Genomic DNA, 220,682 nt, shown 5'->3' with positions numbered 1-220,682 from the left:
TGATCCATGCCCCAGACACTTGGTTCCATGACTTACAATGCCTTATACGTGACTTTGTGTGGAATGGGAGACACCCTAGGTTTAAGCATGAAGCCTTATACAGGTGTAAGCACCTGGGGGGGCCTACAGCTTCCCCACTTCCCTTCGTACTATAATGCAGTGGTATTGAGTAGGATCATGGAGTGGACAAACCCAGAGGAAGACAAACAATGGGTAACAATTGAGAAATTCTCTCTCCATTCTCCAGGCACAACTCTCCCCTGGCTCACTAGTCTACCCAAGGTTACACATCCCACTATAGGCCCTACTAAGTCAAGATGGGATAAACTTTGGTCCCTCGCTTATGTTTCCTCTCCATTCTCACCACTGACTCCTCTGTTCCACAATCATCCGCGTTCCCCACCAGCGACCTTCAAACTCTGGGTACAGGCGGGCATTTATCGTGTTGGCCAGCTGGTGAGTTCAGCTGGTGTACTCCATGATGACGGGGACATCTCTTTCTGTTTTCACCTGGCCGTTGCTAAGGCAATGATCGGGACGCTATGAATCAGGATTTGCCATGAATCAGGCTCTGAATCAGGATTTTGCCCTAGTTGCGCGTGCACAACTAGGGCAATTTAAGCAACAGCCTCCTGAGGCTGATTAACTTCTGTAGGGTGCTATTGGTGGATCATTTATTTAGGGCAGGGAGGGCTTAGACTCCCTGCCGGTAATAGCGTTCAGTTTCCTGGCTGCTGACCTGCTCTGTGCTTTGTTCCTGAACTCCTGGATAGAACCTTTTGTGTATTACCCCTGGTTTGTTTCTTTTGCTGGTGACCCTGACCTCTGCCTGTTACTCAGATAACCTGTCTTTCTGCCGGCCCCGATCCTTTGCCTATCACCTCTCTGCCTTTGACCTTTGACTTTTCCCTGTTTTTGACTACTCTTCTCTCCTGCCATCATCCACTTGTCTGTGCTACAGTTTATCCATAAGCTTGTACTACTCTGAGTTTAAGACCTGGGGCTGAGTACCTGTGTGCGCATCAAGCTCAACAGGAAAGGCAGCTACTATAGGTGAAGACCTCTACCATCTGTTCTACAAGCTTATATCAACCATTAGCCATAACACAAATTAAACATCTGGTCTCCCTAGGGAGCATATCACTAGGACGCTTACAGACTATGACACATTATGCTGTATGCCTCACTGTCCCCCATTTGCTCTCTATTATTTACAAGTCTTTGGTAGAACACCTGTTCAGCTTCTTGCCAGGGTTCACTAACAATTGGGAAACTGACCTAGGATCTGAGATTCGAGACTCTGATTGGACTACAATGTTTCAAATGACCCATGCTTTTTCACCTAGTGTCTCGCTATGCCCACTATAAAGTCCTTTCTAGGTGGTACAGATGTCCTGCACACTTGACTAGAATTTACCACGAGGTCTCCAGCTCTTGTTGGCATTGCACTCAAGGTCCCGGCACCCCACTCCATATCTGGTGGGAATGCCCTATATTGCAGCCCTTCTGGTCTCAAGTGATAACCCTCTCACAGAAACTTCTAGGTAAACCAATCACTGACTTCCCTTCCTTCAGGCTCCTTAACAAAATATATATGGTTTTGGGGTTTTACCAGCTACTGCAGACAGTCTGTCTTGGCCCATCTTACCACCCCGTTATTTCGCAACCTTTTATTGTAGAGGTTAATGGTTTTACAGTTGGTGCTTTTCTCTCTGCTGAAAAAAATGACATAGGGAACCAGCGACTGGTATTTATTATTATTATTATTATTATTACTATTATTGTCTTTAACTTATAAGGCCCCACAAAGGGTCCGCAGCGCCGTACATACATATACAGAAAACAGAACCAAGACACAACATGATACAAAAATATATACAAACACAGGTGACAGGGTTAAGCACAAATCAGATTAACTCTGGGACAGATAGTGAAAGGGATGGTAGAAATCAGCGAGAAGAAAGCCAAAGCTTAAGAAAACAGGGAAAACAGGGCTAGGAAGCAGGCCAAGAGGTACAGAGGGTGAAGGAACAGTAGAAGGAGCACACAAGGAAAGAGGGCCCTGCTCATGAGAGCTTACATCCTAAAGGGAAGGGGGAGACACAAATAGGGTGGTACTAACTGGGGGAGAGAGCCAGGACAAGGAAGTTAGGAGGACCGATAGACTTGAATAAAGAAATGAGTCTTAAGGGTACGCTTGAAGTCTTTGAGAGTAGATGCTAACCTGATGGAACATGGAAGATCGTTCCACAGCAGGGGAGCAGCCCGGGCAAAGTCCTGAAGACGAGAGTGAGAGGAGGTGATCAGTGAAGCAGTGAGGCGGCGGTCACAGGCGGAGCGGATGGGGCGGTTAGGAGTGTAGGAAGAGATAAGATTGGAGATGTAGGGAGGGGAAGATTGACTAAGAGCTTTAAAGGTGAGGGTGATGAGTTTAAATTTAATTCTGTAGGGTATGGAGAGCCAATGTAGTGACTGTTGGAGGGAGACTGTAGATACAGAGCGGCGGTAGAGAAACATGAGGCGGGCAGCAGCATTGAGGATAGACTTAAGAGGGTCAAGGTGAGAATCAGGTAGGCCAGAGAGAAGGAGGTTACAGTAGTCAAGGCGAGAGATAACAAACGAGTGAACAAGGGTTTTTGTGGCTTACGTGGTGAGAAAGGGACGTATCTTAGATATATTCCGAAGGTGGAAGTAGTAGGATTTTGAGAGGGACAGAATGTGAAGCTTGAATGGGAGGGAGGAATCAAGGATGACCCCAAGGCATCGGACTTGGGGGACAGAAACGAGGGTAGTGTTATAAACAGAAATAGAGAGGGGGGGAGGTGGGAGAGTCCTGGCAGGGGGGAAGACTATAAGCTCGGTCTTGGAAATATTAAGTTTAAGGAAGCGTTGGGACATCCAAGATGAGATGGCCGAGAGACAGGAGGAGACACGACACAGAAGGGAAGGGGAGAGGTCAGGGGATGAAAGATAAATTTGGGTATCATCAGCATAGAGGTGGTACTGGAGGCCAAAGGAGCATATGAGAACACCAAGAGAGGAGGTGTAGAGGGAGAAAAGCAGGGGGCCAAGAACAGAGCCTTGAGGAACGCCAACAGGTAGGGGAAGAGGGGGTGATGTAGAATCATGAGTAGAGACTGAGAAGGAGCGGTTGGTGAGGTAAGAGGAAAACCAGGAGAGGACAGTGTTACATAGGCCTATAGATTTGAGAATTTGCAAAACGAGTGCATGATTAACGGTATCGAAGGCAGCAGAGAGGTCAAGAAGAATAAGAAGGGAGTAGTGTCTATTGGATTTAGTGAGGAGAAGGTCATTAATGACCTTAGTGAGGGCAGTTTCAGTGGAGTGAAGGGGGCGAAAACCAGATTGGAGCGGGTCAAAGAGTGAGTGAGAGGAGAGAAAGGAGGTGAGACGGTTGTAGACAACCCGTTCAAGGAGTTTGGAGGCAAAAGGAAGAAGCAAAATAGGGCGTTGAAACTGAGATATATCAGATTGCAGTACAATTTGAAGGTTAATGACACCAGGGCTGTGAATATACATCATTTTAGAGGACAGGGTACAAAAATGTTTTTGCAATTGGTTTTTTACCTTTGGGCAAACCCTGAAAATGAGAGGAGTGTATGAGGTGGTATTTTGTCGAAAATAACATGAAAACTAGATGGTCATGTAAAAGATGGAAGAGATCTTTGGTTTTCCAAATTCATGTGAAACAGTCTAGTTTATACGATAGATAATAGGGAATTTCCATGCATGCAATATGCCATATCCATTTTTTAAATAAAGAAATGAGGAAAGGTTCATACTGTTTACAGTGGGCGGGTATCACAGATTTCGTAGCAGTCAAGATGTGGGAGGTAAGCTTTACTGAGTTGAAAGAAAGATCTTCAGAAATTGAAACTTCTAGAAGTGAGTTTAGCACGCAGTGGTGCCTCTGTGCCCACAATAACTCCAGCAAGATGGATCAGAGTTGGGAAACATTTTATTGAGTCTATCAGTATGATACCACCTGTAGTATTTTTTGTAAGCTGTTTCTTTAAAATTGAGGTAGAGAAGTCTTAGCTGTCCTGTTTCATTCCCTCCCAATAATTCTCTCTAGGGGAAGGACCAAGGTCTCTTTCCCATTCAAGCTTGTGTCTGCCCTGGAAATCAGTGTTTATGGGGGTGATAGAGAAATTTAAAATTTAAAATTTTGGAAGCAAATCTGATGATTGGGAAGTAGTAGATTATGTAGAGTTTGTAGGATTAAGGAAAGCAGTATATATAGAAAAGTGAGGTAAGGACCAAGAATTTAGGTTTAGGGGGGAATTCAATACGGCACAATGTGACGACGTGTCTCCGGAACATCAAACGGAGACCACTTGCGTCTGAGTTTTTACTATAATCTCTGCTCATTTTCCCTTGCATCACTATGGGATGCAAGGAGAGTTCTGTACTGTATTGGGCAGAAAGTTGTGCAGCTGGACATCGAATCGATGTCAGGCGGCATCTCACGGCCAACTGAATTCCTCCCTTAATGTCTACTCAGAAGATTGTGTTGGGTGGAGTAAGAGCAGCAGCACTGTGTGCTACATGAGCTGCTGAATAGTAAATATTGATGTCTGGAAACCCAAAACCTTCATTTTTGGTAGACTTATGGAGAATTGCTTGTTTGGCTGTTAGTTTCCATGTAAATGTAGAAAATGTTTTTTTCGATGTTCATAAACGAGTATGGAACTGCTACGTAGTCTGAAAGTGGTTTTGGAAGCATGTTCATTTTGATAGCTATTGTCCAACTCAACCACAAGATTATCAGTGGTTTCCTCGATAGAGGAGATGACAAAAATAATTATTTTATTTTTTTAGGTTGTCATTGCAGATTAATTGCTATGGTGAGGTTCATTTTATCTATCTCAGTTATATGTAACATCATAGCTTTAGTTATTGCTTTTCTAGCCTGATTTTGTATAGGTTAGGGAGAGTGATTTGAGGTTGTATTAGTGTAAAACAAACATCATTCACAAAAAAGGGATGTTTGTTATTCCGAGTCCCCAATGTCCACTCCATTCACATCTCTGAAAGATCTGATCAGGGCCAACAAAGGCTCAATCTACAGGCCAAAAATAAGGGGAAAAAGAGGGCAGTCTTTAGAGTATAGTTTCCAAAGGGGTTCCATTCATCATTACTTTGGTATCAGGGGAATTATATAGGCCTTGAATACCTTTTAGGAAGTTTACAGAGAGACCAAATTTCTGTAGGGTGTGATTCATCCAAGAAATTCTGCCAAAAACCTTCTCCACGTATAAGCAGAGGATAACAAAAGGAGGTTTTATTGGAATTAACTATCTAAAGTCTGCAGCTCTTTTTGTTTTAATTCACACCTGACATCCTGAGATAAATCCCAGTTGGTCATGGTGGATCAACACTGGATGAACTTGACTTCAGCAAATAACAAGAATTTTGGCATAAATTTTGATATTGTCATTCAAGAGGAGATGGGCCTATAGTCTGCACAGTTGTATATGTCTTTCCCTTCTTGTGGGTATTGAGCATAGATTCTGGGAATGGGTTGTCCGTGAGAGCAGTACTGAACAAATGGTTGACGTGGGGGACTTCAGTAAATTTCTTGCTGGGGCTGGGGATTTAGCAGATTGCTGGTCATTAATAACCTGTGTTATTTCTTCTATAGTGATTTCAGAGCTCAGGCTTTCAGCAAATTGGGAGGATATATTTGGGAGATTAACTCTAGATATAAAATGTTTCGGGTAACTTTATCTATTTAGAGAGAGGACTCTGAGTGTTTGGGGCTGTTGTATACATTCATATAATAACTTTCAAACTCCTCTCTTATAGATTTAGGGTTGTAAGTAAGGTGACCAGAGGCTTTGATAGTTTGTTATAAAACGGGTAGAGTTTTTAGCTCTTAGTCTGTTTGAATATTTTGTTGGTTTTGTCTAATCCAGCGCTGTATGTTCTGAGATAATGAGGTTTAATTCTGCTCCAACGATCCTACGAGATTGTAAGGTTTTTGGGTTAGTGGATGTTTGATGTTGAGTTTCAAAATCTTGTAATTGTCTAGTGAGATCTAATATATTATCTTTTTTAGTTTTAGAAGCTAAGTTCTCTTATCACAGCCTTATGTGCCTCCCACAGGGTTCTGGGTACTGAAATGTCTGGTGTGTTGCTTTTTTAATCGCAATTTAATTACGGTTACATTCCACTCTGAATCAGGCCCAGTGTGTCTAACATATTATCCAAATTTATTTCTAAATTCTGAAAAGACATTCTGCAAATCATTGGGAACGGACTTGCCTTAGTCTTCTTCTTACCATCCTGAAAGCAATGACTACACTGAAAGGATTAATCAATCACCAAAACAATTTTTAAGATGATCATATGGTCATCAAGCTGATTGGGCCAGAAATCACTCATAGTAATTAACTACAATCTGCTACTTTGCAATTTTTGTGTGTATTGTGCATATGCAAAATCTTGTTTATTTTTCTCTCTTCTGAAACATCAGAAGCAGTTGCTTACCTGAGCACCTTTCACAAATCTAGACAGATCAAAGAGAATTTAATTCACGTCTCTTAAAATAAAGGAACAGTTTGCCGATAGTCAGAAGTTTACAATAGATGACAAAGTTTAGTTGTTTACTAAACCATTCCATTTTCCTCACCAGCTACATTATGTCTTAAATTTACTGATCCATCCAAAATTCTAGAAGAAATATTATCATCGTCTCATGGTCTTGGATTTGCCCTCCACAATCCCTAATAATTTTCATATCTCTCTGTTAAAGTATAAAATACTATTAAAAGAAATGATGTCATGACATCAATTCTATGGAGGTTGTCAGAGTCACAACAAACCTTTTAGGGTCACATTAGGCTGTTGGCTGCTAGCTGGACAGCCTTGGATTAAATAATGCTCAGACGCTAAAGTATATTCTGGACTTTTATTGGATAGACTGAAGGGTGAAAAAATCCTCTGAAGAAACAAAAGGTGTTTGTTTTATTACTGTGATGTGAACAGAATTTAGTAAATCACATTAACATCAATGTAGAATGTGGTATCTCTGCAGAGACTTAATGGACTTTACTTTCATTCATGTCTTCGCTGGGTGGTTTGGGTCTATCAAACATAGTGTTTATGTCATCACTTGGGTTTCCAGTAACTATAATCCAATGATTTTCATTTTCTTCAACTTTGTGCCCATTTAAGTACGTGTGGGCAGTCATTTCACATTCCTTGCCAAATAATGTCCTGAAAATCAGAGAGACCAGAATAAATATGAGGTGGCTGTAGACTGCTGCATTAAATGTGACCAGAATTCAGTCTTGTTTCAAACATGTCCCTGGGATTAATAGGGGCATATTCAATTCTTCGGAAATCCCGCCACGTTATTACGGTAGTAGGTAGCTGGATTTCAGCTCGCAGGGAGCTGCGAGCTGAAATCGAGCAAGAAAATTACCGTAATAACGTTTTTTCTATGCACTATTACCGACAGTGGTCTTGGGATTTAGACTCCGCATTCAATATTATACATAGTGAATGTGTTTATTAGATTCCTTAAACTGTCAATTTAATGTAACACAGCAAAAATTGTGAATTAAAGATGACACTACCGAGGAGTCAGAAGTCCGAAGAAAATTACTCTATAATAAATACTGGAAAAACCTGGCTATACACACTGCATCTGTCCAGACAGTGCGAATGATCAGTTCTATAACATCCACTAACCCAAAAATCTTGTAGGATCGTTGGAGCAGAATTAAACCTCATTATCTCAGAACATACAGCGCTGGATTAGACAAAGCAAAAAATATTCTAACAAACAGAAAAACAAGAGCTAAGAACACTACCCGTTTATAACAAACTATCAAAACCTCTGGTCACCTTACTTACAACCCTAAATCTATAACAGAGGAGTTTGAAAGTTATTATATGAATGTATACAACACCCCCAGAGTCCTCACTCTAATTAGAAGAACTTACCCTAAACATTTTTATCTATAGTTAATCTCCCAAATATTTCTACTAAATGTTCTCCATCTGTATATGGAAATAGTTCCCCATATACATTTAGGTATTTAGAAATGGTGAGACGTCTTTGAGAACATCAGCATGCCGGAGACCTCTCCATCCACGCTTTTTATTTTTCAGTTAGGGGCGCGGAGGGTGAAGGGGGGCAATGGCCAGCCTGTGTAGTTGGAGGAGCCACCAACCTGATGTGGTCTTTTTGTAGCTATGGAAGGGGCCCCAAGATGTTGCCTGAAATTCCTTTTGGCGGCCCTGCTTACAGCCCCATACGCACAAGGGTGCGCAGTTCCCAGCTTCATGTTGAAACAGCCAGGCTTCCGTTGTGTGGACACATGCAGGGTAATATACACTGATCAGCCACGACATTAAAACCACCCGCCTAATATTGTATAGGTTCTCCTCGTGCCGCCAAAACAGCTCTGATCTGTCGAGGCATGGACTTCACAAGACCTCTGAAGTTGTCCTGTGGTATCTGCACCAAGACGTTAGCAAAATATCCTTTAAGTCCAAGGTAAAGCCTCCATGGCTCGGACTTATTTTTTTCAGCACATCCCACAGATGCTCAATTGGACTGAGATCTGGGGAATTTGGAGGCCAAGTCAACACTTTGAACTCTTTGTCATGTCTCTCAAGCCATTCTTGAACAATTTTTGCATTGTGGCAGGGCATATTATCTCTTACCCAGGTAAACGACGCACACACACCCGGCCGTCCACATGATGTAAAATAAAATGTGATTCATTAGACCAGGCCACCTTCTTCCTTTGCTCCATGGTTCTTACGCTCACGTGTTAATTGTAAGCACTTTCGGTAGTGGACAGGGGTCAGCATGGGCTCTCTGACCGGTCTGCGACTACACAGCAAGCTGCAATGCACTGTGTGTTCTGACACTTTTCTCTCATAGCCAGCATTAACTTTATGTGCTACAGTAGCTCTTTTGTGCAATTGGACCAGACAGGCTAGCATTCACTCCCCACGGGCACCAATGAGCCTCGGGCGCCCATGACCCTGTCGCCGGTTCACTGGTTGTCTTTTTGGACCACTTTGCTAGATACTAACCAATGTATACCAGGAACACCCCACAAGACCTGCCGTCTTGGAGATGCTCTGACCCAGTCATCTAGCCATCACATTTTGGTCCTTGTCAAAGTCGCTCAGATCCATACACTTGCCCACTTTTCCTGCTTCCAACACATCAACTTCAAGAACTGACTGTTCACTTGCTGCCTAATATATCACACCCCTTACCAGGTGCCACTGTAACAAGATAATGTTATCCCCTTCACTTGTCAAATGTTGTGGTTGATCGGTGTATATAGTTAATAATTTCTGAAGTGGGTGAAATGCCCATCAGGCTCTACACAAGCTCTTTGTAGAAACGTTTAAATTTAGCTGAAGTAGAAAACATAAGTAATACTGTTATATGATTTACGCAGCGCCGGTGCTAGGGTCCTTGGCGCCCTAGGCACAGTGTGAAAATCGGCGCCCCCCCCCCTTTAAAAATCGGCGCCCCCCTGTCAAAATTGGCGCTGCGCTTCCCACCCCTCAGCTCCCCATGTTTTTCTTTAACTTATCTGCATAAAGCTGCTCCTCTCTGCTCTGTCTTCTCCCCTCCCCTCACAGACACTATCGGGCCGTGATGATGACATCATCATCACGGCCTGTCACTGTCAGTGAGCGGAGGGGAGGAGACAGAGCAGAGAGGAGCAGCTTCATGCAGGTAAGATTCATAGCCCCTTCCCTCCTCTCCTCCCCGTAGATTTCCATTTTAAATGACCATAGTCATTTTTTTTTTAATTTCGAGGCGCCCTGCAGAGCCCGGCGCCCTAGGCAATTGCCTAACCTTGCCTAATGGGAGCGCCGGGCCTGGATTTACGTTACAATGTTGTTATTCTGGATATAAAAAGCAAATAATAATCTCATTTAATTATACAATTGGCAGTTGTCTGTGCCAATATTGTACCAAAAAAGAACAAGTAAGATTACAGCAATACTGCCAAAGCAGGTGTACAGTGACAGAACTAAGAGGTTAGTACTATCTTGTTATCACAAGGTGGAAAAATAAATAATCACATTTTGGATTAAAAGAAAAACAGAAAGAGTGCTCAGGTAATCAGTAGGCTTCATTGTTCATTGTGGCTATCAAGTACAAAGTATCATTACTGAGGACAATTATACTGATATTACTTACCAAAGGACATATTTCCTGAGAACAGCTAAACATCGATGTGTTTTGCTGTGAACAATAAGAAGTTTGGTATTTGCCTGTAATTACAAAGTGATTTTCATTAGTGTTTGTTTGTTCAATTATTAACATTTTCTCCACTACAAAGGACTAAACGTACTTCTATAGAGATAACCAAAATGGTATTACATAAATGTGGGTCTAATCCTCCTGACAACAATAAGATCTACCAATTTCTGCCAAGTTACCATTACTTGTGTCCAAGTAACTCCAGTTATCTAAATAGATATATTCCATCTTATCGTAAGATAGTAAGAGTTGAATTAATAAAAAATATGGCCCTTTGTCAAGGTCTTAAAAATTGTGAACACTCTGCTAACAAATAACAATACACTGTGTGACAGGATGGACCGCCTATGCTGCTGTCTGTTGTTGCTGGGAAACGACTGGGCTTACTTTGCCACTGTTCCCTTATGTTATTCCAAATGCGCCCTCTTTCCGCAGTAGGAGGGGCTTACAATGCTGCCACCACTGAGCTCCTTTATGGCGCTCAGAACCATGTTCCTTCTGGGTAACTGTCACTGCTAGAGTAGTCCTGTGCTGGTACACTTGGGCTGGTAACTCCGGACCTCTTACTATGGATCAGGGTTGCTGTGGATGGATCTTCCCTGGCCTATCACACCGACCAGAGCTGCATGGATAGCAGGCAGAGCGGTGGTAATGGAAACCTTGGGTCCAAACAGCAATATTGAAGAAGCTGTCAAGCAGGTCTTTGAAGCAGAGTGATGTTTATTGCTCAAGTGTCCTGACAAGGACAGTTCCACTGATTAAAGGTATCAGTGGTTAGGTCAGATGAAACATCAGAATGATACATTTCAGTGTTCAAGTCAGTGCATTTTATACAGATTTGGACACAGGCTATTTTTAGAATCAGGATGTACCGTTTACCAAAACATAGATTTACATGAATTGCAAGGCCAACAATATTTACACTTATCTGTGAAATTCTAGAAATGCTGTGATGTCCCGCATCTTTGTTTTAGACGCAGGAAATCTAGCAGCACGTTTTAAATTAAACCTTCGTGTCTTCAAGCGAAACCTTACACATCAAAAGACCCAATTAACATATGGGGTCTTTGGGTCTTTCTTCAGAATACACATTCCCACAGAACATCACAAACTTAAACAAGCCATTTTCCCACATCACAATACACAAAAGGCTTCCATCCAGAAAGGCTCATTGTATCAGATATATACATCAGAAATAGACATTTGCTTTAGAAAGGTTAAAACAGAAACAACTAATTTTCTAAACTGGTCTCAGAAATAACAATTTCTTATCTCAAAATATACACAATATCAAAAATAAGTGCATGTGGTCCGATGTTCTGTTATTGAGAGTCAATATTGACCTCCTACAGCAATTATTGTTGTTTGCACTTTTGAGCCTGATACTAATGCCAATCTCCTCTCATGCTTCACATATTTTAATTACAGTCTTTCTATTGATTGTTTTTAATACATGTAATAAAGAGAATTTGGAACATCCCTATATGTAGCAGCATCCTTCCAGTGTTTCTTTATTACAATTCTAGTGCATCAATTATGGAGAGCACCTGTTTGATATCATTTGTTTACAATAAATGCTATGTGGGTGGTTGTTCAGTGCACTGATTACATTGCTTAATACAATTATAATTTAAGAAATGTATGCTATATCCTAACTTGATGATTTTACAAAACAACAATATACTGACCTCCTAGACAACATTAAAGTAATTAAAAGTTAATGAATCATTAATTTAACACTGCATAGCGCAGATCTGGAATCTGCCCTTTGCTATCGATGTACTGTTCGTGGAAAAAGTGCTCCCTCTACTGGCAGTTTTGAATAAAACAATGTAAATCATACTGTTGTATTCTCTATATAACTATCATGCTGTATTATTGGCTTGTTTTGCATTGTAGTTATATTTCCATAACTTATTTGTGTATTATGTATGTCTAATATGCTTGTATAGTCATTATTCCTAGGATACACCAAGCTGCGGAAGCTACTGGGACTGTAAAGAATTCCATACGTACCGGCACAGGTAATCCTTCATATTCTAATCTAAACTGTGGATCCAAATAAACAGTCTGCCAGCAGACCTGATATGAGGCTTGATCTGTTAAACTGACCTCTTGCAAATGAGACTTCTTACTGCATTTAAGAAATGTTTTTTGGTCACTTGTCAGATATAACTGAAAAGAAAAACATTATAGACAATAAGTATATACATTTTTTTAACATTGGGGTAAATGTGCATGTGCTGGTATTACCTGATAGCTTATGTATCTATTTATAACATGTCACAGTGAACCAATTAATATACAGTATTAATATAGTTTAATCCTTCACGCTGTGATTTTTGAGTGGGATACAGCATCTTGGCAGAGGAAAGGTGCAGCTGTCTTTCCTATTTGTAGGGGTGAATTACACCTCCCTCACTATGCCCGCTCAGCGTTACACTGTGCTGACAGTGCTACTGCTGCCAACACTAAACAGCCGACATATGGAGAGAGACCACTCAGAGGCCTGTTTTGCAGCCACAGTGACATACACAATCACACGCGCCGGCCAGTGACATTATTGCAGCCATTGAAATGTCTCTGTTTTAGTGTATCCTTTGCTGGAATCACTAGGTGTTTGGGCAATGAGTTGGGGGATACAGGGCAGCACTGAATGAGACACAGTGCGGCACGAAAGAATGGATCAAAGTCCAGCACTAAAATGCAAAAAATGCAAAATAGATTTTCACCTGCTGCAAACAATGATCACTGGATTCTTCTTCAGAAGAAATAAATTCACTAAACAAAGTGGTTCCCAGTTCTAGAGATCAAGACTTGCTAACTGACCAGGTTTTAAGGATATCCATGTTTCAGTACAGATTGGCAAATGAAACTGACCGAGGGACTGTACTCAAACATGGATATCCTTAAATGCACTTAGGGGGTAGGGGGCTTGCAGACTGTGGTTGGGAACATAGCATTGCTTAAATGTATTGTAATAAACATATCAAGTCAAAATCATCAGCAGGCCTTCCATTTATAGGCTGTGTGATTTTTTTTGTGTTGTGAAAAGGCAGAAAAAGACTACAAATGGGTTTATCTACTCTAAGTTTTTTCCTATGGCCTATTAAAATGTACATGTTCCGGGACTACACTAATGTTTCCATAGGCAGGCAGATGGATGGGTGTGAGATACGGGTGCCTGGAATTCCCCTTCTATAAAGCAATTTCTGACACTAGGGTCTGGAGGACAGTTCTGGCAACAACTTTAGAAAAATGGTCATGAACAATACAGCCTCTGCCATACAAAGGTGATTATTATATTTATCACTAGTTTTTTGTACAGAAAAATAATTAGCAAAACAACTAATATTGCTTCTTATTTGGATAATTTGGAATAAATAAAATATATATACAGGTATATGCGGCATATTCACTTACATGACCCATGAAATCATCCGTCGTCCTCAAGGCAAAATTCTGTCCATAATGCAGAGGTTCTCCCTCCTCACTGCCGTCCACACTGTGACCCAATACAAATGTGCACAGTCACTTTACATAAGCTGGTTTATGAGCTAAAGCAAACATGTTTTTTATTCAAATATTTTAAATAAGCACATCCAAACCAATAGGACAGGTATCCCGTACTTACCAACTTTTTACTCTTTCACTCTTCCCATCTGGGGGATCCCGGAGGGAAGGTAAAGTGTGAGGACAGAGGGCAGAGGGGGACGGGGCTCCGCAAATAGCATCATTCTGGCCCCACCCCGCCACGCAATGCCATGTTGCCACGGGGATCAGGACCAAAATGACGCGATTCACCACAAATCACGTCGTGGAGGCTCTCATCCTGTCCACTTCACTAGGAAGTGGGCAAGATGCGGGAGAATGACCTGCTTTCCCAGGAGTCCAGCAGACCTACCCGAAATTTGGGATACGGCAGAGTGTGCAAGTATGAGGTAACCTGTATGTGTCACAGTACCAGTGGCTATGTGCCTTACATTGTTTCATGTTCCAGTTACCTAACTTTACAGTACTTGTAAAAATATAGTGGAATGAAAAGGAGCAATCAATGTACTATACTTTTAAACCATGTTATTAGGTTTTAGCTTGACTTTTTAGGTGACCATTATATTAGATTATTTTCTACAACATCCATGACTGTGGTACAGGACTAGGCCATTTGCTAATTCCATCTACATAGAGCATGAAGCTCTCTCAGGCAACTGAAATACCTTGACCACTGGATATTGGTGGTCAATTCTGACCTGGACAAGCAGAGAAGAAAGTGCTGTTGTTTGAATCCCATGTGACTAGGTCAGTATTTATTAAAAAAAATAAGCCAACATGAAAAAACCATACCGCATGATTCAGTAGCTTGTGGAACCATCTTTGGCAGTAATAACTTGTTTTCCATGCGTGTTCAGTCTCATGCATTATATTAGAGGATTTTTGACCAACTTCTCCTTAAAAGATTACATCTGCTCATTGGATATTTGAGGGCATTTACATCAAGGTCCTGTGGCTGCAAAACGAACCAAAATCATCACACCTCCTTCACAGTGGCTGGTTTGTGGTAAGAGATTGTTGTGTCGATAAACTGTTTTGGTTTTCGCCAAGCACAGTGTTGTGCACTAAGACCAAACAAGTCCACTTTGGTCTCATCTGTCCAGAGAACATGGTTCCATATTACCTAAATCATACCGCAATGTTTTTGGTTTTATTTGGACAGATACTAGTTGACAGGAGTGTAATTAGACATTGGTGGACTCCATGGCAAAATTTTACAATGGCCCACAAGGGACCTGGCCATTACCCAAGTGACCCAAGAACTCCCCACCACCCTGTCTTGTCACCAACATCACCTCAGGGCTGAAGTACCTATTTGCAATTTGGTGGCTTAGCGTCAGTAATTTCACACATAATGCTTCAATACTTCCTCCGTCTCCTTCATCTAGTTTGGTGGAGTCAAGGACGGCTTTCGCGAAACCCCCTCACACACGTGCCCCTTCGATGCCGAAGAAATCATCCAATAACAAATAATGGAAGCGCCCCTCCAGCTGTGGGTCCTGTAGCTGCTGCTATGGCAGTTTAGCTTTGGTTTATTCAGTCTTTTTCTGGTGGTAGAAACTCTAACAATTACTGTGTTTTGGGGTCTTTCTGATTTCTTTATATATTTATATTTTTTTTCATTATACAGTCTGATCTACGGGTGAACTCGCTGGGATGCCCACATCTAGCAAGGTATGCAACAGTCATCAGTGTTTTCCATTTGTAAATAATCTTTCTCACTGTATAATGATGATTGATGAGCAGCAACAACTGCTTCTCTGAGATCATTTAATGTTAGGACTTAGTAATTACTAGAACATAAATAATATCTAGAAAGCCTATATTGGTAGTAGGTAAAAGTATGAACATTGCTTACAGCCTACATTTACTATAAACTCTGCTAGCGGGGGACATGACACATACCTTGTGATCACAAAAGCATTTCTGCCACATGGTTTCACATTGCTGCTGGCACTGACCCCACATGGTGCCGTCAGGTGGTTCTTCGAATGCCCTCCACTTTCCTCCGGGTTTACAGACAGGGTATAGTTACCACATACCGGGGATGGGTTACTCAATGACTGCTCACTATTCTCAGGATTAAGCAGCATGACCACATCTCCAAAGTGAAGAAGCCCATCCTTGGAAATGGAAAGCTCTGCCTGATGTAGAAATAAAGACATATATTCATGTATACAGGGTTCCAAAAGTAAAGCAAACAAACATACAAATCAAGTTACTGGACCTCATGTACTGGTTTGCTTTCAGAGACCGTTTAAGGAAAGGGGGTCATTATAATGAATAGTCTATAGTATAGCTGCCTACACTCCCGGAGTGTCCAGGAGACTCCTGAATTTGTAGGAGGTCTCCTGGACTGCTACTTCCCACATGTAGCCCACTTCTCATGTGAAGTGAGTGGGGGTGGGGTCTAATGACGCATTTCATAGCTAATTGCGTCATTCTAGCCCCACTCCTGGCTATATTATCCTGCAAATCACGCAGTGGGCAATGGGGGGCGGTGCCTAATGATGCATTCCGCACAGCCATGACCCCAGACTCTACACCAGGATCTCCCCTCTAGGTTTCTGGAGGGAAGATCCTAAAAGTTGGCAAGTAAAGTCTATACATCAATATGTTTCAAGAAAGATGTTACAATAGGAAAGACATTACAAAATGATATGACGAAATGGAGGTGGTTGTCTAGAGCAGATTCATGATCAAATCCAGTCGGTCCCAATACCCTTAGATCCCAAGCAAAGATCAAGTAAATACCAGCACCAGCCTTTATTAACGCTGTCTTTCTTATGGCATTATCACCTCAGGTCCATGACATACTCAATAAAAAGACAATGGGGGGCCAAGACAGTGATGGGCAACCTGATACACTTCACGGTCCGCATGGTGCAGCCCTCTAACATTTTAAAGGGCCACACAATATCATTTCAGTAATAGATTAAAACAATATCGCTAATCAAAGAAAGAGACACCTATCTGTAATAACATATCAGCAGGCATTTTAAACAAGTGTTACAAGCTGTAACAATAAAGCAGGAAGGAGCCGGGAGCACATGACATGAACTATCCAATGAACATGCTCTTGAATTATGGAGCATCTGCTATCTGCTGAACAGAATGGAGACTGCATTATAAAGTAAGATGATACAAGTTGAATCAGGGTGCAACTGATTGCAGGGACTGTCTGCTGTATGTTACTGGGGATGTGTCATAAAGGTAGTGTACCTGGATATATAAAATATATTATAACCATTATTATTATAATATATATATTATAACCACTCTGCACAAACCTGGTGGAGACTGCATAGTGTATCTTATTATCAATGAAATAATCACAAGAACCTTAGATGTCGTACCACGTGCACCAGCTACAGGGCAGGTGTAGGTGCCGAGTGATAGTGATGCTGGTGCCGTATGTATGCTAGAACATGTGTTTGAACTCAAAAGCAACTGCATGTACAGTAGACATCAATAACATAAGTAAGTAAATAAATTAATAAATATATTTCATGGGGAAACAAATGGAAAAAAAAACCTTTTCTTTAAAATGTTTTGTCATCAATGACTATATTATTAATAGGTGACATTAATTGATTTTTTCTGTGCATTCTCCTAGGACTTTTTTATTCCACATATGTATTGGACGTATCCTGCAGTGTATTGTGTCTATCAGAGCAGAGCGCACCTAGACCTGTATTCAACAAGAGACGATTCTTCAGATCTACTTGTAGTTGAATATAAAAGTGCATATACCCGATTTACATGCGTTCAATTTACGTGCCTTAATGAATCAGACCCAGAGTTCTTTGTAAATAAGTATTTTAAGTATGTTCTTTAATACCAGATATGTTAATGTTGTTTCACTAGGAAAATCAGCAGAATACTCAAACAAGCAGACAAGTGTAAAACGTTGCTGATAATGTAACATTTTGTTTACTTGAACACTGATTGTGTATCTTGAAAGATTTGTTAGATCCAAACTTTTAGATTTGGCGCTCCCAATAAACCTCAATTGATGAAAGTCAATTGATCTGCAGTTGCTTGCCAGTTTTGCCTGCCAGTTTGAGAATCTGGATGTGCCAATCCTGGGTCACCCACACCCCCCTCCTCCCCACTGCAGCCTTTTTGTGGATGGTGTTTTCCCCTCGGAGTTACATGCTGACATCACCTTAGTCACCACTGCTTGAGAAACATTAGCAATTCGAGCTATCTTTGTCACTGAAATTCACACCAAACGTGCCCCAACAATGACCCCTCTTTCAAAGTTGATTAAAGTCTCCTCATGCAACCATGGCAGCCATGATTAGAGGCAACCTGGTAATTCCAGCGTTGTTACAAAATATCCTGACCGTGAAGGGATGTTATCTGGTGTAGAAAGAGCCGCTTTCAATATGCTTGGTGTCCCTCATTTACCAAGGTGTTTCCATTTTTTTGGTCCTCTAACTGTATATGAACATGAAGGATACAGAAGCTATATATTGGAAAACCACCTTGATTCTGCTGATTTCTTATTCTGACTGCTTCCAGTAAACAGTAAAAGAAACAACATATTGTTATGTCACAATAATATTGTGACATGCACCTGAAGTCAGGTCCTTTCTCTGGATAAAAGAATCCCCTTGTTGTAATGTAATGTAACACATTCAATCATGTATCCACACACTATTTGCTTTCTATGAGATGTGCACAGTGAGTCCTACATACATTTTTGTGTGTGTATTGCTTCAGGATAATGTCTAACAAATGACAGTATATAATATAAAATAAGGCATAACTGTACTATACCTCAAATCACTGCTTACCGTCTTTAAAATATTTTTTTTGAGATTCCTTGATTTTTGCAATAGGAGTTCACCCTTTTCTCTTTTCTCTAAGAAGTCTTTCAAAAGATCCTAGAGAAAAAAAATGACATATATTGACAATATTTGGAAAAAAAGATTATTTTGTTTTTGTCATGACATTACATTGTTTACATAACTTGATCTGATGCTCCATTGGCGAATACAAAGCACTTTATTTATATGTATAGATTAAGCAACAATCAAGCATATGTCACTTTGGGGTCCATTTATCAAGCTCTGTAAAGATTTTCTACTGCTCCTTATCAAAAAATGCTACTGGGGCAGCTGAGTAATGCTCAGCACCCCAGTGACACTGGGCATCAGCAGTAGGGAGTCTTACCACGCGCCAGGTGAGTCTAATGTCAAATTGCACAAGCCTGAACTGGCATGGCGGTTTGTGCATGCACACTGGAACTGGAAGCTTACAGTTTCCCTAAAATATATATATTTATTTTTTAGAAAAATTGTTAAAAAAGTCTTTTTGACTTTTGCCCTACAACAGGCGCACAGAAATAACTTTATTTCCTCCCCTTTTCTAAGTTTTCCCTCTTCTTTATATCTTTTTTTTTTCTCTTCAACTTTTTAATAATTAAAAATGATAACTTAGATATTTTTGCTGTATAATGCTTTTTGCAGATTGCATATGACACTTATCGATTTTAATAAAAAAATAATTTACATAAAAATAGTAAACAATATAAAAAACAAATATTACAAAAAAAAGTCCTTAAGGACCTAGGGGCTTTGATAAATAGAAAAAGACCAAAATCCAGTGAAACTTCCATTTTCGTTAGAGAAAAGGCATTTATCCTCTTATGTTATAACCAGTTTATGTGCTACCTATATAAATAACATTACAGATAACTGATTACTCACCTCGTCTAGGGCCACATCCTCATTCCAATTCCCGACTCGCACAGACGGGTTGAAGGTTCGGACGCTCATGCTGACTGCGCGGTACCGCCTGCTCCTCGCTGCGCTGTGGGCTACAGCTGCTAGGGAAACGCCGCTTTGTTTACTTGTTGCCTTGGAGACGGTGACGGCGACAATCGCAATTCCAAAACAACGTGATGAAGCGCAGCGTCAAGACGCCATGTTGTGAGTGGCAAGCATCCCATGGAAGATCGTGCGGTGTGGGTGACATCTAGTGGTGGTACCAGATGTTGCATGATGCTGTTATCTGAGCGCGAAAAATATGAAAAAGAAACAACAACAAAAAAACGTCGTTTCAAAAGTACATAGAGGGGAATCAGTTATCAAAAGTGGTGCAAAGAAAAATGGTGGTTTTGCCTATAGCAACTAATCATCACATGTGTGTTTTTAGGAGCACATTTATCAATCATCGGCAAAAATGAAAAATAGTTATCAATCCTTATCGCATGAATAAGGATTGAACTATTTCTCAAATTAATTAAAAACGGATCACAGAAACAGTAGTTCCGAAAAACTGCTGTTTCTTTGATAAAAAAAATAAAATAATACTTACCCCCCTCTTCGGAAGCGCTGTCTCAGGATCTCCTCCTGGTCTTCTTCGCTCCTCTTCATCCTTCAATTACGCGAACTGCACATGTGCACAAAGATCCTTGCTCTGTCTCTGCAGTGAGCGGTGAGTGACAGGGGGGGATTATGTGATCCCTCCACACATGCGCTGTCCAGCTCTGCTCTTCGGAACAGAGCTGACAGCATTACATTTTTTCAATTATGATAATGTACGCCAGCTGGCGTACATTAACATGACAAGTTTCCGAAAAAAATGTTTTTTCGGAACTTGTTAGATTGCGGCCAGGAGCAGTCACCATACTGTTGAATGGTGACTGCTCCCAAAAACGAAGAGGAGTGCAAAGCAGCAGATATCCACGATATCTGCTGTGGTGCACCTTTCACAAATATGCGGAGGGCACAGAGGGACCTTAATGTCACGGTAAGTGCACGATAGTGCACTATTGTGCTTTCTTAAATATGCCCCTGTGTCTCTTAACAATAGTAGAAAAAATGCAGCTTGTTGGTTGCTATGGGGATCATTATCTTTTTGGGCACCAGTTTTCATATACGTTTCCCAATATTTTTTTTAAATAATGTAGGCTTCTTTTTAAAGTATTAGTATATTTAAAAGGAGTATGTAAAGAACACAATAACACAATAGTCTTGTCACTGTATAAAATGTATAGTTTGTAGTAGCATTACAGTACAGAGGTTCTAGTCAGATGTTGGTCTGTGGTCCACTCTGGCCTTATCTTCAGAGGGGGTATGACGCTGACCCCACCTAGAAGATTTCCCAGATAAACTGGACTCAAAAGGAATGGCTTTTATTGTGGAAAATCAGGACAATGATTATTGAGTTGCAAAAAGCAAATACACAAGGCTATAATTGATTGAAACATTAATAGTTTAGCAATTACAACTGTAAAACAAACAAAGGTGAAAAACCACAACTAGTTAGCATTTTATTTAAATGCAGAATTTAATAAATAAATTATCCCAGTTATCTTTTTTAACTATAATATCAGGTCTAATTGTAAGGAAGTGCAACACTGTTACGTATAATCACCATTATACATACCTCTCAACATTTAAATGTTCTAAAGCAGTACCTGGCCACACCTCCTCCAATAGGGGGCAAGATTACCTCCCATCAGGTGTGTGCCCACAACTTCTCATAATTTGGGGGCAATCATGCTAACCATCTGACTGTCACGCCAAAATCGGGACAGTTGGGAGGTATGATTATATAAAGTAATCTGTCAGTCTTATAAAAAATGACTTTCCAGAAGCGCACTTAGGGGTGGTCTTCAGTTGCCCGGAAAATCCCCTTTCGGATGATTGTTAAGCTGGTGCCGGCAACATTACTAAACGTGGCTGAAAATCTTACAGATCCATTCCTCCCTGTGTGTGCGTCTCCGAGAGGGAAGGTATAAAGTACTGGGGGCCTAGGGTGGGGAGTTACTGGTGCCTGGACAGTGAGAGCATTTAAGTGCAGGCTGGCCTTCGCGCAGGCGCAATGAGCTCATTTTATCCTAAGAAAAAGCACGTAGAAGATTGACTCAGCACAAGAAATGCGCAGAGACCAGCATGGTCACCTTCGAAGCCTGTGGGTAGAGGTAACCTTAGTTGTGTAACTCCTAAAAGAGATAAGCCAGGGTGCAATGAGGACAAATACTAAGGGGGGAGGGGGTAGCAGTCATGAATACAATAGGCTGTCCATTATAGCAGTGTGTGGGATTTTTGGTGCATGATAGATTCTGCTGATTGTTGTAGGCAGCAATGGGGGATTGTTGTGAGGACGATAGATTTTTTTAGATAAGCAATTATTGTTCAAGGGAATAGATATAGTGTAGAAGTTTAATAAAAGTTGACACTTAATTTGTGTGAAAGGTGGACTGGGAAATATTCAGAGTATCAGCAGGTTGACATAGGCAGTGAGGGTGTTTGCGCTGTTGTGGATTTAGGTGGAAAAAATGTGACCACGCCCCCTATGACATTTTGCGGCAGTGTACAAACTCTGTCCTAAGCATCTCTGGAGGGAGCCCAAGAAGTCGATGTACTGGGGTCTGAAATCCCTCTTGGCAGCTGTGTGTGTCCTTCCCCTGTTGTAATCACAATGGAGGGATATGAAGAATTGGACAGTGCAGTGACTGCCGTGTCCAGTGGGATAGAAGAATGTAATTCTAGAATAAAGTGTCTTGCTCTATGCTGTAACATCTTACATGAAATTGTATCTTGCATGAATACAATTGTTAAATATTTTAAAATAGGCATTTTAAGATTTCAAATAAATAGAATTAAATTTGCCAGGGAAATTTTTTTTTATGACCAAACTATATTTTCCACAAAATCTCACCTTGCAAAGGTGTGTTTAATCAATTAAATAGTGAGTGAGAGATGTTAATTTATTGGCGGATGCAATTTATCTTAATAGTGGTATTATGGTGATGGCTATTAATTTTTAGGTGATGGGGCATTTAATTGAATGCTGAGGTGGTGTGGGGCTTTGTATCAAAAGTCAGGGCATGTTGTGGGTGAAATAGGTCTATTTATTTATTCTTAATGCCATTAATTTAATGTTGGGGCTTTTTGGGGGGAAACAGATCTATTTTTAAAATGTGAATACTATTCATTTTATGTTATGGCTGGTTGCAATGAGGACAAATACTAAGGGGGGGAGGGGGTAGCAGTCATGAATACAATAGGCTGTCCATTATAGCAGTGTGTGGGATTTTTGGTGCATGATAGATTCTGCTGATTGTTGTAGGCAGCAATGGGGGATTGTTGTGAGGACGATAGATTTTTTTAGATAAGCAATTATTGTTCAAGGGAATAGATATAGTGTAGAAGTTTAATAAAAGTTGACACTTAATTTGTGTGAAAGGTGGACTGGGAAATATTTAGAGTATCAGCAGGTTGACATAGGCAGTGAGGGTTTTTGCGCTGTTGTGGATTTAGGTGGAAAAAATGTGACCACGCCCCCTATGACATTTTGCGGCAGTGTACAAACTCTGTCCTAAGCATCTCTGGAGGGAGCCCAAGAAGTCGATGTACTGGGGTCTGAAATCCCTCTTGGCAGCTGTGTGTGTCCTTCCCCTGTTGTAATCACAATGGAGGGATATGAAGAATTGGACAGTGCAGTGACTGCCGTGTCCAGTGGGATAGAAGAATGTAATTCTAGAATAAAGTGTCTTGCTCTATGCTGTAACATCTTACATGAAATTGTATCTTGCATGAATACAATTGTTAAATATTTTAAAATAGGCATTTTAAGATTTCAAATAAATAGAATTAAATTTGCCAGGGAAATTTTTTTTTATGACCAAACTATATTTTCCACAAAATCTCACCTTGCAAAGGTGTGTTTAATCAATTAAATAGTGAGTGAGAGATGTTAATTTATTGGCGGATGCAATTTATCTTAATAGTGGTATTATGGTGATGGCTATTAATTTTTAGGTGATGGGGCATTTAATTGAATGCTGAGGTGGTGTGGGGCTTTGTATCAAAAGTCAGGGCATGTTGTGGGTGAAATAGGTCTATTTATTTATTCTTAATGCCATTAATTTAATGTTGGGGCTTTTTGGGGGGAAACAGATCTATTTTTAAAATGTGAATACTATTCATTTTATGTTATGGCTGGTTGTAGGTAGGAAGGCCTAAAACAAGGTGGAGTTTTGTTTTAATGTCAGGGCTGGTTAGGAGGAAGGAGACCCAGAGAGTTCACTCAATGCTAGACTTTCCATAATTCATGTTCCTATTATTTTTCCAAGCAGGGCCCCAACATTCCAACATCCAGACAAGCAGCTACTGAGCTTAAGTGACAAGAAACAACAGATAGCTAAAGCTGCAAGAACAGGTGGGAGAGAGAGGATAGTCTGCCAACTGTCCTGGTTGGCAGAGCAGTCCTGATTTTGGGCAACTATCCTGCTCAGCCAGGACTTTGTTCCAACTTCAGGGACAGTTGGGAGGTATGTACTGCTTCACACTGCTGGATATGTGTGCTGACACATAGCTGTCAAGTTACTACAGATCCTTGTGGCTAATTGAATCAGGCCCTGAGTGTATAGTCTTGTTTAGTTTGTTTGGTAATTCTGTCTGTAGTGGATTCCTGTTTGGACTCTTGCAATTCTCAGTTAATCGCTTTTGAGAGAGTCTCTCTGTTTTGGTATTGCACTAGCTGTGCTCAGACCCAAGTACCTTTCTTCACTTAGGCGTGTTCACTAAAATGTTTACATTTGTGCCAATTTGTTGGTGGTACTACTTATCTCTCTCAATGAATTTTGGAGTTATTGGACGGTACCCGTTAATCTACTTCTTGCTTTTGGTGTGGAGTGACTCTGGAATGTGGCATCTGCTGCTGCTGTGACGCCTTTCCTCTATCTAGATTATGATGGATCTGGCCTCCCAAAATCCTACCGTTTGGATGTGGCTGCTCCTTTTCTCTTGATTCCCTTATCCATCTTCTATCTATATTCCACCTTACCCCTCTTCGCTGCTTCCCTCACCTACAATCAGTTGGACTATATACTAGTAACTTGCTATAGACTGATTAACTATGTCATAGACTGCTACCGATCACTGGTTATATACCAATTTTCTAACTGACTCACTGTAAGTGATTGAGGATCTGACTGACAATTTGCTAGTAACTGGCTGACTAAAAATAGGTAGCAAATGACTATGTCTGTTTTGCTGACTAACAACGACTAACAATGTATTAATAAATTACTGCCTAATTGACTAAATATATTTCACCAACAATGAGATAGTAATTTTCTGACTTTGTTTTCCCTTTTACTAACAACTCCGACTTTCTCTCCTGTACTCTTACTCTCTGCAAAATGCAATCAGGAAGAGATAGAGAGGTAAGGCTTCTCTGTCCTGGCGAAACAGTGCCAGTCAAATGTTGAGAATTCTTGTTGCTCTCACAAAAGTCTATACTTTTCTAAATGGCTATAAGATGACCTTCTATATACTCCAAGAGTATTGTGGTCTGGCAAACATTTCACCCTTCTTTTGATATTTGATATCCTTCTCAGGGCCGGATTAAGGGAATGGAGGCCCCTGGGCTAAGGGGGTCACCATTTCCCCGTGAGGCCCCCCCCGAGATCCGCCCCCTGTGAGCTGCCCGCTGCCCGCCACCCTTCTCCAAGCACTTACCTTTTTCTGTTCTCCTCCTGTCACTGTAGTCCTTCCGTGGTGCGCTGTATGCTCCTTACTGAGAAGATCTCGTGAGAGTGAGACTCACGGGATCTCCTCAGTAAGGAGATCACTGAGTGCCGCGGAAGGACTACAGTGGCAGTGCCCAGCAGCATTTATCGGGCCGGGAGTGTCCCCGCACCGATCAATAATGCCGGTGAGCACTGTCAAGGGCCCCCTGGATGTCTGAAACCCCTGGGCTGTAGCCCAGTTAGTCCACGGCTTAATCCGGCCCTGATCCTTCTCCAGAGACATAGGTCGAATTTCTCAAGAAATTATTTCATATGGGATTAGTATAAGCACTAGTACTATTGAGGTCCAGGTGTCAGCTTTATTAGCTGTCACAGATTGTAAATGAGCAATGGGCCCTCTAGTACAAAGGCATATATCAGCTCAAACCTTGTACCAAGTCATTTACTGTTAAGGACAGAGTAGCGCAAGATCCTCAATTGTTAGAACCGCTGTGCAAGAAGCTCACTTTTAGCAGGCCATTTCCGAGGAACTTGTTACGTTCCTCAGTACTTGGTTGCCCAAGGACTTAAGCTCAGAAAGTAGCAGTTGTTTATCTAGCACTTGCCTGGTGGAGTGGACAGAACATGGTAGGAGGTAGTGAGCCACCAGGATGTTAATAGCAGAACTCGCAGTCAGACAGCCAGGGGTTAATGCAAAGTAATCTGGCACTTGCCTGATGGAGTGGACAACACACAGTAGCTGGTAGTGAGCAACCAAGACGTTAATAGCAGAACTCAGAGTCAGACAGACAGGCCTAGGTCAGGAGCAGGAGAAATCACCAGTTCCTTTTAACAAGCCAGAGGTCTGCTCAGGTAGAAATATAAGAGCAAATCCTTTTAATAAGCCGAGGTCAGACTGTAGGAGAAGATAGAGAATCCTTAGAACAATCCAGGTTAGAACTTCAACAGCAGAACAGGTCAGGATACAAAGCACACTAGATCAAGCAGGAACTATCACCAGCATTGAACTGTAAACAGGAAGCCATTTATAAAGCGAGCAAAACCAATCACAGGTTGCTGGATGATTAGCTGCATGGCTGCAGCAGTGATTTCACAGCCGATACTGTACTGAGTGTTGACGAAATGCTGGTGGCTAATTACATAGCAACCAGTTGAATCAGTGAGACGCCAGCTGAGTAGGTGGAAAGGACGCTACTGGTTGTTAAGCAACCATCCACAGCATAGCGACGGACATCCTGCCACTGCACGGCACTATAGTCTACACTGACTAATAAGAGAATTCCGGCAAGAGATCAGATATACGGTGATGACTACCGCATAATGACACACATAAGAGTCCCAGTTATGGATACCTAGCAGACAAGAAAAATGACACACACAAATTATTCTATTTCTTAACATTTACTTCTACCTGGGACTGTCATTTAGTGTTGCAAGCTTTTCCTAAAGAATTTTGGCTGCAGTAGGGATATTGTATTGGATAGTGACCTTCTTGCTGGTCATAACATCTGCCAGAACAGTCTTTAAGATCCAGGCTCTTCAAACCCCTGAGTCTTACTTGTGTTTTTCCAAACCCACAATTATCCTAAGATCCAGGGAGTCTTTTAGGCCCACGGAGGTCTCTGCATCCCACGTAAACCAGGATATTATTTTGCATCAATTAAAAGGGAAGAAGAAGCATAAGATGTATAAGGGATCATTTGGGAAGTACACAGATACTCAGAAAATATGAACCATTGATTATTGTGATCAAGGAGAAAAACAAAAGTGCATCCACTTCAAAATAATCATATCTGGAGTATTCACATACTGCTGTATAAACCCCTTTGCTGTCCAAACAGTGCAGGAACCTCTTAGTCTCAGGGCTCTCTTCAGAAGAGTCTTTTCCCCACCTTGGGCAAGGCATGCCCATGCCACACCAGAGGAGACATTATAACTTTTATAAGGTTTGCATCCCAATAATACTTTGCTGCCCTTCTGTTACTAGAGGACTGTTTTGTAGTTCCTATTGGTGACCACTACCACATGTAGGAGTAGGAAAAGAGAACATTAATATCATACATATCAGAGTGTTCTTTTGCTGTTCCAAGACATGGCATTAGTCACCGACCCTTCTCCTTTCTGGGTCAGCCAATTTAAAGTAGATGGGGGGGGGGAAGGTTTTTATTAACTGCTAGTTAATTGGTTACTTTTACCCATTCCAGTGATTGGTGATCGCAACAAAACTTCGGGACAGAAAACAAATCCCAGTAACTGTTCCATTAATTGTCTGTTCATCCACTGAGTCCACACATGATGTAACTGACAAAGGGAAGTATATTCTTCTGGAAGGGAAACGTGACTAACTACATGTGGGTTGCCTATGTATCTGTGAAGTACTAATGAAAACACTGGCTATCCTTCATTTCTGGTATTTTAAGTTCTGTTCCATGAAGATATTAAACTGTATCAATTGCATTAAAACAGCTTTGTTTCATATCACACAGTTGGACAAATTGCCTACTCTCTAGTCTCATTCTACCATCTACTTTTCTCATGTTGCCGTGTGGATCTTTGCAGTTATCCTGTATAACACCATGAGAAGTATCAAGCAAGAACAGGAGACAGTGATGTAAAAGACTCCAGTGTAACCTATGCTACCCCCCTGATAAACATTAATCACAGTTCACTAGTCCATGTGCTAATGTTGTTTCTACAAACTGCAGACTGGATCTCAATCAAAGGTGGGTGGCTAAACACTGTAGTTATGTGAACATCACAGAACAAGTTACATATTAGATCAGGACATTGTGTCAGTGTTGGAACCCCGCCACCTGTTTCTAATTTTAGACCATACTCGACAGATCACTTCCTGCAGCCATCTGAATGTGTGACTCTAACCCATAATTCTAATATGACATATGCAGAAGGAACATAGGATAACTGTGGATTATTTTACCGGCAGGAATAACATCTTATATACCACACTTAGCGTTTAACAAAACGTTTCTAAAATGTATATCACTTTTACATGACACATCGGTAACTTCAAAAAGGATTATATGGTAGAAATCCATAACGTTAAGCTTACCACCCTGCTGTACATATGGCTCTAGCCATATGGACTGAAAGACTGAGTAAAATACTTATGTACATGTACGTGTGTCGCTACACATACCTGGAGGGTGATGGCTCTTGTAATGGAATCAGCAGGAAACATCTGCTTTGTACAGTTAAAGTTACAGCATACAGTAAGCTCCTGATATGCTTTCACTGTGAGATTTCATTGTATAAAAATAAATACTTTTCATCACTTAATTCCTAGCTAGAACTATTGATATGATACAGACTGATGCATATCACACATGTGTTACAGATGTGCGCATGGACTATGGCTTCTTAGCACTTTATCTGACTCATGGCAGGATGCTTAACAAACTACAGTTCCTTTTATGTTCAGCAAGGAAGGACTCCACCTATAATCACATTCATGTGTTGGTAAGCAGACCATGCAGCTGTATCTATGAACACGGAGCTGGATGCTGGCCAACAGAACGCAGATATTTGAGGAGTTTGCCATTATTTAAGGAACAATAGAGGTAACTACACCCATCCTGAGTGTAAAGTTGCAAGTATGACAAAATGCACTGCTGACCAATGAACCGTTAAGTCCATTTACTTTTTTCATTATCCTGTAAAGTGTTTTTACAAAGACGGACAGGATTTATTTTGGTAGAAAAAAAGCAAAGCTTTTTGCAGCTCTGTAAATTGCATAGCTCCGAGGTCCCCTGTTGATATATGGGGTCTGCGTTCAGCATCTTTAAATTGAAGATGGCAGGTGAAATCTATGATTTGTTCTGCGTTGAACCCTTTGTAACTAATGTGATGAGATGCAATGGCCAGTTTTATGGATCATCATATCTTTGTAAATAGACCCTATAATACATATCTACCTAAGAAGGTTAGGTGTGTGTGGCAGCAAAGTGAGATCTCTGCTCTGAACGAATTAAATAAGTGCCAAGATGGTTCATCAGCTGATCTGATTTTTCAGTTTGTAGTCTCAATTTCAATCATCATCATCATCATTTATTTATATTGCGCCACTAATTCCGCAGCGCTGTACAGAGAACTCACATCAGTCCCTGCCCCATTGGAGCTTACAGTCTAAATTCCCTAACACACAAACACACAGAGACAGACAGAGACAGAGACAGACATACAGACTTGGGTCAATTTGTTAGCAGCCAATTAACCTACTAGTATGTTTTTGGAGTGTGGGAGGAAACCGGAGCACCCAGAGGAAACCCACGCAAACACGGGGAGAACATACAAACTCCTCACAGATAAGGCCAAGATCGGGAATTGAACTTATGACCCCAGTGCTGTAAGACAGAAGTGCTAACCTTTACGCCTCTGTGCCGCCCAATCATACTTATATTCAGCATGATCAAAAGTAGATTGCTCAGGATGGACCCAAATACTGCATGACTATTGGTTAATTTAGTTGGATGGGTCAACCAAAACCTTACTTTATGTGGGCAGTTTTAGAGTCTTTGGTGAGCCATTTCACAATGTAATAATATTCTGCTCCTGTTTCCCCATTTTTTTTTCTGGTTGCACTAACCTGTAAGTTAATGTTAGAGCTGCTTTTATAAAGGGTTGAGTACCTTATATCGATGTTGAAAACTCCAAAATCGGTATCCCTGACATGATGAGCCTGAACCTGTAATTCCTAACATCTGTAATAGCGACAACTTGAAAAAAAGACTTCAAACAATTCCGAGGAATGAACATCTTGGCAGGCTTCAATGACATCACTTTCAAGGGCCACTCGTGCTGTTAAGGTGGTAATTTACATCCTGGAGCTCACATCCTTTAGGATGTGAGCTCGTATGAGCAGGGCCCCTCTCCCCTCCTGTCTCCACACCTGTTCTTCTACTCCATCTTCGCTCATATGTCTGCCCGGAGTTCTGAAGTATTGGTACTTTGTGTTTATTGCTCTGTACTATGTCACCCTGTATGGTCTCCTGTTTGTATTATGTACGGCACTGCGGAAACCTTGTGGCGCCTAACAAATAAATGATAATAATAATAATAATAATAATTTAAGGAGGTGTTGGCTGGACAATGTTGTTTAAAAAGCCTACTACATTGTCCAGCCGTCGCCTCCTTAAATTACCATCTTAACAGCACGAATCACAAAGTGGCCCTTGAAAGTGACGTCATTGAACTCTGCCGGGATGTTCATTCCTCAGAATTGTTTGAAGTCTTTTTTTAAAGTTGTCGCTATTACAGATGTGTCAGGAATTACAGGTTCGGGCTCATCATTTCAGGGATACTGATGTCGGAGTTTTCAGCATTGATGTGATTACTGCCACCGTTTATAACACCAATGGATCAATTCAAGCTAGCTTTTCTGTGCTGCGAGGCACTCTCAGGACTCACAAGGATAATATAAAAGTTATAACTTTATTTATCTTATTTAAAAGAAAAAGAAACTTTATTGTATCATTGTAATCTGCCCCTAATAAGGTTCTATCTCATTAGCAGTTACCATTACACCACTGGTTCCATATGGTAATATGTATTTCAGACTCTGGCTATTGCTAATATAACCCACACTATATAAATTGACTTACTATCAAAATCTAGTCTTTAGATATATCTAATCTTGGTATAACTTCCATGTGCAATTATATATAAATTACATAACGGACATTATAGACAGTAGTGCAGATTAGCAGTTATCTGCTATTTTAACCACACATTTTTATTTGGGTTTATTGTTTAATAGGTTTCTTTTTCACTTTAGTTAACTTTTAATTTTTTGCTAATGAGATAGAACCTTATTAGGGGCAGATTACAATGATACAATAAAGTTTCTTTTTCTTTTAAATAAGATAAACAAAGTTATAACTTTTATATCAGGGTTGTCCAACCCGCGGCCCAGCACGCCTGTAAATGTGGCCCAGCAGTAGTTTTGGTTGTGGCAAGGGGGCAGCGCTGTTAATGAAAAAAAAAATCCTGCAAAAAAAGAAGAAGGTAAGAAAATACTTACCTTGTGGTCACGCGGTCCCTCCCTGGTCTCTTCCTCCGTGCGGCGCTCGCAGTGAATGTCGGGCGTGACGTCATCACATCCGACATCCATTGCGGAGCACAGCACATAGGAATCACCCGCGCGAACTATCAGCAGCAGTGAAACGGAAAAAACAAGAGAAGAGGATCAGAGAACAAGCCGATTAAAAAGTAAGTTAAGGGGTTTTTTTTTGTTTATTATTTCAAGGGACGCTGACTAGTGCATAAACTCACCTGGTCCTGGAGCATCACGGACCTTATCTTCCTGTCTTAATGACTGCTGTATTGTAACAATATCACTTGATGTTTGATAGCAGCCATTAGCATGTCATTGAAGCACTGAGCAACAACAAGGAGCATTAGCAATGTTTTCTATGTTTTTTTTGGATGATCAGCTATCATTAGTGCTAGTTGTGTTTTATGTGCGGCCCAAACCAAATTGTCGCCTTCCAATGTGGCCCAGGGAAGCTAAAAGGTTGGACACCCCTGTTTTCTATTATCCTTGTGAGTCCTGGGAGTGCTTCGCAGCACAGGTTCTTTTCTCTTTCTCTTTACATATCAATAATCCTGTGCGAGTACAATCATTTTGGGTGGCAACGAATAAACATCTATAAATATACACAATTACTGTTACACGAAATGTGTCACTAACATTCTAGGACTTACCCAGTGCGATTCACATTTGTTTAGTATTATCACACCATGCAATGCTGAAGGATGCAAGCTGAATTTCAACTTACATTTTTATATATAAAGAGATTCTGCATTGACATGAATGCAACCTACCAGATTTACAAAGAATTGGATACATTATTATATGAAACATATTCATTTCATTTTGTTTTTTTTATGTATAAAATATTACAATGTAACTCCAGTATAATGTTCCTTTACAGTATAAAAACTCTTTATAAACAATTTTCTTATATTTGACAAACTTACCCTTCAGTTAAGCACTTGTGTCTTGGAGCATTTAGAAGAACAATTCATATATGTTTTGGAAGATGTAACATGCAATATTTTTACAATATGTAGATTCAAATAAAGCATATGTATGAGCAACTTATAATACAACACATGAGTATGACAGCTTTTCCATTGATATGAATACTATTAGTTGTGACATGCTGTGCTATTTTTTTTAAGAGTGTCACAGAATTTGCATTGAAGTCCACATGACCTGACCATAGCATTATATGAACTCTGTTGTATTTTATTTCTAAAGAAAGAGGAATGTGTCCACCCTACTGATCAAGAGTACGCTGTTAGTCAGTATTATTTTCACAAAAACAAAGAAAAGAAAACCAGTGAAATATATGTAATGGAAATCTGGAAAAGTTGACACTTTATTCTTCTGTCTGATAATATTTTACATGACATTTATTCGTGGCACATTGGTGGGCCCAGACTATATATTGGGATGTATCTAGCAATCCCATTCTCTGGTGTTCAAGAGAGGAATGTATGAGGCCGGTCCCCTTTGTCAGCCATTAACATGACATCATAGAGAGAGAATGCACACACAGCCCTTAGTGCTTCCTGCTCCAAATGTTCAGCTCCCCGGCTATCATACACATTTACTGCTCTAGCTCATGAAAAAAAAAATACCATTCAATAAACTTCTTCCTGGAAGACATACATTTCCTAGACCCTTAATCACACGCTGAGCTGTTACAATTATAGCAGAAATGGCACAGTTACCCCCAAAGTATTTACATTAACATGTCTTACCAGTATGTTGCTTGCTAAGCAGTCAGAAAGCACTTTTTGTGTATCCAGTCTTGATCACTTCTTAATCACTATAACGTTCTATGTAGAATACCACTATCAGAATTATGACAAATTGAAAGCACACGATTAATTATATAGAGCAAATCCCACCCTATGCCATATGTTTGGTATATAAAGCACCTGTGTGAACACAGCATAGCTCTGCAACACAAATGGTTAATGCTCCACAAGATTGTTTAATAAAGTTATAACATGAACAATAGTTTTAAAGGTAAGAGAGGCAGCTAAGGTGTTAAAATAGCTCGTTAAATTGACATTAGAATTTCCACGGCAGCTGTCCTGCTCATCATGCTGTGCTCACTGAGCGTTGCTTGAATGGCTATGAACATGTATATTATTGGTCTCTATGGTAAAAGCACCGTCCGTACACACTGAAACAGTGCAGAATTGCCAAAGATAAACCACCCATAGGAAATGTGAACTAACAGTCAGGGCCATAATTAGGGCTGTGCGAGAGGGACAACACTGAAGGGGGGTGCAGTTTATGAATATTTTAGGTTAACATTGAGGGCAAGGGGGGTGCCAGTTTTCCTTCTCGCCCTAGACGCTAAAATTGTAAATTACGGCTCTGATGTTCTCTATATTCACAAACATTATAAATCTACAGTCACTATGAATGCAGCTGAAATGCTACCAGGAGGCCACCAAGGAAGACTATTCTGGCTATAATGTATCTATATGTTATGCTTTGTTTCTAAGACAAAACAAAAATAACAATGGCTCTAAAGTGAAACTATTTTACTTTAAACAGAAAATGATAATAGTCATAAATTACTGGAATTACTTACATTTTGGCAAATGTTAATGCTGGTCTGTTGTTGAGAATTTTTTATGTCTAGTTTTATTTTCCACCATGGCATCTGTTACCATAGAAACTTTTGTTTTATTACAGCTGCTTCAAAACACAATATACTTATCAATATGTGGAAATTACAATGTAATCGTGTGTTTGCAGAAGTAGAGTCCTTGCTATGCATGATTACTGAAAATACTGTATACTTAGAGTCTACAGATAATTCACATGGTCCAGTTATTTCAGGCATATTGTTCTGCCTTACAATAATAAAAACATATATTGCAACTGCAACAATAAATGCTGTACTATAAATCCAAGAACAGCAACTTGCTTGTAAGCTATTAATAAATATAGATTTTTATATTATTGACATCTGTGTTAGAGTTACATTTGTGATCAGGATTAGTTACAACTCTCAGAACTGTACTTATTTTTTCTTTGCTCTGTATAATGTCATATACTATGTACACTGATCAGTCACAAGCTTAAAACCACCTGCCTAATATTGTGTATGTCCCCCTCGTACCGCCATAACAGCTCCGATCCGTCAAGGCATGGACTCCACAAGACCTCTGTGGTGGCACCAAGACGTTAGCAGCAGATCCTTTAAGTCCTGTAAGTTGAGAAATGGGTCCTTCATGGCTCTGATCTGTTTTTCCAGCACATCCCACAGATGCTCGATTGGATTGAGATCTGCGGAATTTAGAGGCCACAAGTCACACCTTGAACTCTTTGTCATGTTCCTCAGACCATTCAATAACAATTTTTGCAGTGTGGCAGGACGCATTATCCTGCTGAAAAAGGTCATTGCCATCAGGGTGTACCGTTGTCATGAAGAGGTGTACTTGGTCTGCAACAATGTTTAGGTAGGTGGTACGTGTCAAAGTAACATCCACATGAATGGCAGGATCCAAGGTTTCCCAGCAGAACATTGCCCAGAGCATCAAAGTGCCTCAGTCGGCTTGCCGGCTCCCCATAGTGCATCCTGGTGTCATCTCTTCCCTAAGTAAACAATACATGTACACAACTGTCCACATGACGAAAAAGAAAACCTGATTTATCAGACCAGGCCAACTTCTTCCATTGCTCCATGGTCCAGTTCTGGCATTCACGGGCCAATTGTAAACAATTTCGGCGGTGGACAGGGGTCAGCAAGGGCACTCTGACCAGTCTACGACTACACAGCTCCATACGCAGCAAACTGCGATGCTCTGTGTGTTCTGACCCTAGATAGACTCTAAAGATAATCCACATGGTCCATTTATTTTAGGCATATAGTTCTGCCTTACAATAATAAAAACATATATTGCAACTGCAACAATGATTGCTGTACTATGAATCTAAGACAATGATTGCTGTACTATGGATCTGACACCTTTCTATCATAGCCAACATTAACTTTTTCAGCTATTTGTGCTACAGTAGTCCTTCTGTGAGATTGGACCAGATGGGATAGCCTTCACCCCCCTCACAAATCATTAAGCCTTGGGCGCCCATGACCCTGTGGCTGGTTCAACGGTTGTCCTTCCTTGGACCACTTTTGATAGGTACTAACCACTGCATACCTGGAACAAAGCACAAGACCTGACATTTTGGAGATGCTCTGACCCAGTCGTCTAGCCACCACAGTTTGGTCTTCAGGGCCTGATCAACCAATAGGCTGATCAGGCTGCAGCCTGGGGCGCTGGGATCTGGGGGGGGGGGGGGGTGGGGGCACAACGCCGGCATCATGTAAGATTTTCTTTTACACTTTGTTTTTTACTATTGATTATGTGCACACAGAGCCGTGTGTTCTGCATTCATTTAAATTTACCATACACCCCCCCCCCTTCTAATCTTATTTAACGGAAAATTTCCATGAAACATTACTTTTTATTTACTATGCTGGGTCTCACCACCAGGACGTCTATTCCGCTTTCTTTCTGCACTATAAAGTCTGTCATCGCTGCCTCTCCCAGGGTTTGCTGCTAAGTCCTGGTGGCCCTAAAAATAACCACCAGGCCTATACCCAAATTTTTCTATGGGCCTGTCCTTATACTGTTTCACCCCTTAAAATACCACAAATATGTGAACAGTAACTACTAAAATACTTTGGAGTTAAGCTTTCTCTAGTGACCTCTAGTGAAGATATCGCAGTGTTGATAACAGGAGCATATTAAGGGGCCACCAAACCTAAAATAGTTTATTCAGTATGAAGAAATATTGAGCAATATTAACAAAACACTTGCAAAAGTTCCCACACTTTGACATTTGTTTGGCCTTATGGCTAATCTAGTTAATTAAATATAAGTTGCTGGGAGATTTTATTTGGAGGGGAGGGTTAAATCTGTTTTTAACCATTTTAGTATCAGACTGTTTCCCTCTAATGCTCCTTAATAGGCTTTTACACAGGAAGCCTGGCATGAATAGACAGAAAAACTGCCCACACAGAAAAACAGGAATCTCCAGTTTTGAAAATTTCCCAGAACTTTTACATACATATTTGTGAGCTGTGTATATGTATTTTTATTGTTGGTTTCGTTTATGTTTGTCTGTACATTACCTCTCATAAACACTACTTTTAGGGAGTAGATTTTGTTCATGTTTTATTTCCCTTTTACTACATTACCTTTCTGTATTGACCTGCACAAACAGGCTATACCTTACCATTACTGGCTGGTTGCAGGTCCTTGTTGTAAACAAATGATTCCAACTTCCAGTTGTATTGATTTTGTTTAGTCAGAAATGACTGATGTTGTACTGAGTATTGACAGACTATGTTGGTGCTGAATATATGATTTAGGGGCCTATTTATCAAAGAGCAATAGGGCTTGTTTATCTTTGCCCTATATACGATATAGGCTACTGCGGACGACAACTCAGTTTTCGCTGGCTATTGCCATTCCCATGCAGCTCTATGGTGGCTGTAAAGATACCATCTGGACTAATTCTACCCACTTCACACTGGCTGGCCACCCAGGGGTGCCTTGCTATGCCAGGGAAACCTAACCCGTGCGTTCTATGGTTATAGTCACTCAGGCAAATGCAGTTACAAAAATACAACAGTACATTTATTGTAATAAAAGCTATCACTAGAATACTATGAAGAAGTTACAGTCACCTGGATGTCCTAACTTACTGAATCCCAGCCACTTGGCCTGACAATCTCTCCTCTACCAGCGTGGGAGGAGTCATGCCCGTGGTCTCCCTATTAGATCAAGCCCACCACGTAACAAGATCCAGAGTTCTTCTGAGCTACAGATGTCCTCTATACCCTGAAAATTTCCAGGGGCTGGATCAGGGGTGGCCTTAGATAGAGGGAAGTGGCTGTCTGTTAAAAGGAGGCGATACACAGCTGTCCCTTCTCATCCCAATACCTCTCTTGGTCCCCTGCTGGGCGGACTCCAAGGAGTCTGGTGGAATATTACCTGAGACAGTGGGGACCTACTCAGGTTAATTAAGGGGCTAGGTCAAGATCATCATCATCATCATCATCATCTATTTATTTATATAGAGCAACTAATTCCGCAGCGCTGTACAGAGAACTCACTCACATCAGTCCCTGCCCCATTGGAGCTTACAATCTTAATCCCCTAACATACAAAGCTGTTTAAGGTGATATTAAATTTGTTTTGTCACGGTGGCAGTGAAAATATACTATTTATCAAGCAGAAAAGTATAACTTTTTTGGCACAATGACAAGTTTTTTTGGCAACATTTAAGACCTAAAATATGATTTAATAGTTAAATATTTTTTTCAATGTAGGTCTCTTTAAAATGAATAGGGATGTTTTATGGACAGTGGCTGTCATAAAGGTAGATATAAAAAACATATATTATGAGTTACCGCTAGTAACAAATATTGCAACCATTTTTTTATTATTGCAATAAGTGGTGTTAAAAACAAAATTAAGCTTTCACCCTTGCAAGTCGTAGCATGATAAATAGTCCCCATAGTCCATAGTTGCCAATATTTAAAATTACTTCCACGGGCATTTGCATAAAAGCATATGGTACTGCCGCGGTACTCTCTTAGTGGACCTTGAAGCACTTTAATCCGTTTCATGTCTTGTTTGCTAAATTTAATTATAAAAGTTGTATTGCATTCAAAGTAATCCTCTTAAATACATATTAGCAGTGGTCGATTCCATTCACTTACATTACCATTACACTTTTTCATGCCACCACTTCTAAATTTCCACTAGGACCACTGTATAGTAGCAGATAAAGCCTAGAGCAGGCCTGTCCAACCTGCGGCCCTCCAGATATTGTGAAACTACAAGTCCCAGCATGCCCTTCCAGCTATCAACTGGTTGTCTACCGGCAAAGCATGCTGGGGCTTGTAGTTTCACAACACCTGGAGGGCCGCAGGTTGGACAGGCCTGGCCTAGAGAATAAGAATATACTGTAAGAATTGCATCCAACAATAAAAGAAGTTTTATTGCAATTAATCAACAATGAAAAATAAGGACATTTCCAGGGACTAATGATTAAAACCTGGGACTTTGTCCCTCCAAATTTGGGACAGTCGGCAAATATGCATCATCAATAATTAGTATTTGCAAGTGAAAAATTACTATTTTTTTATAGGACCAAAGACAATTGGCGGTTAGGTGTGTCTGCTGTGAATCTACAGACATCCACTCCTCTGGAAGGGAGTTGTGGGAACAGACGGTACTTACCAATTCTATGGAGTGTTCAGGAAACACTGAGACAATAGGAAATAGGATGGGCTTAATGTTAATATGTTGGGTGCTCTTTAAACTTTAATCAACTGCAGCAATATACACACACACACACTATATATATATATATAGATTTACTATAATGGTTAAACAGGTTTGAAGCCCAGTGAGAGAGTGCATCTACTGCAACGTAACCTCCCCCCAAAAAGTGAATTGTAAATATTATATTATCTTTATACAAATGTTTAGCTAATCTTTGAAGATGCCACCTAGGATATAGTTCTATCTTCTCACAAATTGCTGCTCTGTTGTTTAAGATTGAGATTTCTCTGTTTACAAGATTTCAGACACCTGGTGTGCCTAGATTAATACGTTGTAGAAATAAGCTCCTGCTTTGCAGCATTTGTCACTAAAAAAGAAGGGATCGGTTGGGCAGCATTATTATTATTATTAATAATTTTTATTTATAGGGCGCCACTAGGTATCCGTAGCACCGTACAGGGCCAAACGAGATTACAATACGAGGTGAGACAGCACAGTACAGTAAACAATAATCACAGTAACTCAGTGAGCTCAAAGCACCGCTAGAGGGGCGGAGGAGGGGAGAGGGGAAGGTCCGCCGACGACGGAGTCCAAGAGGGAAGGCACGGATGACAGGGAGACCCCTAGAGGGGAGAGGAGGGAGCGAGAGGGGACGCGGGAAAGAGGGTCCTCAAGGAGGACGGCTAAGTAGCTGGAGAGCAGAGTTAACAGTGGTGAAGACAGGAGGAGAGAATACCCTGCTCAAAGGAGCGTACAATCTAAGGGGTGGGGTAGACAGACAGAGAGACACGGGGGAGAGATGGAGAGATGGAGGAACGGAGGATAAGGATAAGGGGGGAGGAAGAGGCAGAAGAAAAGGTAGGAAGTTAAGTGGGAGACTGGAAGGCTTTAAGAAAAAGGGTTTTTTTTTAAAGCCCGTTTGAAACTGGACAGATTAGGGGAAGTTCTGATGGAGGGAGGGAGCTTGTTCCAGTGGAGGGGGGCAGCACGGGCGAAGTCTTGGATACGCGCGTGGGAGGAGGTGATCAGGGGGGGGAAGAGAGGCGGCGGTCATTGGCAGAACGGAGAGGGCGGGATGGAGCATGAATAGAGAGGAGGGTGGAGATGTAGGGTGCAGTGGAGTTGGCGAGGGCCTTGTATGTAAGAGTGAAGAAATTGAACAGGATTCTGTAGGGGAAGGGGAGCCAGTGAAGGGATTGGTAGATGGGGGAGACAGAAGAGGAGCGGCGAGAAAGGAAGATGAGCCTAGCGGCTGCGTTAAGTACAGATCGAAGGGGAGCGAGATGAGAGTGGGGGAGGCCAGTAAGGAGGTTGCAGTAGTCCAAGCGGGAGATGATCAGAGAGTGAATAAGACATTTGGTGGCATCTTGGGAGAGGAAGGGCCGGATGCGAGCGATGTTGCGCAGCTGGAAGCGGCAGGATTTAGCAAGAGAAAGAATGTGGGGGCCAAAGGAGAGAGAGGAGTCGAGGATGACACCGAGGCAGCGAAGTTGGGGGACAGGGGAGATAGAGGTGTTGTCGACAGTGATAGAGAGGTCAGAAGGGGGCGAGGTGTGAGGGGGAGCCGGTTTTCCTTTGGCTGGACTCGGGGGCATTTGCCCAATGGGCCGCGCTCACTGTAGACTACCTTGGTCTAGGTCACTGGGTTGACTGCATTTTTTTCCCTTTAAAATGTTCCTAATAGGCTGTTGAGCCAAATCTCGCTTCTCCCCCCTGGGGCTACATTTTACCAGCCAACCCCTGCAGGTATAGACAGTCTTATATCATATACTGTATATCTGATCCATAAAAGAGGACATGCAAGCAACACAATCTTCTTCTTTCAGCATAGTGGCCTAGTGGTTAGCACTTCTGCCTTACAGCACTGGGGTCATGAGTTCAATTCCCGACCATGGCCTTATCTGTGAGGAGTTTGTATGTTCTCCCCGTGTTTGCGTGGGTTTCCTCCCACACTCCAAAAACATACTGGTAGGTTAATTGGCTGCTAATAAAGTGTGTGTGTGTGTGTGTGTGTGTGTGTGTGTGTGTGTGTGTGTGTGTGTGTTTTAGAGAATTTATACTCTAAGCCCCAATGGGGCAGGGACTGATGTGAGTGAGTTCTCTGTACAGCGTTGCGGAATTAGTGGCGCTATATAAATAAATGGTAATAATAATAATACCTCCCAACTCCCCCACTCCCAGAAAAAAACAGACTGATGCAGCAAAATGTGTTTCTTTTTATTGTTCTTTAATATTATTAACATTAAAGAGTAACAAAAAACCTGGAAAAAATACAGCTTTAACAATGTGTTAGTGATGTTTGATATAAACAGGAAAACTATTTGGCACACTGTTTTACTATGGCATGGCATATAAACACACACCTAAATCGTCATTACATCACTGTGTAACCAAACAGACGTCACATCTTGGTTGAACGCTCCCAGGGTCCAAGCAGGCAGGTTAATGCATCACTAGGGCCCAGATGCAACACAGAAATCTAAGGTGCTGGGATGGGCAACATTTCCTTCTTCTACAGGAAATGGGTGAAGCTGTACTTGAAAATATTACTCAGACATTTGTACTTTGAAGGAAACGTCTTCTGATAGCCACGGATATTGGTTTCCTGTTTTCAGTTCACAATTTTCCTTTGGCATTAAATAAAATGGACAGTAAGGACAGAGGAATAAGAGGTCACAGACAGAATAGCTCTAAGTGAATACACACAGGGGCCTATTAAATAACATTATGTTATGTGCACATATGTGCTGTAACCTACAGCACACCAATCTGATCCTTTTATTTTTCAAGTTCAGCTTAGAAACTGGAAGCAAATGTCTGGTTGGTTGCTGCAGGTTATAGAATTTATTTGCTCATATAGCACCATTTCATTCAACACAGGCACCTTAGAAATAACGTTATTTTTTAATCAACTCAGTTCCTGCAACTAATTTATTACAGAAAGTTCACTCCTGCTTATTCACACCAACATCCACCACTGTTTCTAAGAAAAACAAATTAGTATCCTAAAGTGCTTCTGTGAGTTCCTTACCTGTACAAATCTTTATATACGTACACATCTGTTTGGCCGTTGCATCTACGTGGGTGCACACAGGTTGCCGAGATGGTGATGGTTTTATAAAATAACTTTAAATTATGACCCAGACAGTCTAGTACAGAAGAGCATAAAGTGGGAGCTGTAATATCACAATGGAAGGTGACTGTTAGAATCATTGAGAAATTCTTAAAACACTGAGGATGCCAAGAACAAACTATGTTCAGTAAGCGAACTGCTTCAAGCGTGCTCAGTATGAAAATCACTGCCCTGTGTCTACAGTGGAGACTGACATCCTGATAGCATCAGGGTATATTAATGAGCTTTTGATCCTACCTGTATACCTGTTACTGACCATGGGTTTTCGGACTTCATATTTGCAGGGTTGACTGCACCTGGATAAGAGCATACTTGCCCACTGGACATTCTGGGAGAGCAGACGATTCTCTCTTATCCTAGTGAAGTAGAGCCTCCATGACGTGATTCGCAGTTAAGATGGGTTTTCAGAGAGGGTCTAAAACAGGGTTTCCCAAACCCAGTCCTCAGGGCTCCCCAACAGTGCAGGATTTCCATATCTCCTTGCTGGAGCACAGGTGTATTCACTACTGACTGACACATTGTAACAGATCCACAGGTGGTCCTAATTATGTCATATGTGATCTGGAAAACCTGCACTGTTGGGGAGCCCTGAGGACTGGGTTTGGGAAACCCTGGTCTAAAGATTTGAAGGCTGTGAGAAAACCTGATTGGGCATGGTAGGTGGTCGGGAATTCTATAAGTGAGGAGCAACATGAGAAAAGTCTCGAAGGCGGGAGTGAGAGGTGGTTATTATAGACGAGACAAGGCGCAGGTAGGAGGTCGGTCTAAGAGGACGGGAGAATATTTTGATATGAGATTTGAGATGTATAAAGGGGTGGTGTTTTTGAGGGCTTTGTAGGTAAAGGGTATATTAGTGTGAAAAAGCCCCCAAAAGATGGGTTTTCAGAGAGGGTCTAAAGACTTGGGATTTTACAAAGTGGTGCAGCAGATGTAGAGCGGTATTGCGTTGCAGGGGTGAGGCCAAGATGCCGTAATTTTCCATGCTGCACCCCTCCCTAGTCATGCTTTACCTCTCCTGAAGGCTATGAGTAATAGCCTTCAGGGAAAGTGGATTCAAGAGCAAACATTGCAGTCAAGTCTCTTCTGTTGTCAGAGTAGACCTGGCAATTATTAGCCCGGGGAGCAAGACTCGACTCAGCAGGCTATTGGGAACATTTTAAAGAAAAACAAATGCAGTTGGTCCGGTGACACAGCTTAAGGTAGCTCACTATGGGATCTGTACAGGAGGCGAATGCCCCCTTGCCCAGTCTGCCCCTGAGTGGTCTAAGTGGTTTGGAGAAGTCTAGCTAGACTTTCACCCTGCTGACCTTGCACTACAGTTGCTTCTTGGGCCCTTAAAGAAACCGCTTAATGCAAATAAGTTCTGGTAGGCGTGCAGATAACCTAAATGTGATTTTGGAGAGACCATACCTGCTTTTGCTATTGTCATTTTAACATCCTCTTTGTGATATTCTTGCATATTAAAATAATTTGTTTACATAGAATTACACTGTATGTATCTTTTTCACTGCATTATACAAAGCTTTACGAGAAACAGGAACCTCCCTCTGAAGTTTTCCCATGAATGGAACCCATGCACTTGTCTTTGTTAATAGAGCAAGCGGATTTACCTCAGGGGCGTCTCCTGAAGACAGTTTTCACTAAAGGTGTTAAATACATGTGGAATTGGTATTTGTGCAATAAGTGTATTTACTAAAGGAAGTGTGGGCTGAATACCATTTTATTTATTTCACTTTTACTTTAGTGTAAGATTTGGTTTTTGCAATAAGTTTTTGCTGAAATACTACACTATATAAAGTTTTCTTTTTTTTCCCCCACATGAAAGTTTCATCACATGAGCCACAGAGCATCATTTATATGGACTTTTTATATTTGGACTGAGATATTTTAAATGTATTTCCTTATATGGTCACTGCAATAATGTTCTAGTTTTCTACACATAGAGCACATAATTAACGAATATATATATATATATATATATATATATATATATATATATATATATATATATATATATATATATAAATAATAAGCAAAAGGCGCTTAGTGCATTATTAGAAAAACACCAAATTTGTGACAATAATTTTTATGTGTATACCTCATACACAATTTAAATGTAAAAACATACAGATTTACGCAGCAGGCAGCTCCTCAAAAAACAAGCACTCATTTGCAAGTGCTCAAATAATTCTAAAAGACAAAAAGAGAAGCGCCACGCATAGTGTATTAAATGACCAACAATTAGTCTTCTCAATGTGGCAAACAAGTGAATTGGCCTCGTACCAAAAGACAAATAATAAACAGCTTATCTGTAATTAGATTCCCGACATCCTATATAGACTCCTTGATGTCCAGTCCTTATGGTTCCAGAAGTTCAGATCACTATGGACTCAGAGCAAAACTGCAATGGTGACAGACTTGAGGTTATAGCATTTTTTCATACCTCCCAACTGTCTTGATTTTGGCAGGACATCATGATGATCTGATCTGAACTTCTGGAACCATAAGGACTGGACATGAAGGAGTCTATATAGGATGTCGGGAATCTAATTACAGATAAGCTGTTTATTATTTGTCTTTTGGTACGAGGCCAATTCACTTGTTTGCCACATTGAGAAGACTAATTGTTGGTCATTTAATACACTATGCGTGGCGCTTCTCTTTTTGTCTAAAATAACATATATATATATATATATATATATATATATATATATATATATATATATATATGTTATTTTGTAACTCAACATATACATTACAGGCTGCCATAATGATTATAGAGGGCTCTAAAGTGATTTTTTCACAACATTTTATAGATTCATATTAAGTTTTAGATTTGACATTTCTGGTGGACAAACTGTGGCATCTGGACAGACTCAACCTGGCTCTCCATGGAAAGTTAAGGCTGGTGCCTGATCTGGTGCAAAGAATATTTTCTATTGTCAACAAATTCAAGCCGCTGAAAACACAAACTTGAAAGGGGGGTGGGTGGCAAGTTTACAAACACATTTCCCTATTAAATGCAAGAAAATAAGCCTTCCTGAAAAGGTTCCATTATCTACAGCTGAAAAGACCCGATTACAATCCTGGTCAACTTTCAGTACTGATCCCTACACTTGTAGAGCCTGAGAAAGTGGTTCCCAAACTTTTGCAGTTCGCGGCACTCTCAGAGTCTATATAATTTTTTCAAGGCACCCCTCCAAAATAATTACCGAGCAGTCCCGTTTTATAAGTAGTCAAAAAAATGTAATAAGTATTTAGATCAGGACAGAAATACTTATTTAGTTGTATGCAAAAATAATACACATAAATGGAAAATAATATTTTTATATATTTTTTCCAATTATATTTCTGTCAAAGAATAATTTACAGCTAAGTCACACTGTGCACCTTCATCCGCACTCTGTGCCCCCTCTGCATCCTCGCTCTGCCCCCTCCTTCATTCTTTTGCCCCTCCATTGCTGTTTCCTATCACCAATCCCCTCCGTTTTTTTACCTACCATACTTGACCTTCTTTCTTCTATTTCTTCTGTCTTTTATTCAGTTTTCTCACCAATTCGGCGGTGCCCGTGACCCAGCATCCTCTCTCCTTGCGCTTGTCACTGAATGTTGGGTGTGATGACGGGCACCCCTGGGAGGCATGGCGCACACTTTTGGAACCGCGGGTCTAAGCAACTACTCAGATTGAGACAATAGAAATTTCTGACAACAACAGACTTAACTCTTTCCGTATGGAGGGAACGTTCAAGTTTTGGAGAACTGTTCCGATGGAGAAATACCACAAAGTCAAACAGGCTTTGGGGTATTTCGCCATTGGAACATTTCTCCAGACTATCATCAATGTTTGGGTTAACTTACCTTGGCGAGTCATTTATTCTCCAACACTGAAACATGTGGAAACATCAATCTATTCTGACACACGAGGGAATTACTTTTTCGTGGCCTCAACCGAAATACAATCCAGATTTTAAAAAGATTGTTGAAAACAAGGATTGCCCAAAGTCCCAGATTCAAAAATTACACAAAGGTAAACAAATATTTTAGTTTTATCTTTGCAAGATATTGGAAAATATGTTCTATTTTCAATGTATGTACGGTATGTCTTTATACTGTGTATATAAATATACAAACATACAATAAAGTAAAGCTTGCTATTTTAGGCATCTATATTTTTGGGTATTATGCTCTAGTGTAGTGCCTGGATTACTATTATTTCTTCATGTGGATCCAGCTGGGGTCAAAGCAATAATACACTAGGTTCAGCCTAGCTTAAGTTTATACAGCAGTTCTTATTACTTTCCAGCTTATATAGAACACACCTCAAGGGATACTATACTATTATTGCACTCCCAAAAACAGAGTTCATCATTTATTATAGCGACCAGCTCTCCCCAGCTGAAAATAAAAAAAGGCTTTGCTACAGTCCTAGTTCTTCAACACCCTAATAAGTACCTTCAATTCATTGTTGAATATTACGCTTCAGAGGCTGGAACAAACGACTTTATCAAATTACTCCGGTAACCCTAAAAGATTGTATCCTTGTGTTTTCGTCCCTCTATGACCTTGCAAAACATACATTTTTAGGGGTTTCAAGGCTCTTAATAATGGAGACGATGGATATTAGGAGTATCCCACATCATAATTAACACTAATCATTTCTAAAGAAAAAAACAATAAAAAAAATAATAAAAACACACACCTTTAGCATAATGAAACAACCATGAAAACTAAATTCTTGTTAGGCAAGCTGGTCTTTGACTACTGATAAAAAATATTATTGATAGGCAAGATGGTTTTAATTCTTCTCAAGATTCATGAGCTCTCACTGGCAGGGTCCTCATGGTGTCCTGCCTACAATAATCGTACACACCTGTGCACCCATGTCAGGCACATTCTGCCTGGTCTCCGCCCTCTTGACTACTCATGGTAGAGGCAGCCATTCTGTGAACTGCATGAATAGTCCTGATAATGCAGTCAATAGCTTTACTAGGAACAAGTGACATCACTGAGGAAACAGACATAAACTTGTTGTGCAGGGATCCAGGCAGAAGGCAACCTTGATCATGGTGATGGTCTTTATATGAATTGGCCAGTTTGTATAACTAATGCTTTCACTTATTCATTAGGCAAAGTTGCAGCCATTTATGTATATAAATAAAAATTCTGTACTTGAATGTGTGCTCATCCTTTTGGACTTAAAGCCCAAAGTTCTTCATGCCTCAGTGCTGTTTAACTAGTTTCTAATTAATTCATTGCATCAATATTTGTTGGGCTTAGGCAAACATTGTGCTTTACAAACTATCCTTATTTCCATTATGTAAACTCAAGATCACAGACTTATACAGTAGCTGCGCTTATCAGTCAAATCTGCAAAGAACACACGTTTGACACACAGGAGACCATTTACGCACACGTCAAGGAGTATGACCACTGTCCACTCTTGGGAGACAACTCCACAAACTGACCTTAACAAAAGTGTAAAGGTCAAAGTGCAACCTCCTATAACCCGAATACCACTCCTTTCATTACAATATATTGTTTTCTCTTAAAATACTGCTTTATAATCATGTTTGTCTTAAATCAATCCTGAGTGAGGAGATATAGGAACGGTCTTTATAAAATGTAGTACTTTTGTGTGAGAAAATCAAAGTTTGTCAGTACCATGGAACACTAGGTACACCTACTCCAGGATTTGCAACCATCACCACCCTCTACCAAACTCCTCCAATCTTCAGCTCCATGGAAATCTAGACGCATAGTGGATCCAACGCTGATTGTCCCACTGCCTACTGGACGTTTGGTGCTTCATAAATGCCCTCACTGTCTTTTAAAAGAGTCAATATACACTATTTGGTAAAAATAGTTACACTGCATTATGGGAGTAATACAGGCTGCTTGCTCTGCCTAGTTAAGGTTAGATTATTTTCCTTGGGAGCCCAGTGACTGCAGCAAAGAATAACTTTATTACGCACAGAGAATCGGCCAGTATTGTGCGGACAGCCCTAGTGCAGCAGAATTGTAAGGCACTTGCATGCTATGGATAAGCATTAGGACAAACAGGGAATAATTAGCCTCGTTTTACACAGTAAAAGAAAATTGTTGTATTTGTTTTTTAAAGTACAATGTTGGCTTAAAGAAAAGCCTGCCCTATATGAAGAATAGATTATTTCTATATGAATGGATATTATATTTGGAGACCGTCCATTTGCAGATCCGACAACTCTCCTTTGACAAAAGTGCATTTTTTTTCATGTGGGGAATGGATATTGACATATTTCATGTTTGGAATGAATATATGACCAATTATCAGACTACTTTCCAGCGGTAAGAGGTAGGAAAGGTTTACAGTGGGAAAAATACTAATCAAGGCATTGGAAATAAATCAGTAAAATGTTTAAAACTACCAAGTAACATCCCATTAAGTCTGCCAGCTAGTATCGCAAGTTTTTGTTAGAAATAAAATTGAAAGCCAGGAACGTTGTCTATTTGACAGCCAGATTTTTCAATTTCCCTCGGATGAGCAAGAAAAGGAAACGCAAATAAAAATAAAACAATTCCCCTTCAACATATGGATGCACGTTTGTTCAGCCACAAATATTCTACATCAGTAAATGATATAAGACAGTATGAAGTAGAATGCAGGAAAAATATTTGCGCAAGCATCAAGACTGAATACAATTTAATGTACGAGACCATAAACATAACTATTTACAATTTTTTTTTTAATTGGAATCTGTTTACCCAAGGAGTTGAGTTGTCGAAATATAAACTATGGCTATGGGCACACCGCTGCAGCAGAGAGCCAATGCAAAGCGGTTACTGGGATTCTTCTGCTGACTGGAGCAATGAGCAGTCACTTTTCATTTAAAACAAATGTACCTGTCACAGAGAGCTGAGCAATAGAGGTCCCAACTTTATGCAAGTCCCAGAGCCTGCCGGGATCCCATCCAAATAATAAAGGGAATGTATTTAAAAGTGAAAAAAAAACTAATAACATTTTGTACACAACCAAAAAATGGCTGTTTCCATAAGGCTCTTATTGTTCGGCTGACAAATGATGGGGCACACATTAACCAGCACTGGCAGACTGCTTTTTTTAAGCTGTCAAATGGTTCAAACTCAAACAGATTTGAATCATTCTCAGCCATATTTGGTGGTCAAAAGGAGGGTTGATTTCAAGCAAATTGTGGTCAAGATGAGACCAACTCCCTAAATGAAATCAAGAGACAGGACAAGCTTAAGACCCAACAGGAAGTGTGCAGGAGGGGTGCCTCCCATCAACTATCTTGTTTTGTAAATTTGTGGTGTATGCTCAGTTAGTGCATCTCCATTCTAGACCATACTGTGGAGCAACAAGTTTCATCGCCAGAGCAAGCAATATGGCCTTCATAGGGTAAAATAAACACTGCTTGCAATAAGGGCAAGTTTTGTTGGTGGGACATGTAGGCTATACATACAAAACAGAGTCTAAAAATACATTTCATAATAAAGGCCAAAGGTTTCCAAAAATATGTGGTGTGTAGCAAACCATCTTTGGTTCAGCATCTAGCTAGCCAATTATACACCCTAAACTTTTAATGTCACTGAAATATGTGGACTGAAGCATAAGACTGGTAATAAAGATGTGCGTTTAAAAGCTAATGTTAGAGCTAAAGGCTAAACACACAAGTTATTCAAAGCAAGACAGTATCTAAGGGAATTTCCTGTATCAAACATCACAACAGTGTTGAAAACTTAGCAACATCAATTAGAATATTCCACACATTAACAGAATAGTGTATAAGCTTGCAAGCAGGGCCCTGTTACCCCTCCGTCTGTATGTATGTATGTATCACCCAGTTTAGTTTTATTACTGTGTGTTCCCCATTGTAAAGCGCTACAGAAATTGCTTGTGCTATATAAATAAATGTTAATGATGTGGATGAATACAGGATCCTCTCTCCCACACCAATAGGAAAGCAAGTTAGAGAGGTGATACTTTGAAAACAATCCCCTCTAATTATAAAAAAATTATATATATATATATATATATATATATATATAAAAAATGTATTATATATAATCTTGCAATGACATATACTTTGCAAATAAGTTGGAGTTGGCTTTCCTTTAGTTAGGTGACCCTGCCTACATGGCCAGAATGGACTGTAATTCAGTCACTCAACTATATCAACCTGTGTGCACCCAGCTTAACCCCGAGTATAATTGTTCCTGATCAGTTGTCTGTAGAAGCTCAGCCATGTGAATTGGTCGTGGCAACCATTAATAGTCTTGTTACCATATAACCTTCATCGCGTACCCTCCTCATACACTAGCAGTAGTTCTGTGCAAGTGGTGTCATACTTTAATACAGAACCAATCATCTATCTTCCCAGATGAAAAACAAGTTTATAGACTTGCTTCTGGGAAATTAAAAGTGACTATGGGCACATGGTAATACAAACAAGGTGGCTCATGGGGATTCTGCATCCTGGTTTGCTGCACTGTATCAGTAATATAACACTGCAGAACTTGGCAGCAGAAAGACCAGTTTACTTATTTAGCTTATTCATATTTACCATTTTCATTATTTATTTGTTTAGTGCTTTATTTCTTTCAAAGCTACCAAAAGAAAAAAAAGCAGGCAAAATTAAGGCCAAATCAGAATCCTTCACTCAACTCTACCCAACTGTTTGTTAACTATTATATGCCTACTGCATATTAAAATGTTAGAATACAGCAAATGGTTCAAGCACAAGTTAGCTTGAGAAAAGTAGATTTATAATTCTGTTGGTATAATGTGAATCCAATAAACTTTGTGAATAAATATTTAGGGTAAAAGGACCAAGGTCAGGGGACAAACGGGGCAGGTTACAGTGCTAGTTCGTACCAGCTTTATTTTGGGTCATCGAAAAAAGGGTGGTTCTGGGAGTAGCTTCTCTCAATTGTATTTACACAGCATTCTTGTATACTTGCTAACTGGGCTGCACCTTGCAGTTTGTGGACACTGAGGAACTGCATGCTGAACTACTTTCATTACAAGCTTGGTAACGGTGATATTCTGTTAGAATTCTGATAATAAAGCATTCTAATATAGCATGTTTTCTTTAACACAAACAATACTAAAATAAAAATGAAGTTAAACCCCCCCCTCATAAAATACTGTGATGATTTGTTGTACCTATTCTCAATAAACAAACCCAACTAATGCATAATTTTCATTGACTGCAAACTACACCTTGCTATGAGAATAACCTTTTTTGTTCAACATAACAATCACAGGCATATATGTAAAAATTTGAGCAGTTTGTCAACAGAAGTAATATTATAAAAATATACATTACTGCAGAGGCCGGACTATAAATAATAGAGTAGTACACTATATTACATAGATGGCTATGTAGCTGTACCAAAACGTAAACGACGGCAGAAAATACCCTGTTGAAGAGCGGTCACTATGTTTGTCACGTACCTTACCATAGAAAGCTACAGCATTTATATGACATTTGTTACCGCTTAAAAGAATAAAGTTACTTTTGGTAAAATCACACATCTCATGTGTCAGCTCACATCAAACATGCCATTTACTAAACGTACTCTACACAGAACATACTGAACATAATGGGGTTCATTCAATTAGCTGCAATGTTCTGTAGTAGCCTTGCACGCTGTGTTTAAGTTCCCACAACGGAACACCTCAGATGCCCAAGCAAAAAGGAGCACCAAAGCACACTGTGTGATGCTACTGCAGCACCTCACTGCTAATTAAATCATCCCGTTTCTTTATTGACAATTGAAAGCTTGTTGTAAATTTCAGAAAATACCTTTTAATAGGTGAAATAAATACTCCAGTACATGCAAAGTAGAAACTGACATTTAAAATGACAATCATTTTATTATAGTGTACAATTAGGAAACACTCTCACTGTAACCCACCCTCCCAACAGTAAGTCAGCACACGGGAAATTAAAAAAAAAAAAGTTTTAAAAACCGATTTTGTCTCACTCCACGAGCTCCCTACACACCCCCCATTCACACACTGTTGCAGGGTTTTAAAAAGGAGCTACATCCAGCAGCTAAAAGCCATAAAAATGTCTAAAAATAAAACTGAGGTAACCTTTTTATTCCTGCAGATCACACACAGCAACATTCTGATGGGAAGTCTGGAAGACACTGGCTTAAAAACCGCACCCAGCACGGATTTTAAAGCCTTGATAATGCCACTTTAGTGCCAGTACTGGTACTAAAAGGGGTAAAGGAGGCTTAATATTAAAAAACAAATGATAAGAAATAACCAAATTTTGAATATTCTTAGAGTGGTCAATGATAAGTTTGCAGCTGCAGATCTGTGATGTTTAAATATTGTAATAGTGCAAGTTAATGTCAACTAAATATCATATTCACTCATGACAAAGTTGAAGTATCAGATATAGGGGGAAAAACGTAGTGATGGCTGCTTCCATGTCAGAGATTACAAGCAACTGAAAGCGAAACTTTACATTAACCTCAATACTATACCAAAGATTTTTTTTTTATATTATGGACTTCTAAAAGAAGGATCAATTTTACCAACGGTAGAGAAACATATTGCAAGGAGTTATGTATTTGTAGGCGCCGAAACGCACTTAAGGTTTTAAATTAAGTAGTCAACTAGTGATCTATTTGAATATGGTTTAACTAAATTTATTAACCAACACTACAAATAATGAACTGTCCCAATTAGATTTTAGTGGCAAAGAATAACGCTATATCGGATCTTACAAAAAAAAATGTTCTCATGAATGACTCAACTGTAGATTAGAAACGCAAAGGAATAAAATATGCTGTGCTGTAACCAACATATTTTAACATGAAAAATAATTTGGATTTGTTCACCTATCTTTAAAATATATTATAACATTGGAATCTGGGAAGTAATTTCACATACCCTTGTGATATTTATGCTGGTCAAATTATAGGCATCAGAGCCTCACAATATAATAGGTAGCCCACCACCATCACTGCAATGTAGGCACCAGTGAATTCACTTTACCTAATTTTTAAATTTTGAACACTAAAATAGAACATCTCTCAACATCTACTTAGTTGAAATGCAATTTTCAATAGCTAGCACTTCCAGTTCTAAGAAAGCCTGAATGGCTTCATATAATGCAGGGCCATCTCTAGTTCTTAAGAGAATAGTTTCAGCTGAACCAATATTCTTTGGTAAAATTAAGGGAGGGGGTGTTTCCCATTTAGGGTGATTTCACAGAATTGGAGTTTACTGGCGGAAGAGTTCTAGGAGATGACCTCTCTCTCAAGGCCTGAGATAACAAGTTGCAGCCTTCAGAGACAGCGCAAGCTGAGCTCCGCAATCGGTCCTTGTAATCAGTCATCTTGCTGCTGCTGTCAGAATGCTGGGTTATATCCCTGAGGCACTGGGTCAGGAGCACACAAGCAGACACAACACTCATAGCACCCCCAAGAATGGCAGTCTGCACCGCCTTGCCATCTGGATTTAAAACAGCAGCTTTGCCCAGGAACTGCGGCTCTGTGGCAAAGCCCACCAGGGCATGCACAGATTGCACCAGGGGGCCACTGAAAAGGGCACATCGATTTCTAGAGAGTTCACTAGGGGAAGTCTTAACTTCTTTGACACAGGCTAGTAACGCAGTGGCGCTGGTACTCATACACTTCACCCCCAGTTTAAACTGTTCCTTAGCAAACTTGTCTCTTGACCTCTCACTGGCGACGACGCTGACATCTGTGAGAATCTTTAGGTTCCTGGACAAGTTCTGGGAGACTTCTAGTAGGAGTTGTGGCGTGAGGTCCTGTAGGGGCACCGTCCTGAGAGTGGCACAGCTCTGCTCCACCTCATGCCGGCACCGTGTCACCTTGTAGCGGTCCACCAGACCAGGGAGGGCAGCCTGGGAACCGGGCACCTCCACAGCTGCCAGGTAAGCTGCATGGGCTGAAAGCTCAATGAGAGACACCACCAGGTCACCCATTTCCTGAAGGCTGTCACCCACCTCTACAAAGCGGCCCATGTTGAGCTGGCTCTGAACATCGTGGGTGAGGATGGACAGGCCCTTGGTCCGGGCAATAACGGTGTCTCTGCACTTCTCAAAGGCCTCCCCCAGCTGGGCAGAGCTCTCCGGGCTGACGGGCCGGGGCTCGCTGGAGAGCAGCAGCAGGTCCGCCACCAGCTGCATCTTCGCCTTGCACTGGTCACAGATAGTCAGCAGCTTCTTACGGGGCTGGGGGCCGCCCAGGCCCGCTCCGGAGGGCAGAGAGGACCGGGCGGAACCGGAGCCGCCGCTAGCCATCCCGCCTGGAGCAGCGTCTCATACCTCGGCCAGTGGGAGCGGTATCCCGGGGTCTCTCCTGCCGCATCATCCCATGGAGGGCTGCGGGCACTGCCCGGTGACAGCCGTGACGTTCAGACCTTCTCGCGGCTCCCGGCCTCCCTCATGGCGGAGGGGGAAGGTTCCTCGGTGCCCGAAGCAGCAGCAAAGAGGTGACCCGCCCAAACGGCGCTGTGCCTCTCCCGGCCCGGATAAGGAACGTGGGACGGCGCCGCCCTGTGACGTCATCCGGAGGACACCAGGGAAGGGAGCGGGCGAACAGCGCCACCTGGAGGACAAGTGGCCGCAGTGCGCCTCACAGCAACACTTGGTTGGTTATTCTTTATTAACCACAAACAGTAGAGGTCGGGATAAATATGTAGACAACCCATGTCATGTCAGGATTTTGCTAGGGGTGGTTTCTTTTTCCTTTTAGCATACTATACATATTGAACGTTATAATTGCAGTGTCCCTAACGTCCAGGAACAGTCCCCATTTTGTTTTGTGTTTTATAGATTGGCCATAGATTTTTTTGTCCCTAGAAATGACCTTGTTTTTCCTAATTAACAAACTGCGCAATACAATTCCTATTTTCTGCACGTTGGATGACATTCTTGCATTACATCGTTTTTCTAAAGGTTTGATAAATTCAAACTTATTGTAAAGCATTATATCAGATTAAAAAAGTGTTTGTATTTTAAATTATAATCAATCCTGTATGTTAACATTGCATGATGGGAAGTGTAGTACTCAAGGTTCGCCAAGACATTATCTTTAAAAATCATTTCAGGGATATAATCTAGTGGCTCCCTATAGTACTATGTGTAGCATGCTGCCAGATGGATTTCTGTATGGGTGGCATGCCGCTAGAGGCTGTACAGTGTAGCAGGGATAAAGGGAAGATTATTTCCATTTTACTGTAAAAGTTATGGAAACACCAGCGATAGCTATGCAGCGCAGCAGTAAAATTACTACCTGCACTGCTTAATAAATAATAAGATCTCTCATGCAGAAGCTTGGGGTACCAATTACTTGTGATAACAGGGTGAACAAATAGAACAAAGCAGATGTTTTATCACATTGACAGGGTTGATAAAAAGGACCCAAGTTAAACTTCATCAAATATCTCTCTTATCGAACTCTAACAAATATATTTTAGAGTTCTAATAAATTATGTAAAAAAAAAAAAAAAAAACTTGTAAAGGAATAAAAGTTACTTATAATACAAAACTTGTGCAGAGTAACTGAGTCACAAGGATCCTATTTCTTGCTGTTCTCTGATATATGTACATGCTGGCTAGTGTGCCTTGCCAGGAAATGTGCGCAACATCACATCATCAGTATATATATATATATATATATATATATATATATATATATATATGAAAAGGTAACCAGAATAGGTCCTGTCCAGCAAGGAGAAGTACAGACAGGGTTAATGATCCGGCTGTTACCAGGAAAAAGGAGTTCACACTCAGGGGCGGGCTGGGCCGGGGGGCATCTGTCCCCCAGGCCGCTCAGTCTAACCGCTATTTGGGCCGGCCGGCCGTCCCCCGCGTGGATGCAAGCTGTGCCGTCCGCTTAAACTGAATATTACCAGCAGCGCACAGGCGGCCGCATCACATGACACTCGATGTGGCCGCATGTCATGTGATGCAGCCGCCTGTGCGCCCCCCGGGCTGAAATTTGCCAGCCCTCCCCTGGCGGGGATTCCGATGCTGACAAGCAGTCGGATGACAGTAAGGGGCTATGAACATAGTTAGTTGTTAGGAAGCCATGGATTCTTTATGTTTATGTTATGCAGTTTATGCTGTTTTATGCTGAAATAAAACAGCTACTGCTTAAGAAACCTGGGGGTAAATGTATCAAGCTGAGAGTTTTCCGGCGGGTTTGAAAAGTGGAGATGTTGCCTATAGCAACCAATCAGATTCCAGCTATCATTTTGTAGAATGTACTAAATAAATGATAGCTAGAATCTGATTGGTTTTTCAAACCCGACAGAAAACTCTCAGCTTGATACATTTACCCCCTGGACTGAGGAGTCTCTTATTTGGTGATTTCTACAAAGTGGAGTCAGAAGTGAGATCTTAAACGGACAGCCAAAAACACAGCTGTCCACCCAGCCATCCAGACAACAAAAGATAAGTTTGATTTACAGAGGAAAAAGTTTCGTGTGTTTTCTCTGTTTCCTTACTGTTTGTTTTGTCCCTCCTTGGAGGTAAAATGTAGCAGCTGCTGCTAGCTAAGACATTACTGCTTAAGCTGACTTATAAAAAAAGTGGGTTTTTCTTCTGTTGTTGTTTTTTCATTTACTTGTCAGTGTATGTTAAGGGAAGCGCAGTTTCACTAACCCGCCAGATCAGATAGCAAGATGGAGGAAATCCTCAGAGCGTTAACTAATGTGGCAACCACACAGCAGGCCCAGCAGTGCCAAATGCTAGCCGTCGCCGAGGCTCAGGTGGAAAGTAACAGACTGTTGCGGACGGAGCTCAGTCAGCTCAGACAAAGTGAGCACGAACCCACTGTCTTGCAAAAGATGACCTCAGATGACATTGAGGCATTTTTATTATTGTTTGAAAGGACGGCGACACGTCTTAAGTGACCAATAGGTGAATGGGTAGAGAAAATGGATCCTTATTTGAGGGGTGAAGCCCAGCGGGCCTACCTGGATGTGCCCGAGGATCAGGCAGCGAACTGTAAGCATCTAAAGGCCGTCATTTTGGCACGAATATGGGTGGCAGGGCCTGAGAAGGTGCAACGATTCCATGACTGGTGGTTTAGAGTGGGATGTGCATCGCATGCCCAGCTGGCACACCTGGCAAAGTTAACAAAAAGTTGGTTGGAACCCGATCATAATACACCGGTCAGGAAGTTAGAAATCTTGGCTATTGACCATTGTGAGCGGAATCTGAGTCGGGAGTTACAGAGATGGGCTTCTACAGACCGTCCCTCAGTCATTTGAGGAGCTTGCGACAGCTATTGACCAGTATTGCTCTGTCGAAAATATGGCCCGAACAGCTGGGAAAGTTGACAAGCCAGACTTCAGGCCGAAACCAATACCAGAGGTGGGAATATGGACTAGACAGCCGAGAGAGTTGCCAGGCTGGACCTCAGGCCGAAGCCAGCACCAGAGGTTGGGACAGACCACAAAGTGACCCCAGAAAAGTGTTTTGAGTGTGGTGAGGAGGGGCACTTCCAGAGCCGATGGATTGTTCGGTGGTTCGACTAGACCCCAGGTTTCCTGCGTGTTTCACCATGTCCTCGTCCACGGGGAATCCACTGCTGTTCCGAGTGACCATTCTGATACGGCAACAAATGGTGGTAGCGTTGGTGGACTCGGGTAGTGAAATCACCTTGGTATCCAGCACTGTGATTCCAGAAGGCCTGTCGACCCGGCTACCATCAGTGAAAGTCCTGTGTATTCAAGGGGTCACCGAGGAATATGACCGTGTCAATCTTCCCATTACTGTAAAGGGACGAACAGTGCAAGTGGTAGCAGCAATAGCCCCAAGGCTGCCATACCCCCTTATTCTGGGGCGAGACTTTCCCCTGTTCCGGGAAATTATAGCCGAGCGGATTGGTCAGGACATGCCGGCAACTGAGTCACTGGCTGGACCTCCGACCTTTCTTGATCCCGTTTTTCATACACCGGAACTGGAGATAAAGTCCAAGAAGCCGCAATACCTGGAGCCTAAATGTCAGGCTTTGACTGCAACTAGGAAGCCATCACGTTTCAGAACACAGAAGAGAAAAGTCCTAGCTGGAGAAAGTCAGAAGGGAATAGAAGCCCTGCCAGAGGGTGAAGATTGGTCCCCAATATCCAGGACTGTGAGACTCTAGGACTTTGCAAGAGACCAACTTAATAGTGCTTTGGAAAATGTCTATATGTGTGTGGAAGTGAATGGAGTGTGGAAGGCCGAGGGACCAGCCAGGGGAGAACCTTATTTTATATCTGTTATATAGGGTAGCAGTGGTACGGGAGAAAATAGTTCATCAACAGGTACACATTCCTTTGGTACTAAAAACAGCCCACACACACCTTTTGGGGGGCATGTGGGAGAGGAGAAAACTCTAAATCGAGTGCTCCTGAGGTTTTACTGGCCAAGAATCCGTATGGCAGTCAAGAGATACTGTCAAGCCTGCCCAGTGTGCCAGCAGACGGCCCCTATACCAGACTATCGAGCTCCCCTGGTACCTCTTCCTATAATTCCAATTCCATTTGCGCAAATTGCCATGAACTTGGTGGGCCCCTTGGGGAAGCCTGCCCGAGATCATCAATATTTATTAGTAGTCCTTGATTACGCTACACGATACCCTGAGGCAATTTCGCTAAGGCATATTAAATCAAGCACTATTGCCAAACAGCTACTGTTAATGTATACTCGACTGAGAATCCCTAAAGAGATCCTTATGGATCAGGGAACCCCCTTCATGTCAAGTTTAATGAAGGAGTTATGCAAATTTATAGGGGTACAAAGACTGCAGACCTCAGTTTATCATCCACAAACCGACGGGTTGGTTGAGCAGTATAATAGAACCCTAAAGAAAATGATTAGATGAGCTGTGGCTTGGGATAAGAGATTGGGACACCCTGTTACCCTGTCTCATGTTTGCGATAAGGGAGGTGCCTCAGGCATCAACGGGGTTTAGTCCCTTTGAGCTCCTGTTTGGGAGACAACCCCACGGAGTTCTGGATATCCTCAAAGAAGGGTGGGAACATCAGGAACCCAAGGAGCCAAATATAGTACAATTTGTGGCCCAGTTATACAATCGACTACACCAGATCGGCCCGTTGGTTAAACAACATCAGACGGAAACACAGGGATGGCAAATGAAGGGTTATGATTCCTGAGCCACCTTACACACCTTTAACCCAGGTAACAAGGTGCTTGTCCTAGTACCAACTCAGGAAAGTAAGTTGTATGCACATTGGCAAGGCCCTTATGAGATAAGAGCCCATAGGGCAGTTAGGTACACGGCAAAAAGAGCAAGTCTATCATGTTAATTTGTTAAAGCTGTGGGTGGAGGAAACCCCAACTTTGTCAGCGGTAAAAACCGAGGACTGCATAGTCCCCATGGAGTCTTCTCTGACACCGACTCAGAGACGACAAGCCTTAGAAATGGTAGCTCGAAATACAGACATCTTTTCGGCTATTCCACGGGCGTACCAAAATAATTGAACATGACATTGTCACTCCACCAGGAGTAATAGTTAACCAGCGGCCATATAGGACACCTGAGGCGAGAAGGGCTGCAGTAAAGCGAGAGGTGGAGGACGTGTTGCAACTTGGGGTTGTGGAGGAATCCACCAGTGAGTGGAATAACCCATAGTTCTTGTGATGAAGCCTGCAGGGGCCATTCGCTTCTGATTTTAGGAAGCTGAATAAAGTGTCTAGGCTTGACACCAATCCAATGCCGCGGGTAGATGTGCTAGTGGAGAATCTGGCCAGTAGTCAATATCTGAATACCCTAGATATGACAAAAGGGTACTGGCAGATACCACTCACTGCGTCAGCCAAACCCAAAACAGCCTTTTCTACACCTGAAGGGCTGTTTCAATATAAGTTATTACCGTTCGGACTGCTTGGGGCGCCAGCCATGTATCAGTGGGCAATGTACAAATTGTTGAAGCCTCACCGGGAATACGCCACCGCTTACCTGGATGACATAGTCATCTATAGTCAGGACTGGGAGTCCCATCTTCCCAAGGTGGAGGCGGTTTTTCAGTCATTAAGCGTCATTGTCTTATGGCAAATCCCTTGAAGTGTGCGCTAGTCATGGCAGAGGCTAAGTATCTGGTGTCACGGTCGTCTGAATTTCTTGATCCGATTCGGGACCCTTGGGACTAGCTGGAGCAGGAGTGAAACAGAACTTAGCAGCCTGGATGAACTTCTTGCTCATGTTCGTGCTGATTGTAGAATATAGTAGGGGAATTAGCAGTCTGGAAATGTAGACAGGAACACTGCACTTGTAATGCAGTCAGGAACACTGCACTTGTAATGCAGTCAGGAACACTGCACTTGTAATGCAGTCAGGAACACTGCACTTAGGAGTGCAGACAGGATTACTGCACTTGTAATGCAGTCAGGAACACTGCACTTGTAATGCAGTCAGGAACACTGCACTTAGGAGTGCAGACAGGATTACTGCACTTGTAATGCAGTCAGGAACACTGGAGCCAAGAACTATCCTCTGGAGAGAAGTGTGTTGTTCTGGCAATGAACAGATCACAGCAGCAGGTTTAAATAGGATGTCCCAAACAACTATTGGCTGATCAGTTCATGTGATCACAGCTTCTGAATCTGGTTGGTTTGCACTGATCACCTGACTGCATCCAAGATGGCCGCGCCCATGCAGCAGGACAGACAGTATGTGTTTGTTTACAAATGAAGGCGTGGAGAACGGGAATGCTGCAGATGACCAGAAGGGACCCAGGTAGCCGTGATATGACAGCGGCGGATGAGGTAAATGCGGCTAAGATCCCGATTTGTGACATCTGGGTTATGTGGTCAGTCGGGAGAAAGTAAAACCCCAGGTGGATAAGGTAGAGGCTGTGAGGATTTGGCCTAAACCAGAGAGAAAGTCACAACTACGGACTTTCCTGGGATTGGTTGGGTACTACAGATGCTTTATCCAAAACTTTGCCACCTGAGCTGCCCCACTGATTGAGTTTCTTAAAAATAATAACCCAGACAAAGGAATTTGGTCTGAGTCTTCGGAAGCTGCCTGGGTAGACTTGAAGGAAGCCTTGTGCACTGTACCAGTCCTACAAGCACCCAACTTTAGGGAGAGTGTGAAGATACCGGGTTTATCTGGCCCAGTGCTACCCAGTACCTTCTAGGATTCGTATGGTCACTCAGGCAAAATGCAGTTATAAAAATACAACAGTATATTTATTGTCATACAAATCACACTAGAATATTATGTACACACAGTAAATAAATGCCAGGCAGATTTACCACATCATCTGTCCCTTACCCCAATAACTTATGGAGATATAGTCACCTGCTGTCCAGACTTCATGACCCATGGATCCCTCTCAGCTGCATATATAGATTTGAGTTAGAAAACAACAATTCAAAACTCCATCTTGCACCTTCCTGAATGAAATCCAAGCATCACCCCCCTCTCCCCTGGAGTTGTTCCTTATATATCACATGTCTAATTTCCACAGTCTTTCCCCTCCCTGGGCAAACCCCTGCGTCTATTCTACTTAACCATTGGTCAGTGCTGGACTAGGAGGGGGGGGGGAAGGGGGGTTGGACAGGGGAGTGAAGATGAGCTGTCCTTTCAGAGAACCTCCCCTGTTAGATGGCCTGTCTGGACTAGCCTGGTGAGAGCAATGGACACTAATTAGTTTTCCTACTCAGGCACATGGCAGCCTGATCCCTACCCATAATCCCCCTGGCTTCACTTTAAAGACAATGAATAGCAACCTTACTTCAAGTTATCAATATACAATAAACAATATACATATGTACACTGAACTTCAATGTCCCCTTAGCCACATGTTATTGGACAATGCAGTTATAGTCTGGTGAGCTGGGGAAACAAAAGAAGGCTATAAAAAGTATTTGCTATAATTCACATTATGTGAGAAATGAGACATGCTCACAGGGTTATCAAACTCATTTCGTCACAGAGAGGTTCTTTCTCCAGACAGATGCTTCCGGGACAGGTTTGGGGGCAGTTTAGTCCCAGAGGGTGAAAGATAAGGAGAGACCGGTTCTTTTCTTCAGCCATAAACTCCTCCCGAGGGAAAAGAGGTATGCCACAGTAGTGGGCAGTAGAGGCAATCCGGTACTACCTACTTGGTAGGGATTTCACCCTGGTTACCGACCACGCCCCACTACAGTGGATGCACACAAATAAGAAGGTAAATGCCAGGGTCACACGTTGGTTCCTGGCATTACAACCCTCTAGCTTTAAGGTGGAACATAAGCCAGGGGCTCTGCATAATAATACAGATGCCCTGTCACGGAGAGATGCGGTCCCCAGTTCGGCCAATTCGCCTGGTTTGGCGAGGCCAGAAGAGGGGGGGTTGGCAAAGAGGAAATTTTTGGTAAGTTCCGCTTCGCCAAGTATGACAAAGCTAAGGGGAAGGGTATGTAGAAAGGTAACCAGAATAGGACCTGTCCAGTAAGGAAAACCTACAGACAGGGTTAATGATTCTGCTGTTACCTGGAAAAAGGAGTTGACACACAGGTGCACAACATGGGTGGGATTGCTGTGTGTGTGTATAAAAGGATTGTGGGATCTGGTGTTCGGGGCTTCTGACGCTGACAAGCAGCCGGACAATAGTGAAGGGCTGTGGACATAGTTAGCTGTTAGGAAGCCATGGATTCTTTATGTTATGCTGTTAATGCTGTTTTATGCTGAAATAAAACAGCTGGACTGAGTCTCTTATTCAGGGCCGTCTCTTCCATTGGGCACAATGGGCAGGTGCCCGTCAGAGGCAGCGCTGAAAAAAAAATCCTGCAAAAAAAAAAAAGTAGAAAATACTTACCTTGCGGTGAGCTGGCAATCCGGCTCCCTCCCTGCGGATCGCAGTGCATGTCGGGCGTGATGACGTCATGCCCGACATCCATTGTGGAGCGCAGCACGGAGGAGTCACCTGCTGCCTGCTGATTAAAGTTGTTTTTTCGCGCTGCAGTGACTTGGAAGAAGAGTGAAGAGGATCGCATTGGAGAATAAGGTAAGTTAATGTTTGTTTGTTTTTTTACTATTTCAAGGGACGTTGACGGCTGACCAGTATGTGTGTGTGTAAAAAAAAGTGATATATATAATCTTTTTTACACACACACACACACACATATATAATATGAAAACAACATCTTAACTTTCCATGTGCATTTTATAAATACGGCATCTGAGTAACAGGGGACTTCTAACCGATTACAGGAATCCAGTTAAATAGGAACTGCATGTAATTTCCCCTCCTGTCCAAAAGTCGAACAGTTTTCATTTATACTTTCCTCCATCTATCATCTATCGCATTTTGGTTTCATACTTCCCAGCAGTCCAACTTTTTGTAACTCAAATGGTGTACGGCTTATCCAAAAAAAGGCAAGGCCTTGTGGGAAATGGGTGTGAAACTTGTGGATCGAAGTAAGGCTTACAATAGTGTGATTTCCCAACATGTTGTTCAAAAGGAAGGTAAATAAAGTATACTTTAATTTTCAAATGCTTGCATCTATACTTATGGTAAAGGTACCAAAATACATACCTGCCAATTATTATTTATTAGGCGCCACAGATTCTGTAGCACCGGATACAGAAGCAAGTAACAAATAGAAGAGGTAATACACATAAGTAGCACAGATGAGTGTGAGTAATGCTATAGGGACTCACATCCCGTTGCCTAGCAACGGGACGCGTGCCTACTGCGCATGCGCACGCAGTGTAAACCCAGAAGTTTGTCCCGTTGGCACGAGACGGCCGGGAAGACAGGTGTCCGTCCCTGGCACATATGGATAGTGCGGGGACGGCGCCTGACAGCATCATTTTAAAGCGTGGGGCAGTCCCAAAATGTCGCGACTCCCTGAGAATCGCGTCAGTTTGGCTCTAATTCTGCCCACTTCACTAGGAAGTGGGCAGATGCAGGAAACTGTCCTACTCTCCCAGAATTCGGGTAGGTGTGTGAGATATCAGTATAGTGTGTGTGAGATGTCAGTATAGTGTGTGAGATGTCAGTATAGTGTGTGAGATGTCAGTATAGTGTGTGTGTGTGATGTCAGTATAGTGTGTGTGTGATGTCAGTATAGTGTGTGTGTGTGTGTGTGTGTGATGTCAGTATAGTGTGTGTGTGTGAGATGTCAGTATAGTGTGTGTGTGAGATGTCAGTATAGTGTGTGTGTGTGTGTGAAGTCAGTATAGTGTGTGTGTGTGTGATGTCAGTATAGTGTGTGTGTGTGATGTCAGTATAGTGTGTGTGTGTGATGTCAGTATAGTGTGTGTGTGTGATGTCAGTATAGTGTGTGTGTGTGTGATGTCAGTATAGTGTGTGTGTGATGTCAGTATAGTGTGTGTGTGTGTGATGTCAGTATAGTGTGTGTGTGTGTGATGTCAGTATAGTGTGTGTGTGTGATGTCAGTATAGTGTGTGTGTGTGTGATGTCAGTATAGTGTGTGTGTGTGATGTCAGTATAGTGTGTGTGTGTGTTTGTGTGATGTCAGTATAGTGTGTGTGTGATGTCAGTATAGTGTGTGATGTCAGTATAGTGTGTGTGTGTGTTTGTGTGATGTCAGTATAGTGTGTGTGATGTCAGTATAGTGTGTGATGTCAGTATAGTGTGTGTGTGTGTGATGTCAGTATAGTGTGTGTGTGTGTGATGTCAGTATAGTGTGTGTGTGTGTGTGTGTGTGTGATGTCAGTATAGTGTGTGTGTGATGTCAGTATAGTGTGTGTGTGTGTGTGTGATGTCAGTATAGTGTGTGTGTGTGTGTGATGTCAGTATAGTGTGTGTGATGTCAGTATAGTGTGTGTGTGTGTGTGTGTGTGTGATGTCAATACAATGTGTGTGTGTAGCATGTCAATATAATGTGTGTGTGGGTGTGGAGCACGTCAATACAGGGTGAGTCAAAAGTCGCAGTACACCCTTTTATTTCAAAAATGTATATAGGAATTGGGAAACCTGAATACTCCAGTAAGGTATGGGTGACGTGGTCTATCTTTTACGGTATGTACCAAACATGGGCGCCATCTTGAAATCGGCCAATCGGCCCAATTCCTGTAGAGTTTTTGAAATAAAAGGGTGTACTGCGACTTTTGACTCACCCTGTATAATGTGTGAGGGAAGGGTGGTCTTAATTTAGTGTGGGAGGTAGGCTATTTAATGGTGGAGTGCAGGAGGGGGCTAGTTATTTAATGGGTGCTATTTTGTTTGTGGGTGGTGGGGCAATTTAATTTATTGGTGGGGCTGTTTGGAGGGAGGTAAATAGGTTTATATATTAAATGTGTTTGTTATATAATGTCAGGATTGGTTGGAGGGAAATAGATCCATTTAGAAAATGTGAATATTATTATTTTAATGTTGGGGCTGGAGAGGGGCCTAATTATTAAACGTGAGTGCTATTAATTTAATACCGGGAGTGTTTGGAGTTTTCTACATTTTATGTACACATTTTTTTCCAAATAGGGCATCGAACATTCTAGGATCCAGACAAGCAGCAATTGAGTTAAGAAACCAGTAGTCACAAGTGGTGAAAGTGACAAGAAACAGGTAGGAGAGAACAGGACAGTCTGCCAACTGTCCTGAATCTGGTGGGACAGTCCCAAATTTGGGTGACTGTCTCGCTTAGGACAATTGGGAGGTATGTCCCGCTTCACAGTGTACTACTCATGAAGGTGGAACTGCATGCACATAATAGTAGTGCACACAGTAGTCCCTGTGTATTTGTCTAAAATGTAAACCATGTTACATCATAGGGACCGCCTGTCTAAAGTGCCCTGGACCCCCATTGCCTTAATCCAGCTCTGGGCCAGGGTGTAAGAATGACACCCAGTACTCTACTCCTCCTTCCAGTATTATCTCTAATATTATTTGATTTAGGTTAATCCTAAACCAAATACCCCCATTAGTGTATAGGGTGAAGCAAAAACATCAGTTTTTTAAAGCAAACAGGCTTTTTGCATTTTGATAAATCCCATTATAATCAGCCAGGTATGTTTAAAAAAAAAAAAAAAAGTGGTGTAGGGAGAAGGAGCATATAAAATAAAATATAAAATAAAATGCAATATAAAGTGAGGTTTTTTTTTTTTTGTTGCATTATTTAGTTTTAATATTTAAGATATATTTATAATGATAAAGTATCGCTGGAATAAGCAACATTAAAATAGGATTTTCTTATATTGATAAATATATATTGTACTGAAAACCACCCTTTAGGGATGGGCCGCTACTTATGGGCCAGTGCTGTGTGCTTGCCCCCCGGGTTAAAGTCTGCCAACCAGCCCCTGAGGCTAATATTGTAGAATGGTAACTAAAAAGCATTCTGTTTTATATAATGGTCACTTAAACTCTCTGCATTGTAAAGTGGATGTTAACATGTTCTCTGTATTATATATTGGTCACAAGAATGCTCTCTGTATTGTATATTAATCTCACAAATGTTCTCTATATAGTACAATTAAAATGCTCTCTGTATTTGTTAAATAGTAGTTATTCGGCCTTTGTATTATTTAGTTTTTTTATGTAATGTGTTATAGATCATTGCTGTCTGTGTTTTGTATTTTCTGTACATTTCATGTACACCACTGCAGATCTTTTGTGGTGCTTTAAAAATAAAATATAAGAATACTAATATTGTAAAGTCACTAGAATGCTCTTTGCATTGTATACTGGTCACTACAAGCTATTCATTGATTACTGGTCAGATGTGGACACATTGCATTTCTATATGGGAAGTGTGGCCTTTAGACTAAACAAAGTTAAAATCACGTGGGTGAGTGATTAGGTGTTTAGCCAATGGGCTTCTGCTATTTTGTAACCAATGGGACAGAGGAGGGGAGTGGTTTTATTTCATATAGGTGAAGGTTCTCCTCCATTTTCCCCTCTCTGTTCCGGATTTCCTCCCTCCCACCCGTCAGTTTTTGATTGTTATTATTATGTTGGTGGGAGAGCAGTGCAGTCGGTAAGTTTGCATATGGTGCTTGGGTCATCTTGTCATAGGTCACTACTCCCCCTCTTGGATTGTGTTGTCATCACGTATGTTGGGTCCAGTGAATGGGACTCTGTACCAGTATGTTGGATATTTTACTGGTGGATATAGGGGGTGTAGTCTTGCCGTTGGACAGATATTTCGCACCGTTGGACAGATATTTCGCACCGGCCAATAGTTAAGGCATGATCCTGGGTTGGTGGTACAATGGTCTGACCTTTCCACCGTTATTGGTTTTGTTTTTGCTGACTGCCCTGCTCTCGTCCGCCTTTCTGCCCCTTTAGTTTAAATATTAGCCATTTAATAAATATATTTTATTCCAACGTTTATCTGGTGTCCGTGTCTTTATTGGTTTATTAAGGTATTTGTTAAACACTAAGAACTTCCACACTGTGCATTTTAAGTTCTTTAAAATATGAATTATTACTGTTATGCATTGGCTGTGTAAAATGACACACACATCAAACAAACCACGACCATATGCATCGAACATACCCATTTTTGCTGCACACTTGACATGCCAAAAGGGCCTCCTAATTTTCACTGTCCCACCAGGTTACAGTATCTGATGTGTATGAGTCAGGTTGTCAGGTTGTCAGGCATGTGAATAGTAGAAGAGCTATGTGAACAGAGTAAACACACCTGTTGGAAGGCAATGGAGGATTTTAACTATGCAGTTCTAATTTAGTAGTGAAGGGAATTTGGTTACAGAGAGGGGTAGCTGGGTTTGGTGGTTTTAAGTATGATAGGTTTACATTTATAATTTGTTATCAAGATCAAATAATATCTGTCAATTATTTTTTATTAATAAAGAGGCAAATGTGAAGATCCTATTTCATTTGAAGCTGAGCTGCTGACAGCTTCCCTTTCGGTTACCAGGACAGCTTAAATGCCCACAGCAAAGATGGACGATGGAGCATAATATAACCCACCAATCAGAAGACGTAAGATTTGTCGCTCTACGATTTGTTCTCCAAGATGGTTATAGCCAATCGGCACTAGCGTTTTCATATCTGGCGCAAGCGTGTGTGCCCTTTGGGTGTAGTGACACTGCGCATGCTCAGTACTTTGCTCTGCTGGTGGAGAAACATGGCGCTGGGCAGTGTGAGAGCGGTGTGTGTTTGCTTGCTGCTGGTTCTGAGTCTGACCCGGGCTGCTGAGGAGGAGAAGAAGAAAAAGAAGAAAGATATCCGGGATTACAATGATGCGGACATGGCCCGGCTGCTGGAGCAGTGGGAGGTAAATAGCTGATATAAGGGGAATAGTTACCACCTAGTGTTCGTGGGACAACTTCCTCTTTACTGTGGTTCTTACTATATGTATGGTCTAAGGACAGTTTATGAATAGGCTGCTCTAATAGTAGCTCAATGCTTTCGCTATAATTTAGTGAGAGCAGGCAATGCTGCCAGTCATTGGTGGGTGAGCACTCAATCAGTGAGTTACTGGAAGTCTGGAGAACTCAGTCATTTCTTGTACATCTAGTAAAATATTTTGAAATGTATTATGTTAAAATGCAAGACAAAAATCATATTGGTTATTACATGCTTAAAATTATTTTTTTTAATCTACTTTGCTAATGAAGGGTTAAAGCTATGAAGGGTCCAATGGTATCACACACATATAAAATGTTATATCAGACTGTCCATCACCTCCTTTAAAATGGGGAGCCTTCTTGTAAGGATGTATTAATGGCCAGAAATACTGGCCACAAAGGTGAGCACACAGCCTTAAAAACAGTGGTTGTGGAAAGATTGAGGATGGAGGCTGGATGGTAATGAAATGTTTCTATAGTTGGTCTAGTGTTGTCACGTCTGCATATAGAACTGTGCAATGGTCAGGATACCAGAAAATGTGGGTTTCTCTTTGTCTTCCTTTAGTGATTTTTATTTCTACGCTTATGTAATGTCTTCCAAAAAAAAAATGTATGAGATCTTGGCCTGGTTACACCACGTTTTATAGGTGAATCTTCCCTTTCATTAGATCATCTTGTACTTTGTTACTCTTAAAAGTTTGAACTACATTCCAAGCACATCAAGCTCATTTTATTGTGTGATTGCTGTTAAATTAAAGAACTTCAGCCACACACACAAATACAGATTAACAGGTCTTCATGAGATATTCAACCTCTGGTTATTCCTTAACAGTCATTTCTGGCATGAGTCAGAGCTTAGAATTTCAACACGCTGATTGGATGGCTGCCTCTTCATAGTCTGTGTTCTTGACACGAACACATTGTGGTATGGAAAATACCGATATCAAGAATTCTCCACAAATTTCCCACTCATTTACACTCCTGATAATTATTTGCCCCTACATTATTACAGCAGGGCAGTTTAGTCCACAAACAGCTGGTCACAGGGTAAAAAGGTTGTCCCAGTCAAACTAAAGATCAACTTTCTGATCGAACAGAATATATTCACATTACAGAAAGAAATCTGAGGGCTAACTGTATAATTCGACAAAAAAGCTTTCATGTGTCCCATTTCACTCAATGATTTGCATTGTCACTAATTACATTTTGATGATCTAACATGGAAGAGGGTTGTGATAAATTAAAAATAATTGGGCAATGGTTGAACCATTTTCTGTATTGAATGAAAGTTTAACATGATTTTGGTAATACTGATCTTTTTGAAAGCTGTTATCTTGTCTTGATAGGAAGATGACGATATAGAGGAGGGTGACCTACCTGAGCACAAAAGAAAACCGTCTCCTGTAGACTTCTCAAAGATTGATCCTAGTAACCCAGAGAACCTCTTGCAGATGACCAAAAAGGGAAAGACTTTAATGATCTTTGCGACTGTGTCTGGAAATCCAACAGAAAAGGAAACTGAAGAAATTACAAGCCTTTGGCAAGGCAGCCTTTTCAATGCCAACTATGACATTCAGAGGTATTGTGGTATTTTATGGATGATTTTACAAGCTTACTGGAATACCTTCTCATCCTTTGTAAAGGAAAATGGTCTAGAAAAGATAAGCCAAGAACAGTGAAACCGATATTATCAATTTAAGTAAATGATAGACTTGCATCCCCCCCCCCCCAAGTAGTAGACCCTCTGGAGATCCTCCTTGGGTCAATCAGTAGATACTTGAACTACACCTCACTGTGTGTTTCTAGGCTGCCAAGCCTGGTGTATTTTGTCTGTGGGAGAGGCTGAGATAAGTTGTGTGCTAACACTATCTTTACCACACTCCCTGTGAAGAGCAGGGTTTTTGAGGGTGCACCTTCATTTTTCCTTCTGACCATACAATCTCTCTTTTAGCACTTCCTGTAACAATGAATGTGTTGACCTGCTTTAATTGTCTCTGATGTCAGTGACACCTAAGACTATGCTATTGCATGTTGACAAATTCTTTAGCAAATGAGTATATTTCATGGAAGTGCCTAAGGGGAGAGTCATGAAATAGTACATATTATCGTTTGTTTTTTCTGTCTTTTTTGCATTTTAACATGGGTTTCCCCTAGAAAGCTTTTTTTTTTAAAAAAAATGGGGCGATCACCTAAACTATAAATATGATAACTACAATGCTAAAATGTTTAGCTGAAAGAAAAATAAATGTAAAATGTGCAGGATGCTATGTGCAAGCCAATAATTGTGTTAACTAAAGCTGCTCAAACCTCTGCTGAATTATTATAATTAACGCCAAACTAATTGCAAAGGATTTTTAGAGTAACTTTTATCCTATCTCATGTTATCTGATGAGGTACACATTGTAATGTTGCAGGTTTGTTATGACCTGTTTGACTTTAGTTGATGTAGAACTACATAAACTACTAATATTTGTCTTTTGGGTAACGTCATTACCACTCTCCATAATACATACATAAAATCTTAAATAAGATTATTTTAATATTGTACATCCTTTTTATTTATCTTAATGTTAAATGAAGCTATGAAAGTTTTGTTTATCTTTTCATATTTCTGGACATCTCTCCATTCCTCTATAGGTTTCTTGTTGGACCGAACCGTGTGATCTTTATGTTGAAGGACGGTGGCTATGCTTGGGAGGTGAAAGACTTCCTTGTAAAACAGGACAGGTGTGCAGATGTGACGCTGGAAGGACAGGTGTACCCCGGCAAGGGAGGAGACGGAAGTCCGAAAACTCCCAACCACAGTAAACAAGATAAAAAGAAAAAGAGTGACAGCAAGAAATCAAAGTCCTCCACCAAGACTAACCGAGCATCTCCAGCCAAGGAGGATTTATGACCCTTCTTTAATGCCTAGGGACGTCGAAGACTCTCTGAATAGATGAGTGCGTTGTTTCCAAATGTAGGACATCATGGTTTATAGATTATATATCCCATAATCTGGTCATAATAGGTTTCATCAGAGGAAATTATATTGTTCTGGTGTAGGGGATGGCAGGTTTGGTTAGGAACAGGGGGCATATGACCACTGCTTTAGAAATGGTTTTATCCCCGTGTCAAAAGGCTGCTTCTGGCTTGTATACAACTATTGTACTGTTCTAATGGAGCCGCAATTTGATGATTTTCTTGCACAATTTACTGTTGATTCAAAATGCAATCTGTATGTAAATTGGAGATGAGTGGGGATATTTATAAAAAGACGGCTAATGCCCATAGAAACAGATTATGACATTTTCTACCAAATGCCCCCCCCCCCTTCTCTCCCAGAAGAACAATTTCATAAAGTAATTTTCATGATGAGATTGTTTGTGCAAGCGGATTCTAGTCATATTACGAAAAATTGATGTGATATCTGTGATCTCAAGCGAAACATAGATAATTGTCAGTATTTTTTTTTTTATGTCAGTTAATGTGTACCTTTCTCTCAGTTGGCTGGGGCCATGTCACCAGCTTTCACTCATTAACTGAGTTACTAATTCTAAACCAGACGTCAGAATGGTTAATCTCCCAAGCCAAGAATGTGTCTTGTAACTCCAGAAACATTGGTTTGTATCTAATGCACCTCATTCTATGTTCTGATGGCAAATCTATTTTACATTACTTGTTTTGAGCATTTTGTACTGTAATGTCTTCTACAGTATTATGTAAACCTATATATTCATTGAATCCAGCAATGCATGACGTACAAAGTGCTATGACATATATTGTTTCAATAACGTCTCATTCAATATGAAAGATGTATTTTTTTTTTTTTTTTTTTTTCTTTTGGCTCTCCTGTGATTCAAAAATTACTAATGTAGTAAGTGTAACTTCTGTATAATAACTTTGTGATACAATGGTGGTCATTTATCAGTAGAGCTTTGGGCATTTGGTTCTCAAGCTATGGCTGCTTATAGTAGCCAAAATGGTACCCTTACTACACTTCACACTATAACATGCACTAAGCAAAATATCAATGACTTTTAAGTAGCATTATTTTTTAAAATAATAATAAACCCATGTGATACATTTATTTACATCTTTTTCTCATGCACATTATTTTATTTCATAATTATTTTAAACACATACACCATAAAATAACTTTACTGCAGCTTGACTTTGATTAAAGCAGATATAGCTACTGGACATTCAGCGGCGGAGGGAGCTTCTGTGCTTCCTGGGGATGTTTTAGCGGAGTGCCTCTGCACTGGCGAGGGGGCCAAATTGCAGCATGTAGATAAACCTATTATAGCATCAAATTGCCTGTAGTGAGTGTCTTAGAGTTCCAAGAGCAGCAGTGTTCAATTGAAATATTGTGAAATAATTAAGTAAATTGTTATGCTTGTACCTGGCTGTCACTAACACCTGATTCTGAATGGTAATCTTTATCTTTACATCTACAAAAACTTGGTAATAACATACATAGTTGAAAATCTTAGTGACAGTGCTGACTTTTTCAGAACATGGTGACCTTCACTTTCACTATAAGCTCCTGTCTTTCCTTGGTTCATTTGTAAGTCATACTGACTAAGGGGAGAATGTAGGTATAAAAAGAAAACGCAGCACCTAACTCATGAAGAAACCTCTATAGTGTACAGGTTTCTTCTTTTTTCTTTTTTAAGATGCCTCTATCCCAAATCTTTTCTCTTATTCCCTTTGTTTAATACAACTTTAGATGAGGAGTTTGTGCCTCCAAGAAGTAACTTGGCAGGTAGGCTAACAGAAGGGCTCATGCGAACGATGTACTGTGTTCAAGATGGATGTCTTACAGCACTATTTCCATAAAATATTTCAGCACTAAAGTTATCTGAATTGGGGATTACATAGCCCCGCTGCAGTTTAAGGGGGCAGGTTCAATTCGGCACTTAGTGCAGGCCGTGTAGACCTGTTGTGTCGGAGTTGTTACAGAAATCTTCACTCATTTTCCCTCGCATCCCAAAGAGATGCGCAGAAAAAGGAGCAAAGATTTTTTTTATTTTTTTTAATCATAATAGCCGGGAATATGTGCAGCTCAACATTGCAATGATGTTTAGCGGTGCCTCGTGCTCAATTGAATTTGTGCCTTAGTTTGAGCTTGTTAGATCCCATAATGATTTACATGCATCAGATCTTAAAGGAGCAGACACAGCTTTAATTGCTTTTGTGTATAAAAATTAGGAGCTTCATTGAATCCCCACCATAACAAATATTGTTATGAGCAGAAAATAAGACCTACTAAATTTCAACTACAGCTTAAAATTGCAGAGATGGAACACATACAGTTAGATCTAAAAATAAGTTTAAACCTGTTACCCGCATCCTCAAAAACAATATTTGTTATGGTGGGGATTCAATGAAGCGCCTAAATTTTATACACAAAAGCAATTAAAGCTGTGTCTGCTCCTTTAAGATCTGATGCATTTACAATATAAACTTACAATAAGTGTTCTAATTTTTCTATTCTAAACAAATGCACCCAGAAGGGTCCATGGAGGTTAGAGTGTGCACTGGTGACAAGAACAGCAGAATCCTGCTCTTACATTTTCATCACCTTCAACTCCTTGGAAAGCTAGAGCTGAAATCTCTACCTCAGCTGAAGTGATCTAGCATGGTTTGAGCATGCTGTGATCATTTTGGAACATAAATTAATTGGAAGAGGGAACAGCTAAAATGAGGAGTGAGTGGGGATTGAGATAGTTGTGAGGGTGCATTAGTGAGGGTAGAGTTAGGTCTAATAAGAGTGAGTATTGGGCTTTGAAAGAGTGTTTAAGGAATTGAAGGCTGTGGGACAGTCTGACTGGGCATACTAGAGCAACACAGAAGAAGTGGGCATGAGAGGTGGCTACCAGAAATGAGGTAGCATGTCAAAGTAAATCTAGGAGGGTGAGAGAGTGAGTATTTTGATATGAGGGTTGAGAGGTATGAAGGGGTGGTGTTGAGGGCTTTGTAGGTAAGGGTTAGTAATTTTAATTGTATGAAAGACGTGGGGAGTCAAAGTAGGGATTTGCAAACTGGTACAGGCACTACAAAGCAGTGATAGAGATCATCTAGCTATGGCTGGATTGAAATGGGCATAGATGGGTGAGGGAAATGCCAGCTTGAAGGAATGAAGGTTGGATATTTTGAGAAACTATAAAAGTTTTGGTAGCATCTTGGGTATTCTAGCAATATTTTTTTTAGGTGGAGGCGACAGGAATGGGAGAGACTCAATGTTAAGAATAAAGGAGAGGGTGGAATCGTGTGGGCTGGAGAGACTGAAGAAATGATAGTGGTTTTGGTGGTGAAGCAGATTTCAGGGTAGGTGGTAACTGGGAGGAGAGAAGGGTGAGCAGCTCTGTTTTGGACATGTTGAGCTTTACATAGAATTGGGACAGCTATGTAGCATTGGCAGAGAGAATGTAGGTTACACAAGATCGTACAGACGGGGAGAGGTCATGAGAGAGGTAGATTTGAGTGTCGTTAGCAGAGAGGTGGTACTGGAGAACGAATGAGCAAATTAGTTCTCCAAAAGAAGATGTGTAAAGTGAGAAAAGCAGAGTACAGAGCCTTGTGGGACCCCAACAGATAGTGGATGAGGCAGAGACACTATAGGAGTGGTTTAATAGGTAGGAAATGAACCAGGAAAGAACTGTGTCATGCAGGACAGGGTGAAGGGTGTGCGGGAGAAGGGTCCAGGAGGATGAGTATGGAGAAATTACCCTTAGATTTTGCTGTATGTAGATCACAGTACAGACCCCTTGGAATGTTGGGGGTGGACGCACGGGAGTCAAGAATGGAGTTAGAGGTGATAAAGTAAGATAAGTGGTTGTACACAAGTCGCTCAAGTAGTGTTGGAGGCAAAGGGGAGGAGAGAAATAGGGCAGTAGTTGGAAAGGGAGGTTAGGTTTAGTTTCTTTAGAATTGGTGAGATGAGTCATGGTTGTTGCAGAATAGAAATGTGCCAGTCGAGAGAGACAGGTTAAATAGGTGAACTACAGATGGGCATGCAATGGTGGAGAAATTGGGATGGAATAGGGTTGAGGGGACAGTATACGGTGAGATGATAAAATGAGTACAGAGACTTTGTTTTCAAATTCAGGAGTAAACGTGGTGGATTGGGGAGTGTAGGAGAAGGGTGGAGTGTACAGGACTTGGCATGAGGAAACATCACGTCGAATAGTGGGGATTTTGTCTTTGAAGAAGGTGGCAAAGTCATGGGCTGTGAGGGAGGAAGGGGGAGGAGGTGCAGCTTGGCAGAGAAGCAAGTTGAAGGTGACAAAGAGGCAACAGGGGTTAGAAGACTGAGTGGATATTAGACTTGTATGTGTGCTTGTCAAGTGAAAGGTCTGTGCTGTTATGCGGATATCAGGTAAGCTAGGAATGTCTTTAAATAAAAAAAATGAAGCTTTATTAACTACAGCTTGTAAATGTCATGGAAACATTTACTTTCATCATCAATAGGTCACACTCACAAATGACATCCATATTAGCTGAGATACGTGTAACTCTTAGATGAACAGAAATTGTATTTCAGAAAGATATTGTAAGACTGTCACATTAATATATAGGACCTTAATATGACATTTCTGGTTGAAAATGTAACTGAAGATGTTAATGTTATGTCTGGCACTTACTTTAAACATATGTTGTATTAGTAGTTCCGCGCAATTTGTGTTTGTTCCTAACCACTGTGTTTTTGTGACTTCTATGTGTCCAGCTAAGAGTGGTGCTACATGCGAGCTTTTCATTCAGCAAAGAAAACAGCTAGTGAGCACTGCATAAAACATGTTGTTCATAGTATCCAAGCTGTTCTTCATCAGCAGTTTAATTACTAGTGTGCCAGCTGCTGGATAAATAGATGTCAGAGACTGCATATCCATACTATGTCCCTTTGTACCTGGTGCTAACAAACCTGCAACAGTATGCATGTAAAACATGTTCAAATAGGCTGCAGTTAATAGTAAATGAGACTTCCACCAAAATATTACATTCCCTTCTGTCATTGCATCAACAAACACACCCCACATGAAGATTAATCATTATCTGTTACCTGTGTGCAATATTTGAACAATGTTTGCAAGTGCTGGAGAAATAGCATATGTAGATATTATATGAAGCACTTTTTTGCATGAGCAGTATTGTTGCTGGCACTAAGCATTGCAGCTTCCTACTGATTGTCAGACCAGGACATCTGCTTTGTGTGACACCATCTAGAGCAGTGTTGGCTAACCTGTGACACTCCAGGTGTTGTGAAACTACAAGTCCCAGCATGCTTTGCCAATATATAGCAGCTTATTGTTGAAAGGGTATGCTGGGACTTGTAGTTTCACAACACCTGGAGTGTCACAGGTTAGCCATCACCGATCTAGAGAGATCCTATTCCTTTCAATAACTAAAGGAGGAGACACAACACAAGAAACCACCACAGGGTATGCTACAGCAAGATTTGCAGAATTACCTGAGATGTATAACCAACTCTAATTCAGTGTACAAATTGTCGATAGCAATTCCTATGATTGAGCTTGTGTACCTTTGGCAATTACCTGATAGGCTTAACTCGTTATGGGTATATTGTTTTTGTCTAAGTAATCTTTTTAAACTATTTATTAACACATATAATAAAAGGTACATTACCCAGAACACAATGGACATGTCTGCGAACTTGTTTTGCTGTACGTTATTTATAGATAAACACCTTAGATGAAAAACACTTGAGATTGACCTTTATGAAAGTAATGCCCTCTTTCTCTTGATTAAATAATTTAAAAAACCGCAATGATAATAGGTGTTTTTACTTCCTTGTAATAGTCTATTCAAAAAAAAAATTATGTAGGGCTATAAATCCCCAATGAGCAGGAAGAGAAGACTAATTAACCCTTCACTTGAAGGACATTTCATTTTGATATTACTACTTTGCTGAACTTCAAAGGACTTTAAGTCTAGTATATCTAAAAATATCTCGCTCATTTCACTTGACTTTGCATTGGTTCATTTTCTTAAACACTTTCCTAGCTACCCATTCCACCCATGCCAGTTCATGTGTGTAGTTTGTTACACATTAAACTTTCCAATGACAGCATTTGTTCTCAAGGAACCAGTGATCCATAACGTTTGGGAAGCTGCTGGTTCAGATGTAGACAGCACTCAACTGCACACTGATCACACAGAAAAAACTTATCTAGTGACTTATTAACTGGAAAAACAATCCTAAAATACTGCATATTGTAAGCTTATAAATAATTCACAATTGTGAAGGCTTACACAGAGCATAGCTATCTTTGACAAAAGAATGATTAAGATGTTGAACCAAAATTCTTCAAAATTTGATCTCACATAGACAGTTATGTAGTTGTCACAAAAAGACTTCAGTGGAATTCTCCATTAAAAAAAGGTTGCAGCTCAGTAGCCCTTATAATTGAAACAATATGCCACAAATAGTAGTCAGTTAGAGCGAGGCTCCTAGGGTTTATAACGTGATGTGAATCAGGGAGGAAGATGAATAGTAGATGCATTTGACATCAGGGATGGCCATTATGAATACTTAGTGATGCCACAACTGTCTTTCAGGAATTTGCTAATGATGAATGATGTGATTATTTGGTTGATATTATCGCCGTTTATTTAGAGATGTTTTTATTTACTTCATGTTCATCTGATTATTCTCCCAATTTTGCAGTTTTTACCTGTTCCCTCTAAAGCAGGCCTGACCAACCTGCGGCCCTCCAGGTGTTGTGAAACTACAAGCCCCAGCATGCTTTGCCAGTAGACAACCTGTTGATAGCTGGAAGGGCATGCTGGGACTTGTAGTTTCACAACATCTGGAGGGCCGCAGGTTGGACAGGCCTGCTCTAAAGCATCCAGCAATCTATGTATGTATTTTATAGCTTACCACTGCACCCGTCTTACAGAGGTACTGTGGAGGTACTGTTGTTTAGTGGGTGGCAAAATGCTTACAGAAAAAAAATGCTTCTATTCTGTATACAGTAGTACCTTTTTACCTTCTGCTAAAATGTAAATCATTTAATGGAGTACACAGTCAGGGGGGGAATTTAGCATAGTCATGCTCCTCCTTCATTCTGATTGGCTGGTCTAGGTTGTGTCGAAGTCAGCAAATTGGATAAAGTCATTTCAATTAATATCAAGCAAACTTGGTTGTCTTTGTCTGAAAAATATGCGTAGAGCATGCTACAGCGTAGAAGGGCGTATCCAGCCGCAACGCGTGACAATAACAATTTTTACACTTTTATACATATTCACACGAACACACACATTTGTAATTAGTACACATTAATTGTAGTTGCAACACATAGTTATTTATGTCAAAATATAGCAGTATTTATGTTTAATATTATAAGTTTTATGCATGTTAGTGAAGCTCAAGGTTCAGGTTGCAGGAACTGTCATGTTTAGTATCATTTTAATCCCCTATTCATCAGCAGTTGTCCAGTTCATTCACCGAAGAAATCGCACATTGCATACTCTAGTTACCGATTTTAGGGAATAAATGTTTAAACCGATACCAACGGTAATATGCTAATAGACTAGTTGAAACTGGATTCTTGGCGGGAAAGTCGGAGCACATCCCCTGGAGAGATGACCCAGACCTTTGGATATTTTGGTTTGAACTGGCCTATGACCTGCAGTACACTGGACCTTCCTGAGGCCTGGACCAATAGAAGCAAGACACATCATCTGCATTGTTTTACTGTATTTCTGACTGTATATAAGCAGGAGCCCTGAGCTTAGTGACCAGTCTTCTTTGACCACAGACTTCAGACCTGAGTGACTGTTCACTGGATCCAGGGCGCCTGCGATAAGTAACGGCTGTACTTATTATTATTTTGCTTGAATTATTCTGCTACTTTTGGAAAATAAATATCTTTGTGCGTTCGAAACACAAATCGAGATTTGACAATTGTTATTGGATAGCGACAAAACGTGCATAACAGTTGGCCCTGTCCCCTGGTCCTCGCTTCTCCTCTGTTTTGATCGGCATCTTGACCGCAATTTAAAGGTATGCTTGTGCTGCTGGGGGGCGATTGCCCCATTTCCCCCTCCCCCTTCCTGGATCTGCCACTATAGACAGTTTGTTTAACATTTTGGAGAACATTCTGTAAAGACGAGGCAATTGATTTATCACATTCATCAGCTTACCATTCACAGACCAACGGTCTGACATAAATCTCTGTATGATCAATCTTTACTAAATGTTTCTTTAGTGGGCCTGATTCATTAAGGTATGCAAAACAAACGTATTGTGGGTATTTTTAAAAACGCACATATATCTTGCATACGCTCTTCTGTATTCAATAAGGAGCGGATGTAAAAATACATCTGTTGATCTGTACGGGTCTAGGCCCTCTCTTATCTAACAGATGATACACTGCAGGATATGTCCAATACATATGTAGAATATAAAGTAACAAAAGAATGCAGAGAAAAAAGTCAATTGATGTCACCTGTTAATAATATAGTCATTAATAAAAACATTTAAAAAAAGTTTCTTTTCTTTTTTTTTTTTCAATAAAATATATTTATTAGGCTGTTATTAATGTCTGCTGGACATAAAATGAGTTTTTACAGTTGCTTCTGATTGCAAACATGTTCTGACTTGCATTTGCGATCATCATCACTGTCTCTCGGCACTTACATGTGACCTGTAGCTGGTGCAAGTGATAAGACATAAAAATACATAGCTTTGAGATGCCCAAAGCTTGAATCAGATGCTGCTGCATGCGGTTGAGCTTGGCACGCCCTTACAGTGCATTAACTACGTGCATACACCAATTACAACCACCAGTGCAGAGCTTGCTCTGGAATGGCAGCAAGCAGGTGTGAATGCATCTGCACATGCTCAGTGACTCGAAGACTTTTAGAGGATGGCCTGGTGTCAAGAAGGGCAGCAAAGAAGCCACTTCTCTCCAGGAAAAACATCAGGGACAGACTGATATTCCTCAAAAGGTACAGGGATTGGACTGCTGAGGACTGGGGTAAAGTCATTTTCTCTGATGAATCCCCTTTCAGATTGTTTAGAGCATCTGGAAAAATGCTTGTCCAGAGAAGGAAGGTGAGCGCTACCATCAATCCTGTGTCATGCCAAGTAAAGCATCTTGAGACCATTCATGTGTGGTGTTGCTTCTCAGCCAAGAGAGTAGGCTCACTCACAATTTTACCTAAGAATACAGCCATGAATAAAGGATGGTACCAAAACATCCTCTAAGAGCAACTGCTCCCAACCATCCAAGAACAGTTTGGTGATGAACAATGTCTTTTACAGAATGATGGAGCACCTTGCCATAAGGCAAAATGATAATTAAGTGGCACGGGGATCAAAACATCTAAATTTTGGGTCCCTGGCCATGAAACTCCCCAGACCTTAATCCCACTGAGAACTTGTGGTCAATTCTCAAGAGGGGGGTGGACAAACAAAAACCCACAAATTCTGACAAACTCCAAGCGTTGATTAGGCAAGAATGGGCGGCCATCAGTCAGTATGTGGCCCAGAAGTTGATTGACAGCGTGCCATGGCGAATTGCAGAGGTCTTCAAAAAGAAGGGTCAACACTGCAAATATTGACTCTTTGCATAAACTTAATGTAATTGTCAATAAATGCCTTGAACACTTATGAAATGCTTGTAATTTGACTTCAGTATACCATAGCTACATCTGACAAAAAGGTCTGAAAATCAATACTCGTGTCATTCTCAAAACTTTTGGCCATGATTGTACTTCAAGGTTGTATCCACAGTTAGTCATATGCCTTCCTTTGGTTAAGTACCCTTTGTTCTGTTCTGTCTCTGGACTCCTAAATTTCAGGCAGTGAACCGTGTTTGCTTTCTAAAAAAAAATAAAAAAAAATACTTTGGTACATTCAAAAATCTTTAATCTACTCATATAAAAAACTCAGTTTCAGAATCACCCATCTATTTTTAACTTTTTTAGGAGCACCTTACGAAATTAGGAATGTTTGTGGATTAGATGTCTGCCAGATATATTCATGCTGACCATCTGAAGAACCTTTTTTTGAGCAGTAGGACCAATAAGATGCACTCTAGATAGATTTTTTTCCAGGACTCCTCTGTTTCAGTGGTAGAGCACCCACAAATCTTTTAACCTCTCCACTTTAATATAGTTGAGTGGTGTGAGCAGTAGGACCAATAAGATCTTTGTAAATATTTTACATTTAAACTCATCCAACATTATTGAATCACTTATCTTCTCTTTAAAGCTGGACATCCAGGTAAGGGGAAAAAAATGGTCTTATCCAGTATAGCCCTCACCCAATTCCCAGGAACTGCTCCATACAGCCTTTATATCCAGGGCTCTGTTGTTTGTCTCAATGCCCCGGCTGAAATCCAGAAGCGGTGTGAACCCAACTGGTTGGGTTGGAGGGTTCAGTGCTGTGGACGGATGAGGGAATTCACACCATTGGTCAAATATATATAGACAACCGATTAGGTACATATGAACAATTGAGAGCAACCTTCCCATTACCCAACAATCAGTTCTTCCGATATCTGCAGCTGAGACATGCACTGAATGCCCAGTTCCCTGAGGGTTTGCTTCATATGTCAGATTCTCAGATTAAAAATATATTACGATCTGTACGGTCATATAAGACTTTCTGTGCTCTATGCCTTATTATTGCCTCAGGTGTCCCCGAGAGGATTAGATCTGCTCAGAATAATATGGGAAGCCGATCTAGGGTTCTTTCTGATGAGGAGGGGAATATAGTATGTTCAGGGATTTAGATTGTAAGCTCCAATGGGGCAGGGACTGATGTGAATGAATTCTCTGTACAGCGCTGCGGAATTAGTGGCGCTATATATATATATATATATATATATATATATATATATATATATAAATAGATGATGATGATGATAGTGGTGGGAAATACTAGATCTGCCACATCTTGTCTTAAGTTTCAGCAAATCCATTTTTACATTGTACACAGAGTATACTTAACACCAGCCAAGATGCACACAATGGGACTGCGCACCTCTTCGAAGTGTCCCAGGTGCGCTAATGATGATAATGTTTATAGCGACATAGGTAGGGATAGCTGTTTATTTAAATTGGATGTTATATATGTTATTTGTATGTTATAAATACAAAATCGTTATATGTTATAAATAAAAATACTTTATTTAAAGATGCGCTCAGCAGCTTCACACCGCTTCTGGATTTCAGCCGGGGCTTTGAGACAAACCACAGAGCCCTGGATATAAAGGCAGTATGGAGCAGTTCCTGGGGCTTGGGTGAGGGCCATCCTGCATAAAACCATTATTTTCACCCTACCTAGGTGTCCAGCTTTAAAGAGAAGATAGTGATTCAAGTGATTGAATAGGAATTGTCCACTAGATGGCAATATGTAACAGCATAATCCTATTAAGTTGTAGTCCCTCAGCATCACAGCACAGTGCTGTATTTTGGAAACAAATAATCAGTTTTGTCCATCAGTATTTGCATTCAGATGCTAGGGCAAAGCTGAGTGACAGCATCAATTGCTTGGTAATCCGCCAGCACTGTGGGCCATATAAACATAAATAAATGAAACTCTAGGGGTGTCTTCAGCCTGGCCCCATATTAAGTTAACCAGGTAGCAAGAGGGTTACTAAATACAGTAGTATTGTGTATATAGTGTCAGGTTGCAACAAATGCATTGCTGCAGTGTTTATTTATTTTGTTGGATATTGCACAGATCTCAGCTTAAAGGGCCAATGGACCCTATTAAGAATAATACTGGTGAATGTTTAAAATTGTGATAGTAGCAATGGCAATGAGTGACCCATCTTCCTGGTTATTATGTAAAAATAAATATAGCGGAAGTGCAAGGCTTCAATGCAGTTTTAAGTTAGTTACGTACATCTCTGGTTCTATGGGAGAAGTATGTCTCTTAGTGAGTATGTACACTATAGCTGACCTAAAATAAATCAGTGGTAGTTGATAAAGCCTTTGTGTCACATATTGTTACGATCTTACCTGTCCTGGTCCCAGCGTTGTCTTGCTTGCACGGCTGCCTAACACTTCCGAGTGTCGGCTCCCGTAACAGCTGGCTGAAGCGGGTTTTTCAAAACTGTTTTAGTACTTAAACAACGCTCTGTCACTCGTACAGTGTCAGAGCAACTTTGTGGCTGAGAATCTGACTCTAGGGGGTAAAGAGCCTGACTCCAGGGGGTAAATGTATGAAGCTGCGAGTTTCCGGCGGGTTTGAAAAGTGGAGATGTTGCCTATAGCAACCTATCAGATTCTAGTTATCATTTATTTAGTACATTCCATAAAATGAAAGATACAATCTGATTGGTTGCTACAGGCAGTACTTACTAGTTCCTCACTTCCAGGCTCCAACACTTCCTCCTGAGGAACCCATGCAATTAGGTAGAGCTCCCCATACTCCCAAAGAAAGGAAGCGCAGGTTCAAGAATAAACTCTGCCTTTATTTGCCTTTATTGCGGTGGAAGTGGCCATCTTATAGGAACCTGTCCGGTGCGTCCGGGAAATGATGAGGGCTAATGAGACAAGGAAAGGTCTCGCTAGGTTCATACTGTTTTTCTCTCTCCAATTCTTATAATGAAGACAATCTTCATTTTCCAGTTATCTTGGTCTCTGGGAATAATCCCATTTTCCTTTCTGCCCTCCTAGATTCTGGTGCGGTGGGCAGTTTTATTTCTGCCTCCATTGCCTCACAATTCTCCATTCCAACTGTTCTCCTGGAGTAACCTGTGCGTCTCTCATTGTCATCGATGGAAGCAGCATTGCTGACGGCCTGGTCCAAACCCGGATGATTTCTCTCATTCTCCAGGCTGGATCTTTACACAGGGAAAAAATATATTTTTTGGTCATTCAAAGGGCCATCAATTCCCTTATCCTGGGTCTCTCATGGCTTCTCCTCCAATCTCCCACCTTGGTTTGGCAGACAGACCAGATTCTCTCCAGGAAAGCATTGACTGTTCTGCAAGCTTGAAAAGTTTCTTTTTGAATTGAGACAGTTGCCCTTCCTGGATTACATTATTTTGGGTACAGGACTTCAAATGGACCCCGCCATTTCTGTCTGGCCACTACCTACTGGTCTGAAGGCTATCCAATGCTTTTTCGGGTTCTCTAATTATTATGGGCAGTTTATTAAAGGATACTCTACGATCATTGCTCTCCCATCATTGCTCCCATCATGGCTTTAACCAAGAGATCGGCTAATACCAAGGTTTGGCCCCCAAAGGCCATCAAGACTTTTTGAAAAGCTTAAGACTGCCTTCTCTTCTGCACCCATTTTACAACAACCAGACTGCCAATGACCATTCTTTTAAGAAGTAGAAGCATCCTCTTATGGTACTGTAGATATCTTGTCCCAATGAGATTCTTCAGGGCAAACTCCACCCCTGTGGTTTCTTCTCCCTCTTGCCTTCTGAAAGAAACTACGGAATTGGAGATAAGGAACTGTTAGGTATCAAATTAGCTCTTTACGAGTGGCAGCATCTTCTGGAAGGAGCTCTATTCCCTGTAACCATTTATTCGGACCACAAACACCTCTTGTATTTACGTTGAGCGCAATGCTTAAATCCCCGCCAAGCAAAGTGGTCTTCGTTTTTCTCACAATTTGACATTAATCTGACTTATTTCCCTGGACCAAAGAATAAGAAAGCCGATGCTCTCTCCAGGTCCTTTGTCTCTGTTGACAGTGAACCTTCCGAGCAGGTTAAGCTAATTTTAGATCCTAAAAGTATTTTAGCTTCTACTCCTCTCATAGACCCCAGCTGTCCCCATGGGAAGACTTTCATTGTCCTGTATTTATGAGTTGAACTCTTACGCTGGACCCACATCTCCCACTTTTCGATTCATGCTGGAATTAGGAAGACCTGGGAACTACTCTCCTGCAACTACTGGTGGCCTTCTTTCCGCAAGGATGTTAAGAGTTTTGTGTCTGCATGTTCTGTTTGTGCCCAGAATCATCATCATCATCATCATCATCAGTTATTTATATAGCGCCAACATATTCCGTAGCGCTTTACAATTGGGGACAAACGTAATAAACTAATAAACAAACTGGGTAAAACAGACAAAGAGGTGAGAAGGCCCTGCTCGCAAGCTTACAATCTATGGGACAATGGGAGATTGACACATGAGGTTAAGTATACATTTTGCATCTTGGCCCAGCCAGACTGCAAAGGTAGGGTGACTCATAAGCTAAATGATCCTGTCACACAATAATGTTGGTCCGGGGGTAGTTGTCTTGTGTGAAATTGTGTAACAGGCTAAAGGTAGTGAGGTTAAGATGGTGGTTGAGGAATATTATACGCTTGTCTGAATAGGTAGGTTTTCAGAGAACGCTTGAAAGTTTGTAGAACAGAGGATAGTCTTATTGTGCGAGGGAGAGAGTTCCATAGAGTGGGTGCAGCCCGAAAAAAGTCCTGTAACCGGGAATGGGAGGATGTAATGAGGGTGGATGAGAGACGCAGATCTTTTGCAGAACGGAGTTGCCGAGTTGGGAGATATTTTGAGACAAGAGAGGAGATGTATGTTGGTGCAGCCTTGTTGATGGCCTTGTAGGTTAGTAAAAGTATTTTATATTGGATTCGGTAGAAGACAGGCAGCCAGTGTAGAGACATACAGAGTGATTCAACAGAGGAATAGCTATTTGCAAGAAAAATCAGTATTGCCGAAGCATGCAAAATAGATTTTAGGGGTTTGAGTCTGTTTTTGGGAAGACCAGTAAGGAGGGAATTGCAATAGTCAATGCGGGAGATGATTAGTGCATGAATTAAGGTTTTAGCAGTGTCTTGTGTGAGATATGTGCGGATTCTGGAAATGTTCTTTAGATGTATGTAACATGATTTAGATATAGAGTCAATGTGGGGAACAAAGGATAGGCGTGAGTCAAGGATTACACCTAGGCAGCGAGCTTGTGGGGTGGGATTTATGGTCATGTTATCAACAGAGATAGAAATGTCAGGTATGCTCTTGTTGGCGGGTGGGAATATTATTAACTCTGTTTTAGAAAGATTAAGTTTGAGTTGACGAGAGGACATCCAAGATGAAATGGCAGAAAGACAGTCAGTTACACGGGACAACACAGATGTCGAGATATCAGGAGAGGATAGATAGATTTGGGTATCATCCGCATAGAGATGATACTGAAAGCCAAAGGAACTTATTAGATTTCCAAGAGAAGCGGTATAGATAGAGAACAGCAGAGGACCTAGCACCGAGCCTTGTGGTACTCCAACTGATAGGGGAAGCGGAGCAGATGTGGCTCCAGAGAAATTAACAGTGAAAGAGCGATTAGAGAGGTAAGATGAGAACCAGGATAGAACTGTGTCTTGAAGACCTAGGGATTGCAGCGTTTGTATGAGAAGAGAGTGGTCAACTGTGTCAAATGCAGCCGAGAGATCAAGGAGAATTAGGAGAGAGTAATGGCGTTCAGTCTTAGCAGTGATCAGATCATTAACAACCTTGGTCAGCGCAGTCTCTGTGGAGTGTTGAGAACGAAAGCCTGACTGAAGAGGATCCAACAGGTTGTTTGCGGAAAGAAAGCGTGTGAGGCGAGTGTAGGCAAGTCTCTCTAGAAGCTTGGAGGGGCAAGGGAGCTGAGAGATGGGACGGTAATTTGAGAGAGAGTTTGGGTCGGAGTTTTGTTTTTTTAGAATAGGAGTAATCACTGCATGCTTGTATAGTGATGGAAAGATGCCAGTAGAGAGTGAGAGATTACAGATTTGAGTTAGAGGTGAAATGAGCACAGAAGACAGGGATCTACCAATTTGCGAGGGAATAGGATCAAGAGGACAGGAGGTAGAGTAGGAAGATAAGAAGAGCGTAGAAATTTCCTCTTCATTTGTGGGGTCAAATGAAGAGAGGGTGTCAGAGGGTAGTGGGAAGGAAATGAGCTGATGGCTTGTTGAGGAAGAGGATACCATTTCTAGTCTGATCTTATCAATCTTGTCCTTGAAGTAGGTAGCAAGATCCTGAGCACTGATAGTAGATGGAGGGTTCGGGGTGGGAGGATTGAGAAGATGATTAAATGTATTGAAAAGGCGTTTGGGGTTAGAAGCCTGAGCATAGATAAGAGATTGAAAGTATGTTTGTTTTGCAGTGTCCAGAGCATTTCGATAGGAGTGGTAGACAGAAGTATATGTGAAGAAGTCATTAGAGCTTCGAGATTTACGCCAGTGACGTTCTGCTTTACGGGACAGTTTTTGAAGATTTCGTGTTGCTTTGGTGTGCCACGGTTGACATCGAAGTCGACGTGTAGTATGAAGTGTCGCTGGAGCCACTTGATCAAGGGCCGTTGCTAAGGTTAGGTGAAAATGAGGTACTGCCATCTCAGGGGATGAGAATGTAGAGATAGGGGAGAGAAGGTGTTGGAGAGAGGTGGAAAACTGTTGAAGATTAATAGAATTCAGATTTCTACGAGAATAAGGTTCCTTTACCGGTTCCTGAGATTCCTTGGTCCCAATTGTCTATGGACTTTATTACTGACTTGCCCTCTTCCAAATCCTATACTGTCATTTGGTTCATCTTTGACTGTTTCTTTTGGGCTGCTCATTTTGTGCCCTTCAAAGACCTCCCATCTTCCTCTACCCTAGCTGATCTATTCATCAAAGAGGTTTTTCAGTTACATGAATGTCCCCTTCACATAGTATCTGATCGTGGTTCACAGTTTGTCTCTAAGTTTTGGAGGCCCTTTTGTGGTAAGATGGGGGTTAAACAGACTTTTCATCACATACCACCCTCAATCGAACGCACTAACTGAGAGGACCAATCAGGAACTCAAGACATTTTTGCAGATGTATGTGTCTGCTAATCAGACTGATTCGGTCAAACTTCTTTCTTGGGTAGAATTTGCCCATAATATTAATTTCCACAAGGCTATCTCTAATTCTCCCTTCTTTGTGATGTATGGTTGTAATTCGAGACTTCCCCCATTATCCCAGGTTCCGACTTCATGTGTTCCAGCGGTGGACTCCCTTTTTTGCAAATTCTCTGTTATCTGTGCGCAGGTAAAAACAAGCTTGAATTGTCAGGAACCCCTCCAACCAGTACAACACCACCCGGAGTCTACTCTGACAGTCTGGTGTTCACTGGAGCCCCTAGTGGCGGGGACAGACTTGGCTGCAGACTAGAGAGGGTCGTGTGATGGGTACCAGCTGCGGGAAACCCAGAAGCAGAGGGTTATGGCAGACAGCAAATCCACAGAACAGGCCGAGGTCAGGGGTCACTTGCTAGGAAGAATCGTCAGGAAACACGCCAGGGGTCGAAGTCACGAGCAAATCAGCAGAAACGGAGATATAAGCCAAAAGGTCAAGTGCACAGGCAAAAGACAAATCCAGAGGACAGGCAGGGGTCATACATGGCAGGCAACAATCCAAAGGCTTAACACCAGGAGTACAGGAGTACAGCAGCAGGCAGCAACACAGGAATCTGGAAGCTATAACCGGCAGGGAGGCTAAGCCCTCCCTGCCTTAAATACTGAAATGGACCAATGAGAGCTCAGCTCTCAAATTGCACACAGGCTCTCCCCTAATTGAATTAATTAGCCAGCAGGCTTGCCGCCCTGTTGCGCACGCGGCCGGCTGCCCTGTAATGCCGGAATGCGGCGCTGAACTAAAAAGCGTCCGACCGTTGCTACGGTCAAAGCAACCCGACATCCAGGTTTTTCAGGGAATTGTTTGAAGAATTCCTCAATGAGTTTGCGAGCGTGTAGGCATCTCCACGGAATCAAAGATCTTTCCTCCGGGCCACGATCTTTCCACTGAACTAAGAAGTGGATTTGCCCCTGGACCTTTTTAGAGTCCAGAATCTTCTCCACCAGGAATTTCCTGTGGCCCTCTGGGATGACAGGCTGAGATCTGCGTAAGTAACGGAGCCTAGACTTATGTGCAGGGATAGCCGGCTTCAGGAGAGAACAATGGAAAGTATTCGGCATCCTAAGTGACTGAGGAAGCATTAGCCTGAAGGCAACAGGATTGACCTGTTTGGTGATCAGGAATGGGCCAATAAATCTAGGACCCAGTTTTTTGCAGGGCTGTTTGAGCTTGATATTGCGGGTGGATAACCAGATTTTTTGCCCCACCTTAAATGAACAGTCCTTTCGATGACGGTCAAAATTTTTTTTAGACTGGAACGAGGCCCATACTAGTGCAATGTGAACCTTTTTCCAAACGGTTTGAGGTATGAAGCTGTGGAACGGATCTCCGGAAGACCAGAATAGTTGAGGGATGATAATGAATTGGATCTTGGAAGCCAAAATGACAGAAAAATGGAGAGACTTGGGTGGAAGCGTGAGATGCGTTATTGTACGCAAACTCAGCCCACAGAAGCAATGATGACCAATTGTCTTGGAACAATTTCTACGATTCTATATCACAGGATTTCAACGACTGGTTCACTCTCTCAGTCTGTCCATTAGATTGAGGATGATAGGCCGAGGAGAGACTGATGTTAATCCCCAGAAGACTGCAGAAGGACTTCCAGAATTGGGCGACAAATTGGGAACACCGGTCGCAAACAATATCAATGGGTAAGCCATGAAGACGGAAAACATGTTGTACAAATAGCACAGCCAGATCCTGAGCACTAGGGAGTTTGGTCAGTGGAACAAAATGGGACATTTTACTAAAACGATCCACTATTACCCAAATTGTGTTGTTTCCTGAAGAACATGGCAGATCCACGATAAAATCCATTGACAGATGTGTCCAAGGTTTCATAGGCAGGGACAAAGGCATAAGTGGACCTGACGGAGAGACTCTGGACGTTTCGTTTTTTGCGCAATCTTCACAGGTGCGGAAAAAGCTCTCCACATTCGAGGACAAGGAAGGCCACCATACAGAATGCAAGAATTTTAAGAGTTTTGGAGATACCCGGGTGCCCCGCTGATTTGTTGTCATGGGCCTCAGAGAGAACCGCTCTGCGAAGATGTACTGGAACAAAAAGGCGTCCCGAAGGTGTTTCAGAAGGGGCTATTTTCTGAAATTGACGTATGGTGTTTCCTAAATCCTGGGTCAACCCAGCGTGAATGATAGAAGCCGGAATGATAGGTGGTGGTTCACCAGTGGGTAATTGATGAGGTAGAAAGCTCCTGGACAAAGCATCCGCCTTGGTATTCTTAGAACCGGGTCTGTAGGTTAGGATAAAGTTGAAACGGGTAAAAAATAAGGCCCACCGAGCTTGTCTGGAGTTTAACCGTTTGGCAGATTCAATGTACAACAGGTTTTTGTGATCAGTGAGGACTGAAATTGTATGAACTGCTCCCTCAAGCCAGTGGCGCCACTCCTCGAATGCCCACTTGATTGCCAGAAGTTCCCAATTGCCCACATCATAGTTGACTTCGGCAGACAAAAACTTGCGTGAGAAGAAGGCACATGGATGCACCTTACGATCACCAAGGTCCCTCTGGGATAAGAGAGCACCAGCGCCTACTTCCGAGGCATCCACTTCCAGAATAAATGACAACTGTGGATTAGGATGCTTGAGGACCGGAGAAGTAGTGAATGCTGTTTTAAGGGCTTCGAATGATGCAATGGCCTCCAATGACCAATTACAAGGATCCGCCCCTTTGCGGGTAAGAGCAGTGATGGGAGCCATGAGATCAGAAAAAGCCTGAATGAATCTCTGATAGTAATTTGCGAAGCCCAAGAATCTTTGGATCGCTTTCAGATTCGTGGGACGTACCCACTCCAGGATGGCTTGGACTTTATTAGGATCCATAGAAAACTCATCGGGAGAAATTATGTATCCTAGGAATGACACTTTCTTGACATCGAATTTGCACTTTTCAAGCTTGGCGAAGAGATAATGTTCTCTGAGTTTAAACAGCACCTGTTTGACATGATCACGGTGTTGAGGGAGAGACTGAGAATAAATCAGGATGTCATCCAGATACACCACCATGAAATGACCCAGGAACTCACGGAGTACCTCATTAATGAGGTCCTGGAAGACTGCAGGTGCATTACATAGGCCGAAGGGCATGACCAAATACTCATAATGGCCAGATTGAGTGTTGAAGGCCGTCTTCCACTCATCGACCTCCCTGATGCGTATGAGATTATAGGCACCACGGAGATCAATCTTGGTGTATATGGTAGCATCCCTCAACTGGTCAAACAGGACAGAAATGAGCGGAAGCGGATATGTGTTTTTGATGGTGATCTTGTTCAGGCCACGATAGTCGATGCACGGGCGTAGACTACCATCCTTTTTGGACACAAAAAAACACCCCGCTCCTGCAGGAGACTTTGAAGGTCTGATAAACCCTTTCTGCAAGTTTTCCTCCACATAATCTTGCATTGCCTTAGTCTCAGGGCCAGAAAGGGAGTATAACCTTCCTTTGGGCAACTTGGATCCCGGAAGTAGATCAATGGCACAATCGAAGTCTCTATGTTGAGGTAGAGAATGAGCCGCCTTCTTGGAAAACACGTCCTGGAATTCACGATACGCAGAAGGCAGTAGATCCGGAAGCGGCTGCAGGAGCCGAAGAGACATGGCCAAACAATTTTGGGAACAGTGAGTACTTCAACGGATAATTTCCTCAAGATTCCAGTCGATCACAGGATTATGGAGGTGGAGCCATGGATGACCCAGAATTAACGGAACGGAAGGGCAATCAATGAGGAGAAGAGACAGGGTTTCGGAATGAAGAGACCCAACTGTAAAACGTAAGGGCAGAGTCGTGAAGGAAATTCTGCCTCCAGGTAAGGGACCCCCATCCAAACCGCAGACAGTGATAGCGGAATTGATTTTTATGAAGGGAACTATTAATGCATTTTTGGAAGAAATGAACTGCAGACCTAGATGAATCTCTTCCACCTTCTCTAGGCCAGATCTTTTCCCGACTTGTTGGGACAGGAGCGCAGAAGGTGACCTTTGGTTCCACAATATAGGCAGAGGACTAAGGTGCGTCTCCTAGTTCTCTCTTCCTGGGAGAGGCGATAGGCCCCTAGCTGCATAGGTTCCGCAGCTTCCATATTAGAAGGAGGCACAGAAAGGAACGTACTGGGAGTGGATGCTTCCTTCTCAGTGCTTCTTTCCTTGAGGCGTCTATCAATTTTGATTGTGAGCTGCATAAGTCCCTCCAGGGAAGTAGGTGAAGGATACTGTACCAAGGAATCCTTTATTTGCTCCGATAACCCCAAACGGAACTGGCTGCGTAAAGCTGGGTCATTCCACTCGCTGTCAGTGGACCAGCACCGGAATTCAGCAGCGTATTCCTCTGCAGAACGTCGGCCTTGTTTTAGGGATCTGAGGTGGCCCTCAGCGGAAACTACCCGATCCGGGTCATCATACAGGAGGCCTAGGGCTTCGAAAAAGGAATCCACAGACCTCAGGGAAGAACTGTCGGTAGGCAAGCTGAAGGCCCAGTACTGCGGGTCCCCCTGAAGCAATGAAATCACCATACCCACTCTTTGCTGTTCAGAGCCGGAGGAGCGGGGTCGGAGATGGAAGTAAAGTTTACAACTCTCCTTAAAGTAACAGAAGAGACTCCTGTCCCCAGAAAATCGATCTGGCAAATTCAGCTTGAGTTCCACAGCAGGAGCTAATGGGTTTTGCTGGACTTGGGCTTGTGCGGCTCTGGTGGCTCAGGGAGGCTAAGCCCTCCCTGCCTTAAATACTGAAATGGACCAATGAGCGCTCAGCTCTCAAATTGCACGCAGGCTGTCCCTAATTGAACTAATTAGCCCGCAGGCTTGCCGCCCTGTTGCGCACGTGCCCGGCTGCCCTGTAATTCCGGGACGCGGCGCTGAACTAAAAAGCGTCCGGCCGTTGCTACGGCAACAAAAGACTGGACCCCGGAAGTGTGGTCCCGGTCGTCATAGCGACGGCCGGGACGGAGGTAGTCGCAGCGACTGGGCACCACCACGGCTCGTAACATGAATAGAGCTTCTACTCGTTCCATGGAGAGCTACGACAAGAAGACAAAAAGAGGTATGCTGTTCTTAACCTGGGTTCCGGTGACATGGTTTGGTTGTCCACTAGGAACTTCCGGTTAAAAGTTCTTAGTATGAAACTGGCACCCAAATTTATTGGCCCTTCCCGGATCTCTGAGATTATCAACTCAGTGGCCTTCAGGTTACATCTTCCACCATCTCTATGAATACCTAATGTATTTCATATTTCTCTTCTAAAGCCTGTCCGCAACCAATTTTCTACTTCTAGCAAGCCTCCGCCGCTGGTTTTGGCTCAAAATCAATGGGAATATTAGGTCAAGCAAATTTTGGATTCCCGCTGGTCCAAAGGTACTGTGCAGTTTCTTTTGGATTGCAAAGGCTACGTTCCAAAGGAGTGTTCTTGTATCAAAAGCTTCTGACGTCCCTGCTCCGCGTTTCCTCAAACAGTTCCACAAGAGACAAACCCTTTTAGGATATTCGGTGTCCACCCTTATGGCAGAGGGTACCGTTACATTCTTACCTGCCCTGGTGCAGCACCATCTCACTTCTGGGTGTCGACTCATGAGACGACTGGCCGGGCGGGTTTTTCAGAACTGCTTTAGTACTTAAACAATGCTCTGATACTCATACAGTGTCAGAGCAACTTTGCTGCTGAGAGTCTGACTCTAAGACTTGTTCCCTTGTGCTTTCCCCTGTGTCCCCTCTCTGGGTGCTCTCTTGCTTGATTACACCGTGTACTGAACAACTGCCTGTACTGACTATTCTCCTGCTTGATTACACCATGTACCGAACCACTGCTTGTGTTGACCACTCTCTTGCTTGATTACACCGTGTACCGAACATGGCTTTTCCTTGACTCTGCCTTTGTCTACTGCTTGTGTCCTGCTGTTGCCCACACGTGTACCGTTACTGGCTTGTTGTGACCGTCCTTCCTGTTTACCGTTTGGGCTATTCCTTTGCTCCCACGTGTACCGACCCGGCTCATTTGACTACTCCATTGTGCTCCTGTGTACGCTTGTGCTGTTCTCCTCTCTCCACAGTACTACACCCTGAGGTTGCTCATGGGACCCTGACCTGCGAGTTTCCGGCAGCAAAGTCCATCCTGCTTTGCGACACTACTTGGTAAATACCGGGGAACTCCGCACCTCTGGGTCTGCCAGCATCAATCAGGGTTAGTACTAGAGTCCTATATCCATCCAATTTCGTGACATATAGTTGTTAAAGGACTAGAGCATAATACCTACACTATTTGTAGAATTTTTTTATAACTTGTGCTTTACTTCCTCTTTACAGACCAGGGTGGAGTTTAGCAAGGTTTGGCCATACCGACCCCAATTACCTCCGCTACTACCAAGAACTTCCATAAATATACCCCAGTTCTGTTGAATGCTTGGTACTTGAAAGTGCTAGACTGCATCATCAGAACAGTCATGCAGTTCCCATCCGTAATCTGTGCGAGTGCTCTACTGCACAATAATAAAAAAAAAAAAGAAAATAAATATGTAAATATATATATATATATATATATATATATACATTTATATTTATATCTCTCTCACCCTCTCTCTCTCTCTCCATATATACATGTATATATATTCTACCTATTTTTATTCCTTTGTTAAATCTCCCTAAACCTCCCTATTCTGCTTTATTATGTTTTTACTTACATACGTAGAAGGTTAGAATAACTCTTGACAATGTTGTCAAGGGCCCCCGGTCTGGCTTGCAGAATGCAAGGAGTGATCACAAGGAGGAGAACATTCCATGTAGTATAAAATGCCTGAAAACTAATTTGGCTTCACAGTCATTAATGGGAGCATGAATTGTGATTACCTGCTAATTTCTGTGAAAGCATTAGTGTAAATAAAAATGTTATAAACTGACACGTAATTTCCCTCCATCCAGTTACAGACTGCCAGATAATATTTAACAGGTTTGACTATGCTAATAATGTGACTGACATCATAAACAGCTTCTGTGATGTCACTCAGCTTGGGTATAGCTGCTGCTTGGCCCAGAACAGTCACTTATTAGCTGTATGTGAGCAAGTGTGTAAGAAATACAGCATTCACTAACTATTTCTGTGACTTTATGCTAGATTTGAACTCAGGAATTATAAGGTAAGTTAATCAATATAATGTTAAAATATGAATGATCATCATTCACAGTTCTGGAATATAAATTAAATTATAGTTCAATTATAGTTCAATGCCACAATGACAAAGGGTAAACTTGCTAGCTATTATTGTGTGTATGATTAATATCTTAATATATTTAACAAGATGGTTGATAAAACAGAACAGAATGTAATTGTTAGTCATAATAATGCTTTTTATTTTTATTTTTTTAGTAAACTCCTTTAAGAAATTAGATTTTCTTCACATTTCCATTGGTACATAATTATATTGTGAGAGGATTTCTTACATTATTAGAGCTAGCGAAAGTGATCCGGCCGTTGTCCATGGTATGACAGTTTGAAGGTCAAGAAGGAAAGCAAGATGAGATCTCTATTAATACTTTTGTAGTGTTTAGAGCTTGTGTAAAGCATATGTTTCAGTTTAGGCTTCAATTAGGGCGGTTCCCAGTCTGAGGACGTACGGGGCAATCACCCCCCCCCCTCCCCCTAGGAGCACAATCATAAATTTTCAATTGCCAAGACGCGATCAAAGGGGGTGGGGTCAACTGGGACCATCCAATGAGAATGAAGGGGGGGGGGCGTAACTATGCTATTTTGCCCCCCATAAAAATAAAGTCTAGGTCTGCTCCTGGGCTAAGTCTAGGTTTAAAGCTGGCTGTAGATTCAGATTTAGGACTTGAGCATATTAGGGAGACTTAAGGGTTTAGGGATAACATTAACTGAAAAATTTTGTTGGGTTTATTTTGCTCTTTTTTTGTATTTGACGTAAAAGATCCATTTGCTTAAGCTACAACTCACTTATATGGGGGTATTAACTTGTCTCTTTAAAACAAGTGGTCTCTTGTCTTCCTAGCATACCTGGGAGCTAACATGAAAGTTGCTTAAGAGCCTCTGCTATCCAGGCTATATTACAAGGAAGTTTAATGTTGTACCCCCTAATACTAAGTCTCAAGAAATACCTTTTTATTAAAATATTCCTGTTTTGTACTGGACCAACTACAGTTAGACTTTGCTGAAGAGGTGGAGTTTTTAAGGAGCATTTAACACTTTGGAGGCTAATGTAGGGCCTGATTGGGTGTGATAGTGCCTATCATAGGTAGGGAATGGAACAGTCTCAGAGGTGGGAGGGGGATGTGGTCACTAATGGGGAGTTGAGGTGTTGGATTCTATAGGAAATGGGGAGCCAGTGTAGAAATTAGCAGGGAGGACTAGGTGGATTGATGGGAGAGAAAAATCATACTCGCCTCAGTGTTGAGAAGAGATTGAGGTGGGGAGAGACAGGTGAAAGGTCACACAATAGGAGATTACAGTAGTCAAGGCCGGAAATAATGAGTGTCAAGGAGAGCTTTTATAGCATCAAGGGTGAAAAAGGGTTGTATCCTGGTGATGTTTTGAAGGTGGAAGGCCTGGAAGATGACTGCATTTATGGTGAGAGAGAGGATGTGGTCAAGGATGATAGCAAGGCAGCGGACATGAAGAACAGAAGAGAGTGTGGTCTTGTCCATGGTAAGAATGATTGGGGGTTGGTGGAGTGGAGATCCTAAAAGGAGGGAAGATGATTAGCTCAGAATTAAAGTACACACCTGGGTATGAGTAATACCATTGTACATGGGTCCTTGTACTCTCCACCATAGTGCATCTTCATCAGTGGTCTGATACCAAGAGGTATGTTTTGTGAAGGAAAACTTTCACATTACATTTTGACAGCAGGTTCTATGAATTATCCATTCATGAGTAGGAATGACTGCCGATCGTCGGTATCTTCATATTCCTAGATAACAATAGTACTAATTGATTGTATTGTAGCTATAACAGGGCATATTGTGCGGAGTGTGTTGCATCTTCATATACCTATTTTTCTATTTAAACCTGCATACATTTGAATTGTATAAATAACAAAATCAGATTAATGTTTTTAAATTTTTATTTTAATTTTCAAGACAGACAACAGTTTCTGATACAGACATCTCCAAATTTGCAAATAATCAACATCTGATTTACAAAAAGATCATCTACAATTAACCATTTATACCAAATCCTTTACATCTACAGGATAATGACACATCGAGTCCATTCCCTGGCATTCAGATGAATGAATAAATAAATACAAAATATATATTTTTTCACTTTTTTTTGTTTCAGGTGAAGTCTATAAGAAATATTGCATACATACAAAATTTTTTTTTACAGTACTTTTACATCTATTTCCGAAAAAGGACCAGCTATTTCGGTGACTGAAGAGCAAAGAGACAATACAGGATTGTATTTTAAAAGACAGAGATTCTGTACTAGAAAATAGCACATTAGCACTGATCCTTGTGTGATGTGGTTTGTCTGTAAATCCCACTAACTAAGCTTGTTTGGGCAAATGAATGTGTCCACGTCAACTTTTTCTAAAACTATTCCAGAGACTGACTAGGGTGATTTCAAGTGGTTTTAAAACTAGGAATGGTAACCACCTAATAGTGCAAAGCAAAAACATAGAGAATGCCATTGTCCCTTAAGTGTCAGCGGAACTAGTTGTTGTGCTTTTAGTGAGTACAGTATGCCAAAAAGAGTGGTGTATAATACATCAGGATGGATATTGAGTAGTGAATGACATATTAAGCAAAAGTGATGACTTATCTTCAGGGATCATGTTTGAAAGGTGGCATTGTTTGATGATTTTCCCAAACTAGACTGTTGAAACTTTAGCTATTGTCTTACCTGCTTGTTTACCATTTTAGAACTCTAAAAAAAAAGGCTTAAAATAAAAGTATAATCTGTGTGTCGGGGCCCCCAGTGAGGTCTCAGAATCTCTTTAGGGGTCCCCTAATTGTCAGATAAATGCCTGTGTGGACCACCTATATTGGGGTCTCAAAACTATGGCAGACACTTGGGGGTAAATGTATCATACCCGTTTTTTTCAACTCGCTGGAAATCGTTTAAATTTTAGCTGTCAACTTGCAGATTCCTGGCGAGTTGAAAAAACTGGGGTATGATACATTTACCCCTTGGGGTCCTAGAACAATGGTGCGAAGAGAAGGTTGAGCACCACTGGCCTAGAATATGCAATCCTTTATAGCTTCTGGTTAACAACGGTCTGCTTTTGCAACAGTAGTAAAGTAGCAAAGAACCATTACAATTATAGCACTGCGGCAAAACTCTGTTACCATTATACATTATGAATGTGTAAATATGAATGCTGCATTCTAAGCAGGGTAACGTTTTGGCTAGAACTCAGTAAGACTTGTGGAAGTTATGCTGCCTATGCACGCTACATAAATGAATTCCATGTATCATCTGGTGTACGTTATACCTGACAGTCTCTATTTATATCAGCAGAATACACTGGCGGCACTGGATTTTCTAGATATATGCCCTTTGTGAGACTTTGGTCCCCCATCCTGTTATTTAGATTCTGAACTCTAAAAACAAAAGCCTGCATTTACCAGAGTGAAAACCCTTTGCTGGCATCTAAACCTTAATGTTATACATGTCTTTGGCAGAGGATTGTGACCACTGCAATAGAAAATTCAGGTGTTACAAATAAAATATTAACAAATTGAATATTTTGGCAAACCTGTTTGATGCAAACAATCAATCTAAACCTGAATAACAATATCACCACAAAAACAGCAGTTACTAAAATGAATAATGTGCAAATAAAATAACTCAATTTTTTTAGCAGTGAGTTAAAACACATTATCTAGGAAGAGTAGGACCCCACAATCAAAGTATTGTTTTGTGGGAAGCATATTGCGTAACAATTTTCCATCCACGTTAGGGCAGCAGTGGGCACTGAGCACATGGGAGCATGGCACAACGGACGTAAGAAGCCTGGGGTCACTAGGATAACCTGCTACAAGTTGTACAGCACAAGCACAGTCTGTGCAGAGTCAATGGGAGGATAGGTTGTGCGTTCTGACTTGTGTCAGCGTCCGCAGACCACCCAATCCTGGCAGTGATAACAGTGGCGAAACCTCATCTGCTCAGCTTCATAATTTCATTTTTCTCTCCACGGGAAAGGGGACAACTTGGTAGATTTTTGCAGCTTCAGCATTCGTAACCAGCTTGGTCCAAACAGGTTTAAAATGTCCTTTATATCCAACGAAAGCCAGTTTATCTGCAATCAAAACAGGAATAGGTGAGCATATTATAACAACAGCTCTAGCCAAACTGCAGCTTCATAAGACTGGTGCTGATGTTACTTAAATGCTTTCAACATTGTACTGTATCTTAGGTTTCCCATTGGATAATATTTCTTTTCTCAGTAAAAATACACAAATGTAACTTTATATTTTATTAACACTGTGTATAAACATTTTATTTTTTAAATAATCCATTCCCCCTCTATCAGAAAAGCAGGGCTCCTTGGCGTGGTTCACCCACAGTTCCTCTGTTTGGAGAGCAGAGTTTGTGTCAGACTCTGCTGGCGCACTCCCATGATGCTCCAGGGCTCACCTCCTAGCATTTGATTGTAAGCTGCTGCAGATGGAGATTGTTAATGCAGCTTACACATTTAGCTACCGTAACTGCCTCCATCTGCAGCAGTTTACACAGAAACACCAGGCTATGTGCCATCACGCGAGTGCACGCATTTGTGTGGGTGAGTTCATGATTAAGTGGTGTAAACAGTTTACAGTAAGAGATATTACAATTTAATCTGTATTTTATCATTTACTTTCCTGTGGTCCTAAAAAAAATTGGCCTGCAGGGCATCTAATGTTTTGACTTTTTATTTTTACAGTAAAGAAGTCCTTCTGAAGACAGATACAAGTTATTCTAAATCAGAATAAACAATGGACACCCATATTGATAACACATGTGATAAGATAGTTATACACCTAGAGGGTTTTTAGTAAGATGCACATTTTTATACTACTTATTGATCACTTCTGCCTCCTTTTGCCTAGAGAGGTGGGCAGGGGCAGGCAGTAGTAGTGCAAGTACAGTTATGACAAGTTCAAGTTACTGCAACACAATTAGACGTGGACATAGCCACAAATACTCCTTTCAGGAGACGTATCTCTTGCGGGTGCTGGCGGACTGGTGCAACAATACACCTTGATGATGATGACTATCAGCAACATTATCTAGCCCCTTCTGATTGGCTAACTGTATACTGACCCCTCCAGCTGTCATTAGCATCACAGCTGTATTATACGAAGTGGTGGCCCTCTACTCACACAACTTAACTGACATTTCCATTTGTATATATTGTATATAACACTTCATTATTTTTATAATATTATGTACAGACAGGGTATTACGATCAGCATTTACCACTAATACTGTCCATCCGTATCTCTATGGTATCTCTACACTATTGAGGGGCACACGGTTACATACCTGTTACTGTTTCTGAGCTGGATGCATCTTAGAATACATCTGACTGATACAATATTACAGGGGTATGAAACCTTTGGGGGGAAGGGGGGCAGTGGCTTTCTCTGCCCCCACTATCCTGTTAGAAAATGTCTGTTAATGTGATGATTGTGGCATTTTTCTCTTTTACTGATTGCACTGGACATTGACATTGGACGAAAGTACTATAATACCTGAATATTTCTCACCTTTCATCTTTAGATCCGCTTCAGCTCCAAGTTTTCCCAGTACTTTGATCCATGGCCCTTTGTTATAAAGTCTTCCTTTTGATACAATGACCACAATGGAGCTAAAAGAAAAAGCTAATCGTGAGCTGGGAAAAGGTTCTGTTGCTCATTCTAGGTTTATAAACGTCATATTAAATAACATTCCACTTACATATCACATACATGTGTGCATATACAGTATGTATATAATTCTATATAGAGTACTGTACTCACTTGTCTTTGATGTTTGTCACATAGTTATCGAGTTGAGCTGGGATTCCTTGAAGAATGGTAGTTTTAAAGCTAGCACTATCCACAACTTTCCCCTGACTTCCATCAATCACAACCACTTGTATCCCATTGTCTGGCATGAAAAACTTTTTGTTATCCACCTGTTAATACAAAATGTAATGAGGTTAATCAGGTTTGTGTGTGCCCACTGATCAAATTACTGTGCAGATGCCATGAATCACATGAATATGACATTATACTTGATTTTTCCAAGCATTACATTTTAGACAAATTATGCCTGTATCATAGCATGTTGAAACTCAGGAGGTCTGCAGCAAACACAATTGTAAGGCTATATTGTATGCAAGGCTATATCCACAAAGACATTTTTAAGGCATTACGGTTATATGTAAGTGCAATAAGTTTCCGTTATGGTTTGACTAAATTTTAGTATTAATGTTTATTTATAGTGCATCATAATATTCTGCAAGCTGTATGCTGGGGAATTACTTCATTATACATAATCTGTAGTTGAACAGGAAACAAACTACTGAGCTATCTAAATAACAAAAATCACAGGACCAACATAAAGTATAATAAGAAACAAATATAAGGATGCCCTCCTTGACAATACAGGAGGAAAGATTATCCTGATTCTGAGATCTTACAATCTCATGGGGGCGAGTCTGAAACAGGAAGGGTAAGCACAGCGCAGAGTGGTGTTTTGGCTGAGGCCATGCTGGTCTGATGACAGAGGAATTAGGTAGGAGGATGGTAGGCTTTGATATTGAGGTGACTTTTTAAGGACTGTTTCAATCTTTAAGGTTGGGGGGACCATACTGTGTCCTCCCAGCTACTGGGAACCTACTGACACAATATCAAACCCAGACAGCCTTCACAAAGGTACATATGGGATGGGATTACTACACAAGAACAATGCTGAGGGCCCTGAAAAAAATGCTCTATCATACCCTGTAACCACCTCTGCTCCTGTACACATTTTAGTCATCCTATAAACCTGTTAAAATAATGCAAAATTCTAGCAACGCCTTACCTCAATGTAGGCAAAATCATCCTTTAGATGGAAGTATCTGGTGTTGTAAGACTGTACTTTGATCTCCAGTAAGTGATCCTTTGTTGTCTTCTGAAACATAAGTACAACTTTTAGAGCAGCAGTTTTTCTGAAGGTAACACATACTTAAAGGTGTCTTTATTTGTGTTGTGTGCAGCAAATAGATGTGGAAATACTGTCTGTTTTTATGTTCAATTTCTGTGGAGAACGTGCAAATGCTCTTTTGTGACATCACAAACCTACTTTTGCGCAGTTACATGTAATTTTGTGGATAAGAGCATGACATTGTGGGTGAAGATGGCATTATCTGATGGGAGGAGCTGGGTAGATCTGGGGTGTTTTGCACCTAACTGCAAAAACAAGGTTTTATTTTATAGGATAGTTAATGAGCTGACTAGGTGGAGAAACGGGATTTAGGGATTTGCAAAGCCGTTACTTTTCCACACAGGTATTGAATTCTTTGGATGGTCAAAGACCCAACCATGTTCCTGAACTTTTAATGGAAACGACTTGTAATAAAGACAAAGCCTATGTCCCATCACTGTCAGTATTAATGGGGCAAAATAGTAAATGAAAAGGGTAGTGAGAAAGTGGAAATAGATTTGACGTTGTAGTGACATTTTTGCTGTTTTCACCATATTTTTACAGGGGTGTTTCCAAAGACTGGTTAGTGTGTGTGTACCGGGAAATGCACATAGTGGATAAAGGGATACACTTGCACAAATAAAATAACAGTTTTTTCCCCACATTTTCATGGTTTGTAAATGACACTTAGTGAGCTTGTTTAATCGTAGCAAGCAGCCACGAGTGGTCATTCATGGTCCTTTCTGCTCACTCTCCCTCTCCTTTCCCTCCCATCCTCCACTCTACTAAGCAAATGTCTGATATGAGAGTAAAGTACATCTATATGCAGTGTGGATGTGGAGTGGTGCAGTGTGGAAGTGGAAGAGTGTGAATGTTTAGCATACATCTAAATAGAAGAAGATCTTTCTCCCCGCTGGCAAATCCTTTTCTGCAATAATATTATAAAGTGTATCATACGTGTAATGCTGGCCACATAGGGGCCATTCCTAATGCTACTGAGTACTGAACTACAGGACCTGTTTGTATTTAAGCCACACACAGATTGTCATATGGGACAGATCCAGTATTTTGGCTTTCAGCCTGAGCTACCAGACCGCATGGGGGCCTATTAGAGCAGTCAGCAAATTGCCACACACACTGGTCAACTGTGGTTTGATTGAATCAGATCATTTTCAGGTATTTTGTTGTTTTGGGCCAAACATGGAATTTTTTCAAGCCAATATTGCAGCATGTTTGGCTAGATTTCTTTACTACATCTGATATAAGTTGATCTAATGATACAGCATCTTGTAATATTTATAACATTTGTAGGTATAAAGTTCTCAATCTAAGAATGTGTATTGCAGTTTTGTTAATTTTGCTGAATGCAAGCAATGTTCTCTTGAACAAGTAGCTGCCAGCTGAGTCCATTCCTGACACCTGCACAACTGCACACAGCTGAATAGACAACACATAACTAAACATATGTTTCAATCTGATGGATTCCATTTTTGAAGCTCACTGGGTGCACTCTGAAAACTGTTTGGTTTTTGTCACGAGCCGCGGTTCCACTGCTGGTCACTGCGGCTCGCTCCTGTCTGCCTCGGGCGTCCCAGACGTCACCATGACGACCTGGTGTCACTTCCGTCTAAACGTCCTGGTCGTCATGATGATGGCCAGGACTCCTTTTCCTTTCACCACCACTGCCCGGCTAGAATGAAAGCTGGGCGTGTGCGCACACTGTGGGGAAATTAATTAACAGCCTTATGGGCTGATTACTGCAGTTGTAGTCCCTCTATTCTGATTCCCCCATATGTGTATAAAAGGCAGGGAGGGCTTAGCCTCCCTGCCGGTTATAGTTTTCAGTCTCTGTTTGCTGACCTGCTCCTGTGCCCTGTATCTACTTTTGGATTGGATTGCTCGTGTATGACCCTTGACTTTGTTTACTGGACTTCTTTGCCTGTTGCCCTGACCATAGCTTAGTTTCCGAAAGAGTTTTATCCCAATTTGTCTAGATGGTCAGCCCATCACACTTCAAAATGCACGTCTGCTTATTCATAAGAATTCAGAATTCATAATCAATTCATTAAGACCAAGTGACATCACCAAGAATGCAGCTTGCCTATTCAGTAGGAACCAAATATGCTGGATTCCCATTAATATTATTTTTGCCACAAATTGACTTCCTTCATTGCATGTTGGTGCTAAGTAAACTTTAATACTGCTATGGTTTATACATACATTACGTGTAAATGTGTAGCTTGAAGAACATACTTGGGGTTTTTCAAGAACATGGCTGGCTTGCCTACTTTTCAGACCATGGTAGATGTTCAGAGAACATAGCTGAGTACGTATATGCTTCTAGGCCATTAAACTATGTTACACATTATATAAATAGTATCACAACATTGTTTAAGAACTTTTCCTGCACACAAAGCTTAACTTTTATGATTTCCCCAAATTCTGCCTATAGTGCACCACCACAACATAGAAAACAAAGATTGCAAAACTCAAAAATGGTAATTTACCAGATCATTCCCGTTAATCTTTTTTGGCAGCGGCACATCCACTATTGGTATTTGGGAGTATTTGGGGTAGGCCAAAGCCTGACAGTCACTGACACCAGACCCTTTTGGAATATCAGCTTTGATTTTTACTCTCTCACAGCCTTTCACTGAGCAAAATGCAAACTTCTCCTTTTCATTCTGTGCTTTCACCATTATAAACAACAGCCTGAAAACAAACAAACAAACGAACATTGTTATATGTGTTAAGCAAGCAGACATTGATTCTGTAGAAGACAGAGACCTTTGTATACATAAATGATAATGAAGAGACTTACACCCACTTTTTAATATGTGTACAATAATTGTGCTCAGGTCATCATAAATGAATATCTTCAGATGTAATATAATATAGAAACTAGCCAAGTATCATACTCTCAGTGTGTTCAGGAGATGCTGTTAGCTATTAATGCCGGCCCATCTGGGGCACAGTCTAATGAGTGATTAGTGTTCACCATGAGCTCTCTGTGAGACTCCCCAGATAATAATGGGACACGACACAGATATAGTTGGGGACAGGCCAGGAGTCAGGTTGGGTTTTATTAGAACAGGAAGAGAAAAACTAAAAACCATTGGATCTCATTGAGATCACACTGTACTTGTCGATGATTCACCTTTTAAGCAGACCACAAGAGAAATTCAAGATCTGCATAAATGGTAATTAGATGAAGCGTTCTTTTGCAAAAGATGCTTCAGTTCTTTCAAGATAAGCTTTACTGCTAACAGATCTTGGTTTCCAAAATAATAGATCCTTTCTGTAGGAAAAGAAAGCACCAAGAAGATGCTTGGAATGAAACATAATCAAAAAGGTTTAAGTACTCACTAAAAAAGAAAGGGAATTGAAAGGATTTTTTTTTTTCAATACTACCAAAGGGGCCAAAACATGAGCAACCCCAAGAGAGGATGTGACCGGGCTTCCAGTTAATGACTTGGAGCTCTTGTTGCAGCCACTGTAGACCTAAAGGACAAGATTCAAAGAGTTTGGAATTACAAACATTTGTTCTTTATGCAGAACCTCAATTTTGTAAGTTAAGTGAACTGGATAGATGTTCCAGGAAAGTCACTTCCATCAATCACTGTAATGTAAAAAGGATCTCCAGAAGTATCTAGTAGAATCTAGATCTTTTGAACCTGAGCTTGTCCAAAAAAAGTTACCTGCAGCTTCCAAATAAAATAAGGCTATGTTAGTGACAGACATGTCAGAATCTGAACTTGCTGGGGAGCTAGCTACACTGCCTAGGATGTCCTTTCTGGAACTACTTAGGCTTTGGTAATTTTAGGAAGAACTAGCTGTCAAAGTCTCCCACACTACATACAAAGACCAAGAGACCGCTTGCAAGAATGTTCCTCTACAGAGCGGTGAAATTGCTCCACCTGCAAAGTTCCCCCTAGCAACAACCACAGGTATATGAAGGTTTGGTGCCAACTGGGAGGACTTTTGCTTTTGGGTGTGTTCCATTTCTTGTGACAGTTTCCTAAAATGAATAAACTTTATTTCAAAGGAAGATGAGGTCATCAAGGAATGCTGGAATATCTTGAAATCCCTATTTGTCTTTGATTTTGTCTGATAATTGTTGCTGAAAGGTGGCTGATAATGATTCTTTATTTGATGTCTGCTCTTATGCAATCATATAAAAATGAATGGCATGTATGTTGCTCTGTCATAACCATAACAGCCTTGCAGAGGTGGAGGATACTCAATCAGGTTATTCAAAGACTTTAGGAAAGGCAAATGCATTATATTGAAAATAATCGTGTCATATAAGGGTGAGGTCCAGGTAAGAGAGGAGTGATTTGGTGAGAGAGGAGTGATTTGGTAAGAGAGGAGTGATTTGGTGAGAGAGGAGTGATTTGGTAAGAGAGGAGTGATTTGGTGAGAGAGGAGTGATTTGGTGAGAGAGGAGTGATTTGGTAAGAGAGGAGTGATTTGGTAAGAGAGGAGTGATTTGGTGAGAGAGGAGTGATTTGGTGAGAGAGGAGTGATTTGGTGAGAGAGGAGTGATTTGGTGAGAGAGGAGTGATTTGGTGAGAGAGGAGTGATTTGGTGAGAGAGGAGTGATTTGGTAAGAGGAGTGATTTGGTAAGAGAGGAGGGATTTGGTAAGAGAGGAGGGATTTGGTAAGAGAGGAGTGATTTGGTAAGAGAGGAGTGATTTGGTGAGAGAGGAGTGATTTGGTAAGAGAGGAGTGATTTGGTGAGAGAGGAGTGATTTGGTGAGAGAGGAGTGATTTGGTGAGAGAGGAGTGATTTGGTGAGAGAGGAGTGATTTGGTAAGAGAGGAGTGATTTGATAAGAGAGGAGTGATTTGGTAAGAGAGGAGGGATTTGGTAAGAGAGGAGGGATTTGGTAAGAGAGGAGTGATTTGGTGAGAGAGGAGTGATTTGGTGAGAGAGGAGTGATTTGGTAAGAGAGGAGTGATTTAGAATGCTCTGAGACAAAATTCCCAGACTGAAATTCAAACTGGTTTGCGCATTAGTTGAGGAAACCTCTAAAGGTCTGAAGATCCCTATCATAACAAAATAGTGAGGGAATACACTGAAAATTGTTCTGTTGAAATAGTTCAGTTCTTGCACTTACTGTGTGAATTCCTAACTGAAGCAATTCCATGCGGGTGGATAGTCCTTGACGATTTTGCATAATGTAGTCAGGTTTTGCAAATCACTCAGAGATGTCCATTATAGCGAAACTTGGTAACGGGACATCAGTGGGTCTATGGCCTGAGCCACGACTGTGGTGTGGACCCACTGTGCTGGTAGTGCTTATCACTTGTTCACCTGGGTCACAGAGTCTAATTGCCAACTAGGTAATGAGATTGTGCTTCAAAACATTCACAGATTGCAACCTTTAGGCAAACCCCACTAGTAAGCATTTGAAAGTGCAGATTTAAGATGACAATGTGACCTGACAGACATAGTCGGGGACAAGTCAAGGGTCAGCACAGGCTAAGAGTCAGAATACAAGCTGAAAATCAGTGTCACAGGAAGATTAATATGGTGAGTAACAGGCCATGCTGGTAACGTGTTCAGAAAAACGTAATGTAAAGTAACAATGATGAACGCAGTGCCAGGTCCTGTATAGTTCAGTCCCTGAATTATCCTGTCCACAAGTCTCCTATGCTCTGAGATGTTTACTGTTTACAGGCAGGGATTGCCGTTTGGGATCACAACTCTTTTCCATCATGGCATTGCTGCTGTGCTGCCACAGAGTTTCTCATACCAACAGACACTGAACTGCAGCCTCTGTGCAGTGAACCACAGGCCCAGTCAGTAACCTGCTGCATCATTTTCATCTCATCTGTGTAAACCTGCATCAAGGAATGACCTAACCCTGCTGCAGAATAGTGGCCAGGCCTGATGCCTATTTCAGGCCTATATAAGCAGCTTCCTGGGAATCACACACTGACAGTTTCTTGAGCTTTCTCTCCTTGAACCAGCACTGGATCCTGTTGTTACCAGGCTGCCTTTCTGTGGTTGACCCTTGGCTCTCGGATGGCTACCCTCTGTGGTTTTGATCGTTGTCTCTCAGTCAACTCCCTTCTCTGAATCTGGATCTCTGAACTGACTGTGTTTTCATGTAGCACACAAATACTTGATTGCTTATTTGTACACTGAAATTTAAAGTTGATATTTGTGTGCTACATGAAAAAACAGTCAGTATGTAACTTATGTGCAAAACAGAATACTAATTTGCACCCCTTGCATTGTAACATGGTTTTGTCCAGGAGACTGAAATAAGAAGTTTCTTAAGTTAAGATCCTTAATGAATCAGGCCCGATATTATTAACAGGTGACATTCATTTTTTTTCTGTTCGTTCTTTTGGGACTTTATATTTTACATATGTATCAGACGCATCCTGCAGTGTATTGTCTGTTAGACTATACCATACCTAGACTAATATTCAACAAGAGACATATCTTCAGATTCGCTTCTTGTTGGATACGGACGTGCATATGTCTGATTTAAAAAAACCTGCAATGTACGTTAGCGCCTTAATGAGTTACGCCCTGGGGCTTTTTTTATAACATGGTGCAATGTGTTGTTAACATTTTAACAAGTTTGACGATGTGAAGCCTAATCTACAATTAAAAAAATCTATAGTGAGGACTGAAGCTGCTACTTGTGAGAGATTCAAACTTATATATTGTGTCAATACAATTTGAGAATGTGACATTTCATTTGCTGTTTTCTAGTAGAGTCGGGACAATGTCACTTTGAACTTACAGATGTACCTTTTAGCGCAAATAAAAAAAATGTCCCAACTCAGGGACAGCGGTACCTGGAATTTTAAATATTATCATTTTTCTCCATGTAATTTCTGACAATATTTACATTTATGTTTGCAAGTACTGCAAACTGTTTTCAGTTATTGTTGATGGGAACTGGGATAAGTCAGTCCAAGGAAGCATACATACCCATGATCCTCATCCCAGTAATAATAGCCCCTGCCCGGGTGAGCCTGGTGAACTTTGTCCATTTGTAAGGTTCGTACAAAGGTTCCCGTCTTGTATGTTTGCTTCGTGAGCCGATTGTGAATGTCTGAGAGGATGGAAAATGTTGTCCCTTTAGGATAACAAAATCCTATTTGAATCCAGTCATTCCTAAAATAGGAGAATCATGTGTTACCACAAGTAATAAGAACTTGACATCACATTTCCTAAGAAATCAAGTGGCCAAGAAAAATATTACATTTTGAGATGGCTATTTTTTCCTGGCTCAAAGCATTTTGCAAGAACTTCTAGCAAAACATTTCAATTAACCCAAGGAAATCATTTTATAGTGCCGGGAATACAAATAATAACACCATAAAGAGCATTTCGGGTTAGATATTCTATCTCTCCTGTTATATTTCATGAATTTTAATCTGAATTGTAACAACCTCAGTAGTAATTAAAGAGCCGTTGGCATAGAAGTCTTATACTGAGACTAATGATTTAGTAAAATAGTCATAACATTGTATGAGGTAAATGTTCATGCTACTTATACAAGGGATTGTTATTTAATGAACTGTGTTTGCCCTGCTTATTACTAATGGGCTAGTTATAAAGATGTGACAATAAGTATTGCTTCTAGCCAGTTTTAGATGATGAAATGCTATAACCACTTCATTTCATTGAGAATGACAAAAACAAACTCATGACCTACCATTGGAAGTTAATAAGCCAGACAGTCAGCTCCTCGGGGGCCGGCTTATCCCAATGCACTGTGTAACCTTTCTGCAGGGTGATAACTGGCTGATATTGTTGATAATGATTGCTTTTCCCCAATGCTCCTTCTAAGTACAATGGGTGTTCAGGGTACTCGTCTTTAATAATTGTCATTCCCGCATTAGCTGGTTTTCGTGCCTGGATGTAGATCTATAAGGACAACAGTGTCACTCAGAGACCAAACATTGTTTAAAGAAAGTGGGTGATTGGCTTAAATGTTAGCGTAAACACAAGCGTGATAAAATGGCCAATGGTAGAGCAGAACCATCCCTCATATTTACAATCCCAATTTGACCAATTTCACCCAGGTCTCAATTTTCTGCACTTATTTTACAAATTAATTAATCTGAGCTGAAAGAAATTAATCTTAAAGATGTTTTTAACATTATTATTGAATTAGCCTTGGCAGAATTATATCAGTCTAGATTCAGTGGCGAAAAGTCCAGCAGAGCATTATGACCTGGTTGAAAGAGGTCGTGTTGGGAGATGTGGAACAGGCTTTTAAGGAAGGACTTCAGAGGTAACAATTACTTTAAGAAATTAGTGGTTGTCCATAACTTTTAGCTAAACCAAATGCGTTAGTGCCAACTGTATCTAAAGATTTAGTAAAAGAGCAGTTTTACTTTTTCTTTCCACATTGTGTACTCTGTGAGAGGGTGTGTTACGTTTGTTCTTTTATATGAACAGCAACAGTTGTGTAAGAACGGATTAGTGTTCAGGGGGGGGGGGGGGGGGATACAGTGGAGGTGGAGAAATTGCTAATACAGGTCTTTGGATTATGCTGAAATATTTTTTTTATTACATTCTAGTTTGCAGCAGTCTTAGCTGTCCGTGCTGATTTTATCATTTTTTGTTGTACACAAAGATACTGAAATATCACTTATGAATGTTAATCCTATGACAAGTAGCGCTTGATTCACATTTGTGAATTGTGGACTTTGCACTAATACCAATGCAGCCATTGCTACCATATTAACCATTTATGTAGGCTATTTTTTCACTTTATTCCATACAGGGTTTTTTTTTACTGTTCTTTTTATTATTTTTTTATCTTATTTCATATATGCTAGATCATTTTCTTACCATTTTCTGTTGCATCAATCCAAGAACCTAGGCCATATTTGTTGGGTTTTTTTTTTAACATAGATGAATTGTCATGTGACTTAGAGATATATATTTTTGGTTGTCTTCTAATCATGCTTATATTAAATCTTATTTGAATGTAACCTATACTGAATAAATAATTCTACATTTAACTTTGAATGTTTGTGATTGATTCAGGTGATCTACCAGTGAAAGTGAGAATTTGGAATTTTGAAATATAATAAATATCATGTGCTCTAGAAATATTCTTATGGATTTTAAAAGAACTAATGAATAAAAAATGTAAATATGTTTATTGAGCACTGCTTGATTGACATACTTAATTAATATATCTTGTTTTTTGGTTACTATAGTTTAAGGAGCCAGTTCAAAACAGTTATTGATATGTATTTCCTATTCAGGATGTAGCAAGTATATATTTTCATTAGACAAAGTCCTTGAGCTAGATTTACTAAACTGCGGGTTTGGAAAAAGTGGAGATGTTGCCTATAGCAACCAATTAGATTCTAGCTATCATTTATTTAGTGCACTCTACAAAATGACATCTAGAATCTGATTGGTTGCTATAGGCAACATCTCCACTTTTTCAAACCCACAGTAAATATACCCCCTTCTGTTTCTCTGTTCAGAGGCAGAACACAACATCTGTGGGCCCAAAAGAAAAATTTGGAGGAGGGCCCACCGATGCAGGTCCCCCCTACTGAGGCTCCTGCACTGCTTGGCATGGGCCAGCACATGGTCAGTAACACCTCATTTGGGGCCCTGTGCCAACACCATGGGCCTTGGGAGAGAGGACCAGCATTGTCGGGCCTCCCCCTTATCTCAGAGGACTATGGCAGTCTCACACCCTGCAGTGTGGGTAGTTCTGCCACTGATAGTTTTAGAGTTTCAGCATTGTTTATGGTCAAGACAATATTAGTTTAAGGATTAGCCTAATGCTAACTCGAGGGATACATTTGAAATCTTAACAGGGGCTGGCTGGCAAGTTTTAGCCCGGGGGCGAAACTCGGCGCTATTAGGAACATTTTAATGGAAATATATGTAGTTAGCCCAGGAACCCAGCCCAAAGTAGCCCACTATGGGACTGGCCAGGTGGCAGATGCCCTCCTGTCCCCCAGCCCAGCCAGTCACTGGATCTTAAGGTCACTTTGGTTAAGTAATTCACTTGAAAGAAAGAAAAGACTTCCTTTGTCAAGTTTCTTTTATAGTTCTAGGAAACAGGAGAAACTAAATACAATTGAAGGGCCATTTCTATTTTTATTAAAATAGTCCAGGTTATCAAGCAGCTGAGTCTTCCAGCAGGATAATCATGTCTAGGAATATTTTGCTTGCTGCTAAATGAATGCTTTTTCGGGCAACCATACAATATTCTTATCTGCCCTGGCATCCTGTTTTTGACTGTGTACAAGTTTAGAAGCATCTACCTGTGCGTATTTCCCACTGCAGATGGCTCCCTTCCAGTCTGGTACATCTAAGCAGTCAGGATGTCTCAACAACCAGTTGTCTTCCTTCACTAAAAATGCCCCCGGATATTCTGACACTGAGCCATCAACATCGTGAAAAACTGTGGTCTTGTCCCCATCCATGTCCATTTGGTTAAACCATGGTCCTGCTTCACCAAAGAAAACCCGCGAGGAGATCTGCAACAATAATAATTTCAGCATTGGTATATTAATGGTAAAGTTAGACATGAAATTCTGCATTGGCTTGTTTGCTATTAGAGGCTTGGTTACTAACATTATAAAGCAAATCTCAACTAAACTCACTGCAATCAATCAGCAATTACATTGTATCTGTCTAGTGCAAGTGTGCAGATTTACACCCCTGAGCAATCATACTAAATAACCTATATATTTTATGGTTAAATCAGTTTTGTTATTTTAGTCTGCTGAACATAAAATACATGACTGTACATTATACTGCAGGATATAATGATGAAATCAGAAATGAAGATATTCTAGGTCACGATAGAAATAATTTAGTAACACTGCATTTGGGTGCCAATCAGGGCTGGTCTGGGACTAAAAATCAGCCCTGGCATTTAAAGTACACAGGCCCACCTCAGTTCCAGCAGGAAAGATCCTCCCTTCCCTCACATATTATATTAAAACAAGTTAACCCGTGCATGATACTCATGCATGCTAGTCAAATCAAGCTACTTAAGGTGTTAAAAAGGTTCTTGTCATGCATTTGGGCCAGAATTTAGTAGGTCAGTGTATAACTCCGCCCAGCAGGTGGCGCTGCAGCTTGGTTTTATTTTTTCCACACACACACAGACAGACTAACACACGCCACTAGACATTTATATTATAGATACTGCACCCACACACACACACTGTATTAAAATACTACGCCCACACGGACACTGTATGAGAATACTGCGCCCACATGCACACTGTATGAGAATACTGCGCCCACACGGAAACTGTATGAGAATACTGCGCCCACACGCACACTGTATGAGAATGCTGCACCCACACGGACACTGTATGAGAATACTGCGCCCACATGCACACTGTATGAGAATACTGCGCCCACATGCACACTGTATGAACATGGCTCCCACACGCACACTGTATGAACATGGCCCCACACGCACACTGTATGAGAATACTGCGCCCACACGCACACTGTATGAACATGGCCCCCACATGCACACTGTATGAGCATGGCCCCCCACGCACACTGTATGAGCGTGGCCCCCCCACGCACACTGTATGAGCATGGCCCCCACACACACACTGTATGAGCATGGCCCCAACACGCACACTGTATGAACATGGTCGCCACACGCACACTGTATGAACACACACACTGTATGAACACACACACACTCACTCACTACATTTCCGGTCACACACTTATCTTATTATCTCCCTGCGTGCTGCTCCGTGGACAGTTTCATTGATGTGTGGCCGAAGCCAGTAATCACATGGGACGCGCACCACGTGACCGGTGCTGTCCCAAGTGATTAAAATCACATGGCCGCACATTACTGAAACTATGTCTGTCGAGCAGCGCGTAGTGAGCTGCTCGGTGGGTATGCTGCCAGCTGCTGGATCGGCCCAACTAGCCATCGGCCCTTCTGGCATTTGCCAGAAGTGCCAGATGGCCAGTCCGGCCCTGGTGCCAATCAACCAATCAGCAATTTAGCTTTTAACTGGCTACAAGATAGACAATGAAAGCTAATGTCTTATTGGTTACAAAGGTTTGCACCTAAATGCAGAATTATAGCCCTAATGCAATACATATTCATAATTGGAAAATGATGTGCTGAAATTTAGCTGCACATTTTAGCTGCAGCGTATGAGTCAATCGTTTTTCCCCAGTTGTGATAAATGGCATATAGAAGTACAGTGTAAGATGGAATTCAGTGGCAGTGTCTAGTACTCCTTGGCATTTCATCAGACAGATACTGTTTGTGTAATATCATTCAGACTTGGCCTGAGGATCTGGCTCTTACTGCAGTCTCTCTGGCAGATAATTACTCCACTTTCAATTAGCATTATTTGTCACAAAAGTGACAGACTTCTTCATATGTGCAACACTTGTGCTGTGAAACAAATAACAGTAACACATAGGTGAGAGAGGTTATTGATCCTCATCCGATGCACAGAATTGCTGTCATGTGTTATATATGTACAGTATATTACAGTACTCTGCAAACATTTTAGGCAGGTGTGGGAAAAATGCTGCAAAGTAAGAATGCTTTCAAAAATAGAAGTGTTAATAGTTTATTTTTATCAATTAACAAAATCAAATGAATATTTGGTGTGACCACCCTTTGTCTTCAAAACAGCATCAATTCTTTTAGGTACACTTGCACACAGTTTTTGAAGGAACTCGGCAGGAAGGTTGTTCCAAACATCTTGGAGAACTAACCACAGATCTTCTGTGGATGTAGACTTGTACAAATCCTTCTGTCTCTTCATGTACTCCCAGACAGACTCAAAGATGTTGAGATCAGGGCTCTGTGGAGGCCATATCATCACTCCCAGGACTCCTTGTTCTTCTGTACGCCGAAGATAGTTCTTAATGACATTGGCTATATATTTGGGTTCATTGTCCTGCTGCAGAATAAATTTGGAGCCAATGAGACGTATCCCTGATGGTATTGCATGATAGATAAGTAGCTGCCTGTATTTCTCAGCATTGAGGACAAAATTAACCCTGAACAATTCGTCAACTCCATTTACTGAAGTGCAGACCCAAAGTTGCAAGGAACCTCCACCATGCTTCACTGTTGCCTGCAGACACTCATTATTGTACCGAAGATCTGTGGTTAGTTCTCCAAGATGTTTGGAACAACCTCTCAGCCAAGTTCCTTCAAAAACTGTGTGCAAGTGTACCTAGAAGAATCGATGTGCTTTTTTGAAGGCAAAGGATGGTCACACCAAATACTGATTTCATTTAGATTTCTCCTCTGTTTATTCACTTTTCATTTTGTTAATTGATAAAAATAAATCATTAACACTTCTATTGTTGAAAGCACTTGTGCTTTGCAGCATTTTGTCCACACCTGCCCAAAACTTTTGCACAGTACTGTGTGTATGTGTATGTGTATATATATATATATATATATATATATATATATATATATATATATATATATATATATATATACACACAGTAATATATATAATAAGTGTTAATTTAAAGGGTGCCACAGAATGTACTCAGAGCCTTACAACATTATTGACAAACAAATGGGGAGGAGCGTTACTTTCTAATATAAAAACCCTATGCGTAAGTATCTATGTACTATGCTTGTGCATATATAGAATCTCATTTCTGTTCACATACAGTTTTAGAGCACCAGGTATAATTGTCTGAAAGCTTTTACAAGTAACTTTTACAAAATAACTCATGCCCTGTTTAAAGGTATGTTGAGTAGAATATTTTGGTTAAAATATGCATTATCAAAATACCAAATGGAACTATTTCAAGTACCCTGTAAGTTATAAATAGCTCCATTCTAGAAACAACTGTATCCAAAAACAGTTTGGAATGATAATAAAACAACACTAAAACCATATTACATATGGGGGAGATGCAATAATCAGCCGCGAGGTGTCAGGAAAATTAGCTGAGATTTCGACTGCAATTACCGGCAATATGCGTGTTTCCGCACGCCACATCAGCGGCAATTGATTATCCCCCATAGTATATATGTAGTGTGTCAAATGAGTTTCAATATTTAAAATATCCACAATTGACACTTCAGAGTCTTTCACTAACTTCTGTCAAAGATTGAGATTGATCAATGAAATATTGAACTTTGGTATTATCCTATTAAATGTTTGAGAGGATGTCTTAAAGTAATAATTTATTCTGCAAAAGCAGAATGCATAGAATAACTTACTGGTACATCTTCAAATGTGATTTTAGTCATATTGTTGTTTGGACAGCTCTGCCAGGAGTTATTCAGTCGAAATCCGATTGCGCTGGTATGGCGGCCATCCAGGGAGACATATTTGCGAAACGTGCAGTTTTCTACATTGATTGGTCCATCATAGATCTGTATGCCACGGATTGGAAAATTCCTAAATGTAGACAAGACAACATTAATCACTACACAGTTATGAACTATGGCCTGAAAAGCGTAGAGGGCAATAAATATATCAGTACGTACACTCCTCTCGGCAGTGTTCTCCCATTATGATCAAGCCCTCCGGGACCCCAAACAAGGTTGTCTTCCATCTCTGTCCCCACGTTCTTGCTTTCTCCAACAAATATGCTGTTTCTAATTTCTTGCTTGGATCCATCGTCATCAGGGAAGGTTCCTCCACTAGAAGATGGACATATGTAGTTATGACAAGGAAGTATCCTGAATTCCATAAATTTTCATAATAACAATAATATAACTACCTGGCCAGAGTTAAGCCAATTCCATTATCAGAAAATCTGGAGAAACAAAAACAATAAGCCAAGTTAATATACATTCTAAAAACTGTAGTGATGATAGTAACTTATTTGGCATAATATATGGTTTAACATTCTTTGTTTATAATATTAGTAGAATTATTTTTTTCAGATCGAATATGTCTGGGTGTGGTAGTTATAGAATTTTGCTTAAATGTGCAAATTTAATGTATGCAAATATGCTCCAATGGAGAAGTAGTTTATATAATGCATTAATCCCTCTTACAGTAGTCAGGCAGATAACTGGATTATTTCAGCAATGTCCCCAGAGTAGGAATTTGTTTTTATGCTACGTGTCCAGATATTTAAAGGCACACCATTGACTGGAGAGCGCACAAAACAACTTTATACACCGTCACATCTGCCATAATGGGGCATGGACAAAATTAAATGCTTTGCATGTCTCCATATTGTTGTGGTTGGTGAATGACCTTTAGAGAGTACTGAAATCTGATGATACACTAAAAACTACAATTATTGTTATAGAAATTTCCAACCTTATGTGCATGTAAATAGGAGGGTTTTGGTTCTCATTTTAGATACTAACAATGATGTAAGTCCCTATTGGTTTTATAGGTTAATATAAACAAGACAGTAAGAATGTGATCTGCAACTATTTTCTTTATTCAACTATTGGTCTGTTGCATTTTTATTAAAAATGCCATCTGCCAATGGTTATTCTAACAGATCATATGAAATACTAGTAGAATAAACAAGAGGCTTCGCATGAAAGACTGTTACAATTTTAAACTTACTGGCAGCTATCCAACCAAACGTCTCCTCCCCGCAGCCAGGCTCCGTGGTCCTGGTTCTTGTAAGCAATAAAATGCTGGATTATTGCAGGTACTCTTGGCTTTAATGGATCAGCATCCTGATGTGGCCCATACCTGTTGAGCAGTTGGATACAGAAAAAGGCAAACTTTAAGCGCTGGGAATCAATTCTGCTGTGCTCTGTAAAATTCCATGTGTTTAATAACGTACTTTATTGTTTTATTGCAAACCAAGAAGCCTGTCTGGATTTCTGCTTCTAGTGATTATATCATGATAGCATCAGATTACACAGAGCTTCTTTATGAGCTTTCTGGTATTTAGATATCAGATATTATGTATATACATAGAATGGATAAAGAATGTAGGACAGCCAACATTGTAGCCTGCATGGCTTCATCTAAAGAACCTGCTAGTGTGACCCCTTCCTTTCAACATATATGTCATGTGGGGATAAAATTAGGATCTAGATCAGTGTTGGCTAACCTGTGACACTCCAGGTGTTGTGAAACTACAAGTCCCAGCATGCTTTGCCAATAAATTGCAGCTTATTGCTGGAAGGGTATGCTGGGACTTGTAGTTTCACAACACCTGGAATGTCACAGGTTAGCCAACACTGATCTAGATAATGTTAACATTACCCAGCCATATAAAATAATTTAATAAATAGTATCCATTGTAATTATGAGTAAATTTTCAGCAAACCTTTCAGACATAGTTTAAAAGCTACAACGCTTGGTCTTGGAGCAGGGTATAACTAGGGCCTATGTTTACAAAATTTTGGGCCAGGAATCCTTTGAAAAACACACAATTCATTGTTTATCTTCATTAATTTTGTTAGCATGGAACATAATTTGTCAAGTCAATAAGTTTCAATTACCGTGCCCCAGTAAGTGTAAAAATTGGTCTCTTATCCTTATCATTGGCTTCAGTGGTTTTCACTCCATTGTCGATGATCATTCCGGCCTGGACAAAGAAATGGAAAAGGAAGAGTTCATAGTCTGTGGATAGAGCTGAGACAACAATGGGCAGTCGATTCTGCTGTGGGGTGTGCTTGGTGTAGGACAATCCGGATTATACTGGACTATACCCCAGTCTAAAATCCACCTAGAGGCGGATCAGTATGTTATTAAAATTGTTGTACCCTATATTTATCAGAGCACACTGGCGCTGAGCAAGGTTTCCCTACATTGGGTACATTTATTAACAGGTGGTAGTGGGGAACATTTAGAAAAAAATTGGTGAAAAAGGGGTGTTGCCCATCTCAACCAATCAGAATTTTACTTTCCTTTTCTAAACTGCACTAGACTGACATTACAGAATCTGATAGGTTGCTACGAGGTTTTCCCACAATATCTGTGTTTGGAACCTGCATCCTGATATTTTGGATTTATGTGCATCTTGATGCCGGATAATGAAATAGTACAACATTCCTATATATTTGCTGGGATATGCACTCGATAAGAGTCTAGACTCACCCTGTAGTTGGAGTGTGCACGATTATTGTGGAATTTTCCAAGGGGGGTGAGTTCAGAACGTCCTGGCGCATATAAACCCTCAGAGGGCCCCGTAGGTACGTGGTGAAATATGAACCAATATCCAGTTTCCTGGAAAAGAAAATCATGATGTTTTCAAACCTATTTCACATCTCGGGTCTCATCATATTTTAACCCAACAATTTAAACTATAATGTACCATATGCATAAACCACATTAGACGTGCTGCAAATATCTCCAGCTGCGGGTATTTAGTATATAAAGAATGTATGGGATTATGGTGCTTGGGATATATCACCTTTTTATGTATTTTAGGGCTATGTAAGACATTTATATTTCATTGATGGTCATAAAACAGAGCTGCCCTGGCCAAAACATGAAGGTGAAAATTAGTGAGGTTAATGGAGCCTCTAATTTTTTTTAGCATGCCTCACTGAGTTATACTCAGTAGGAGCTCGTACTGGATTCCAAATGCAAGGTAACATATAAACCATTCCAGATGGACCTCTAATTTACGGCAGCCTTAACTGTGCTCTAAGAATAACTTCTTTGTTTTGTATTGTATGGTTAAACTAAACTAATGGCCTTAATGCTGTACTTACTTCAGAGCCTGCAGCTGAGCAGTTGACGAGGTTGTTGTTGGGATTGGCTATCCAGAAAGTGGAAACGGCACTGAAGACAAACAGAAAGCACATTAAATAGATATGCTATATTTTATGCACTTATTGTTTTCTGCTGTTTAACATAAAACCACAGTCACAAAGGGAACACAATATGGAAACACCTTGGTAGATGAGGGACACAACGCATATTAAAAGAGAGGGTTCCACACTTGGTTTGGCACATGCATGAAGGAAGCAAATAAAACTGCCCGGGTTGCCTGTTTTTATGGCTTGTGTGGCAGCAAGGCGACCTCAATGACTCGGTAAAAGAGGAGTGATTGTTGGGGCATGTTTGGCAGGAGCGTCAGTGACCAAGACATCCGAACCTAACACACAGGGGGAACCCTTTAACATTGCACACATTGAATGGCTCCAGGGAGCCAGTGTGACAGTATAATAGAATTGGAACAGCATAATCCATAACAGCACTATCTCCAGAAATCTGGATGCATTGAACCTAAATGGAAAGTGTTCTGCTGTGCTGAGGGAGCAATTTCTGAGACCCGTGAGAAGACCTGTCGAAATCTATGCTGTTCTTTTGTGAATGTGATCCGACACGATCTGAGCAGCGTCTGACAGTCATATGAGAGGTTACCACGGAACTGTTATACTATTGTTGTATGAGAAGGGAGATCTACACGGAGAGTTTCAGGTTCATTTATTGTGTCTACAGAGACATTGACTTATATTCACGATAAAAGGAGTATTTTATTAAAGAAGTTTTATTGCTGCTCTTGATGACAGGGTCATTTCTGGGAGGATTCATATCTTCAATAAGACTTCTTCTTGCTGACTTTGATGTGTACATTTGATTATGCTATTCAGTATTTAATGTATTAAGATCATTTGCCTCCCCAACTATTGATTGGCGCCATTCAGTTTATCTATTATTTTTGTGATGTTATATACTTATAGGTTACGGGTGTGACCTTATTGATTTAGCTACAAGCTGCCTTTCTGAGCGCCTGTTTGACTATAAGTGGCACTGTATTTGTCCTTTATTAATGCAACTAGATCCATGGAGAGCTGTGTAAGAGTCGGATTTTGCAGATAACCTATTTAATATTTTTTATTTAGTATGCAGTTTTCTACATACATATTGGAACTCTTATCATATTTACTGTACTAGTAGGTGGCTTTGTACTTCTGTAGATTTGTGTTTTCCCTGATTGAACAACAGTATATAAAAGGACAGCACCACCTCACATAACAGCAGTTCTCTGACCCAAACAAGGAATTTTTTCAAACCTTTATTCTTAGATTTGTGTAGTTTTGCAACTGTGTTACTATATACAAGGATGAAGCATCCAAGCGCCAGTTACTATCCATTGACTGTATTTTAACTGTGTTCACAAGATAGTTGGTCAGTAGACAACATTTATATTACGTGTTATTTAAACATGGGCAAGAGAACAATTCCCTATATGAAAGGGCAGTTAAATCAGACTAACTTTTGATCCTGATTGGTAACATCAATTCATTGCTTTAAATTTAAACCAAGATAGTGTTTAACATAAACTTCCATATTTCAATATATGTCATAGATAGTTAGAAGATAATATAGTTAAACATACAAACTGTCTTATATTAAGCAATAGAAACATTAATAATATCTAATAGTCCCAGTACTCACTTGCAGTCCTGTCTGGGTTTCGCTACATATCCTGGATAGGAACCATCAGTGATTGTCTTGCACATTTTATTATCTCTGTCGGAAGGTAGTAAAGTTCCTGCTTTTATAAGAAGTCCTAGACAGTGGTCAAATGTGTTGCGCTCCTCCGGACCATCCTCCGTGAAAAAGCAATGACCAAGGGTGTCATAACCAACAATGTCCTTTACCTAAGCAAGAAGGACCAGGAATAGTATATTATCTACATAGACAACTCAACAATCTCTAGAATGTAGTACACTAAAAGGGAAAATCTGAACCCCAGCCTACAGACAACACATCTCAATCCAAGTACTTTCCAAAACCGCGCCTTTGAATATATTTTACAGTGAGCATTCAATTACTACAAAGGATTAATAATGTTTTGCAATAAATATAAAAAACAATGTTCTCTAGAATGCAGAGAACAGTGACAGATTCTAATCTCACCCGGGACTAATTGTGTGATAGATGAAATTACCTCAATATGTATATAGACAAGGGGATCTACCAATGGAGCACAAGGGAATCTAGTACTCTTCATAAGAATATTAGATCATCAATAAATTATTATATCCTCATTTCATGTGAAAGGTTTTGTTGAGCAACATTGTTAGAACGAAGTATCATTTGATGATACGTATAATGAGTGCAATGAAGTTACTTACCAGTAAACCATTGGAGCCATGGACAGTAACACAACGAGAAAATGCATGATGGATGGAGATCTCTTTCACATAAGTGGGGGGGTAATAGCCTCCTTTTTCATCCACATCACCCGCTGTGTGGAAGTGAATGGGATAATGTCCCATTGTCTGCTGTCCCATGTGCTTCAGCTCTACTCCTTCCATATGAACTGCCTTGAAGCCTCGGGCAATCTGAAAAAAACAAGACATTTCATCTTTTACAAGCAAGTCAACTATAGTTCATATATCATATCAAAACTACAATTCACAGAGTTCATGTCATCCCAGCCTTACTCATCATTACTTTGTTCATAATATGCACCAATTTTCTGGAGGATTTTTTACAATTTTCCTGCCATAAAACATCTTTGTTTATACTTTTACTAATACCTTTAAATGTATCTTCTTATTAAACAGTTGGTGTTGTATACATTTAAAATAATTTGATGGAAGAGTTGTGGAGTTTATGTTAAGATTTTGGGGGGTAAATATGGCTAAATATAACTAAAATCTAAACATATGAAACATGATTCCATTAGGTTTTATCATTTGGTATTTAAGCTTATGTTTCAAGCAGTAGGTTCATTTTAAGGATCAGATGACTGTCAGGTTGATAATTAATCACATACCTTAACATGACCTCCGAATGTATCAAAGTCGAAATATTTACACACAACGCTGTTGTAACAACTATCTTCCATTTCTCCATGAATGACAATGTTCCTGCTGAGAAGTCCGACTTCTGCCCTCATATCCACTCCGTCTATCTCTTCTCCAATATGGAGATATTTAGCTCTCCCTACAAATGCAATAGGAACTGGTTAGTAAAACAGAAAAAAGTATGAACTTTTTCTACAGAAAACATCTCAACTTGGAATTGAGGAAAGCTCACTTATACTTTAGGCAAGAGTAGATCCAAAAACAACAGTTATTCCAATTGTAATTCCCTAGCTAAGTGTTCACTTTGATAAATTCCAGTGAAATGTATCATTGAGCAAACAAGGAAGTTTCCTTGTTTAAGAAGCCAGTTGAAGCATTTTCTTTAGAAATACGTTCTGTACATATTTGGGTTTCAAAATAATTTATATTAGAACTATTTGGGACAATTGCAAACATTAAGATCCCTGTTGTCGAATGTTTTTATATTTGATTTTAGAAATTTGTGGCAATCACAGGACTAAGTATCCATTTTTGTTTAGCCCCTAAATGTGATTACGGACAATGACCAGTTTGTGTCTTTTGTTCCATAAGGTCCAGTGAGCAGGTAGAAAGCACTTATCACTGCATGGAAGCATCTCACTTTCAATTGAGGTTAAGTTGAAGATGGTAGTAATCAGTCAAAGAACTCCAATATTTGTTATGTACTTCTGTCTCTAAAATTATATGGAATTCTGAAGAAAATCCCATTTTGTAGTTGCCACTGGATGAAGTTACAAGACGCAAAATCCTATGGAAAAGAAACCTTAATATCTTCAATTATGAGGAATGTTGAAATACATGCTAGACAAGTAAAGCCAGACTTGTCTCGTCTTCCTATTTCTCTACCTGCTTTGAAGCAACAACTTACATATGGTCCCAGTTTCTCTCCTACTTAAATTCCATTATAAAATTCCATTGTCCACTAGAATTAGAGGATTACAAGACACAACATTCTCAGTCTGGTTGCGTGCAAGTTTAACATGTCCTCTTTATCATGTCTGGGGAACCCATAAATGCCTAGACTCTCTGCTCAACTTACAGTGCACCTTTTATTACATTTTGTAAAATATTCCTATGGACAATGGGCAACCTTTCAATGTATAGGACATTAACTACCAAATTGCCAGTAACTGCATTACCATAACGCTCTTTTTTTCTGTAAACCTCAATGCTCGAAAAACAGGTAGAGATTCTGATTTCAAAAAGAGCACAAATCTATTTCAAAGATCTTATACTCAACCAGAAAATAAAGGAATGACTCTGAACTTCAGAGATTTATGTAGGATAATATTTTGCATGTTTGTTGTCAGCACAAACTTTATGTAATGAATTGTAAGCAGTAACCACTTGTCTCTGTAAATTAGAATATTAGAAAGGCTGTTGTGCATCTTGATCCAGCAATGGAACTCACTTTAGTGCTCTGTTTAATCCACTAATTTCCAAAAGGTTATCATCATACTCAAGGACAGATGGGTTAACATATCAAGATAGTGAAGAATGTGGGGGCCTTATGATGGCAGGAGGTGGTCAGACAAGGGCATCTTAGAGTGTTCCTGAGGGCTAGTAGCACTAATGCCTAATTCTGCACCCAAATGTAAAATCCAGACGTTATTTTTCCGGGATGAGATATTTTAGTTATATGTTAAGTGGTGGAGACTGTATATTGGGAGGCATTCTTGGTTTAGTGAGTACCCAGAGAGCCTTATTAGTCCAGAAATTTAGCTGATTTTTACACATCTTCTAATGTGGCAGTAATCAGGCAACTGACATTTTTTCAGTTCAAGAACATTTGTACCATCTAGCCACATTTTAAATGGGAAGGTGCTCTTATATAGAGATGAAGCATAGTTTAAATGGACAAATGGCGGCGGTATCAGGGATTATGCCGCACTAATCACACACTGTATTAAAAAGGAAATCTGCGGCTGTTCTAGGTGACAGGTGCTCCATTCTACCATTCATCTAATACAACTGTGATCCATCGGTATGTCAATAAACCAATGTGAATAAAATATTAAATTGTTGAAATTAAATATATGAAATTAAATCAGCTCTGAAGTCCTCTTCTACCATTGACATATTTAAGATTGTAAGCTTGCGGGCAGTCCCCTCTTAACTCTCTGTTTGTTAATAGCCAGTCTTAATTTATTATTCTATTTGGTTCCAATTATATAGCACTGTGGATTATGCTGGTGCTGTATAATTAATTAAAAGTAATAATAAATAATAGTAACAAAAAGCAAAGTGAAATTGATGTGTTTATGCATAATAATGCACTGCACCTAATCATTGTTTCAGTGAGGTATTATAAAAATGTAGACTTATGCGTCTCTATACTTAGACATATGTTTATCTTAATGTATCTAAAATAAACTCTACTGTGTTGCTTTAACTCAACTTCACTCTCAATAACACTCCAGAGAGATAGGTAAAGATTAAATTCATTCTATGTCTCCTTGAATGAAATCTGTTGTCTGTTAGTAAAGCCGAACAGAGCAAGTGTCCCACTTGCATGCTTTTAATTTAATCATAAAGCTGGTCATGCTAAGCTATAATCACTCTAAAAAATGTCAAACACGCACTGTGCACGTTCTATATATAAACCAGTTCTGTAGACTTGGCTCAACCCACAATGAAAAAGTTATTTTGGAACATTTAATTCTAAAACTTAAAAATACCCCTTTTAATGATCTATTTAAAAAAATGGAATGCCTTTAATTTAGAGCCTGAAAAAACACATACCTATACAAACAATACCAGAAACAGAGGTTTTTCCACGTATCTTACTGCCAGAGCTGAATTGGGTTAGTAAGTACAAACCAAGCCTAGAACATGAAGAAACTTTAACTAAAACAAGGAGAAGATCCATATATAGAGAAAAAGAAAAATGAAAAATAAAGTGTGTGGCGGGTATAAAGACATACATTTTACAAGCCCTACTATAGATTCTATTTTACACATAGCTCAGGAAACTGAGTTTCCAAAGGCCGCACATCTTACACCGCTTGGTTGACAAGGGCAAGAGACTATTCTGGATAATAGCTGGGCTCAAAGGAGCCAAATTAATTTAGAGTTGTATGCTCAAGAGTGGCTCTCCAGTCCATGTGGCTATTTCTGTTTCCCATATGGATTACATTGGATCGAGAAAGGAAGAAGACAATAAGTATTTATTAGGGAGACAACATTTACTTATAAATAAATTCTTATAAGAAGATGATTTAATAACGGGCAATATTAATTTATTTATGACTGAGGCAACACTTATTGTTCCATTTATAGTACGCACTACAAGTATTTATATGCACATACGCATCTTAGCGCTTGTAATTCTACAAGTATCAGCATGCAAAATCATGGCCTGTCAGTGATCTTGCTGGCACTTGACATTTTAAGCCTGGTACACAAGGATCAGGGGTACCAGGAGAGAGCCAGTGTCAGCATTGTGCTGGTAGTCTCTCGGAGCTCCCTAGAAGACGGAGTCCCAAGTAAAGTAGGCTAGACAATTGCAATGTGAAGGATAAAACCAGATGTGAAACCATCTAAACTGGATGTGTTTTGCGGGGTTTGCATTAAATTATGGATAATTTAATTTAAAAATTATGTTGGCTAATTAATATTATTATGCTAACCCCCTTCCCAACTGAAAATATGTAGGCTCTTTAGGGCAGCGTAGTGGCGAAGTGGTAGCACTTCTGTCTCACAGCACTGGGGTCATGAGTTCAATTCCCGACCATGGCCTTATCTGTGTGGAGTTTGTATGTTCTCCCTGTGATTGCGTGGGTTTCCTCCGGGTGCTGCGGTTTCCTCCCACACTCTAAAAACATACTAGTAGGTTAATTGGTTGCTCTACCGGTCTGTCTGCCTCCCTCTCTGTGTGTGAGTGTGTGTCTATAATAGGGAATTTAGACTGTAAGCTCCAATGGGGCAGGGACTGATGTGAGTGTGTTCTCTGTACAGCGCTGCAGAATCAGTGACGCTATATAAATAGATGATGATGATGATGATGATGATGTAGGCTTTTTAAATGTAACCTCCCATAGTGCAACTTTGATTTGCCAAGGTGCAAAATTGCACCTTCTACCTGGATTTATTACTAACTTGAAATGGGGTTCATTATGTTCAGTGGGGGAGCTAGCTAGCTTAATAAGTCCAACCTCCATTGGAACCATATGGATATAGGGGCCCAAGAGCAGATGCAAACATGGCAGACAAATGGAACCTAGATGAAACTTTCAGGTGTGTTGATGTGTTGTATGGTATAAGCATCAGCCATGGCTACATTTTACTGACCTGTATAAATATTGTTAGCCTGTATAAATAGCAACCTCTAAAGACCAAAGTCATTTCTGAAACTCTAGGGTAGCAAGGCATGCTGGGAATTGTAGTTTAACAACAGTTTAAGAGTGGCAGATTGCCTAAAGTTGGTCTAAAGTACTGAATGTTCAATGCAAACCAAAAATATTGTTTTAAATGGGCTGGGTCTTTCCCGATAAGACTGTTCTCCAGTGAAATAACCACATAATACAAGTTCATTATCTATTTCAATAACAGGCAATTCCACCAAACCCTTCCTTATCCACCCTAATGTTATTTCAAGATTAAAACAGCCAAGAGCCTGCTAATCTTTACTCTGAAGAAATTCCGCATTATCTTAGGTAATATAAATAAAGCTGATGGGAGGGTGCTTAGTGGAACATTTGCAAGAAGTCAGCAAGTGTTTAAGTGTTATGTTGATATAAAATAGAATGTTCTCAGCACGTAACTGCAACACTAGGACAGAACCAACTGGCACATGCAGGAATAATCTGCAATTTACATGTGGTAAACTCAGCTCATTACTGGGCTTTTAGGGATACAACAAGTTAGAGCATGGAATGCAATGTTTGTATAATTGTTAGCAATTACAATAATCCAGTTTGCCTGTCAAGTCAGTATCCTAAACTGTAACTTACATACTTTCAACCATAATTACAATCATCTATTATGACATTTTAAAATATTGATTCTTGTTAGATTCTTAACATAATGTGGCACCATTTTAGTAGTCCCACATAATGGTAACAGTTACTATCTTCTCTGGGGGGTTAGATTCTGAGACAAGTAAAGTATGCAATTTATATCGGATTCTTCCATGAAAGAAAACTTAAGTAGAGAATGGGCCTGATTCACTAAGGAAAATAGAGCAAAAAAATGAGTAACTTTGAACCTTGGCAAAACCATGTTGTATTGCAGGGGGAGGTAAATTTAAATTGTGAACATATTTATAGTTGGGATAGAGCATGTCCTAGATCAACTTTTAATGTCAGTGTAAAAATAAATCAGGTAATTGCATCCTACATGAAAAAACAGCCAGTATTTTCCTTATGTGCAAAATAATAAACTTATTTGCACCCCTTGCACTGTAACATGGTTTTGTAAGGTTCAAAGCTACTCATTTCTTTGCCTTACTTTCTTTAATGAATCAGATCCAATATGTGTAAAGTAAAAAGAGAGAGATATATAAAACATAACTCCAATATTAAAATGTTAGTTTTGAGAAAAAAATCACAATACAGTTATTCTCCATATTTCCTCCACTGAGCTTACACCTCAATTCAGTTTCCCCAACACAAGACACATGGCCACTTTCTACCAGCTGTCATTACCTGACTGGTATATCTGTAGCAGACATCTATAGAACACAGTGCTGAGATACAAATGTCCCATCACAGCGAAGAACGTGTTGATTAATTGACAGAGAGGCTTGGGCTGCAATTAACAGTGGATTTGATTTGTTTTTGGTAATCCATGTTCTGACTCATGGCATAAAGATTTCACAAACCCACGCAGGCTTTTTATAACATAATTATAAATATTATTTTGTAACGTTTCTTATTGCTAAGTGACAAGTGACTGAATATGATGTTATGATGAATGGAAATGGTGTTAAGAGATGCCAATCCTTTTACTCTGTGTGTGTAATGACAAACGGAGCCAGGTCAAACTATAATTAGTTTTGTGATATTCTAGCAGATGTTTGTTAAAAGTAATAGAAAAGTGGAAATTAAACTTAGCAAATGGGTACTACATGAACTATTTCCTGTCACAAGCTTCAACCGGCCAGTGCCAATCCTTTGCTTTTTACTTTCCATATCCGTACCTCCCAAAATAGCCCATATCACCAGGGATATAATGTTCTGCTTCCATTTTCCCCACTGATTTTCCAAATGAATAAACGTGGGCTGAATGAAATATGTGATGTATGAACCCCCCTTTTAATATCAATTACTTAATTTTGTCCAGATCACTGCATTAGGAAAACACATGGGAAATGGGACATCAACAAAGGATATTTATTAAAGAACATGATGATTCTTTTGAATGTATCTACTGCTACCATACAGAGACCATCCCTCCATCCAAAGCCTGGACTCTGTTAGACTACAGAATAGTCCCCTCTCCTAGGTCTATTCCTACCTCTCCGACTGTTCCTTGCATTGTCCTCTTCTCTCTCCCCTATCACTTGGACATTGTAGAGATCAGTGCTGCAGGCCGTTCTCTTTTATACTCTGTTCTTCCAAGCATGCACTGCAGCTTTTGCTTTCACCATCAGGCTATCCTGCTTCCACTCTAATGACTAAAGGCCCCCCTATGTGGTCAGAGTCTGCTGCTTGGCCAGAGTGCCCGATATGATCTCGTTGTACCGTATGACCAGATCTGATAGGATCCATGTATAATATGTTGGGTGACCACCACATACATGGTCAGTATAGAAAATCCTCTCATAAATAACACACAGGGATAGATTCATCAAACCTTCTAAAATGGAAGAGCAGAGGTTTTTCCCTTAACAACCAATCATATTCTAGCGATTATTTAATTAGTACATCCTAGAAAATATTCGCTAGAGTCAGATTGATAGCAATGGGCAACAGCTTCATTTTTCCTTTTCAAAAGGTTTGAAAAATCTACCACACAGTCAAAATAATGTTTTGAGGACACTTAACTTACATCTCTATGCACTGGTAGGTTACATGTCTATACAGTGTTACCTAACATCTCTATGCACTGGTAGGTTACATGTCTATACAGTGTTACCTAACATCTCTATGCACTGGTAGGTTACATGTCTATACAGTGTTACCTAACATCTCTATGCACCGGCAGTTTACATGTCTATACAGTGTTACCTAACATCTCTATGCACTGGTAGGTTACATGTCTATACAGTGTTACCTAACATCTCTATGCACCGGCAGTTTACATGTCTATACAGTGTTACCTAACATCTCTATGCACTGGTAGGTTACATGTCTATACAGTGTTACCTAACATCTCTATGCACTGGTAGGTTACATGTCTATACAGTGTTACCTAACATCTCTATGCACCGGCAGTTTACATGTCTATACAGTGTTACCTAACATCTCTATGCACTGGTAGGTTACATGTCTATACAGTGTTACCTAACAACTCTATGCACCGGCAGTTTACATGTCTATACAGTGTTACTAACATCTCTATGCACTGGTAGGTTACATGTCTATACAGTGTTACCTAACATCTCTATGCACTGGTAGGTTACATGTCTATACAGTGTTACCTAACATCTCTATGCACTGGTAGGTTACATGTCTATACAGTGTTACCTAACATCTCTATGCACCGGCAGTTTACATGTCTATACAGTGTTACCTAACATCTCTATGCACTGGTAGGTTACATGTCTATACAGTGTTACCTAACATCTCTATGCACTGGTAGGTTACATGTCTATACAGTGTTACCTAACATCTCTATGCACCGGCAGTTTACATGTCTATACAGTGTTACCTAACATCTCTATGCACTGGTAGGTTACATGTCTATACAGTGTTACCTAACATCTCTATGCACCGGCAGGTTACATGTCTATACAGTGTTACTAACATCTCTATGCACCGGCAGGTTACATGTCTATACAGTGTTACTAACATCTCTATGTACTGGTAGGTTACATGTCTATACAGTGTTACTAACATCTCTATGTACTGGTAGGTTACATGTCTATACAGTGTTACCTAACATCTCTATGCACCGGCACTTTACATGTCTATACAGTGTTACCTAAAATATTTATGTACTGGTACCTAACATCTGGGACCTGAGGCTATTTTTGTACTTGCAATAAACAAGCTGTACATACAGATCTTTCCATTCTGTGTAGCAGTTTAAGATATCTACTTTCATATTCTATGTGGAATTCTTGTGAAATGAGGAGACTTGCCTCTATAAAGGGGATGGCGTTTGAGTGAGTAGTGATGGGGCACTGAGCTGTTATGACATGTACTCCCCACCGGCAAGAAATCATTCATATCACGTTACAGAGGACAGTGTAGCAAGTCTGCAAATGTATCATAAATCAGACAAGAAGAGTGACAAGTGGTAAAAACTACAGATACATGGAAAACAGCAGGTAGAGCTTTATGGTGACTTACAGTGTAGCGATCAAACAAGTTACTATTATACTGAAAATGTTTTTGTAGCAGTCACTTATGTAACAGTTTCCATACTCAGAGAATGAGTAAAGGAAAAAATACACCCAATATACGAACAGGCTACAATAGCGGATCTGTCACCAAGTCCACTGTCATTATGTTACTGCTTTAGTACTTAGGGCTTTGTCCACTAGCAATAAGGAAGAAAAACAGGGTTTCCCTAGGAGAGAGCATTTTATTGAGGGCGCTGTACTCTCCTGTGGGTAGCCTTCCTCCTCCCCCTACAGCGACGCAGCTGTGTCGCTGTGGGTGAAGTTCCCTGGGGTGCTGCGGCGATCTCACAGGGGTTTTCTGGCCAGGGCCGGTGGTAAGCAAGGCGGAGGACTACTTGGTAATTATTTTGGCTTAGGGGTGCCTTGCAATAAACTTATGGAGACTGTAAGGGTGCCTCCAACTGAGAAAGTTTGAGATCCACTGCTTTATACAAAGGAGAGATACTCATCAGCTATTCTAGTAGGAATAAAAAGAAATATGACCCCCTAGAGAATATTTTTCCATTTGGACTCCCCATTTAGTGTTCTTATTGTGGTCTACTGAATGCTGGAATGAATTCCTATGAGCTAGTTTGATTGCGCTATGGAAGCTCCCATTAACGCATGTGTGCAACTGGAAAACATCAATGTACACAAAAGGTGTGTAGACATTACTTTATACCTATATATTTTATCTCTTGAAGGGAAACATTGGGTATCTTTTTGTTTAATATCTTTTGTGAAAAACAAAAAAAAAAACTAGATTTCATACTTTCTCCAAAGCTATTTGGGGACACATGTTAAATATAGGTGAAAGTGTAAAGTTATAGAGAACTTTATGTTGCTGCTTGGCAAGAATATGAGCTTTATTTATACAAGTGGAGACCTTGTTCCTTGACCTATCATACTCTGAAACGTTATGCCCCTCTGCCTGAACTTTGCGTGTCACTGAGCTGTTGGAGTTTATCCCCTTGTCTCTGTTTCTTCATAAGATATACTTTCCTGACCGCTTTTATTTTCTTTGGAAATGTCCAATCTTTCCCTTGGCAATACATTCTTAGTCACATCGGGTGGATACAATTATCCTGACACAACTTTTCATGCAGCCAATACCCCCTGTCGTCTTGATACAGAAGATAAAGGTCTATAGAGAAGAATGTTCAGCTACTTTTCAGATATCCTCATCTTTATACAGGAAATGGTCAGATTTTCAAGGTGATAATAACTAGGATGGTCACCCACAACATTTGCCTTCAGTTACCAAAGGATATCAGAGCCAACTCCATGGTGCTAATTGCCAGGGATGACTGAGCATGACAAGATAACTTTTCTATATAGTAAGTCCCTGGTGCTTACAAACTGATATGTGCTTAATAAATCTTTTTAGTCCACATTAGCCAATGTGCACTGAGGATTTCTGGGATTAAGCAGAGGAATTATAGGAAAAATAGCGCTGATAATCTCTTATATTTTCTCAGGAGTAACGGTCTGCTTTTAGGTGTGTAAGTGATTTTAGCATACAATTACTTCCATTGAAGCCATAAGCTTTTCACTGGGCAATTCTTTATAGTACAGTGCTCACAAAATATATTTTATTTAGGTACTGATACCACATAGGAATTGATATCAATTATTAGGAATTTTTTTTTATTTAACATAATATTTAGTCCTTCAGTTTCCTCCTGGACAAACCATGTTACAATGCAAGGGGTGCAAATTTGCTTATTATTTTGCACATCAGTTAAATACTGTCTGTTGTTTCATGAAGCACATAAATACTTGAAAGCTTTATTATTACATTGAAATTTATAGTTGATCTAGTTGATCTAGGACATGCCCTACCCCGACTATAAATTTGTCCCAACATTTTAAATTTATCTCCCCCCTCCATCGCAACATGGTTTTGCACAGGTGCAAAGTTACTTTTTTTCATGCTTTCCTCTCCTTGACTCAGGCCCAATATGTATTATGTGAAAGCAACTTATTCTACAAGTGTAAAAGACCACAGTAGTTTCACATAACAAAAATTATGATTACTTAATGGCATCTATCAAAAGTGCAATTCTACTCTAAAGCCAAGGCAGCCAATCAGACATTTGCTTTCACTGTCTACTAGCACTAGACAGATGAAACCTAAGTATTGATCGGTTACTATGACTTCAGTGCAGATTTATACCACTGAGAAATGCTGGTAAATAACGCTGAATTACAACTTACCTTCCACTTTGACCTGATTGGGAGTGCAGGCCCTGCAGGGTAGTACTTTGAATTCTTCTGCTTGATACATGGAGTAGTCTGTACTGGCCACCACAATGACATCTCCTGCTCTCCAGGAACGCGCATTGTCTGCCAGATGCAGGATGGTGCTGTTCACATTGGTGTCTATAGTCACTGTTAGTCTGGGCCTCACTAAAACATGAACAGAAGACTATTTATCAAATGCAATTGCCATGACTAGGAATCTTGGACGTCACCATTGTCCAACTATTCCTACTATACTTTGCTGCAGAACATGCACACAGATCATTGCACTTCTATAAAGGTCATATTGATGTGTTACCAGGGCTGTAACTAGGGCTGGCAGATAGGGGCGACCGCCCAGGGCGCAACGCTGAAGGGGGGGGGGGGGCGCAGTTTAGGTATATATTAGGTCCATTTGGTTAAAATTGAGGGTTAGGGGGGCGGCATTTGTCTTTCTCGCCCCAGGCGCTAGAATTCTAAGTTACGGCTCTGTGTGTTACTACTGAGGATCTGGCACTTCGATACCCACCTTGAATGCCCCCAAAAAAGGGGGCAGCTGCTAGAAAGCCAACTAGCCTCAAATAAATCCTCTATAATTAAACACAACTAAGCCAACTACCCTCATTCACGCATAACAGAATATCCAGCAGGACCAGCAAGCATTTAATGGTTGAAAGAATGATGTTACTTATAAATAATGGTCAACTTTCTCCAACTACTATACTGTTTATGTTGTAACTGTGTGATATTTATTATAATTATCATCACAGTAATGCCGAATGAGCCTTACTTTGCTATTAATCTTGTGTTGTATTACTTGAACAATGTTGTTTCCATTGTCTAATCATTTATAGCCATAGTACCCAAATTCCATCGTGACCGACTCCTCCATATATTTTTTTTTTACAGGAATATATTAAATGGCATATTTTTGTAAATTTCCTGACAGAATCACTTGAGTAGTTTGCAAATCTAACTTGGCCTTTAGGAATAATACGCCTCTATTGATCTTAGTGGGTTCAAAACCTATTCTGATTACAAGGATTATTTTCTTGTTCGAATATATATTAGGGTTTCACACATTCAGCTTACAATCTAATATAAATATGCATCTAACTGTGCCAAGAAAACAAAACAAAACTGGGCACATTCCTTGTTTTTACTTAAAAAAAATGGAATAAAATAATCATCTTGAATAGTAACACGGCCGCTAAATTCCATGCGGGATATTATAACACCCGTAACATATTAATTTTGTTCAGGACAAAAATTTGATTTGACTTCAGACATGTGGTAAAGATGATGCAGTTGACAATTGTGTGCAAATGCCAAATCCAGTGAGGAATATTTTCCAAAATAGATTAAGAGTTTAACCAATTCTGGCTCCACTATGTTTGTCAAATTCTCTGTAGTACCACTTGCTCAATTTTGGCCCGATTTCTTGTAAAGGTGTTAGCAGATGATGGTATGGGTGTGTGAGTCAGGACCTAGTGCTAAAAGGGGGCCCAGACCTTGCCCAAAATCAGTGGTGGCCATATGACCCGGACAAACCATAAAATAAGCCAGGGGGAGGGGCTTGCTGTTTGTTGCAATGAACTCAGGGACAGACAGTTGCTGTTCAATGCTTAATAATTGGACTGTTGTATATTAATACATTTGAGACGAGAAGTTTGCTGTGTGGTTAATTAAAATGTAAAATACAAAGTGCTTAGTAATAAATATAAGTGTTTTGGTAATAGTTAAACCATGAATAAAGGGTGGTGTGGGAGCCATGGCATTAGCACTCTAAGGCCAGGGCTGGCAGGGCCCCAAGGGGGCTTGACTGCACATGCACAAACTCTGGCAGAGGGGAGGGGGCGCTGGAGATCCCAGCACGGCCATGCTTAGGACTAATGGTGGGCTTAGTCGGTGACAGAACATGAGCTGTTGGCTATTCATCTAGCTGTGCCATGTGTCAGAGAGGGGAGCTAACATTCATTTCCTTTGTGTAATCCTCATATACTCAGCATAAAATATGTCCATGTTGCTATAGATCTCTATAAAAACAATTTAATTTTTATTCTATGGAAACAATATCTACTTTTAAAGGTTAACGCCAGCTAAAACTTAATTTTATCCAACATTTATCTTCCCCGAATTGCAGAACTAGGAGGGTGTAATAGACCCCTGCCATTTAGAAGAACCAACAATACCAGCGCTGCATTGTTTAATTCCCTAGCATTGACGACTGGAAGAAGCGGACATTCACACAGCGCTATGTCAGGTTCTAACATGGCTGCTGATTGGACATGGCTCTGTATGAAGCACAGACAGAGTGTTGTTTGAAGTGCCTGAACTGTTCCTGTTGTCAATGCCAGGACAAGAAGCAGTGCATGGTTGAGTTCTCCTGACAGATGGTGGCCCCTGACATGGAACCCCATGGTTCAGCTAAATTACAGTTAATCTGCAGTTATCCTATAATATGTCAGCCTTCATAAACAGTATATATTTAGATCCAGTCTGACACATGCAGATAAGGCAGATCTCAGCTCCCAAAATATAACCATATCATTTACTTTCTATGTTTAGGGAAATAGGCACAGTACTAGCCATGGTTATGGTACAATTGTTTTTAAGTAGACGGCTTACCCTGAATACCCTCATTTGTCTACAAGTAGCACGTTTAGGAAATATGTCATTCTACTCAAAAAAAATCTAATTTCCCATCAAATTTGTATCTAATAAAAAATAAATTAGAGACTCTTGAACATGAAAAACCCATTGGCAATGAAATCCCTGTTTAATTGTTTTCACAAATACACATGCATTCAGTTATATACATGTTGGACACCATGGACTCATACGGTGCATAAACCATGAGGTAAATGTATCAAGCTGAGAGTTTTCCAGCGAGTTTGAAAAACCAATCAGATTCTAGCTATCATTTATTTAGTACATTCTACAAAATGAAAGCTAGAATCTGATTGGTTGCTATAGGCAACATCTCCACTTTTCAAACCCGCCGGAAAACTCTCAGCTTGATACATTTACCCCCCTGTGGTGATACAAGGGCTGCAAATCCATTTATTTTTTAATGCAGGGAAAATGCTGCTTGTGTCTGCATGTACTACACAAATATCGGACAATACTATATTTACACTGCAATATAGAGTCTAGCTAGGATGTGCCCAGTGGCGCACGCAGGGAGGGTTTCTGGGTCTCCAGAAACTCCTCCCCTCCGCTAAAAAAGTGCCCTATATAGTGGCACTGTACTATACAGCAGCCGCGGCACTGTCAATGAAGCGTCCGCGACGGTGCTGGATTGTATACATCACTGCCGTGGACGCTTCTTTGACGCTTCTTTTGGAAAAAAAACAAAAAACGAGAGAGCTGCTGCGCATGCGCAGGCGTTGCGCGGCAGCTCTCTCGTTTTTTGTTTTTTTTCCGGTGGAGGGGAAACCCCCCCTTAAAAATGCTCTGTGCACCGCTGGTGCCCCCATACCCAGGCTAAATCTGTCTGTAAATTTAAAGTTTGCACTCTCTACAGTGCAACATGGTGAAAACACACCGTCTGGCTGGATTTACTCCTAACCCTAATGAGGCCCATTGTTTAGTTTATCAGAGAGGTTGAAAACACAAAAGAGTGGATTTCATTAGGCAGATAAACATACCCGGCTTTCCACATAGGAAGCGGACTTTGTAGTTTGGGCATTTTGCATGGACCTGGTCATTCTGCCGACATTCAAACCTGTAATCGTGGCCACCTTTGTAAAAGACTTGTGTTGGTATATTGGTCCCATTAACTGTAGTAACCTGGGGATAGCAGGGTACATGTTACTGATGGCAACACAACTGCATAGAATCCTAGATAAATAATGGCACAAACAATACTACCGAGTTACAGAATGTAAACTGAAACAGACAATACAGTACTTTGTATCCAGCACAAAGGGGTAAAGATTGACAGCAAAGTAGTGGCCAAGTAGTTGCCGATTGTTCCTAATCTCCAGCTACAGACCCACAACTCACCGTTTTATTGATTTAATCGGTAGGTCTCAGATGTTCTTGTTTAAGCGACTTCAGGCATAATATTAGTGTGAAAGCTACACTTTATGTGCTGTACTTTCCATTCACTTAATGTGGCCTTTGTTTGATCATTTATTATATAATCTGAGATTTTCCTTCCCTGTTATTAAACCAAACAGTATCTGAAAATCCTCTCCCTGTGAGGTCGTTTGATGGCATTCAGCCGAATTCCCTACCTAGTGAGTTGTGACTGTCTCCTGCTCCCTCTGCAGGACTGTCTGGAGACATGCTTGGTAATGACACTGATAAGAAACCCAGCCATTGACAAACCCAGCTTAAGATCCCCCCACTGTGACTAGTGAAAGGGATGTAATTGGATATGCAGCATGTGGTCTTATTTATGGTTAGTAATGAGACATCCTGGGTGTAAAACCTGTTGTTTTATTAACTATGAGACCAGCAGCAAAGGTCTATCCCGGCGGTCTGCCTGTTCTTCCATTCTCTAAGATAACACTGCGCTCTTTCTAAAACTACAGACATTTCAACTGTGTAACTACTAAGTTCTCGAACACTAATGACTTCTGACAGTGTTTTTTCTTCAGTGTGATAATATGTTAGCCAATAGGCCAGTTGCAGAGATAGTCTATTAATTTGCTGTTTTTGTTATGATTCTGCAAGTCACCACATAACAAAACGCATTGTAACTTTAAAATGTGGTTCACTGAACTAATTTCAATAAATCATAGAATAGAGTAACTCATTGCTACCCCTTCTGGAATAATGAGGTCATGTACCTGGATGTCGATGGGATGGGTGCAGATTTTTCCAGGGTACATGGCCTTAAATTCAGACAGCTTTTCCCAATCCCTGTACCGAGTGTTTTCGTACTTGTCAAACCACTGCGTCCACTCCACATCTGGAATGTAGACAGTGCAAAAGACACCACACGCCTGGTTAACGCGTTTATTTGCAAGTAGTAAAACAGACATCTAACAAACACATGCCAGAATAACACACTGATGTGCAATGAGATAACAGCACTGAAATGGAGACCTGTGTCTGGAAGTCTCTGACACTTGCTTGGGTTCCATCACAGGAAGCTGCCAATACAAGTGGATGCAAAACCATACAGCCTACGTTAAGAAGCACAACAGGGCTGGCTGCGGAATTTGCCTAAGGCCCCAGCAAATTTCCATAAAGCTCAATAATGCCGACATGTTGGCCTGCGGACAGTATATACTTTATATTGCTATGCCTGTTTTTGACAGCCTGAGTTTTATTACTAATAGTAGGACTTTATTTTTCATTTCCAGGCATCGTCCCAGATTTTAAAGATTTGTCCCTGTATTTTTTTTTTTTTGCAAATCTGGCAGTTTGTATTATTAACTGTTTACATATTAAATGCACTTTTTCCTGTCAGATGCAATTCTTACAAGTTTCCCTTTGTAAATTTAAATTAAAATCCCAAAATTTAAATTCTAATCAAATGCATGACATGATGGGGATTGTAGTGCACCAAGGTGACAGGTTGGGACATACTGGCTCAGCAGCCATGTGTCCTTGCAAATCATTTTAAAATGTTGGCTACTAAGTAGTTGATGTATGAATGTTGGGTGAGTATGCTTCCAGTGCACCATGAGCTTTGTGAATTATAAACCCGGCCAGGCGTGCTCAGCTAGTGCTAGCGCACATCTCTGTCAGGGCATGATGGGACTTTTAGTTCTGCAACAGCTAGAGAGACACTGGTTGCATACGTTTTCTCTACAGGAACCAATTTACAATATTAATCATCTGGGTATTTTCTGTATGTGTTTTGAGTATCACATAGTTAACAATAAATTTAGGGACAGGGTCCATATACATGCTAAAGAGAAAAAATACCTACATTTTCATAGTAACATTGTGGAATAAGTTATTCTGCATAGATAACAATGGGCCTAATTCATTAACAAAAGTTAAACAAAAAATTAAGTAAGTCTTCTTACTGAAGTTTTCTGGACAAAACCATGTTACAATGCAAGGGGTGCAAATTAGTTTATTATTTTGCACATACGGAAAATACTGTCTGCCTTTTTATGTAACACACAAATACTTGATAACTTTATTTTTACACTGAAATTTAAAGTTGAACTAGGTATAAGTCTGTCATCACATTTTAAAATTACCTCCCCCTCCAATGCAACATGGTTTTGCCTTACTTACTTCTGCTTAACTTTCCTTAATGAATCAGGCCCTATATGTTTTCCTTCACCTATGAAAATATTAGAATGTTTATTGTTGACCAGACAATAACTATTTGTCCACACTTAGTTTAGTACAATGAGTGGCATATGCAATGGATAGACCTCTTAGCAAGGTACATTTTTGAGACAGGCATACAATAATCCTAAAGAGAAATTGGGAATGGGATTTTTATGAGGTTATGGAAAGTGCATATCAGGTGAACTGAACTGTTTCCCATCTGCCATCACAGCCTATGCATTCTTATCTACAGGGACTTGCAAGGTGTATTATATCACACACAACAAGTTCCAGAATCAGTAGCACAGTATAAGGAGATGGATTATGTAAAGCCTTTTCTTTATCCTGATTAATGTTCAGTCTCTTGAGCAGAGACATCAATTAGAAAAGAAATCCTGGTGCCAACGAAAACATATTTGAATCAAAAATAGCAAGTGACATTTTCAGGTTGTGCAATAAATTGCTGCAAAATTAAATGAGGACAGTACATTTGCTGTTGTCGTCTAGTTAAGGCCAAAACCAAAGACCTCAGTCAGCCAAGAGCAGCAAACACATCGATTGAGTTAAAAGGGACGTCTGTGTCTGACAACTAGAAGCTCATACATTTTCATGTGCAGTCCTGACTGACTGGAGGACAGAACTGCCTGGGATTTCTGCAGAGATACCCACAGGTAACTAAATAAATGGTCCATGTGTTCCAAACAAGACAGCGCTAACCTCAACAGTAATGAGCCAATCGTCCACCAAGAAAAGCAAATATGGGAAGTTTACATAAAGATTGTGGTTTCTGTGTCTTCGAATGTAGAGCAAACTAACAGCACCAGCTTCATCAGCCAGAAAAATAAATCAGATTGTTATCAATGCGTCTTTATGTGGCTGCTGGGAAACCCAATGCTATTTTCAAACACGCTGTGACATATTGAAAATGACTTGTTGTCACTTACCCTGAACCCACTCGCTGCCCGAAGACACGTTAAAGTGTTCTCCATTTTCCGCTTGGAAAAGTTTATGCACTCGAGCCACGGCGGACCCTCTGCTTCCTGTCAAACATATAAATAGGTTAGGAAGCTGCTTCAGTAAACAGACTGCGGCAGGTAACAGATGAAATCATACAGAAATCTGCAGGGAGAGGAAACCCCCAGTCGAAAATGTCATATTTCCTTGTGTCCTGTGTCATTATTTCTATTTATGTAGAAGGATCTATGCATGAAGCAGAGGACACAACAATTACATATAGGAAGTGGTATTTGTAAACTAGTGATCAGGCAAAGACAGAGGTCTCCAGCAGAAACTTGAAATGTTAACCCCTCTGACGAGAAGAGGGAACCTATAGCTTCATTTACTAGCATGTCATAAAGGAGACTTCACACTTCTTTACGTCTTTGTTCTCATGTGCTCTGTAGACTGTAAGCTCTCATGAGCAGGGTCCTCTCTACCCTTTGTCTGCACCTCCTACGTCAACCTCGTCTCTGCTTTTTTTTATGTGCAATTTGTATTTACATGATTTGTAAATCTGTCTGGCTCCGCATTTTGTAACGGCTTACAAATAAAAGATGATGATGATGATGATGATGATGCAAGGGCAGCACGGTGGCTAAGTGGTTAGCACTCCTGCCTTACAGCACTGGGGTCATGAGCTCAATTCCCGACCATGGTCTTATCTGCGAGGAATGTTTGTATGTTCTCCCCGTGTTTGCGTGGGTTTCCTCTGGGTGCTTCGGTTTCCTCCCACACTCCAAAACATACTGGTAGGTTAATTGGCTGCTAACACATTGACCCTAGTCTGTTTGTGTGGGTTATGTAATTTAGACTGTAAGCCCCAATGGGGCAGGGACTGATGTGAGTGAGTTTTCTGTACAGCGCTGCAGAATTAGTGGCGCTATATAAATAATTGATGATGATGATGACACCAACTGTCCTTAGTTTCCATGGACAGTTCCAGGCTTTAGGGATGTATCCCTAAAAATGTATCTATCTTTCACATATTGATCATATTATTGTAAACAAGATAAAGTGTTCACTCCTGGATCTCATTCTCTTCGCTTTACAAATTAATATTTATTAAAGAATACAATTTAAAATACAAAGAGGCTTAGCATCACCTGCTGAGCCCTGGAAATGATTTTAAGTTGTTGGCATCTATGTAGTAATGAGATGATAATTGAGAATAACCGATGTGAACTTTTCTGCATCTGGAAAGAATAACTGTATATCACATATGTATCTAGTTTACCCAGTTACGTACTAGGGATTTCAGCTGACACCTATCAAGTGAACTTAAAAAGATAGCAGTCTGGAGACTCGTCCATCCTCCCTTCCTTATCCCCGATGATGAACGTGGCAGGCCGGTACTACTACAGTTTACTGTTATTTATGTTTTACTTTGCTAAAATGGTGTTGCTGTACTCATCCATACCGGTAACCCTTAGTGCTGGAGAACAGCCAATAAGGTAAAATGGTTCAATCCACAAGGCAGTAGGAAAATGAATAACAATATTTGCAAGTGATCTTACTTTTAATAGAAAACAAAATGGAAAACGATCTCCCTAAGGAGCCGCTTTGTCTGGTGTGCATTGAACACAAAAGTGTTCATAAAGAGTAACAATGCTTATATGACAGGGACATGTCAGTCATTATGCTATCTGTTATGCACATGCAATTAAAGTGTGTGAGCACAAGGTTCCTAGAGCTTAAGCTGGGTACACACTACACAGTTTTCATCCAATAATCCGCTAAAATCAGCCGACATACGACCGCTCGTTCAAAAGTCGGGTCAGTGTGTGCAGTGACACGATGGTCGAAAGTCTGCCCAAATGGACAATTGTCGCCTCATTTGGTTGGTTGTATCGTTTAATATTTTCGTTCCAATCTCGTTTCCGTTGTGTAGTGTGTATAAACTTCCATCCGATCCACAACAGGGAGTACGAAATTACAGTCATTGCTCACTACAACATGGCTGTAAAAAGTCGCGAAAGGGACATCCGCTCTTCCCTTTATCGTCCTAAACAAGGCTAGTGTGTATGCAGTCCATGCACCGAGCGATCGGACCATCGATCGCATGTAAAATCGCTCTACATAAAAAGTTGGTCGAAATTTCTGTAGTGTGTACCTAGCTTAACTTAGGATGCACAAAGCACCCATGTGGCACCAGCAATATGTGCAGAAAATACAGTAACTAGCAACTAGTTCTCTTTAGTGATTTTGACTCGTAATATTGAATTCCTCTTTTTGTACGTCAGCATATGCACCGTGCTTAATGATTTAAATAAAATAAGGCAATTACTGTTACTCAGTAAGTGTTTGGCTGTACCATGATATTCCACGTGGTCTTCTACAGAGCTGGATGGATCACCTTTCACTGTGATAAAACTCCAGGGGTGTCTGAAATAAACAGAACAACCTGTATTTTAGAAGCAGAGACAAGTCCGTTCACATACTGAGGCTTTGTAACCAGGAGGACTGAGCAGACTTCTGTAGCCCTAACAGAGAGGCTGTCTGTGTACTATATGTAGTCATCTACCATAGCTTAAAGAGACCCTGGCGTGATACAAATGCATATATTAGAAAAGGTGGACAAAGAATAATTAGACCAATAAGTGACATAGATTACAGTTAGTACAACCTGTAATGTTAGGAAAAGAACTGTAAAGTGAATAAAAAAAAATCCTGATGTTGTATTTAGACATAGAATTGTACTTCCAGATTGTCAGACCAATTCATGGTAAATAAGGATAAAATACTGACCGGAACCCCAGGTGCAGGAAGTGTCTGCTCCCAAGTTTGGTCATCATTTTCTTTGCAGAATCGTCCAGGTGGCGGGATCCCTCGTCATTCACAGCCACTGACAATATGGTCCCGTCTGGGACTGACTTCACATAGTTGGCCAAGCGGGAACTGTCATCTTTAGATTTATACGTATCGAACCTGTCAGTAAATAACATGCTAAATATTGGACAAAAGTGACTTTGAATATCTATATGTCATCCTACATGCCCATCATTGTAAAAAATGAGTATAAAGATAACACAACAAAAATAAACCAAAGACAGTTATAAAATCATCATCATCATGATCAGTAATATCAGTGTTAGGCTGGGGTGTGAAGGGTCCAGGAAAGCAAGTTCAGTGGCCCCAAGTTCATATACTGGGGGTGTTATAATAAACATATGTTTTATGCCAGCTCCTTGGATCTGTCGCTTGCAAATCGCAATCAGGTTTAGAGAAAATGAAAACGAGAAATGGTAAACTAATACAGATCCACCAACCTGGCATACAAGGTAATGTGTATCCCATGTGTCTTATATTCGCAAGAAATAAATACACAATACCACGATGGAAGGCATTGGTTACAAGCAAACACTGCACTGGCTCTCCTTGGGAGTCCTGCAGTGGATTCCAAACAGCTTAGCAATAATATTAAAGTTATTGTTGATAATCGTTCTTCATGGACCCAAACAATAGAAATGCTTCCATCCAGATTACGTTATATTATCCACATTATTTCATGAATAATTTGTTACACATATTTCATCTGTGTTTCAATCTTGCAAAGTTTGCTTTTTCAGCAACCTCTTATGAATAGTCACTATCATGCTTATGTATCTTATGTAGTCAATACTATTAGAAATAATATCTTGCCAGTTCAAGCTACTGCTGTTGCATATAGAATCTAGAAGTTCCCCATGACATGCAGAGAGGCGGGAAAATCTGAAGAGGTGCACTGTGCAAAAGTGTAACGATACATCACAAGACCGACTAACGGTCACTTTAGCACAACCCCTGTCTTTAAATAAAACTTTTCCATTGTTCTGCTAAAATACTGCTCCATTTAGCCTCATTTCTGGGTTAAATTAATCATGAGAGCGAAGGGACATTACAGCTGACTTTATTACATGAGTCACTCGTGTGTTTAAAGCTTTGTTTTACACTGGGCAAAGTGTTTGCAGAAACACGTTACTGCGCCGAAGTGTAACTGGAAGGAGCAAGATATGTCCTATTAAACGCATATTGGAACTTCGCCAACTTGGAACTCGTGCAAAAGCCAAGTCCTTTTGTAGAGTAGAAATAGTAGTGTGTATAGTAAGGAGCCTGAAAATGTACCCCTTTATCTCATTTAAATAATGTCGCTACAAAACTTAAAATCACATCTTTGCACTGTCCTATTAGGTGCAACCAATCAACTCCTCCTTCTGCTGGTGCCAACTTCTGCTCCTTTGCAAATGCTGCAAACTTGCTCCATTTACCCAAGCGCTTTGGTGGAAATATATAGGCAGGCCCGGCGCTCCCAGAATGGTAAATAACTTTAAAACTGTGCGGCGACCGCTGACCATACCTGTCACGGCCGCCGCACAGCATTCAGATGCACGGGGAGGGGGAAAAGGCTATTGCTCACCACCGCCCCCTCTCTGCTCCATCTCCTCCCCTCCACTCACTAGTGTCAGTGAGTGGAGGGGAGGAGACGGAGCAGAGAGGCGGCGATGGTGAGACAAGGTAAGGAAAGACGGGATGAGGGGGGAGGAAGTAGGAGGGCGCCGATTTTTGCGGGGGGGGGGGGGGCGCCGCCGATTTTTGCGAGGAGGGGGGTGCCGATTTTGTAAAAATGCCTAGGGCGCCATGGACCCTAGCACCGGCCCTGAATATAGGTGCCTTTGTGGAACTCGGGGTGAACAGAACCTCCACAGAAGGTCTTGCTCTGCACCTCAGACATTTTGTATTTTGTAAATGAAGCCTACTTTATTTTATACTCTGACTATAATTCAGTTGGGTAAAATTTTGTTACATGTGACTTTTAGGTGGGAAATTCAATTTGCTTTCTGGAGACGTCTACGAAGACACATCAGGGCAGAGTTTTTACTCAAATCTCCTCTCACTTTCCTTCGCATCCCATAGGAATGCAAGGAGAAAAACAGCAGAGTCTCTGTACCGCAATGGCCGGCAATGTGCATGGCCGGACCCCGTGGTGATATCAGGTGGCCCATCTCCAGCAACTGAATTCCCCCCTTAGGGTCTTTTAATGAAATGGAAGAGTGACAGAGGAAGGAAAGATAATGTGACCAGACACACACCTGTCTGCATGAATCACCTCCCCTGTTTTGGGGTCGATAGCATGAACAATGATCCCACGGTGCCCCCAGCTCTTCTCAAAGAAGTATCCCCCCTCACTCAGGCCACCAGGATGTAGGGTTTTGTTCAGAAAGGTCCATGACATCTTTTTCTCTCCGTGTATCTCAAGGGTGCCTCCTCTAGCCACACCAATATATTTATGGCCAAAATAATCATGGGGAGGCTCAGCATCATCTGACCTACAGGAAAAAAAGATGGATGTCAAAAATATTTCAACTGGTCCCAATGACCTCACTGTAGGAATGTAAAAGTCTATGAAAGCAACACTGACGATGAACATTCCATTCTGCAAGTAATCCAAATGTTGTAGCCAGCGCAGTCGCTCAACTGACACAGCCAGCGCAGTCGCTCAACTGACACAGCCAGCGCAGTCGCTCAACTGACACAGCCAGCGCAGTCGCTCAACTGACACAGCCAGCGCAGTCGCTCAACTGACACAGCCAGCGCAGTCACTCAACTGACACAGCCAGCGCAGTCGCTCAACTGACGCAGCCAGCGCAGTCGCTCAACTGACGCAGCCAGCGCAGTCGCTCAACTGACGCAGCCAGCGCAGTCGCTCAACTGACACAGCCAGCGCAGTCGCTCAACTGACCAAGGCAATTCAGGTGATTTGATTCAGACTAGATTGAATATGATTAACAAGGCTTGGAGCATGTGTACATTGATGTTTCTGATGCATCCAAGGTCCCAGTGTATTTAACACATGGGGAACATGATGAACTTGAAGAGTTGTAAAAATAGGAATCACTGATCTGCACTGTAACCCCACCATCAATAACCCACTTCAGTAAAACAGTAATATATCCTAACCAATTGCCTCTAATTTGTACAGTATAATATCCAGAGAAGAATGGAAATCCAGAGAGAAAATCCATGCAAAGCCTAAAAACACTGGAACATTTCCTTCTGAGCCACTGTGGCTATTGAACATCACTTCCACAAACACACATTTATCTTGTCATCGTTTATAAACCGTAAAACTTGGCTTAACAACTCTGAGCATCATCTCTGTAAATGCCTCTCCCTCCTGCTCTCAGATAGGCTAAATACATGTAATCGATCATTCCATTTAATTTAGCATTAAACTAGCTGTAGAAGGAGCTGTGTAAAGTGTAGGAATGTTGGCATATCACACAGTAAAATCTTCACTGCTGCTGTTGTTACAGACAATTTATTGGTCATAGAACTTTATTTAATGGTAATTTATTGAATTTTACATATTATTCATATGTGTAATACTGACAGGCCACACCATGCTGCAAATAGAATTAAGTTCTTGGCAAATTTTCTCTTGGTTTCAAACTCATTTACTCTATTTTTGTTAGTGCCCAGTTCAAGATGTTAAAGGTTAGTTCTTATTATTGCATAATAAATATCAATTTGTTCACATGACATTGTGTTCTGTGACTCATACAATAGTGTGTTTTTCCTATAATGCAGTCTGAGTTTCTAACCTTTCCTATGCTTTGTCTCCTCCCCAACTGTTTATGTTTCCACATCCAGTCTAAGAGTCTAACCACAAATATCAGATGTCCCAGTGTTGTGGCTGAAAAGGAAACTTTTCCTGCACTCCTCTGATTTTCACAGACAGTGGTTAATAAATTTACCTTCCATAGAGGATGATGGTAAGACGGCCTAGAAATGGACAGTCCTCACTCCCTATGTGCAGCTCTGCCCCGTTGTCAATCAATATATATCTAGTACGAAGGATGATGTCTTCATTGCTGGGCTTAATGACAAGTTTTCCTGTAATACAAGGTGTGGTTACTATACTGCCAATGGCACATTTCTAGATATTAGACACCAAACACTGAGTTATATCGCCACCAGAGATTTGGGGATCTGAATTTTATCAACACCAGAGATTTACATTGTATCGGCACCAGCATTGTCTAGTAATCAAGAGAATACAGTATGCATTTCATATATAATACTGTATTGTATGAAGGTTACTAAAATGCTCTATATATTATATATTAGTTATTTGAATTTCCTCTGTATTGTATAGTGGTCACTCGAATGCACTTTGTGTTATGTACTGGTCACTAGAATGCTCTGTGTATTGTGCAGAGGTCAATAGAATGTTCTCTGTATTTTAGCTTTATCATTAGAAAAGGCTCTGAATCGCTTCTCAGCCTTTTGGCTAAGATCAAGTGAGTACCTGTCCAAGTAGGGGCTTCTTCCCATCCTGAAAGGGCCATGGGAAAGCTTGGTCTGGCCAGAAGGCCGGTAGCTTTGAAGCCTGAAACTAGTGCCCCTGGAGTGGTGACCCAGGGGAGCCTGAAATCACTTGGGGACTGGTCACCCTCACTTGAAATTAAGGCACTTAGCACAAACTCCACTTTTAAGCTGCACTCACTTCCTTTGCTTTGACCTTCTGGCTTGGCATGAAAGAATTTTTACATCTCGGACGTAAGGCTGGGGCCGTCTTGCACGGTCACTATTTATTTTCCTATACTGTTTGTCCTTTGACTTTATTTCTATGGGGTTTTTTTTCACTGGATTGGAGGAGGTTCGGTCGCCCTTATGGGTCCGATCCCTGAAGATCTAGGGGGTGGTGTGGTCCTAGTGGCTCCCACCTCCCTGAACCATCTGAGGTCTCCCCTTGGGGGAGGCAGAAGATATTGGTGCCAAGGGGAAAGCTTTGGCGGAACCTTTGGCAAAAGAGACCCCCCCTAGCCTTGTGGCGAATGGGGTCTGAATCGTACCCTTGAGCATGTTTTTTTTGAGTTTTACACTTAAATTTTTTCGAGCACTTGGGAGAAAGCACGTTCCAGGCTTTCAATAAATTTTTTTAGAATAGACTCTGTACGGAATACCGTTCAGATGCATGGTTTTATTATAGTTCTTTAAAATAACAATTTTATATATGTCATTGTACACTACCATTCTGGGTAGCATTTCAGATCATCTGACCATTCTAGGTTGACCTCTGTAGGTATTACAGCCAGGGCCGCCAAGAGAAATTTCGGACCCCGGTACAGCAACTTCTTGGGGATCTTTCCATAGCTACCAAAGGCATTAATTAATTGGTGTTAACAATATTTATTTTAAAATCAATTAATTTATTCACTGCTACTTCAATGTAAACACAAGTGGAGGCAATTTAGCAGACCCTTGAGAACCGGGTGAAAGGAGTAATGTTGTCCGGTATGGTATAAAGTAGCAGGTGATGTTGGACAGAGGTGGACATTCTTACAACAAGTAGGCTCAATAGGTGACTGGTAGGGTAGATAGAATCTTACTCCATTTCCTGGAGCAGAACTTGTGTGTCTTTATAAAACAGGAACTTCACAGTATAATACGTTCGTTTGTGCATTATCATGATGTGTTTCCAAAGGAATCACATATACGCCACTGCAGTTATTTCAGATGCTGCATGGTTGCATGGTTTCTGACCTAACCGCAGAGCAGCCATGCAGCATGTGTCATTTATATGTGATTGGTTTATAGCGGCTGACCCAACAACACTAATTAATAAATAGGGTAAAGTTCACTCTGCCTGTTTATTACAGCTATTAGTCAGCCTAACCTAACATGTACAGCTGAATCTGATTTGGCTCAGCAGTTGGGGAATCTACTTATGAATTTACCGGCTGCCAAAGAATCTGGTCCAGCTGAACAACAAAATAAATACATAAATGAATTAAACCACATTTTTGTGCTGAAACATATGCCTTTTGGTAAAATAATAGCAGAAATAGCTGACTTACCCCCGTTAGTGATATGTATGGAGTGTACAGTTACAGATGACGTAAGAAGGAACTTTTTGCTCGCGTCAATGGTCACACGGTTTTCTTCATTGTTCTCCGGCCTCCAGGGTTGTAACTCAAGGTCTTCATGTGGGCAAATTCCTAGCATAACAAACATAAATTTAAATAAACAGCCATTACCCTCTGAACCCTACTGTATTGAAAGACAAACAAAAACAATTACAATTATTCATTTATAAGAACAGATGATGCACCAATTTTTTATTAACAGCTCCCTTTGTTGTGATAACCTATACCTTATCTACGCAATTGTTCTAATGCCCAGGAAATACTGGCCCAGAGTGTTAAGAGTTTATCACTTTGCCCAGCCATGGAATGCATACCTATGCATGTGTGAGCTGGCATGGGAGCTATGGAGATCATCATCATCATCAGTTATTTATATAGCGCCACTAATTATGCAGCGCTGTACACAGAACTCATTCACATCAGATAAGGAGATACCTTAATGGTCCAGGTAGTGGGCTGAAGCCTCACCTTCTGTCCAGCCAGGGGGCTGAAAGTTATGCAGAGGTAATAAATAACTCAATATAATCAGCCTTGTCCTCTGCTTGATACCGCTTGGTCTGTGTGAACACTATTTTGGGACAAATGACCTCTTGTCATGTTGCCCAACATCATATTAACCAATGGGAAAGTTGTTGGAAATCCTGACAGCTCTGTTACGGAGTTCTCCCATGAAAAGTCTACAATTTCTCACAGTGCTGACACATTATGCAATGTCTATTCTCAGTTTATGTTGGTAAAGGTTCACAGTTAGCAAATCCCTCCGTTTAAACACATGGACACTACCAGTTAATAAACCTTATCAATGTGAACCATCTAGAAATTAGACATAATAATACATTGTATTGCAGCGAACCTCTAACCCCTGAGAAGATCAGTTGCAAAATGTCTGTATTTGTCTATGGCCTAAATGGAAACGAGTGTTCCGTGGCCAAGTCCAATAAAAAAAGTGAAGATTTTTAAACTGATCCAATAAAGAATTAACACTTAATACAACATATTGGTAGAAACGTAATTTCCACACCAGGAAAAAGTAGCAATGCAACCGTCTCCAAGAGTCACTTATTTTTAGCTATTTAGAATTGTGATGGTTTCAAGGTAGTGTCAGTGATTTTACAAAGACTGACAATTTCATTTATGGTAAAGATATAAATAAGTATATTAATTAAATAGACGTAACCTATTGATGCATACATGAGCTGCATTTATGTAAACATCTGACATCATTTAATAGAGGCCAAAGAAACACTAGCTCATTGCTTTATATTTTATATGGACCCGGAGCTGGCAGAGTCTTCTCCATACCATATAAGGGAATTAGAAGTCACTGATAATGGCCATATAAGAGAGTTAGGTGACCGAACTGCAAGGTCACTTCTAATATCCTTATTTGAAATTAGCGGCACATTATTTCTTATAAAATAGATATTTTCCCTTTGGAAGATAAAAAAAAGGTGCTTGTATATGTTAATGTGCCTGTAATACGGGATGCGGCCTAGTGAGGTGTAAGGCACATTAGAGTATATCGTCATTTAAAATTAAACTATTTAATTTAGGACTTCATCACCCAATGATCCATCCCTCCATCTATTGCATATGGAACTAAGAATCTTGGGAACATTTAGTGCCTGATTCAGAGATAAGCACTCTTGTGTCTGGTTTCACACTGTGCATGCTTAGAAAGTGAACACATGCAACTACGGCCATTCAGACCTGAGATTTTTGTTACTTAAGAGGCGTGATGAGGGAGGGCAGAGGTGTTCTAAAGCAGTTAATATATAGTACTGGTGTGTTCCAGCAATTTTGTCTGGATTCAGACTGGGAGATAGTTGTAGATGTGATTGCAAATTCAGTTTTATTTGAGGGTGGTCAGGGGCACGTTTAAGTAGCAGGTGATGATGATGTTGAACACCCGAACCAGCGAACCGCTTACAATTAGAGGATTGCGAATGACTTATTGAGACTTTAGTAGTCCCTTGGCCTTAGATTAGGATTGCCGAACGTGTTGGAGAAAAGATGAAAAAATTAAAAATCTTTTTTTTTGCACACATATGGGGAAGTTGTTCCTGCTGTATTAGATTATTCAAGTTTAAAATGACTCTACGCAGCTATTGCACTCATAACATACAGAACAAAAGGTTTGTGTACATGTTCACAAGTTGAATGTTAGTGTCTGAGGGGTAAGACTGTAGCCAAAGGGATGTATCTGCTGCTCAAACAGAGCTGGACGCATCTGAAACTGGCATACATATACTGACACTTGCGTGTGACTATTTACAGCGCAAGTTACGCTTACATTCCACTTTGAATAAGGCCCTTACTGCCTACTACAAAATTTATTGTTCTGCTAAACGCCCATTCTTATTAAATTATATGTTCCATGATATTTATAGGAACGTTACTAACTTTAGTGGAACGATTTTCTTTTGTATTTTATTACATAGTTTCATTTAGAACCTCAGCTCGCTTCGGTCTGATGATAATGTGATTTGCAAACATTTTATTCATGTTTCTGCTTCCTTATGGTTAAAAAACAACAGTTATATAGGTTTCATGGCTTGCCATGACTTCCCTGTAACTCTTACTAAGTACATGGCCTTTTTTCTTTGTAGCTTCATTTCTTCCTAGCATACCTTTATATCATCAAGTAATACTGTTTATTTATCACCCTGTGTTATGACACACAGCTGTTCTCAGGATACAAATGAAGTGAATGCAGTGAGGACAGCAGAGCTATGCCAAAATAATCAGCTCTGTCTGATGAACAAATGCGTAGTTAAAAGATTAAATGTGGACGTCAGCAAGTTAAAGCAATTTGTTTAGTAAAAGTTGTAGGAGGGAGTGCAATAAAGTAGTTACTTGAAGGTGGACAGCCTTTAAATGTATCAGCTTCTCTGCATAACTGATACTTTCCTGTTCTGCAGAGAATTGTTACAACATTGTTGCAACAAGGTAAACAAGTAACAGTAGTCTTGGCTGTCTGCCAAGTTCTATAATAGGGCATGGGGAAGAGGCGATCTGGGGTAAAGAGCTCATGCATTATCTTTTTGAAACAGAATTGATATATGTCTTGGGCAGCACAGTGGCTTAGTGGTTAACACTTCTGCCTTACAGCACTGGGGTCATGAGTTCAATTCCTGACCATGGCCTTATCTGTGTGGAGTTTGTATGTTCTCCTCGTGTTTGCGTGTGTTTCCTCCAGGTGCTCCGGTTTCCTCCCACACTCCAAAAACATACTGGTAGGATAATTGGCTGCTAACAAATTGACCCTAATCTGTCTGTGTGTCAGTCTCTGTCTGTGAGTGTGTGTGTGTGTTAGGGAATTTAGACTGAAAGCCCCAATGGGGCAGGGACTGATGTGAGTGAGTTCTCTGTACAGCTCTGCGGAATTAGTGACGCTATATAAATAAATGGTGATGATGATGATAATTAAATCTCCAGTTCACATGCAGATAAGTTAGAACAACTTTAATATATGCTTATGTGTCCTCTATAAAAAAAGTTACTAATAAATTGCAAATAGTGTTATTATTAACTAGGATATGAATTAACTAAATGTCTGGACTTCTTCTTTAAAGTGTTCATGGTTTTACTGCAGAAATTGAGCTGATGTGTAAATGACTGCACATATCTGAGGATTTTCTGGATAAACCTCTTACTTGTTCATTAGAATTTGCTTTTGAATTGTAAACTAACCTGTAACCCCGGGTGTAATACCCACTGCACACAACAGGAGAAGCGAAGCTAGACCCACGCTGCCCACACACATGGTTCTTGGCACTGAAGACCTCAAATCCAATTTCCTATAGAACACAAGAGAAAAAAAAGGATATTTATCAACAGGCATTTACAACTGTATCAAGACAATTAGAACTTATGCTGCGTAAGATTTTCATACATTTTCAGAATTTAAAATAGATCTGTTAACACTTGGGGCTAGATTTACTAAGCTGCGGGTTTGAAAATGTGGGGATGTTGCCTATAGCAACCAATCAGATCTCAGCTTTCATTTATTTAGTACTATCTACAAAATGACAACTAGAATCTGATTGGTTGCTATAGGCAACATCCCCACTTTTTCAAACCCGCAGCTTAGTAAATCTAGCCCTTGGAATAGGATTAGATCTTGAACTAGTATCATTGTTTAAACTTGGGCTTAGATCAAGGCTTGAGCTAAAGTTGCTAATGCTTGTGGTAGACTCAGATTTAGGATTTAAAGTAATGTTAGTGATATATAAAGGTTAGGACAGGACTATGATACAATTCAGCTTCATATTTCTTTTTACAGTTTTCTTTGAATTTGAATAAAAAGATCTTAGAATTACCTTGGCCAAACCACAGCAGACCCCACTCTTAACAACTAGGAGACCATTGTCATTCTAGGACACCAGGGGTCTGAGATAATACCATTTTAGTGTCTCCACAATACATTACGAGATAGCCTAATGGTGGACCCAGGACAAATGCCCCTTTTTAGATATACCAGCTGTGACTTTTGATTTCCACAATTTGCTGCAACTGCATATGGAGACAGGCTATGGTAGGCAGATCTGTGGCACTGTGAGACACAACTCTTCATAGACATTTGCTTGTATTCTTATAATGTCACCTTCATCAAATGACAGACACTCTGCCAAGTAGACTTAGACTCCAGTACACTGCATCAGACATGTCTATCACAGAGCCATCAAAAATAAAGAGTTACTGACAGCACCAGATAACACTAGATGCTACAGAAGGTCAAATTTAGAGATAAATAAATTTAGAGATAAATAAAGTTGCAGATGAATTTTACGCAAATCAAAATTTGTTTGTTTAGAAGTGTGACGGTGTTTCACAGACGTACAATGTCTTCGAGATCTGACTTTCCACTGTGTTTTTCAATTCCACCTTCTGCTGAATTTTTAGTCTACAAATAGAGCTAGGATAGTGTTAATTCCTTCTGCTCTGTGGTGTGTTTGGGGTATAATCAGGGAGCATTATAGACGGAACAAAATTTATATAGAAATTGAATAAATAAATGATAGGGGGAATTCCACACGTCACATTTAAAGCCAATTTCTACTGGAGAAATGTGCAAAATTCCACACCAAGATGTGCAATAATACACATGACCATTTTGAAAATTCTATATTTAAATTGGATTCATTCATTCTCCTCACGCCATGATACCGTTAGCTGGTAACATAGTGCTATTTTATATAGTGGCAAATTAGAAATACATTTTATGTTGACACCCTTGGTATTCCCAGGACTCTAAATCTGGGTACACACCTATGCAACCATACAAAATGCAATGTCTCTAATGATTTCACCAACGATTGAAAGTCCAGATGAGCATGCTGATCCATGCATACACACCTACCCGCTTTACCTTCACATCTGTGATCTCTCATAACCATCTGCTGAAAAGACATCGTTCCATCGCTGATTGGTGATTTTTAGGAACGTAATAAAACCAAATCAACAGATGTGGTGTGTTTTGTTAAGATAAAACCTGATCGTAGGAGCACACACAATTTTGCAATATCTGACCAAATGGTTGTGAATCGTGTGATCTGCATAATAATTACATAAGTGTGTACCCAGGTTAATATTACACCATCAGCTTGTGATACATTGTTCTGCCACACATGTTTAGAGGTGGTTATGAAAATGGCACTCTTATCATCATATATACAAACTACCATGAACATTTCTATATGGATCATGTTCACTTTAAATGGCAATTTGTAAGCAATATTATCACTAATAACATGATAAACAACTCTCATCTAGACTTTAGCAGCAAGAAGATAACTTCACTTCATATCGTTACACCTTAGACATTTTGGTCTGAGAGTGCAGTCTCCGGTCACTGATAAAGGTGTCCTGACATGGATAATACAATTTGGATGTTTTGCTTCAGGTTACTTTTCTCTAATTCAAGTGTTTGTCATGTCAGTCATTTACCAGCAGACACATTTGGCTTACACATGTTGCATGGTATAAATTGGATGGGAACGGTGTATGCACAGTAACAGAGTGCAGACATGCAGCATCAATCTAATATAACTAAGAGCCCTGCGGAATATGTATTTCATAGCAGTCCTGCTGAAATAGTTGGACCATGGAACACTGGAAGACTGCTACCTGCATCTGTCTTTTCAGCAAACACATAATGAAATTTTGAACATTCCCGTAACACCGGCTCTTTCTGTGCTTGACCCCCGTAGCTGGAAACCTGTTTGCTAAATTTACACTTTTAGGAATTTTCACTGTTCTGGTTTCCAGATATGGGTTTCTTTAGTCACATAATCCATCTGAGCAAAATATTTATGTAGACCAGTAATCATTTTCTCTGTGGATTAGACTGAGCACTCAATCCTGCCCCAGTCCAATACTAATGCAATCATTTCATAAAAGACATAGCACCAGTTTAGCAGGCAATAATGCCAGTTGGGTCAGGATATTGCTGGAGGAGTCCTACGAAGGTATTTACCAACTCCATCTATGTATTCCCTGGTGGGTAGGATGCTTTATTCAGTCCGCCTTGGAAAGACGCCTGGCAGCAACCCTTGGATATATATTCGGATTCCTGGCAAGATCAGTGTTGTTAAATTATTTCCAGCTGTAGATTTGCAGAGGCTCATCAGCAAGGCTACATCCAGCACAAAGGCCGGGTGCCTCTGTTCTCGGAGAGACTGAGCACAAGATGCAGGGTGTGTGTGAGACAGGTTACTATGGGTGGGTGACCTGAACTTCAATCCAGCATTCAAACCCATGATTAACAGGCAAATGCAGGATATTTTACTGCATGCAAATATACGGCAGGAACAAATTCTAGTATCTACAAAACACTCAGGAGATCATTTCATAAATGTTAGGGAGTGCTGAAATGACACTGAGCAACCGTTGTATGTCAGCTATAATTACCAACACTCTGTCTTTCAATGCTTTTGTTTTGAGTAATTGGAAGCAGTCAAATTATGCAGATTAGGCAGCACAACCTCTTAAGTATAGCATCACTGTCAACTTGACCATTTTAAATGTCTCCCAAGGGGCCCTGAGATATTTAACGTATGTATTTTGACACATCTGCATGTAACCTTTGTCACTGCTTCACCCAAACAGTAGTATTTGGCAGCATTAATGTACATTTTCCATTGGGGTCAATGATAATAACATATGGTGTCTCTCACAGGGATAACGTCTCCAGTAATAGCATTCCTGGTCAGATAATTCAGAAAAAGCACAGGCCCTGCTATATATCATTTAGCTGTCATTTGCATACAGAGTAAAATATTTTTTAAGACTTTCAAGGATAACAAAATAATCACTTTTTTTCTACATATAGGGAAATGGAAACCCTTAATTTATTAAGAATATAACTAGATACATGAAAAGCTATTTTAAGGCAGGCTCTTTAGCTGTGGAGGAACTAAAAGTCCCATAATGCCCTGCCAGTCATGGGTTATTCTCCAGATGCTGACATACTGAGATTTATAGCCACACAACAACACAGGTATTATTTTGTCTTAAGGATTGGACTATATAGATGGTTATGCCAAATGATTCAAATTATAGGATTTTTGTCTATATTCCAATATGGAGACCACACTATAGTTTAGTGATCAGTATATTACTGTTGTTGGCTCTGGCTATGAGTTTGAAAACCAAGCAAAATTAATGACACAAAGTTACAAGATAACACAAAAAAGTAAATCTCCCACCAAACATTCTAAAAAAAATAAATACAAGAAAGCAATAAAAGAACACACTGCTAATTTGTGTTCCGTGATAAATATTTACCCAGCTTTGAAACTTGTATAAATTGATGAATGACACAAACCCACACTAAGAGTCAGACATACGTGTCCTCAGCAACTTGCATTTTTCTTCACACACGCACAGAAAAACAAAAGCTCAAAGATGCAGGTGAAATGCTAACTTTGTACAAGCAAAGAACATATTTACAGCATGGATCTGAACCATCAAGTTCTTGTTCTTTGAAAGAAAAATACATTAATCAGACCAGCATAAAAACCTGGAGCTAGATTCTGGCTGTGGTAAGGTCCAATAAAGAGCAGGAATGTAATAAAATAAACAACCCGGCTGCTTTCTGTGTATATATTAAATAGTCAAGTGAGAAAACACAGTGCAATATGGTATACACAGATCACATACCTGTGCACATATCTGCCTTACATGGATCTTCAGATTAAGCCTACCTGGCACAAGTCAGGCTAACGTCATACTGATCATAGATGACTGAGATGCTATCGCTGCAGTGTTCTATGTTCTCAGAATCCTGATGCTCACAGCTCTTTATTCCAAAGTTGTCAACTCAGGAGAACACCCATCTCTGGCTGTACTGCTGTCTGCCCAGTGCCATCACGTCTAATCACAGGACTGTGATAGAAAACTATGCTGTTTAGCAGACAGCTCTTCTCTGTCTGTAATTAGTGCCACAGCCTATGATTTGAGAGAAACGCCTCCTGTGCCCTTCCTCATCCTCAGCAAGGATCCATAGGTGATCTGTCAGTATGCTAGCTGCCAAAATCCTGATACCAGATAACCCACAAGCACCTTGCTGTGCTCATGTCTGTCATGGTGAGTGGAAGCATCAAGTATGTAGATCATCCACAGGATGAAATATGATATTGAACACATGTAACGCTGACTTGTTGTCAGATTTGGCCAAATCTGCATGAACATGTAGAAAACAGCTCAGTGTCAGCTAATCCTATAGAAGAATGCAGGAGAATTTACACACCAAATACCTTACTCAAATATACAGTAAAGAAATGATAAACTCTCAGCCAGAAACGTGCTGGAGATAAGAACAACACTAATCAGGTGGAATAGCCAAATGGTCAGGTCTGGCTTTATCAGAAGATGCTGGACGCGGGGACTGCATGTAAATGGAGATGGTGTAACATTAAAGGAAGAGAAGAGCAAGTTGCATTTTACAATGTAGTTTTTGAATTTTTATACCCTTCAAATGTCTTTTGGAATTACTTATTTTGTTTGAACAGTGATAAAAAAAACTGTTGACATAACATTGTGACTCGTCCCGCAAATGGAATGAGATTCACACATCTCTTATTAAAGGTGACTTCCAAGGTGATCATCCAGGAACGAGTGATCAGGAGCAACCTTTAATAACCACGCTGTAGAAAAAGTACATGAGAATTGTTTGCATAACTATTCTTAATTTAAACTTTAAAAAAAAACAAAAACAATATTCAATATTCAAAATGAGTCATATCAGCATACTAACATAACTCTACAATATGTCATCACACAGAGAATATATAGATTACCAGTGAAGAACCTACCATTACAATCTCACAACCACAATGCATAGCATGCTAATAAAAGCACAGTGTTTCCTGTAAAACAAACATATTGTACCAAACAACAGTTGAACTTGTTTATCCTCTGATGTATGTTAAACAACTAGTGGCAGATCTAACCATTTACCAAAAGCAGGTGCAGGATTCAGACTTGGCTCTGGATTAATACAACAATACCACTGACGTCAGATGCATTCAATTTACAGAAAGAGAAAACATTTATTAATTAGACAATATATATAAACAAACATGACAATATAAAAAAGGGATTATGTCTGGTCTATGGCTCATCACATTTCATGGCTCGGCTAACAAGAATAGAGCTGTAAGGAGAACAGATATCACTGTCAGTTAAGAGAGGAAGTGAGAGGATCTGTTGCGGTCTGTGCTGACCACATGGGAAAGGAAAATAGATAGGACACCAGGTAAGCAGTCTTTTCATTCCTAAGGTTTTGGAGTTGGACATCTGTATTCAGTCAGCATCAGTGGCAGGTAAAGGTGCATAGATGAAGATCTTTTCTCTGCACTGTTATTAATGATTTTAATCCAGGATGGGGTGGATAGTCCTTTATAACCCACCATGGCAAAACTACCTGTAAGAAAATGAAAGGTGATAAAACAGATTCCTGTTACAATAATTTTTCCTATCTGCATAACTAGTTGTGTCTACCACTCCTTTTCTGATCAAAGGTCCACAGGGCTGGATTTACATAATTGGAGACTGTAGACGCACAACCTTTAGTGCACTAACTCCATCCATAGCCAGCCATACCTCTTTTTCACAAAATATTCCATACCATTGCATGTCTTACCGAAAGCAGAATAAAGTCCACTCTCTCCTCAGATAAACTCTCAAGCTCATAATACTCATTCATTCATTTCTTTGCAGCTACAAGAAAAACAAGCTGGATGTATTAACTTTGTTTCCAGGGGCGGCACATGGCATCTTTGGGCCCCATATCAAAATATAGGGGTATGCCCTTCGATGACTGTCCACTTCCTATCAAGGTCATGCCCGTTATAAGAACAGACCCACGCTCTGTGGGATCGTTGTATGCGCAGTGAAGCCCTATATCAGACTTCATTGTGTATGCTATGGCCACCACGAATGCTCATTAGAGTAGACCTTGGGAGGGTGACTCATAGGAAATGAAGAATGATAGCAAAAAGGTGCTCTGTCAAGTGCATATTAAAAAAAGGCTGAGATATGTGCTGTACCAGGATAGAGTTGCCTCTTAGCTAATGTGCCCCCTAGGTACAAGCCTACAGTGTCCAATGCTAAATGCATCTTTTCAATTCTAGTCCTCATTCTGCAGCTAACACATGTAAGTCCTTATTTTGCAGCTTATGTATGTTAGTCCTTATTCTGCAGCTTACATATGTTAGTCCTCATTGTATAGCTTACATATGTTAGTCCTCATTCTGTAGCTTTTGTATGTTATTCCTCACTGTGTATGTTACGTATGTTATTCTGTAGCTTACGTATGTTAGTCCTCATTCTGCACCTTATGTTTGTTAATCCTCATTGTGTAGCTTACGTATGTTATTCTGTAGCTTACGTATGTTAGTCCTCATTCTGCAGCTAACATATGTTAGTCCTCATTGTGTAGCTTACATATGTTAGTCCTCATTCTGTAGCTTACGTATGTTATTCCTCATTGTGTATCTTACGTATGTTATTCTGTAGCTTACGTATGTTAGTCCTCATTCTGCAACTTATGTTTGTTAATCCTCATTCTGCAGCTAACATATGTTAGTCCTCATTGTGTAGCTTACATATGTTAGTCCTCATTCTGTAGCTTACGTATGTTAGTACTCATTATGCACCTTATGTTTGTTAGTCCTTATTGTGTAGTTTACGTATGTTATTCTGTAGCTTACATATGTTAGTCCTCATTCTGCAACTTACGTTTGTTATTCCTCATTCTGCAGCTTATGTATGTTAGTCCTCATTCTGCAGCTTATGTATGTTAGTCCTCATTCTTCAGCTTACGTATGTTAGTCCTCATTCTGCAGCTTACTTCAGGTCATTACCTTTTTTATGAAGCTCTATAGGTTTTGCTGATCCCAGTTTGATGAAAATAGACATTTCAGAAATGGGAGCAGTTTCCAGAATATCTCTAGAGCAAATAAGAACCACAGACCTAGGACATAAAAAAATAAGTTGACTTTGGGCGCAACCAAATCTGATGCTGAATAAAGGATTATGGATGTGATTTGTGCTCTGTACATACCTCTGTTTCATTGATGTTTGAATGTAACTGGACATTGCTTTTGTTGTGCTTAAATCATTGATCATTTCAAAATGTCTCTTGCTTACTACTGTTCCTGAACATGCATCCAGCACCAAGAAGAAAAGGCCTCTCCTCTTGAACATGAAAGCTTCCTCATCAACCTACACAAAGAAAGAAATCTATACAGTACGGAGAATCGAGACTGACGGTTTTTATGGTTATGGTTGGTTTTCACTGTTTATGACTTCAGAATAAAGTTCCAATGAAAAAGTAGGAAAAAGAGGACAAATGAGTGATTGAGGGGAAGGGTCACAATGTATATATATATATATATATATATATATATATATATATATATATATATACACACACATAGTGTATATAGAACATGGCCTTATCTGGGAGGAGTTTGTATGTTCTCCCCGTGTTTGCGTGGGGTTCCTCCGGGTACTCCGGTTTCCTCCCACACAACAAAAACATACTAGTAGGTTAAGTGGCTGCTAACAAATTGATCCTAGTCTCTCTGTCTGAATGTGTATGTTAGGAAATTTAGACTGTAAGCTCCAATGGGGCAGGGACTGACATGAGTTCTCTGTACAGCGCTGCGGAATTAGTGGCGCTATATAAATAAATGGCGATGATGATGATGATGATGATGATATATATATATATATATATATATATATATATATATATATATATATATATACACAGATGTATATCTCTGGAGTCCCGTGCTCATGTGTTTTTTAGTGAGTTGTGGACTATCTAAGGGCAAGATGAAAATTACTGTAAAAGTAATATTTCTGCTTGTATTTATATATTTGTATTTATACTATACTAGCTAATGATAAACATCTGACGTATACATATGGGGCTTTGACAGGGAAGGTGGGCCCCCCTGGTAGTTACGCCCTTGGTTATTACCTTGATGAAGGCAGATTTCATTCCAGTTAAAACATCCTCCCTTCGAACAGAATGCACCTGTATCTTCGTGTATTTGACTGATGGGACACTACTTATAGCGACCTGCAAAGGCATTAACATGATAAGCATTACATAAATGTCTAGAATAATTTGACAGAAGGAAAACATTAGTATATGCTAAACTATTTCAATAAAAGGGTTATTAGAAAAATACCACAGAGCTGTGTCATGTGACTGCTCCGACCTTCCCGCCTTGACGGTCAGCTGACACAAAGCACTGCGGTTTATTACAAACCTCACTATTTCTGTGCCTTCTTCATGGTGTATAGAGTTCACCTCATTATTGCAACAACAGTGTATCTTAGATGCCCTAGTGCAAGGACACATTCACCTGAATGACTGTTGTTGGCTGTAAAAATCAATGTTGCGGGAGTCCAGCTACTATAGTACGAGTATTAGAAATGCAGTTGAAGAAAAAGACCCCCCTTTAGTATCTGCCCCTAGTGCAGATGTATTTTCTGCAGTATGAGTAGCGTTACATCTCTATGTTCTTTTATCTTTGTACCTGTGGGGCCCCACACTGGGTACAGGGCAAGGCAATTCGTTGGGACACGGTCAGTTTTGAATGTTGGACGATACTGGCTCCGTCAGGGAAAGGTTTAGGTATGCACTTATTGGAATCATACGGATGAAAGTGGGCTGTGATCTTAATCCGCTCACAGCCATGCTGGGAACAATAGCTATGTCCTTTTCGAGCTTCATGGGCTTGAAGATGAAGGAAGAGATATCTGATAAAAGAGAAACAGCGGCAAATTACTAAATACATCTAGCACACGCTACCCTTAAATTAATATAAATACACTTTTGACCCGATTTTACCTCTAAAATCAGTATATTGATCCTCTTAATATGGATTACAGTATTTAGTAAGCATGGGCTGGAATTTGTCATTGTAAGAACTTCATTTTTAGATGTTAAGTGGTTCCTTAACCCCTTATACATAAGGAAAATGCTGTTATAAGCAATGTCAGATACGGGTATGGTCTACAAGCCTAAGTGAGACCACTAATTCATAATGAATCAATAAGGCTGCAATCTCATGAATGGTAGTTTGGCCTACAATTGGCTGCCTCCAGAGGTGTAGCTGGGACTTTTTCCCCCCTGAGTAAACTTTAAGCCCATACCATCTTTGTACCATGTCACACCCCTCCCCAATTTTGCCATGCTATGTCACTAAATAACGTACTTGCCTACTTCTTGGACTTATGCCCATGTTTATAAGCATTTGTTTTGTTTGCACAATAGTTTTTCAGTATTAGGCAACAATAAAACAAACAAAAACCTCTGCAGTACAAAAGAAACAACTCCCTGTCTTAAGTGGAAAAAATGCTGAAAAGCATAATATATGTACGTGCAGCAAAGCACCTATCAGCATCAGTGGAGCATTCGCAAACAATCAATCACAAGCGGCCCACTATTGCTGGTGACCGTCATCATTCGCTATTTGCACCTGCCAAGGACTGCCAGCAAATAATATTGCTTGGACAGCTGCATATATGCTTTTATGTTCTAGTGTGCATGTTTGTAAATGTACATATTATTACTGTACTCTGCCTATGTTACAACGCCCCTTCCCTCCCCCATCCTGCCTTCACAACCAGATGTAAGTGCTAGAATCAAGCGCATCTGCATAGGCACATATACGTGCCACTGCTTCTCTGGGCATGAGCAGAGCAATGTCAAGCTTTGCAAACTGGCGCAGTATTCACTCTGCATCAACCCCTTTATGGGTACACTCAGACATCATTGTTTGGAGCAGCTAGTGATCAGAGTAGAGGTTTAGCTATATTATTAGGAATTACAGTACTTTAACTATGGGTGATTTTGATTCCTTTCTTAAATCTGCTTCTCAAAAACATGACAAGTCATGAATTCCCCTGCGATAATAATCAGGCACATTCCTGTTCTACTTCATAAAATAAATCAAGTTATTAGAAATATTGTGCCTGCGTAGCAGGAGGTAAGTAGCTGCCACACATGAGACATGAGCATTGTTGTACAGACAAGCACACAGGCTGCTGCCCATTGTACTGACATGGTAGTGCAGGTGCGACATTTAAACTGTACTGTGACCTTCATCTGAGTGTTTTAGGGATGCATGATAATATCTTCCCTCCAGGGAGCATACTCTGAGAATAGCATGTTCCAGCAAAGTGTAGCGTGCAGATAGAAACTGTAAGCATTAAATAAAGGTCTCAGTTTAGTATCAACTTATAATAGGTAATCATGAATGCGTGCACAGTACTATAAACAGTCATTATAAATTGTAATTTTGATGAATTTCAGTAAATAATATGAAACATATATCGTACGACCCCAAACAGCAGGACCAACAGAATACTTACCCAGACTCCTTGCTGAAGTGATAAAGTCGAACTCCTGATTTATTCAGAGCCTGATGGATAGATGGGGTCATGGAATAATGGCGGACACTGTGGACCTTTCCAGTATGACGCTCGTAAACATCCGCTGTGACTTGAAATACCGCACTTTGGGGGTAACACAGAGCGATTTGCAGCCAATCTCCCCTGTTAGAGACAAAGGTAAAGGCCTGGTTTTGTAGTAATAGGTACCATCAAAATATACAAAATGTTTTAAAGGATAGAATATTAGAAAGGGTGGAAGGTATACGAGTTCTAAGGAAACAGAGGGAATGTGCTTTGCCACTTTTAGTAGCAACAATCTGTCTGTCTTGTGAGAGGCAGAAACTGCTGTGACATCTTGTGCAGTGTTGGGTAGAGAATTGATAAGATACCATTAACAAATTATTGAACTAATTGGTGTCAAGTGACTGGTTGTGCGATCTCCCAATGCACACATATCATGCGATTTCCCACATATCCTGTGTCAATCAAAACTGTTGCTGTAGCAAGTATACTTATTCTGCAGAGATGGAGTATAATAACAATATTTGTATCCCGGGGCCTGTTTAGCAAGGCCCCAGATCTTCCCCATACAAACAAGTTATCAATATTTGTCAATTATACAGGCACCGCAGACTCCATCCACCTGTCATTATGGTTATCACCGATGTTCCCGCCATCTCTATGCCACTTGGTCCTGGCTTTGCTCACCGTCCATGTGGTCAGCCCTCTCTGCCACCAATGCTGATTATTAGACACAGCAACTAAGCCAAGCCCTGCCTTGTTTTTCCTTCCATCCCTGGAGACAGGCAGTGGTGGGGCTTTTGGAGTTATGTGATTCATCAGTGCAAGCTCCCTGTGCTCAAGATAAGCAAATCCTTCTTGGAATGATGAGTAGGAGGAATCAAGTGGTGCCCATATAATTAACAAGTACTGAATTATCTTAACAACACATAGTGCCCTTGGAATAAAGAGTTTACTGTCTACTCCAATGGACTTTAAAATTGTTCTTGATGTGTATAGCAAGATATTTGTAATCTGAAGGTAGGGGTGTATATTAATCAGGGGAGGACTGGGAAATTTTAGCACAGGGGGCAAGACTTGACTCAGCAGCCTATTAGGAACATCATGGAACTGGCCCCCCTGCCCTCTAGCCCAGCCTGCCCCTGATATTAATACACTTGGGGTGAATCAATAACAATATATAAACTCATAAGTGGATAATGCATTTGTGAGTGTATCAGAGGATCATCAGGCATTAATAAACTGTCCAGAACAATGGTAGTTTTAACGCCAAGACCAAATTGTGAAATATGCTAAGGCCTTTTTAGTTATGTCACTATTTTACACTAACAATACAAACCTCAAAACTGTCCATCTCCTGACTCCCACCACACCCATACCCTCTTCATTCCAAAATTACTCCCATTTGGGTCCGATATACTAGATATAAACTTGCTCTGTTGGGTGCCAAATACTTTTACTGAACTAGTAGATTAATAATAGCGAACATTATATATTCTTTTGTTTGCATTACTTGTTGATGAATCTATGTATATAAAACCAGTGTTTTATGTGAAATTGTATATGAAAAACTGCCATGTACTAGTGTTTCAACAAATGCAAAAAAAAGTATATATTTTAGGTTTCCATATTGCCATTGGAAATGTCAGAAGGAATGACAATGGTGTATGCAGGTTTTGTGATTTCTGGGAGACAGATTATACATGGCGGATTAACCAATGCCAGTCTTGTATGTATTATCTAGCGGGTATATAGTGCTCTGCCATTTTGGTGCACTGCAGGAAAAATGTTTCCACATTGAAAATGAACATATATTAAAGTGACAGCTAAGTACACTTGAGAATTTAACATTTAGGCCATTTCCCAAAGAGAGCTGCTTGGAGCTATATTACTGCAGTAGTCTGAGCCCCGGGAGCAACCCAGGATAACAATCAGCTCCAAGCACAGCCAAGAAAATTCCTAAATCTGGAAGACATTCCTTTGCTGAAAAGTGGCCAGGCCTTACATGTTCCACCACTCTCTAGCCAGTTTGTAATTATTAATATGTATTTCTGTTAAGTAGGGATTTATTGTTGCAAAATTGAAAAGGTATATGTGTTAAACAGTCTCAGGAGGTGCCATTAACATAATCTCCTCTCTGTGTCTGCAGTTCCGTAAGCCACATGAACAGGATCCCCTTTCCTCTTGTGCCTAGCTGACTGTAATCCTAGGGTACCCCCTGGACTGGCCCTCGAGGCTTATCCCCAAATAGGTTGACAGAGGCCATTAATTGAGAAATGCAGTAAATAATCATGCCCATGCAGGCTCCTTCTCCTAAAGGAAATGAGATATTTTATCACTTTCTGGGAATCAACAATAATCGCAATATACTCATTATAACTGATTGGAAACAGGACTGCAAGATAAACTCAACTGACCGTCTCTGACATTCTTTTCTCAAAGCTGAATCATTTATTATTTGGCAAAGATGGAACAACATGCCTATTTTTTAGGACAGGCAATCTACAATTCTTCTCCCACTGAATATATCATCCCTCGCTCCATCTCATGGGACTGATACATTCTACTAAGGGAATTATGGTTTGGGCTCATTTGTAAATATTGACTTTTTTTATCTTGTGTTCTTGTTTATGTCTGTACTCAATTAAACCTTAGCCTTAAGACCTTAGTGTACTTGAAGTATGCAATGTCTATCCACTCACTCTAAAAAGAATTTCTGAAGAGCCCTGAGTATTTGAGAGGGAGTGCTGAAAGTGAAGTTTCTTATGTGCTTAAAGCTCAAAAATCAAAACTCTAAAAAAGTATTTACAGAACTTTGAATAATTAATATACTACAATGGGGGATATTTAACATGTGCAGCAAAGAAAACCATATCAACAGCAATACCTGAACTAAGGGAAGCCTGAGTCTGTCTGATTCTGTGGGTTACTCACTATACAAATATGTCCCTATGCTACTAAATTACCTCTAGTCATGTAACATTGTCTGCTGACAAGAAGAAAGCTACTCACTATCATACGTGTTATGGTTCCATTCAAGTAACAGGTGCTGATTGTAATAATAAAACTCCTGGGGCTCAATACATTATTTACCTTATTGGTAGTATGTGTGTCTACTGCCTGGCTACTCAGACTGAACAGGAATTATATAAAGTGGAAGCATCCAGACGTTCATATTAAAGGTCTGGGGCATTGAATTGCTATGGAAACTGTGCATTTACAGGCCACATCGTGCATTCCATTACTACACTGAAAAACATGGATTTCATTTGAATTCACACTCCCCCCCCCCCCCCCCACTGGTTGAACAGCCCATAGACATTGTGCCATAAGCTGAGACAGGGAAGTATTGAGAATTTTACTTTTACATAAGACTTCAAATAAACAGAAAACACTAAGGGATATATTTTCTAAACTGCGGGTTTGAAGAAGTGGAGATGTTGCCTATAGCAACCAATCATATTCTAGCTGTCATTTATTTAGTGCATTCTACAAAATGAAAGCTAGAATCTGATTGGTTGCTATAGGCAACATCTCCACTTCTTCAAACCCGCACTTTAGAAAATCTAGCCCTAAGAGCTTTGTCCGTACATGGTAAACCTTTACTTATTATATCATATTGGTGAAGCGCTTATATTTGTATAGCACTGTACAATATATGTGATGACAAATTAGGCTAAGCTTGAGAGAGACTCATTAATTGTGTTCTTATGAATTATATTACTACATGATCCGGCTAGTTAACCCTAATCATGTTACAATCTGATCATTGCAATCACATTGGGTCTGTACGTCACTTATTACAGTGGTTGGAAGATGACCTCACCAATGGCAGTGATTCTCTCACCACATATTACAGCAACATTTTATTAAATATGATCAGATTATTCTTGAGCTTCAGGTTACTTATGAGGCCACACATTCGGCAATATTGGGCCAATCGTCTAATACAGACGTGACAACTGGCTTCTCTGTGGCTTCACACTGTAGTGCACCTGGACCTGGTCTAGTCTTTTATTAGTTAGTTCTTGTATCAAGCTGACCTGATATATCTACTTTCACCATCACATCACTTGTTAATGCTTTATATAATGTACACATGGGGTTGTTCCCATTGCCTTTCATTTATGACAAGTATAACAATTTTTAAGCCCTTAGTTTGAAAATGTTCATGTGGAAAGTGTAGTGTCAGAACGAGACAAGGCAAGAGACACCTACATATGAGAATCTAAGGATAATCCTATATAAACAATGTGTATATGATCAAGTTTATAGGCTCTTTTAGCCTCAGTCCAACAGAAATCAAATGATACTGTCCTCTGTTACATCTACTCTTAAAGCTCAGATCACCTGGTACATGCTTCATCTCTGGCTGTAGTCATCGCTTTGTAAATCTCCTCCACTATTTATCACTACTCAGAAATGAATATATTATATATAGATGGGTAACTGGAGGACAGCAGTGTCAGCTCCCAGCTTTGTGATGCCCCGGAACACACCCTAACACTGCAAAGCATTTGAAGCTGTTGTTCTAGGGCTCCAAAATGAAATTCTGCTGATAGGAGAATGGAAGTCTTATGGTGTGAGCAAGCTGCAGATGACCAGAAGGGATGGCCAGCTGACACGGTAAGGTAAGTGAAGGGAGGGGTGCAGAGAAGTAACTTAAAATTTTAGCGCCTTGGGCAAGAAGGAACACTTCCATCCCCCTAGTCTTCAGTTGTAACCAAATTAAACTACATCAATCATAAAATGTGCCCCCCCCTCCCTCAGCATTGTGTCCTGGGCGGTTGCCCCTCTCGCACAGCCCTAGCTATGGCACTGAAGTGGTGAGTGTCTCTCCCTAGAAACTTTGAGCGCCCCTGGTTTCTGGGTCATTGATCCCATACCTCCCTGTACTTACCTACCTACCCATCCATCCTAGTGGACCAAGAAGAAAGAAAGTGGCAAGATACAGGTTAATATCACCAGAATACAAAACACATAAAGAATCTATCAGGTTTCCATTTGAAACAGTTGACACCATTTAGCTGGGAAGACTTTGCTTCAGTAAAACCCAGTAGAAGCAGAGACCTGCCAAGATTTGAGGTTTCTGAACACAAATAAACAGCAACACTGATATTACAGAGCACTTGCAGACAGAGTGTAAATCCCTCCAGTGAACATTGCCAGGGTTCTTCTACACGTCCTCAGCCCTGAATGCAAGGGCCTGCATACACCACAAAACTTCATCTGCTCCAGAGACCTAGCTATGATGCTCATACATGGCCAGTCCTATGTATCCACGCTGACACCAATATGCCTGCATCTGTGACCAAGCTGCTGCGGAGGAGCTGCCATATGCTTCTGTTTGAAAATGAGTTTGCTTTGTGAAAAGTGTTGGCAACCACAGCAGACTCTTATGAGCTGCGCTACAGTGGGGAGTTCTGGCAGTTATCAGCATTGACAGAGAACAAAGAGTCATTGCCTGGAAGCTAGTTAGAAGCTCGGCCTCGCTGACAACCCTGATTGAAACCCTCAGAATGCAACTAATTAATTGTTGAAGGCAAAACAGGGACATGTTGCGTCTAAATCACTCATCCTGCCACAAGTGACAGTCGCATACTGCTAGACCCACACATATGCTGCTAGGGAATCCAGCAAGACAGCAGCATGCTGTGCTCCAGGCACCAGTAATGACTTAACACTTACTGTTTATAGCAATCCAGAGAACTTTTCTCACCTGTAAAAGCAGATTTCATGGCACACAGAACAAGTGTTTATGTAGAATGGTATTGAGACAGTGATGAAGTAGGGATTCAGCATCATCACTAGTCAACACTTCACAGGAAACCAACCGCTGACTAAATAATACTGGCTATACGCACAAAGAGGAAAGCACAACATCCTCTCTGGGTGCACAGTACAATTCCATTGGGCAGGTGCAATAAGGCAGTGTTTACTTGAGGAGCAGAATTTTGCAGTGGCTGATGGGAAGAAAGCCTCGCTATATAGAGAGCAGGCGCACTGGTACCCCTAGTTTTACGGAGCAGTGCAAAAAAAATTATTTCATTTTGCAAAACGAGGTTGGTGACATGAGATAAAGGTGTGGTGAGGGGAGATTTTTAGGAATGTTCTTTGCTTTGCTTTCACCCTTCAAATAAAACCACTTGAATTTTGCGTTAGCTCTGAGGAGGTGAAGATCAGGTTTCATCGTAATTTTAATGGGACGCAATCTGCATATTCCATTTACACTTTGGTGAAAAAGCCAATAATTATCTCACTTTGCTCAATGTAAAACAAAGATGCCTATTTATAAATCTGTTTTTTACACTAAAATCCCCCGAAAATGGCAGCCACATCTTTAAGTCAAGTTGAAATTTATTAATAGGGCATCGCAGCAGATATAGGAGATATCTGATGCTTTGCCTTTATTTTCGAACTCTAAAGCAGAAGTCTATAGGGACTGCTATTTTGCACAATGGTGTTCGCTATAGACGTAGAAATAATATTGTATTGTTCTGTAACAGTACTGGTGAGCCTACTCTGTACTTGGTGAGGAGCGCACTCATTCTGCCCAACTCCTCACATCAGCCAGTACATAATTCTACTCTTCCACAAAAGCTCTGCAAACCTTGTTCTTTGGCAGAAAGCTTGGCGGACTGTCATGAATCAAGGTACGCGGTACCACCAAACAGGATCTTATGATGTGGCTCAGCAAATTCTGCACTTCATAAATGAGACCCTGAGAAATGAAAAGCCTGGGGCATATAACATGACAAAGTGGGTACTGCCCCATCTATGGTATCTTATGCTGATGTTACTTAATAAATAAAGGGTACAGAACCTTCCCAGATGCCCTGAGTACATCCTATTACCTTTGATGTTTACAGCTGTGTCGCACCCAGAAATGTACCAAGGAACATCAGCACACACCTATAAGCCTAGATGAGTCATTTCTTTTTCTATAGTCTACATTTGTAACTGATTTATAATACCAACATTCTAGGCTTATACTAACACATAACATCCACCTGCAGACCTGTTCTGTGTCAGCACAAGCCTATGTCCTGCTCTTAAACCTCAGTGGCTGTGCCACGGATTCAAAAAGCTGCCATACTTTATCAGAGCACTATATGCATATTTTTCCCTAGGAGCTGAGTTATAATATATGTTTGTTACCTGTTGAAGTTGATTGGGTATAGGATGACTTCTCTTGGGGATTGGCCCTCCCATCGGATAGTATAGGGTTGCTCTAACATCACCACTGGCTGGTACTGCTGATACGGTGCCCCCTTATTCACACCAACAAGTCTCAAAGGATTGGAGGGATATGCTGCCCTGGCCACCAATATAGTGAGGTTTTCAGGGCGCCTGGCCTGGATGTACAGCTGTAGAGAGAGATGGCAGCAATAATAGGTAGGTAAGTCACGTGACCTTAAACATGAGGGTTCTATAAATATTTACCTCTGATATTTTGGCCTGAGCCAGGGCCAACCGAAATAATGAAACACTATTACAAAAAGTAGTTTCATTGGGAACAGGCACGGAGCAAGTACAAGCTGAAGAATGTGTTTACAGTACAGAAAGAAAAATTCTATTTCACAGTTATTGTTGTCACTTGATATGAAACATCCAGGAAGACAAATTAGGAATCGTCAACCAGGACGATATGTAAAACAAAAAACTTCTACAAAAGGACATTATACTGAACACACACTTATAATTTATTTTGGAAACAATAGCAGTTTTATATGATGCTTAGCAAGTTACACAATAGCATGAAAGCTGCTTACCACCTTTGGATAACTTTTTTGGTTTTGTTTAAGCTCTACTGCAACTTTTACTAAACACATTGGGCTAGATTTACTAAGCTGCGGGTTTGAAAAAGTGGGGATGTTGCCTATAGCAACAGATTCTAGCTGTCATTTTGTAGAAAGTACTAAATAAATGAAAGCTAGAATCTGATTGGTTGCTATAGGCAACATCCCCATTTTTTCAAACCCGCAGTTTAGTAAATCTAGCCCATTGTGTCATTTTTCTGGCTCCTTTTTGTGCTTTTCAACCACGTGTTTATATACTGAAATGACATAGTTTACAACGCACCCTAATGTGGTCTCACACACATTAGATACCCACTTGTGCTCAGAAAGCAGCTTTATAGTGTGTCCATGAGCTAAGAAAAGAAACAAATGTGCATGATTTTATAAATGTCTGGATGAAAGGCACGGAAAGAAGCTAGAAATGTAAAGTGATATATTTAGTAAAAGTTGCAAGACGGCATGTACAGACCAACAAATTAAAGTCATCTGTCCATATTATTATTACACGTAATGATAAGAAAACATTCTACATTATTCATGGTCTTGAGTCTTTGAATAATACTTAAATTGTACAGTATTCACGTTGTCACTGAATGCAGTGTGGGATAATAAATTCACATTTTCTTTTTTGAGTGTTTACTATATTTCCATGGTTAGTTAGCCTGTGGCTCTCCAGGTGCTAATGTTAATAAAAACACAATGTACCTTTCAGGTGCCCCCAAGCGGCCTGCTGAATTTCTTTTACCATTCACCCTGTATAATGTTCGTGTGTGTCGGGAGATTTGAAGTGTACGCTATAGGGAGAGTTGTCTCAGAGGAATATTGCATAGAAGCCACTGATAGCCCAAGAGCCCATTTGCTACTCAATACAGTAATCAGGTTTTACATCGGGAGGATGGAGAAGTCATTTAAGTTCCTACTTTATTTTCCATAGCACTAGGGGGTAGATTTACTAAAGCTTCTAAAAAAACAAAAGTGGAGGTGTTGCCCATAGCAACCAATCAGATTGTAGCTAACATTTTCTAACCTGTAGTAGTTTAATGTTAGTTGGAATCTGATTTTGTTGTTTTAGCTTTAGTAAATTTACCCCTAGATCTCTTTATCAAGAACTAGCAATAAAACCCGACCTGCAAATGTATTTTGGGCAATTGTTTTTAACCCTGTGAAACCTTTCTCAAAATTAGACCCAATACTACAGTAACATAAGCCAAACATTAAAAAGTGTCTCTAAAAGGTGATTAATTAAGGGAATAGTTAAAATTTAAAAGGCTATTTGCCAGGGCGATACACCCAAACTCTACCAGTGAATGCTTGGTTACTAAAGAGAAATATGCTAATAGGGAAGAATCCTTGGTAGAGATATTTTTAGATTATCTATGAATTCATGGAAAGGATTGTCAAGCAGATGATAATAGCTCTGGGTGTAACAACAAAATATCTTCAGAACTAACTCCTGTGACAAAGGTATAGAACAAGTCTGAGAAGCTGAGGTATAGGAAAATCACACATATCTACACCCCTAAGAGGAATGTAACTTGTTGTCAGAGAAACAGAACAAAACTAATTTACAATGTAGGGCAGAGAAAGACTCCCCAGCATTTAATGTTCCGTGGCAGAACTACCCGAATTCCTCCCTCGCTTTCACCTGTGCAGTGTTACCCCGAAGACACTTTCCCGGTACATTAAATCTTTTTATTGTTACCTGGCTGAAGTTTACACTTTGGCACCCTAATTTCTGGTAATTACAACTTGTTTTGTTCAGCCCTCTGGCTCTGGGATCGGTGAGACAGCTCACTGTAAACAGCACCATGCTTCATTGCTAGGTACTAACGTCATCCTAGATATGTGTCCCACATATGATGTATGATATAAATATGCAGACACATCGTAAATGTAGTGTACATACATGCAGGCACATGAAAACAGAACTGGGCTCTCAAGAAGCAATAGAAATCAGTCCTTTATGTAGTCGTAATACAAATAACATGTAATATATTTACAATACATCCACAACTAAATCATCTTTAGTTTACAAAAATAGATCAGCATTGCCATGCCACCAGCTAGCAACTACCAGAACTGAATAAAATGTACACTGTACACCTATAGTGTTGGCATGTTAAAGGGGATGTCCACCTTTGGACAACCGCTATTTGGTGAGACCTTTATTGTACCCCCTTGGTGGACATTGAGCCGCACCACTGCAGCACGGTGGCTCAGACTTAGCACTTCTGCCTCGCAGCACTGTGGTCATGAGTTTGATTCCTGAACAGGGCCCTATCTATGTGGAGTTTGTATGTTCTCCCCCACAATAGGAACATAATGTGCGAACATTGGGCACGTCCGTATTCAACAAACAGTGAATGTAAAGATGCGTCTGTTGTTGGATATGGGTCTAGATCTGCACAAAAGAATGCACAGAAAATTAAAACTATTCAATGATTGTTACTTGTTAATATAGTCATTAATGAAAAAACATTAAAAAAATAATTGTTTCTATATCCCCCTCCCCCATAAAAAAAATACATTTATTAGGGTGTTCTTAAAGTCTACTGTACATAAAATGTTTTTGCAGTTGCTCCTGGTTGTAAACACATATTCTAGCTTGCATACGTGATCGTTATCAGTAGTAATCGATACTTACACCAGACCTGTAGCTGGTGCAAGTGATACGACGGAAAATAATGCATCTTAGAGGTACCCAAAGCTTGAACCGGATGCTGCTGCGTGGGCTTGAGCATAGAACGCCCTTACTAAACATCGACTACATCGGCGCGCCCATTCCCCTCCCCATTCCACTCCTGAAATCGTAGGCTGTAATAAGGGTCCCTTGCACTCGATGATGAATTGGACGTTGCTGCATTCTCTGCTATGTGCTCCAGGTGTGGCATGCACTGTGTGATTTTATACAAAATATGGCACTTATCGGCATTTATGCTCCTTAATGAATCAGGTCCCATATGTGTCTGTCTCTTGATAGTAAGTAAATAATACATGAAGCTTTAGAGTTAAACTGGGCTTTTTCTTGTCCAGTTTTTCCTTATCTGAGAAATAGTTATAAGGAAGGAAAAGAGAAATCATCTCAGAAGCACATTGGACTCCTCAGAGTCAGGTTCTGATACAGGGAAATATTACATTTCTCCAACCCATTGGGGTCTAAAAACCACACTGTTTCCTCTTCCCCTGTCACTGCACGAGGAAGGTGGCCATAGTTGTACAGAATTCTGCTCATAAGAGGCAAAACTAGCCTTAAACTCTATATTTAATGGAACCTCTAACACCGAATAACGCTGAATTTCAACACAATTGCCCATAGAACAAGATGGCTTACAAAGGTCTCTCAGATTTGGCACTAAAGTATCACAACTTCCTGACTTTTGACTCTTCTAATCTATTTGGGCCAACATTATTTTCTGGCCAAGACTAGACATAAGGACAAACAATAATTTCCAGAATCCTCCTATTAACACAGAATCAACTAGACTCCCCATTATTGCTTCTGCAAGTCCCCGTCTGTGGCCACGGTACCTTAAGATAATACAAGAGTTTAACAATAGGAAGAACTCTAATGATAAGTCTAATATTCATTCACAAATTCCAGAGATGAATACGGCTTTGAAATTTCTAGCGGCAAAATTCCAATCTATATTGTAAAACCATAACTTTATGATTCCTAATATAACAAAGGGAAAGTTGTAGTTTAGAGTAACGACAGGGGCATCCCTTTCTAGACCACTCCTTCCAAGGTACCATAGTACTTGGGATATTGACCCTTTACTTAAGTACCTTATAGCTCACTCTCTGATTCAACATTTATTTATATAGTATCGGCATACTTCATAGCGCTTTACAAATGGGGACAAACACAATCCTAAAGCAAGACTCTAGATTGTAAGCTCTCGCGGGCATGGTCCTCTCTACTTATTATCCTACGTCTGTCTACTGTCCCTCATACATCCTGTCACGTCTATTGCTGCACTCCGTGTGAGTCCCTATAGAATTACTCACACTCATCTATGCTACCTATATGTTTTAGCTCAGTTATTTGCTACTTGCTTCTGTATCTGGCGCCTTATAAATAAATAAATAAAAATAATAAAATAATAAAAAGACTGGGCCTAACACACAGAAAAAGTAATAAGAGGGACCTGCTCACAAGCTTACAATCTAAAGGGCAATAGGAATTTGATACATGAGGTTAAGAGCACCTATTGCATATTGGATTAACCATATGTCAATTGGACAAAGTGCTTAGTGGGATTATGTGATCCAGACAGAATAATGTAGGGGTGAAAGTCTGGCTAGGGAAGACTAGTAAAGAGAGAATTGCAATATTCAATGCAGGGGATTATGGGGCTGATGCAGAGTATGCCAGTTTGCATAGTGTATCTTGCCTGGAACCGGTATTCGCATGCTCATATGGGTGCTCTCATATGTGCATATGCAGGCATGCATGTTTCTGGCACATACTCCCGTCTGCACCTGAAGAGGCCAGATGGGGGAGGGAAGGGGCATCCAATCGCAGGTCAAGTACAGAAAAGACGTGTATGCAAATGCGGCTCATAGACACCTGCAGAATCACCAGGGGCAGGCTGGGCCGGGGGGCAGGGGAGCATCAGCCCCCCGGGCCGCTCAGAGCGACCGCTGTTTGGGTCGCACAGGCGGCCGCATCATATGACACGCGATGCGGCCACATCATCAATGACGCGGCCGCATCACGTGTCATGTGATGCGGCCGCCTGTGCACCCCCCGGGCTGCATGTTGTCAGCCCGCACCTGAGAATCACACGTGCAAATCAGAGAATCATGCAAACATTTTTTGCTGCTGTCAGAGCGTGGCACAATTCCGATAACATAGGGGTGTTAAGTGGGGATAAAAATCATGATATGATAAATCACGGAATGAAGTGCAGGATCAATTATTAAAATTCCAATATTTAGCTATATTGGTTCCATGAAATCAAGTGAGGAAAAATATATATTTTAGGGCAGATCATTACTTGTTCATAGGATTGTGGAAGACATCATATAGCAGTTGTATTGCAAAAAAAAAAAAAACCCCTGAGGGTACTAGAACTGATAGATATAAGTGGATCTTAGCTATCTCTTTTAACCACACATATGTAAGTTCAAGCTTTGCTGGTAATTTTGAAGTCACCCCGCTGCTGAAGAAATCATTTATATGAAGTAGGCATATTTAAGTCTCAATGGGGCATATTTAACAAGCACCGCAGAAAATGAAAAATAGTTTTCAATCCTTATCGCACTGATAAGGATTGAACTATTTCTCAAATTTATTAAAAAATCTCCACAGGAACAGCCGTTCCGAAAAACGTCTGTTCCTGTGAAGTGTAACACTTACCTTTACACTGGTTCTTCACTTGTAGCCTTGGTTGCGATCTGGTTTCTTGCTTTGAATCCCTGTACGCATGCACCGATCGAAAAAGTGGGCATGCGCACAGTGAACCCTACTGTGCAGTGTGAAGAGCGAACAGTTGTCTTGTGACAGGGAGGGATCACATGATCCCTCTGCACATGCGCTGTCCAGCTCTGCTCTTCGGAGCAGAGCTGGACAGAAATGAAAAGTGAAGAAAAGACCAATTACGAAGATGTACGCCAGCTTTGGAACTTGTTAGGTTGCGTTACGGACCATACTATTTTATGCTGACTGCTCAGAAAAACAAAATAGAATGCAACAATCATAAATTTGAAGAATCCTCCAAATTGCTTCTGAATCATAGTAAGTGTCCTTTGGGTAAATTACACTAGTTGATAAATAGGCCCCAATATCACTTCAAGTGAACATTTTTTATAGCACTCCATGGGGTTAGGAATCTCTCTTCTGCTTTTTGAGTAGACAAGAGCCAGGAGCTCAATGGTTCACAACCATCAAACTCCCAGCTGCGGTAGCCTCATACATCTTACGTGTTTATCTATCATTTATAAAACAGGTTACCAAACCTGGATTTGTGGAAAGAACAAACAGACCAAGACCCAGAGGGGCAGCAAGCTACTCATTGTTCCACTGTCTCACCACCTCATTTCCTTGAGTATAATTATCCCGCATAAACAATAGCTTTACTGATACAGAGTGGGTTCTGGGAATATGGGGCCATAGAGCTATGCAGCAATTGGGGTAAAGTGCCAGCAAAAAGTGACCTAAGGTGTAATGTATATTATGTATATTATGTAAATCCTGTCATGCATATAATGTCTAGAATCCCCTAAGGGCAGAAAACTGGGGTGACCAGAGCCTTCAAAGTTTTAATAAAATATGTGTTTGTGTCTGTTTGTCAGATGACACGTCTATGCTGTTGGTGGATAGCTACAGCTGTCTCAGGAAGTCAGTTTATCTGGAAAGGCTGCCATGACGCACTACATTTATATGTATTTCAGATTTCAAAGCTGTGCGGTTTTAGATATAGCACAGTTCCCTTGTCAAGTCTGCCATGGAAAGAAACACTTCTGAATTCGGGAAATGAGTCTGCACTGGAATAATACCTGCTGTTCTTTAGCATGGCAGCTGAAAAACTAATGTTATGTTCATTGACCACAAATAGTCTGTAGTATATTCAACTGTACTTTTTGCCTATGCATAGTAGTGCTATGCCCATACTTGTCACCTATATATAGTGATGGCAACCACTTCATTGGCTGAACCAATTCATCTTATTACTGAGGCATGAAGCACTTTGTGCCTCATGCCTCAGTGAGGTCACTAGCTCCTAGAGACCATATAGGCTGACAATGGCTGCCTCCACTGTGAGTAAACAATGCTGTGCTAAAGACTTTGCAGTACAGATAGAGCACATAGCTCAACTCTCTCCTGAGCTGAAAGGAAATATTATAATGGTAAGCAGCAGTGTGTTGTTGGCATCTGCCGGCAGAAAAACAGTTTGGAATTTTAAATGAGACAAGAGAGCTGTGCTTGAGTTATGACTGCGGGAATGTGTCTACAAATTCTCCAATAAGGCGATGCCCCACTTTGGATCGGATAAAGGGCAATGGTGAAAAAAAAAATGATATGCTAAAACATTATTATTTTAGTTTCTTACCAGAAAACCTCACCTCAAAAGTAATACGAGATATATATATATATATATATATATATATATATATATATATATATATACACATACATATATGCTAACTCAATGCAGATCTTTAAAATGTGTATACTAGTGATCATATTACACTCTATTCAGACATGATCATAATATAATTCTACTCTATACAGATATAGGGCTAGATTTACTAAGCTGCGGGTTTGAAAAAGTGGGGATGTTGCCTATAGAAACCAATCAGATTATAGCTTTCATTTATTGAGTACTTTCTACAAAATGACAGCTAAAATCTGATTGGTTGCTATAGGCAACATCCCCACTTTTTCAAACCCGCAGTTTAGTAAATATAGCCTATAGGATACTACATCTTGATACATAATAAGTAACCCAATATCATATGACAAGTGTACATATGACAGTTCCATTTCATTCTATAGAGGACTGTGGAAGAAAACCAGAGCACATGGAGGAAAACCACATAGATATGGGGAGAACAATAGTATCCTGGTCAGGATAGGCATGAGCACCGGTCAGGATAGGCATGAGCACCGGTCAGGATAGGCATGAGCACCGGTCAGGATAGGCATGAGCACCGGTCAGGATAGGCATGAGCACTGGTCAGGATAGGCATGAGCACTGGTCAGGATAGGCATGAGCACTGGTCAGAATCAGAATAAATTAGGACAAGTTGGTAGGTCTGTCTTCACTGAAAACAGCCTAAGATTCACATTAAACTACGAAGCACCCACCTGTGCATATCTGCCTGCGCATATCACTCCATTCCACCGTGGCACTGTAAGGCATCCGGGATGACGCAGAACAAAATTGTCTGCTCGCCCAACAAACGTATCGGGATATCCGGTCAATGAACCATCCAGGTCATGGAAGATTGAGCTCTTGTCACCATCATAGTCATTAGGTCCAAACCACTGTCCAGCTCGACCAAAAAACACCTTGAGCCCAACCTAGAGACAGAATTGGAAACTTAAACTACAGCAATGCCAAGACGTTTTATCGTTAAATGGGTAAAAGGATGTAAAGTATTAATTCCTTTGTCTTTAATGTGTAATAAAACTATATTCTCAATGTGCTGTGGTTAATATGTGAATTAGGATACATATTTATCTGTCAAGACCATAGCAGTGAGCAATGACTACATCTGCAGCAAATAAGCAGGGTAATTGCACTTGTTAGGAATCGTATTGCAGATGTGGTAAGATATCCGCTCTGGGAGCCAGATAAGTAGAATAGCTCATTAATATGGGATTCTGGATTCTGTGTATCAGTTCTCTTCTTCACTATTATTGGCTCATTTTAGAACACGTCCTAAGTAATTAAAAAACAACAACACATAACAGAGAGTTGCGGTCAGTTAATAAATAAGCAGCATTATCTGTTTCATAGTACATCACACAGACACTTGTAAATACTTGTAAACACTGGTGGTGCCAGAAGGGTGAGAATAAATTACTGCATCTGGATTCACTCGTGAACTATCTGCTGCAATCCAGCATATTCCTGTATAACCAAGTAGAAAGCAGCTTGTGTGTGTTTCTGTCGTACATAGGTAAACTCAAATACATTTCTAAGTATATACTTATTTTTGTGAGAGCATAAAAGACAAATAATAAATATGCAATACAAAAAATGTATAGGTAAAGTACCAAGACAATGTAATAACTTTTCCATTCAATGTCATAGAAATGCCTGTCTCATTTTATGAAATGTCATACTTGCCAACTCTTCCTCGTTGGCTTCAGGGAAATCCTGAGGGAGGTGGGTGTGCGGGGGCGAGGCTTGATGAATCAGATCATTTTGGCCCCGTCCCCTAAACGATTGTCACAATTTTGGCCAATTACAGCAGGGGGAGGGGCTAAGATGACGCAATATTTGCATCATTGAGCCCCCTCCCACTGACACTAAATCCATTGTGGAAGAACCGGGATGTTGCCCTGCTCTCCCGGGAGGTCTCCCAGAAATGCGGGAGTTTCCCGGACACTCCAGGAGAGTAGGCAACTATGCGTTAATGAAAAGTAGCTAATGAATCTCTAGAGACTCAAGTGTCTTTTACATTTCTGTCTCCATTACTGAAGTCATGTTGTCTTACCTGTCAGTCTTTGATTAAATCTTGGTCTCCGTGAAAATGGCCACTTCCATAGCCATCAATACATGGACATAGGACACAATTTCTGAACTGTATCATCATGTCACAGATGGCGAAGCCAACCACATCTTGTATTGGCTCAGCATCAGGGAGAATGCCAGACTCTTCAGAGAGTAAGGGAGATCACCCGTATTTCAGGGAAACTCCCTGACATTCAGGGAGAGTTGGCAAGTATGTGAAATGTAATGCTCTGATGCTTGGCATCTTTAGTACACGGTGGCATAGGTTTAGAGTTTTGGTCACAGGCTAAACCTTCCCCTGGGCAACAGAACAAATACAGCGACACCTGCGATGTAAACTATAAATTTTCTTTCAATTAAATATAATTTTATCAAATATTCTAAATGCTGTATCCTTAAAATCTGCTTTTCATAGAAACCTGGAACAAATTTCTTTGACATAGCTCAATATTTTGCAAGATATCAAAATGTTTGCTTTAATTCATGTAACTGTCAGATTATGAAGGTATTTTATTGATTGCTAGAAGTTTTGCAGAATGGTGTCATTATCAGATCCACGATTGCGCTTAATAAAGGTTTACTTTATGCTTGCATTTCATGTTGATAAAGGAAGGAAGTTTGAGGTAAACAATCTAAGGGGGGATAAGTAGCAATGAGATGATGTAAATGAGATTTAAAGGTTTGTCATATTACTGCTTGATACAACTCACTTGAAGCACAAGAGCATGGTAATCTCCACACTAATTGTATTACGCAATCCCTCCCACGGCTCTGGCTGTACATGTGTAAATCACCTTGTTTATTACATGTCCAAAATAGAAAAAATAATTGGGAAATAACAGGAAACAAAGCTATTTCTATTTATGGAATGGTACGTGCTGATCACTGTGTTGAGTTGAGTGTATGCTTTGTTGCCAAATATGTAAGTCACAAACAACCCCCCCCCTCTCTCCCCCCACTCCCTCGGTCCATTGAGGAAAATAAAAGAACCAAAATAGAACTGGTCTTGCTGTATGTCAGCAATTAAAATGGACAATGCATATGCAGTTACAGTTTGCATACTTTTAAAGAGTGTCAACTATTTTATATTCTATATGAAATATTCAGCTCTTGGGAGGAACTAGAGTACATTTGCCCTGCAGACATAAACTATGATTTGTCCCTTATTCAGAATGTTCCATGGAATGCAAATATACATGTTGTATCTGATCTCTCCTGTTGTAATTTATTGCCACTAGGTTATATGTATGTAATTTTTTTCCTTGGCTTGCTTCTATCTTTTTGACTCCTCTACTTCCAGAAACTCAGCAAATGACGTGTCCTCCCGAAATTCTAATGCTCCAGAGTTGCCCATATCACCGGGCTTTAGAATGCCCCTATTGAGTATATAGAAGAGGTGAACTGCATTGCTTCTAACTACACAAAGGTTTTGGACATAGTACCACTCAGATCTATATACTGTAAGCCTCGATATTAAGTACATTTCCAGCTCTGAGTGCTACTCTTACTTCCCTCTATTGACATTGTGTCTATGGAGGCTGCAAACATATTACAAGTCAGCAAAAAAAATGAGAAAGCCAACATGTTTTGTCCTGAATTTTTGGCACATGGCTGTGGAATAATATGTATTTTCTGATTCATCTGTCCACATTAATTGCTACTCAATCCTTAGAGTGAGAGATTTGTGTGCTGTCTATGTGGGGAACCTGACCCTACGTCAGCATCTTGTAACAGGACTCGGGTCATTTGGTGAAGGTGGGGTAATGTGGACATAGCATTCTCCCACACAGACAGACATGAACTCTGTTTGAACAATTTTCTCAAGATTTATATTTGCTGAGAGCTATGAACCTTAACCCTCTGATAGCCGGATTGAGTGCATTGGACCAAGCATGGTACATGACGGCTGATCCTGAAGGTGCTTCTCCACTGGCATCACTTAGTTAATTATCATTCTACTTAATGTCTTTCTCCTGCAAGACTCAGCGGGTCTGGCATTTCTGGGTGTAGCTCAGAACTGGTTCAGACAATTCCTCTGTTTTATGATGGATAATGAAAAGCATATCAGCTCGGCTGAGTACAAGCTGAGGAGAAAGGTCAGGGCAACCTGCAAGACACACACAGCTACCAAATACTTTGCAGGGAGAACTCAGCAAGGGATGAGCTGCCAACACAAACACAGGATCAGACTGCAGCTCAGCAATAACTAAGTCCTCAGCATGTTATCTCTCCGCTTACAGCATGGTCCTGGCCTCCATAAACCCAGGGACTCTACTGAAAACAATCAACTGCTCTGTATAATGGTGGTGGGATGTTTAACCCCCTTCATGCCAGAGGAGGACGCTGGGAGCAATGTAAATATCTAGCAATGCTTCCCTTTCTGCCCCGAAATTCCATTTGTATTAAGATATTTCACTTACACTCCTCTCCATCCTGACAAGAGAAAGGTTGTTCTGAGGTGTGATCTGCCAGGAATTCTTCAAGGGAAAGCCAATTGCACTGGAGGGACGTTCCCCGGTTGGGAGGAATTTCTTGAAAGTGCATCTGAAGAGCCTGACTGGCCCGTCATATATCTGAAAGCCACGAATTGGGAATGTCCTAGGAAATATACATAGAATTGTTGTTGTTTGTGTATTTCATTGACTTATGTCAGCTCCTATTCATTTATTTGCCTCCATGCAAGTTACTCACTGGCAGAGGCTAGATCTTTTAAAGGGGAGGCAGGCATTCATATTCTGTGTATATACGTACTTTCCAAACCGTCTCTAAAACATACAAACTCTTCAAATCGCACTACTCTGCAATAACGAGCCAATGGTAGAGTGTTTGCTGTCCTAATAGCAGTAATAGAATGTGATATTTTAACCAGTGTTACTGGCCTATGTGAGGGTGGGATTCTGCACTCCTGTAATCCTACCTGCACTTTCCATGTTCATTTTGTGTTACCAGTCCTATAAAAAGTGCTTCCCTCCATAATCCTGTTTAACTATAGTAATACTTATGTATTGCCTCTTGTTATCTCCTTATAAGAGATACATTCAAGGGTTTTTGGGGTATATTTACTAAACTGCGGGTTTGAAAAAGTGAAGATGTTGCCTATAGCAACCATTCAGATTGTAGCTATTATTTATTTAGTACATTCTACACAATGACAAAACAAATTCAGAACATGTGATTCACTTTTGATTTCAATAATGTATTTTCTTATTATTACTTTAATCCTTTCTTCAAGCTAAGTATACTATACAGTATTTATGGAATACAATTGTAAGGAGATGCTGTACTTGTAATGTAATATCAAAATGTAATTATTGCTCAACCTACATAGAATGTAGACCAATGTTTTTAGATTGCAGAGTTAAAGAAATCTTTGTACATGGTATAGTCTAATTTAGCACATATTGTTGTTGTAGATAAATTGCTGTTCTAGTCTATATCATATATGCCAGGTACTGGTTTAATGGAAATAATTAAAGTATAATTAAATTATGAAAAATGTGGAATACATAGAACTTTTTTCCGGGGAGTAACTTTTTTTTAGGGGAGTAAAACATTAGTACATGCATTTAAAAGTTATTGTAGTTAAAAAGAATGTTTTAGTGGCAGTACCTAACTGGTCATGTTGTACTGCACAGTATCACTACACATGCAAGATGTTTATGTAACTGTCCATAGCCTAATAATTATGTTAGGCTTAATAACATACTAATAATATAAGCTTTGAGGCTTGGGTATACCAGAGAGAGAGAGAGAGAGAGAGAGAGAGAGAGAGAGAGAGAGAGAGAGAGAGAGAGAGAGAGAGGGAGAGAGAGAGAGAGAAAGAGAGAGAGAGAGAGAGAGGGGGAGAGAGAGAGAGGGAGAGAGAGAGGGAGAGAGAGAGAGAGGGGGAGAGAGAGAGAGGGGGAGAGAGAGAGAGGGGGGAGAGAGAGAGAGGGGGAGAGAGAGAGGGAGAGGGAGAGGGAGAGGGAGAGGGAGAGGGAGAGGGAGAGGGAGAGGGAGAGGGAGAGGGAGAGGGAGAGGGAGAGGGAGAGAGAGAGAGAGAGAGAGAGAAAGAAAGAAACAAGTTATGCCCTCCAAAAGTACCCTCTATCATAATGGGTTTAAAGCCTCTCTAGAACATATCTTCTTATGGACCAGTGGTCTAAACAGAATATATTGTGATACAAACATGTTGATTTTCGCATAGATAAGTGACTGTAACATAAATAGAAAACTAAAATGATCTCACAGTAATTGTACTGCCCATACATTTGGAATGAAACACATTGGATGAATGAATCTTACTTGTTCTTTGGCAGTGACCGCTGTTCCCCTGACCCTCCACGTCCCCAGTAGATGTTCTGTCCACCCTGTGAGCCCACATTCTCACTCTCCCCTACGAAGATGGAATCTGTGATCTCCAGACTGGAACCTTCATCAGTTGGGAATGTTCCATCACTGAAATCATCACACCACAATCTGCTTTAAATATTTTGTTATATTTCTTTAGACTTATTATATTACAAAGCCATTATACATTTAATATACAAAACAATAACCTAAGATACAATAGTGCAGGCCTGATCAACTGGTCTGTGGCTCTTCATGTGTTGTGAAACTACAAGTCCCAGCATGCCCTGCCAGCCATTGCCTGGCTATCTACTGGAAAAGTATAGTGGGGCTTGTAGTTTCTCAACAGCTGGAGAGCCACAGGTTGGCTAGGCCTGCAATAAAGCACAACATTTATATGGCTGTAGGACTATGGGAAATCCTACAGGTGTGTAGACAGTAAGAGATTCAGTTTCCATTATTAAAATAAAAATTCATATTTATATTACGTTCATTGCATCAGGACTGGTGGGCAGATTATATGACTACTTGAACACAGTGTAGCAAAACTGACCGCACACTAGAAAATAATTATAGGCATCGTAATACTGCCAATAAAATTCTAAGCCTCACACATTCCCAAATATTACATTTCTAGGAATGTAATTATGAGGTGTGAAAGTGACTGGTTTATTGCCAGGCATTACTGAGATGGAGAAAATTTAACTACAGAAAATAAAAGATAAAAGCTCAGTTAAAGATATGCATACATTAACTAGTAATTTATAGCCTTGAGGGGACCACAGTGAGCTGTAAGTTCAAGTCTTACTTTTTGGAGCAGGAAGGGAGCTAAAGCCTCCATAAGTGAAAGAATAAGAGGAGAGTGGCACATATATGGAGAGATAAGTGGTATTCTCCTGAAGAAAACATTGTAGTGTTTTGCAAACACTAGTGGCCTGATGCTGAGTTAGGAGCATAGCAAAATATGAGCAAATTTGCACCTGGACAAAACCATGTTGCATTGAAGGGGGAGGTAAATTTAAAATGTAAGGACAGATTTATAGTGGGTAGGGCATATCCTAGGTCAACTTAAATGTCAGTGTAAAAAAAGCTATCAAGTATTTGTGTGCTACATGAAAAAAAAGCAATTATTTTCCTTGCCTGCAAAAAAAAATGTATTAATTAGCACCCCTTGCATTGTAACATGGTTCATCCAGGAGCAAATTTACTCCTTTTTGCTTTGCACCTAACTCAGCATTATACCCTAGGTATAGAATTAGGGAAAAGACATGAAAATTAAGTTTAAATGCATCGAGTAATTGGATAACATGTCTTGATACCTCTATTCCAAGTGTAGAATGAATCAAATGTCAAAGTTTTCCCTGCTTAACATGAGTCCTGGGAAAGTATTTCCCATGGCTTGTATACAATCTAGAAGAAAAATCATCTTATGATAAATAGTTTTCCTACCTGGCTAGTGTAAGTCCAATTCCATTGTCTGAAAACCTAGAAGAGTAGAACGGTCATAACATTAGAACAATGGCTAACATTAACAAACATCCAAAGTTTAGAGGTTAGCTATCAATAAAAAGTCGGCTTTGGCTAAATGTGATTTGTGCCATGGTTAATATATTATTCTATTGTCTCTTCTCACTATCATTATCATGCATTTAACCATGCTGACCAAACAGTTATACTTAAAGGATGTACCTCACCTATACTATATACCTCCTCATGCTACAACTAATAAGTAACTTACCCTGAGTTCCGGAAGACGATGTCACCACCCCTGGCCCAAGCCCCGTGGTCATTGTTCTTGAAGGCTATCAGTCCGTCAATGAGAGCAGGTACTCTGGGTTTTGCTGGGTCTGAATCCTGGTGAGGGCGGAAGCTGAAAGGAAAGTAAAACAACCAGGATTAGATGGTAGGAAGGAAGAGATGGTTAATATTAATAGGTGCTGATAAGTACTGAAAATATTACAGGATAAACCTCGCTAATCCAACATCCCTAAGGAGCAGAACGTCAGCAGCTAACATACATTTGAGAATTAGAAGGTATGCATAGAAGAATTACAGATGTTAAGACCAGTGCTGTACTATAGATCATGTAGGAACATGAGCTGTGAGGGTAAATGGAAATATTGGTAAATGACATCACACACGGTTTCAATCTACTGTTATCCCAAATACTTCATCAGCCTTATACAGCTGGTCACTACTGACAAAAGTATCATATCAAAGTAACTGTTATTCAAGACAACCTCTTGGCATAATTCTATACTACATATCATTGAAGAGATGATAGTGCTTGAAAAACTTCGGTGGACCCACAGATGTGATTTCAGCTATGAATATACTGAATTTACTTAAAAAAGTGATGCACAGTTTAGGGCAGAACTTTTAAAACTCTTGCAAAAGTAAGTGTGCAGAAACGTTTTGTCCATAGCAGCCAATCAGATTTCTGCTAGTGCAATTAAGAGAAGTAAAGAAAAAAATCTGGTTGGTAAATATACCCAGACTGAAAGAAAAAAAATATATATACTTCTATCGCACTGATTTCAGGGACGACCCTCTTAACATTCCAATACTAGAAAATTCTGTTCCAATATACGAGGGGTGCTACCAATAACTTATATTGAATACAGATAAAGGGAAAGGCTAGAAGTTAATAACTTGGTGCACTAGAGCTCCCATATTGTCTGTAATAGAATCGTTTTTGTGCACTACATAACGATTCTATTACGGACAATATGGGAACTCTAGTGCAAAAAGTAATTAACTTCTAGCCTTTCCATTTATCTGGTAATATACCCCACAGGTTACACTGTTGGTATAAGCAGACTTAGGAGAACTGAAATAGAAAACAATTTTGATCCTGAATATATAATCATTCTTACCTAAGGATTGGATGATATGTGAACTGATTTAAATGTTTTGGGTCAATTTCAACCACATTTTGACAAACACATTATAACAAACAATTTGAATTTGCAGATTCAGCTTAGGTAAATAAACAGATCTCGCTATGTGTGAATTAATTATCTCTTCTATGGTAATTATGAAAAAGTTAAAGTTAGTTCCTTATACATCATCATTTCACACAGTGGTTCATTTCTGATGAGAAATATGCTTGAGCTCCACAAATAATTACCAATAATATATGAATTTGAGCATTCTTGAAAACTGGTACTAGATTATTAATCCTGCAAAACCACCCTGAAAATTCCCCCTCGATTCACCATCAGTTTACAATCTTTGGGTTACTTGCTCTGTTATCTAATTAGTTTTGCATTTTCGTCTCTCAATCATGGTCTTTCCATACAAATTTACTGACTTACTGTAATAAGACATGACAGACTACTATTAGTAGACATATGCTTTTATTTTAAAACTAGAAACTGTATTTCTGCAAATTGTATGATCAGATATAAGACAACTGATCTGAAAAGAACAGCATACCTTAATAATCATTTCAATAAACTTAATACACATAAATTTGAAAGTGGTCAACACACACAGACATATGCTGAAACAATATTCATCAGAACGCAGCCTATTAATCCACTAGGTTTAGAGGTGTCCCTGAAGCATGTGGCACTAGTCCCTCATGTTTCAGTGTTGTGATAGGCTGCACGGTAATGTGATGTCACTAGTACCCAGTTATGTCATTAGTTCCTAGTGAATTGATTGGCTGCATTCTCACAAATATTGATTCATGCCACAGAATGTCTGTGTGTAGGCAGCTGATACACTTTACTGTAACCAATATCTCTGTACTCACCGGGCGTTATCCACTGTTAGGTATTCCCTAGGATTTTCTGCATTGGCCACTGTTGTCTTTACTCCTTTCCCAATGAATAAACCAGCCTGAAGATGATAAATGAATTATGACAAAGGTTAAACGACAATAACATTTAAAGTTAAATTGAATGCAGTCAGGTTATGTAACGTATAGATTTACCTTGAAGTTGGAATGTACTCTGTTATTGTGAAATATCCCCAGAGGAGTGAATTCTGAGTGTCCCTCTGGATAATGTCCCTCTGAAAGACCTGAAGGGATTCTGTGAAATATGAACCATATGCCAACGTCCTGGACAATAGGTCAACAAATAAATGTCAGTGTTAATAACGTGGAGATCAGCAGCAACACAGTGATAATATCTGATGACGTATTAGCAATTTTCATCCAGAATTGAACATTGATTTTGATATCATTTAAATGGGCAACATACAGCTTAGAAGTTAATACATATTTAGGGGTTTGGAGTCGCTAAATATAGATATTCATACCCTAATATTTATTCAGCTGTATCACATCTGTCTTTCGAGCTGGCATTCTAGTAGCATTATAGGAAAATAGATATAGAATAGAATAACCCTATAAATAAAAATTAATAATTAAAAAAAGTAATAATAATATTATAGAGCAATATAAGGCATAATCATTACTTGTGACAACTGGTCTCATACAAGGTTACATGTGTACAGTAGGCCTTAGAGAACCTGAGGCTTTTTGGATATTAACATGAACTACAACTCTCCGTTTACTTTCTCATCTTCCACAATTACTTTATGAATTCCAACCATGGCCTTATCTGTGAGGAGTTTGTATGTTCTCCCCGTGTTTGCGTGGGTTTCCTCCGGGTGCTCTGGTTTCCTCCCATACTCCAAAAACATACTGGTAGGTTAATTGGCTGCTATTAAAATTGACCCTAGTCTGTGTGTCTGTCTATGTGTGTGTGTGTGTGTGTGTGTGTCTGTCTATGTGTGTGTTAGGGAATTTAGACTGTAAGCTCCAATGGGGCAGGGACAGATGTGAGTGAGTTCTCTGTACAGCGCTATATAAATAGATGATGAGGATGATGATGATGATTCCTTACTACTCACCTGAGCTCCTCCTGCAGCGTTCCCAATTAAGTTGTTATTAGGGTTTGAAATCCAAAATGTGCTGACAGCCCTGGGAATGGACACAAGGTATAGTTACAATATAACACAGCCTGGGTAGTGCTTACAGGATTATCTCTCCTCTGTTCCTGCTACCGTTCAGCACCTCCAGCTGCATTATAGCTGGAGAACATGCACAGATAGGCACATACACTTATTTATTCCTGTATTCTTTTACAGATGTACAAACTGCAGCAGTGCAAAACACTAACACACAGTTGCAATTTATGGGAAAAAAACATTTCATACAGAAATGAAATCAAGCTAAAACCATATTAAAGCACATTAAGTACTGCGACTTACATGCAGTCCGTGCTGGGCACAGGCACATAATCCCCATACACATGTTCCCGCATTGCCAGACACATAGCCTCATTGCGATCTGTGGGCAGGATAGTGCCAGCCTTTGTCACCAGTCCCAGGTTGTGATAAAAGGTGTTTCTTTGCTCTACACCGTCTTCCAGGAAGAAGCAGTGCCCAAGGGTGTCATAGCCAATTGTGTCTTTTACCTGGAGGGACAGAAAATAAAAACACACTGGAGGGGAGCATCATCATCATCAACATTTATTTATATAGCGCCAGCAGATTCTGTAGCGCTGTACATCAAAATGAGAGCAGTGCCTGCACACTCACTGCTCCTGGAAGTGGACAGAGAATATATAAATGGACATAGCGCTCGCTTTACTAGGTAAAATTATTAATAGGAGTTACTTCGAGTGGTCTTACAACCTAATAACTTTAGTAGCATGTTAATGTTACACCACTCAGTTTTGAGTTTTTTAAATAGCAAGATCTAATAGATAGTCAGGGATAACAGACAGTCCAGAATCATTAGAAATGGTAGATATCAGGGAATGACGGACAGTTTAGAATCACAGACAGGAATGACTTACAGTAAATTAAGTCATAACCTCAGGAAAATGACAGTCGGGAAACATAGACAACAATGATTGACAGCCAAATATTAGAGCAAGTTAGGAATGACAGACAGACAGGAACATGGGGGACTTGTACCAGGAGCCCGTCAGTTCCATGAATAGCGACACATCTGGAAAAGCAGTGATGGATGGCGAGATTGTCAACGTATGTTGGGGGGTTGTATCCACCTTCTTCATCCAGAACTCCAGTCATATGAAAATGTACTGGGTAACTACCCAACAGCTGCTGCCCCATACTGGTGAGCTCCAGCCCAGACAGGTGAACCGAAGTGAAGTGCCTTTGAATCTGGTGAAGAAGGAACAATACGATCAAATCCCTTTTATTGCAAACAACAATAGAAAAGCAACATAATATGTGCTTTATTGATAATTAGATAACAACAAGTGTTGTAAGAATGATAGTTCTTACATACGTGTATAGTAAACATTAGAGATGAGTGAATCAGTTAGAGCAGGCCTGTCCAACCTGCGGCCCTCCAGATGTTGTGAAACTACAAGTCCCAGCATGCTCTTCCAGCTATCAATAGGTTGTCTACTGGCAAAGTATGCTGGGGCTTGTAGTTTCATAACACCTGGAGGGCCACAGGTTGGACAAGCCTGAGTTAGAGGATTCTGAAATCCAGCTGATTTACAGGGATTTGCAAATGGTGAATTTGTATTCTAGATCTATTTTATTACAGGTGGTGATTTTACTTTAATCAGTACAGGCCCTGTGAAATACTTTATAGGGGGTCCTTTATGTTTTTAGTGATTCTGATTGGAATTCACCACAAATGGAGCCAAACAGAATTTCTGGGGGTTGACACAATTGTAAATATACGTCTTATGGCATAATTCAGATTTTATTTGTATTGCTGTGATGATATAATCCTTAGTGAATAACTGCATTTCACTCAGGCTAGTGAGGATCTATCAGTTGATTTATCCATAGTTTAATTGGAATTTTAGAACACTAGAAACAATAAATGAAGCGACATATATTCCCACCTTAATTTGACCCCCAAAAGTGTCGTAACTGAAAAACTGGCAATGATTGTGTCCATAACAGGAGTCTTCCATTTCCCCCTTGATAAGGATATTCCTGGTGAGGAGTCCGACTTCTGCCCTCATATCAATGCCATCAATAACCTGCCCAATGTGCAGAAACAGAGGGGTCCCTGGAGAAAAGATTGCAGATATTTGTTAAAGCAAATAACAATTACATATTACTTTGGTCTCTATAACTTAAGGTGTATTCCATAAGTAATATCCATTACATATTACTTTAGTCTCTATAACTTAAGGTGTATTCCATAAGTAATATCCATTTCCTATCCGTTGCAGTTTCTACTATTGCTGTTCCAGAGCATTTTTATTTGTTGTCCTTTAAATCAACATTCTAACATTAATATTATAAATGGTCAATCACTGAATTGTTTATACTTTACTAAACATTTCCAGCAGGATCTATGTTCCCACCCATTGCTGATAGCTGATATGTTTAATGCTGTCCATGGTGACATACCGTCTCCATCCTACATTACTCCAGAACAGGGAGGCGGCATATAGCAATGTAAGTCTAAAGCTCCACGGGCCTGACCAATGGGCTCTCTGTATTTTAGGTGCACTGAACAAACTGTTGGTTTCATAGTATGTATGGGAAACGCACAAGACCACTGAGGATGTGCCGCATTTTATGAAACTTTTTCTTTGTTTTATTTGTGTCAACAGATTAATAGTCACTGATTGTAATCTCTATAATATGTTATTAGCTGTTTTTGATGGAAGGAAATATTCTATTACACTAAATGTTCACATTGAAATTAGCACCACTCATTTACTATACAGCCCAAGCTGATTTAGAAAATATAAATAGAGTCCAGAAACTCTCTAAAGTACCTTTAGAATTAAACTGCTTCTCCTGCTTCTTGGAGCATGTTTGTAACTTGGAGAGTACTACTTTAATAATATAGGTTTGCAGCTCAGTAGCTATATGTCCCCATGATGTATAATCATCAGCAGGTAATGTCTGGCGAGATTCTACTCCAGGGCAGGCTGCTGCCAACACATAGGACTCGGAGGGGATAGGTCTGTACAAAACTAGGCACCTTTTTTTTTTTTTTTTTTTAAATAAATCAGTGTTTTTGGGTTTTCTTCCTACCACAAAAAGATTTATATTTGCTCTTAATATTTTCCAAATTGTAATATGCAGTATAATCAAAATAGAATTTTTGTAATTATCTATTGGCATTTCAGGTTGTACTAGGTGTATTTAATAACATAGTTCAAATAAAGATAAAATGTAACTAATAGCAATAAATCAGACTCTGTATAAATCAGTTTAACTTACTTTGTATCGAAGCTAATGTCGGATTTCCTGAAATCGGTTACAGCACATTTTATGGTGAAAACAGTCAATTAAAATATAGTGGGGAATAGGGCAGATAATAGAGTCAGCAATGAAACAGCTCCTGTATTTTTTATATTGTGTTTTTAATGAAATTCAAATGGAATTTTGGATGACCATTCCCTTTAGGAGTGAATTTGATATAATGGTTTGTAACAAATCTAAGGTCTATTTCAGTTAAAGGACACCTAGACATTTAGTGAAATAACCAGTTGAATTCAAGCTGGAAAGGACAAACTTGATAAAGTATTTTCTTACCATCAATTTTCACCTGATTGTTTTTACATTCAGGGCAGTGAAGTAGATTGAATTCTTCAGCTTGTTGCATTGAGTAATCAGTACTGGCAACAACTATCCTGTTAGAAGGCAGCCAGCTTGTAACGTCATCTGCTAATGTAAGGACGATGCCCCTGGACACTGCCACTTGGAATCCATTTCTTGGAACACCTGATGGGTCAAATTATAGATGACAAAACCTTCTAGTATAACCGGGTGACTAATCCAAATGTCCACTGTATGTGCTATCAGATCAAGGACCAATACAATCACTGATTGTGCTAGTAGAGACATCTAATGGAATTGCAGTTTCATTTTTTAGGCTGTGTAACCCAAAGAAGTAATTTTAAATATGGGAAAAGGCAAATGTGTGGTATTTACAGGTTTTGAGGTTACATTTATAGAAAGAGTCAAATTTGTACATCATTAAATACTATAAAAAACAAAAAATGATCTTTCCTATGGACGTCCTTTAGCAAACAGATGAGATTATAACGGAATAATATTAATTTTCTGGCATGTATTACATATGTACTTAAATAGGTAATTTCATTTTCAGTTATGTATATTGTGTGTTATACTGTATTCAATGAAATATATGGTATAATAATAGGAATATGTCACCTTTAATCCAGCCACTATAGGCAGTAACTGTGAAATATAGTCCTCCATAGGTCTGAAATTCTTTTGTTGCAATTGCCAGTCCAGTTGTACCATTGCTTTCATATTGTTTTCTGTCCTCTGATACTTTTAATAACCCTTCGCCTAAGACACCAACCAAAGCCCAGGGCTGCCTGGTAAACAGGAGGGAGACAAAGTGTAAAAGATTTGACCATTACAAAACTGTAACCCAACTGCATAATACTACTTACTACTATGACTACTGCTACATACTACTACTACTAATTATACCATATTGTATATTATAATAATAGTCCACCATCAGTTCCATGACTATAGTTGTTATAACATTTCACCCCTATACCAATCACACTCATTTCTTTCATTCACCACCCTCTAGCTGTATAGCTTACAAATGGATAATTACACAAGAAAAGGTCCATAGGATTAGCCTGTCAAGACCTGAAATGATTATGAGCAACACAGAACAAAATATAATGGAATTCTCTACATGTTTCAGATTCACTTATCCCTGCAATTCATTTAAACGTTAAGTAAATATTTAAAGCCAAATACATTAGTGGGTAATTGTGTGTAAAATGAAGTGAGAACCAAATGATGGTAGCAGGTATTTTCCTAGACTAGTCTGCACCCCGGCTCCCTTCTTACATTCCTAGCATTGCTGTCATATTTCTGTCACAGAAATGATGTTCAGGTAACTTGGTGTTTACAGCTTTTATCTGGTCCTGATATCTTATCAGCAGCCCAGGAGCTGTCCATGGTAGACCTGCTCCTGCTCCCACACGTCCTGCCTTTATTAGTCATTACAGCGTACAAGATGAACACATAGGGAACCTTACAACTGTCATTAAGCTTAATAATCATAAGCCTAGACATGCCTATAAAACATGCTAAATATCCGAGACGTGCACAGACTACAAATACAAACTAATCAAAGTAAAACATGTAAATAACTGCAGGAGTAATGGGCAGATTCATGCAGTGGTTAAGTCTTACTTGAAACGACATCACATCGGGTAATATGTGGTTCTGAGATTACCTGTAACCCAGGTGATAGATGTATCTGCTGTTCAGAGCCTCTCTCAGGTATTTTCTCACATCTGGAGTTAAGCTCTTTGCAGCCGAGTCCCCCACTGCTGCAGCCACCACCTTGCCTGGACTCTGGTTGGACAGAAAGTCCTTCAGTCTTTTCCCTTCTTCTAGAAACATGTGAGTATCAAACCTGTCAGCAGCCTGCACCTGTCCCGTCTCTGGGTCAATGATCCTGATATTGATGCCCCGGCTGCTCCAATGTTTCTCCCACTTGTATGATCCATATGGGAGGCCTCCAGGATAGATGGTGGCATCTAACAATGTCCAAGACAAAGGTCTCCTTCCATGTAGTTCTAATGTCCCTCCTCTGTCCACCCCTATGAACTTCTTCCCGAAGTCTTCTATGTCATCCCCTTCGGTGGACTTTCCGTACAGGGAAATGGTGGCATTGGAGTTATAGGGGCACTGTGCAGAGCCAATATGCAAGGACCCACCATTTCTAATAAGGATATATTGAGTCCTCAGGGTAAGTGGTATCTGGTTATCTGCAAACACTAAAGACCCTGTAACAGAAGGACAAGTATACAAGAACTGGTACTATTAAACGTGGATAAAAGTGTGCCCAGAGTTCACCAATGTGTTATTTAATTATCCCACTTAAATAGGACTTGTTTTGACTGTATTACTCATGGGGGTTTAATCAGAACACCGATCTTCAGTTTGGAAAGAGCAACATATATTTATTTTTAGATTTTACAAGCTGGCCAACAGAGAGATTAGAGACAGTTCATTTGTATTTTTGGCATAACATAACTCATGCTTCACCTACAGTAGAACATTTAGACATCTGGTGACAGTTTTAATCCAAGAGAAATCAACCAGAATGAAAGAATAAGCGATTATCTGCAGTGCAAACATTATTTTACGTTGATGGGTCATGGAATGTCAGAGACGTGAAAGACGGATGAAATGGTTGACTTTGGGGTAACATACCTAAGGCAGATGCAAGCAGAGATCACAACCCATATACCCCAGGGTAGTTATTTACCTCCGTCCTGAATGAGCAGAGAGTGGAAGGTGGCTGATGATTCAAGCCTTAGGGCAACGCCACCTCCTATAACAGCTGACCTCCTTGCATCATGACCGGGGTGCCAGGGGATCAGATAAGGCTTCTTGTCAGGACATCTGTCTGCAATACATACTCATCTCACTCGGTGCACACATAAAACATTGGCACATTGCTCATACAGATTTAAAGCACAGAGGTACAGAAGAGAATGGACATGCCGTATTACACGTGACATAGGGTTTGACAGGAGGGTTTTTTGTACAAAGTCATTTTCAAGAAGCACAGAGAGCTCTGCCAGGAGATACAGGCTGATAGATACAAGAGCCGAATGGAGATAGAGCAGATTGCACATTACAAGGTTAGCCAGGGGGAAAGCAGCTCACAATAATCCACCCACCTGTTGCTTTCTGCCTTGGTCCCTGAATCTCAGGCTATGCCTCTGGGGAGCTCCAAAGTCACCCAGGAAGTTGAGACACGGAATAAACCGAACAGATGAGTGATATGTACAAATAAGAACATAACCAAATGATGCTGTGATGAAGGAGACAAGATACCATCTAGAGCCATTTATTTGTCTGAATATCCTGCACCTGCTGGTATGAAGAAGCATTTGCCACATTCCCTACACTTGGTGTACAGTACACTTGTTTCTGTATGGACACCCAGACATGTTCATTAGTTATATTTCTAAGATTTTATAATTGACCAAAATATTCAACTTGCACAGACTTAACAGAAACGGTTTACCAACACAACACATAAGTGATACAGATCAATCCGATACAACACAGTAAGTATCCATCTTATAGCACCTGCAAATAACACAGATATAAACATCAATACCAGCACTACTCAGGAGGAGTCCGTGCTGTGCATACAGTCCCAGAGGCAGACAGGACACCTGAGTGTCTGCTCCCTATTACCACCTGCGCACAGTAGTCTCACCTGTGTGATTGGGTCCTCCCCACTGTGTCTTAGGCGCAATGGAGGAAGCCTCAGGAGATTGTAAGGAACTGGATGAGAGCTCAACCCTGCGATGCTGGCTTGGTAAAATAGAGTTTTAGCGATCCTAAGTAATAAGCTGCCTCTTATCAGTGGTCCACAGCTCTGTCTCCGCTGTTCTGGGTCTTGATTTTATTCAACTCTTTCTTATATATAGTCTGTGGCTCTGTGCTCTCCTCCCTCTGTCTCTTATGTTACCACCTTTCCTCTATCTCTTCCCCTCCTCTTATATTTTAATCTCCCCCTCCTTTTCATTCTCTCCCCGCTTTTCTCCTGCACCCCCCCCCCCCTCTCTCTCCCCCTCTCCCTCTCGGTGCACTCTTTCCTTTTGCTGTGTCTCTCCAGTCTGTAACCTCAGGCTCTAACCTCAGCAGCCAAGTCTGAATCCACGCCTCCCATCCTGACGCCAGCACATGCTGCACATACCAGCATTAAAGGAATCTGCAGTCCACTTGTTGCTGCTTCAGTTTCCCAGTTTTATATGTGCGATAAAGTGGTCATCAGACGTCTGGCACAACCTTGGCTTAAGGCATGTTTCCATTGACCCTATAGAAGCTCAGCTAGGCTGTGGCTGTCCAGATGTTGTAGAACTACAAGTCACAGAAACAGCTGCAGAGGCACAGGTTGACTAAGCCTGCTATAGGATGGATCCTGCCTTCAGATCAGTCAGTGTTTGTTGCACCATAAACACAGGCTGATATTAGAGGTAGACAACCAACAGGTTATGCTGGGACTTATAGTTCGAGTTACATGTTTTCTAAAACTATATTACCAGTATGTGTTGTGTTCAGATCGGAATAAGTTCATGACAATTAATGCACTTTTGATCACACACTATGGGGTATTATTACCAAATAGAATGAAGAAATACCCAGGAAACTGGTAGTTCACATCACTATGCAATCAATGAAATTTCCGTTTCCAGGTATTTTCTCAATTTATAAAATATCATTGTTAGCCAAGTCTACATCCCTTACGTATCCGTCAGCCCCAAATATATGTTATTATGCCACTAGCTATGCCAGCTTTATTAGACACACGTGGGATATTGTGAAAGTATTACAAATCCTGGGAGTTGGAGACACAGTCCCCCATATCCTCACAGTTAAGTAAGTTCGTGCTTAATAAAGAACGGGTTTCTTATTGCAACATTGGAAACAAATTAAGGCGCAATTAAAGTTGAATCTGCAACATTGTTGGAATTCCAGCATGTATACATAAATATGGTGTATACATTACTTCATGTCATGGTCGTAATAGGATTCCTGGGAGGTTCATTAATTGCAAAATATATTTAATTGCCCTATGATACTATGATTTCTTGACCATTTTATTGTACACCATACAAATGCTGAACAGAGTAGAATGGATCTAACGGTGTCCATGTGAATGAACCGTTCACACAAATCTTCTCCTACAGTTATACTGCCTAGACAGTCTGCATACAATACAAGCCTCATTGCTCACTGTCACTGCTAGCTTCCACTAGATTGGGACAATATATAGTACATACCAGGCATAGATACTGTTCTGTCACTCACATCTGCACTGACTGTCTGGAACTATGTCCCGCTGAAATGATTTCTCTTCTCCAAGTTCCCACACTGCTAAAATAGTAATATCCGTGAAACAAATATAATAATACTGTCTGGAAGCTGGCATAGCCTCAGTTGACATCGCCAGTCTCTGCTTCTCGCCAACCGCTCCCAAGCTTACAACACATTCATATTGACAAGAAGCAGCCTCAACTGCAGGCACCTGACACAAGACAACTAAAAATGTTCTATTGTTCTCTTCCCTGTGGCATCAATTCTCTAATGTACTTCTCTGTGGCATCAATTCTCTAATGTACTAACTCACAACCAAATGTTTACAGGAGTTCGTGACGCTTCTTGATTAAATGTGTATAAAAACTAGTGAGAAATGATTTATTATACTGGCATAGAACGGTATCTTGTCCTTGAATGCCCTTTCTCTTTGTACATGACGTTCAAGGTGGGCACTGAACAGACAGCACGTACTGACGACTGAACGTTCTAGTGACACTGTAATAAGCAGTGCTTGGATACAAAGTAAACTGAACAGTCCATTCCTCTGAGCTGTATAATGCTGTTACATCTACATCAGAGAGAAGTTATCTGTAGGTACCCATTTGTTGTGGGACTACAAGTTAAAAAAGAACATCCTGCCAACCAAAGGTAGGGAACCTGTTCTGCAGGCCTCTGGGAAATGTAGTTCCACAATCAATGAAGTGACTTGTTGCCTAGCTCCGACTTATATCATTACATAGCAATACCTTCACCTGCAGTATTCACATGTCGCCCCAGAACTTCCCTTCTTTATGCCCAGTCAGTACTTTTCTCAGCATTACACTCCATCACATTAAATTGTCACAATTGTGTAACATTAGATGTCTGCTGATATCTTATTACAGATAGGTGTCTATTTATTTGATAAAATGTATTGTTTTGCTTACTACTATGGTCAAGGCTAATGTGTGGCCCTTTGGAAGGTTAGAGGGCCTTGAAGTGTACCATATCACTGCTGTTCAACCAGGTAGCCTATCACTGCTGTACAACCAGATAGACTATTACTGCTGTACAACCAGGTAGCCTATCACTGCTGTACAACCAGATAACCTATCAGTGCTGTACAACCAGGTAGCCTATCACTGCTGTACAACCAGGTAGTCAATCACTGCTGTACAACCAGCTAGCCAATCACTGCTGTACAACCAGGTAGCCTATCACTGATGTACAACCAGGTAGCCTATCACTGATGTACAACCAGGTAGCCTATCACTACTGTACAACCAGCTAGCCTATCACTGCTGTACAACCAGCTAGCCAATCACTACTGTACAACCAGGTAGCCTATCACTGCTGTACAACCAGCTAGCCAATTACTGCTGTACAACCAGGTAGCCTACCACTGCTGTACAACCAGGTAGCCTATCACTGCTGTACAACCAGGTAGCCTATCACTGCTGTACAACCAAGTAGCCTATCACTGCTGTACAATCAGGTAGTCTATCACTGCTGTACAATCACGTAGCCTATCACTGCTGTACAACCAGGTAGCCTATCACTGCTGTACAATCAGGTAGTCTATCACTGCTGTACAATCAGGTAGCCTATCACTGCTGTACAATCAGGTAGTCTATCACTGCTGTACAACCAGCTAGCCAATCACTGCTGTACAACCAGGTAGCCTATCACTGCTGTACAACCAGCTAGCCAATTACTGCTGTACAACCAGGTAGCCTACCACTGCTGTACAACCAGGTAGCCTATCACTGCTGTACAACCAGGTAGCCTATCACTGCTGTACAACCAGGTAGCCTATCACTGCTGTACAACCAAGTAGCCTATCACTGCTGTACAATCAGGTAGTCTATCACTGCTGTACAATCACGTAGCCTATCACTGCTGTACAACCAGGTAGCCTATCACTGCTGTACAATCAGGTAGTCTATCACTGCTGTACAATCAGGTAGTCTATCACTGCTGTACAATCAGGTAGCCTATCACTGCTGTACAACCAGGTAGCCTATCACTGCTGTACAATCAGGTAGTCTATCACTGCTGTACAACATCAGATCACCTCCCTCTAAGACGAGAAAACAATAGTTTAGGAAATAATGCAGGTCATGGAAACAACAAGCTCATGCGCCAAGGTATTATATCCAGTTAGAATTACCCAGTCATAACAAGCACAACCACCCTCAAGTTTGCAATACCACAAACAATGCAAAGTACAGGGCTGGAAAATTAGGCTGGAGAGACCTCCAACATTTTGAGTTTATTTATGACCTCGCTCAAATAGGACGACGCAGTGAGAAATCATTTCTGCGGGATTGTATATTTGGATAGTGTGATTGTGCTGACTTGGTGTGACGTGAACAATCCGATCTAGTTGGATACCACTAATATACATTCACATTGCTTTCCAGTTAAGAAACGATAGGCTAGCAGCATATACACTGTATCTTAAGCATACAATTAATGATATTTAATCAGTAAGGTGCTGGAGTTGTCCGATTTGCCATTAAATTGCACTTTTAAGAATGTATAAACATGCGTGCACATTATAAGACCATATTTTCCTGCCAGTTACAGATGATTCGTTACCATAACTTGTCATTTTTATACTTTCTACATTCTTATATAAATAATGGTTCCGTAGATGTCTTTTTACACATGCATGGTGAAAGCATGTTTAAATATTTCCCGCATAAGTAAAATAATAAGCTGTTTAGTTGAGTGAACTATAAATATTATGAATATACTCTTCTATAGCATGAACTACTTATAGCAATTTAAATAAAATATAGTTATAATAGACCCGTCATCAATTTTATCTCGAACTATATTGCAGCACATGTCATTTCGGGGTCTGACAGGCAGCATAAAGGTGACTAAACTGGATCTTCCGAATTAGCTATTCCATATGGGAGGTGGTGCCCTGTCCCAGTCACATTTGGCAGAAACTCATGGTCCCTGGACGGTTAGAACATTTCCTGTTTGGTGCCCTCCCATTACTGCATCTGTATCTTTGTGTATGCATAAGCCAGGCAGTTATCAGTCTCTCAGCACCTCTCAATCAGTGGGTGTGATATGGGAAGATTTCCGCTAGGTACAATAAGTTTGTCATTTCTACAATTCAATAATATAAACCAGATTGTGGCTTAACCTGTTCAATTCCACATTCCAGTTATATATCTCGTTTCCTGAGCTTATTTGACTAAGTGATAAGTGTACAGCCGAGAAAAGACCTACTTCAATGAATAATCATTATTGCAGTGCACGGGATGGTAGAGAATCAGCAGCACACATTGCAATGTGACGGTTTTGGAATGACCGCTTTGCCTACTCTACCACAAGGGGCAGCATCGTACCTAACTTACAATAGGTGGTCAACCTATTCATTATGTAATTGGTTATATACATTGCTGCAATAAATAACGTCCACAATAATAATGTAGTTAGCCAAATTAGCCAAAATGTGCATCACCTTTCTATTCAAAACTTCATAAAATTCTCTAATGTTTCATATTATTATTTACAGAATTCAGTTCATGCAACCTTTGTTTTCATACATAACTGGAGCAAGATGGCAGTGATTTGTGAAATATAGGCTATATATAAGTATATTTTGCCCTGCTAGGACTGCCCTGGTGAAATGTAAGTGTTGTTAATATGAAGTGGAAATGTCTAGCAGCAATAACAGCTCAGCTGCAAAATGCTAGGCCATAAAAGCTCACAGCGCGGTACTGCAGAGTACTGAAGCATTGTGCATGGGAGCCTTGTCATGCTGAAGCTACAGAGGGCTCTCCCCAAACTGTTGCCACAAGACTGGAAGCACACAATTCCCTAGAATGTCATTGTATGCTGTAGCATTAAGACTTCTCTTCACTGGAACTAAGGGGCCCAGAACAAACCATGAAAAACAGCCCCAGACCATTATCCCTCAGCCACTAACATTTACAGTTGACAGTACGCATTAGTGTAGAAAGTATCCTTATGGCATCCACCAAACCCACATAAGTCCGTCAGACTGCCAGGTGGTCAATCGTGATTGGTCACTCCAGAGTCCAATGACAGTGTGCTTTACACCGCTCCAGTTGATAACTGGCATTGCACATGGTGATCTGAGGCTTGTGCATGGCTGCTTGGACATGGAAGCAAAATCCATGAAGCTCCAGGTGAACAGTTCTTGTGCTGATATTTCTTCCAGGGACAGTTTGAAACTTGGTAGTGAGGAGATGAGATTTTTATGCGCTACTCTCTTCAGGATTAGGAGGTCCTGTTGATCGATCTAGGTATCTATCATGTATTTATACAAACACACTGTGTCATTAATCCATCCACATGATGATGCCATTTACTGATGTTTGTCGTCTATACTGTAAAAGCGAATCATTTTTGCAAGCTATGCAATGCTGACACTAGGTGGCCTAGGAACTCTGCTGCTATCTGCAGATCTTAATGTATTTCCTTTCTAAATTGACCTATTAATAGGTCTTAAATTCAATACAGACTTAAAGGAAACAATTCACTGTGGACATTGTCACTTTGGAAAATATCTACCTTGCAGTTTCATGTTTTTTACATTAAAAATGAATGCTTTTGCTTAATCATCATTTACTGAAATGCCTTTAAAATTGAATAATATATAAAAAGTTACATGAAAAATGCCTCAACTATGAGTTTGAGGGAGTGTTTTGTACAGATATAGATTAGCTGATAACATGGCAGTGTTGATGCAATGGCATAAGATATATTGTATATATTGTATACATTTAGCATTGCTAAATTAAAATAAAAAAAAATAAAAGAATTTCCATTGAGTTTTGGAATGTAAAGTTGGCAGCTATCCATAATTTCCATTGGGGATATTTACTAACCGAAGAAAATGGGTTTCATGTGCAAACTTGCCATTTTGCCTAGTAGGGGGACACTGTATATTAGAGTATGGTTCCATTCATCTTCACCAGTGCGTTGGGCACATATTGTGGGCTAGTGGTCAGTGACAGTCATGCACATTTTGGCAATATCTGTAAAGTCACCTCATGGTACTGCCAACTACCGCATTTCGACTATCCCTTCAGTCAAGTCTGTGTACCTGGCAGCCTGTAGGCTAGATGGAAGACTACAAAGCATTTTGTGCCCCCAGCTTCTCTGAAAGCTTTATAGACTGTGTTGGATGACAGTATTTTGAACACAGATACAACACTATAACAGAAATCCTTCTTCATGGAAATACTAGCACTGAATTAATTAATATGAAATTTTACCTACAATAGGGAGGGTGCCAGGCGCTGTCCCCGCTTGTCCTCTTCTGCCGGGGACGGACACCATTCCGAAGTTCCTGTGAGCCCCGTTGCTAGGCAACAGGATGCTTCCGCTCTCACCTGCCGGGCCCGGCACTAGGGGCGCATTCGCATCCATTGCTAAGGCAACGAGACGCTACTTTCTGTTTCCTGTCGGTGGTCAGCTAGTCTGACCGCCAAAACCACTGTCCACCAATGACATTCAAGTAGCCTCTATTTCAGGGAGGCTCTGGCACCATTAGGGTGCCAGAGTATCTAGGTCTCCCTAGGCTCCAGCACTTCTGTATGTGTTACAGTCTTCTGCCTGATTAGCTGTGTACCGACCCGGCTTCCCCTGACTCTGCTTTGGATCATCCTTTAGTGTATTCTCTGTTACCTGGTTTTGACTCCTGGCCTCCTGACCTCGCCTGTCCGCACGGTTTGACCACTGCCTGTACGACTACGTTTATTCACCTCCCACCTCGCTGGTAGCTATCTCGGAGGGCCGCGACCTGCACGTCTCTTGCAGCAAACCCCAAACTCCCTTGCGGAGGTCCCTGGTGAAGACCAGAGGCGTGTTAGACTCCACGCCTCCTTGTTTAGCAGCGCCAATACCTGCAGGTGATCTTCAGCCAGAAACACTCTGTGACAGAGGGACATTGGGGCTACTTTTATTTAATGTACCATAACTTTACTTACATAGCTTCTATGACATTGGGACGGGAATGTTACTAAAAAGGGTAATTTATCAAACCAATCAGATTCTAGGTATCTCTCATCTAGTAAATTCTAGAGTCTGATTGGTTGAAATAGGCAATACCTTCACTTTTCCTTTTGAGAAGGTTTGAAGAATATACTCCTGTTTCTATATTGGCTGGGTTATGTGTAGCTTTCAGAGTTCTCTTGGGTTTGTCTCTCATATTAACAACCCTTGAGAAATTCCCTTTGTATAGGTGTGGTAATTGGCTGTTACAGCTATAGGACTGTGACTGTTACTATGTGTCAGTAAGCCGCTAGCTGAGATGCCAGGAACTTAGAGCTGAATAGGAAAGAGCAGACTGCCCTGGGATCATTGTCCTCCCTCTCTGCTTCCATTAGAGGTAGGTTTGTTTTCTATCATTGTTGCCAACCTTTGAAGATTGGCCTCCGGGAGTCTCTGTGTGGAGGTGGGTATGAGGGGGCGAGGCTCATGGAATTGCTTCATTTTGGCCCCACCCCCTGTGACATAATGGCGTAAACCAAAATTTGACGGGCCAAAATGATGCGATTCCTGGGGAATCGCATCATAGAGGCTTGAAATCTGCTCACTTCACTAGGAAGTAGGCAGATGCGGGAGAATTGCCAGCTCTACCTTATTTATCTATATAGCGTCATTGATTCCGCAGCGCTGTACAGAGAACTCGCTCATATCAGTCCCTGCTCTACTAGAGCTCACAATCTAAATTTCGTTACACACACACACACACACACACACACACACAGACAGACTACGGTCAATTTAAAGGAGCCAATTAACTTACCAGTATGTTTTTGGATTGTGGGAGGAAACCAGAGCACCCGGAGGAAACCCATGCAAATACGGTGAGAACATACAAACTCCACACAGATAAGGCCACGGGAGTTGTAGTTTTAAGCTTTATTCAATTGTTTGTTATAACTTTATTGTGCCGGCGCATCCAGCAGACCAGCCGGCAGTGCTCCTTTAATGTCAACATTGTGACTGTCAACATTAATTACTGATGAGAGTCACAATGTCTATATTTTAAACATGTGGACAAAATGAATCTGTTGAATATTTACCCTGTCACCATTTTGGTGTCCGCTCCATAAGTGCCAAAAAATGGTACCCAACCCCTATCTCAATCCTTGTGTTTGTGTGTCTCTCTCTCTGTATTGTGTGTGTCTGTTCCTGCCCGCCAATCAGCCCCTCCTGATATCAACCACTACGAAGGCGTAGAGTTAATTATAATGAAAAGAATACAGAACTTTTTTAATAAAATTAATCTGCTAACGCCATCCGAGATGGCAGCAATTGAACAGTTATAGCGCAGGTACAAGTACCATCCCCATACTTATTAAATATTAATTCAAGCATTGGGAAAACCCCCTTTAGAAATCCTGTGTTTGCCCCTGAAAGTATTCCTGCACATGGACCTTCTATTTCCTATGTTTGACCACCTGAATTAAATATTTTTGAGACAAAAATGGTGATAGCAAGGGAAGAATTTTTGATATGCACACCAGACGCCCTGTCTTTAAATCTATATAAGTCAGACAAGCAGGGACATTACCTATTCAGATTGACATGAACAATCCTGGATGGAAAATACATTCTTAATATATGTCCCAATTTGAATAGGTAACATTCATGTTTTTTCTGTCTTTTTGAAATTTTTCAAATCTATGGAAGAAGGCAGCAGGAAATGAGTCTGCAGTGGCATTTTGTCATACTTGCCAACTTGCTGAAGTTGGATTCCGGGAGCCTGCCGGGGAAGGTGGGCATGATGGGGACAGGGCTCCAAAATTTGCATCATTTTGGCCCCGCCCCGTGACGTAATGACACAAACGCGTCATTTGACAGTAGTTGGGGGCAGGGCCAAACATCGCGATTCCCAGTGAATCGCGGGGTTTTGGACCTAATTCTGCCCATTTCACTAGGAAATGGGCAGAATTCTGCCAGATGCGGGAGATTGCCACACTCTCCCGGGAGTCCGTGAGACTCTCACAAAATGCGGGAGTCTCCCGGACATTCCGGGAGAGTTGGCAAGTATGCATTTTGTACTATTTGGTTATGTGTGACAATAGTTTGTAGACAGCTTCATGGTAAATGTAGCAGGTCATAGTGATTTTATATCTGCATACAAGACACCATACACGACCCGCCCAGATACATCTGACCAACACTAAGCAGTCCCTGGAAATAATTGTTAAATGTTAAAAACTATGATCTTCCAATATAATATAGCTGCCTATCTGGTGTGGAAGGGTTAACAAGGCATAGCAACAGCTGGAGAGCTGCAGGTAATGTATATAGATAAACGGAAATCATTTCTCAAATTCACAGCTCTGTTTACTTAATAAAATAAGCACTTCTTGCTGCTCACCTGTAGATAACACCATCCTTATCAATCTGTCTCTTCTCTCATCCACCCTGTTTGGCTCCCACAAACTGTTTATATTTATTCACAGCTCACAGCACCACCATCCACTCCCCATTGCAAACAGAAATCCTATAAGTCACACAACCATCTGCTTTCTTTCTCCTGCTTTCAGCAGCAGGGCGGTATTTCCCCGATCCGCGGCCCACCATTTACCTCGCATAATCCTTACTTTCCTCCTACTAGATAATGAAAGCTCAATAACCTTCTTAAGATCACCTGACAGTTCTTATATTTTGCATTTTAAACCTGAAATCTTGAACTCATGTTCAGTGTGCAATAAACTTACCTCTGTCCAAGATCTATTCCATAAATCTCTGGTTGTCTCTCACTGATACCTGGATCACTGAATCAGATACTACACTGCCTCTACTGCTGCTCTGTCCTAAGATAGTTTACACTTCACTGGTAAGAGGCACAGTGGTGTGTTGGACATACTGCTGTCACTTCAATGTACTTTTCACTCTGTCCCTCCAGTACCATCTCTTACCTTCCCATCCTCTAAAGTCCATACTTAGAGGTAGATATACTAAGGCTTCCAAAAGATTCCAGCTATCATTTTCCAGAATGTACAGGATGAATGATAGCTGGAAACTGATCGGTTGCTATGGGCAACACCACCACTTTTCCTTGCAGAAGCTTTAGTAAATCTACCCCTTAGACTCTTTCACTCTTTTCTTTATGTGCTGTATTAATTCACTCTCCTCTTGAGTCATCATATACATTTCTAGACAATTACTCTGCTTGACTGACTCCTATCCTATGAAATACTTAGGGGGGAATTCAATTCCTGTCAGAATAAAGCTGTGCTAAGTGTATTACTGTTAATACGATAATTTTAACACAGATTTCTGCTCCCTGAGCAATAAGCCGGCGTTGAAATGACCGTATTAATTATGCGCAGTATAACCGAAATATTGGGGGAATTCAATTGGCCGCGTTACTTTTTACAGTAACGCGGCCAATTTAATTCCCCAATTCAGTTCGGCACGTTATTCTAGGAATAACGCGACCTACATACTATTACCGTTAGTACGGTAAAAGTGCGCAGTATTACAGTTAGTATGGTAATTTTAACGCTGATTTTTGCTCGCACCTCTCGGGCCGCGAGTATAAATCCAGGTTAAAATTACCACCATATTAAAGGTAATAGTACTAATGTGGCCGAATTGAATCTGCCCTTTAATATCATAATGAGCAACTTTAACTTATTGATGACCCACTTTCTTTCCTTACCTATTCAACTAATCTTCCAAACACTTGAAGCTTGCCACTCATCTGGTGCCATATTCACTAGAACACGCTGTATTTTTAACCTCACCAATCCTCTCTCTTACTCCACAAACCACTCATATGTTCCAAAGCCTAAATTCAATGAAAATGCAGCACTCTCAATCCTAACTTGGCCACACAACACTGTATTTAAACGCACACATTTGCCTTAGAGCAAGTAGTCACGTCCACTTTAAGCAGCGCCTGTCGTGGACAAGAGCACCCTTGGCACATGAAACCAACACAGTGGGCCTGATTCGTTAAGGAAAGTAAAGCGAAAAAAATTAGTAACTTTGAACCTTGACAAAACCATGTTGCATTGGAGGGGGAGATAAATTTAAAATGTGGGGACAGATTTATATGGCATGTCGTAGATCAACTTTTAATGTCAGTGTAAAAATAAAGCTATCGTATTTGCGTCCTATATGAAAAAACAGCCAGAATTTTCCTTATGTGCAAAATAATAAACTCATTTGCACCCCTTGCATTGTAACATGGTTTTGCCAAGGTTCAAAGTTTGCTTTCCTTTCCTTAATGAGTCAGGCCCACTATCTGCAAAACTGCGCCAGATCCACTAAATGCCACAGGAGAAGTCACATTTTCCTGCTGAGGTCATTTGTGAGAAATTTATTCATGAATCCTACTGTTATACCCTTAACCAAGCAAAACAGACCAACTTTACTTGTGCACTTTCAACTCTCTCCTTAGCCCAATAGTACAGACAGCCAACCCTGATCTCACTGCTCAAGAACTTGCCTGTTACTCTAACTAAACTATTGACACTATCAGGAGATTCACAAGCTCCATAAATAGCACTTTTGCCATTCCCTGCAAATGCCCTCATGCACCCTTTCCATATTTGATCAAGTAACTGAGGATGACGTAACTGTCCTTCTGTCCCCCTCCCACCTTACTACCCCACCAATCTTAATCTTACCCTCGTATTGTATTTGCTCTCGCTCTGCTCTGATTTCTGAACCAAACTGAAACATTCAGCCTCTTTTTCCCATCTGTAATTCTTTTATCATCTGTTTAGCACTCATTGATTATGGTTATCCTAACGAAGCAATCATTTGATTCATCACCTCCCTCAAGCGGACACCCTGGCTCTAATCTTCCTGATGCTTCAAAATTTATTGTGCACCAGATATATACCCTCCAAGGGTCACCGTTCAGCAATAATTCTCCTGGATTTATCTGCTGCTTTCTATACCATTGACCATCCCTCATACAAAGCTTTAGCTGTGTTGGCCTAAAGGAAACTGTTCTAACCTGGTTCTCACCGCACCTCCTCCCCACTTTCTCTATTATTCAGAGTACCACCGGTGTCAGTCCTGGGATCATTCTGTACTCTGGTTATACTCCTCTCCTATGAAACACACTCAGTTTGGGATTTAGCGCCACCTATCTCTCAACTGATGACACCCACTGTACACCTATCCTGCTATTTTGATTAACACCAGGAACTAATTCTCAGCTGTCTTCTCCATCCTATTCTTCCTCTATACGGAACTTAATCTGTACAAGACTGAACTCCTTGTGTTCTCTTCTTCTACTAATAACCACACCCCTGAAACCTCTGAGCATGATGTCTTGTGGTTAGATTGGATTCCGACCTCTACTTCATGCCCTTGCACAATCATATCAGCTCCACCAATAGATATCTCCCACATCAGCAATGACACCACTAATACATTTATAATCTCACCATTTCCCATCTAATCAGCCTTCCATTAACCAAACTGGTGCCACTTTGATCCATCTTGAATGTTAGTGTCAGGCTAATTATCCTTTCAAACCGATTTTCAAATTCTGCAGCTCTGTGACAGTCATTGAATTGGCTGACTCGTTTTTTTTTTCAGGGTACAACTTAAAATTCTGGTTCTCATTTACAAAAACCTCCTCAATGTTGAACACCTTTTCTCTTATGTCTATTTACCACCCTAATCAAGTTCTCCGAGACTCATTCCATACTACGATACTACCTTGGAATGCATTACCTCAGCCAATCAGACTAACCTGTAACCTTCAAAGATTCAAGCATGCCATGAAAACATTTTCATATATGGTATTTGTTAGTTTAGTAGATACTCCAACCATTATCACCTACACCATCCCTCCAAAACTTACTTAAGTTTCTACAACGGTCACACTTCTACTCCCAATAGGTAGTGCTCAATGTACTTTATTTCTAGTTTGAATAGAAACTAGCTAGATACAAATAGTATTTAACACAAACTTCATCTTTGATATTTTTATATCTGGTCCACTGTTCAAAACAAGTACTTCTGCATTATGTCTCATGTATCCCATCTCCTTTACAGTGTAAGATCTAGCAAGTCTTTCACCTAAAGTTTTATTGTTTGTTATTTGTTAATTGTTCATTTTGTTTATTCCCTATATTGCAGAGGTCTGTGGAATATACTGGAAGTATATAAATAAAAGATAATAATAGTAATTATAAAGCATGCAGCATAGCAAAGGACAGAGGAGCTCATTTACAAAGCACACCCAATGCACATCGCAAAATGTCTTTGTTTGTCTCTGGTGCGCCTAGATAGTCAGCCCTGCGCACACCTACTCTTTGGATTTGGGAGATACCTTATTAAATTATAAGTGCACCGTTGTGGACGGGGAGGCATAAAGATCTGATGAGGCAGACAGTGCAAACCAGTGATGTCACAGCAGATGTCCAACGCCGACCACTTTAGAACCACTTGTTCGTTAAATAGAACCTTTCTGTTTTAGTCCTAAAATATTGCCCAGCTTAGCCTCATTTATGGATTTAACTAATATTGAATGTGGGACATTGGGCTGTATTTAATATATGTTGTATTTATGTGTGTTTGAAGCTTGTTTGGGTGTGTTGCGTCTACAAATGCACTTTCCACCAAAGTGCAACTAAAGGGCAAAAAATGTGTCTCATTAAAAGTATAGAGCAAGACCCAGGGGTATATTTACTAAACTGCGAGTTTGAAAAAGTGGAGATGTTGCCTATAGCAACCAATCAGATTCCAGATTCATTTATTTAGTGCATTCTACAAAAATGACAGCTAGAATCTGATTGGTTGCTATAGGCAACATCTCCACTTTTTCAAACCCGCAGTTTAGTATATGTACCCCCTGATCTCACCTGCTCAAAGCTAAAGCAACAATCAAACAAAAGATCTTTGTAGAGTGGAAATGGCTGTGTGCCCCTCTGAACAGCAAGAAACACCCCCTTAAAATGCCTATCTACCGCTTTATCTCATTTCAAAATTAAATCTTATTTTTGCACCTCTCCCAAAATCTAGGAGCACCAATGCATGTTCTCCATATTTTACAAGGAAAACCCCCTCACTCCACCCAACTCCTCCAATCAGCCATAGCAAACCTATGCTCTGTGGTAGACACCTAGGCACATCTGTGCAAATCAAGGCACGATACCACCAAAGAGGATTTTGCGCTACAACTGGGTTTTATGAATGAGGCTCAGAGGAGGCAGAGAAGGATAGGAGGCAAAGGCCCAGCATGCACTGTCCAATCAAATCACCTACCAGTGGATTGCATGCTGGGATTCTTCACTGATTTTCCTGATTTGTACAATTTCTTCTTTAGCAGAGAGAGCGCTTTAGATTGTTGGGACTCGACTAGAAATCCCAAATCTCCTAAGAATCTCAAGACTCTGTGGAGCACCAGTGGTTTCACATTAACTTGCAAGAGCTTCAGAGGGCTAATGAGGATCTCCGTTGGCTTCAAATCCTGGTCACAGCTGTCATAAGGAAAAATAGTCCAAGCAAGGTTGGACCCTAAAGCAGAAACTAAAACATGTTGAGATAGTTTGAGTAGGACAGCGCATGGCCATATTTTCCCCTTCCATTCCATGTTCAAGGCGTGGCCTTCATTTGTCATTGCATTGTATCCCAGTACATGGAGGCCACCTGGAGTCTCCCGTGTGGACCTTTTCAATATGAAATCGAGGTGCCTCATTGAGATGTTGTCATCAAAACTGTTGTTTGACAATACTAAACATAGAGAATAAAATTGGAGTTGGTGATTGTGTTAATCAACAATTTATTTTGAATGAATGCAAAGCAGGTGAGAATGTAAATGGTAACAGTGACATAATTATCTCCAGGGAATATAGGTAACAGGTAAAACATGTGCTTCAGATATATCAAATCTAGTTCTCTCTATATTATTTGCAAGTTTATCTAACTATATCATGTTTATATATATATATATATATTTATTATACACACACACACAGGGGGCTGTATTTACTAAACTGCGGGTTTGAAATAGTGGAGATGTTGCCTATAGCAACCAAATTGTAGTTATCATTTATTTAGTACATTCTACAAAACGACAGCTAGAATGTGATTGGTTGCTATAGGCAACATCTCCACTTTTTCAAACCCACAGTATAGTAAATATACCCGATAGTGGTCAAAGTGGCAATCTGGAAGTCCTGGTGTGGAAATTGGAACTAAATGGCTGGCGGCTATTTAATACTATGGGGCAGATTCAATTTGGCGCAAGGGGACACAATGTTTCTCCGGAACAATCTGCAGTTATACACAAATCTCTGCACATTTGCCCTCCTGGTCCTTCCGTACCATATTAACCTGCAAGGTGTGTAGCCAAACATAATGGCGATGTGTGTCAGCACCGTGCTGCTAATTGAATCTGCCCCTATATATTATAACGCAAACATATTAAATGATAAAAGGCTGTATACCATGTGCTCCCTACCTCTCCCTCCTATATCATATGTCACTGCACCAATCCCTAATGTCTCCCCAGCTCTGTAATGAAATAAAGAAATATGACCAAGGAGAGGGGAATTACTCTAGTCAGAAGGGTTGCACAGGTTTACCCAACACAGTTTCTAATGCAACTATTTATATATATATATATATATATATATATATATATATATATATATACACATACACATGTAACAATCACATTTATGATTCATGGAGCAGCCCTTGAACATAATACTGAGCTTATTGTGAAATGGCCATTATATAACTAATTTATTTTATGTATCATAACAATTGCAGGGCTGTCTGCAGCAATGTGAGTATAGTAATACAATCTTCATGTTAGGATGTGTGCTGTTACTTGCCACACGCTGCCTACACAACATACTTCTCATATTTTATACTTCTACACCTGTTTCTATGCACATATAACTTACAAATCTGCTTTGCTTGATGAATAATACCAAACACTGTATATGGACTCAATAGATGGAGGCTGTGCGATCCCAGCTTACAGCACTCACTGACATAGCAGCACAGAAAGGGTTAAGCTCTATCAGCTGGTTGAATGATCTCCAGCTGCTCTGTGTCACAGATCTACACACACACAAATTGTGTGTTTGTGTTCTACTCCACATAGGGGACTGGTGCCTGTATTACAGAGATAGATTCACTAGAGATCTACACACAAGCCTGGCTCTGAAAAATGACAGCCACAAACTTTTACCTGCCGGTGTCAATGAAACTGACAGCTGAAAGGAAAGACAAGAGAAGTGCTGAGATAGATCAGATTAGATTGATATATATATAATTTGAATGACACATAAAAACTTCATCCAGGTGGCTGACATAAAGTTGGAAACTCATTTAAAACAAGGACTTTCCATGTTTTTGCTGACACTAGCTGCTCTTGCACAGTCATATGATCTGATTCTATAGCTTTACATATATGGCCTTATTTAGAGCTAGGAGATAGGAAATGTGTTTTCAAGCTAACAGCATCATGGAATTACTGGTTTGTCACTTCCATCGGGGTGAAGGGAAGTGACATTTTTCTTAATTTTTTTTTAGATAGTCTTTTAATGACAATAAGTAATCGTTTTACATCCTATTCTATCATGAAGTAAACATCTCCTTAGGCCCTCATATGTCCTTATAATTTTATCTCTGCTTTCTTAACATAATAGACATATTATAGGTAATCTCTTCAGACTGGATAATTTTGTACATTTTTTCATTATGGAGGGATGATTCATAGGAACCAGTACACAGAAATAAACCAAATCCCATGTGTTCTATTCCTCTCTTATAATGTGTACCCCTTTGTATGGTATAATAGTGTTAGGAAGATATTAGATTTTTATGGAGTCAGGTTAGATTTTAGGAAAGGCAAAAATGTCACCACATTTTACTGTCAGTAAAGTTACTGATGATGGTTGGCTTGTACTACATATGTCTTTCTACATAACCTTGCTCACCCCAATTATCAATGCGGGCTCCACTTTTAATCAGCATGAATTTAAAATGTTTCCACTTTTGTCAGCCACCTATATGTCTTAGTTCTCAGCTTCAATGCTACGCTAATCACAGACTCTCTGTATCTTTTACATTACGAGAATAACAATAATTATATATTATTATTGAGGTAATTGAGGTATTGAGGTAATTGAGGTATTGAGGTAATTTTCAGGTACGGGGGCCTATTTAAAACGTATCATCGTGTTTGTGCCCCATTAAATATTATCTGTCACTGCAATGATGACTGTGCGGGGCAGTTTAATACACAAGTCATGTCGGTAAAGGATAGGAGGCTGTCCCAGCGATGACTGTTTTCTAAGGAAAAATCCAGGGTCTGACTTAGAGTTATTATTGAGCAGGCGTCACCTAGGGTTGCGGATGTGTAGTTGCCATTTGCGTGAAACGGAGCAGGGGAGAGCAAGAAGACTGACGGAGTGTGACCCGAAGATCCCTCTCCTGCGATGCTCTCCCCATAGGACTGAATAGTTATCATCATCTTCAGATGGAGTCAGCCATTGGGCTCAAGCTACGAAAAGCTAAGCTTTTCAGAGCTTGATAAAATTGCCCAGAATGCAGTCCCCATTGAGAATTTTGGGGACTGCAGTTTAATGTGTTACTTTGGCTAATGCAGGCGATATCTCTGATATTTCCTGCATTGAACTATTCTTATATTAAAATTTTACTTAAAAATGCCTAAACCATGCGGAAAAAGCAGGTTCCGCATGGCTTAGGGCTTGATAAATAGGCCCCTTAATGATTAGCTTGTAATGTAACATTCTGAAATATCATGACAGTCCCAACGCAGCCGTCACCAATCTTGGGTCCTGGTTTAGTGCCAGACTTTAATGGTGGGCGAGTATGACTTCAAAGACGGTGTTTTGGCCTGTCTGGAAAAACAGCTGTTTAGAAAGTCACAGCTGATGGGAGACCCGGGGAGAATAAGATCAGCATAGATGCAACACCTGGTTGTCCAACTGTTGTGGAATTATAAATCCCAGCATGCCAAGGCAACACAAGTGCTGCAAGGAATGCTGGTACTTGTAGTACCACAACAGATTTGATCTATAGTATTCCTCCCTCTGGGGCCTATTTATTAAACCTTTCTTGTAAATTCAGGAAATTCAAAACGGCAGTACGCCATTGCCATATGTGTAATTTTTCAGCTCTGCTCCTATGGGGAGATCATTACGATAGAGTGATCTTCGGATCTCTTACCGCATCTTACTGCTCACCCCTCCGGTCACTATCGCAAAGGTGATCACTTTGCGATATTGACATTGGAAATATAGGAGAGGAATCTTCGCAAGAAGAGCAGTTTTTTGTGACTGCTGTTCCTGTTGAATATTTTTAATAAATACACATGATCATTCAATCTTTATCAATGCAATAAGGATTGAAATGGTTTGTGTTAAAAATGCATTCATTAATAAATATGGGGCCTATATCTTAAATCATCACTAATCAAATAGCTTCTGGTTAACAATTACTCACTGTTCTGTATGGATGATCATGGGTATACACCAGCAATGTTAGCTCTGAGATGACCCTATTAATGTACAGTTATGGTAAGTGATATATAAAACCAGCTTACACCATAAACTATCCTATTGTATTGCTGACTGCTGCCTATGAATTACCATGATAGGGTTTATGATTCAACAGTAGCTTGATGGCTGAAAGTTGTTTGGCCCTGATTAATGTATATGGTGTGAGTTTAGAGACAATGAAAACAGTTACAGCAACAGTACTAGCTTGTTTGCAATGGTAGAATTAAAGTGCATCGTTTTGTTGGAAATACTACCCAATTGTTGTAAAAACATCTATGTTAATTCCACAAGGTATCAGCTGTGGGTGCAGCCATCTGGATCTCTTACATATAGCTGGCTTCATGAGTACATTCATCTTGCTGACTAAGACATCCGCTTTTCTGAATAATTTCTACAGTAGACCCAGAGGCTTACCCCTGGGAGAATCACATTTCACACACTCTTACTACTATTGTTTAAAACAAAACCAGGCGTTCAGCTCATCTGCCCCAAAGTGTACCCAGACTCATCCTCTGCTTACTAACAGTTTGGGCGTCCGGCTCCACAGGTCTTCCAGGACAAGAGCATCAAGGTGAGAAGGACAACCAAAGAGGCGCTAGGCAGTGACTGGAGGAGGACACTTATACGTCCTAGCAGAGTCCGATGTCCCCACCACAGGCACATGCCCACATCTTGTTCATTGGTCCAGTTATCCCGTGGGTGAGAAGAGTGGTCCATGCACAGGTCAGGGGCCATCCCTCCAGTGTCCTCCTGCCACACTGTGCCGGACTGAGGCTGCAGACAGTCGCCAGATGAGAAGCTTTTACAGTTTTCATATGTGCAGCATCTCATAGTGAATCCCCACAGCTAAACCTGCAACATATGGACTTGTGGTGACTGAGCGCCCAATTGGTCTGCAAATGAGAGCCATAAATACATTATTTCAGTGCGTGTCATATAAGACAGATGAGTGGGATCCCCATCCCTGTCAGGTGTACCTTCAATGCATAAACCCATTTATGTTGACCTAAATATACAACCATTGCCCTGATGCAGCAAATATGAACCAGCATAGCCATCTGGAATAGATATTTATCAAACAGCAAAGTTCTCTTGTCAGCAGTAGTTCATACAAATCCAATTCATATGGATACAATACGTATTATGGTACCAAGTACAGCTGTAACATTGATGTTATCTCATTCAGCATGCACCACTTAAAACATTTCACATATCAATCCCAAACTGACACATTTCATTTAATTAGCTAATGTCATGTGACACGTCCAATGCCTTTAATCGATGTCTTGTGACACTATGATGCTGCAGTCCCCACCCGCTAATGTCTAGGAAGAAAGCAGGAAGCAGCGTATAGGAAGACTGACATACACGGGGCAGGGAGGAGCAGGAGCTGGAAGGGGGCGGGTTACACTCCTGGGCATCAAAGAGAGAGGGAGAAGTCTCCTATGAAGGAGTCCAGGATAGAGAATGACAGATCCTAACCCTCTGTCCCTGTGCACCCCCAGGACCGAACCCTCTGCACTATAGCACAGGCTGCAGCCTCTCACCTCTCTCACCGGTCACTCTCCACTTCTGCTGAGGAGTCTGTACTCAGGAGCTCTGGGTCCGGCTGGTATTGTCCTGCATCTTACACAGATTTAGTTGCCTTTGCTGGGGTCTTTCTGATTTCTCAGTATTAGCTGCCGGTAGCCCCCTCCCCTTTCTCCAAACCCCTCTCTCATGGGCTCTCTGTTCTGACCCTGGTCTCTTCTTACATCTCAGAGACAGATGAAGCAGAAATGCCCTCCCCTCTTGTATCCAAGCTGAGGCTGTACAGTAAAAGTAATTAGCAGGCACCAAATCCCTAACCAGTCAGGAGACTTAAAGTCCAGGCAGGGACTGACAGCTCTCTTTGTATTAGTTGGAGCTAGCAGCTCAAACCAGGATGCTAAAGGTAAAACAAACAGGGATGACACCTAGACTTACAGGACTAATAGGGAGGAGGGGTCTGGGACAGTAGAGCCCAGTCTCCATACCAGCAATTTGTATATTTTATGTCTTCCTCCAACAGTTTACAGAAGAAGGTAGTCATTGGGATCAGTATGAAACACTGGCATTGAAGGGATGCGTTTACAGACTACCCTGGCACTGCCACTGTGTGTATTTCAGGATTCTTCCTAGTTATGGAGCAGAATTTGTAATGTTAGCATAACAAGCATGTCATTTAGATCCATGTGTAAATATGCAACTAATAACAATAATGACGTAACTTTCATTCATTGCAAGTTCACAAATATTCATTCATCTAAATTCATATCAAAAGTCAATTTAATGTGTCATATATATGCATATGGTTAGTTATATATTGTGACTGACCTCCCCCCACCTTTATTATTCTATCACACTGGATCCCTACTGTACCCTAAAATCACCCTCTCACTCCTAAATTATCACTATATGTGGTCCACTTACCAGAAGTTCAGCACATGCCTTTGTAGTGAGAAAGACTCTAGCCTTGAATGCATTTGGAAGATAAATCGGTCAACTCAAAACTCATCAGTCAAAAAAAAGCTTCAAAGGCTACTTTGCAATGCTGCGATCTGTGAGTGCTGCGATTTATACCAGCAAGAAACCATCCCAAATCCCACAGTATTAATGTGCATTGTAGAAGTGACTGCTGTGTGTAATGCTCCTGACACTTTCTATGACATAATCCATTGTCCTCTCCTTGGAAGGGATTTGTATGCACACCAATGCTACATGGCAAAAGAAACAGCTGCTGTAAATAAGGCAAAGCTGTGGTCTCCCTAGAGCCCAACATCTGTTAGTAAACAGCTATTTGTATTTTTCTGTGCTTTGTTTTCAGAAATACAAATTAAGTCCAAGTATGCATCTTTTTATTTAGAAGATGTCCTATGCTTTTGTTAATAGTAATTAAGACAAAAAAACACTTTGCATTCAATTGGTTGAACACTATTCTGTCTATTGGCCATGCAGAAGACTGCATCAGACCATAGAAAAATTCTTCCTTCCTTCAAAACGTCACTCAATTCCGTCCACACTCTGCCACAAGACAGGACAACAGCTTTGTATATTGTAATCAACCAATAAGTAATTCAAAACATTTAAAGTGGCCTATTCATGTTACCTTATTCTGGTAGGAAATGTCACATCTTTACTATACTGTAATCAATAACTTAAAGCTGGGTATGCATTACAGTGTTTTCAGGCAATCATTGGGCCAATCACCCGATAAACAGCCGTTCAGCCAGATACCACATCGGTGTGTACACGTCAGATGAACGACAGTCGTTCCAAAGCACCATCGCTTGATTGCTCAGTAGAACTATAAATCTTGTTCAGCTATGGAATGACATCCTTCCAAACCTGCAGTGTGTAAGCACTCACCATCAGAATCCCCATAGAGATTACAGAGTCATGATCTATTCAGCCGACGGT

The 220,682-nt window shown here is 40.5% G+C and overlaps 5 protein-coding genes across 8 annotated transcripts; 1 reads left to right on the top strand and 4 right to left on the bottom strand.

The window, feature by feature from the left end:
- Positions 1 to 6,920: 6,920 nt before the first annotated feature.
- Positions 6,921 to 19,844, bottom strand: CFAP161 (cilia and flagella associated protein 161). The gene is made up of 7 exons (XM_075207797.1): positions 19,543 to 19,844; positions 18,628 to 18,717; positions 15,731 to 15,969; positions 13,697 to 13,778; positions 12,290 to 12,448; positions 10,211 to 10,284; positions 6,921 to 7,242 (listed from the first exon to the last, which is right to left on the bottom strand). The coding sequence occupies exons 1-7, from the start codon at positions 19,609 to 19,611 to the stop codon at positions 7,065 to 7,067; spliced, it is 891 nt and encodes a 296-aa protein (XP_075063898.1). The 5' UTR covers positions 19,612 to 19,844; the 3' UTR covers positions 6,921 to 7,064.
- Positions 19,845 to 51,644: 31,800 nt separating this feature from the next.
- Positions 51,645 to 54,349, bottom strand: TLNRD1 (talin rod domain containing 1). Its single transcript, XM_075207796.1, has one exon. The coding sequence runs from the start codon at positions 54,084 to 54,086 to the stop codon at positions 53,016 to 53,018; it is 1,071 nt and encodes a 356-aa protein (XP_075063897.1). The 5' UTR covers positions 54,087 to 54,349; the 3' UTR covers positions 51,645 to 53,015.
- A 13,467-nt stretch (positions 54,350 to 67,816) lies between these two features.
- Positions 67,817 to 72,151, top strand: MESD (mesoderm development LRP chaperone). Its single transcript, XM_075207795.1, has 3 exons — positions 67,817 to 68,003; positions 69,423 to 69,655; positions 70,714 to 72,151. Exons 1-3 carry the CDS (start codon positions 67,821 to 67,823, stop codon positions 70,970 to 70,972), a joined length of 675 nt encoding a protein of 224 aa, XP_075063896.1. The 5' UTR covers positions 67,817 to 67,820; the 3' UTR covers positions 70,973 to 72,151.
- A 24,846-nt stretch (positions 72,152 to 96,997) lies between these two features.
- CEMIP (cell migration inducing hyaluronidase 1) lies at positions 96,998 to 198,422 on the bottom strand. Of its 2 annotated transcripts, none has more exons than XM_075207793.1 (29): positions 198,134 to 198,422; positions 153,357 to 153,463; positions 149,595 to 149,735; positions 147,489 to 147,627; positions 145,824 to 146,060; positions 143,503 to 143,682; positions 143,069 to 143,139; positions 140,703 to 140,798; positions 138,312 to 138,433; positions 137,163 to 137,304; positions 133,489 to 133,680; positions 122,714 to 122,883; positions 122,067 to 122,276; positions 121,384 to 121,589; positions 119,691 to 119,760; positions 119,071 to 119,199; positions 118,473 to 118,558; positions 117,580 to 117,711; positions 116,771 to 116,806; positions 116,535 to 116,690; positions 116,265 to 116,445; positions 112,327 to 112,542; positions 109,737 to 109,948; positions 109,007 to 109,192; positions 104,559 to 104,763; positions 101,950 to 102,039; positions 100,899 to 101,056; positions 100,647 to 100,747; positions 96,998 to 99,196 (listed from the first exon to the last, which is right to left on the bottom strand). In XM_075207793.1, the coding sequence occupies exons 2-29, from the start codon at positions 153,427 to 153,429 to the stop codon at positions 99,069 to 99,071; spliced, it is 4,065 nt and encodes a 1,354-aa protein (XP_075063894.1). In that variant the 5' UTR covers positions 153,430 to 153,463; positions 198,134 to 198,422; the 3' UTR covers positions 96,998 to 99,068. The 2 variants fall into 2 exon arrangements, with proteins under 2 accessions (XP_075063894.1, XP_075063895.1); XM_075207794.1 differs by having other exon boundaries at positions 101,950 to 102,036.
- Positions 159,193 to 219,830, bottom strand: LOC142151784 (cell surface hyaluronidase CEMIP2-like). Of its 3 annotated transcripts, none has more exons than XM_075207791.1 (25): positions 219,696 to 219,830; positions 217,769 to 218,137; positions 212,968 to 213,435; positions 197,168 to 197,308; positions 196,127 to 196,682; positions 195,070 to 195,239; positions 194,428 to 194,616; positions 192,771 to 192,940; positions 191,860 to 192,069; positions 191,149 to 191,354; positions 190,789 to 190,858; positions 189,863 to 189,991; positions 189,683 to 189,768; positions 187,661 to 187,792; positions 187,372 to 187,407; positions 185,878 to 186,030; positions 184,014 to 184,191; positions 180,219 to 180,434; positions 171,765 to 171,973; positions 164,565 to 164,747; positions 162,725 to 162,947; positions 162,160 to 162,261; positions 161,233 to 161,393; positions 161,033 to 161,142; positions 159,193 to 159,591 (listed from the first exon to the last, which is right to left on the bottom strand). In XM_075207791.1, the coding sequence occupies exons 2-25, from the start codon at positions 218,073 to 218,075 to the stop codon at positions 159,443 to 159,445; spliced, it is 4,554 nt and encodes a 1,517-aa protein (XP_075063892.1). In that variant the 5' UTR covers positions 218,076 to 218,137; positions 219,696 to 219,830; the 3' UTR covers positions 159,193 to 159,442. The 3 variants fall into 3 exon arrangements, with proteins under 3 accessions (XP_075063892.1, XP_075063891.1, XP_075063893.1); XM_075207790.1 differs by lacking the exon at positions 219,696 to 219,830 and adding an exon at positions 218,792 to 218,988; XM_075207792.1 differs by lacking the exons at positions 217,769 to 218,137; positions 219,696 to 219,830 and adding an exon at positions 214,869 to 215,838.
- Positions 219,831 to 220,682: the final 852 nt, after the last annotated feature.

Source organism: Mixophyes fleayi, chromosome 4, assembly GCF_038048845.1.
Source record: "Mixophyes fleayi isolate aMixFle1 chromosome 4, aMixFle1.hap1, whole genome shotgun sequence".
In the NCBI taxonomy this organism is placed as follows: Eukaryota; Metazoa; Chordata; class Amphibia; order Anura; family Limnodynastidae; genus Mixophyes; species Mixophyes fleayi.
Note: the sequence above shows the minus strand (reverse complement) of the source record. Positions and strands in the feature narration are given on the sequence as shown.

Coding starts and splice junctions, on each gene's coding strand:
- CFAP161 (XM_075207797.1), bottom strand. CDS start 19,611: ATGAGCGTCCGAACCTTCAACCCGTCTGTGCGAGTCGGGAATTGGAAT. Junction 13,779..15,730: donor AATGCTTTTGTGATCACAAG/GTATGTGTCATG, acceptor ATTGGGTCACAG/TGTGGACGGCAGTGAGGAGG. Junction 7,243..10,210: donor CTCAGGAAATATGTCCTTTG/GTAAGTAATATC, acceptor TCTGATTTTCAG/GACATTATTTGGCAAGGAAT.
- TLNRD1 (XM_075207796.1), bottom strand. CDS start 54,086: ATGGCTAGCGGCGGCTCCGGTTCCGCCCGGTCCTCTCTGCCCTCCGGA.
- MESD (XM_075207795.1), top strand. CDS start 67,821: ATGCTCAGTACTTTGCTCTGCTGGTGGAGAAACATGGCGCTGGGCAGT. Junction 68,004..69,422: donor GGCTGCTGGAGCAGTGGGAG/GTAAATAGCTGA, acceptor TTGTCTTGATAG/GAAGATGACGATATAGAGGA. Junction 69,656..70,713: donor GCCAACTATGACATTCAGAG/GTATTGTGGTAT, acceptor ATTCCTCTATAG/GTTTCTTGTTGGACCGAACC.
- CEMIP (XM_075207793.1), bottom strand. CDS start 153,429: ATGTGTGTGGGCAGCGTGGGTCTAGCTTCGCTTCTCCTGTTGTGTGCA. Junction 143,683..145,823: donor GAGGTGATTCATGCAGACAG/GTGTGTGTCTGG, acceptor ATTTACTGACAG/GTTCGATACGTATAAATCTA. Junction 119,761..121,383: donor AAACCCAGACAGGACTGCAA/GTGAGTACTGGG, acceptor GTTTGTCTTCAG/TGCCGTTTCCACTTTCTGGA.
- LOC142151784 (XM_075207791.1), bottom strand. CDS start 218,075: ATGAGATGCTGCACATATGAAAACTGTAAAAGCTTCTCATCTGGCGAC. Junction 190,859..191,148: donor GTGCCCAGCACGGACTGCAT/GTAAGTCGCAGT, acceptor GTCCATTCCCAG/GGCTGTCAGCACATTTTGGA. Junction 184,192..185,877: donor CGGTCACTGCCAAAGAACAA/GTAAGATTCATT, acceptor TATATTTCCTAG/GACATTCCCAATTCGTGGCT.